The sequence below is a fragment of the Myotis daubentonii genome, chromosome 6, assembly GCF_963259705.1.
Source record: "Myotis daubentonii chromosome 6, mMyoDau2.1, whole genome shotgun sequence".
In the NCBI taxonomy this organism is placed as follows: domain Eukaryota; kingdom Metazoa; phylum Chordata; class Mammalia; order Chiroptera; family Vespertilionidae; genus Myotis; species Myotis daubentonii.
This window is the reverse complement of record NC_081845.1, coordinates 66,375,542-66,663,899: the sequence shown is the minus strand read 5'-3', so window position 1 is coordinate 66,663,899 and position 288,358 is coordinate 66,375,542. Positions and strand designations below refer to the sequence as shown.

The following is a 288,358-nucleotide window of genomic DNA, read 5'->3' as shown; positions in this document are numbered from 1 at the left end:
ATCTGTTTTATTACTGATTAAGAAATAGCAAGCCCTGCCCTAACTGGTTTGGCTCAGTGGATAGAGCATCGGCCTGCGGACTCAAGAGTCCCAGGTTCGATTCCGGTCAAGGGCATGTACCTTGGTTGAGGGCACATCCCCAGTAGGGAGTGTGCAGGAGGCAGCTGATCGACGTTTCTCTCTCATTGATGTTTCTAACTCTCTATCCCTCTCTCTTCCTCTCTGTAAAAAATCAATAAAATATATTTAAAAAAAAAAAGAAATAGCAAGCCCTATTTTAACCTCCATTAACCCATAGTTAACCCATATGTGGATGTGTATATATTTGTTATCACAAAATGAAAATATTTTGTAAATATGTTTATTAGCCAACAGAATGCTAATTTGGAGGATGTCTCTTGTGAAATGAAATATATTAAAATTAATAACCTTAGCATATGTTACTATATATTTCTAGTTATACTCACATGTCATTTATAACTCTCTAGGTCTATGGTTTATGCAGAAATGGAAAAAATCAGGTTCTCTTTTGCAATTGACATGTCGAGATCATTCAGACCCTCGCCAAACTTTCTTATACAAGCTTAGTAATAAAGCGGGTAAGTATATAGTAACAGTTTTTAAAACATCCTTTTTTTAAAAACCTTTAGCAAATAAATTATCTACATGTCTTTCTGCTGATTAAAAAGTATTAATCAATTGTGACTTCTTAGTAAATGAAATAGCAGACTCACACTTAAAACTAAGCAATTGATAACATGGTTTAATTTTTTCACATGATCATATTTTTTAAAAGCTGCACAGCTACATTGAAATTATCCTAAAATTTTTAGCATTTGTAATCCATACCAGTTATAAGTTAGTCAGTTTTTGACCGAGGCCTCTACATATCCTAGCCCTCCTGTCCTTCTAGCTGTCCCCTACCCCAAACTTAAATCCTTGTTATAAACTGACATATAGTGTTCTATTTTCCTGTCCTAAGGCTGTCAAACATTTCTGGAAAATGTCAATAACTAAACTAGTAATAGTTATTCCTCCACATTCTCACCACTGGCAAGTCTTGTTCTTCATCTCTTATTAGCCTATTATTAAATAATAAATTTACTACCTTCTGTAATATTAGAAGCACATAAAGGAGAATTGAATATTCCACAATCTTAAAAACCAGTTGCAGAGTGATTAGGAACTGGTTCCCATACATTTTTTCCACTGAAAAGGTCAGGGTTCAATTCCCAGTTAGGGTACATGCCAGGGTTGCAGGTTCAATTCCCGTAGGTGGGGGGAAGGAGGCAGCTGATCAATGATTTTCTCTCTCATCATTGATATTTCTGTCTCTCTCCTCCTTTCTTTAAATAAGATCTGCTGTGACAACCCTTTCCCACCCTTCATATATACACACCTAGCATTTACTATAGTTCCTTCTAGTAGTTATTCAGTATAAATCCATTGAATCTTTTCAATATTATTTTCAGGATCCAAAAGCAGGTCAGATATTGTATGGTAAGACTTGGAACTATCAGTCACCAATATATCTATCCTTTATCTTTATTCCTATCATCCATGTCCTCCATCCTGCTCTTAAAACATTGGATATGAATACTGGACAGATTTAGTAATTGAATATAGCTACTTCATTTGAGTCCTGTTTTAGCCTTTTCAGGATTCTACCTTAAATGTTGTTTTTAATATGATAAAGAAATCTGGGAATGGTTATTTTATGTATTGTCTGTTATTAAAATCAATGAAAGAAACTTTTTTTTTATAAGTTGAGTTTTATGATCTTGTTTCTAAAGGTACAGATCAACAATAAATTTCTTACAGTGTACAGAAATATATGCGTGATTAGTAAAACTACAAGATATTCCTATAAAATCAAATATAAAATCCTTAATTTTAAATATAGTGTATTGTTCTCATGTGAGAAAAACTTACACTAGAACCATTTTGTGTAGCTGTGAAGTTTTTACCGCTGCTCCTAATGGGTTAGAAAATATATGAAAAGCAAAACTGAATATAAATGTTTCCCAGGGTTTGTGTATTTATACTGCATTTTACAAAGTAAAATTTAATTAGCAATAGTAATAATATACAGCAACATAGAAAATAAAAACATAACTATAAAATTTTACTACGAAAATTCTGTACTCCATGGCATTCCTCATCTAAACTGATTTGTATGGTCTATAATAATAAAAGCATAATATGCTAATTAGACCAGATAGCTGAACAACCTTCTGGAGGTCATTACGGATGTCCTTAGGGATGAAGCTGTGGCAGTGGGGGCCAAGGCAGAGGCAGTTAGGAGCAATCAGGCAGGTGGGCAAGAGGTTAGGGGCAATCAGGCAGGCAGGCAGAGTGGTTTTGGCCCAATCCTCACAGGCTAGGCCAGAAACCAGCAGTCTGACATCCCCCGAGGGATCCTGGATTACGAGAGGGTGCAGGCTAGGCTGAGGGGCCCCACTGGTGCACGAATCCATGCACTGGGCCTCTAGTTAATGTATATTTTCATTACATGATTTCTCTTTAGAAGCTATTTCTAATTGCAGTTTTAAGTATCAACAAATATTAATTGATTTTTAAATTATTATCACAGGAGTTGGAGCAAGTTTGTTTTGAGCTATGTTCTCCTCCCCCCTTTTTTGTCATCTAGAGAACTGTGAGAAATGCATAGTCAATTCCTAGGAAATTATTACACTTGTATATCCTATATAATAAAAGGCTAATATGAAAATCGACCAAATGGCAGAATGACCAGTCACTATGATGTGCACTGACCACCAGAGGGCAGATGCTTAAGCCAGGAGTTGCCCCCTGGTGGTCAGTGCACTCCCACAGGGGGAGTGGTGCTCAGCCAGAAGCTGGGCTCATGGCTGACAAGCGCAGTGGCGGTGGCAGGAGCCTCTCCTGCCTCTGCGGCAGTCGGACATCCCCCGAGGGCTCCCAGACTGCGAGAGGGTGCAGGCCGGACTGAGGGGATTGTGCCCCCCACCCCCTGGGGGTGAACAAATTTCATGCACTGGGCCTCTAGTATACATATAATTACTTTGTTCACAATGTAGAAATATATGGGTTCATATCAGAAACATAAGTAAAACAGGAAAGCATAGAACAGTGTTTACATAACCATTTTAAGTAATCAAAATGCGATTATTAGGTGTTTTTAAACAAAAAGTCCTAGTGGTGATTTTTCTTTTATGGTTTCACTCTGTGAAAGGTACAAAGTCTTAGATGCCCTCGTCCAATTATTGCTTCTGTTTCTTCTGACGGCTAATTTCCTCCTCTTTTGAGAAAGATGGCTAATTTCCTTCTCTTGTCTGAAGCAAAATCTAGCCTTCCACCTTCTTTTCTATTTTTATTTAAGCAAAGTCTCCCCTCTGGGTCTTCCTTTTGAAAGTCTTTTTCTCTACTATTCATTATTTTAAAATTAAGGAAACATTTAAAAGCCTAAAATAATTTGTATGATTTCTAAAACATGTTTTTCATTCCATAATAAGGGCTCAAAATAGCCAGAAAAGAATCTATTCTTGTTGAAACTTCCAAAACATAATATCCTTTTAAGGTCTTCCCAAAAACATCTGCTTAGATTCTCTTTACCAGTGGTTGTTTTCTGACAAATAATGAAGTTTCCTGCTGTGCTACTGTGGCACAAGATAATCTTTTTTTCCAGTAAATTATGGGGGTGTTTAATAATAGGTATCACTTGATTTGTAAATAACATTTGTATTTTGTTTCTGAAAATGTGGCAAAGAATCAGCATCAGCTAACATTATTTTAGGAAGCAAATTCTTTCTAACATAGTATTTAAAATAAATAAGAATAGTTTAATATTGCTTAGAATATGTCCATTTTAAAATTACAAGGTTTTCTCACTTCAGCACTGTTGACATTCTAGGCTGGATAATTCTTTGTTGTCATGCATTGTCCTGTGCATTATAGGATATTTAGCACCCCTGGCCTCTACCCACAAAATACCAGTAAAACACATACTCTTACAACCCCCAATCCACAGTGTGACAACAAAAATGGTCTCCAGACTACTAAATGTCACTTAGTATGCAAAACAACCAGGACTTTAGCCAATTTCAAAAAGTAGATAAAATGAATCAATAGGAATTCCTTTAAAACATTAAAGTTTCAGAAAAAATGAGACACCAAAAGTATCAGGAAGACTATAATAATTAAGATGAAAGTTATCATTTACAATGTTCATATAAATCATGTTATTAAACAGTACGGAAAAGTATTGAAGATTTACTTTAATCTTTTTCTTGGTAATCTTGAAAAGTAAACTAAAATATTTATTTATTTATTTATTTATTTATTTATTTATTTATTTATTATTGCTTATAAAGTATTACAAAGAGTATTACATATGTCTCCTTTTTTTTTCTCCCCTTGACGTTCCCACAGGCTCCCCTACCCCCCAGTGCCTTATGTCCATTGGTTATGCTTATATGCATGCATACAAGTCCTTCAGTTGATCTCTTACCCACCCTTCCAGCCCCCCAACCCTTCCCAGCCTTCCCGCTGTAGTTTGACGGTCTGTTCAACGCTGTTCTGCCTCTGTATCTATTTTTGCTCATCAGTTTATAATGATCTTTATTATCCGTAAATGAGTGAGATCATATGGTATTTTTCTTTCATTGACTGGCCAATTTCACTTAGCATAATGCTCTCCAGTTCCATCCATGCTGTTGCAAATGGTAAGAATGCCATCTTTTTTAGAGCAGCATAGTATTCCATCGTGTAGGTGTACCACAATTTTCTAATCCATTCATCTGCTGATGGGCATTTAGACTGTTTCCAGATCTTAGCTATGGTGGATTGTGCTGCTATGAACATATGGGTGCATATATCCTTTCTGATTGGTGTTTCTGTTTTTTTGAAATATATTCTTAGCAGTGGGATCACTGGGTCAAATGGGAGTTCTATTTTTAACTTTTTGAGGAAACTCCATACTTTCTTCCATAGTGGCTGCACCAGTCTGCATTCCCACCAGCAGTGCACGAGTGTTCCCTTTTCTCTGCATCTTCTCCAGCACTTGTCGTTTGTTGATTTGTTGATGATTGCCATTCTGACAGGTGTGAGATGATACCTCATTGTTGTTTTGATTTACATCTCTCGGTTAATTAGTGACTTGGAGCATGTTTTCATATGTCTCTTGGCTTTCTGAATGTCCTCTTTCAAAAAGTGTCTATTTAGGTCCTTTGCCCATTTTTTGATTGGATTGTTTATCTTCCTTTTGTAAAGTTGTATGAGTTCCCCATAAATGTTGGAGATTAAACCCTTATCGGTGATTACATTGGCAAATATGTTCTCCCATGCTTTGGGCTTTCTTGTTGTTTTGTTGAGGGTTTCTTTTGCTGTGCAGAAGCTTTTTATTTTGATGTAGTCCCATTTGTTTATTTTCTCTTTAGTTTCCAATGCCCTAGGAGCTGTCTCGGTGAAGAAATTGCTTCGGCATATGCCTGAGATTTTGTTGCCTTTGGATTCCTCTAGTATTTTTATGATTTCCCGTCATACATTTAAGTCCTTTATCCATTTTGAGTTTATTTTTGTGTATTTTGTAAGTTGGTGGTCTAGCTTCATTTTTCTGCATGTATCTATCCAATTTCCCCAACACCATTTATTGAAGAGACTATCTTGACTCCATTGTATGCTCTTGCCTCCTTTGTCAAATATTAATTGAGCATATTGGTTCGGGTCGATTTCTGGGCTCTCTATTCTATTCCATTGATCTATATGCCTGTTCTTGTGCCAGTACCAAGCAGTTTTGAGAACAGTGGCTTTGTAATACAGCTTGATATCTGGTATTGAGATCCCACCTACTTTGTTCTTCTTTCTGTGGATCGCTGCAGCTATTCGGGGTCTTTATTTCTTCCAGATGAATTTTTGGAGAGTTCGTTCTAGGACTGTGAAACATGCCGTTGGTACTTTAATGGGAAGTGCATTGAATTTATAGATTGCTTTGGGTAGTGTGGACATTTTAATGATGTTGATTCTACCAATCCAAGAACATGGTATGTTCTTCCATCTCTTTATGTCTTCCTCTATCTCTTTTTTCAACGTCCTGTAGTTTTCTGAGTAGAGGTCTTTCACCTCTTTAGTTAAGTTTATTCCTAGGTATTTTAATTTTTTGGTGTGATGGGTCTCTGAGCCTACCATGTTTCACTTTGAGTTTATGCCCTCTCCAGCCAACATTGCTAGACAAGGAATTGAAACTCACAGATTCAAAAAGAATCATAGTCTAACTAACTTGGTTCTTGGATAACACAAAAATCAAAGTTTCTATGCAGAAGTACATATTTAGTATTAATTTATTGTTGAAAAACTATTATTAAGATAGATTAATTATTAAATTTAAAATTCATTTTTAAAGTAAAGTACTGTCTTAGGAATCACATTTCAAAATATGACAATGTAGTATGTTTATATCAGTATTAGGATCTTTTTTAAAATACATTTTTTATTGATTTCAGAGAGGAAGGGAGAGGTAGCAAGAGATAGAAACATCAATGATGAGAGAGACTCATTGATTGGCTGCCTCCTGCACACCCCCTACTGGGGATCGAGCCCTCAGCCCTTGACCAGAATCGAACCAGGGACCCTTCAGTCCATAGGCCAACACTCTATCCACTGAGCCAAACCAGGTAGGGCAGTATTAGGATCTTTGATTCTATTTCATCATCATGGAATCTGAGACTTTAACGGTGTCTTAGAAATCCCCTCAGCTAGCCCAGTCAATGTGGCTGAGTAGGTCCCATGCACTGAGAGGTCACAGGTTTGATTCCCAGTCAGGGCACTTCATGAGTTACGGGATCGATCTCCAGTAGGGGGTGTGCAGGAGGCAGCTGATCCAATGTTTCTCTCTCTCCCTCTCCCTTCCTCTCTCTCTAAAAATCAATTTTTTAAAAAAGGAAATGTCCTTATATAATCATTATTGATTTTACTTTCCTTCCACTGAACTGCCTGAACTTGGGGAGACATAGACACTTCCTTAAGGATGTCAATCTAAAGCAGTGATTCTCAACCTGAGTATCATTTCTCTATAGAAGTATTATCAGCCTGGCCAGCATGGCTCAGTGCTTGAGCATCAACCTATGAACCAGGAGGTCACGGTTTGATTCCCGTTCAGGGCACATGCCCCGGTTATGGGCTCTATCCCCAGTGCAGGGTGTGCAAGAGGCAGCCGAGCAGTGATTCTCTCTCATCATTGATGTTTCTATCTCTCTCTCCCTCTCCCTTCCTCTCTGAAATCAATAAAAATATATTTTTTAACAAAGAAGTATATCAGATTCTCTGCAAAAAGCTATTATTTTGAAAAACATTTAATGTAATTTTTAAATGTAATGCCCATTATTTTTATGATATCTACACTAATAAAAGAGAAACATGGTAATTGGCGTACTACCGCTACCCTTTTCATTGGCTAATCAGCGAGATATGCAAATTTACTGTGAGCCAAGATGGCGGCCGGCAGCCAGGCAGCTTGAAACTAACATGAGACTTGGTTGCCTCAGTGACGGAGGAAACCAACGTTCCCCGCCTGCCTCTGCAGGCCTCTGAGCCTGCAGTTTCAAACATTGTAACAAATACCACCGAACTTCAGCCAGCAGATTCGCAACATTGTATGCAAAGGCCAGAAACCTACTTTCAGGAGCAGAGGCCTAAGAGCTGGAGCCAAGCCTCAAGCTAAAGCTGGCCCAGAATAAAAAAAAAAAAAGGAAAAAAGGAGCGGTTGGGAGCTTCAGTCACCCCCAGCCTGAAAACAGCCCTCAGCCCCTCACCCAGACTGGCCAGGCACCCCAGTGGGGACCCCCACCCTGAAGGGTGTGTGACCAGCTGCAAACAGCTATCATCCCCTCACCCAGGCTGGCCAGGCACCCCAGTGGGGACCCCCACCCTGATCCAGTACACCCTTCAGGGCAAACGAGCCAGCCCCACCCGTGCACCAGGCCTCTACCCTATATAGTAAAAGGGTAATATGCCTCCCAGCACCGGGATCAGCATGACAGGGGGCAGTGCCCAAACACCCTGATCGGCCCTGCTCTGTGTGTGACGGTGCGGCACCCCAACCCCTCCCCCCCGGGCCCTGCTCTGTGTGTGACGGGGTAGAGCCATAACCTCCCCATCGGCCCTGCCCTGAGTGTGAGAGTGGCGGCGCCCCAACCCCCTGATCGGCCCTGCTCTGTGGGTGATAGAGGGCGGTGCCCCAACCCTCCCCCCCGCCCCCACCACGGGCCCAGCTCTGTGTGTGATGGGGTAGAGCAATAACCTCCCCATCAGCCCTGCCCTGAGTGTGACAGTGGCGGTGCCCCAATCCCCTGATTGGCCCTGCTCTGTGGGTGATAGAAGGCGGCGCCCCAACCCACTGATCCGCCCTGCTCTGTGCGTGACAGGAGGGAGCTCCCCAACCCCCTGATGGGCCTTGCTCTGTGCATGACAGGGTACGGAGCCCCAACACCCCTGATGGGCCCTGCTCTGTGTGTGACAGGGGGCAGTGTCCCAACCCCCGGATTGGCCCTGCTCTGTGCATGACAGGGGGTCGCGCCGCAACCTCCCCATCGACCCTGCCTTGAGTGTGACATTGGGTGGTGCCCCAATCCCCCAATCGGCCCTGCTCTGAGCCCGAACAGGGGCTGCACCTAGGGATTGGGCCTGCCCTCTGCCACCCGGGAGCAGGCCTAAGCCAGCAGGTTGTTATCTCCCGAGGGGTCCCAGACTGCAAGAGGGCACAGGCCGGGCTGAGGGACCTCCCCTTCCCCCCGAGTGCACAAATTTTTGTGCACCGGGCCTCTAGTAACTATATAAATAAAGATGTACCAAGAAATTGGGGGTGAGGGGTAATTGTAAAGGAGTATAAAGTCCAAAGACAGGTTGATTGATTTTTTTTTTTAATGGAAGAGATTATAGTGTTTTGCCACTGATAAGAATGATCTGTACAAAAGAGAAAACTAATGTAAGAGGGAGATGGGAAAGCTACTAGAGCCACGGCCTTAAATAAACAGAAGGGATACTAGCATACAAGTATAAGAGCTGGCCTGAGGTGGGAGCATGGACAGTTCATCAGAAGGAGCAAGAGTGAAGGCAGAATATGAAAGTACAGGTATGGTAAGTGTGTTTCTGTTAAGGTGGGAGTATGTGGAAGTTCTTTTCTATCATATTCTCAGTGAAATAGAGAGCAAGGTCATAAGGTAAGAGTGAAGAGGGGATAGAAGATGCTGGCAGTTTAAGGAAAAATAGGAAAGAATAAAAATGAATGTTATTAAGCAAGGCTGCCATAGGCCGTGGAATGCACAGCTCCAAGTGGTGTTATTTATGCAGAGTGTGGTATGAATTGTGCCCCTAAAATTGTGCAATATGGTAGCACTTTATGGAGAACACAAATACATACCTTTTGGATAAATGAAAAAGCTAATTGTGCTATATGACTGGTTTCATGCAACTTGGGATAAAATTTCAGTAATAGCATCATACTTAGATTCAAAAAAGTACAGTATCAAAACCAACTTGAAAGTGAAGATGATATATAGTAGGACAGTTGTTTTCACATGTTTGGCTTATTTAACCACTAAAAATTTTTTGCAAAAATGTATACCCCCTTATATAATTTTAGGGTGACATCTAAAAACATTTTTTATCATTTGAAATAGTTGCAAAGGATATGTTTACTAGCATATCCAATTGTATATATTTACTGTAATTATGTCATCATAAAAATATAAAGATTATTTTAATTCAAATTATGGAAGATGTGTGCCCCAGGGCTATACATCATGATAAGATCTAAAATAGATTGGAGAAATATCTTTTTCTTGTAGTGTGGGAGCAGGACAGGCCATTTATAGAAAAGTGTTCATATGGAAGTTGGACTCTCTTGTTTTTAAAGGAAGAATATAGGTTTCTTGGGAAATATTCCTAAATATTGAGGAATATCCTTTGAAAAGTAAGGATGTTGTAAAATATACCACCACACCACAATCCTTGCTTTCAATCAGTGCAAACACGTCTCATATGAGCACATAAACTACCTACAATGGCACTTGGGAAGAGGGTTGTAGGTAATATATAGAAATTTGAAGAAAAAATTCAGTAGGTATTTTAAAAACCATAAACAGTTCTACTGAGGAAATAAATTTTTTTGGTCACTTAATATGCTACTAGCCCAGCTGTTGTGGCTTAGTGGTTGAGACTTGACCCATGAAGCAATATATTACCAGTTTGATTCCCGGTCAGGGTACATCCCCGGGTTGCTGGCTCAGTCCCCAGTAGGGGGCTTGCAGGAGGCAGCCATTCATGTTTCTCTCTCATCGGTGTTTCTATCTTTACCCCTCTTTCTTCCTAGCTCTAAAATCAATAAAGACATTTAAAAAAATAAAACTAGACTTTTAAAATAATAAGTTGATCTAAATCTGGTTAATCATTGCATTATAATTAGTATTTTCTTTTTCACAGGGCTTCATTATTTCAAAAATGTTGTGCTAGTGGGATCTCTACAGGATCGCTATGTTCCTTATCACTCTGCCCGCATTGAAATGTGTAAAACAGCTTTAAAGGACAAACAGTCAGGTAACAAAGTACCTTAGAAGTATTTTGAAGAGTTATAGCTATACTTGAGTTTTCCCAGACTTTTCTTGTAGTCACTTTCTTCTTTGTCTCATCCTTCTCTTTCCTTTTACTTCTTTATCCACCCACTGATATTAACATCTATCCTTCCTCCATTTTTCTTCCTTTCTTTGCTCCTACCACATCAGTTGTTTTTACCAGTGAAACAGTAGTTGTTCTTATGAAATAGCTCTTTCATATAATTACAAATGCTTCTCCATTTTGCTGCCCCATAAATAATTTGTACTTTGATTTCCTCCAGATTATTGGAACTGATGATTGGGGTAATGGTCATGCTACATGTTGGTCTGTACCTCACTCCCTTTTGTACCTCAGATGGCAACAGGGAGTTGCACCACTTTATTGATAGTGACTGAGGAAGAATGTACTTATTTATTATTCTGCTATCTATACTAATAAAAGGGTAATATGCAAATTGGTCAGGATGCCCTCACAGTAACGACCAAACAGCAGGCTGTGTGGGGCGACCAGGCCGGCAGGAGGATTGGTGAGGGACGACCAAACAACTGAACAGCAGACTGCGTGGGCGACCAGGCCGGCAGGAGGGTTAGTGAGGGACGACCAAACAACTGAATAGCAGACTGCGTGGAACAACCAGGCCGGCAGGGGGGTTAGTGAGGGACGACCAAACGACTGAACAGCAGGCTGTGTGGGGCAACCAGGCCAGCAGGGCGGGCAGTGAGAGGTGACCAAACAACCAAACAGCAGCCTGTGTGGGATGACCAGGCCGGCAGGGGGGGCATTTGGTGGCACCAGGCCGGTACGGGGGACAGTGAGGGGCGACCAGGTCAGCAGGGGGAGCATTTGGGGGTGACCAGGCTTGCAGGCGGGCCATGAGGGGCAACCAGGCCAGAAGGGGGGCAGTTGGGGGTGAACAGGCTGGCAGGGGGGCAGTAAGGGGTGAACAAGCCTGCGGGGGGGGGGCAGTTAGGGTTCACTAGGCCGGCAGTGGAGGGGGGGGCAGTTGGGGGCGATCAGGCCAACAGGCAGAGGCGGTTAGGTGTGATCAGGCTGGCAGGGGAGGCAGTTAGGGGCCATCAGACAGGCAGGCAGGTGAGCAGTTAGGAGCCAGCAGTCCCAGATTGTGAAAGGGATATCCCTGATTGAGGAGGGTGAAGGCTGGGCTGAGGGTACCCACCCACCCACTCCTCTACCCCCACCCCATCCCCTCACCCCTGTGCATGAATTTCATGCACCGGGCCTCATAACAAAAGAAATCATAGCTATTTGGAGCCAGAAGGAGACTTGGGTCCTGTTTGCTCATTTTGTTACTGAAGCCCAGAGATGCTAAGTGACATATCCAAAGTCACTGGTGGTTAATTATAGGCTTAGGATAAGAACTTGGTTGCCTCTGTTCCTTTTTTATAATAAGGCTAATTTTAAACAAATTCTTAAACCTTTGCTTTTCCCACATTGTGACAGTGAACAGCTTCTTTAGGCAGAGACTCTCTTAGATACATTGGTATTAGACTTGCCTAGCATAGTGCTGGCACATAGTAAGCACTCTACTCATTTAACAGATATTTTTTAGCATTTTGTGACATCAGAATAACATGTGTGTGTGTATGTATTTTTACTTCTGTCTTAGCAAGAGTCCACTTTTGGGGAAAATTTAGAAGCGGTTTAACTTTCAGATGGGTCACTAAAACTAGATAAATGTACTTTGTTTTGCCACTGGGGGGCTGGGAAAATCTAATAGAGATTTGGATTTCTTCCTATGTAACAATATTTTTTAAATAGTATGGAACCAGAAATCTAACTAGCTATGAAAACTCAGAGAAGAGGTTGTCTGGGAATCTGTGTGATATTAATCTTCCTCTAAAATACTTCTCTCTCCTTTCTCTAATTGTACTTCTATATACGATTGCCTTCTCTTCATTCCTCATCTGCCTCTCCTCCAAAATGTACGACCTGCCTTTCTAAACTTTATAGGTTCCATGGATATGTGTTAGCACTCATCTATTAGTAATGTAGTAATGCATAAGCATTAAACACTGTTTTACCCCCTTACAGTTTGTGTTTTTATGTGTATGCATATCTAACTTTGATCTTTTATGCTTAGCATGACCTCAATAAATCCATTATAAGAATTAACCAAAAAGAGGGAGAGAGAAGCATAACTTTAGAATTAAAAGCAGAACCAAGCATTAAATAAACCTTCGGAGCAAAAAAAGGATCCTCTTTGATCTTTGAGCCAAAATCACATTGTTCTTCTGACAATAGGAATTTGGCATTCTTCTCAAAATACAGGGATGGGCGAAAGTAGGTTTACAGTTATGAGTACACGAAAGTTTATTTTTGTATTATTTATTCCTTAATTCTTGTATTATTTATTCATTAATTATTGTATTATTTATTATTATTAACCTACTTTTGCCCATCCTTGTATTGCGGAAATATGTGGGGAAATGTCAACTGCTGTGGAAACTTGCTGTAGACTAAAGTTTTAAATTTTGCCTTATCAAAATGTCTCAGCATGGCTACCTTTTCATAATGATTTAATGAATCGTAGGTGACTTAATGTTGAAGAAAACTATTTGCTCTGTTATATTCATTGCTTTGAATTAAAAATATCAAATTGATAAGAATAATGTATAATAAATTTGTTATTTTTACTTGGCTAAATAATGGATTCATGTTTTCCCTAAAACTGTCCCAAAAATGATAGTTAAAGGAAAATAAAACCTTTTAAAATAACATTTTCTACCTTTTTTATTGAATCAATTGAGGTGACATTGATTCATAAAACCATACAGGTTTGCCGAAACCAGTTTGGCTCAGTGGATAGAGCGTCGGCCTGCGGACTGAAAGGTCCCAGGTTCGATTCCGGTCAAGGGCATGTACCTGGGTTGCGGGCACATCCCCAGTGGGGGATGTGCAGGAGGCGGCTGGTCGATGTTTCTCTCTCATCAATGTTTCTGACTCTCTGTCTCTCTCCCTTCCTCTCTGTAAAAAATCAATAAAATATATTTTTTAAAAAAATAAAAATAAAACCATACAGGTTTAAAGTAGACAATCTAATAAAAAATAATTTAACAAACAATAGAAACAGAAATATAAATACATAGAACAGACTGACAGCTGTCAGGGGAGGAAGGTTGGGGGGCTGGGTGGAAAAAGGTGAAGGGATTAAGCAAAAAATATATATGTGACACATAGCACAGACAACTTTTTCTACTTTAAATGGAAGTAAAGTAACTAAATTTTATAAATTATATTAAACTAGGCATAGAGCCCGGCCTGTGTGGCTCAGTGTTTGACATGAGAACTTGGAGATCACGGTTCCATTCCCAGTGAGCAGTTGTGGGTTCGATCCCCAGGGGGGCATGCAGGAGACAGCCAATCGGTGACTCTCTCTCATCATTTATATTTCTATCTCTCTCTCCCTCTCCCTTCCTCTCTGAAATCAATAAATTATATATATATATACACACACACATACATATATATATATATATATATATATATATGTATATATATATATAATCTTTTAAAGTTGGCATAGAATTTTTTTGAGTTAATCATGTGAACTAATTTTACTTTTTCTTTTTTTCCATAGGACAGATCTATTCAGAAATGATCCACAATTTGCTTCGCCCAATTCTGCAAAGCAAAGACTGTAATTTGGTTCGATATAATGTCATCAATGCATTGCCCAATACAGCTGACTCACTTATTGGGAGAGCTGCACATATAGCTGTTCTTGATTCAGAAATATTTTTAGAGAAATTCTTTCTGGTTGCTGCCCTCAAATATTTCCAGTAGTATAAAACATTGTTAAGAGACTTAATAATTACCTCATTCAACAATGATTCAAATAATGTATTATATTTAAACTATAGATGCTGATAAGTTCTAAGAAATATTTATACCTTTTTATATGGAAGATAATTTATATCATCCATATTTAGAGCTTTTTAAACATCAACTTTACTTTATAGGTAATATGGCTGTGCAATATTTTTTTAATTTTATCTTTTTACTTTTCTATTACTTTTTAATATATTTTGCTACATAAGTATTTCAGTGAAACTTTAAGCCCATATGTATGTCTGATTGTTTATTATTGGCTTTCCACAATCCATGTATCAGACACATTATACTAGAGGCCATGATTGCTAGAATAGCATGGGATTTTAAATTTTCTAGTATTGGGTATATTTAGTTAATTACAAATTTTACTTTTAACATTTTACTATGTTTTAACTGGAAATAAAATTATGGCTGCTAAGATATATTTTTTTGAAATCAACTCTTCAGCCCCGCCAAATGAGGTAGTTCATATATGACAATGTTATAAAAAGTTTTCTACAAAAATTCATTACTATTGCTATTAAAACATATGTCATGCCTATTAAAATATATTTCTACTGGTGATTTCAACATTGTTTCTCACATTGACTTTTATTACTGGAACTTTTCATGTTCATGTTAGCAACATCTAGAGATTTTTGAATGTTTGATTGCCCTCTGCCTTGATTTAGTTAGAATTTTGTTAAATTTGGTAATGTTGCTTGAACTTTCTGACTACATTTCTTTTAACTTTTTTTCATGGACTTCCTGTACATAATAATTAAATGTTGAAATTTATGAAATACTTTTATGAATTTAGATAATTTTTAAATATTGTTAAATTTTGTTGAACTACAGAGTAATGTAAATAAAATAATTCATGTTAAAAATGGAACAAAATAATTAACTTTACATGTTTGGTGATACAGATGCAAATGTTTTTGATATATGGAGATGATAAGTCTTTTGACTGTACTAAAGGTGCTGAATAGCATTAAATTCTCTATTTTCCTTTATTGTTTTACTTGCGAAAATCATAGTGCACTAAGGTGGATAGAAGGTCTGCTTGCATTATTCACCAGTTGTGATTAAACATAAGGTTTTTGTAAGTATGTATTATAAAATTGATGCATGTTTATTTTTAGCATTGTGTTACTGCCTCTGGTGTTAATAAATGAACAAATGACTAGAGGAACAGCTAAAACACTTGCTAATTGAATATATTAATTATCGACCAGCATGATTATATAACTTACAGCTTTTGTAAAGTATTTTTATAATTTACATCTTTTGCATATATTAAGTAGTTATATGGTATTTCATTGATTGCTCTCCATAAATCTTTACTTTTTAAAAAAGTACTTGAAAATTCAATGAAATGACTAAGCAATAATATACCAAGTGCATTGTAACTGGAAAATGTAAATATATGCATTATCTACTCTGTATTTTTGCCACACACATTTTTCATCTTCGCATACCTTGACCCTGAATTTGAAATGTTATGCTTATTTCTAAGTTTGAATAATCTCTTCCAGGATAATCAAAGGATTCTTCTTACTCATAATCATATAATTATATTTGAGGGTAAATTGCTCTTATAATCATAGTTGGTTGATTGGTTATTGGTTGTTTTAATACAGTTTTAAAAGCCTGTCAATGATCATGGTTAAAAAATCTAACAAGCTTTACTTCTGGTTCACCAGGGAAACTATCATGTGCTATTCGTCTCCAAATTCAGATTGCAGGGGTGGGGTGGGGGAATGATTATCTGAAACAGAATGATTGACTCTTAGAGATTCAAGCATATTAAAACACTAGAGGCCTGGTGCACGAAATCCATGCACTCGGGGGTCCCTCAGCCCAGCCTGCACCCTCTCGCAGTCTGGGAGCAGGCCTAAGCTGTCAGTTGGACATCCTTAATGCTGCCACAGGGGCGGGAGTAGCTCCTGCCACTGCCACTGTGCTCACCAGCTGTGAGCCCAGCTTCTGGCTGAGCGGCACTACCCCTGTGGGAACTCACTGACCACCAGGGGACAGCTCCTGCATTGAGTGTCTGCCCCCTGGTGGTCAGTGCGTGTCATAGCAACCGGTCGTTCCACTGTCAGGCCAAAACCGGCTCTCTGATATTCCCTGAGGGGTCCCAGATTGCAAGAGGGTGCAGGCTAGGCCAAGGAACCCCATCGGTGCATGATCGGGGCTGGGGAGGGACTGCGGGAGGGATCCAGGGCTTGTTTGGCCCATCTTGCTCAGTCCCGATCTGCCGGACCCCAGCAGCAATCTACTGGTCAGAGTGTCTGCCCCCTGATGGTCAGTACATGTCATAGTGACTGGTCAACCTGTCGACTATCTTCCCCTAGTGGTCAGTGCGTGTCATAGCGAGCGGTTGAGCAGCCTTAGCATATCATTAGCATATTACACTTGGATTGGTTGAACAGACAACCGGACACTTAGCATATTAGGCTTTTATTATATAGGCTATACCAATATGAATTCTTGGTTGGAGCAACAAAAAATATGATAAACTTTTAAGAAGAAAATTTTTTCAGTGGAAGAATATTAGGCAGCTCTCAGAATTGATGGAAAGGCTGGAGAACCAGCCCTGGTAAACAGTAGAAAATAAAGGAAGGTACTAGTACAGGGGTGGGCAAACTTTTTGACTCGAGGGCCACAATGGGTTCTTAAACTGGACCGGAGGGCCGGAACAAAAGCATGGATGAAGTGTTTGTGTGAACTAATATAAATTCAAAGTAAACATCATTACATAAAAGGTTACAGTCTTTTTTTTTTTTTTTTTTTTTTTAGCCGTAGTTTGCCCACGGCTGTACTAGTAGATGAGCAAAATCAGAGCCATGTTCCAACCTCAAAAAGAGCTGGAAGTTTTTTTATATTTTTGATGGCATTGATGCCTCTGAAAACTGGATTCCAGGCACTGCTGATACGTATCAGTCATTCCAGATTCAAAGTCTAGTGGGAATGTCCAACTGACCAGGCTTAGTCTTGTGCCATCATTCAGGCTGTCAGACATCAAAGACAGCAAGTATATCTGACCTCAGCTTCCACAGAAGATGGGACATTTCTCCTACCAAGGTTTACCAAAGAGATGAAATGCACTTGATGATTCAGCACCAAATATAAAAACTTGTCACATGTCTACTATAGTCCATTCCATCTCTTTGTCTTTCCAGCATCTACATATACCATTCTTCCCACATTTACACATTTAAAATGCTTCCTCCTAACATAATACTATTATCCCTCTGCCATTTTTAAGTCCAGGATCTCAGTGATGTCCATTTCTCCTCTGGTTCTATAATCTTGTCTCAATAATTTTCAATCTATAGACAAAATTGTAACCTAATGACCACTGCCACCAGTATCTATACTAATAAAAGGGTAATATGCTAATTAGACCAGGAGACCGGATATCTTCCGACCATCTGACTTTCTTCCAGAGGAAGCCACAATGGTGGGGGCTGAGGCAGAGGCGGTTAGGGGCCATGAGGCCAGCAGGGGAGGGCATTTGGGGGCCATGAGCCCAGGAGGGGAAGACGGGGACGATGAGGCCGGCAGGGTGAGGGCAGTTGGGATTGTCTATAGTAATAAAAGGGTAATATGCTAATCAGACCAGAGGTCCTTGCAGACAAAGCTATGGTGGCAGGGCCAAGGCAGATGGTTAGGGATGATCAGGCTGGGCAGGGGAGAGCAATTAGGGTAGTGGTAGGCAAACTGCGGCTCACGAGCCACATGCGGTTCTTTAGCCCTTGAGTGTGGCTCTTCCACAAAATACCACGTGCGGGCGCGCACGGACAGTGCGATTGAGAGCCTTTTTTGAGCAATCAGACCAAAACATTCTATGCTTTGGGGCCATTATGAGAGGTCCGATTCCACAGAAGTATTCCAAAGCATCTTCCCAGTAGTCCCTTACCACTTGACTAACTCAGTGCCCAGGAAATGTTATATCTCCATCCAGGCAAAGTGTATAAGAGAATGTTCTACCCTCTAGGAGGATTTTTTTTTTCTTTCTCACTGCTGTTTCTAAGGGTCTCTCACAAATGGGTCTTTAAAAGCCAAAGCCAGTCCCTTGCCAGCTGGGTCAGTACATTGAGCAAAGCCGTCTGTAATCCAGCTTTGAATATTTTTCTCACACAGGGAAACTCCTTGTTAAGCTGTAGATATGAGCTCAGGGTCAAAAGTATGCTAATGAAAATTGGCTGTGGTTTGTTTGTTTGGGGAGGGGGGGCTCTGGCCCTGTTCTGTATACACCACTTCCTCTCCGTAAAAAAAAACTTATCTAAAAGGACCAGATAACGCCCAGTTCATGATGGGAAACTCAGATTGCATAGCCACCTGATGTCACGTGGTCAGACAAATTCTGGAGACTTCCACTGTAATTCTGTAAAGACTTCCAGCTTGGCCAGTGTGTCTCAGTGGTTGAGCGCCGACCCATGCACCAAGAGGTCGCTGGTTCCATTCCTGGTCTGGACACATCTCCCCCCACCCCACCCACCCCCTCTCCCGGCTCTGGGCTCCACCCCCAATAGGGAGCATGCAGGAGGCAGCCCATGGATGATGTTTCTCTCTGCCATCTATGTTTCTCTCTCTCCCTTTCTCTATAAAATAAAATAAGTAAAAATTTAAAAAGACTTCCACGGGTTACATGAAGCCTCCTGATCTGCCACAAATGCTCCCAACAAATTGGAACTGGTGGAATGTAAGGGGCCAATTGGCAGGACTCCTTTCACAGCAGCCTGGACAGATGGAAAGCTTTTTCTTGCTCTGCACGTCACTCAAAACTCATCTTTCAGGTCATCTGGTCAATGAGTGACGAATTAGGAGTTCACTAAACAATAGATGAGAGAGAGAGAGAGAGAGAGAGAGAGAGAGAGAGAGAGAGAGAGAGAGAGAGAGAGAGAGAGAGAGAGAGAGAGAGAGAGAGAGAGAGAGAGAGAGAGAGAGAGAGAGAGAGAGAGAGAGAGAGAGAGAGAGAGAGAGAGAAATAGAGTAAAAGATGCTCAGTCTTCGTATACTATAAAAGATCTTCCAAGAGACCTTGTCCCTCAGATTTAGATATTAAACGAAATGATTCCCTCATCCCACTTCAGCCATGATTTGGGGGTTGAATTCACACGGGCTTCAGAGTAATTTTGGTCGTTCGTGATTCCTGCGCTCCTTTGTCTACAAAAAGCCTGAGCCGAGAGCTCTGATGCCCAACGCGGGGAGGACGGAAGCCCCGCCCCACGAAGAGCCCGCCCACCCACGGAGGCCCCGCCCACCCGGCACACGCAGTCCCGCCTCCCACCGGAGGCCCAGAAACCACAGTGCGGCCCGCCGGGAGTCTGCGCCATGGCGGTCGCGGGGTTTCTAGGTCGCGCTCCGGCTACAGCGTGGAGAACGGCAAGTAAGGCACCCGGCCCAGGAGCCAGGGTCGCGGGCGGGGGCCCCGGCGCGGCAAGGAAGGCCTCCCGCAGGGGAAGCCGCGTGTGTCGAGGGGTTTGCGGGTGCAGGAGGTCGCCGAGCTCCTCGGTCACTCCGCTCGGCCACGCGCGCCTTGGCCTAGGCAGGTGCCGTGCGGGGACCTCAGGGTGGGACTGGAGCTGGAAGAGCCCCAGGCCCTTCCCGCCGGCCACCTGCTTCCTTCGGCCGCTGCTCTGACCGGGAAGGGCCGGCAGCACACGTTCCTGGTGGGGTGTTGGGGAACTTGCCCAGCGCACTCGACTCTGATGCTGGTGGCACAAATGGAAAAGTGAGCCCTTTGGGAATGGGAGTCATTCGTGTATTTATATATTTACATCACAAAGGATTTGTGCAGTTTATACTATGAAAAACATTGGAAAATGCAGAAGTGGGCCAAAGGCAAATAAGCATAACAAAAATTAGATGAAGCTGGGAACTGTTAATACAGAGAAAGTATGGATACTTTCAGTAAAAACCAATACTTCTTAATCCCTTTGGGTTGGAAATGTTCTCAATATATTACAGACTTAACCCACAGAGTGTGCTAAGCATCGTTTTACCGTAGGACATCTGGGGGAAATTGTGTTGTGTACATTGAAAACAGGTTACTGCCCCTCATACTCGTGGGTCCCAGGTTCCTATGCAGTTGGTTTTCCTTTCTGTAATCATTTTTCCCCAAGCATATTATTTGTTAAAGAGTAAAAATTTTAAATGGTCCAGAATGAATAATATAAAAAGTGAAAGTCCCACGTTATCCAAACTCCAAGGTAATAACACTAACATTTTGTTGTGTCCATACAACAACCTTCTTTCACTAGTGTTAAAAACTTATGAAGCATTTGATACCAAAAGATTATACAACACGTGTAAGTTATGAAGCAAAGCCAACATTTACAAACCCATTGTCCAGTTTAAGAAGTAGAATATTTCTATTGCCAAGCAACTTCCTGTGTGCTGCTTCCGGGTGAAGATGTGTAACTTTGCATGTTTTTTATCTTTATAGAAATGGCTTCACACCATTTTTATTTTATTTTGCTGCTTTTTTCAACTGTGTATTTTGAGATTCATCCATAGTGATGTTAGAGGTTGCTCAACTGTGAAAATATATCGTATGTTCTTCCATTCTCCTCAATGAGCATTTGGATAATTCTAGAAACACCAGGTGTGGTTGCTACACATTCTTATGTGTTATGGGTGCCCTCATGCAAGGAATGGAATTCCTGGAACGTATTGTATAGGGCTGTTCAGTTTTACAGTCCGATGCCAGTTATAAAGGCATTCATTGTCCATTCTTACTGGCAGCTTACACTTCTACCAGCAGTATATGAGTTCCTGTTGCTCCACATACTTGCCAACACTTGATATCATCAGAAATTTTCATTTTTGTGTGACTCTAGGATGCTGAAATAATATCTTACTGCAATTTTGCTTTCCTATTGTTAGAGGAATTAAAAATCTTTTAAAATTTTGTTCTCGCCCTGACCGGTTTGGCTCAGTGGATAGAGCGTCGGCCTGCGGACTGAAGGGTCCCAGGTTCGATTCCGGTCAAGGGCATGTACCTGGGTTGCGGGCACATCCCTAGTGGGAGGTGTGCTGGAGGCAGCTGATTGATGTTTCTCTCTCATCAATGTTTCTAACTCTCTATCCCTCTCCCTTCCTCTCTGTAAAAAATCAATAAAATATATTTAAAAAAAAAAAAAAAATAAAAAAAAAAATAAAATTTTGTTCTCTTTGTTCTGAAATATCTTTATTTTCTTCATGGATTATTTGTCTTATTTATATTTTTCACATATATTTGAATACTAAACCTTTTTTAGTTATGTAAGTGGCAAGTAGCTCAGTTTGTGGGCTGTTTTTGTCACTCGTATGGTGTCTCTTTTTTTAAGCCATGTAAGACAGTAGACAGAATACAGTAATGAATCTGTATGTACAATCACTCAGCTTCCAAAGTGTCTTGATTCATAATTTTGTTTTCATCTTGTAATCCTTTTATTTATTGTCAGTGCTTTGTGATCTTGTCTAATAAAGCCTTTTCTACCCTAAAGTCATAAAGTATTTTTCTATAATTTCTTCTGAAAGGTCTATAGTTTTGTTTTTTATATTTAAACTTTTTTTTTTTTAAACCAGGAATTGATTTTTGTGTATGGTTTAAGGCAGGAAACCAATCTCATTTTTTTCATAGTAATAACCAGTTGTCCCAGGACCCTTTCTCGCACTGTATATTGCCAGTTATCATAAATCAAGTTTACATATAGCCCTAGCTAGTTTTGCTCAGTGGATAGAGCATCTGCCTGTGGACTGCAGGGTCCTGGGCTCAATTCTGGTCAAGGGCACATACCCAGGTTGCAGGCTGGGGGGTGCGCAGGAGGCAGCGGATCAGTGATTCTCATTGTTGATGTTTCTCTCCCTCTCCCTTCCTCTCTGAAATCAATAAAAATATATTAAAAAAATAAGTCCCTAATTTAAATAAATAAATACATCAAATTTACATTATATATATTATATATGTATTACATATACATAATATATGTGTATTATGTATATAATCCTCCATGATAATAAAAGCATAATATGCTAATTAACCAGATGTCATTCTGGAAGAAGCTGGGGCCGGAGGGAAGCCTGGGTTCTGGGTGCCAGAGGGAAGCTGGTGCCAGCAGCCGGGGGAAGGAAGGCCTTCTCTTGCACAAATTTTGTGCATTGGGCCTCTAGTATGTATGTATGTATGTATATATGTGTGTGTGTGTGTGTGTGTGTGTGTGTGTGTGTGTATTCATGGGTTTATTTCTTTGGCTCTCTTTTCAGTTTCATTACTCTGACTATTCATGTACTGATGCCACCTGCCTTTAATAACCGTACCTTTGTAATTAATCTTCATATCTAGTAGGGTAAGTCCTCCCATCTTGATTTTCAGAAGTGTCTATTCTTGGGTATCTGCTTTTCATATAAAATTCTTTTTAAAAATAAATAAATAAAATTCCTGTTGGGATTTGATTAATACTGCTCAATATTTTATGGTTTTTATTATTTTAAAAAATCTTTATTGTTGAAAGTATTACGAATGTCCCCTTTTTTTTGCTCCATTGGCCGCTTCTAGCCCGGACCCGCCTCCCACTCCAGGCCTGAATTCACCACACTATTGTCTTTGTCCATGGGTTATGCATATGTGCCTGTAAGTTATTTGGTTAATCTCTTCCCATCTACCCGCGCACCCTGCCTTACTTCTGAGATTCCACAGTCTGTTCCATGCTTCTATGTCTCTGGATCTATTTTGTTCTTCAGTTTATTTTGTTCTTTAGATTCCACATATGAGTGAGATCAGGTGATTCTTGTCTTTTTCTGGCTGGCTTATTTTGCTTAACATAATACCCTCCAGGTCCCTCCATGCTGTCTTAAAGAGTAAGAGATCTTCCTTTTTAAAGACTGCTGCATAGTATTCCATAATGTAAATGTACCACAGCTTTTTAAAATATATATATTTGTATTGATTTCAGAGAGAAGGGAGAGGGAGAGAGAGATAGAAACATCAATGATGGGAGAGAATCATTGATCGGCTGCCTCCTACACCCCCCATATTGGAGATCAAGCCCACAACCCAGGCATGTGCCCTGACCAGGAATAAAAGTATATTTTAAAAAATATTTTGAAGATTTCCTTCCACTGTCTCCTATCTTGTAATGTTTCTATTGAGCAATCTGATGATAGTTTAACGGGGTTTCCGTTGAATGGTACAGTCTTGTTTTCGCTGGCTGCTTTGAGAATTCTTTCTTTGTCATTAATTTTTGACAGTCTGAATAAAATGTGTCTTGGAAAACATCTTTTTGCATTGCTATAATTAGGTGTTCCATTAGGTTCCTCTATTTGAAGTCCAGTTCTTTCCATGGGCTTGGGAAATTCTCATCAACTCTTTCTTTTAGTAGGCTCTCTGTCCCCTTTTCCTTTTCTCCTCCTATATACCTGTTACCCTCACATTGCTTCCTCTCATGCAGTGAGATGGAGTGCTTTCATTCAAAAAACAAACCAAAAAACCTCTTAGTTCTCTCTCTTCATCTTCCTGGGTCAGTGCTAAGTTCCTCTCTTTAAGGTTGTTAATTCTCTCTTCTATCTGAACTGCTCTATTTCCAGTGCTCTCTCATACATTCCTCATTTCATTTATTGAGATCTCCGGCTCCAGAATTTTGGGGATTCTGTGAGACTTTCATGAGAAATGGATTGAAAAAGTATGTCTCCTCAGAGAATTTGCTTCTGCTTTGCCATATGTCTGAGAGCATTTCAGCTTGGGTCCTCTTTACAGTAAGATGCTCCTCTTGGCAGGGGGAAGGGGCGGGGGGAGGGGTTGTGCCATGCAGATAGTTTATAATCAGGAATAAACAAAGATGTGGTCATTAGTGGCTTCAAAATATCAAGAGGGGCTTCTTTTTCTGCATCTCCATTCAGCACCGATATTGAGATGGACATGTTTCCTTCCTTAACCATTTTCTTCATTAACTGGAGGTTTTCTTCTAGTCCCTTGGCCTTTGACCAGCAGCATGAGCAACACGTGGGAGCTTGTTAAAATGCAGATCTCAGGTTCCACCCAGACCTGCTCAGAAGCTGCATTTTAACCAGATCCCCCAGGATGTTTATGTGTTTTTACCCATAAATCTTCTGGCTCCTTTTCTTTTCTCAGAGCATGAGCTTCCCTGAGGGCTGGCCTCTGTTTCCCAAGCTCTAGTGGAGAAAAAGACATAGACTATGTAATAGTTTAAGTGTGTTTACCTCATGGGACTGCTTTTTTATTTTTTTATTATTTACTTTCTTAAAGGCTCTTTCTCTGATTTGGAAGTTTTTTGTATATATTTTACTTTTTCAGGTGTTTTATAGCTATATGGATTTAGCATCTTAATTTATCAAATTCCTGAAAACAGAAGTTCTAAAAAGTTGTTTTTTTTAATCCTCACTAGAGGATATGTCTACTTTGCAAGTCTTTTACTTCTCCTTTGTATTACTTAAGGAGAGGACCAAGCTGCTGTAGTAACAGCCCTGCCAGTGAGAACAGACAGGGCCACTCTGCTTTGACAGTAAATATTTCTTGTTTTACTAAGGCATCCAGGTTCTTTTCAGCTTGTTGCTCCCCCATCTGTAAGGCAGTACCAACAGTCAGCCAATATGCAACAGTAGAGTTTTGCTAGTTATTTACAAGTTGTGTGTCTTCTGATTGATTGGACATATGTTCTGGTAAGCAGTGTCTAGAATTAGTTAAATATTTTTAAGTGTCACCCTGGCCTGGGATTTGTTCTCTCGTATGTGGTTGAAGCTGGGTCACTGAGGGAATGGGGAAAGAAATCCAGGGCAATCAGCTTGTTGCAAAATTGAAGCCACCTAAAATGTGCACACATCACTTTCAGTCTCAGCCCTGCGGTCACATTTGGACACATGGCTGCTTGCCCAGAGGGGTCGCTGGGAAATGTGATCTCTAAATGCCTGGGCTGGTTATTAGCAAGGGAAGTGAGTGGGAGTCCTAGAGCTAAACGGGAGAAGGGAAACGTGGCTATTTTGGATATTTAGCAGTCTCTACCACATCTACCTAATGTCATTTTTTTAGAAAATGATTTCGTTTATATTCAACAAAATTACTGTAAAATCAAGACAATTATACCTGTCTCATCAGATTATTGAGGCTTAAATAAGGTATCATCTTTTCAGCTGCTAGCACAGTGCCTGGCACAGAGGCATCTAACACAGCTTTTACTTTTATTATAGTTAGTATATTTGCATCACTTAAGAGGTAAAATTTTTAGCCTCAGATTTTTATCTATATTATAATTAGTAGCCAGGGATGTATTCTGTGACTTTTTTATGATTTTGCATAAATGTAGAAATTCTACAGATTTAGAACATACCAAAATTACATTTTATCATTTCAGGCTTTCATTTAAGAGACTTTTTAAAAATTTGCAACAACAACCAAACCTAAAACAAGAAGTGCTGATTTTAAAATATATTTTTATTGATTTCAGAGAGGAAGGGAGAGGGAGAGGCAGAGAGAGAGAGAAACATCAATGATGAGAGAAAATAATTGACTGGCTGCCTCCAGCACTCCCCCTACTGGGGATGGAGCCCACAACCTGGGCGTGTGCCCTTGACCAGAATCGAACCTGGGACCCTTCAGTCCACAGGCTGATGCTCTATCCACTGAGCAAAACCAGCTAGAGGGCAAGAAGTGCTGATTGTATTGTGATGAGTTGAGCCGGAGCACACAGTTTCGAGTGGCTACTTGTATGTATTAAGTACTAGATAATTTTTAGGCTTCAAAGTGAGTTTTTTATTGTACAATAAAATATACTTAATTAGCAACAAAATGCAGAGACTACTTATTAGCCAAAGTAAATGTAAAATCTGTCCACATTGAGAATCTTAATATGTAATTGTTGAATTCTCCTTTCTGTATATCTGTATTATTACTGAACTATCTTTCTTGCTTTACTGATTAGTGATAGATTTATTGATGAATAGATATTTGGCCATCAGGTGATGGACAGAAGTTTCTATTATAGAGACTGCATAAACTTGCTAAATTGGATATAAGGTCAAATTATAAAGAAACCTGTATTTCAGATAACATAACTAATTGATTTTTATATCCTGTTATTTGGACTGATAAAGTCGTGCATTTTCAATGTGTTTTCTAGATAGTCAGCCATTATAAACCAAGATGAGATTATTATATGAAACATATTAATATAATCAGAAATTCAGATTTGTATGTTTTCCATTTAATTTCTAAATAAAAATAAATGTTGTCTTATAAGATACTATTACAGGTTTTTTCTCTTTGGTCTTTTAGTATATGTTTAACTAAGTCTTCTTATGAGGAGAAAAGAAAAATAAAATATACCTTAGATATTGGAGTTTCATGCTGCTCTAAAAAGGAAGGAACTCTTACCATTTGCAACGTCATGGATGGAACTGGAGAGCATTATGCTAAGTGAAATAAGCCAGTCAATGAAGGAAAAATACCACATGATTTCACTCATTCATGGATAATAGAGACCATTATAAACTTTTGAACAATAATAGATACAGAGGCAGAGCTGCCTCAAACAAATTGTCAAACTGCAGCGGGAAGGCCGGGGAGGGATGGGGGGCAGGAGGTAGGGGGGTAAGAGATCAACTAAAGGACTTGTATGCATGCATATAAGCATAACCAATGGACATAAGACACTGGGGGATAGGGGAGGCTAGGGGACTGTCTAGGGCGGGGGGAAAAAATGGACACATATGTAATACCCTTTGTAATACTTTAAGCAATAAATAAAAAAAAAATTAAAACAAAAAAAATCTCAAACTTCAAAAAAAAAAAGATATTGGAGTTTGGACACAAAATAGTCCGTACTCTAAATCAATAAATAAGTAAAAATTTTAAGTAGATAAGTGTATTTATTTACTTTAATATGTACAGAAATTTTTTTGGTTCACAGAATTTTTCTCAGCCAATTAGTATCATAAATATGAAGTATTTTATATTAGTGACCATGTAGATGGAAGGAAACTATATTAATTCTGTAGATCATTGCCATAGCTTTATTAAAATACTAATAAGTTAATGAATGCAGCCCTAGCTGGTTTGGCTCAGTGGATAGAGTGTCAGCCTGTGGACTGAAGGGTCCCAGGTTTGATTCCGGTCAAGGGTACATGCCTGGGTTGCGGGCTCGATCTCCAGTGTGGGGCATGCAGGAGGCAGCCAATCAGTGATTCTCTGTCATCATTGATGTTTCTATATCTCTCTCCCTCTCTGAAATCAATAAAAATATATATTTTTTAAAAAGTTAATGAATGCATCTGCCTGATACATTTAAAAAATTTTAGGACTAGAGGCCCATGATTAGAATCTACACTCATAAAAGAGAAAGATGCAAATTGACCATACCTTCGTGACACCCACCAGCCAGTCAGGAGTGAGTATGCAAATCAACCCAACAAAGTTCCATGCCGCTCCAGGCCTCTGGGCAGCGTGGGAAGGCTCCGGGCCAGAACGAAGGCAGAAAGGTGGCTCCAGCTGGAGCAAAGGCGGTGCCGGCAGCCAGGGGAAGGAAGGCCCATTCTTGCACAAATCTTCGTGCATCAGGCCTCTAGTGTACCTATAAGACTACAAAATACAGTCTCTTGTGACTTCTAGAGATTTCAATATTAAGTATTATAATTGAGAAATTCACACTAATTAGTTATTCAGAATGATCTGATTCTTGGCATTGCTTCAGACAGGAATCAGTGTTTAAAACAGATTCTACTATTTTGATAATGGTTAACCAGCTTATTTCAAAGCTCTTCTTTTCACACTGATAACATTGGTTGGCTCCAAGGAAAGGAAATGGCTGTCTGGAAGATATGGACCGAGGGAAGAATTTTCACTGTGTGTCTGTTGTAATGTACCCCGCGAATCACAGAAGGACGCCTCAAGAAGTCGAATTAAAAAGTCATGTTTATTGCAATCTGGGACTATGAGGGGGTCATTCCCAAATCTCATAGTAACCATTTAGTCACAGTTCCAGGATTATATAGGCAAAAAAATCACACAGGTATTGATTACATCTCAGGGTTTGGAATGAGGCACCTGGCTCGCAAAAAAAGCAGATTACAGAAGCAGAATTAAGCATGTTAATTACAGTTTCGGTTCTCGGGGCCACTGAATTGACAGAAATACATTATCTAGAGCCTTTGGGTAACCTGGGTTAAATTTAGACATGTTATCTAAATTACAGTTTTGGGTCTCCGGATCACTGAGTTGATAAAAACACGTTATCTAGAGCCCTTGGGTCTCCTGACCACTGAGTTGTCAGGACAATTTAGAGTAATTATGCTGTTCTGGTCTCGGGACCACTAAGTCAGCTGGAACGCACCACCTGTGGCCACTAAAACAATTTAGGGTAATTGTACTGTCCTGTTTCCCAGGTACAGAAGAATGTGCTTCGATAACCAGTAAGATCACAATTAATAGGATAATCATTCAATCAATAAGGCATTCAATCGAAAGGGATGATTTATACAATTCAGAAAATCAAAATAACCTGTCCATTGTTAAACAAAGCAAATAGATACCATACTTCATGTCCTTTTGTACTTTATGAACTTTGACAAATGTGAATGTATAAACTAAAAATAAATTAAGTAAAATTACTAAATTTTTAAAACAGAATAAATCAACAGCTTTTATTTTTCCACTATCATCACTCTGCTAGGATCCCCCCTTCTGTGTCATTCTTTGAGGAATACAAGTTCTTCTCAAGGAGAAAAGTCTGAGCCTATCAAACAACCCCTTAAGAAGTCAAAGTTACCACAGGGTCGTTTTGATGCACCAGAAGATGATACCCATTTAGAGAAAGAACCACTGACCAGTAAGTACAGTAAAGCCGCTCACATTTCAAGACTGCACGGTAGCTTAGTCATGGTGTCTAGCCTCCTAACTGCATAACTGTGCAACCTTATCTTCAAAATTGACCATCATGCTTTTCCTATCTCTATTGACTGCTTTGTTCACATCTTCTTCAGAATTTCCAGATGATGTTAATCCTGTTACCAAAGAAAGAGGTGGACCCAGGGGCCCGGAACCTACCCGATATGGAGATTGGGAACGAAAAGGACGCTGTATTGATTTTTAAGCCACATATTCTTTAATCTCATTATCTTTTTCTGAATACATACATCTGAATTAACTTATTTCTGATTATTTTCTCTGTGCATATCCTTTAATCTTCTAATTTCTATAATGTATTTAAAAGTATATATGATGGCCTTGGAAGAAAGTATGCTGCTATAAGTGAGGATGGCGAAATATTTCTGCATTAACACATTAATTTTAACTTAAATGTATTGGGGTATATAAGTGATGATTAGAATTGTACCTCTTTCATCATGTCTTAGTTTAATCAGCTGCTTATAAAATGCAAATGTAAATAAAGCAACTTTTAAAAAATGATTGTATTGCCTTGTGCTAGATGATATTGACTTTTTAAATGTGAGTTAAGTAGTGCATTATATTTGAGAGAGCCACAGTAATAACAGGAAGTTTTTAACTTGGAGCCAAATTACTTGGGTACAAATCCTGGTTCTACTACTTACTAGCTATGTGACCTTGGGTAAGTTATTTAGCTTCTCTATTTTAGTGTCTGTATATGTAAGTTGGAGATAAAATTAGTTCCAGGTCAGCATGCAGCCTCTTTGCTTGTTCCTGTACCACTGTCTCCAGAATGGCTGTCACTGGCTGCCTGCTTTTCCTTTATCTAAATCAACAGCAGTGTTTCTACCTCTTCAGTGGTCTCTGGTCATTGTTTCTTTCACACCCTTGGCAACATTAACACGCTTGATGGCCTCTTTATGTTTTAAAATTGTGCTAATCTTTTATTTCCCCAGCATTCTCTCCTTTGTTGCCTGAGAGACACTTTGTCATGCTGAGGTATCAGCTTGAAAGGGTTGTCAGATAATCGAGACATTTTTTCTGTGAACAACTTGGTAGAGAACAGAATTGTTGCCCTGGCTGGTTTGGCTCAGTGGAAAGAGCGTCGGCATGTGGACTGAAGGGTCCCGGGTTTGATTCTGGTCAAGGGCATGTACCTTCGTTGCAGGCATACCCCCAGTGGGGGGTGTGCAGGAGGCAGCTTATCGATGTTTCTCTCATTGATGTCTCAAACTCTCTATTCCTCTCTCCCTTCCTCTCTGTAAAAAAAAAAAAAAAAAAATCAATAAAATATGTTTTTTAAAAAAGAGAACGGAATTGTTCAATATAGGAGACATTCGAAAAGTGAGGTTTGACTGTACTTGAATTGAAATTGTTTTATATGAGTATAAATAGTATTAAAAAGTCACCGGTTGGAAAATTAGTGATTATTTGCATAGGTGAACTGATGAAATATACATTCATTTGTGAAACATAAAATTCAAGTACAGAGGGCAAATATGAGAAAGGCCGTGCAATAGAATAGACCAGCTTAGTCAGTTCTGATGACTCAATAGGTCCTACCCCTGTGGCCTTTGGATAACTAACAGGGTCAGGAGAAGTCAAGTCCGGTTTACAGATTTGAAGGAAGGATGGGAACTACTGGGCCTCCCTTAAGGCCTCCTTTGCTGTTCTATGGCCTCACTCAGCCACAGGGATTGGGCCTTCAGCCCTCAGGCTACACTTAAATTAGGAAGAAAGGGCTTGCAAAGCCTATAGAAGACAAAATGCAGTGGACTGATTATTTGTGTGTTATGAATCAAGTGCAATGAGAAGATTGTAGGGAGACCTCTTTAAAGAGAATAAACTTTTTAAAAGTGTATCCTCACCCTGGCTGGTTTGGCTCAGTAGATAGAGCGTTGGCCTGCGGACTGAAGGGTCCCGGGTTCTGTTCCAGTCAAGGGCATGTACCTTGGTTGTGGGCACATCCCCAGTAGGAGGTGTGCAGGAGGCAGCTGATGGATGTTTCTCTTTCATCGATGTTTCTGGCTCTCTATCCTTCTCCCTTCCTCTCTGTAAAAAAAATCAATAAAATATATATTTTTTTAAAAAAGTGTATTCTCCCCAGAAACAAACTAACTAGTGTGGTAATTGGGACTAGTCATTCGGTCTTCATACCATTCTCTCTCTTAGTCAACATTTGTTCTCTAATTGCAGTTACTGTGTATGCTAAGTAATAACCACATTCCTATAAAACTGTGCTGTAATTTAGTCAACCTCCAATTAGCCCAAATTAGTGAAGGTTTTTACTAAGTTAATAACCAGATGGGCTGAGCCCCAAAATGGTGCCAGCACCCATGGATGGGGAGTCAGATTTTAAAGGACTCCAGGCGGGCTTTTTCTGGGTGGAGAATACTCTAGGTGGATAAAGGCCCTGGGAAGGTCCAGAGGGGAAGGATGATGGTCTTAGCAAGTGGAATGTGGTCTAAGCAAATTGTGAAGTGGTCTGAAGGTCAGTTCCCAGGGGAGGGAATATCTGATTCAATTATTTGATCAGACCTAACAGTTAACATTTCAGAAATACTGTGTTAGATTATTTTCTGTTGTCTAGTTTTGCTTGGATTGCATACTAATCATCATGATAATGTGTCAGAGAAAAGGCAGCTTGCATACTTTAAAACTAATATAAAATGTGTAACAACCTAAGTATCTATATATATAAAAGCCTAAGCGACCATCCGACTGGTAACTATAACAATGACCACTGGGGGTCAGACACTTCAACTGGTAGCGATGACGCCCACTGACCACAATGCAGGAGCTGCCGAGTTGTGGTGACTTGGCAGCTGTGGTTCTCCAGTGATGCGCCCAGAACCAGAGAGGAGGGAGCCCGATTCCGGGGTATGTAACCTGAGAGCCACCCTCTCACAATCCAGGACCCCTTGGGGGATGTCGGAGAGCCGATTTCGGCCCAATCCCCGCAGGCCAGGCCGAGGGACCCCACCAGTGCACGAATCAGTGCACTGGGCCTCTAGTCCTATATAATATAAGGCTAATATGCAAATTGCCCCCCAACCTGGAATTCGACCAGGGGGCGTGGCCAGCTGGCCAACCACCCATGGCCCCTTCCCCCAGCCAGTCTGGCCTGATTGGCCCCACCTGGGCAGGCAGGCTGGACCCCACCCATGCACAAATTCGTGTACAGGGCCTCTAGTATTAACATAATGGAATCCTTCATTTCTGTTAACAGTAACATGATTCATCACATTGTGGATGAAAAGGGACCACTTGCTAACCTAACGAGCTCAGGTAAGGCCTGCATGTTGGCCTTGCAAACTCAAGAGACCTAAAGTAACCACAAAGGATGGTCTGAAATTAAAACTTTTTAATTAAAAAAGCAGTCTATTAGTCATGTCCTAGGCTGGTATATTCTCAGACAAAGATCAACTTGGATCTTAATTGAGCTTATTGTCTTTTCACATCTATGATAACATACATTTGGAATGTCAGGGTAACTTTTAACTTCCCTTTTACCAGACCCCACAGGGCACAACCTATATGCCAGGGTGCAGACCACAATTCCCTCATTGTTATTGTGTTAATTGTTACTGTTAACTGTCCTGTACCCACCTATGTAAAAGAAGCATGTGCCTATCATTTTACTTTTTATCCAATCCCAGAGGTTCCTTGCTTTGCTTTCTCCCACCTCCCTAATCTATCACCAGTGGATTTCATGTAACTCACATCTCCTCCTTTGATGGTAATGTATAAAAACAGGCGTAAAACTGCCATTCTCCAGAGCATTATCTTAATTCATTGAGAGTCTGCTTCCTTATAATTGTCGACAGTTTGGCTCAAATAAACTCACAAAAATTCTTTACAGGTTTGAATGTTTCTTATGTTAGCAATAGCATCAAGTATATAGGTAAAATTTGGTGGCATGAAAATATTTGTGGTTTTTATGTCCATCACACCTTACCTGAAAAACCTGAAGACTTATAAAAGGTGATGTGGCAATGGCAGTGCATCACTCAAATCTCCCCCTGTGGGAAGTAGAGTTGATTGAGAACCCCGGCTGCTGCCCCATTGGATCCACTACTGTGTTTCTGCAGAGGCCATGCTTCCTTCATGCTGTTCCAGCCAATGAATGAGTATGGTGGGGCTACAATGAATGAAGATGGTGGCCAACTCCCTTGATGGGTGACGTTGGTTCAAGGCCTCCCCACCAGCCTTCCCAGAACTTCCTTAGGAATGTGCTGCTGTCTGAGACTCTTCCTACACAATCCTGCCCTTCCCCTTCCCTTCACAGGTGTTAGACTCTGCCTATTCCTCCCCTTTATAATTCATAAAAGTCTCCCAAATAAAAATACCTTTCATGTTGAATCCCATCTGTTTCTCAGAAAATCCAAACTAATATGGATAAGTTTAACAGAACAATTTACAGATTTTCAGAAAATGTCACTCAAAGCTTGTGGCTTTTTCTAGTGTAATTATAGTTTAAACACTTTAATTTACATTGCTTGGGGGATTTCTGGGAAATTATAGGCTGAGCTTTTCTGTACAAGGCTCATGCCATGGAGCCTTGTACATATTAGGTGTTTTAGTGGAATTGAATTATGTCCAGCATTTCTTCTTATTTTGATGTCAGTTGCTGCAACTTACCACGAATCAAACTATAATATTACCTATTATTAATCTAGTTAAGAAGAAGCCTCAAGCCACGTTCTGCTAGTAAATAAATGTTTGTTGGATGAATAGAATAGCTTATAATGAGCGAACTTTCTATTAGTAATAACGAAGGATATATCAGCAATTTTAGTGCTAATTTCAGAACAGGACAGTGCTTTGTGTAAGTGCAGGATGAAAACGGCAGTCAAGCTCTAGCTCAGTGACGGCGAACCTTCTGAGCTCGGCGTGTCCGCATTTTGAAAAACCCTAACTTAACTCTGGTGCCGTGTCACATATAGAAATTTTTTGATATTTGCAACCATAGTAAAACAAAGACTTATATTTTTGATATTTATTTTATATATTTAAATGCCATTTAACAAAGAAAAATGAACCAAAAAAATGAGTTCTAATGTCACCTCTGACATGTGTGTCGTAAGTTCGCCATCACTGCTCTAGCTGGTTTGGTTCAGTGGATTGAATGTCAGTCTGTGAACTGAAGAGTCCCAGGTTCGATTCCAGCAAGGGCATGTACCTTGGTTGCAGACTTCTCCCCAACAGGGCCCAATCAATGTGTTTCTCTCACATCAATATTTGTCTCTGTCTTTCCCTCTTCTACTCTCTCTAAAAATCAATGGAAAAATATCCTCGAGTGAGGATTTAAAAAAAAAATGGCAGGCAACTATTAGCCGCTGATTAATGAATTAGGAAGGAAAGGAAAGTGAAGAGTGCCTGATGAGTTCATTCATTCATTCATTCAGTTGATTCTTTCATTTAATCAGTGTCGATTATTTGTCCGCCATGTGCCAGATATTCTGCTAGGCTCTGTGTATTTTGCGACAAATGAAACAGAGCCCTTGCCATTTTGGCATAAAGTCTGGTGGGTTTGATCTGCTCATGAGAACAGTGCCAGCAGACAAATGACAGAAGACCAAATGGATTGCAAGTGACTCTGATGCATCCCAAACAAACCAAAGGAGACTTCCCAGGTTTGATGAGGCTATCACTTTCTGGGGTTTTGATACTAGAAACCTGGTTTTCAACTTTTTAATCTAAACTGATTCTGAGATACTTATTAGTCAAGTTAAATATTTATACTGCGATCAAACGTGTTCTGCCCTTGCCAGATATCAGCCTCCTTAGACATTGACCAAGAAGAAGATAGGATGGAGCAGAGTGATATAATTAAGAGTCCTGAACATAGAAAGATTCCTCAAGCCATTCTTGGCTCAAGAGGAGCATTCTGGGTGGGCATCCCTCTACAGAAACACTGGAACTAAAGCTGCCTCTGACTTCCCTAAGCGAGGCTGGCTCCCATGAATGAATTATAAATATTATTGTACAGTCCATGAGTTGGAGCGTATGAGTGAATATGAGTGAAGAAATATGTGTGACTAGTAAGTATTAATATCAGTTCTGTGTCCTCTGGGCAAGCTCTGTCATTTGTAGAAATAGATACCTTTTTCTGGCATTCCTATAGACTCTTGGCCTTGGTTCTAACATATGCTGCTTTTTGCATCTCCCTCCTTCTTTTCCTTCTCTTTAGGGAGCAATACCATATATTGTTCCTAAACCAACTTTTCTCTTATATTCACCCAAATCTTAGTGAAGAATTAAAAAAATGTAGTCTTTTCCACTATTCAGGGGTTTTGTATAAGATGATATAATCTACTTTATTTCAGTGGCTATTACAATTTTTCATCTTAGGGTTCTGTTATACTTTCAACTTTTTTTTTTTTTAGTTCTCTAAATTGTTTAGGACACCAAAGAACTTTTGCTTTTGTGTTATGTCTATTGGTACTTACTGTATTGCGAATGAAAACTGAGTAATCTGTAAAATCTTTAATTCATTTTAAAACAACCCAATAATAAATCCATTACACATGTCAACATAAAATAACATTTTTTGAAAAATAAGTAAAATAACCTTTCCAAAACAATAAGCAATTAAGAAGAGTGCCGTACTCTTTAATATCTAACTTAATAGAAGGCAGTTGTATTCTCATATCACCTTCTGCATTCAACCTGTTGTGATATTGTTTTGATAGACATACAATAAAGAAAAGCTGGCTTCATACAGATACGTAGTTGGAAAAGGGAGGATCTTGCAGACCCCCTGAAAAACCACACATTTCCGAAGGGAAGTACTAAACACAGACTCTTTGGAAGGGCTGGCAGAACAGGCTGAGCCTCCAAGACCAAGTTTCAGAACTGCACGAGGGTGCTGGCTGGAGAGGGAGCTGCTGCCTGAAATAAGTTACTATACCTCTGCAGGCAGCAACTGCAACCACCACCACCACAGGCCCCAGGACCCCTGTGACTCCTGCCAGTTGCACCAGCAAAATGAAGTCCCAGTAGCTTCCTTTTCCCCTCATCTAACCCATTTCTGCATCGTTGTCTTATGTTGATGTGTCTGATCGGTGGGCTCTGAAGTCTGACGTCTGTGTCCTAGGGGAGGCTGAGAAGTATACTTGTTCCTAGTCCTCGAGATGGTGTTTATAAGACTTTGGGCAGACACAGATGTTACTTATTCACACCATCATCTGAGAAAACAACCAGCTGAGAATCCATTTTATTGGGGCATACAATACAGAAGTGGGGTTTTTTTTAAGTGTAAAAATAAGGCTTAAATAATCCCTGAAGCATGTTAGATGTCTATTCCTGCTCATTTGAAGAATGCTTCCATAAAGATTGGACATTTGAGCCTATAATTTATTTTTATGCCTTTTACATAGCCTAGGTTAATGAATATGAAGATTAGTTATATGGAAGTTGCTTAAAATTCTGTATCATCCTATATTCTTTAAAATATGGTTTGGGTATATTTAGGCCGTGTATTTCTAACTTGGTCTTAGTAAGTGGAATCTTGTCTGAACCCTTGAAACTGCAAGTACTCCTCATTAGCTGCTCACGGACAGACTGAGAAAGGATTCCGTTGATGCAGGTGTGAGGAGGAGATGACAATCAAAGCTTTCAGAAGTTGAAAACACCCACAAGGAAAAAGACCAGGAGAGTGTCTTTGCAGGATGTCTTAAGTAACCCCTTTGGAAAAGTCTGAATTTATAAATTGAGATGTTATAGACTGGAGTGTAACCATTACCTTAAAAAACTCTACATTCCTTAGCACTTGAGGTCATTATATCCAGATTGGTATTTATGTTAAAGGCATATATAATTTGGATTCTTTGGTTTGCCAAAAGAGCTTCATATTTTGCCTCATTCCTAAGTGAATGGCTCAGGCAGATCCCTTATTTTTAAAACGGTTACACAGCTTTTGTGTTGGTAGTTATCCTCTCATTTTCATTCTGCTGCTCAGAAATGTCAGGACTTCCGAGAGGGTTGTCTCATCAAATCTGAATCCTTGATTATACAGTCCTCTACCATTATCCATACCTACATAGCGAGTGTTTCAACCTGACCAAACAACCCAAATCTTTTCATCTCATAGCTTTATATAGGTTAATGCTGACTAGAATGCTCCCTACCCTTCTCTACCAGCACATATCTCTTCTCTCTCCTTTCAACCCTTTTGTCGAATGAGGCTAGGAATAAATGAGATAAGTGAAATGTCCTCTGCAAAAAAAAAAAAAAAAAAGTTTGACTCATGTCAGACCATACTTTTTTCCAGCTACTTAGTCATACCACCTCTGATCATGCCTATCCCCGCGCAGCCCCTCAACCCTCTTGCAGACACATGGCTGACATGCAGATCACTACCCTCTGCGCAGATGTACTGTGGCAGTTGTGGTGACAGCCCTTGCTCTCTGTTCCAATTTTCTGGGGAGCTTTTCAGTTCTGCGGAGGTTAGAATGCCATGAACTACATTTCTCGTGAGGGTTCTGAGGGCAAGTCCTGCCAATTAGATGCACTTGTTGAGATTGGAAAGGAGCTATGGGCAGAGCCATCACCCTGCTTGCTAGCTCTTATGCTTGGCTGGCACAGTGGTGAGACTGGGTTTGCCTGCAGCAGCACTTCAGCATCTAGTCACTAGTCCTGTGAATGGGGCTACGGATAAATGAGATAAGTGAAATGTCCTCTGCAAAGAAAAAAGTTTGACTCCTGAAACATGACTCCTGACTCCTAAGTTACTACTATGTTAGTGTATCCCTATACTGATAGAGACATAATTCCCAACATTCCTCACTGTGGCAGAGATGACAACCCCTCCCCACCCCCGATAGGCCAGTTTGGTCATATTTTATATGTATACTTGAGGCCTGGTGCATGAAATTCGTGCATGGGTAGGGTCCCTAGGCCTGGCTGGCGATCAGGAGGGATCTATGGGGTGACTGGCGGGGTGATCAGGGCCCCCACTTGCACCCGCCTTGGCTGGCCTGGCGTCGCCCGCTCACTGGCCCTGCTCTCGTTCCCCACCGCTGCTGGTCAGGGCCAGCGGGCTGGGGACAGCTCCTACATTGAGCATCTGCCCCCTTGCGGTCAGTGTGTGTCATAGTGACCAGTTGTTCCACCGGTCATTCTGCCATTGGGTCGATTTGCATATTAGGGTTTTATATAGATAGATATTTTTTATTGATTTCAGAGAGGAAGGGAGAAGGAGAAAGAGAAACATCAATGATGAGAGAGAATCATGGATTGGCTGCCTCCTGCATGCCCCCTACAGGGGATGGAGCCTGAAGCCTGGGCATGTGCCCTGACCAGGAATTGAACTGATCACCTCTTGTTGCATGGGACAATGCTCAATCACTAAGCCACACTGGCGGGGCAGAAGTTCTATTTCTTAAAAATAAATGAATATATTGTTATTTAAATTTATACAGATTCATTGGGGGAAATTTAGAATACAAAGTATAAAAAAGAAAAAAAATTATCTATAAAACCTCTATACCCACTTAACCTTTGATAGATTGTCCTTTAATAATCTTAAATATATATATGTTTTTATGTAGCTGTTATTCTGATAATTTCATAGCCAAAAGTGATATTTCACTACTTTAATCTTCACTTTCATGATGACAAGTGATAACACTTTTCCCTATGTTTATTAGTCCTTTTGCATTTCTTCTATTAATTGCTTTATCTTGTCTTTTGCTTGTTTTCTATTGAATGTTGCTCTTTTGCTATTAATTTGTAGGAGACTTTGTTTTCAGTTTTCCTTGTTCAGTAGATGTTTTGATTCTTTTTGTGGGGTCATTTTTTTTTTTTTTTACTTTGCGCGACTTGGCCTCTGTGATCTTAATCTATTAACGCTCCTTCACAAATTCCTTCTGAGGTTCCTGCCCAGGATGAAGCCTTATGTTCTGTGTCCCACCTGGTTTGACTCTTGACCCTGGGCAGGCCCCATCCATTCCATTCAGGCCTCACCATTCACAGCCTCTCAAACAGGCTTTTCAAACCTCCACACCTTGGCAGATAAACATGCCACCTGTTTGAAATGCCCTTTTCTTTACTGTCTACCTAGCAAACTCCTATGGAGCTATACCTTACCCACTTCACTATCATTACTGTGTGATTTCCACAATCAACTATTATAGACATGATAACTTGTTTAATAATGTTAAATTCTGTCTCTTCCATTATGTTGTGGGCTTCCTTATTTATCTTTGTATTCTGGACTTATTGTGTACCCCGATTGCAGCACAGTGTTAGGTATTTATTTAGTAAACTCAATAAACGTTTGCTCAGTGTTGAGTAATTCAGTATTTGTGGTAGGCAGAGTTCCACAATGGCCTCCTGGGCTCCTCCCCCTGGGGTACCTGCACTGTATAACCCCCACCTCTTCCAGTGTGGGTGGGACTGTGAATATAATGGGATCGTCACTCCCTTGATGAAGTTGCGTTATGTAGCATAGATAATGAAATAGTCATTCTAGTGGTCATGTTACCTTTATAAGGCTCCACTGTAGCCAACTCAGAGGAAGATTCTCCTGCTGGCCTTGAAGAAGATGCCATGTTATGAGAGTGTCATTGGCTAGGAACTGAAGGCAGCCTCCAGCAGCTGCCAGTGACCCCTGACTGACAGCAAGAAAACAAGGACCTCAGTCCTGTAGCCACAAGGCTGAATTCTGCCAAATACCTGAATGAGGTTGGAAGAGGATTCTGAGCTCCCATGAGAAGCCAGGCCCAGCCAAAACCTTGATTTCAGCCTAGCGAAACCCTGAGCAGAAGACACAACTAACTGGTGCCCAGAGCCCTCATTCAGGGAAGCTGTGAATCATAGATTTGTGTTGGTGTAAGCCACTAAGTTTGTCATAATTTCATACGCTGCAATAGAAATTAGAGACAGTATTCAAGCTGCTATTACTAAGGCATTGGCAGATCAACGGCTGGACTGGATTTAAGACCTTGCAGTTTGGATAACTGGATCCTTGTTTTGATTACTTAAACACAAAATCCCTCTGAGATTGGCTCTGCCAAACTCTTACCATTGTCTCTCTTAAGAGAAACGAAGCCCTCGGATCAACAACAAAGTTTAGTTACTGATCCTGAATTCCTTCTTGCCATGTTCTGTCTGCATATAATGTCACTACTGTTACTTTGCAGTGAATCTCTCTTCCCCCTGGAACCACACATGTGTGAGCTACCACCTCCTATTTATTGATAACGTCTATGCTGTATTAGCCTGCTGGACTGACCGTCCTTCACTGAGCGTACAACCCCACCATCTTCTCTGCCCAGAAGGTAGATCCGTTTTCTTCTGAGACTGTCCCCTCTAATAACAGTTACTTGGCCCGGTATTCTGGAATTGGGCCAGTTGAGTCCCCCAGGTGAAGTAAAATAATCTTAAGTCATTCAAAAAATATTTAAATATATAATACTGTCTGTTTTAACTTAGAAAATATAATGAAAAGCCTTTTTAAAACTTTAAATTGCTGTAAAAATGTCCCATATTTTTTTAGGAATTGATTTATAAAAATAAAAATGCATTATTTTAAAACCACCCGAAATACTAAAAGATTTGGCAGCTAGGATTTTTAATGTCGGCAAGAGAAAGTAGCAAAAGTTTCCACGTGAGCCGTAGGGGCAGGTGATTCTAAAAGGTAGGTAGTGGCTAAGGAAGCTGAGGTTGGGGCAGGTCAAGCTAATGCGCTGCTTGAGGGAAGACAGACGGGCTGAGGAGTGCCGAGTAGGGAGGAATCCAACCCATTAACAAACTTGGTCTCCAAATGTCGGAGACTGGTCCTGACATTAACGTTATTTTTGTGAAGGCACAAGCTGAGCCACAAGGCAGTTGCCCTCGCTCTCTGTAAATGAACCAAGAATTCCAGGCTATGGAAGGCTGACCCAACTTACTTTTCAGAACCATTAAATTCACTTCAGCTACTATATATATATATTGCATTTAATTGTTACTAAAGAAATCTAAAAAGAACTTACTAGAAATGGGAATCAATGCATAAGTACAGCAAGTGCCAAAATAACAGAATAAAGACGCTTCACCATGTTCAGATAGTTTCCAAAATTTAGAATAATTAAAACGTGAAAGGTGTAAGTAGTTCCAGAAGAAAACAACGCCGACGTTTTCAGACACTCTGCCAACGCAAAGCTCCTCTTCCGGCACGTAGCAGCCTGACTTAGACATCACCAGTGGGGGGAGAGCCGCTGCTGGGCTCCTGCCAAGCCTCACCACCCCCACGCGCCGCTCCCACTGCAGGCACTCCAGTAGGCCTTGTCACCACGCCAGGGTCAGTCACTGGGAAGATGCTTAAGCATGAAATGTCATTGCTATTTCTGTAATTAAATATATTTCCCATTTTTCCCCCTTCAAAATGTGAATAACTAGTTATTTCTTAGGGTACACTCAGAACCAGTTTAACACCTACATATCTTGATTTAATTTAAACCGTCAGAAAACCTTCTTTTCCCCAGACTTTCCCTCTCTACACTTTATAATATTCTTCACATTAGAATCACTCCCAAATGGCCCTCGAGTTGCATACTTGTCACAGTTTAAGGCATTAAGGTACACCTTAACATGTGCAACTCATTACAATGTGTTAATTACTTTTGATGTATTCATTGCTACTTGGCATTAAGCAATCCCTGAGGAGAGAGATCAGACATATCATCTTCATTGTTGCTGAAGCTTTTATTATGGAAATTTTCAAAATACACAAAGGTAGAAAGAATATAATGTGTCTCCATGTAACTATCACCCAAGTTTAACAGTTATCAATATTTATCAACAGTTAATTTTATTTCATTAATCCCCTTAAATTTTCTTCTCCCCTCTGAGATATTTTATGGCTTACAACTTAAGACTGGAAAAATATTATTATTGGCTGAGTTCTCATTGACTTTTAGTATATTTCCATTTATTTTCCTTTGGAAAAGTGTCCATCAAATTTTTTGAGGGGTGTGCTGTTCCTTAAATCTCTACTTCCAAATACTCAACGTACAATCTTCAGATAGCCCTTGTCTAGCTTTCACTGTAAGTGTAACCCAAGGAAAGCCTCCTTCCTGCAGTAGCATGTTTGGGAAAGGAGGTTTGTCCCGGGCAGTATGTGAGCTGGTCCTCACTGCAGAGGTGGCTTCCTTGTCGCTCAGCTACTCGTGTCCCTCTGCTGCTCACATCCCCGCATAAACCACCAGGAGCCCTGCCTCCTCTCGCTGGGACGGTGATATTGCTGGCCCCGGTGATGTATACTTCACTGTACCTCTGTGTCTCTTACACCCGTTGTTGCTCATGGCAGGCCCTCACTGGAGGGACAGCACAGAACATGCGCCACTGCACACCAACGTGATAAGACATTAACAGAAAAAAATCCACTGTGCTTCCCCCCCCCCCCCCCCGCCCCACATTGTTGCTTTCCTTTCATTATGGTAGCCTCACTGAGGAAGAATAATTTCTGTCTCTTCCACCAATCCAGGAAGTATTGTGTTTTTAAGGTCCAAGTTCTTTTTAAGTCTTACTCCATCAGAGAAGTAAGTAGCTATTGTGATTCATGTCCTTTGAGGAGAGTAAACAGAGAGAGGAGGGCCCAGGCTTTGGCTTAAAGAGGGAGGAATGTGGCCCATTTGTACCCCACCTCAGGCAGCATCTTCCGAGAGGATGGAGTTGGGGGGCCCTATAGACTAAATGTCAAGAGCCACAGCCTTCAAAGCTGTATTCATTTCTAGGGCTGCCGTAAAGAAGTATTACAAAGTGGATGGCTTAAAACAACAGGAATTTAGCCCAGCCAGAGAGGCTTAGTGGTTGAACCCAGAGGTCACGGTTTGATTACTGGTCAGGGCACATCCCTGGGTTTCGGGCTCGATCCCCAGTAGGGGGCGTGCAGGAGGCAGCCAATCAATGATTCTCTCTCATCATTGATGTTTCTCTCTCTCTTCCTCTCACTTCCTCTCTGAAATCGATAAAAATATAGTAAAAACAACAGGAATTTATTCTCTCACACTTCCCAAGGCTGGAAGTCTGAGATCAAGGTGTCAGTAGAGCCAGGCTCCCTCTGAAACCTGTAGGGAGAGTCCTTCCTTATCTCTCCCTGCTTCTGGTGGAATGCCAGCAGTCCTTGGCATTCCTTGCTTTGCAGGTACACAACTGTAATCTCTGCCTTCACACTCCCATGGCATTTTCATTGTGTGTCTGTTTTCACCATCTCCTAAAAACACCTGTCATGTTGTATTAGGGGCCCGCCCTACTCCATATCACCTCATCTTAACAAATTAGTCTGCAATGACCCTCTCTCCAAATGAGGTCACATTTGGAGGTACCAGGCATTACGGCCTCAACATATCTTTTGGGGGAGAGAGACACAATTTTGGTGGGATACACAATTCAACCCATATCAAGAACCATGACATAAGATACCTGTACTAAGCCTGGTGTGGAGGAGGCAGCCACCAGCCTTTGAAGAGGCCAAGCAAGGCTGAATGATGACAATTCTCAACATTGACCAAGGAAGTTCAGAGGCTCTTCCCAAACTTTCTGTTCTGTGTAAGCAGTGAGAGTATCTGACACAACTTCAAGAGGAAAAGGAAGCCTCCCCGCTCCACCATCCCACATGGGAAGGGTGGGTTTGGTGATTCTGCATCTGAGTGTATGGGGGCATATTTGGGTTGCACTTAACACTCCCTGGGCCGTTCGCACCTCCAGCCATTTCTCGCTGGCGGCTCGTTCTCTCCAAGGGCCTCATTCTTTCAGTTGCTTTCCACAGTTGTCAGTGTTCTACTTTTAGAGTATTCTCCTTTTATTTTGCCATTTGAAAATTTTATGGTCTATATACCCATAGGCAAAAAAACTAAAGTTGCTTCCTCGTCAAAAGTGCCACCTGCCTCTGGTCGGCAGGTTTAGTAATAAAATATTTTGCAGTTACAATTTTTCTAGAATATCCTATATAAAACTTGTAGGAAGAACTTAACCACCTACCAGACCCTGTAAGCTAAGGGAAGGGATAGAAAAATGTGTTCCTTTCCTCAAAGAGTCAGTCCCTAGGGGTTGAGAATATGGGAGGCTGGAATTTTTTCCTCCTGTTATATAAAAACCAAGGAAGTGCCCCACTTCTACTCAAATTCATTTGCGATATCACCACTCTGATTTTTTCCTTAGTTTTAAAACTAAAATCTGTCTACAATTTTTTATATCCTATAAATAGCAACTTCCCACTCAGAGACAAATGGAAACTTCTGTACAGTGTCTGTAAGCAAAGCTTCTTCTCACAGTTGGACGGAGGGGAAAAAACCCAATAAATAAGGTAACCGCAGGAAAACTATATTTATAAAATCATGTAAATATTATGTAAAGGCACTTTAGCTATATTTGGAAATTCAACTAATTATCAATATAATGTTGCTAAACTACTTTACTTATTCAATATGTTTTTAAAATGAAATAGTGAGAAAGTGGGGCTGTAGGATATTGCCTTTCACTCTCTCTTAATAGAAAATCGTTAAGGCAGTTTTAGCCATCTGAATGCTGGTTCATTTTACAAAGAACCCAATTTATTATGAACAAATTAATTTGTTTATTTTAAATATGTTTTTATTGATTTTTATGGAAAGAGGAAGAGAGATGGGAGAGAGAAACATGGATCGGTTGCCTTCTGCATGCAGCCTGATTGAGGATTGATCCCATAACCTGGGCATGTGCCTTGACCAGGAATCAGATCAGCCACCTTTCGGTGCATGGCTTGACAAACAACTGAGCCACACTGGGCCAAGGCTTAAAATATACATGCATGTAATTTTTCTTCAGGGCTTTGCGGATTTGTGATCCCAGGCCTGAATGCATCCATAGCCAGCTCAGGGAAAGTTTCTGTGATTTACTGACTCGCTTATCTAAAGCTTTATTAGCCATAACCTAGTAAAATGTAAACGAGGAAAGGAGGGGAGTGGGAACCAGAGGAGGGTGCCTGGATTCTGGTGTTGAACTGAAAGCATCGTGCCTGGAACCTGCAGTTGCCGTCAAACTCCAGTGGGGCAGGTGTTATCCTTTGAGTAATTAGAGTGTATGTTGGAGGAAGAATGCGGGCTGAGGGTATTTATCTGAGTCATGGTCATTAGATCCTGATGATAGGCATTCGACGTTGAAAGTACTTAGAGATTCTCTAGTGTCCAGCAGAGTAAACAGGCTCAGAGACTAGTGAGTGGCCTCACTGAAGACCACCCTGCTGCTTAGGCGCTCCAGGGCCAGTACTTAGGGTTCTTGACTTCCAACTCAGTGCTCTTAACGCGCCCCTCTCACGCACCTCATTGAAACTAAATGTGAAATATCTCTAACTTAAAAAAGAAAGTTTGAATTTTTTTTGAGTAGTATATGTTAGATCACTAATATAATATTTTCCTCAATAATTAGCCATTTCAAAGTATAACATATTGTAGATGCTATTGATAGTCAAGCAAATAAATGTCTTTTTTAACTGTAGAAGCGAGTTGCTAGCATCCATTCCAAAGAGTCTCAGCAAGTCTATTTGTTTTCTTAACTGTTTGTAGAACTTAAAGGAGTGCAGTCAAAAACAGCATTCTCTGCCGACTTGCCTGAATATGCTATCCTGGCCCCCAGCATCTGGGTAAAGCTAGCAGTGCTGCAACTGCTTCTTTGCCCCAGCAGCCGTCAGCTTGAATTCATTTCCCCACATAACTCATTATTTGCAGTATATCACACTCTAAAACCAAAAAGTACAAACACTGACAGTTTAATGGCCTAGTTACACTAAGTTTATCAGTTCTATAAAGTTTATCAGTTATTTCTTAGTTTTAAAAGTTCATACTGCCCTGGCTGGTATTGCTAAATGGGTAGAGCATCAGCCCGCAAACCAAAGGGTCATGGGTTCGATTCCCAGTCAAGGGTGTGTACTTGGGTTGCAGGTTCAATCCCCAGCCCCGGGGGGGGGGGGGTGTGTACAGAAGGCAACCAATTGATGTGTCTCTCATCACCTCTCTCTCTCTCTCTCTATCTCTATCTCTCTTTCTCTTCACCTCCCTCTCTCCCTCCATCTCTCCCTTTCACGCTCTCTAAAAAACAAGGGAAAAATATCTTCAGGTGTGAATTAACAACAAAAATAATAATAATAAAATAATAGGTATACTAAATTACATATTAGTTTAAAAAGTATTGATATTAACTTACATATTGGTAACTGTTCTTTATAAAACCATCTATTTTCTTTATTTCTTTAACTACTCCCAAGCAAAAATACAAATGTACTCATTATATTTTTCTTAAGTCAATTCAAGCTGTTAACAGGGTGATGAGTCAATACACAAAGTATTCAATGAAAAGTATATAAAGCCATGCTAAAAAATATCATTAGTGCAAATTCATTTGTCATTCATATTCCAGTGTGAGACTAAAGTGAAACACAATCAGAGCAGCCTCCTTTGATTCAGTTCTTTCATCAGGGTGCCCATCACCAGGGTCAGAGAGCTCGCCGCCTGAGAGGTGGTGAATACTGTCATCGTCCAAGAAACCGGCTGACCCACATCTCAGAAAGCTTTCAGAAATTGGACTGGGTTCCAGTCTACTGATTTTTTCTGTACTTATGAAATACCCCTTTTCAAATAAAAGACTGGCATATTTATTTGCCAATGCAGAATGGCTTACCATTTCTGCATACAGTTTGGGAACTATGGTGCCACTGGCATTCATTACTCAAACATGTTTGGTAGGATCATCTCAAATATGTACAGCAAATTATCAGTCCAAACCAACACATTCATTAACTCCAAGCTGAATGAAATCTCAGTTTGTGAGAGTGAAAACATTAGGTTTAAAACAGCATACACTAAAATTTAAAAAATTCAAAAAGACTTTTACTTGCTTTGTACCCATTTTTTGTTCTTAGAATTATTAAAGGGAATGCATTTGATAATTTTCCCTACTAGTAATGTACATATGTATGCACATATAATACTTATACTCAACCCATCTTGGACAGATAAATATATATGTATGTGTATATATATACACACACACACATACACATTAGGAATAGAAAAGTGATATTCTTTTTTTTTTAATATATTTTATTGATTTTTTACAGAGAGGAAGGGAGAGAGATAGAGAGTCAGAAACATCAATGAGAGAGAAACATCGATCAGCTGCCTCCTGCACATCCCCTACTGGGGATGTGCCCACAACCCAGGTACATGCCCTTAACCGGAATCAAACCTGGGACCCTTCAGTCCACAGGCCGACGCTCTATCCACTGAGCCAAACCGGCTTTGGCGAAAAGTGATATTCTTAAAGCCGAGCAGGGAAGTACCTTCCACTCCCATATCGCCCTCATGTATTTATTGGATAGTCAGAATAGACCAGCATCTGCTGAGGTGGTATATAGCCTTTTGGTTGGAGGCCAACAATCACAAACCTGTTTAGCCAGGATTATTATTTCTTTGATAGTTCCACTGTCTCAGAAACGTAATTGGCTGCTTCCTCCTTCCTTTGGTTGGGAAGGCGGCACTCCGCTGATGTAGGTAGAATGCTCAGCAGGTCTGGAGCCAGTGTAAAAGAAAGTTGGTCAATGAAGTCTGTGCTTCCAGAAGAGGTGGGGCCGAAGATACAACCTGAATGTTTGGAAGGCTGATTACATATGGAGGGATTGAGCAGATTAGTACATATATTAAGGATAATAGGAGCCAACCTTCTTACTGTTAGAGAAAGGGCATACAAATATGGAACAGGGGAAGGCTAGAGTAAATTTTGGATTATTGAATTGGAATTGGAGGTAGAGGTATCAGTGTGAAGATTTGGTTTTCAAGTAGGTAGGTAGATGATTGACAGATCTTTGTGTATATGTTAGTGTGTGTATACACATGCATATATCCCTTAGTTTTTTTCTGCTGATAGAGCCTAGAAATAATGATATTCCTGTAGCAGCGAGCACACTGAACTCCCAGATCTTGGTTTTGCAGTACCATTCCCTATTCAAGGAACCAGAGATTTTGAATAAATGGCTGATTGACGGCCTAGGGCAGGGAAAGTACCAAATGAGCCTGGAATATCTAGTTTTGTCAGAAAGTAACTATGTGTTCAAAGAATGATAAGCAAAAGGACACAGTAACCAGCTTTATTTATTTATTTATTTTAAGTCATAGTGAGCTAGTTCGATTCATCATAGAAAAGTAACCAGCTTTAAACAGCTCCCATTGACCAAATATAAAACTCTTTCAGGATAAACGGTGATCCATGTTATTCTGTGGCAAAATGCACTACTGCCTCTGATAACGTGTAAAGCAGATGATATGCCTCTGGACATGCAATTTTAGGGAAAGAGATGGGTTAATATTTGCTGTATTTTGCAAATTAACCACAAAACTGATGGGTCCATAAATACCTAGCTAGTTTATAAGCACTAACAAAAGGGAACAAAAGGTCTAGAAATTCAGAACCTTTAGCATTGAAATAATTGCTACTCAACTTCAAATAGTAAATGATAAAAATTAAGAAATGTATTGAGTTTGTGTCAAGGATCAAACCAAGGATATGGCTCTCAAATCCATGGTTTACGCCTCTGAATGGATAAAGTGGTACCCAATAAATTCTTTTTTTATTTTATTTTTTAATTGTTTTATTGCTTAAAGTATTACAAAGAGTATTACATATGTCTCCTTTTTTCCCCGCCCTTAACAATCCCCCGGCCTCCCCTACCCCCCAGTGTCTTATGTCCATTGGTTATGCTTATATGCATGCATGCAAGTACTTCTGTTGGGACTACCCCCACCCCTCTCGCCCCTCACCCTACCCAGCTTTCCCGCTGTACTTTGACAGTCTGTTCAAGGCAGCTCTGCCTCTGTATCTATTTTTGTTCATAAGTTTACAATGGTCTTTATTATCCATGAGTGAGTGAGATCATGTGGTGTTTTTCCTTCATTGACTGGCTTATTTCACTTAGCATAATGCTCTCCAGTTCCATCCATGTCGTTGCAAATGGTAGGAGTTCCTTCTTTTTTACAGCAGCATAGTATTCCATCCTATAGATGAACCACAGTTTTCTAATCCATTCATCTACTGATGGGCACTTAGGCTGTTTCCAGATCTTAGCTATGGTGAATTGTGCTGCTATGAACATATGGGTGCATATATCCTTTCTGATTGATGTTTCTAGTTTCTTGGGATATACTCCTAGAAGTAAGATCACAGGGTAAAATGGGAGTTCCATTTTTAACTTTTTGAGGAAACTCCATACTGTCTTCCATAGTGGCTTCACCAGCCTCCATTCCCACCAGCAGTGCACGAGTGTTCCTTTTTCTCCACATCCTCTCCAGCACTTGTCCTTTGTTGATTTGTTGATGATAGCCATTCTGACAGGTGTGAGATGATACCTCATTGTTGTTTTGATTTGCATTTCTCGGATGATTAGTGACTTTGAGCAAGTTTTCATATGTCTCTTGGCTTTCTGAATGTCCTCTTTTGAAAGGTGTCTATTTAGGTCCTTTGCCCATTTTTTGATTGGATTGTTTATCATTCTTTTGTTAAGTTGTATGAGTTCCCTATAAATGTTGGAGATTAAACCCTTATCGGTGATTACATTGGAAAGTATGTTTTCCCATGCAGTGGGCTTTCTTCTTGTTTTGTTGATGGTTTCTTTTGCTGTGCAGAAGCTTTTTATTTTGATGTAGTCCCATTTGTTTATTTTCTCTTTAGTTTCCAATGCCCTAGGAGCTGTATCGGTGAAGAAATTGCTTCGACATATGTCTGAGATTTTGTTGCCTTTGGATTCCTCTAGTATTTTTATGGTTTCCCGTCGTACATTTAAGTCCTTTATCCATTTTGAGTTTGTTTTTGTGTATGGTGTAAGTTGGTGGTCTAGTTTCATTTTCTTGCATGTTTCTGTCCAATTTTCCCAACACCATTTATTGAAGAGACTATCTTGACTCCATTGTATGTTCTTGCCTCCTTTGTCAAATATTAATTGAGCATATTGGTTTGGGCCGATTTCTGGGCTCTCTATTCTATTCCATTGATCTATATGTCTGTTCTTGTGCCAATACCAGGCAGTTTTGAGAACAGTGACTTTGTAATACAGCTTGATATCTGGTATTGAGATCCCACCTACTTTGTTCTTTCTCAGGATCGCTGTAGCTATTCAGGGTCTTTTTTTATTCCAGATGAATTTTTGGAGAGTTCGTTCTAGGCCTATGAAATATGCTGATGGTATTTTAATGGGAAGTGCGTTGAATTTATAGAGTGCTTTGGGTAGTATGGACATTTTAATGATGTTGATTCTACCAATCCAAGAACATGGTATGTTCTTCCATCTGTTTATGTCTTCCTCTATCTCTTTTTTCAACGTCCTGTAGTTTTCTTAGTAGAGGTCTTCTACCTCCTTAGTTAAGATTATTCCTAGGTATCTTAATTTTTTTGGTGCGATGGTAAATGGGATTGCTTTTAGTCTCTCTTTCTGTAAGTTCACTATTGGTGTATAGAAATGCCATAGATTTCTTGGCATTAATTTTGTATCCTGCTACATTGCCAAATTCATTTATTAAGTCTAATAGTTATTTGATGGAGTCTTTAGGGTTTTTTATGTATAATATCATGTCATCTGCAAATAAGGGCAGTTTTACTTCTTCTTTTCCAATTTGGATGCCTTTTATTTCTTCTTCTTGTCTAATTGCAATGGCTAATACTTCCAGTACTATATCGAACAGGAGTGGTGAGAGTAGGCATCCCTGTCTTGTTCCTGTTCTTAGGTGAAATGGTGTTAGTTTTTGTCCATTGAGTATGATGTTGGCTGTGGGTTTGTCAAATATGGCTTTTATTATGTTGAGGTATGATCCTTCTATTCTTACCTTGCTGAGAGCTTTTATCAAAAATGGGTGTTGGATTTTGTCAAATGCATTTTCTGCATCAATTGATATGACTATGTGGTTTTTTTCTTTCAATTTGTTTATGTGATGTATCATGTTTATTGATTTGCGGATATTGTACCGTCCTTGCATCCCTGGGATAAATCCTACTTGGTCATAGTGTATGATCTTTCTAATGTATTGCTGGATCCGATTTGCTAAGATTTTGTTGAGGATTTTGGCATCTATGTTCATGAGGGATATTGGCCTGTAATTCTCTTTCATTGTGTTGTCTTTACCTGGTTTTGGTATTAGGGTGATGCTGGCTTCATAGAATGAGCTTGGAAGTGTTCCTTCCTCTTGGATATTTTGTAGTAGTCTGAAGAGGATAGGTTTTACTTCTTCCTTGAATGTTTGGTAAAACTCCCCTGTGAAGCCGTCTGGTCCTGGGCTTTTGTTTGCTGGAAACTTTTTGATGACTGCTTCAATTTCTTCCATAGTTATTGGCCTGTTGAGATTTTTAGATTTTTCCTGATTTAGTTATGGAATGTTGTATTTTTCTAGGAATATGTCCATTTCCTCCAGGTTGTCTATTTTGTTGGAGTAGAGTTGTCCATAGTATTGTTTAACAATCCTTTGTATTTCTGTGGGGTCTGTTGTTATTTCGCCTCTATCATTTCTGATTTTGTTTATTTGGGTCCTCTCTCTTTGCTTCTTGGTGAGCCTGGCTAGAAGTTCATCAATCTTGTTTATCCTTTCAAAGAACCAGCTCTTGGTTTCATTGATTTTATGTATTGTTTTTTTGGTCTCTATGTCATTTATTTCTGCTCTAATCTTTATTATCTCCTTCCTTCTGCTCACTCTGGGCTTTTCTTGTTGCTCTCTTTCTAATTCTTTGAGTTGTAGAGTTAGATGATTTACTATCATTTTTTCTTGTTTTTTGAGATAGTCCTGTTGAGCTATAAACTTCCCTCTCAGGATTGCTTTCATTGTGTCCCATAGGTTTTGGATTTGTGTTTTCATTGTCATTAGTTTCCAGGATGTTTTTAATTTCTTCTTTGATCTCATTGGTAACCCAATCAATATTTAATAACATGCTATTCAGCTTCCAAGTGTTTGAGTATTTTGGGTTGTTTTTATTGTAGTTTATTTCTAATATAATGCCATTGTGGTCTGAGAAGATGCTTGGTATGATTTCAATCTTCCTGAATTTGGGGAGACTTTGCTTGTGACCCAATATGTGGTCTATTTTTGAATATGTCCCATGAGCCCTTGAGAAGAATGTATATTCCATGGCTTTGGGATGAAGTGTTCTGAAGATGTCTATTAAGTCCATCTGATCTAGTGAGTCATTTAGGATTGCTGTTTCTTTGCCGATTTTTTGTCTAGAGGATTTATCAAGTGATGTCAGTGGTGTATTAAAGTCCTCTACTATGATTGTATTGTTGTCGATCTCTCCTTTGATATCTTCCAGGAGTTTTTTTATGTATTTGGGTGCTCCTGCATTGGTTGCATATATGTTTATCAGGGTTATATCTTCTTGTTGTATTGATCCCTTTAGTATTATGAAGTGGCCTTCTTTATCTCTTGTTATGGCCTTCACTTTGAGGTCTATTTTGTCCTATATAAGTATTGCTACCCCAGCTTTTTTTTCATTTCCATTTGCCTGAAAGATATTTTTCCAACCCTTCACTTTCAGTCTGTGTGAGTCCCTTCTTCTGAGGTGGGTCTCTTGTAGACAGCAAATATATGGGTCATGTTTTTTTATCCATTCAGCCATTCGATGTCTTTTGATTGGAGCATTTAATCCATTTACGTTTAAAGTTATTATTGAAAGGTACTTGTTTGTAGCCATTTCTTTTTGTGTGTGGCCGTTTTCTTTCTTAGCTTTTTCTTTCTTCTTTTTACACCAGTCCCTTTAGCATTTCTTGCATTGCTGGCTTGGTGGTGATAAACTCCCTTAGCCTTTTTTTTTTGTCTGTGAAGCTTCTTATTTCCCCTTCAATTCTGAATGATAGCCTTGCTGTATAGAGTATTCTTGGATTCAGTCCTTTGCTTTGCATCACTTTGTAAATTTCTGTCCATTCTTTTCTGGCCTGATCTGTTTCTGTTGAGAAATTATTTGATAATCTAATGGGAGATCCCTTGAATGTAACTTTCCGTCTCTCTCTTGCAGCCTTTAAGATTCTCTCTTTGTCCTGAACATTTGCCATGGTAATTATGATGTGTCTTAGTGTGGGTTTTTTCGGGTTCACCTTGTTTGGCACTCTCTGTGCTTGTGTGATTTTTTTCTTCCCCACCTCTGGGATGTTTTCTGATATTATTTCTTCAAATAGGTTTTCTAATCCTTGTTCCTCTTTCTGTTGTTCTGGCACCCCTATTATTCGTATGTTGTTTCGTTTCATGTTGTCCCATAGCTTTCTTAGGCTCTCCTCCTGTCTTTTAATTTTTTTCTCCAATTGCAGTTCAGTTTTGGTGTGTTTTGCTTCCCTGTCTTCTAATTCGCTAATTCGGTCCTCCGCTTCTCCTAGTCTACTGTTGAAACTTTCAATGGTGTTTTTTATTGCAGCTATATCACTCTTCATTTCTTCTTGGTTCTTACATAATTTATTGATTTTTTCATCTGTTTCTTCTTGCTTCTTGCATAAGTTGTTGATTTTTTCCTCCATCCGGTTTATGCACTCTAGGACCCTTAATCTGAATTCTTTTTCTGTCATGTTGCATGCCTCTGTATCACTTAGCTGCTTTTCTGGCGAGTCCTCCTTTTCTTCCTTTGGAGGTTTCTTTGTCTACCCATGTTTGATCGTACCGCCATATCTAGATGTTCAGTTGTTCATGGGCTGCTCCTTGGGTGGCAGTGGCTCCTCGGGCTGAAGTTGCTCCTCAGGTGGTTGTGGTAGCAGCTGCTCCTCAGTTTGTAGCATCTCCTCTGGTGGCTGCTGTTCACAGTTGTGGTGGCTCCTCTGGCTGGTGGGGGGAGGCTTCACACACAGCTGCTAATCCTCTGACAGAGGGTGTGGTGATCAGGAGGCTGCTGTTCCCCAATAAATTACTTCAGTTAGAACAAAGGCCTCAGGAAAAGCAGACTAAAGGGTGTGGTGGCTCTCTAGAATTCCTCAGTGTTAACTCTTTACCACATTAACCTTATCATATTTAATGTCTCTCTCCTCTCCATAAACACACATATACATACTCATCATTATTACTTTTTCTGTACCCTTTAAGAGAATAAATTGCAGACATGATACCTGTTATCCCTAATACTTTAATGTTAATCATGAAAAACCCACAGCTAACACATACTTAATGGTGAAAGACTGCATGCTTTCCCCTTAAAAAGTCAAGGAAAAAGACAAGGATGTCTGCTGCTTCTATTCCATATCACTCTGGAAGTTCTAACAAGGCATTTAAACAAGAAAAAGTGATAAAAGGGGCATCCAAATTAGAAAGTAAGACATAAAATTATCTGTTTGCTGATGATATGATCATGTACTTAGAAAATCCAAAGAAATCTACTAAAAATCAATGAGAACTAATTAACAAGTTCAAAGTTGAAGGATACATGATCAGTATACAAAAATTAATTGTATTGCCCAGCTGGTGTTGCTCAGTAATTAAGCACCAACCTATGAACAAGAAGGTCACAGTTTGATTCCCAGTCAGGGAACATGCATGGGCTGCAGGCTCTGTCCCCAGTTGGGGGAATGAAGGAGGCAGCTGATCAATGAATCATTCTCATCATTGATGTTTCTATCTCTCTCTTGCTCTTCCTTCCTCTCTGAAAAAAATTGAAAATAATTAATTGCATTTTTATGGTAGCAATGAATGAACCAAAATGACATTAAGAAAACAATTTAGTTTACAACAGCATTGAAGAGAATACAATACTTATGGGTGACTTTTAACAAGGAAGTAAGGACTATGCTTTGAGAACTACAAAGCATTGTTGATAGAAATTAAGGAAGAACGAAGTAAATGGAATGACATCCCCTGTTCATACATTGCAATACATAATGTTGTTTAGATGGCAGCACTCCCCAGACTTTTCTGTACATTTGACACAAACTCTATCAAAATATCATGTGCCTCTGACAAGCTGACTACTCCAAAATTCCAGTGGAAATGCCAGAGACCCAGACTAGCCAAAACAATTACAAATAAAACAAAACAAAATTGGAGGGTCCATACTTCCTGATTTTAAACTTACTAAAAGCTATAGTATTCAAGAATGTGTTACTGGCAGAAGGATAGACATATAGATCAAAGGAATAGAATCAAGAGTACAGAAACAGACCCTCACATGGTCCATTGATTTTTTTTTTGACAAGAGTAGCAAGATGATTCATTGGAGAATAATGATCTTTTTAACAAATGGTGCTAGGACAACTAGATAACCACATGCAAAAGAGTCAAGTTGTACCTGGCCCTTACATATAAAATAGTAACTCAAAATTGATCATAGATCTAAATGTAAAAGCTAAAACCATTAAGCTCCCAGAAGAAAGCATAGGAGTACATCTTCATGACCTTGGGTTAGGCAATGAATAGTTTCTTAGAGGTGGCATTGAAAGCGCATGCTACAAAAGAAAAAATAAACTTAACTAAATAAAAATTTAAAACTTTCTTGTTTCAAAAGACAATATCATGAAAGTGAAAGATATCACACAGAATGGAAGAAAATATTTGCAATTCATACATCTGACAAGGGATTTATATCCAGAATATACGAAGAACTCTTACCACTCAATAATAAAAATACAAATAGGTAAAGGATCTGAATACGCATTTGTCCAAAGAATATATACAAATGACCACTGGATATATTCAAATATTTAAACAAGGTAAAAACATTCAAATAGGACAGGAAGGGATATAGTATACTTATGGATGTATTAGAAGGTATACCTTTTTACCCTATCTAAATTTCCTTTATATGCATGCATTATCTTTTCAATTAAAAAGAGATAATTTTGAAAGGTTTAAAAGATGAAAATCCCTTCCAGGCCCAAAATTATATTGTATCATCATTCTGCATAACACTGTTCAATAGAGAATCTCCAAGAATCTATATATATAAAAGCCTAAGTGACCAAATGACCAAACAACCGGTCGACCAGTTGCTATGACGTGCACTGACCACCAGGGAGAAGACGCTCAATGCAGGAGTGGTCAGTGCACTCCCACAGCCAACCTCCAGTGGCTGGCCAACCTCTTGTGGCCAGCCAGGCCCCCCCCCCCCCCATCAGCCCTGATCGGGGGGCCAGCCAGCCAACCTCCCACGATCCCTCTCCTCAGCTGGCCGGACCCCCCCCATGGCCCCAATTGCTGGCCAGGCCAAGGGACCCCACCCATGCATGAATTCATGCACAGGGCTTCTAGTCTATTATAAATTGCGGTATGAGCATTACAAAATGGTTGTTCAGGTTATTTGAGACTTAAATACTATTGACTATTTTGTGAGCCATGTGTTTAATTTTGTCACCAGAGAGTTGGATGTCGTGAATGTACCTTAGAATAAGTCTGGCTATTTCTTTTTAAGATGAAGTGAATAGTCCTCAAAGGCCAGTTTCTTGAAATAATTGAGGAAGGTTTTTTTTTGTTTGTTTTGCTTTTTAATTTTTATGTCATCAAATTTGTCAAGTCCTTTCTTTCTTTCTTTTTTTTTAAATATATATTCCATTGATTTTCCACAGAGAGGAGACAAGAGGGACAGAGAGCCAGAAACATCAATGAGAGAGAAACATCGATCAGCTGCCTCCTGCATACTTCCCACCGGGGATGTGCCCGCAACCAAGGCACATGCCCTTGACCGGAACTGAACCCGGCACCCCCCAGTCCGCAAGCCGATGCTCTATCCACTGAGCCAAACCGGCCAGGGCTGAGGAAGTTTTTGATGGATGTCACCTTCATCATGCTATCATGATGACATGGTAGACATCTGTCATCATGGTGGCATAGAAAATACATTGATGTTTGCACCAGGCTAATGCCTGAATCCTGGCTTACCACTTAAATTCTGGATGACCTTGAGCAAATCACATTTTCCCTTGTAACCAAAAATTTTCTTAGATAAAGGAAGAGTTACTTCTGCATCACTGTCTCCTGAGGGGTTGTAAGAATGCAGTGAGATCACAGATATGAAGTAGCTAATTAAGTTAAGGAATTATTAATAATTTTGATACTCTTCACATCTAGACCACGTTTGAAAACATCCTAAAAAGGAGTAGCTAGATATTCAAGTGTCAACTTTCTAAGGTTTCCTGAGAAGACAGAACAACTGAGCAGCCACAATGGGCCTACTGGTCCAGAACATATGGGGTACACTGCTCACTAAAGTGTGTAAACTGATACCTTAATGAAACATGTGACATGAAGCTGTTGGTCAGAAGTGCAATTTTAGGATCATGGAGGGGTATGGAAATACTCAGGGTAAGGATTGAGGTACTTTAATTACTGGGACCTCAGCAACTCACAGTTGTTGTGGCAAATGTACCATTACATCTTGCTTTGGGGAAAATTGTCATTTTAACTCATAACTCAGATTAACGGTTGGGAATGCCCTTTCCAGATGTGATCCCAAAGGAAAGGAACACAGGTAATTCTTCTTTAATAAGGTTAAGAGTGCAGGTGGAACAGTGCTACCCTGGGTGATTCCTGAGGTCCTCATAGAGACAGGAATAGAAAGGAAGAGGAGCATGGAATACGCATTCCCATGCAATTTGCAGGAGCATGCGCACACATAAACCTGTACCTCCAAAGATGAACTTAAACTTGTATGCATTACAGAGGTATTAGCATGGCAAAGATGTATTGCTTAATAATTCAGCATACGCATTAACCTAAGAAGGATTTAAAAGTCATTTATTGGAAAGAGCAATTTATTGTCAACATTTTCAATTGGTAATTTTATTACCATTTTATGCCAAAGGTTATAATTTCTCTTTTTTATATTTTCTTTTATATTCAATTTAATATTGTTACGAGACAAATTTAACAATAAATCATAAGATATTTAATTATTTTTACCTCTCTGAGTTTTCTCACTCCTCTGCTGTTTCATTTCCTTGGAATATACAATAGCATTTTATCAGCAAAAAGAAATTAAACAGAGGTGTCTTTTTAATGTAACTTGTCTGGTACAGGTCTAGGGAGACTTACTAGAACAGGAATGTCTGTTAAAAAGGAACTGAGGACTGGATATTAGTGACCAATGTGCTTAGTATGCACAAAAGAATGATAGGTGCTTTAAAAAAACCAAAAAGACAAAATAAAATTAAGTTCCATATATGGAAATAAAGTGCTTGGAGCACAGGAAAGTTGTAGTTCTGTTTTCTGCAGATCAAACTACAGCTGAGATAAAGAGTTCAATTTGGGAAAATATTATCTAGGAGAAATATGGAGGAGGGCGACCAGAACAGAAGGAACATGGAAACAGTCATGGGAGGAAGCACAGAAGGCATTTGGGAGGATTGGCCTGAGGATGAGAACCAAAGAGGGAGACAGGACAGTGGTCTGAAAATAGACAAAGAGACACTTGGTAAAAGAACTTGTGAATGTGTGTTCTATTTATCCACAAGGCTAGGATTCTTATGCAGAAATCAGAGGGAAGTAATTATGGGTTAACTTGTTTAAAATTATGTTCTAGCACATCGACCTACCTGAAAATGCACTATGCTATCTTGGAGAGTAGCCATTTCCCCACCTTTCAAGTAGAAGATAAATGGGCATCTATCAGGGACACTGTAGAGCAGCGCTGTCCAAGGAACTGTGTGTGGTGATGGAAGGTCATAGGTCTGCCCTGACGAGACAGGTTGCCTTAGACAGGAACCACATTGACTCTCCACTCCAACAGAAGGGGAAGGCAGAGAACACAGAATGGATGCAGGTAAGTGGGGAGCTGGGTTGCTGATAGCATGTGGACGTTCTCTTTAGATTGATTTCATTTTCTTAGTGAAATAAGAAACAAACCATCTGTTGAAAGCTGGAAGGGAGAGACAGTGTTGAAAGTAAAAGGAAAGAGAACGTGTGAAATAATCACTTTGAAAAGTGAGAGGGATATTATTAGGGAAGATGTAGCTCCTGGATCACTGTCAGTCCCTTGAAAACTAGTTCTTCTATAAAATGCAATGATTTCTGTATCCGTGTATGTAATCTTTCTTTTTTTGTTGTTGTTTTTATTGCTTAAAGTATTACAAAGGGTATTACATATGTGTCCATTTTCCCCCCCCGCCCTAGACAGTCCCCTAGCCTCCCCTATCCCCCGGTGTCTTATGTCCATTGGTTATGCTTATATGCATGCATACAAGTCCTTTGGTTGATCTCTTACCCCCCTACCTCCTGCACCCCCACCCTCCCCGTGTATGTAATCTTTCCAATACTCTGGCCTCTCAGGTTTTTGCTCTCGCTTTCCCAATGACCTTTTCCTCCACCCTATTTATCTTTTCCTCCACTTACTCCCATGAAACCCTAGACATTATCATTTACATAAAATTGCCATCCTCCCATAATTTCAATTTCAAGCATTTTACTTTCTGAACACCACCTTCCAACTTTCTAGCTTATTTCTTCTAGTACCTGGATCCCATCAATTAGTCACTTCATCCCTACAGCCTTTTCATTATCCCTTGCTCCACTCTTACTCCACTCCACTCCTTACTGAGCTTAGATGCCCTGATCAACCACCATCATAGCCTTGACTCCTTGTCCCATACCTATAATTTCCCCCATTTTAAAAAACCACACCATGTTTTATCCTACTTCCTCCACTAACTACTACTCTTCATCTTTCCTGCTACAGAAAAAAATGTAAAAGTGAAGCGTTGTCTATATTCACTGTTTCCAAATCCTTTCCTTCTATTTTCTCTTGAAACCACTCTAATCCAATTTTTCTTACTACCACCCCACTAAAACTCCTTATTGCAAAGTCTAATCATTTATTCTTAGTCACCATTTAACTTTGTATATCAGGGACTTTATCTCATTTTATCAGTTTCTTCACTTGACTTCCAGGACAACAGAGTTTTCTGATTTCCCTTCTATCTCACTGGCATCTCCCTGTGAACTCCAAAGAGCTCAGGCCCTGGGCTTCTTTTTCTATCTCCTTGTACTCCCTTGGTAATCTGACTTGACTTTATGGCATTAAATGCCACACGTACACTTATGACTCCCAGATTTTATATTTGGTGCAAATCTGTCCCCTGAATTCCAAACTTATATGTAACTTCCTACTCAACATCTCCATGTTGAGTGTCTAATTGGCATCTCAAATCTAGCATATTCCAAACTGACGTCTTATTTCCCTTCTAAATTTACATCATCCAGTCTTGCTCATCCAGGGTTGATGGCAACTCCATCTTTCCAGGTGTTCAGATCAAAGCTGGGTAGCCATCATATCCAATCTGTTCGAAAATTTGCCCATTTCTTACCTCCTTGGTCTACCCAAAGTCTTCTCTGACTGCCCCAGACCGAGTAGTTTCATATCTTGTGCATTCTTTGTCTATGAAACACATTCTGTGATGCATTCCAGAAGCCTTGAACATGTGCAAGGAAATAAAGAGAAGCTTTCTAATCAAAAGGAAAAAAAAAAGCAGTGAAGAGTAAAATGACATTTGGAGGACTGCTAGTAGTTCAACAGAGAGCAAAGGATGTAAGAGATAAAGATGGAAAATACACAGGGGCCAGATTATGGATAGAAGGCCTTCTATTATCTAGGTGAAGTGGGCTTTATTTTGCCAGCAATGAAGAGTCATTGAAAAGTCTTAAGTAGGGGGAAACAGCAGATTTGTGTTGGAAAGATCACTCTTACAGCATAGTGGAAGATAGAGTAGGCGAGACACATGCCTGGAGCAGGGGGGAGAGTAAAAAAAGCAAAATTATTATAATAGCCTAGGGAAACAATGGTAAAGGCCTGAACTAAGGTAGGTTCTATTAAGATAGAAAAAGGGAGGACAATGCTGAGATCTCTTAAAAATATAGAATCCCTTAGATTTGGTATATCATTGCATACTAGAGCCCCGGTGCATGAATTCATGCACCAGTGGAGTCCCTTGGCCTGGCCTGCGGGAATGGGCTGAAGCTGGCTCTACAATATCCCCCGAGGCATCCCAGATTGCAAGAGGGCGCAAGCCAGACCAAGGGACCCCACGGGTGCACAGTTGGGGCCGGGGAGAGATGCGGGAGTTTGGCCAGCCTGGGAGGGACCACGGGAGGACTCCAGGGCATGTTTGGCCCCTCTCATCTTGCTCAGTCCCGATCAGCCAGACCCAGCAGTAAGCTAACCTACTGGTCAGAGTGTCTGCCCCCTGGTGGTCAGTGCACATCATAGCAAGTGGTTGAGCTACCTTAGCATATCATTAGCATATTATGCTTTGATTGGTTGAACGGCCAACTGGATGACTGGACACTTAGCATATAAGGCTTTTATTATATAGGACGGGAAAAGGAGAGAGTCAATGATAAATCTCAGTTGTCTGACTTGTGTGTGTTTGGATGGTGGTGCCACCTGAGATAGGAGGCAAAAGCAACAAGTAGAGAAAGATGATGAGTTTGTGTTGGACAGATTGAGTGTCAAGTCTCCAGTGACATCTCAGTGAAGACGCCCAGGAACTTTGTAAATCTTATGGGTGAGGAGCTTTGTGCTAAAGATGTAGTTTAGGAATTATTTTTTTCTAGCCTGGGCATTGGAATTGCTTAGTGACAGTATGCTGAGGGAAAAGAAGACCAATCCAAGAATAACATTAGATATGTGTAGAGAGGAAAGGGAGCCTCTGAAGATTCAGAATAGTTGGAGGGTAAGTTAAGAACCAAGAAAGGGTGGTGTCTCAGAAATTAAGGGAGGAATTTTAAGAAGAGGAGTTATCAAGTAAGATGAGGATTGAATTAGTCAGCTCAAGCTGCTGTAACAAAATATTATAGACTTTGTGGCTTTAACAACAGACATTTTATTTCTCACAGTTCTAGAATCTGGGAAGGTCAAGATCAACGTGCTAGCAACTTTGGTTCCTGTTAAGATTGAGAGACATCTCTCTGACTTGGAAATGATGCCTTCTCTCTGTGTTCTCAAATGAGAGAGAGAGACAGAGAGAGAACTCTGATCTCCTTTCCTCTTCTTCTAAAAACAGTAATCCTACCATGGAGGAACCAACCTCATGACCTCCCAAAGTCCCACCTTAGTCTAAAGACCATCACGTTGGGGCTTAGGGCCTAAACATAGGAATTGTGTGTGTGTGTGTGTGTGTGTGTGTGTGTGTGTGTGTGTGTGTGCGGAGGGTGGGGTGGGGGGGCAATGGGGACGGACACACAAACCTTCAGTCCATAACAAGGATTAAAGGAGTTCTTTAGATTTGGCAGTTGAGAAGCATTTGGTGGCCTTGGTCAGAACAAATTTTGATGAAGTTGTGAGTGTAGAAGTCTGATGGCAGATAAAGGGAAAAGTTGGAATGCCAAGACAATGATCTCAGTCTAGCATTCCAGTCCCTGGTTCCAAAGAGAAGAGAAGGGAGAAAGATAATGTTTGCATAAGGTTGGCTCTCAAAATGGGGCCTATGCTAGGTTTCATCTCTCCTGTGGCCACTTTGAAATTCTTAATAATGTTATCTTTAAACTTGCATTTTGTACATGAAGTCCAATGGACAGTGAAGTATGCACAGGAACAGAGAAGATATGTCTAGCAGCAATATACACACACTCAAGTTTGAGCCCCATAGACATGGTGAGCAGCAAGCAGTTTCGCTGGCTGCCTGGCATACAGGCACACCCCTGACACTGTCTGGGGACTACAGGGCCCTGAAGGGATGGCTGTGGCTGAGACCTGGCCCAAATTGGTAGCAGTGATTGTGGAAGTAGCAGCAGAAGCAGCAGTGGTGATGGTCATAGGCCCTAGTTCCAGGACAGAACAGAGGTTTAGCATGGAGACAGCACTTGGACCTGCAGTGGGAGGCCAGTATCCCAACTCTGCGACATCTACACAAATATTAACTTTCCTGCATGAACAATGAAATGGGACAGGAATTGTTTATGCTAAGTACACTTTGGAAGAACATGAAAGCAAGATAGCAGTGTGCACATGGGCATTGTAATAAAGCATATCGGGGACTCATTAGAATATATCAGAGTTCAGAATTTCTGGTTTGGAAAATATTGCAACACTGTCAAACAAATATCCATTAAATTGCTTATGAATGAATTTACATTTATAATTAAAACTCGAACTTAACACAAAGTTGATGTGTATGAAGAGTTAAATCTTTTTTAAAAAAAATTGTTCTGAGAATCATTGGCTCTAGTTATACTAAAATTTATATTTCAAAATAATTTCTCAGAAAATTATCTCAATGTCATCATAGCCTATATAATACTCTTAAGAGCTACCATAATAGTTGCTACAGCAGAAATATCCTTCTCAAAATTAAAAATTATTTGCAATCTTGCCTTTGAAAAGAGCACTGACATTATTTTCAGTTATATCAATTGAAAATTAAGTTGTTTAAAGTAAAAATTTTACCAACCTAATATATGAACTTGCAGAAAAAATAAGCCAGAAATATCACATGATCAGGATGTCACATAAATAAAATATTGTTATTTATTGTCATATATAAAATTATGATACCAAAGTATTTTTTGCAATAAGTAAGTTTGTTTTATTTATATATCACTATTACTCCTAATATATGTTGTAATGAAAAAAATATTTAATTGAGAAAGGTTTATATTTTAGTACCTTTATCTGCTTTAACTGCATTTTTTAATGTTTGTATTGATTTCAGAGAGAGAGGAAGGGAAAGGGAGTGAAACATCAATGTGAGAAAGAAACATTGATTGGTTACCTCCTGCATGCACCCCGGTCAGTGGTCAAACCTGAAACCTGGGCATGTGCCCTGACTGGGGATTGAACCTTCCTGGTGAACTTTTGGTGCTCAACCACCTGAGCCACACTGGCTAGGGCTTTAACTGCATTCCCTCCCCCCCCCCCCCACACCCTTGTGTTTTGAAATAAAGGGACCGGCATTTTCATTTTGGGTTAAACAGGGCAAATTATGTAGCTGAACCTGGGTGTGAGGATGAGCTGTTGAGAGAATCCAGGCCTGATATACTCAGGTTTCCTTTTTTTTCTCCTTCTGGAAAGTTGGTAGCAAGAAAATGGGAGTTAGGGTGGGGAGTAAAAAGGAGGGTGGGTTCTGAATGTTTGCTCCAAAGAGAGTTTTAAGGTTTAAAATGTTATGTGGGAAATTAATAGAGGAATGTAGCACTTTGAGAGTTTTGAAATACTTTCAATATAATAATTTCCATAGGCTTTTTTATTACTACATTTATAATATCATTTTATGACCAATCGTAAAGAAAATTACACTTGGGAATTATCCTATTCCTGTGAAAACATTTGCTGGGTTTAATAGCATGTGAAAAGTGGGATACACTTAGCTTGACTTGATATGGAATAAATGATCTGTTAAAGTCTCAATTGCTATAGTTGATAGAGAGTAAATGTAAAAGTACTATGAAAACTATAAAGTATTATCCTATATAATAAAAGCCTAATATGCAAATCAACTGAATGGTGGAACAACAGGTAGCTATGATGCGCATTGACCAATAGGGGGCAGATGCTCAACACAGCAGATGCTCCCAGCCTGCAGACCCCAGGCCAGCCAAGGTGGGTGCCAGTGGGCCTCCCACTCCTGTTGCCCTGCCAGTTGCCTTGCAGATTGGCCCTGATCACTGGCCAGGCCTAGGGATCCTACCTGTGCATGAATTTCATGCACTGGGCCTCTAGTAGGTATTATAGTCATTAAATTTAGTTTTGGGAATTATCTATAAAATATGAATTTTAAAAATGTATTTGGGGGTTGGGAGATGGGCAAAAAAAGGTGAAAAGGAATAAGAAGCTCAAATTGCCAGTTATGAAAATAGTCACAGGATATAAAGTATAGAATAGGGAATATAGTCAATAACATTGTAATAACTATGCATGGTGCCAGATGAGTACTAGACTTATTGGGATGATAACTTCATAAGGTATTTAAACAGAAATATGAAAATTATTTCAACATTACTAGTTATAAGGGAAATTCAAATCAAAAGCAGAGTGAGATACCATCTCACACCTGTTAAAACGGCTATCATCAATAAAACAAGAAATAAGAAGTGTTGGAGAGGATGTGGAAAAAAGGGAACCCTCACACACTGTTAGTGGGACTGTAAATTGGTGCAGCCTCTATGGAAAACAGCATGGAAGTTCCTTTAAAAATTAAGAATAGAGCTACGATGTGAACCAGCAATCTTTCTTCGGGATATCTACCCCCAAAATTTGAAAACAGTTATTTGTAGAGATATATGTACTCCTAGGTTCATTGCAGCATTATTCACAATAGCCAAGACATGGAAACAACCTAAGTGTCCTTCGACGTATAATTAAGTAAAGAAGATCTGGTACATATATACAATGGAGTACTACTCAGCCATAAGAATAGATGAAATACTGCAATTTGTGACAACATGGATGGATCCTGAGAGTATCATGCTAAGTGAAATAAGTCAGACAGAAAAGGACAAGAACTGGAGACTAGACTTTGAGTGATGAGCACACAGATATTGTATTGTAAAGTTGTACACCTGAAATTTATATAATGGTATTCACTAATGTTATCCCAATAAATTTAATAAAAAAGAAAGAAATGTTTAATCACTATATTATACACATGAAATCAATATAATAATGTACATTAACTGTAATTGAAAAATAAAATGTTTAAAGTTTATTTTATTTTATTTTATTTTTTATTAGTTTTGGTGGTGAGGACTATTTCAGACTATAAAATTGGCAAATGCTCTTTTTTATTATTTTTTCATTTTTTCAAATCTTTATTGTTGCAAGTATTACAGATGTCTCTCTTTTTTCCAGATGTCCCTCCACCCAGACCCTGCCCCGCACCTGACCTTCACCATCCTATTGTTTCGTTTGTGTCCATGGGTAATGCATATATACATATAATTTTTTTGGTTACTCTCTTCTCGCCCTCCCTCCCCCTTCCCTCTGAGATTGATGACTCTGTTCCATGTTTCCATGCCTCTGGTTCTATTTTATTCATCAGTTTATTTTGTTCATTAGATTCTTTGTTCATTTATTTTGTTTTTATTTTCTTTTCTTATTATTTTAAATCTTTGTTGTTGAGAGTATTACAGATGTCCCTCTTTTTCCCCCATTGCCCCTCTCCACCTGGTTCCCACCCCACCAGGTCTTCGCCACCCTATTGTCTGTGTCCATAGGTAATGCATATAAGATCTTTGTTTAATCTCTTCCTGCCCTCCTTCCCTCTGAGAATCATCAGTCTGTTCCATTTCCAAGTCTCTGATTCTATTTTATTCACCAGTTTATTCTCTTCATTCTATTACTTGTTCATTTATTTTTATTTTTAGATTCAATTGTTGATAGATATGTATTTATTGTCATTTTATGGTTCATATATTTTCTTCTTCTTGAGGAAGACCTTTTAACATTTCATGTAATATTGGATTGGTGGTGATGAACTCCTTTAGCTTTTTCTTGTCTGTAAAGCTCTTTATCTGATCTTCAATGATAGCAGCTTTGCTAGGTAATCTTGGTTGTAGGTCCTTGCTATTCATCACTTTAAATATTTCTTGCCAATCCCTTCTGGCCTGCAAAGTTTCTATTGAGAAATCAGCTGACAGTCATATGGGTACTCCCTTATAGGTAACTAACTGCTTTTCTCTTGCTGCTTTTAACATTCTCTCTTTGTCTTTAATCTTTGGTATTTTAATTATGATGTGTCTTGGTGTGGGCCTCTTTGGGTTCATCTTGTTTAGGATTCTTTGTGCTTCTTGGACTTGTATGTCTATTTCTTTCACCAGGTAAGGGGAGTTTTCTGCCATGATTTTTTCAAAGAGATTTTTAACTTCTTGCTCCCTCTCTTCTTCCAGTACCCCCATGATGCAAATGTTGGTACACCTGAAGTTGTCCCAGAAGCTCCTTACACTATCTTCATATTTTTGGATTCTTATTTCTTTTTCGCTGCTCTAATTGGGTCTTATTTGGTTTCTTATATTTCAAATCACTGATGTGATTCTCAGTGTCTCTATTCTACTCTACTGTTGATTTCCTATATATTATTCTTCATTTCAGTTAGTGTATCCTTCATTTCTGACTGGTGATTTTTTTATGTCATTGATGTTCTCATTAAGTTCCTTGAAGTTCTCACTAAGTTCTTTGAAGTTTTAATTAAGTTCCTTGAGTATCCTTATAACCATTGTTTTGAACTCTGTATCTGGTAATTTCCTTGCTTCCATTTCATTTAGTTCTTTTTCTGAAGATTTCTTCTGTTCTTTCATTTGTGGCATGTTTCTTTGTCTCCCCATTTTGGCTGCTTCCCTGTGTTTGTTGCTGTGTCTCCTGGAATTGGTAGAGTGGCTTTGTGTAGTAGGTGTCCTGTAGATCCCAGTGGCTCAGCCTCCCCATTCACCTGAGTTGGGCCCTCTAGGTGCACTCCTGTGTGGACTGTGTGCACTTTCCTGTTGTAGTTGAACTTTGATTGCTGTTTGTGTCACTGGGAGGGATTGACCCCCAGGCCAATCAGTTGTGAGGACCAGCTGCAACTACACTGGATTAGCTGCTGTGCAGAAGATGCCCCTATGAAACAGGACTTGCTGCAGTGGGGCTTTGGTGCTCACTGAGTTTTCCCCTTGAGTGTGTTACTCATGGATATGGTAGGGTTTTAATCTGACATGGTCTGAAGCCAACCACCAGGTGCACTGGCTCTGGGGCCTTCTGGGAGGTGCAGAGTCAGCTACTGCCTGTTCCCTACCTGAGGCCACCTGGCACAAGCTACAGAGGGATTTGCAGATGGTTGCTACTTGTGTTGGGTTTAGAGTTTCTTAAGAGAGGCCTAGCTGTGTACCAAGGTAGGCTGCTCCTAGTGCCAGGCCAGGGACCACTTATCAAGAGGTATGGGACAGGTTGAGACCAGCTGTTGATGTTTGAGAGATTTTTAGGGAAGTCTGAAGCCTGAGCCAGGACAGGCCACTCATATGGAAAAACCACTGCAAACAGCTTGTGTGGCCCTGCAAGATGGGTGGGGCAGGGTCTCGGGGAATCACCAGGGTGGGGTGAGCAGTATGGGCCAGGTTGATGGAGACTCATATATGGGGAATGCCTGCCAGCCCTGTGGCAGGGAGTCTCAGCAAAGGAACAATGAGTTCTGCCAGCACTTTTGTTTGGAGAAAGCTGCTCCCCAGCTCTTGCCCTGATGATGGACAATTTAGTGCCTCCCTGTATGTCCTTGGAGCCTTTCAAGCTGTTGCTCCGGCACTGGAGCTCAGAGGGAGTGAGTCAAGTAATACCATGTGCAGGCCCTTTAAGATGAACTGCCTAGGACTCCAGCAGCCTCGGTGTCACTCAGTCACAATCCCCACTAGTTTTTATAGTTTGAAGTTATGGGGTCTTCTCTTCCTGGCACTGGAACCCTGTGCTGAGGGGTCTGATGTGGGGCTGGGACCCCTTTCTCCTCATAGGAAACCTCTGCAGCTCAGATATCCCTCTCAATTAAAGAAATGCCACAGCTGGGTGTTGGACCATGCCTCCACCCCTCCTTTCAGTCTCAATGTGGCTTCTTCTTTCATTCTCTAGCTGTAGGGCTTCCATTCAGCCAGATTTAAGGCAGTTCTGAATGATGGTTGTGGGAGCAGGTGAGAACGGTGTTTACTGATGCCGTCATCTTGACCCTCCAACCAGTATATACTCTCCATGATTTTCTTTTTTATATACAGAGAAAAAGATTGCTTACTGGTCCTTCTTTCATAGTCTACTACTGTTACCATTTTAACATATTTTCTTCCAGAGTTTTTTCTCAACAAGTTAATTAGAATATAATTATGATTAAATAGTTACATGTTATATAAATTCTTCATATCTCATTTTAATATTTATATGCTAGTCTATTATGTGGTTCTGTCATACATGATATATCCACTTACTTATTGATGGATATTAAGGTTGTTTCCAATTTTTCCCCCCAATGTTTTTATAATTTTACATAAATACATGAAGATTCCTCAGTGAATTCACTTCCAGTTGAAATATTTTGAAAATTAAACTAAAGTTAATTATATTCCATTTTCTGCCTCCACCCTCTTTTTATGCACAAAAATGGGAGTCACTGCCCTTATTTGAATCTTAGTTACTAAGACTATTGTGCATTATAGAAATGTCTATCTATCTATCTTCTCAGAAGGTGAAAAAACACAAAGCTATCCTCACAGGAAATTACCTGTATGAACATATTGTCTGTTATATGTTCTCACAAGTGAAGTGCCTGAGAAATTCTTAACAGGGATGAAAGGCAAAAGCTCAGCTATTTCTCAATTGACTTAATCATTGACTTAGTCATTGCGGGAAACAGCTCAGGCTGGAAACAGGTGGAGGATCCCTGACAGGTATAATAAGCTGTTTTCTGTCACCTCTGAACTTTTAAATGTAAATAGGTAGTTTGAGAGCACATTTAGATTTTCCCAAATGACGACTATAACTAGAAATGTTTCACTTGCCCTCTTTTCGATTTAATCTAACCATTTACTGGTTGTTCCAAATATTTGTTTTGTGATCAGAAGACTTGAAGGAGTTAACTGTATTTTGCAAATGTCTTACTTGTATTTGGGATTAATTTACTTCCACAGCAGGATCTGGCTTATTAGACCTTCAGATATTTCTAAAGAAAATTCTATGTTAGATGCATCACTGAAATGCTTGCTGTCTTACCGGGAGCCAACATGAAAACAGCTTGATGGAGTAAACTTATTTTTGGCTTTTTCTTCTGGTGAGTTTTCCACAAAACAGCCAGCCTTTCTAAATGAGGTTGACTCATTTATAAGATTTCAGAAGGGACTAATTAGTAATATAGGTTGATTGGGGGTTATATCTATTTTTTAAAAAAATCACATACAGGGAAGCATTTGTTTGTAAAATTACTTCCCACCAACCACAGCATTAACAGTGTGGCTATTGCCAAGAAACAAAGCCTATGATTCTTTATCACTTACTACAATTGGGCCGATTGTAGTCAGTGACACTCAACTACATGATTTTACAATTTTCCGGGTTTAGGGAGGTGATAACAGAAACTCTGACTTCTTGTTTTATAGATAAATCTTCATTAATTTTTCAACATAGAGGCTATAACTGAAGTCCCTTTGCAGGCCTTTCCTTTGGGGATTGAACGCAGATGGCAGGATATGGCACATGAGCCTTGCAGTTGAGGGAACAGGGACCATGAGGTCCCCTTCCAAGCTTCCTGCCCGATCCTGACCTCTGTGGGGGAGGCTTTTTCAACCCCACCAAGACTGGACCACCCCTACTTCCAAAGAACATGGAGACAACATTTTCAGGGTTGAATGTCCTAACCTTGAATCTGACTGTCCTCCAGGGAGAATAAGCCATTAGATTAACGTGATTTTCAACCTTTTTCATCTCATGCAATTAGTAATCAATTAATTACTACAATTCTGTGGCACATCAAAAATATATTTTTTTGCTGATCTAACAAAACAATAGATATACTTATGATTCATTTACATTGGATGGCTATTGCCATGCTGTCTGTTGTCATTTTTTTCATTTGACAATCTAAAGAAAAAGAAGTCAGTGCCTCTCATTAAATAGTCAAGTATTGCATGCTTTAAAAATTCTTGCAGCACATTGGTTGAAAACCACTGGTCTATATTAACTATTGCTCTTCTCTTACTATTTTCAGCTACATTAAGTCCTCCAATTAACTCGTAATTCCTAAAGAAATAGGGTGTCTCTTTGCTATTTACATGCTTGTAAAACCTCACCCTCACACTGCTTTTCCCATTCCCCACTCTCCTTTGTCTGGCTATTTTTACCTCTCATTGTCTAGAGGTCAACTTCCCTGACCATACCTTGTCCCACTAAAAACAAAAACAAACAAAAGAACCCAAAATATAATAATTTTAAAAAATAACAAATTTAGAGCCTTATGCTGCTTTCCCACAGCACCCTGGACTTTGGCTTTAAATAGCATCTATACTCTATTAGAATCACCTGTTCACTTGGGGCTGGGGAGCACCTCCCCTGTAACATTCTTGAGAATACTGTTTTGTTCACCTTTATTTGCCATTATGTTAAAGAGGTATAAGATGCAGTTCAAAGGAATTTGCAATCCAGTCGTGAGAAAAATGTGTATCTATGTAAAGCCAATAGTAATTATATATATATATATATATATATATATATATATATATATATATATATATATATATATATATATATGTGTGTGTGTGTGTGTGTGTGTGTGTGTGTGTGTGTGTGTACTGGTAATTATTAGATTAATAGGAATTTATAGACAGGAGTGATCCATGAAGGCAGGAGCAATCTAAGGAGACTTTTTGGGGAAGTTGAGGTTAGAATTGGCCAAATGTTGCTGTTAATATAGGACTGGGGAAGGGAGTTATTCCTATTTATTATTGATTTGCAGGAGTTCTTTAAATATTTCCTAAACAAGTATTTTGTATTTATCATATACTAAAATATTTTCTCAAAAATCTATAGCTTGCCTTTTCATTTTATTTTTAAAATATATTTTCCAAATTTTATATTTCCTGTTTTCCCTCAGCTTTTTGGGGGGTATAATTGACACATAATACTGTGTAAGTTTGAGATGTATAATGCCCTTTTATTTTCTTAATGTTGCCCTTTGAAGAGCAAAAATTTTAAATTTTAATAAAGTCTGATTTTTAATTTTTTCTCTTTTGGTCAATGCATGTGGTGTCCTAAGAAATCTCTGCCTATCCTACACTTTAAACATCTAATAACAAATTTTAAAACAATTTAAAATAAGCCTATATCTATTTCCTTTCCTCCTACCTCCTAAAATGATGCTACTTTTAGTTTTAAAATTACTAAGATGATATGCACTGTTTTGGGAAGAAGGTCAAGAATGAGAATAGCAGAAAATTTCAGGTGTAAAATGTCTCATCTCAGTAAGGTTTCCAAACCTCAAAGTCCTAGAAGAAAAGGAATAGGTACCTTTAAAGACTAGCAAAACAAGCTAACTTCTATGAGAACGTGACCCTTTGACTACCATCAAATGGTACACGGCTTATTATCAATAATTTTGGTGCTGTATATGAATAAGTTCTAGTTTGATTTTTTAAATCTAACAAACAAAAGAAGAATGCATTGGAAGACTTGGTGGGGTAGTCAAAGAATCCAAGTGAAAACTAAAGAGCTAGTTTTCAGAAAGGACAGGAACTAGAGTCGCTGTGAGGATCAAAGAGATGCATAGACTTCCACAGGGATGAACCATCTCCAGCTGTTTCTGTCCTTGTGTTACTCCTCTCAAGTTCAACTTTCAAGAGGAAAGTACCTAAGTGGCCTAATTTGGTCACATGGCCTGGGGAGATACAGGGACCTTGGTTGACAGTCCCCCCTTCAAAACTGGATTCAACAGAGAAAGAGAATAGTTCCCCAAAGAAAAATAGGGCACCGCTGCTAGAGAAGGGGGGTGGGGATGACTCTAGGAGGGTAAAAACAATGCATGCTCACCACACCCTTAAAAAGGCAGAACATATATCTTTCAACTTGTGGTTATGTCCCCTGATTAAGTAGGATGAAATTGCCTTTATTTACGTACCTTTAATCTTCCCTCAAATAACTGGGCTTGGTTGAGTTAAATTATGTTACTGACAAAAAAGTCAAATTCGTGAAAGCAGAGTACACCTGATTAGAGCCCGTCCCAGGTTAGTTTGTTGTTGTTATTACTTTTTTAAATGTTGGTGTTGACTGTGTATTCTGATTAGTTAGAACTTTTAACTAATTTAGATGCAGAAACTATGAGAAATCTACTATTAAGTGAGGGAAAGGGATAACACTGAATAAAATATAACTTGACCAAGATCAGAAGTGAGTTAGGAGTGATGTAAACAGGTTTTGTGCATTAGAGTCCATTTTAAAAATTGCTTTAGAAGTTATGTTGCTTGCCCTGGACCAGTTGGTGGAGCATCATTCCGTACACCAGAAAGTTGTGGGTTTGATTCCTGGTCGGGGCAGAACCTGGGGTTTCAGGTTGGATCCCGATTGCGGCTGTACAGGATGTTTCTCTTTCACATCAATGTTTCTCTCTGTCTCTCTCTCTCCTTCTTCCTCTCTCTCTAAAATCAAATAAAAATCCAAAACATACACCTGGTGAAAAATTAAAAAAAATTTTGTTTCTTAATTTTGCTTCTAGAAGCTATATGTTTTCATATACGAGTTCTTACCTTTAATCTTACTTGCTCATTCGTTCATCCCACAGATATTTATTAAGGCTTGCCATGTATATTAGCAGTGGGGACTGTGGAAATCTCAGACAAGGAGAGTGTAAGAGAACCTGACTTATGGATATAGACAATAAACTATTATAGAAATGAGGGATGGGCTATGATTGGTTTGTTCACTAATTTTTATCTCTAGACCTAGCACAGTACTGAAAACATAGAAGGAAGAAAAAAATATATATTGTTGCCCTAGCCAGTTTGGCTCAGTGGATAGAGGCTCTGCCTGCGTAATGAAGGGTCTAGGGTTTGATTCAGGTCAAGCGTACATACCTCTGTTGCAGGCTGGATCCCCAGATCCCCAACCGACCAGTGCATGCAGGAGGCAACCAATTGATCTCTCTCTCCCTCTATCTCTCTCTCTCCCCATCCCCCGTCTCTCCCCCTACCTTCCACTCTCTCTAAAAATCTATGAAAAAAATATCCTTGGGTGAGAATTAATAAAAAATATATTGTTGAGATGATAAATGAATGGAGGGAGGAGTCAACGCTCCTGTCAAAAGATTGGAGGATAATGGGAAGGGGCAGGTTCAGGAAAATTTTCTAAGAGTTGTTTAATTCTGCTCTAACAAAACGCTTAAAAGAAGAAGGCTAGAGTTGCCAAAGCCCAAACTTGAGAACTGGCTACCCCTCTGGGGGTTCCACGAGGTGTCTACCTTCAGATGCACATGTAGGCTGGTTATCCTGTCACCAACCAAGGATTGCAGGAGTTGACTGTGCTCTTCTGGCTCCTTGTAACCGGCTCTTTTTGTGCGACTGGGTACACTGGTTGCCCATTTGACCTCTAAAAATATTTCAATGTTTCTGTACTGGGGGTAAAAAGATGAGGCTCAATAATTTGGAAATCATGTTTTCCTACATTAAGTAGTGTAATGGTGTGGACTCTTGTATAATAGATTCTTGCTTAATACTGTATATTTGGAAATAAGTCATTTCTAAAGGAGGGTGAGAAAGAAGTGTGTGGAAACCACACATCTGCAACAGACACCACACTCTGCCCATACTGAGGAGAGCCCGCTGGTATCTAAGGATAGATCAAAAGAATGCGCCACAAAAGTTTTTAGGAACCACAAAAGTTCCCTGATGTAACTTTTAAAAACAAAACAAAAATAAAATCTGGTCTTTTCTGGGTTTCCTCTCTTGGTGGGTGTGTATGTTGTTTATATATCTCCATGTTTGTGTGTTCCTCTTGCCTCAAAATACCTGGCCTCTCTCCAAGTCTTGTTATTGCTGGATCTAACTTGTTTTACTATTTTTCATCCCAGGTGGTAGCATGGCTCATGAAAAGAGCAGGTATTTCAATGCCAAAAATACCTAACCTCAAATGCCAGTTATATCTCTTAATATCGAGGCTACTTTCAACACAGTACTCATCTCTGAGCCAATTTCTGTGCTGGTCAGTGATATTTCCATTTCTCTTTCTAAGTACATGGTGGGATTACACTTCTGGTTCCCTCAATATTAGGATATGTAATGCACTTGCTTTGGCAATGGATTGGGTTTAGAAGTAGATGTGTCATTCCTGGGGAGAAGCCTCACCTTGTTGCCTTTCCCCTGGAACATGACAAAGACTCTATTGTCTCATCCCTGGAGCAGAATGCTTACCAACCCAATGGACATGTAGCATGATCAAGAAATAAACTGCTATTGTTTAACGTTATTAAGATTTGGGGGTTATTTGTCATTCAACATGAGTTGGTCCCTTCTGGTTGATGCTTCCTAATACAATAATGAGTATAATAAGATTTCCCTCAAAGAGTTGGTGTGAGGATTGTTAACTCACAGTAGGAGATTGAAAAGCAGTGGTTCTTAAGCCCATTAGCCCCATTTTCAGTTGTCCATGTCTATTGCTCTTATCAGACATTCCACCTGCACCTGCACACATGGCTCACTCTTGTTCATTTTACTCCTGCCGTACTTTTCCTTCATGTCTCTACTCCCCCAGTTTCCCTCTTTTTTCAGTGTCCTCCGTGGTATACCAGCTCCGTTGTGGTGCAACTCTCTAAACCTGTTTCTCATATTTTTATTCCAACTGGCAACAACATTTTAGAGTTGAAAAGGACTTCATCTCTCTAAGAATCTATTGAAACAGACCTTCAACTCCACTCTCCAGCCTTTCAATCATCTATGGACACCTTGACATCTGGACCTCATCAGAAGTTACTACTTCCCTCTGAGAGCTGGGTCACTAGGCACTCCCTTTTTTAAGATGTTATCATCCTTTTCTTAAGGACACCAAATCATCTCTGGCCTCAAAGGAGTCTGCAGTTCCTCCAACTTCATCTCTTCCACACACATTTTGGACTTCCCTTACCTTACATTCCAGAGTTAATCCTAGCAGTGCTTCTTATCCTGTACTTACCTTTAATTCACTTGTTTCTTTGCTCCTTCCTTCCTTCCTTCCTTCCTTCCTTCCTTCCTTCCTTCCTTCCTTCCTTCCTTCCTTCCTTCCTTCCTCCCTCCCTCCCTCCCTCCCTCCCTCCCTCCCTCCCTCCCTCCCTCCCTTTTGTCCTTCCTCCTAGCCGTCCCCATCCCTCCCTCAACATTCTACTGAGTAGCCCTGGGAAGCCTCACCAGATAATTCACTTCTCTTGTTTCTGGGCTAAAGACAAGTTGTGAAGGGAAATCATGAACCCATAACTGCATGTATTGACTAAAGCAGAAATAACTGGCTTTTCTGGAGCAATTGGCATTAGTCTTCATCCTTACTTCTTAGAAAACTCTCCTCCCATGGCCTCTGGTTCTCTTCCTGGACATATTTCACCTCACTTTTCAATGGTTCACTTTTCTCTGTCTGCTTCTCATTTAGTTGGCAAATCCTAGAGTTTTGTGCTTGGGACTCTTCTCTTTTGAGTCTATATTCTTTTTCTTGAGCAGCAGTTCTCAACCTGTGGGTTGCGACCCCTTTGGCGGTCGAATGACCCTTTCACAGGGGTCGCCTAAGACCATCCTGCATATCAGATATTTACATTACGATTCATAACAGTAGTAACATTACAGTTCTGAAGTAGCAACGAAAATAATTTTATGGGTGGGTCACAACATGAGGAACTGTATTTAAAGGGCCAGAAGGTTGAGAACCACTGCTCTAGAGAAATACCATCCACCCTAGGGCTTCTATGACCATTTAAATGTAGATGATGCAAGTGACTTTCACCAGCACCTTCTCCTTAGAAATAGATAGACAATGTCCCAGTAGACATTTGGAGCTGAATGGATGTCCTATGAACACCTTAAACTTAACATGTCCTCAAGCAAACACCTTTCTCCTCAACCCCAAATCTGTACTGTCCCTTCTATTCTTGAGCTGGATTAATGGCATCACCATTTACCTGTCTCCCAACTTAGTAACCTTGGTGTTATTCTCACTTCCTTTCTCTCAACCTCCACATATGGTCAGCTGCCAAATCTTGCTGCCTCTAAATTTAAAACATCATTTGATTCTGTCTCTTCCAAACTGTAGGCTCCTGGCTTAAAATAGGCCATCAGCATATCTTCTTTAGGCTGTATTACAAGAGTACTGTCTGTAATCTGTTTCCCCAATAACATTTTTTTCCCAACCACGTTCTCCAGCCTGCCGCTATGATTTCAGAAAACAAAGCTAATCAGGTCTTTTCTCTGTGTAAAACCTCCTGCTGGCTCTCTATGCCCCTGGAGTAAAATTCAAACTATGTAATTTGGCTACAAAGCTTTTAAGTTCCTGGCCTCAAATCTACTTCCCCACTTTGTTTCCCTTTCTACCTACCTGTTCTCCATTCACATTCTAGGTTCCTGTTGCCTCATATTCTCACTGAAAGGGCGAGGGCTACGCCCTCCATCTTGCCCCAAGGTAAGGGCTACGCCCTCCATCTTACCTTGGCCATGTGCTTGGCAAAGGCTTCTTCCCGGAAGCCCAAGCCTCTGCTACTCTGCTAGCCACACCCAGGACTTCTTTAAACTAGCCAGTGACGGTCAAGGGAGGTGCGCACCATGGATATGACCACATCCTGTGTGGTGGGACCGACTTGCGCCTGGCCAATCGGCAGGGCCCACGGTCACCTCTCCTCCCCTTACTCCACCCCCCAATAAAACTCCTTCCCACCGGGCTAGCCCTCTCTCTGCCACTGGGCTTACCGTTGGGTCGGTGAGTGTGGTCGGGGAGCCGAACTAGTTTGAATAAAGACTCTCTGCTTTTGCATCGGACTTGGCTGGCTCCCTGTTGGTCTATTGGGAATCTTGAAATCTGGGCATAACACTCACTACTTCCAGCTCATAACTTTCAGAAGTCTCTACTATTTTTTCAAGATATTCCTTTTCCTCTTCTCAATCCCTATTACTTGAAAAATTCCTACACCTGTTAAAACCAAAATTAAGCATCAGATACTCGGCAAAGTCTTCCCTGATTTTTCCAGGTTACTGATGTTCGGTTCCTTTTACTCCCAGGGTGCTTTATTATTTTAATTAAATTTATTGGGGTGATATTGGTTAATAACATTATATAAGTTTAAGTATACAATTCTACAATACGTCATCTATCTATTGCATTGTATGTTCACCATCCAAAGTCTAGTCTCCTTCTGTCCCCATATATTTGACTCCCAGGGGGTCAGATGTGCTATAGACTATACGGTGTGGCTGTTAATTGTTCTATTTACATATTTATATCTCTACTAGACTGTAAGGCATACAAGCTTCTGATTATCAGAGAACTAAATAGAAATTGTTTAATAAATATTGTTGAATGAATGCAATGTTATTTTCCTTCCAAGATGGTTTTGGTATCAGTGTCTTGTCTTCTTTTCCACTCTTCCTGTTACATCCCTAATAAACCATCAATTTAAACTTAGATTTTTAATAGTCTCTAGGTTGATAATCTAGAGCAGCACAGTTCAATAATATAGCCTCTAGCCACATGTGGCGATTGAGCACTCCAAATGCAGCTAGTCCAAGTTAAAATGAGCTGTAAGTGTAGAATATGCACCAGATTTTGAAGATAATATGAAAAAAATGTAAAATATAGCACTAATAATTTCTATACTGCTCACACTTTGAAATATTTTGAATACATTGGGTTAAATAAAATTAAATACTATTGACGTTAATTTCACTTGTTTCTTTTTTATTTTTAAATTGTGGCTATTAGAAAAGCTTAAAATGCATATGTAGTGTGCCTTGTATTTCTGTTACATTGCTGTGATCCTTCAGTCCATCATGTAGATCATTTCTTGGTGGTAAGCCTGTCTTCTGTTTTTTTTCTGAATTCTTGCAGTGCTAAGCAGAATTTTCTGAGGGGAAAACACTAAAAAAATGGTGCTTGTTAAATGGCTACTGCTGAACTAACTTTCCCAAAACATCCTTTTTTTTTAATGCTATTATTCTAGTTGAAGAATCTACAGATTTACCATTGTTAACTGTCTCAAAGTCAGATTGCTTTGTCTGGTTCCCCAGCCTTCTTTAATCCTGTTGCACTTGTCCTAAGTAGTACCCCTGTCCTTCACTCTCTTTTCCAAGCTACTTGAAGTCTTTGTGCTTTGTGCAGGCTGCTCCTGCTCAATAGTTCTCTCTCTCGGTTCTCATTTAAAACAAGCCAATCTTCAAGATATGGCTTAAAAGTTCTACCTCCCACAATGTTCTTTTTTGTTTATTGGAACTCACCCTGATGTCCACCTAATTATTATTTGTCAGAATTACAGTTTAAACTGTAATTTATTTAATTACTCAGCATCTCCACTGCCATTACAATTCAATTCAATTCCACAAATATTTTTTAAACCCTGTACCAAAAATGGGGCTAGGTGAGCAGGAGGATCACCTTTATCTAGGGCCTAGGCTTAGAATTGGCCCTATAAATAAGCATGAGACACATACTCCTGCTCATTGCCTTTATTAGCATAGACCTGACCACAGGCATGGGCCATGTTTATTCTAATTACACAACCCCCATATTAGAAATTGCTAGTACAACACCAACATGCCAAAAACATTCAATGGCCTCACCCAGGGTTCAAATCCCATGAGGCAGGAGTGGAAACTCTGGGGTCTAATCAAAAGGGTCTCCTTAGTTTTCTTTTTCATGAATTAAAGATCACTGTTTATACAGCTTCTTGTTAAAGTGACACCGCTCCGTATGGAAGGCCTTATTGACAGATGTTTTACTCCTTTGGATTTGAATCTCAACTCCTCCATTGGGTAGCTCATTGTAACCTGGGCAAATTACAAAATTCCGCACCTCATTTTCCTCTATGTACAATGAAGTTAACAGTATTACAGGGTTGTGATAGGGGTTAAATGAGTTAATCGTTCATGGCGCAGAATACTCAATGTTAGCCCTCAGTGTATGTCTCTCTCTTATAATGTAAGACTGTCTTGTCTACTTTTTTTCTATGCGTTCCTCTAGTTTCCAGGGCGGTGCCTGTTTCACAACTGCAGAGGAATAAACGTAGAATGAACAAACAAATCCACCCAGTCACGTTTATTTTTGCATTTCCCATGCTGTGCCCCATCAGCAAAGCTAAGAAAGCAGGTGAAAGTGGTCTCTTTGTAGAATATCTTCCCTACGGGGTTTTACCCGAGGCCCTCCACGACAGGCGCATCTCAAACCTGGGGAAGCTCACAGCGGGCAGAGCAAGTCACAGCACTTCGCTGGGATCACCTTGCGCTAAGGGCCTGGTCGGCTTCCCGGGACGTTCGGCGCATGCGCAGCGCGACCGGCGTCTGCGTTCCTTCCGGCGGCGCCACCCGGAAGTCGCGGCCGGTCCCTTCCTCCCTCCGCCTCCCTCGCCGGCTGGGGCGGTGCGTGCGGGGCGGTCCGGCGAGGAGGCGGGACACGTCGGCGCTAGAACCGCCGCCGCCGCCGCCGCTGCAACTCCTGTTCCATCTACCGCTTCCTGGGGTGAGTCCGCCCGCGGTCCCGGCGGCGCCAGGTGCGTGTCTCCAGCCGGGCTCCTGCCTGCGTCCGCCGCCGCCGCCGCCGTAGCTGTTCCGGGCTCCCTGCCCCGCTGCCGAGATGGCGACGCGCTCCTGCCGGGAGAAGGCTCAGAAGCTGAACGAGCAGCACCAGCTCATCCTGTCCAAGCTGCTGAGGGAGGAGGACAACAAGTACTGCGCCGACTGCGAGGCCAAAGGTAGCGCGGACGTCTCCTTCCCTGGTCCGGGCCTCCTGCCGCCGGTGACCTTCCCGTGGCCGCCGTGCCCCGGGCCCGAGCGGAGGCGGCGGCTGCGCCCGGTCGGCCCCGGCCCTGAAGGGAGGGCGGGCGCGGGGCTGCAGTGGACCCTCACCTCCGCCCGAAACGGCGGCGAGGTCAGGCCCACGGGCGCCGTCCCAGCCTCTGCTCCTACCCGGCCCCGGCGTTGAGCCAGTGCCGGCGTCGCGAAGCTCGGACCCTGCACAGGGCCGGGCCGGGCGGGGCGGGTCTCGGAGCGCGGATCCGGGCGCCGGCCTGGGCAGTGCTGGGGCGTAAAAGGTTGCCCTTCTCCCGCCGTAGCTCACAGGTACCTCCATGGGTGGCTACCCTCAAGTCTCCTTCCCCGTAACTTCCTCCTCCCTCTGCCGGCGCCGGTGCTCGGTATTCCAGGTGGAACCCTACCTGCCTGCCCATCCGACAGCTTTTGTACTGGGCTTTTGCTTCTGCTTCCGGAGAAAGAGTATAGGATGGTGGTCCTTTTTGGTGGGTTGTAGTTTACTGAATTTGGGAGGGGTCATTGTTATTATTAGTAGTATTTCTTACTTTGGATATTAGCCATATTGAACAGGAATTTTATTACACGAGTCTCTTGGACAGCGGGCTTATGTTCCTGAAGATTTTAATAATTAGGTTGTCTCTCAACCGCTTGTTTGGGCGAATATGTGAACACAGGCTTGTGTGCCCCATAAACATTCAGGGTACATTTTAAAGATTCAGAGATGAAAAAAAAAATCTAATTTTAATTTGTTCAGTTGGAGGGCTTTCAGCTTCAGCCTTTGGAATAGATGCACTATTTTTAGCCTATATGTTTTGGATTTGGAGATCTGATGTATATTTAATGTCTTATAACTAATCTCATGGGAAAAGTGTTCCAGATTTTTAAAACCAAATCTCTCACGTGGTTAGGAAGAGATCTTGCTTATTTGTAAATTGGTTTATTTGTTTATTCGGTGAGAAATAGGTAGGTCTCCAAAACAGGAGTCAGTCAGTCTTTGGGAATGTCATTTAAGATTTCTGCATTATTTGACCTGGACTTTTCCTGAAGCTTTACTGTTCTTCCGCAGTACTGTATAAGTGAGTCACATTTCAGTAGGCTGATGTTTGATTTGACTAAGCCACACAGCATCAGTAAGTGACTTCACTACCATAACAGGTCCTGGATTACTGTAACTAGACCATCTTATGAGCACTTTTCAGTATAGTAAGTTGATTGCACAAACCTTCTATTTAGTCTATGTGACTTTTCAGGTGATGAATTAAAAATGCCTGATTGTTGTAGTAATATTTATTTACCTGATATTATGTGTGTGGTGTTTTGGGGGAATACTCTTCTGTATTGAGGCTCAGTTGCTCAGTCATCACTGCGCTAGTAAAACACTGTATTTAGGAAGTAAGGAAGGAGGAAAGCATGACCCAGGTGCAGTATCCTGTTATTGATGCTACTCTTACCAAATCTGTTGAGCAACTGGAGAATAAGAACAGGCAAATGGAGCTGAACTCTCCTCCTGGCCTCATTCATGGTTCTGTTGGTTATTAGTCGTTGGCACTTTATGAAGCAGTGAGGATTTAGAGCCCCTTGCCAACTCTATCTGATTCATTAGTTTAAAACTTGGGCTGCATGTTGTCCTCCTTTTTTTTCTCTCTTTCAATTCTTTGTCTTTTTTTAAAGATTAAAATATTCTGTTATTTGATTTCATTAATCAAGGAAATGTATATCTCCTTAATTCTGCTGTAAAACATATATATATATATCTCTTATTGACCTATGAGGATTTGAATCGTGCTCTCTTTAAGGCAAAGTTAAACATTTGACAAGTCTAATCATACTATGTCCTGATGCACAGATTTGTGCAAATTGAAAGGAAATTAATTAGAAGAAATATTTTAATATTACTATTTGCCCTTTCTCTATAATAGAAGTGTCAACCAAATTCACGATTGACAATGACGGATTGAAACACATGCTTGTGATTGGCACCAGCGAGAGCTTTACTAGTATATGTATCGCACATGTGTGAGTCAACTTAGCCTTTTTTATATATATATAGAATAAACTTGCTTAATTAGACCTGCTTTCTGATATAGCTAAACTTTTTCCAGCCCAGTGAAGCACCCCAACTTCTCTTTCAGGTAATTGTCAGCAACACAGCAGTAAATACCAACACAAAGCAGATTATTATGGTAGATCATGTAGGGAGAACAAAGGGTAAAATATTCAACTGCAGCAGTGTTTGACTATATTCTGCACAGTGAGAAAACCTGAAGTCATTTTCAAGGTTCACCATTTCTTTTCCATCGGGCCAAGTTTTTAAACTTTCCCAATTTCCGTTTTCTGGCTAATGAAAAGAAAATAGGATTCTACCGAGTTTCCTATCTACCTACTCCAGGACTTCTGTGAGGATCAAATGAGATGAGGCACGGGAAAACACTTCACAGACATTTGGTTAAAGTGGAAAATGTTTGCACCTGGCTATAAAGCAAGTCGTGTTCCTGGGCTGAAGAAACTCCAAGGAGGCTAATTGTTAGGGAGAGGAAGTTGGGCGTTGCTATGTGACGTCATTACCCAGAGCCTACAGCGATTGTTTCAGGCTGGGCTGTGGGCTGCATTTTGCACCATGGGGTCTTGGCAGCATTGGCTGTGATTTGGTGGGGTGTCACTCCAGGGTGGTGGTGGGGCCTGTGTCCCACTTGGGGGGAGCTGAGTATTGGTTTGTTGGCGCCAGCCAGGTCCCTGGTGCTGTTTATTTTTAAACTAGAAGTCCAGTGCACGACTTCTAGGGAAGAAGGGGGAGCGGGGTCCCTCAGCCCAGCCTGTGCCCTCTCGCAGTCCAGGACCCCTTGCTCCTTACCACCTGCCCCGCCTGCTCACTGTTCCTTACTGCTTGGCTCGCTGCTCCTTAGCGTTGCTGCGGAGGCGGAGAGGCTCCTGCCACCGCCACTGCACTTGCCATCCGTGAGCCCAGCTTCTGGCTGAGCGGTGCTCCCAATATGGGAGCGCACTGACTACCAAGGGGCAGCTCCTGCATTGAGCGTCTGCCCCCTGGTGGTCAGTACGCATCATAGAACAGATTGTTCTGGTCCTTCACTGTAATGGTCAACTAGGCTTTTATTATATAGACTAGAGGCCCAGTGCACAAAAATTTGTGCACTTGGGGGTAGGGGGGTCCCTCAGCCCGGCCTGTGCCCTTTCACAGTTTGTGACCCCTCGGGGGTGACCACTTCTTGGCTTAGGCCTGCTCCCCGGGGGATTGGGCCTAAGATGGCAATCAGACATCCCTCTGGCAGCCGGGGAGCCCTTGAGGGATGTCCACTTGCCAGCGGGGAGCAGACCTAAGCTGCAGTCAGACATCCTTAGCGCTGCTGAGGAGGCAGGAGAGGCTCCCACCACCACCGCTGTACTGGCAGCCATCAGCTGGCTTGTGGCTGAGCAGAGCTCCCCGCTGTGAGAGCGCACTGACCACCAGAGGGCAGCTCCTGCATTGAGCATCTGCCCCCTGGTGGTCAGTGTATGTCATAGTGACCAGTCATTCCCAGTCTTTCTGCTGTTAGGGTCAGTTTGCATACCTTTTTACTATATAGGATAGAGGCCTGGTGCACGGGAGGGGGCCGGCTGGTTTTCCCTGAAGGGTGTCCCGGATTAGGGTGGTGGTCCCGCTGGGGTGCCTGGCCAGCCTGGATGATGGACTGATGGCTGTTTGCAGCTGGTCACACCCCCTTCAGGGTGGGGGTCCCCACTGGGGTGCCTGGCCAGCCTGGATGAGGGGCTGATGTGGGATTTAGCCAATCATCCATGTCAAAACTGCTTCTTTACACAAGAAGCTGATTCTAGACATTCTATGATCTTGTCTTCCTGCAGAAAACAACTAAAAAGGGCAGGATGATGGAAGATAGTCTCCATCTCACTTTTACTTTTATTTTTTTATTTTTATTTTTTATTTATTTTTTTTTTTACTTTTATTTTTTAAAAATATATTTTTTATTTCAGAGAGGAAGGAAGAGGGGTAGGGGGGAGGGAGAGAAACATCAATGATGAGAGGATCATCTCTCTGCTGCCCCCCTCATATCCCACACTTGGGATCAAGCCTGCAACCCAGGCATGTGCCCTGACTGGGAATCAAACTGTGACCTCCTTGGTTCATAGGTTGACACACAACCACTGAGCCACATCTGCTGGGCTCACTTTTGCTTTTAAATATTTAATAAGTGTATGTAATTGGTATAAACTAATTTTCATTCAGAACTCTTACCTACAAAGGAATCTTAGAAAGAAAACGTTTTAGCTTTCTGTTCTCTGAATACAAGAAGGCACTCCAGAAATAGGGTGGAATAGAGGTTGTGTGATCAAATCAGCAAATCTGCCATGGTTTCTTGTATCAGAATGAATAGAACATCCACATCTTGATCTGAACAGAACTAGAAAGTCCTCAGTCAGCCAATTTTTGTGTGTCTTTGGTTCTCTCTCTATCTCTGGGTATTTTAAGGGACTCTTCATGCCTGCTTTATTCTTTATTGAGTGCTGTACTTGTTGATTCATTTGCCATATACTTCATTAGCTCCTAAGTCTATGTGAAATACTATTTGCCTTCCTATAGGTGGTTGTCTCTTTTTGGGGGGGTAATATTCCATATTCCTGGGTAGATGACTTGGCCCTGCCTGGGCCAAATGTCCACCTCTGGTCATTTTGGCTTGGAGGCAGGAGGACTGCAAGAACAGCAAGTAGGAGTTTTCTTTTCTGTGGCCCACATCAGGCAAGTTCTTTAAGAAGGAGGTGTGAAATAAGTCAGTCAGAGAAAGACAATCACATTATCTCACTCATTTATGGAATCTAATGGACAAAATAAGCTGATGAACAAAGGAGATCCAGAGACATAGAAGCATTTGAGTCTCAGAGGGAAGGTGGGGGTGGGCGGGGAGGGATCAACTAAAGAATTTATATGCATACTAGTATATGCATAACCCTTGGACACAGACAATGGTGTGGTGAAGGCCTGGGGTGCGGGGTGGGGGGGCGTATGAGGTAAAGAGGGTCGTTGGGGAAAAGAAAGGGGAGATCTGTAATACTTTCAACAATAAATATAAATTTTAAAAAAGAAGGAAGTGTGGCATAAATAGTTAATATATCAAATGCAAGATTTAGAGGAAAATTTGATTCAAAACAGAGACACATGGTTTCCTCCATTCCTACTGGGGCTGGGGATCGAACCTGCAACCTAGGTTCCCTTGACCAGGAACTGAACCCGAGACCCTTTGGTGTGCAGGCCTACACTCTACCTACTGAGCATCTCTGGCCAGGTCTATGGGCATTTGCTTTCTAATTTTTGTGGTTACAAACAGCACACAACTATTTCCTCAGAATAAAATCTCTTATGTGAAAGATGTATGGTAGAGTATACCTGATTAAAGCCTGTTGGATTTGTACTATCTGGAATTGGAGCGAATTTACCTTCCTACCGCTAGTGTATAAAGTGTGGCTTACTCTGTTTACCCAACCTGTCACTGGGTATTCATGTTTTAAAGTTTTTTTAAAAAAATCTTCACCCGAGGATATGTTTATTCGTTTTAGAGCAGGGAAACGGGGGGTGGGGGCAGGAGAGTGAGAGAAAGAAAGAAAGAAACATGGATGGGAGAGAGAAACATTGATCAGTTGTCTCTTACACCCACCGTGACTGGGGATTGAATCCATAACCTGGTTATCTGCCCTGACTTAGAATCAAACCCACAAACTTTTGGTGTATAGGATGTTGCTCTAACCATCTGAGCTACCTGGCCAGGGCTGGGCATTCATGTTTTTGAAAAGTTTCCTTAATATAGTTGATGCAAATGGTATCATACTGCATTTTGTATTTTCTCTTCACTCTCTTCAATATGCTTATTGGTCATTTCCATTTTTTTAATGTTTTGTCCCTTCAATTTGGGGGCAATGGTGGGCTATCTTTTTCACATTTTTCTCTTGACTAGTCACATTGGACCATAACACAAAATTCCAGACAACATTGATTCCTCTGAATTCCTCTGGTAGGCCACACCATTCAATCCTAGATTCTGTAAACCCAGGAATAAGTGATGTTTGAGCATTTTGGACAGATTTTCAGTCTCCGATCTGCATTTTTTTGTAACTATGGAATGATAGGAAGTTTAGAGATAAAAGAGACCAGGCATGGTATCTGGTCTAATCTCCAGTTAGAGAGATGAAGCAGATCAAGAGAGGTTAAATTACTTGCTCAAAGCTGTGTCACAGTGAGAGAACATGGGGATGAACCCAACTTATCTGGAAACCTATCTGTTGCTTTGTACACCCACAAATGAATGTCACCCTTGTAAAAGGTCACTTTAGCCCTAGCCAGTTTGATTCAGTGGATAGAGCATCAGCCTGTGGACCAAAGGGTCACAGGTTTTGATTTCGGTCAAGGGTACATAGCTTGTTGGAGGCACCTCCTGGGCCTGTCCCTGGTCAGGGCTCGTGCAGGAGTCAACCAATTGGTGTGTTTCTCTCACTTCGATGTTTCTCTTTCCTTCTTCCACTCTCTCTAAAAATCAATAGAAAAATATCCTGCCGTAACCGGTTTGGCTCAGTGGATAGAGCATTGGCCTGTGGACTGAAGGGTCCCGGGTTTGATTCTGGTCAAGGGCATGTACCTTAGTTGTGGGCATATCCCCAGTGGGAGGTGTGCGGAAGGCAGCTGATAGATGTTTCTCTCTCATTGATGTTTCTATCTCTCTCCCTTCCTCTGTAAAAAATCAATAAAGTATATTTAAAAAAAAAAAAAGAAAAATATCCTGGGTGAGCATTAACCAAAAAAAAGTCACTTTAAGCTTTTTGTTTTTTCCCATTTGCTTTACATTCAGCCTTGTACACAATGAGAAAGAAGATAAATTCTGGGTTTTTATATTTAACCAAATCTCTGTTTAATGGCAGAATATCTACACTAATAAAAGACACACATGCAAATTGAACATACCTTCACTATGCCTTAAGCCATGCCCACCAGCCAATCAGAGTGACTATATGCAAATTAACCCAACCAAGATGGTGGCTGGAAGCCTGGAGCTGGAGCAAGCAGGAGGCTTGGTTGCCCCAATGATGGAGGAAGCCAAGCTTCCCGCCTGCTGCGGCCGGCTCTGAGCTCCACTCATAGCAACAAAGTTTCAATTATAGAAGGCAAATAAATCCCAGATACCTGCTTTCAGCTGGCCGTGGCCACGGAGCTGGAGTGAACAGGAGGCTTGGGTTGCCCCTGGCGATGGAGGAAGCCAAGCTTCCCTCGAGTCCGCTCTGGCTGGCTCTGAGCTCCTCTCAAGGCTACAAAGTTTCAATAATAGAAGGTAAATAAATCCCAGAATGAAAAAAAGAAAAAAAAAGGAGAGGCTGGGAGCTTCCGGGGGGGGGGGGGGGGGACGGGACTTAGCCAGCCTGAAAACGGCCCTCAGCCCCTCACCCAGACTGGCCAGGCAGCCCAGTGGGGACACCCCCCCCCACCCTAAAGGGGGTGTGGCCAGCCTGCAAACAGCCATCAGCCCCTCACCCAGGCTGGCCAAACCTCCATGGTGTGAGGCTCCCCACTGGCGGGGGCTTGACCAGCCTGCAAACAGCCATAAGCCCCTCACCCAGGCTGGCCAGGCACCCCAATGGGGACCCCCAAACTGAAGGGCAAACCAGTCGGCAAACACACATCAGCCCTCACCCAGGCTGGCCAGGCACCCTGGCGGGACCCTCACCCTGATCCGTGACACCCTTCAGGGTAAACCAGCCAGTCCCCACCTATGCACTAGGCCTCTATCCTATATAACAAAAGGGTAATATGCAAACTGACCCTAACAGCAGAATGACTGGGAATGACTTGTCACTATGACACACACTGACCACCAGGGGGCATTCAATGCAGGAGCTGCCCCCTGGTGGTCTGTGCGCTCCCACAGGGGGAGCTCTGCTCAGCCACAAGCCAGGCTGATGGCTGCCAGTACAGCGGTGGTGGTGGGACCCTCTCCCGCCTCCTCAGCAGCACTAAGGATATACGACTGCAGCTTAGGCCTGTTCCCTGCTGGCAAGTGGACATCCCCCGAGGGCTCCCGGGCTGCCAGAGGGATGCCTGATTGTTAGCTTAGGCCCAATCCCCTGGGGAATGGGCCTAAGCTAGCAGGTGTCATCCCCCGAGGGGTCCCAGACTGCGAGAGGGCACAGGCTGGGTTGAGGGACCTTCCTCCCATCCCACGAGTGCACAGATTTTTGTGCACCGGGCCTCTAGTTAAATTAATAATCAGAGTGAGGAATGATTACACATTAAGTGTTTACTTAATTGGTTTATTTAAACACAGATTTGGCAATAATGTAAACATGTTTTGAAACTTGGAATGCCATTTATTGGCGGTGTTAACTAGAAGGAAATGTTATCATGAAAACTGTAAATAGTGTGGAGAATAGCTTAAAAGCGAGAGGTGTTTGTAAATATTGTCCAGCCTAGTTTAAAAGAGAGAGGCATTTGTAAATATTGGATATCTTTGGGCTTTGAGAGAAATTTGCAAATAAAAAGCACTATCCTGTTTGTGAAAGAGTAAACAAAATAAGGAAATCTGTAATGTGCTTGCTTAAACTTTGAACATTTAAAGTCAGTTGAATGATGCTAAACCCCTGAACAGAGAAACACTTTTGACAAGGCTTAAACTTTAGGACAGTCAGGTGAAGCAAGGGTTATTGATTGTTTTAAATTAAGCTTTATTGCATTTTTTCTTTTTATCCTTTACCATGCTGATCAGTAAATTCTTAAATGATTACCATTGTTTAACATCTTTGCCAAAGTAAATCAGCATTTGAAAAATAGCAGGGGGATGTTTTCCCCTTAAGAACCTTCTAGGTTTTCAATGTCCTTATATTTTGAATTTATTTATGTATGTTTCTTCTTCCCAAGTTTAAGGGAGGACTAGAATAAAAATATGGTTATATAATATATAATAACTTTTATATTGTTTCTTCCCCCAATTGACTGAGTATTGCTCTGCTATTTTTGAGAGGCAACTGGTTCAGTAGCAAAAGCATGGGCTTTGAAGGCTGACTGCTCGGGATTAAAACTTCAGTTTTCCCATTGCTGTCCTGATTTCTTTCTTTTATTTTTCTCTCTTCCTTCCTCCCTCCCTCCCTCCTTTCCTTTCCTCTTTCCCTCTTTTTTCCTCCTTCCTTCTTTGTGGTGGGAGTGTGCTATTTAAACTTAAGCCTCATGTCATTACATGTAAAATGGCCATACCTGTGTCACAGGGATGTGAGGATCAACTGAGTTTGTGAAGTAATGTCTGGCACAAAGTAGTGTTTGATAATTATGTCAGGTTTCTCTCCTTTTTTTAAAGCACTCAGTCATTACTTTACAGGAAGCATTTGTGAATTATATTTTGTTTGGTAAACAATGTAATTGAATAGATTTTGAGACTAGATCCACACAAGAATACTTTTTGGAAGGTTCAGGAAAAAGTAGACTCTTTTTTTCTCTCTCTCTCTGTACACACACACACACACACACACACTGGCCATATTATTATGACTACCTGGCATTTGTAGGCAAATTAGCCATACACTGCATCGTACGGGATATGGAAGCCAAAGGCCTGTCCGAACATCTTTGCTGTCTGCAGTTATCAAGATAAAATGTCTCCAATTCTCACAGGAACACAAGGATTGGACAGTCGAGCATTGGAAAAAAGTCAATGGTCTGATGAATCACGTTTCCAGTTGCATCATGCACTTGGCAGAGTGAGAATTTGGTGGAAACAGCATGAAAGCATGCACCCCACATGCATGAGTACAACCCTTCAAGCTGGTGGGGGCAGTGTTATGGTTTTGGGCATGTTTTCCTGGCACGATTTGGGCCCTTTAATTCATGTGGAACAATGTCTGAATAGCACAACATACCTAAGTATCGTTGCTGATCAAGTTCATCCTATCATGTTGATGGCGTATCCCAATGGAGATGGCTTCTTCCAACAAGACAATGCGCCATGCCACGGTGCTCGTATTGTGCAGGAGTGATTTCAAGAACATGAGGGAGATTTTACCTTGCTTAGGTGGCCCCCACAATCACCAGATCTCAATCCAATTGAGCATTTGTGGGACGAAGTTAAAGGAGCCATTAGGGAGCTGGTTCCACAACCATCAAATCTCACAGAACTGGACAGTGCTATTTATCAGGCATGATGTCAGATTCCTTGCATCACCTTTCAACATCTCGTGGGGCCAATGCCAAGAAGAATCGCCGCAGTATTGAAGGCAAAAGGTGGCCCAATGAAGTGTACTGATGGGGTGGTCATAATAATCTGGCCACTCACGTTCAAATATATTCCACGTTCAAAGGCTGTTAAATCGTGTTGCTTACTCACATCTTCAGAAAAAAATCACTTCTGTCATGGTAAACAACCTGCTTTCCTATTCATAATGGTCTGGCCCTCTAGCAACTTCAGCGTGAAATTATAGCTAATTTGCCTAAAAATGTCAGGTGGTGATAATAATCTGGACACTAGTGCAGTGGTTCTCAACCTGGCTGCACATTAGAATCACCTGGGAATCTTTTTAAAATCCTGATTTCTGGGCCTCATCCTCTGTGAGGAAATTATGTATAATTTAGGGGTTGGGTGACATTTTATTTGTCAGGGTTATTTTGTTTTTATAGTTAACTCTTGGATAAACTGATAAAATTGACAAAAACTGGTTCTGGGGAGAACTGTCAGTTTATTTTTGAAAAATGTACATTTTTTAGCATATCCTTTCATTTTCAAGAAGTACAATTACTTTTGTGAAAGTGAATATACTGTGTCTTTAGATTGAGTACAGTTGGACTAAACATTGAATTGGCATGTGGTGTTTATAACGTATCTGCCCTCTGCTGGTGAAAATGCATTATTGCTCACAGTACCTTCAGTGATTTCTTTGAATTAAATAATACTCTATAATATTATAGAGTGACCATAAAATTAAACTTGGGAAAAATACCTTTATTGTTTGAAAGGAATATATTCTTTTAGGGCAGCCCTGCACAATGAATTATTCTGCCCAAACAGCTATGGCTGAGAAATATTATACTGACTTATTATTACACTGATGATTATTATACACTATGTGTTTGTGTGTATTATTTTTGATTTTTTCTGTAAGTTCTAGATCTTCTCTGTTCAATGTGGTATGTGGTAGCCACTAGTCATATGTGGTTATTTAATTGAAGGTAAATATTCAGTTCCTTCATTCCACTAGCCACATATCAAGGCTTAATAGCCATACGTGGCTAGTTGCTACTGTGCCAGATTAAAGACTATTACAGAAAGTTCAACTCAGAGTCATGTTCTAATTTTAAAATTTTATATAATAAGGATAATTATTTTCATAAAGTAATCATTGTTCTTGAATTTGAAATGAATTTTTTTCATATACCTTTTTAATATAAAAGGGTATATCAATAAAGAACCCCTATTAACTTAGGGAGTCTGTGTAGAAGGATTTTAGTTAAGGTTTCTTGTTTTATATAATTTACTGTACATTACATATATTTATCACCAGATGATTACAGTATAGTTTTCTTAGTGTAGAACATTGAGCATTTCTAGTGTTTTTTTTTCCTTTGCTTTGAAGATTAAAGTTACTAGTAACTTAAAAATATGGCCATATTTTCTCTGCCTCTTTTTGGTGCATGTTTAGGGTGAAAAGAGAGAAACAGAGTTTATGACAATGTGAATCATAGCATAATATATGTTGGTTGGTTAAAAAAAAAATAGACACTTTGCCCAGCTACCTCTAATGTAACATCTTGAGAAATGATAGTACAATATCTTAACCAGAATTTTTGACATGGTGAGATCTATTCATTTTACTGTGATTTCTACAGTTTTATTTCTACTCACACATATGTACATATATATATGTATTTAGTTCTATGCAGTTTTATCATTTGCCACCATGGTCAAAATGTAGTACAGTTCCATAACCACTAGGATTTCTTGTGTTGCCCTCTTATAGTCACACCTTCCTCCCATTCCTCCCCACCTACTCTCCTTCCCCAATCTGTTTTCCACTTCTAAAATTTTGTCATTTCAAAATCCTATCTAATAAAAGAGAAACATGGTAATTAGCGTACGACCGCTACCCTTCCCATTGGCTAATCAAGGCAATATGCAAATTAACTGCCAGCCAAGATGGTGGCCGGCAGCCAGGCAGCTTGAAACTAGCATGAGGCTTGCTTGCTTCAGTGACAGAGGAAACCAACATTCCCCGCCTGCTGCTGCAGGCCTCTGAGCTGCAACTCTAAGCAACTATGCTACAAATATAGAAGCTAAACAAAACCCCAGAAACCTGCTTTAGTCAGCCGGGCTTCAGCCAGCAGGATCGCAACATTGTAAGCAAAGGCCAGAAACCTACTTTCAGCAGCGGAGGCCTAAGAGCTGGAGCCAAGCCTCAAAGCTAAAGCTGGCCCAGAATAAAAAGAAAAAAAAAAAAGAAAAAAGGGAGCGGTTGGGAGCTTCAGTCACCCGCCAGCCTGAAAACAGCCCTCAGCCCCTCACCCAGACTGGCCAGGCACCCCAGTGGGGACCCCCACCCTGAAGGGTGTGTGACCAGCTGCAAACAGCCATCATCCCCTCAGCCAGGCTGGCCAGGCACCCCAGTGGGGACCCCCACCCTGAAGTATGTGTGACCAGCTGCAAACTGCCATCATCCCCTTACCCAGGCTGGCCAGGCACCCCAGTGGGGACCCCCACCCTGATCCAGGACACCCTTCAGGGCAAACCAGCTGGCACCCACCCATGCACCAGGCCTCTACCCTATATAGTAAAAGGGTAATATGCCTCCCAGCACCGGGATCAGCGGAGCCGTGAGGCCTCCCGGCACCGGGATCAGCGTGACAGGGGGCAGCGCCCAAACCCCCTGATCGCCCTGTGGCTCTGTGTGTGACAGGGTGCGGTGCCCCAACCCCGTGATCGGCCCTGCTCTGTGTGTGACGGTGCGGCGCCCCAATCCCCCCCCGCCCCCGCCACGGGCCCTGCTCTGTGTGTGACGGGGTAGAGCCATAACCTCCCCATTGGCCCTGCCCTGAGTGTGAGAGTGGCAGCACCCCAACCCCCTGATCGGCCCTGCTCTGTGGGTGATAGAGGGCTGCACTCCAACCCCCTGATTGGCCCTGCTCCGTGCGTGACAGGGGGCTGTGCCCCAACCCCCTGATGGCCCCTGCTCTGTGAGTGACGGGGAAATGCCCCAACCCCCTGATTGGCCCTGCTCTGTGCATGACTGGGGGTGGCGCCACAACCTCCCCATTGACCCTGCCTTGAGTGTGACAGGGGATGGTGCCCCAACCGCCCAATAGGCCCTACCCTGAGTGTGACTGAGGGTGGAATCACAACCTCCCGATTGCCTTGCTCTATGTATGAAAGGGGGCGGCGCCCCAACTCCCCAATCGGCCCTGCTCTGAGCCCGACCAGGGGCTGCACCTAGGGATTGGGCCTGCCCTCTGCCACCCGGGAGCAGGCCTAAGCCAGCAGGTCCTTATCTCCCGAGGGGTCCCAGACTGCGAGAGGGCACAGGCCGGGTTGAGGGGCCCCCCCTCCCCCCCAGGAGCACAAATTTTTGTGCACTGCGCCTCTAGTATGCAAATATTTTCTACTCTAGCTTGTCTTTTTTTTTAATCCGAAGATATTTTTTTCCATTTTTTTTTTTCCAGAGAGAATGGAGGGGAGTGGCGAGGGGGCACATGTGCATGAGAAACATTAATGTGAGAGAGACTGTTGGTTGCCTTCCATTCGCACCCTGAACTGGCCAGGGATGGAGCCTGTCACCGAGGTACCTGGCCTTGACTGGGAATTGAATTGTGACCCTTTGGTTCATGGGCTGATGCTCTAAACACTGAGCCAAACCATCCAAGGCTGTAGCTTGTCTTTATATAATTGTCACATGGTCTTTTATAGATCAAAGTTTTTAATTTTGATGAGGTCCAATTTATTGATTTTTCCTTTTATGAAAACTTTTTCTTTTATGGTTTGGCAAGTCTGAGAACTCTTTCCTAACCCAAATTCTGAAGTTTTCTTCCCATGTTGTTTCCTAAAAGTTTTATAGTTCAGTATTTATGGCCAGGATCCACTTTGAGGAGCTTTTTGTATATGATCAAAGGTATGGATCAAACTTAAATTTTTTTTAAATGTGTGGATATTCAGTTCTTTCAACAGCATTTCCTGAAAATATTATTTTTTCTTCCCTGAAATTGACTATTTTAGAAATCTATTGACCATGTATGTCTGGGAGTATTTCTGGATTTCATTATGTTCTATTGGTCTATTTTCATGGCATTGTTACAATGTCTATATTGCTTGAATATAAGTCTTGAAGTCAGGTAGTATAAAGTCCTCCAACTTCGTTATTCTTTTTCAAAGTGTTTTTGCTATTCCAGCTTCCCTGAATTTCCATATGAATTTTAGAATCAGTTTGTCAGTTTCTACAGAGTAATCTTCTGGGATTTTAATTGGAATTGCTTTGAGCCTGTATATCCATTTAGGAGAGAATTGACATCTTTTACAATACAGAGTCTTTTAATCCATAAACCAAGTATATCTCAACATTTATTTAGATCTCATTTAATTTCTCTCAGCAGTATTTTATAGTTTTCAGTGTAGAGGTCTGGTGTCAACTTTATCTCTAAGTAGTTTTTTTCTTTTGTTTTTTTAAAAAATATATTTTATTGATTTTTTTACAGAGAGGAAGGGAGAGGGATAGAGAGTTAGAAACATCAATGAGAGAGAAGCATTGATCAGCTGCCTCCTGCATATTCCCCACCAGGGTTGTGTCCACAACCAAGGTACATGCCCTTGACCGGAATCGAACCTGGGACCCTTGAGTCCTCAGGCCGACGCTTTATCCACTGAGCCAAACCGGTTAGGGCTCTAAGTAGTTTTTATTTTTAAATGTTATTGGAATGATATTTTTTAAATTTCAGCTTTTGATTGTTGTTGGAATATGGAAATACAGTAGGTTTTTGCATATTCATCACTTATCCTACAACCTTGATAACTACAACCTTGATAACCCCAAATGTATTTGTTTTAGTAGCCTTTTTGTAGATCCTCTAAGATCTCCTACCTAGCTGATGTCATCTTCAATAATGACATTTTTTACTTCCTCTCCAATTGGTTGTCCTGTTAAATATGATGTTAGCTATAGGTTTTTCATAGATACTTTTTATCAAGTTGAAGAGGTTCCCTTCTATTATTACCAGTTTGCTGAATTTTGGGTTTTTAAAATATCAGAAATGGATGTTGGACTTCATCAAATGCTTTTTTTGCATCTATTGAGATCATGTAGGTTTTTTTTTCTTCTTTTTAAAATATATTTTTATTGACTTCAGAAAGAGGGAGAGATAATCATTTGTAGGCTGCCTCCTACAAATACCCCCAACCCCCACTGGAGATCGAGCCCGAAACCCAGTACCTGTCCCAACTGGGAATTGAATTGTGGCCTCCTCGTTAATAGGTCACTGCCCAACCACTGAGCCACACCAGCCAGGCTTTTTTTTCTTCTTCTTATGTAGCTTTGCTTTTATAGTTCTTTAATATAATGAATTACCTTGATTTTGCATGTTAAACTAACCTTGCATTCTTGGGACAAACCACACTTGGCCATGATGTAGTATTATCTTTTTATATGTCCCTGGATTTGATTTGCTAAAACATTATTATTATTTTTTTTAGGTTATCCTTTTTTTAAAAAAATTTTGTTTTATTGCTTAAAGTATTACAAAGAGTATTACATTTGTCTCTCCCCCCCCCCCCCAACATTCCCCCGGCCTCCCCTACCGCCCAGTGTCTTGTGTCCATTGGTTATGCTTATATGCATGCATACAAGTCCTTCAGTTGATCTCTTACCCCCTTTCCCCAACCCTCCCCAGGCTTCCTGCTGTAGTTTGACAGTCTGTTCAATGTTGCTCTGCCTCTGTATCTATTTTTGTTCATCAGTTTATAATGGTCTTTATTATCCATAAATGAGTGAGATCATGTGGTATTTTTCTTTCATTCACTGGCTTATTTTACTTAGCATAATGCTCTCCAGTTCCATCCATGCTGTTGCAAATGGTAAGAATTCCTTCTTTTTTACAGCAGCATAGTATTCCATTGTGATCCAGCAGTACATCAGAAAGATCATACACCATGACCAAGTAGGATTTATCCCAGGGATGCAAGGATGGTACAATATCCACAAATCAATAAACGTGATATATCACGTAAACAAGTTGAGAGATAAAAATCACAGGGTCATATCAACTGATGCAGAAAAAGCATTTGACAACATCCAACACCCATTTTTGATAAAAACTCAGCAAGGTGGAAATTGAAGGATCATACCTCAACATAATAAAAGCCATATTTGACAAACCCGCAGCCAATATCATACTCAATGGACAAAAACTAAAACCATTTCACCTAAGAACAGGAACAAGACAGGGATGCCTACTCTCACCACTCCTGTTCGACATAGTACTGGAAGTATTAGCCATTGCGATTAGACAAGAAGAAGAAATAAAAGGCATCCAAACTGGAAAAGAAGTAAAACTGTCCTTATTCGCAGATGACATGATATTGTACATAAAAAACCCTAAAGACTCCATCAAAAAACGATTAGACTTAATAAATGAATTTGGCAATATAACAGGATACAAAATTAACACCAAGAAATCTATGGCATTTCTATATACCAATAGTGAACTTACAGAAAGAGAGACTAAAAGCAATCCCATTTACCATCGCACCAAAAAAATTAAGATACCTAGGAATAAACTTAACTAAAGAGGTAAAAGACCTCTACTCAGAACACTACAGGATGTTGAAAAAAGAGGTAGAGAAAGACATAAACAGATGGAAGAACATGCCATGTTCATGGATTGATAGAATCAACATCATTAAAATGTCCATACTACCCAAAGCAATCTATAAATTCAACGCACTTCCCATTAAAATACCAACAGCATATTTCACAGACCTAGAAGGAACTCTCCAAAAATTCATCTGGAATAAAAAGAGACCCTGAATAGCTGCAGCGATTCTGAGAAAGAACAGAATAGGTGGGATCTCAATACCAGATATCAAGCTATATTACAGAGCCACTGTTTCAGAACTGCCTGGTACTGGCACAAGAACAGACATATAGATAAATGGAATCGAATAGAGATCCCAGAAATCGGCCCAAACCAATATGCTCAATTAATATTTGACAAAGGAGGCAAAAACATACAATGGAGTCAAGATAGTCTCTTCAATAAATGGTGTTGGGAAAATTGGACAGATACATGCAGAAAAATGAAACTAGACCACCAACTTATACCATACACAAAAACAGACTCAAAATGCATAGAGGACTTAAATGTAAGACGGGAAACCATAAAAATACTAGAGGAATCCAAAGGCAACAAAATCTCAGACATACGCCGAAGCAGTTTCTTCACCGAGACAGCTCCTAGGGCATTGGAAACTAAAGAGAAAATAAACAAATGGGACTACATCAAAATAAAAAGCTTCTGCACAGCAAAAGAAACCATCAACAAAACAAGAAGAAAGCCCACTCCGTGGGAAAACATATTTGCCAATGTTATCACCGATAAGGGTTTAATCTCCAACATTTATATGGAACTCATACAGCTTAACAAAAGGAAGATAAACAATCCAATCAAAAAATGGGCAAAGGACCTAAATAGACACTTTTTGAAAGAGGACATACAGAAAGCCAAGAGACATATGAAAACATGCTCAAAGTCACTAATCATCCGAGAGATGCAAATCAAAACGACAAAGAGGTATCATCTCACACCTGTCAGAATGGCAATCATCAACAAATCAACAAACAACAAGTGCTGGAGAGGATGCGGAAAAAAGGGAACACTCATGCACTGCTGGTGGGAATGCAGACTTGTGCAGCCACTATGGAAGACAGTATGGAGTTTCCTCAAAAAGTTAAAAATGGATCTCCCATTTGACCCAGTGATCCCACTTGTAGGAATATATCCCAAGAAACCAGAAATACCAATCAGAAAGGATATATGCATCCCTATGTTCATAGCAGCACAATTTACCATAGCTAAGATTTTGAAACTGCCTAAGTGCCCATCAGCAGATGAATGGATTAGAAAAATGTGGTACATCTGCTAAAACATTATTAAGAATTTTTGCAAATATATATGAAGGTTGTTGAGCTGAAGGTTTTGTTTCTTGTGATATCCTTGTCTGGTTTTGGTATCACGGTTGGCCTCTTAGAAAGAATTGGGAAATATCACTCCCTTTTGCTCCCCTCAGATTCCTGAAGCAGTTTTGTAGAATTTGTATGCTTGGTAGATTTCCCTAGTGAAACCACTTGGGCTTCGAGTTTTTTTTGCTCTATAGTTTTAAATTACAGATTCAGGTTCTTTAATAGATATTGGGCTACCCAGGTTACTTATTTATTTTTCCTTATAGAAAGATCTCATTTGTGTCTTTTAGGGAATTTGTGAACTCATTGTAAAGTATGAATGTAAAGTTATTCATAATATCCCCTTATTATCTTTCTAATACTTGTAGAATCTGGTGATGTCTCTTCTCCCATTTCTGATATTGATCATTTGTGATTTCACTTTTTTCCTAATCAGTCGCGCTAGCACAGCCGTGGGCAAACTACGGCCCGCGGGCTGGATCCGGCCTGTTTGAAATGAATAAAACTAAAAAAAAAAAAAAAAAAGACGGTACCCTTTTATGTAATGACTAGGGGCCAGGTGCACGAAATTCGTGCACTGGGTGTGTGTGTGTGTGTGGGGGGGGGGGGTGGAGTGTCCCTCAGCCCAGCCTGCCCCCTCTCACATACTGGGAGCCCTCAGGCGTTGACCCCCATCACCCTCCAATCGCAGGATCGGCCCCTTGCCCAGGCCTGACGCCTCTGACAGAGGTGTCAGGCCTGGGCAGGGGACCCTCATTTCCCCCCATCACTGGTTCTGCCCCCAGCCCAGGCCTGAGGCCTCAGCCAGAGGCGTAGACCCCCATCACCCTCTGATCACCTGATCGGCCCCTTGCCCAGGCCTGACGCCTTCGCCAGAGGTGTCAGGCTTGGACAGGGGACCCCCATCTCCCCCTGATCACTGGCTCTGGCCCCCGCCCAGGCCTGAGGCCTCTGGCCCAGGAATCATGCCTGGGCAGGGGACCCCCATCTCCCTCTGATCGCTTGCTCCATCCCCCGCGCAAGCCTGACGCCTCTGACCCAGGCTTCAGGCCTGGGCAAGGGGACCATCATATCCCCCCAATCCCCGGCTCAGCCCCCCACCCAGGCCTGATGCCTCGGCCAGAGGAGTTGACCCTCATCACCCTTCGATCACCAATCACTGGATTGGCCCTTGACCAGGCCTGAGGCCTCCGGCAGAGGTGTCAGGCCTGGGCAGGGGACCCCCAGCTCCCCGCGGTTGCAGGCTCTGCCCCTGCCCAGGCCTAACGCCTCTGGCTGAGGCGTCCGGCCCGGGCAGCGGGGACCCGCAGCTGCAGCGGCCCCGCGATCGTGGGCTCCGCTTTAGGCCCAGGCAAGGGACCCCTAGCTCCCAGGACTGCCAGCTTCGACCGTGTCCAGCTCCCATCGCTGGCTCCACCCCTACTTCCTGCTATCACTGGCCAGGGCGGCAAAGGTGCCTGATTCTCCGATCATGGCTGGGGGGGCAGGGCAAAGGCGGCCCCAGGGCCGCCTTTGCCCTGCCCCCCAGCTCTTAGCTCCCCCCTGGGTTTCCTATCACTGTCAGTGGCAGGGGGCTTCTTCCTGCTTTCCCTTTCGCCTCCCTGCATTGTGCCTACATATGCAAATTAACCGCCATCTTGTTGGCAGTTAACTGCCAATCATAGTTGGCAGTTAATTTGCATATAGCCCTGATTAGCCAATGAAAAGGGTATCGTCGTACGCCAATTACCATTTTTCTCTTTTATTAGTGTAGATGTTTACTTTGAATTTATATTAGTTCACACAAACACTCCATCCATGCTTTTGTTCCGGCCCTCCGGTCCAGTTTAAGAACCTATTGTGGCCCTCGAGTCAAAAAGTTTGCCCACCCCTGGGCTAGCGCTAGAGGCTTCTCAATTTTATTGATATTCTGACATGACCACCTTTTATTTTAATTGACTTTCTTTTTTTTTCCTATTCTCTATATCATTGATTTCCGGCCTGATCTTTATGTCACCTTTGTTTTTGAAAGCTATTTTAGTACTAGAGGCCCAGTGCACGAAATTTGTGCATTCTGGGGGTGGGGGATCCCTCAGCCCAGCCCTCTTACAGTCTGGGAGCCCTTGGGGGATGTCCAACTGACAGCTTAGGCCTGCTCCCAGTTGGACATCCTTAGTGCTGCCGCAGAGGCGGGAGAGGCTCCTGCCACTGCCGCTGCCCTTGCCAGCTGTAAGCCTGGCTTCTGGCTAAGTGGCACTCCCCCTGTGGCAAAATAACTTTTGGTGCTAATAAACCAGGGAAGGAATTTCTACACATGTGTTAAGTTATTCTTTACCTTACTTATATAATAGTGATGCTAATTCTACAGACTTTATTATTTTTAGCCTCATATTCAAAGATGTCTGCTTTCCTGTTAGCTTTACAAACATTTGTCTGGGATACAGTGTTGTTGTGGCCTAGTCAAAGGTTATTTTGCCCAGTCCAAACATTTCATATGTTTGAGGAGTAAGGTGTGCAAAATAATTCAATTCCTCTGAGATGGTGTCCTTTTATATCATTTCACAATAGTTATATTTAAAATTATTTAGAGCATCTGTTTATGTAATACTTAGAGCTACTAACACAACGTAGGAGAAAATGCAGAACTATTAATGTTGCTACTACCGACTAAGTGATGCAAAACAAGTTAACCTACTAAATCAGTCGCCCCATTCTCTGAAGGCTAAATGAGTTTATAGAGGTAATCTCTTATGATGTGTTCTTCATATATAAATTTGATGTTATTTTGCTGACTGCTGATATCACAATTATTTTCAACATCAAATGAAAGTATTTGCTTATATTCTGTGGCATATTATTAAATACTTGAGGCCTGGTGCATGAAATTCATGCACTCGTGGGCAGGGGGGGTCCCTCAGCCCAGCCTGCGCCCCCTTGCAGTCTGGGAGCCCTTGGGGGATGTCTGATTGACGGCTTAGGCCCATTCCCCGTGGGGAGCGGGCCTAAGCTGTCAGTTGGAAATCCTTAGCGCTGCTGCAGAGGTGGGAGAGGCTCCCACCACCACCGCTGCACTTGCCAGTCATGAGCTCGGCTTCTGAGCGGCGCTCCCGCTGTGGGAGCACACTGACTACCAGAGGGGCAGCCCCTCTGTTGAGCATCAGCCCCCTAGTGGTCATTGTGCATCAGTGGACTGGTTGTTCTGACGTTTGGTTGATTTGCATATTAGCCTTTTATTATATAGGATTTCATGTTTCAAAGATCATCTCATTCTATTTTGTACTGTTTAAAATATTTGTTTATATACTTGTAGCTTGCTCAAACTGGTACAGAATTTACCTTAGTCTTTGCATTTATTCTTATGCTAAAAGTGCAAGCAAGCATATTAAGGCTTTTTTAAAAAGTAACAGTTCTAATATAGAGAGAGACAGACTATTTAAAGTATTTTTTCCACTTCAAGCTGAAGGCTGGTATTAAGCCAGCATCTAAATATGAAGAAAAAGCAAATTGCTTCTTGTTAATATGTAGTTAACAAACAAGTACAAACTCTGAGTAAATCGGGGCTTTTTAAATTATATTTTCTTTTTTTAAAAAATATTTTTGTTGATTTCAGAGAGGAAGGGAGAGGGAGAGAGAGACAGAGACATCGATGATAGAGAATCACTCATCTGCTACCTCTTGCTGCCTCCTGCACGCCCCCTGCACACCCCACACTGGGGATCAAGCCCGCAACTCGGGCCTGTGCCCCAACTGACTGGGAATCAAACCATGACCTCCTGGGTCATAGGTTGATGCTCAATGATTGAGCCACACCAGCCGGGGTATTATATTTTCTTAAGCTGTGATTTTATTCATGTCACTGGCCTTTTCAAAATTGTTCAGTGACTCCTTGTTGCTAGTAGTATAAAATCAAATTTGGGAATTAAGGTTCTCTGCATTGTCTTCAGCCTATATTTTCACTTATGCTAACCTTCTTTGTTTTCTGCCAGCTGTTGGTGACCAAAGATACTATGTGCTTCCGCCTCTTCCTGTGCTGTGGTTTTTATCCTACCAGAGTAATGTCAGGGCCTACAGGCTACTTCCTCTGTCAGGAACCCTTTCCCCAGATATGTAATTGGCTTCTTGCTTTAGAACAGCGGTTCTCAACCTGTGGGTCGCGACCCCTTTGGTGGTCGAACGACCCTTTCACAGGGGTCGTCTAAATACATCCTGCATATCATATATTTACATTACGATCCATAACAGTAGCAAAATTATAGTTATGAAGTAGCAACGAAAATAATTTTATGGTTGGGGGTCACCACAACATGAGGAACTATGTTAAAGGGTCGCGGCATTAGGAAGGTTGAGAACCACTGCTTTAGAACTTTGTTCAAATGCTACATTATCAGTGTTGTGTTCCCTGGCCATTGTATTTAAAATAGCATCCCATCTTTTTTCTAAGCACTTCCTATTCTTTTTTACCCACTTAATTTTATTTTCTCCATAGTATTTATCAGAATCTGAGATCCTATACATTTTGTAACTTGTTTGTCTCCTTGTTTTGCTCCACTGAATATATAGTTCAAGAGGGAAGGGAGTTTAATCTGTCTTAATTTCCTACATATAAAAAGTTCTTGGGCCGAAACCGGTTTGGCTCAGTGGATAGAGCGTCGGCCTGCGGACTGAAAGGTCCCAGGTTCGATTCCGGTCAAGGGCATGTACCTGGGTTGCGGGCATATCCCCAGTAGGAGATGTGCAGGAGGCAGCTGATCGATGTTTCTCTCTCATCGATGTTTCTAACTCTCTATCTCTTTCCCTTCCTCTCTGTAAAAAATTAATAAAATATATTTAAAAAAAAAGTTCTTGGCACATAGTAAGCATTCAGCACATTTTTTATGACAGTGAGTCAGTGAATGAGTGAATGAATAATTAGCTTTCTAAGTCTTTTCTGCTCATCCAACTCTCATTTATCTTTCCAGGCCCACTTAAAAGTTGCACCACATTCATGAAGCTGCCTTTGAATGAAGCTGTTTCCAGTTACTTCAAAGTAGCCCATCATGATTTTTTTTCCTCTTTTGAACTTGTGGTATTTTCAGTATGAGAGAATTTTCTAATAGATATAATTACACATGGTTGGAGAAGGCTGCAAGATGGGAAAATTCTATGACTTAAAATGTTTAAAGAGTGACAGAATGACCCAGTCAGTAAAGAAGACGAGAGTTGATATTGAGTAGTCTTCATTTATCTGTGGGGCATACATCCCAAGACCCCCTCGTGGATGTCTGAAACCAAAGATATACCAAACCCTATATATGTTGTTTTTTTCCTGTATATACATACATATATACATATATACCTGTAATAAGTTTAATTTATAAACTAGGCACAGTAAGAGATTAACAATGATAACTAATAATAAATTAGAACATTTATAATAGTATACTGCAATAATGTTATGTGAATGTGGTTTCTCAAAATATCTTATTATAATCACCCCTTATTTTTTGTTAATGGTTTGATATGACTTGTTTCAGGGGGATCCCTTGCTGAAGTCTTCATATAGGCTCAGTGCTTTCTGGAGCAACACTGCCCATCAGTTGGTACACATTTTTTTTTTCATATTTTCTATACACAAATTTAATACCTTTTCCATTTTAACCAAGCACTTATACACTGTGGCTGTAAGTTATGCACTTGGAGGTGCAGCAGCAAAACTAGCATAGCATGCATATATATCACACATACATATACATATGTGTGTGTATATATATATATTTTTCCTTATTGAGAACTTTAAACCGTTCACTTTAAGCTTCTCTTCAGCTTATCCAAATAGTATCACTACCCTTGTGCATTGGGACCATTATTAAGTAAAATAGAGTTACTTGAACAGAAGCACTGCATTATCAGGACAATTGTCTGATAACTGAGACAGCTACTTAAGTGAGTAATAGCTGGGAAGCTGGGGAACACATATATCCAGCTTGTATCATGACCCTGGCAGGACTGGATGGTGAGAGATTTCACCATGCTACTCAAAATGACATGCAGTTTAAAACTTATAAATTGTTTATTTCTGGAATTTCCCATTTAATATTTTCAAACCACAGTGGACCACAATTTACTGTGGGTAACTGAAACCATGGATAAGAGAGGACTACTGTGTATAGTTCTCTTTGTGCTAGGTGCTTATATATTTTATGTCCTTTAATATCAAAGGACCCTGAAAGATGTAGATGAACTTGCCCTATTTTTAGTTGTAGAAACTGACATTTAAGAGAGGCCATATAATTTGTCTATAGTTTCATAGCCATAAGTGACTGATTGATGATTTAAACCCAGGCCTGACTTTGTATTGTGGGAAGAGCTGTTATACTGCCTTCAGTGAGCAACTACTTCATGAACTCAAGTTGCATTTTTACCAAGAAATGAAGGCCTGAATGGGGAAGAATGAGGACACTTGGTTAGGAAGAGAAAAAAAAATTGGTAGTGGAGCCTGACCGGTTTGGCTCAGTGCATAGAGCATTGGCCTGTGGACTCAAGGGTTCCGGGTTCGATTCCAGTCAAGGGCATGTCCCTTGGTTGTGGGCACATACCCAGTGGGGAGTGTGCAGGAGGCAGCTGATCGATGTTTCTGGCTCTCTGTTCCTCTCCCTTCCTCTTTGTAAAAAATCAATAAAATATATTTGGGAAAAAAAATCGGTATAATTAATTAGAAACATCAAAAGGGAAACAGAGGCATCAGTTTATCATTCTGTCAGATTTTGGCCTGGTGATAGGTCAAGATTTTTATTTACTACAGAGTTAGTGGATCTTATTTTGATTTTTAAAAAAAAAAACCCTTACTGGAGGATATGGCTTTTAAATTGATTTTTAGAGTGAGAGAAACATTGACTAGAGAGAAAATTGATCAGTTGCCTACCATACCACCCCATGTGCCTTGACTGGTAATCAAACCTGCAATCTTTTGGTAAATGGGATGATGCTCCAACCAACTGATCCACCTGGCTTATTTTTATTTATTTATTTTTTAAAGAGACTCTTATTAGGATTTATTGCTTGGCTTTTGTTTTTATATGATTCAAGAGATCTTAAAAATTAAAATGAAAAATCTTAACTATTAAGCCAGTCTCCAGAAGATGATAGTTACTATGTTCAATTAGATATATATTAATACTTATCAAGAGCTTACTCTGTGTCAGATACCATGGCTTCATGCCTGATATTTCTCTTTATCTCAAGTCCTCCGCATCTTGAGATCATTTGCTAGTGTCTTCTCAGCTTCAGCTGCTAGTTCTGCTTGCCATTTTTCCATTTCTGGTAAAGGAAGGAAAAAGCAATGATATTTCATGCCTACATTTAAATAAATATATACAGGTGTTTAAAAAACAGCCTTATTGAGGTATAATTTATATACTCTAAAATTTACTTATTTTAAGTGTATAATTTCAGTGATTTTAATGTATTAACAGAATTTTGAAACTATCACCATGTAGAATTTTAGAACATTTCCATTATTACACAAAGATTTCTCATGCTTATTTGCAGTAATCCCTCCCTCCTCTTCTACCCCCATCACATAGTACAGGTTCTTTTGTCAAATTTATAGTTAAATTTACAGTTTGGAAAACATATTTTCATGGGTTGTTGCTTGCTTCTCTTGGTCCTTCACAAGTGTACCTAATCCATAACATAGCTGACTGTGAACAATGAAAGGCTAGTCACTCTTGGGTAAAGACCAAAAGGGCCTTGTGGTAACGAAACAGAAAGAGTGTCTTCTGGTTTCATGCTTGGTCCTGGACAATATTTTGATGCAGGTAGCTTCTCTTTCAGATCCTTTTATTGCTTTGGTGTGTACATCCTCTGGGCACCCTGTGATGCTGCCTTTTGAATTGCCCTTTACATCTCAGTTAATTTTGTCCTCCTCTTCTCCTCTGTTCCCCCTTGATTAAAATTCTCTATCTTTTGCTATTTCTTTCTCCAACAAATAAAACCAAACCAAATCAAACCTAGTTTTACTGCCTCTAACCTTGTGTATTATTAGGAAAGAAATAAAGTGAATTTATAATTTGGGAAGGATTGGTAATTCTGGAGAGATGACAGTTACTTGCATTTTTAAATCCTTATTATTAACCTCAACAATTATTCACACCGGCCCCCCCCCCCCCCAGTGCATGAATTTTGTGCATTGCCCCCCCCCCCCACACGAAATTTGTGCGGGGGTGGGGGGGCTCAGCCTGGCCTGTGCCCTCTTGCAGTCCTGGACCCCTCGCTCCTAACTGCCTGTCTGCTTGCTCCTTACCACTTGGCTTGATGCTCCTTAGGGCTGCTAGGGAGGCAGGAGAGGCTCCCGCCGCTGCCACTGCCGCTGTGCTCACCAGCCATGAGCCTGGCTTCTGGCTGAGTGGTGCTCCAGCTGTGGGAGCTGACCACTAGGGAGCAGCTTCTGCATTGAGCATCTTCCCCTTGGTGGTCAGTGCACGTCATAGTGACCGGTCGTTCTGTTCATTCTGGTGTAATGGTCACTGGGCTTTTATTATATACAGTGGGGCCTTGACTTACGAGTTTAATTTGTTCTGAGACCGAGCTCGTTAAGGAGCTCGTTAACTCAAATTACTCTGTCAACTCAATGCAAAAAATCATCCGAGAGACAGCTGGTATCTCAAAAAACTCGTTAGTCTGGACACTCGTAAGTCAAGGCCCCACTGTACTAGTAGATGATTCATTCTTCAGTAAACCTCATTTTCCATTTTCTACAGCGCTTTTGTAGCTTGAAACTACCTTTTATCTCCATTTGAAAGTTATTAGTCATTTGGTACTGATTTTAGGTGCATATATATCACACTTTAAAAAATATCAAATCAATATTTAAATAAGAGAAACTTAACAGTAACCAGGTGCTGCAATGATGTAGTTTCTGGCTACAGCATTATACAGGGTGTTCCAAAAAAAATGTATGCATACTTTTTTCTTAAAGCTCAATTGATGTTTCTTTCTTTTCAGGACCCATTAGAATGAATAATTATCAAAGTGCGTATACATTTTTTTAGACACTCTATAGTATATTTGAAACTACTTAGGGTGGGAGGGGCACTGTACATTTTACTTAGAATGTACCTTATCCTTATACCTTATCCAGATTTTACCTGTTATAACTGGACTTATCTTGCAGTAATCACTTCAGATGCCACTATCTCTACAATGCCTGCATTAATATCCCTTGCCAACATTCATATTTTCTTCTTCTATGCTCCCCATCATTTGCACTATTGTATGTAGAGGGCACAAAGGTGTGTCATATTACATATAAATTGATAAACCTGTGAGAGAGAGAGAGAGAGGGAGAGAGAGAGACAAGGAGGGAAAATGAGAGGGAGGGAGGGAAGAAAGAGAGAATAGATGGACTAGTGGTAGGGTTTTTCACCTAAAATTTGACTAGGTTTCACCAAGTTGTTTTTTAAGAGATTATACCTATTTGTATTTGGCTTGGCCTTTTGAGTTGGAAGCTTTATGTTTATGGTCTTTTAACAGCATTTACTTATCACAGAGTAGATAAGTACTCATTGAATAGTTTGGTGAATGAAAATTAGGATTTCATGCCAATAATTACTCACTGACTGCCATGTTGAGCAGCTATTATCAGGGCAGTTTTAGGTAAATTTCTGAGACTAATTTTTTAGAGTGGATAATACATTTGTAAGTTCAGTTAGGCTTTTAAAAACTTATTTTTAGAGGTTCCTAAGATATGATAGCTATATTCCAAAGAAAGAGGCATTGACAAAATTACATTATTATTTAACTTGGTCAAAAGTGATTAGGACTAAAGTTTTCTATAAGTGATAGCAATTTTTTTCCTTTTAGCAACTAATGAAATGGTTTTTATATCATTCAATTGTTTAAAACTTAAAACATCACCTAACATCTATGTATATAAAAGTCTAAGTAACCATCTGACCCGTAGCTATGATGTGCAATGACCACCTGGGGGCAGACACTCAATGCAGGAGCTGCTGAGCTGTGGTGACTTGCCAGTGGCGGTTCTTGGGTGACGCACACTGGAACCAGAGAGGAGGGAGCCTGATTCCAGTGTGTGTCACCCAAGAACCACCCTCTCGCAATCCGGGACCCCTCGGGGGATGCCTGAGAGCCGGTTTCGGGCTTGATCCCCGCAGGCTAGGCCGAGGGACCCCACCTGCCGGAGGGACCCCTCTCACTCTACAGACGCCCTTCCAGTTGCACCTCACTCTGCAGATGCCCTTCAAGCCGCAGGGCTGCCCCAAGCGCAGTCTGCCAGGGAGGAACCCTGGGAGGTTGGCTTCTGGGCCTGTCTGGCCCATCTTGCCCAGTCCCTCCCTGCTCTGCTGGCCACCTTCTAATTAATTTCCTTTCAATGTGCACAAATCCATGCAGCAGAGCACTAGTTCAATTATATTTAGTTTTTGCTCAATAGTAATGTCCCATTTTTTTTTGTTACTGCTAGCATTATTGTTGTACATGTTCTTTATACATATTTATCCCTGTATAACCTTTGGTTATTGTAAAAATGCACCACTGTATTGTGTGCTAAGCTTTTTACCTGCATTGATAGTTCTGACATTATGCAAATGATGCTTTCTGCTTAATTCAATCAGTTATTACATCAGGAAAACTGCTCTAGAGAAAAGTCACCATTCGTATTTTGCTCTGCTCCCTTAGCAGATATTCTGAGGGAGTTCGTTCTATTTTATGAATAAAAATGAAGCCACACTTGAAATGCCTTGAAAATCTTTTGTTTTCCCATTCTTGATTCATTGCCTTTTTGGGAATTGTTTTTGAGGAAAGTTAAGATATACTTGTTTTACAGATCAATATAGAAACTTCTCTAGAGGAGAAAAAGTATTGTATTTTGATTTTCCAAATTTCTTAATATGACACTAACTTATATGTAAGTTGTGCTTTAAAATGTTCAACATATTTTTCACACAAGTCTCATCTAAGTAATTGAGGCCAGCCAATCCTAACTGTTTATAGGTGAGAACCTTGTTCTCAGTGTGTTCCCTGCCCAGTGTAATTTATACAGCTCAAAGGTGGCAGAGTAGGTTGACAGCACAAAGTCTTTTGGCCTTGAATTTATTTTGACACTATTAGCAATGAAACAAATATTTAAATAGAGCATGTCCCAGATGTTTGTCACTTTTTAGGTGTCATTTCTAAATTTAAAAGTAGGATATTTTAGCATAAATTGTATATGCATAACCTATCACCTAAGTTATTTGGGAGAGTATATTTAGTTTTACTGCATCATAATTACTAGTTTTAATCTCATTTTTTATTTTTTATTTATTTTTTAAAAAATATATTTTACTGATTTTTTACAGAGAGGAAGGGAGAGGGATAGAGAGTTAGAAACATCGATGAGAGAGAAACATCGATCAGCTGCCTCCTGCACACTCCCCACTGGGGATGTGCCCGCAACCCAGGTACATGCCCTTGACCGGAATCGAACCCGGGACCCTTCAGTCCGCGGGCCGATGCTCCATCCACTGAGCCAAACCGGTTTCGGCTTTAATCTCATTTTTTAGATTGACTCTGACCTTCATATAAAAAGTATGTGCTTAAAACAGAAGTGTAAATTTTTTTTAAAGCTTGATTTTTTTTATCCATATCTCTTACTGTATATGTTTTTATAGTTAAACTAGAGGTCCGATGCACAAAATTTGTGCAAGGGGCTCGGTCCTTGTAGCCCTGGCTGCCTCAGCCGGCCCTCACAGCTCCGGCTTCATCCGGAAGGTCGTCCGATGGTTGTTCTGCTCTTCCATCTAATTAGCATATTAGCTCTTTATTATATAGGATATTAGCTCTTTATTATATAGGATGATTCATATAAATCTGTTAGTATAAGCCTCTGACTATTTGACACAATTTCCAGATATTTTTATTTTTCCATTTTTACTTTGTTATACAGGGAATATGTAAAAATAGTCATAAGAACATTTAAACTTAGGAAGAAAAAACATTCAAAGGTATGAAGAATAGTAAAGCTTCTATTCTTGTATACTTATGTGAGTTTCTCTACCGTGTTTTCCAGAATTTTTTGACCATGATCCAAAGAACTAACATTTTATAGCACACCTTACTTCATCTGTTAAGTTTTTAAATCTCAGGGTCATATTGGAGATTCATCTGATATAAGGCTTCTGGAGCCAATCCTTGTTTCTCACACTTGCCAACACTTAATATTAATAGATTAAATATATTCTGTAAATTACCCATTCATATCTTTCTGTCCATTTTTTAATTAGGTTGGTTATTCTTACTAATTTCTAAGGTTTATTTTTAAAAATCTCTTTGATTTTTATTTGTTAGTAATCTTTTAAGAACTTACTTTTTACTGTGGGATGTTACTACTCCTGGTTCAAATATGTGGAATGCAAAACTGTTCACATGAATTGATTAGATTTGGGGGAAAGTTTCTAGTAAAGCAAAATTAGTAAACTCATTAAGGTTCTTGAAGGTTGATTTGTAACCTTTCAGTACAGCCAACACACATGTCTTCTTATCAGTCTGCTGCTGGTGTCATTTGAAAATTTGAGCATGTAAATTCTGTAAGCCTTCATTATAATTGTATTAAAAAACACAGAATGATGTTTATGTGCTGTCATGATATTTATTTTAGTTTTTAATATTTGCTTTTCTTTGTTTCTTCTCCCTAATTAGGTCCCCGATGGGCTTCCTGGAATATTGGTGTGTTTATTTGCATCAGATGTGCTGGGATACATAGAAATCTTGGGGTTCATATATCCAGGGTCAAGTCAGTCAACCTAGACCAATGGACACCAGAACAGATACAGGTAAACATTTTCTTATGATAAATTATTAAAAATAATTGAAGTGAATTTAAAATCTTTAATTCTTCTTGCATTTAAGGATTTATATTGAAACTAAAGTCCTGGTGCAAGAATTGGTGCACAGGTGGAGGCTGGCCGGGGGGAAGGGCCATGGGTGGTTGGCCAACTGGCCCCACCCCCGATTGGGGTGGGAGGCTGATTGGGAGTGGGGCCAGCAGGGGGAGGGGCCACAGGCGGTTGGCTGGCCGCCCGGTCCCCTGGTCAAACTCCTGGTTGAACTCCCGGTCAAACTCCTGGTCGAGGGGACAATTTGCATATTAGCCTTTTATTACATAGGATGGCCCTGGTTGTTGTGGCTCAGTGGTAGTGTGTTGACCTGCACACTCTAGGGTCATGAGTTCGATTCCAGGTGAAGGGCACATGCCTGGATTGCAGGTCTGATATCCTCCCACCCTCAAGGCCCACGTGGGAGGCAGCCAATTGATCAGTCTATGTGTCTTTCTCACATTGATTTTTTTTTCTCTCTTCCTTCCCCCCTCCCCCCTCCCCCTCCTCCTCCTTCCTCTTCCACTCTTTCTAAAAAATCGATGGAAAAAATATCCTCACACCTTGAGTGAGGATTTAAAAAAATAGATTGAAATGTAGTGGGTTGAAATAGTACATGCCACATTTAAAATATGTGTTATTTGAATTGTCAGTGGCAGTGTTTTTTTCTTCTTGGGACTGTAGTAAAGCCAGTTTATATAATCTATTTTTATCTAAAATGTTGATTTGGAAGTATTTAAAAAATGAATTCCTTTTCCTTGTGTTGATGAAATTTGCCCTCATAATTCCATAGTCTGTTTTGTTTTCCTGTCAGTAGAGGGAGCCTGTGTAAAGATAAAGAATAAACCACCTCTAGCATAAAAACTGAGTATTTCCCTTCTGTAGAGAGGTGTTCTTGATTTTCACAGGGCCTAATAGTTAGAAGGCAGCCCACTTAGCAGATGTTCTAATTACTGATCTGGACTTGTTTTGAATGGTTTAGCTTTGTTAGAGATAAGTTTGTAATTTTAAGGGTTTGCCATTTTTCCAGTATGACAATCTTAAATTCTCAAAATCATAACTTCTAATCCTTAAGGTTGATTGCTGGTGTAAAAACGATGATTTCTACTGGTTTTATTTTATAATTCACAGTGAAATTATACTACTTTTTCTTATACCCTTTTCAAAGTACTTTGTTAGTATGAAGACTAAATACACAAATATATGTAGTTGAACCTTAGTGATATACAGTCCTCCCATCAGAAAAAAGACCAAAAATAACACAAAAATTGGCAGGAATGGGGTGAGGTAAGAGTAGAAAGAATAGAATACTCTGGGGAGTGGGTTATTTTAAAAAAGATATGGTAATTTGTTTAAAGAAAGTAAAACTTCTATATTGAAGACATATTTATACCAGAGTAGATTCTAGAGCAGGGGTGGGCAAACTTTTTGACGTGAGGGCCACAATGGGTTCTTAAACTGGACCGGAGGGCCGGAACAAAAGCATGGATGGAGTGTTTGTGTGAACTAATATAAATTCAAAGTAAACATCATTACATAAAAGGGTACGGTCTTTTTTTTCAATAGTTTTATTCATTTCAAACAGGCCGGATCCGGCCCGCAGGCCGTAGTTTGCCCACGGCTGTGAGGTAGCAAAGAATTAAATACGAAAAAAAAATTAATCTTAAAAGTACTCAACGGAAAAAAAAAAAAAGAGTAGAGATCATCAGGCTATAAAGGCAAGCATAATTTACTTAGTTCCGTTTTAAATAAAGTTTTGAGCTTTTTACTGGCTAGGGCATAAAAGAAAATATTATACTTTATGTGTTTTCAAGATCCTTGAGGAGAAAATTGACTTGTTATATCAAGGAAGCAGAGCTTTATGAACATTTCACATAAGTTAATGTTCTTTTTTTGTTAATCCTCACCTGAGGATATTTTTCCATTGGTGTTTTAAAGAGTAGAACGGGGGTGGGAGAGGGAGAGAGAGATCGATTGGTTGCCTCCCACACATGCCCCCACTGGGCCAGGCATCGAACCTGCAACCCAGGTACCAAGAATTGAACCTGTGACCCTTTGGTGCTCAGGCTGATATTCTAACCATTAAGTAATACTTGCCAGGGCAAGTTAATGTTCTTATTAATATTTCTGTAGTAATTGTGATAACAGATTTCATTACATTGTTTCTTGAAGTTGTCTTTAAGAAAATGTGAAGTATAGCTTGAAAATGTAACTTGGTGTTTGTAATGAGTAATGGAGGTAAAAAGCATTCAGAACCCGAGTGTATTTATTGTCTTTTTAATGGTTTATTCCATACCAAGGACAAAACATAAAATACCCGGACAATTCAGTTCTCCAGAAATATTTTTCTCAACTAGGGTGTTGAAAGGAATTGAATAGCTATTCTTTCCATATAGCTTAGAGCAGAACTTCCCAATCAGAGGGCTGCGGTTTACTGATTTTCCGTGGAATAGGTTACAGGTATACCACAAAATACTACTGTATTATTAAAAATGTAGGGATTTTGAAAACAATTATTAAGTAATATACAGTATTGAAATTGTATTTGAACACTAGTCATATGGTTCCAACTGTCAACTTCCTGAAATAATTATTATTTTGGAATGTAAGATTTTGGTTAGTACTTGTCACCAGAGAATGCTCTGCATGGCTTCATATACCACAGAGCTCCTCTTCCAGGTGTTCTTTGATGAGAAATGTGGTTAGGATGTACTTATTTTTTAAAAAAATCACATTAGTAGACAATAAGTTTTACTTAAAAAAAGGAAAATGAAAAGAATAGAGAAGTCTAATCACACAGATAGGTATCCAGTATTCTTTGTAAGTAAAGCCCAAGTTGTTCCTTAAAAATTATCCTGGAACTTCTGTGCAGTATAGATGACCCCAAGGTTCTGTACCATAGAGCACAATCTTTATTTTAGTCTAGAAAATTTCAAGGCAACTGATTCTAAAAAGACAATAGAACAAAGTGATTAAGAAAGTTTTTCCTAGACTGCCAGAGTTAGACCTGTGTAGTTAGAGGTAGATACTTCATGTGTCTGTTTCTTCATTTGTGAAATGGGAATAGTAATAGTGCCTACTTCTGTCGGTTGCTGTGAGGATCAAATTAATATTGGTAAGGCATTTAGAATAGAACCTGGCATATTTTAAACACTCAATAATGTTAACTTGTCAGTTATTAGTAGTATTAGTCCATTTGTTTATTATGTATAAAATCCTCACTATTGCTGCCTTGAATATCTTTCCAATCTTGAGCAGTTTAGCTTTCTAACGAATCTTTTGTGATGAATTGGTTGCTAAATGTAGTACTGAGTAAATAAATAGATTCATTGTGTGATATTGAGTGTAAATGAATATTTGTGAAAAATAGTTTTAGTAGTATTGGATGTGAAGGCATTTTGAGAAGAATAGTCAGATAATCATATCAGTTGTCTATTGAGGCTGCTCCTTATTTAGATTTAAGCATATTTCCTGTGGTGGAGATAATATTTCATAAAATCCAACTCTATACCATGGCATTTTGTTTTTAAAAATTGAGGTGTAGTAATAGAACAGTTTACAGATACAAGTGAGTTTTATATGTTTTGGCAAATGTCAATACTGTGTCACCTCCAGCCCATTGAAGATATACAGAGCATGTCCATCACCCTAGAAAGTTCCTTTGTGCCAGTTTCTAGTCAAGTCCCTCAGGTGCAACCACTACACTAATTTCTATACTCTTAGGTTGCTATATATTGGCATTTTTGTCTTTTGGAGTTGGTTTTTATTAACTCTCTTAATTCACATTGTGGGAAGTAAAGATTAAATGTGACTTAGTGCTCCTTATTCCTATGATATTTTATAAGAATTTCCTTGTCATAAAAAATGCTTGGGCAGTATTTATTTGTAGAAGAGGAATACTTTTACTGCATATAGTTTGCCCCTATGTCTTCCCCTCCCACCACCCCATCATTTCATGAAAATAATGTTTCAAAGATGATACTTAATTTTGGTTAGTTGTTTTTTTTAGGTCTTTTATTAATTAATGTAGAAATGTGATTTAATCTCTGAGCCCAGTTGAGCTATTAAATAAAAACGTTATTTTTTGTGCGACTCTGTAAAATGTAACTACTTAAGTTTTTGCCTCAAGATTTCCTATCAGTTGGTGTTACATGTATAACATATATATATATATATATAGATGTTGTTTGTGTGAAAGTAAGTTTTTAGGGCATGTACCATATCATAGCTGTGTTAGAATTACTGTATGCTTATTTTTAATAAAAAATAAGTTATCTACCAAAACTTATTTTAATTTTTATTAGCATTTAACACATTGTTTGCGGGTAGTTTTTATCGTGCGCTAACAGGTGGCGCGGGCCATTTTTCCTAATTTTTTGTGCAAATGGCAACGTTCAGTAAAATTATGATAACTTTAGTTTACATATTCATACATTACCCGCATTCTACCGCTAGTCTATAAAAAACGTATCCCGCGTCTATAAAATACCTGTCCCACGCTCTACTACCAGTCAACGTAAAACGTATAAATACATTTCCCGCATACAATGTGTTAAATGCAGTTTACTCACCTTAAATTTTAATCAAAAACTTTTTAAAATGTGGCTCATGGTCAGATTAAATGTCTTTATTGGATTTATTATTAGGTGCTTCTCATTTTTTTGGAAAGGACTGATTTTTTAATACTTTTGTAAATACTAGAGCTTTAATTTTGTTTTGTACTGGTTCATTAACCCCAAGTTTTTTCATTTTTCCTCATTGTTTAACAACTTGTATTTATTAATTTTCATTGCCTATATTGAGGAGTTAAAATGAAGAGTATTTTTATTGTAGAGAAATGTTACTTGTGGTCTCCAGTTTCTTAGCTCATTTTGTGTAGACTCTCATAAATATTGCCGCCAAATAAAACTTCTTGGTGAGACTTTGTCCATTATTGCAAGTATACTTCATATTAACTTTTGTACCACTTTTAATGCATTGTGTATCTATAAATCTTTTAGTAATCTTCTCTTGCAGGCTCTTTGTTTATTACTGATGAGTGTCACTTATTGATATAGTACTTAGTGTTTTCTTGGGAACACCAAGGCCGTACAACTAAAATTCATTCATTTAAACTTTAAAAAAAAATATATATATATATATATTTTTATTGATTTCAGAGAGAAAGGGAGAGGGACAGAGAGATAGAAACCTCAATGATAAAGTCATTGAGGAAAGTCATTGATCAGCTGCCTTCTGCATGCCCCACACTGGGGAATCAAACCCACAACCTGGGCATGTGCCCTTGACTGGAATCGAACTGGGGACTCTTTAGTCCGCAGGCTGACACTCTAACCATTGAGCCAAACCAGCTAGGGCCATTCATTTATAAAATACTAGAGGCCTGGTGCACAAAAATTTGTGCACTCGGCGGCAGGGAGAGGGGGTCCCTCAGCCCGGCCTGTGCCCTCTCGCAGTCTGGGACCCCTCAGGAGATAACGACCTGCTGGCTTAGGCCTGCTCCCGGGTGGCAGAGGGCAGGCCCAATCCCTAGGTGCAGCCCCTGGTCGGGCTCAGAGCAGGGCCGACTGGGGAGTTGGGGCGCCGCCCCCTGTCATGCACAGAGCAGGGCGGATTGGGAGGTTGCGATGCCACCCTCAGTCACGCTCAGGGTAGGGCCGATTGGGGGGTTGGGGCATCGCCCCCTGTCACACTCAAGGCAGGGTCGATGGGGAGGTTGCGGCGCCACCCCCTGTCACGCACAGAGCAGGGCCCATCAGGGGTGTTGGGGCTCCGTACCCTGTCACGCACAGAGCAGGGCCCATCAGGGGGTTGGGGAGCTCCCCCCTGTCACTCACAGAGAAGGGCCGATAGGGGAGTCGGGGCACCGCCCCCTGTCACACACAGAGCAGGGCCTGTGGGATGGGGGTTGGGGCGCCGCCCTCTATCACCCACAGAGCAGGGCCGATCAGGGGGTTGGGGCGCCGCCACTCTCACACTCACGGCAGGGCCGATGGGGAGGTTATGGCTCTACCCCATCACACACAGAGCAGGACCGATCTGGGGGTTGGGGCGCTGCCCCCTGTCACACACAGAGCCGCAGGGGGATTAGGGGGTTGGGGAGCTCCCCCCTATCAGGCACAGAGCAGGGCTGATCGGGGGTTGGGGCGCCTTCCCCTGTCACGAACAGAGCAGGGCAGATAGGGAGGTTGTGGCCCCACCCCCTGTCACACACAGAGTCGCAGGGCGATCAGAGGGTTTGGGCGCTGCCCCCTGTCACGCTGATCCTGGTGCTGGGAGGCATATTACCCTTTTACTATATAGGATAGAGGCCTGGTGCACGGGTGGGGCCGGCTGGTTTGCCCTGAAGGGTGTCCTGGATCAGGGTGGGGGTCCCCACTGGGGTGCCTGGCCAGCCTGGGTGAGGGGCTGAGGGCTGTTTTCAGGCTGGCGGGTGACTGAAGCTCCCAACCGCTCCTTTTTTTCTTTTTTTTATTTTTTATTCTGGGCCAGCTTTAGCTTTGAGGCTTGGCTCCAGCTCTTAGGCCTCTGCTGCTGAAAGCAGGTTTCTGGCCTTTGTTTACCTTCTGTATTTGAAACAATGTTGCGATCCTGCTGGCTGAAGCCCGGTGGACTAAAGCAGGTTTCTGGGGTTTTGTTTAGCTTCTATATTTGTAACATAGTTGCTTAGAGTTGCAGCTCAGAGGCCTGCAGCAGCAGGCGGGGAACGTTGGTTTCCTCCGTCACTGAAGCAAGCAGCCTCATGTTAGTTTCAAGCTGCCTGGCTGCCGGCCGCCATCTTGGCTGGCAGTTAATTTGCATATCGCCCTGATTAGCCAATGGGAAGGGTAGCGGTCGTACGGCTAATTACCATGTTTCTCTTTTATTAGATAGGATATTTTGGGGATATTTACATTTGTAATTGTCCAGTTTCTTTAGGCATGTGATTTTCCTTAGTGAACTTGTCTTCAACATTTTATAGGCGTTTTTTTAAAAAAAATATATTTTATTGATTTTTTACAGAGAGGAAGGGAGATAGTTAGAAACATCTATGAAAGAGAAACATCGATCAGCTGCCTCCCGCACACCTCCCACTGGGGATGTGCCCGCAACCAAGGCACATGCCCTTGACTGGAATCGAACCCGGGACCCTTCAGTCCGCAGGCCAACACTCTATTCACTGAGCCAACACTCTATTCACTGAGCCAAACTGGCCACGGCTTTATAGGCGTTTTTACTCCCTCTTTTCATATCTTTATCATTTTGCTTTAGCTTTGACTACATTTTGGACTAGAAGGGGTTTTTTTTGTTTGTTTTAAAAATATGCTTTTATTGATTTTAGAGAGGAAGGGCCAGGGGTAGAGAAATAGAAACATTGATGAGAGAGAAACATATCGATTGGCTGCCTCCTGCATGCCCCTTACTGGGGATCGAGCCCGCAACCCTGGCATGTGACTTGACCGTAATCGAACCAGTAACCTCTTGGTTCATGGCTCATTGCTCAACCACTGAACCAAACCAGCTCAGCCAGAAGGAAAGGTTTTTTTAAACCCTGCTCATTTTACTTCATTGTTTATATTCTAACAAAACATTCTTCCCTCTCATTTTCTGTCTACTCTAACCTCTGAGTGTTTTTGCTTTGGCTTCCTGCTGTTTGCTCTCTTGTTTTAGGGGTTAGGTGGGGAGATGGTGTTGGTTGCTAGTTTCTCTACCTTTATTTTCATCCTCAGCCTTCTTTCTTGCTTTTCTACCTAATTAAAAAATTTAATGCACTTGGATGCATCTTTAATCTCTTTTTTCTTTGAAATATGTTGCATCACCCATTCCTTCCATAAAGAAGTCTTTCTCAATACCTTCTTTCCCTTAACATACAGTTCTTGACTCTGCTATACTTGTCTATTCATTTGTTTGCTTGTTCAGCGAGTAAGCAATTTTTAAGTACTCATATTGTGCCAACCATTATCTTGCAGTGGTTGGCAAACTCATTAGTCAACAGAGCCAAATATCAACAGTACAACGATTGAAATTTCTTTTGAGAGCCAAATTTTTTAAACTTAAACTATATAGGTAGGTACATTGTTATTAACTTAACTAGAGGCCTGGTGCACAAAAATTTGTTCACTGGACGGTGGGGGGGGCGTCCCCTCAGCCCAGCTTGCCCCCTATCACATACTGGGAGCCCTAGGGGATGTCCTACTACCTGCTCCCTGCTCCCCTTGGGGAGTGGGCCTAAGCCACAGTCTGGCCTCCCTTTGTGGGAGTTGACTGGGCTGATCAGGGGAAGGCCACAGCCCCATCACCTCACTGTTGTAGCCACTGCCAGTCATGGCAGCCACCAAGGTGTTTTCATCAACACGGACTCCAGTCCCTTTACCATGAAAAAATGACAGCTTTCTTTAGGCATTTTCAAGAAGTGTCTTTCGTAGGATATGACCTTCCTTCCTTCCTTCCTTCCTTCCTTCCTTCCTTCCTTCCTTCCTTCCTTCCTTCCTTCCTTCCTTCCTTCCTCCCTCCCTCCCTCCCTCCCTCCCTCCCTCCCTCCCTCCCTTCCTTCTCCTCTATGTTTCCATTGATTTTTAGAGAATGTGGAAGAGAAAGGGAAAGACAGAGAGAAACATCAAAGTGAGAGGAACACTTTGATTGGTTGCCTCCTGTATGAGTCCTGACCTGGGCCCAGGCCAGGGAGGAACCTGCAATCTAGGTACATGCCCTTGGTCAGAATTGAACCCAGAATCTGTGTTGGGCAGGCCGAGGCATTACCCACTGAGCCAAACCAGCTAGGGCAGGATATGACATTTCTTAACCCTCCAACAGCAGACCTTCCTTTTTGTCTCCAGGAGTGTAGTAAAAAAACCCTAGATCACCTATTTGGACTCTCATTACCCAAGTTACTAAGAATATTACCAGTGGCATACAGGGAGCTTAGCCAATCAGCAGTCAGAAAAGGTGTTTCCTCTGTAGTTCACACCAATTGCCGGTATGGCCCCTGCCCGGGCCTAACGCCTCTGGCGAGTCATTAGCCCTGGGCCGGGGCACCCCCAGCTCCCTGCTGCCGCTGCCATCAAGGATCACTGGCTGGCTCCGCCCTGGTTCCCCATCGCTGCCACCATCAACAATCGCTGGCTGGCTCCGCCCCGGTTCCCTGCCAAAGCCGCCATCAAGGATCGCTTGCTGGCTCCGCCCCGGTCCAAGCCTAAAGCCTCTGGCTGAGGTGTTAGGCCTGGGCCGGACCCCCCCACCCCCACCCCCCCATGCTCCCCGCCATCAAAGATCGCTGGCTGGCTCCTCCCTGACCCAGGCCTAACGCCTCAGGCCGAGGGTTTAGGCCTGGGCCGGGGCACCCCTAGCTCCCTGCAGCCGCCTCCGCCATCAACGATCGCTGGCTGGCTCCTCCCTGACCCAGGCCTAACACCTCAGGCCGAGGGTTTAGGCCTGGGCCGGGGCACCCCTAGCTCCCTGCAGCCGCCTCCGCCATCAATGATCGCTGGCTCATGATCGCTGGCTGGCTCCTCCCTGGCCCAAGCCTAAAGCCTCAGGCCAAGGGTTTAGGCCTGGACCTGGGCACCCCCAGCTCCCCGCCGCCCATCGCTGGCTGGCTCCGCCCCAGTCCAAGCGTAAAGCCTCTGGCTGAGGTGTTAGGCCTGGGCCGGACCCCCCCGCCCCCCCATGCTCCCCGCCATCAACGATTGCTGGCTGGCTCCTCCCTGACCCAGGCCTAACGCCTCAGGCTGAGGGTTTAGGCCTGGGCTGGGGCATCCCCAGCTCCCTGCAGCCGCCGCCATCAACAATCGCTGGCTCATGATCGCTGGCTGGCTCCGCCCCAGTTCACTGCCGCAACTGCCATCAAGGATCCCTGGCTGGCTCGCCCGGCCCAAGTCTAAAGCCTCTGGCGGAGGCTTTAGGCCAGGGCCGGGGCACCCCCAACTCCCCGCCACCGATCGCTGGCTGGCTCCGCCTAGGCCCCAGCCTAAAGCCTCGGTCTGAGGCTTGGGGTTGACATATGCAAATTAGCCGCCATCTTGGCTGTTGATTAATTTGCATATCTCGCTGATTAGCCAATGGGAAGGGTAGCGGTTGTAGGGCTAATTACCATGTTTCTCTTTTATTAGATAGGATTAGGATACTCCTAAGGCTTAAGAAGAGCCACACTCAAGGGGCCAAAGAGCTGCATGTGGCTCTCAAGCCGCAGTTTGCCGACCACGGTAGGGACTAGCTCTTGTCTTCCTTTAGCAGTTGAATTCCTTAAGCAAGGTCTTTACCTGTATTTTCATTTCTTCACCTTACTTTTCTTTCTACTAACTCATTTTTATTCCCATCATTCTGCTAAGTTTGCACTCACCGAGAACACTAGTTATCCCTAATGGCCAAATGCAACTCTCCATCCTCCTTCCTGCTTTATTTGAACCACTGCTATCTTAAACTTTCTCTTTATAAAAGATGCTAAAGTTATTATCCTGCATCTGTTTTTTTGTTTATTTAGTTTCTGGGGTTTTTTGTTGTTGTTTTTTATTATGTTTCTACTTTTCCCTCTTACTGGAGATTTTCTACAGTTTTATCTTTATCTCTTTTGCCCTTTTGTCTTTCTCCACAGGAAAACTCATTTACTGTCATACATTCAGTTGTTATGTTTTTGTGGACATGGGTTTTCCCTCTTGTTCCAGTAGTGACTTCTGCCATGAGTTTCAGTTCTTTTTTTAAGGTTGCCTCTTGGAGACTTTTGTTCATGGATTTACCATTCTTAAGAAACCTTGGATATCCTTAACATGAAGTAATTGGTAGTTTTCTCAGGCATCCATTTTATGTGCATGTTCTACGAGGCTGGAGTTAGCCGGTTAGGTTGATTCTATGGCACTGAAATTTGAATATGACTTTAAATTTTTTACTTATTTTTGTATATTCAGTAACTCTTGTGAAGTAATTATAAATCTTATTGCTTTATGAAAAATGCTTGGCAATTAAGCAAAGACAGCTAGATGTTAATGCAATGATAGAAGTTAAGAGAAAGGAATAAATATGACCACATGTGGATGGTGTGTATGTGTGTGTGTGATAACATTATGCATTTGAGTAGATTAAGGAATAGAATATCAGAATTAACTGTTGCTTTATGGAAGTATCAACAAAACCTCTGTATGTTCCATATGGAAAGAGGAAAAAGAATTTATGAAATTGTTTCATTGTGAGAAATTCTGGCTCCAGTCATAGTTATGAATGGTAGATGTTGGTTTACTTGCGACTTGAGAAATCTAGGATGTAGATAATTATCTGGTTGTCTAGACTTTCTTATTTTTAATGTCATTGTTCCAGTTAATATTAAAAGCTTGTAGTGTTCTGTGGTTTTCCTTTCTTTCTTGTGCCTCTATTCCATCAGTTCTTAATTTGTTCATTCCTTGTGTTGCTTTTCATTCTTATTTTTCCTACCATATCTTAGGTTTTAGCTTATTTCTGATGCTCCTATCACTGTCACTATTCATGTATTTTACACACCACATCCAGAATAATCTTCCTGGAACACTGCTTTGATAATTGTACTTCACTCCTAAGAGATTTGCATTGATTCTCCTCTGAGAATCATAAACATTTTATTGTTCTTAAATTGGTAGTCAAATACCTCTGCCATCTGGTTTCATCCTGTGTCTTTGACCTTACTCCAGATGCTTTACAACATAGAGTTTTGGCTGTATAGAGACAGCTCTTCCTGTTGAAAAAATCTGATGGTGTGTTCTTGGTTTATTTGTTGTTGTTGTTGTTCTGCTGTTGTCCTTGTTGGAAATGTCTTTTTGCATGCAGTTCCTTCTATAAAACTAAATTCTTCCCATTCTTTAAAACCCAGCTTAAATTCCTACTCTAATAAAATCATCTTCTGAGTATAGGTTGTGCTTGATTATATAGTATATTTTATTTACCCTTGTGCATGTTTGTTGAGTTAATTGTAAGCTTCCGGTAGCTAGAAACTTTATCATATGTGTATTTTTAGTTCTTGTGATGACTACCACAGTGATAGCAACACTGTATCTTTATAATTTTTTTTAATGACCAGCTAATAACAATCTTTGATTTGCTATAATTCTGTGAGATAATGCTTGCTCTCAATGAATGGAGAGAATGGAAAAAACAAACAATACACAAAAAAACAAACATTTCCCTCCACTTTATAATGCATTTTATATATAGTGTTTTTTTTTTATTTTTACTTTCTTGATCTCTGTCCTTTTCTCCCCATGTTTCTACATACTTTTTTTCTTTACAAATATATTTTTATTGATTCAGAGAGAAAGGGAGAGGGAGAGATAGAAACATGAATAATGAGAGAGGTTCACTGATTATCTGCCTTATGCATGCTCCCTTCTGAGAATGGAGCTCGCAACCTGGGCATGTGCCCCGACCAGGAATTGAATCATTACCTCCTGGTTCATAGGTAGGAAGTCAACCACTGAGCCATACCAGCCAGGCTCTATATACTTTTTTAAAATTCCAAAAATACAGAAATTATAGGGAGTATAACTTAAGTTAGTATGTGGGAGTTCTAAGGTAATATATGTAAATACTAGAAGGGTGCTATTTTCCAGTATTTCAAACCATCCAAACTGAAATTGATTGTCTTGGAAAGTAGTAGTGAGTTTACTAGAGGCTGGACAATCACTTGGAAATGTGTAACTGGTATTCAAACATTGAATGGGTTGATGGGGAGTAATGTAGATGACTCTGAAGTCTCTTCCATTCTTGAGATTCTTTGATTGTATGCTCTTTGGTTACTATAGCAGTTCAAAATCATTTTTATTATTTGCATTCGAGTAATAATAATGTTACAGTTAGAGATGTGACTCAACTTTTTCCAAAGTTAAATTCCACTTCAGACGATAAAAGTTTCCCACACTTTTGGATAATTCAAAAGAATGTGACAAGATTTTCAGGTTAAGTTTGAAAGACAGGTTCTAAAGTGTTTTTGAACAAATTGGTTCTTTTTTTAAAAAAATATATTTTATTGATTTTCACAGAGAGGAAGGGAGAGGGATAGAGAGTCAGAAACATCAATGAGAGAGAAACATGAATCAGCTGCCTCCTGCACACTCCCCACTGGGGATGTGCCTGCAACTAAGGTACATGCCCTTGACTGGAATCGAACCTGGGACCTTTCAGTCCGCAGGCAGACGCTCTATCCACTGAGCCAAACTGGTTAGGGCAATATTGGTTCTTTTTATTTTCTTTCATAAGGAAAAAAAGTCATTATCTAAATGGGTTAGAGTTGTTATAACCTTCTTTTCCTAGAAAAACTTCCTATAAGGTAAATTTGTAGCCCTTAGTTTAACAATAGATATGTCATAATATTGACCAGCTTGTTTTAATTGAATGTTTGATCTTTCTTAGAAACAAATTTTTCCCAGGTAAACTAAAATCACAGGTTTTCACTCATCTTCATCAGTAAGCTTTGCTGTATTCTGTGGCCTTAGGTTGAATTCCCAATAGTTAGGCCAAATACAAGGAAAATAGGCAAAATAAAATTGATAGATACTTTAAATACTTCTCTGTACAAAAACCCACACAAAACTAAAATTAGAGGTACTTATATTGATGGTCATGTTATGCCCATCTTGGGATATAAAGTTTGTAAGAGATGGAGGATGAAAGTGGCTGAACTACACTAAAGAAGTTTTCTTCTCTTTGACAGTATATTTATTTATTTTTTTAAAATTAAATCTTTATTCAGATTATTACAGTTGTTCCTCTTTTTCCCCCCATAGCTTTCTTCCACCTGGTTCCCACCCCACCCTCTGCCCTTACCCCACCCCACCCCCCACTGTCCTCATCCATAGGTGTACGATTTTTGTCCAGTCTCTTCCTGCACCCCCCCCCCCCCCCGCACACCCCTTTCCCCCCTGAGAATAGTCAGTCCACTCCCTTTCTATGCCCCTGGTTCTATTATATTCACCAGTTTATTCTGTTCATCAGATTATTTATTCACTTGATTTTTAGATTCACTTGTTGATAGATGCATGTTTGTTGTTCATAATTTGTATCTTTACCTATTTCTTCTTCTTCCTCTTCTTAAAGGATACCTTTCAGCATTTCATATAATACTGGTTTGGTGGTGATGAACTCCTTGAGCTTTTTCTTATCTGTGAAGCTCTTTATCTGACCTTCAATTCTGAATGATAGCTTTGCTGGGTAAAGTAATCTTGGTTGTAGGTTCTTGCTATTCATCACTTTGAATATTTCTTGCCACTCCCTACTGGCCTGCATAGTTTCTGTTGAGAAATCAGCTGACAGTCATATGGGTACTCCTTTGTAGGTAACTGACTTTTTCTCTTGCTGCTTTTAAGATTCTCTCTGTCTTTTGCTCTTGGCATTTTAATTATGATGTGTCTTGGTGTGGTCCTCTTTGGATTCCTTTTGTTTGGGGTTCTCTGCTTGGGGTTCTCTGCGCTTCCTGGACCTGTAAGTCTATTTCTTTCACCAGATAGGGGAAGTTTTCTGTCATGATTTCTTCAAATAGGTTTTCAATGTCTTGCTCTCTCTCTTCTTCTGGCACCCCCATAATTCAGACGTTGGTACGCTTGAAGTTGTCCCAGAGGCTCCTTACACTATCTTCATATTTCTGGATTCTTTTTTCCTTTTGTTTTTCCGATTGGGTGTTTTTTGCTTCTTCATATTTCAAATCTTTTACTTGATTCTTGGGATCCTCTGGTCTGCTGTTGGAACTCTGTATAATATTCTTTATTTCAGTTAGTGTATGCTTAATTTCTAGTTGGTCCTTTTTCATAACCTCGAGGGTCTCACTAGATTTCTTGAGGGTCTCACTAAATTTATCAGCGGTTTCTAGAAAATTCTTGAAAAACCTTAAGAGTGTGGTTTTGAACTCTATATCCAGTAGTTTGCTTTCCTCCATTTCTGTCATTTGTGACCTGTTTCTTTGTCTCTGCAGTTTTTATGCTTCCCTGTGTTGATAGAGTGGCTTTGTGTACTAGGTGTCCCATAGGGCCCAGTGGCTCAGCCTCCCCAATTACCTGAGGTGGACACTCTTGGTGTACCCCCTTGTGGGCTTTGTGCACAGTCTTGTTGTAGTTATGCCTTGATTGTTGTAGGATCACTGGGAGGAATTGACCTCCAGGCCAATTGGCAGTGAGAATCAGCTGTGTCTGCAGTGGGAGAACTTCTGTGCTGGAGACACCCTTCTGGGGCAAGACTTGCTTCAGTGGGGCTTTGGTGCTCACTGAGTCTGTCCCGAGTGTATCCCTTATGGATCTGAGGAGTTGTAATCTGGATGGTCTCACTCTGACCACTGGGTACACTGGCTCTTGGATCTCTAAGGAGGTGCTAATTTAGCCTCTGCCTAGGCTACCCAGCAGGAGCTTTGGAGAGATCTGCAGATTCCTCTTCCTTGTTTGGGGTTTGGAGGTGCCCAGATGAGGCCCAGCTGTGAAGCAGTGCAAGCTGCTGTGGGGCCATGGGCCTTCTTTTGGAAGTTTTGGGTCTGTCTGACCCAGCTGCAGTTTGTTAGGTAATTTTCAGATTGCAAAGGGCCAGGCCTTTCATATGCAAAAGCCTCTGTGCACAGCTTGGGTGGGGCGGGGTCTCGGGGGATCAACAGGGTGGAGCAAGCAGCTATGGCTGCTCCTCAGTCCTACCCTAAGAGGCCCCACATCTCAGTGTCCCTGTAATCGCTGCAAGCACCTCTAAGAGAAAGCTGCCCTCGAGTTCCGACCGATGCCAGACAGTCCAGTTTCTCCCCGTATGAGTCTGGGTCCCCAGAGAGTCGCAGGACCTGGAGTTCAGAGCAGTCGGGAGCTTGAGACTCCCTTCCGATTGAAAAAGACAACCGTGTCCTCATTTGCCAAGTCCTTTCCACGTGCGCCTCAGTACCTCTGCACTTTACTTCCGCACCTCCTCTGAGTCTTAGTGTGCTTTTCTCTTTCCTTCTAGTTGTAGAATTTCCACTCAGCCAGCCTTCCTGTGGTTCTGGATGATGTCCATTTTGTCTTTTAGTTGTATTTTTGAAGTGGTTGTGCGAGGCAGCAATTTCCGGTGTTTACCTCTGCCGCCATCTTGATTCTCCTTTGACAGTATATTTTAGATGAAGTTATGATAAATTTTATTGTTTAATTTCATCTAAATTTTTTTCAGTTATTAAATTTGTGAAATAAAATGGCTTGCAGTTGATAGAAGTACAGCATTCCTGTGAGGTACCTCTGCCCCCTTTAATAAAAGAGAAACCTGGAACTAGAATATTGATAGGTAGTTGAAACTTAAAAATTTACATGAATTGTGCAGTTTTGCAGATTTGTTTTTCTTGAAACAGGATCCAGTAATGCAGTGCATTGATGAAGTGAGATAAGTTATTCTGTTTTCTGTGGGGGTTCTGCATAGGACAAAGATGCACTATATAATTTATATTATAAAATTAATTTTACCTGTTTTTATTTTACTTGTTTGTTTTTTCAATATATTTTTATTGATTCCAGACAAGAAGGGTGGAGGAGAGAGAGATAGAAACATCAATGACGAGAGAATCATTGATCAGCTGCTTCCTTCATGCCTCTCTATTAGGGATTGAGCCCGCAACCTTGACATGTGCCCTGACTGGGAATCTAACCGTGACCTTCTGGTTTGTAGGTCGACACTCAACCACTGAGCTATGTCGGCTAGGCTATTTTATTTTTCAAAAATTTATTGATTTTTAGAGAGAGGGAAGGAGAGAAAGAGAAACATTGATAGGCTGCCTCCCACAAAGCCCTGACTGGGGATTGAACCTACACCTTTTGGTGTATGGGATGACACTTCAACTATCCTAGCCATGCCAGCGAGGGCTATTTTTTTTTTTTTAATGAGGTTATTAGAAAATTTAAACTGATGTAACTGGCTCAGATTACTTGTTTGTTGCACAGCAGTGGTATAGATATATCATAGTTAATGCATTTAGCTGTGGCCACTGCAGCCTTTTTTTTGCTTAATGTTTGCATGATAGATCTTCTTTTATGCTTTTGTGTTTGACCTATCTATATCTTTAAATGTAAAGAGACTCCTTTTAGACAAAACATGCCTGCATGTGGTATGGTCTTTTAACATGTAATTTCAAATTTTTTTATTTCAGTAACTTTAAAAATTCATTTTTTAATAATTCTGTTTCCTGGTTTGACTTTTCTTTTCCCATGACTTCCTTACATGTATGTTGGATCTTCATTGCTTAACTCCTATATTTGTCATTTTCTCTTGGATCCCTGTCATTACCTCTTTTTTAAATTTATATTTAAGTACTTTTTTCTTTTGCCTCTGTTTACTAGTATTTGTAATCATGTTCCATTTTATTTCATATTTATTTCAGAAATATTTTTCTTTCATTTCTAATTCTTTCCTGAGTTTTTATTTTAATCTTCAATGTTTCTAATTTCAGATTTAGTGTTCTTTTATATGGACATCTTTTAACTCATTCTACATGTTCTTTCATATCTTGTATGTCTTTTTATTTTTTAATTCTTTATTATTGAAAGTGTTACATATGTCCCCTTTTCCCCCATTGTCCTTTCCCAGTTGTATGTCTTTTAGCTTGTTCTGAAGTAGGTTACAATTTTGATCTGTTTTGTAGGCCTCTTCTAGTGTTCCATTGTAGTAATGTTATTCTGTTTCTTAGTCTCTTCTAATAACTTTGTATGAGATTTGACCTCGATTCTTCCCTGTTGATTATTACTAATATTATTTTTTAGAGGGAGAGGAAGAGTGGGGCGGGGGATAGAAACATCGATTTGTTGTTCTATTTATTTATGCATTCATTGATTGCTTCTTGTATGTGTCCTGACCTGGGATGGGACCTGCAACCTTTGTGTAGCGCAAGTATGTCAAACTGAAAGGCTAACATGGGCCACATAAACAAGGCTTAAGTTTATGTGGGCCGCAAAAAAACAAAAGCTTCAATTTTCATAGAAATGTAGGTTTATTTCGATAGAAACATGCTGAATACAAAGGGCTGAAATAAATGAGTAATCGTTAATATAAGATAATAGAACATTTAAATAAAAATTAATATTTTTTCTTGAACATTAACTTACCAGATACTGAATAACTGCACAACTTAATAAGCGTATTGCAAATAAACCTATTTTTCTTGTTCTCTGAAAGTGAAATATTTCCTGTTGTGCACATCAAACAAGTCAGTCCAAGACTAATGACGTGGCAATGGGCTGCTAAAAGATTCGCTGCTAGTATTAGTGGAGAGAAATGGTGTACCTTGCGTGTAAGGTGCGTAAGGGAAATGAATGCAACACGATTATAGTAATGAGTTATTAGTGAATGTTGTAGTTCGTTATTAATTATGTATAACATGATATTATAAAAATTAAGTTATGAAACTTTTATTAAAACATTTCTTACATACCATTATATTGGCTGGGCCACAAAAATATTCATTGTAGGCCGCATGTGGCCTGCGGGCCACGAGTTTGACATGCTTGGTGTAACGGGCCAGCACTGTAACCACAGAAATACAGGCCAGATCTCTATCACTAAGTTTTGTTATGAATATTGTCCATGGGTTTTGGTTTTTCTATCTAGCTACTCTTTTTTTTGAGGAGCTTCTGAGAGTTTCAAAAAATGTTACCGCTATTACAGAATACCTAAGATAAATAATACTTAATATAATGAAACTTAAAAAGCTAATTTGGAGAATTCCATCATTTAACCACATTTATATGTGTTGGAATGTTGTTTAATCTCTCAAGGTTTTGATCCTTAGATAAATGTTCATAGTGCCTTATAGCACAAAGCACATAATAAGCTTTCAGTACACACTTCTTAGTATACACTTATTCAAGAAAACCAAGGTCAAGCACCTTTTTTCTTATTTTGTGGGAAGAGTGCTCATTATAATTCCATCAAGTTGATTAATTTTCAATCGTGGCCTCATGTACATACTTAACTTTTTAAAAGTTGATTGATCTTCAATTTATGCCAACTCCTTGCCAGAATCATTAAGTGTGTCCTCAAAGAAGAGCAGAGCAAGTGGGCAGCCTAGTGTTGCATTTATGTATTGTCTACATGAGCAGAGTAAGGTGAAGAAAGAAATGTGATGCTGTCTAACAAAATTTAATCTGTGAAGTTTAAAAAGAAGTTTGCATTTTTAAACAATCCTTTTTGGAAAAAGTCACTTTAATTTGAATTTTAATGTGCAAGATTGTGCCCTATATTTTCTGCTTTCTCTTGGATGGTTAACTAGTTGTTTTTAAGGTTGAACTTTTAAAAAGGTCAGTATCAGAGTCAGTAATAGATTTTAGAATTCTCTTTTCTAATGATTGGTTATAGTTCTTAGGTCGTAGCAGTGGAAAGAATGGTGAGATGTTAGTGGAAGTCTGTTAATTATATTGCCTAACTCAGTAGATCTGAGGGAGTATAACTAAAGGAATAATAAATTATTTGAAGAGTTAGAATCACTAAGACTGACAGAAAGAAGAATCCAGGATGATTTCTGAGCTGAAGCTTAAGCAGCTAGTAGGAAAGTAGTGGTTTGTTCCTAGAATTCTAGTGTTAAAAATTTCATTGCAAGTATAGATGACAAAAGACTGATGTGAAACTTTTTCAACTTTGTCATAATATTACTTAATTTTATTGCTTAAAAAGAAAGAGTGCATTCTCTGAATTTGTAGCAACTAGCAAGTGCTGCAGAAGATAATCAAAATCTGAAAATTTTTAGGTACCATGAAAAATATAAAAACTGGCAGCTTTAATTCCACATTATTATTAACATTTAAAATTTTTAAATATGTGGTTTACTTTGTTCTTAAAATGAACTTTTAAAACAGAAAGAGAACCACTCCCCTAAAACACAATTTTTATGAAAACTGATGGAATGGACTCTGTATTAAATGTTTCCAAAGAGTTCCTGAGACCAAAAATGGTGGCCCTTCTTTTCCAGCAGCTGGAATCCAAAAGATCTTGAAACCAGTCCTGAAAAGCTTGCTCCTATGCAAGAAATCCTGGTGGCTTTTGAAAGGAAGATAGAGAACTATTCTGCAAAATTTCAAGTGGTAGTAGAGGTGAGTCACTGACATGAAGAATTTATTCAGGGACTACAAATATTCATTTTCTCTTTTTAATTGAGTTTTTCTTTTCTAAATATATATTCAGCTAAGGCAGTTTGAAAATCTTAGTTTTTGTGTTCCAAAAATTTTAATGAATAGAAAGTAGTAGAGCAAGCAGTATCCCCTTTCCTACACTAAAACAAATACATTACAATTTTAAGAAGCAAAAACAAATACATTGAATTTTTAGTGATGTAATCTTCAACAATAATACCATTTCCTTAAGATGATGATGCTGGGAAAATACACGATAAATAAGTACTGTATTTATACTTTAAGTGTATTTCTACTGTAGGGTATACTTGGGTGAGATTTATAAAAATGTACTAATTTGATTTGATCTGTAACCTTTATTTATCATCAGAAGATTTTGTTCTTCTAGTAGGAGTGGAGGATACCAGTGAGGAGGGTCCCCTAGCTCTGTATACCCTGGCTAAGTTCCCTTTGGGTAAAAACAGTACAAGCTTAATATAGCTTTTCTCTGATTATTGCTTTGGGGAATGGGAAGTATATGGGCATGGTACAAACTTCCAAGGGCACAAAAGTTACAAAGTGAGCAGTCTCCCATTTCTGTCCCACACTTGTCCAGTTTCCCTCAGTAAGAACAACCGCATTTATCAGTTTCTTATATATTCTTACTAAAATATTGTATGCATATATACAAACATACAGGTGATACACACTTTTAGTTGTTTCACATCCTTACACACTAATCTGGAGGTAAGATTCTCCACCCCCCCCCCCCCATCCATTCCTTGGGAAATTGGGTAGAAGAGTACTAATTTACATGGTTTTATCTTTCTTCTTCCAGATTTAACATAGGCATGTAGCATCCTTCTTTTATACACTAATATGTAAGATTCTACTGATTATTTTAATGTTTTATAATTTTGCCTTTGGGACTTTAAAAGATCTTTCTAATTGCTATATTGTAATCTAATCATTTGCAACAATGCAATTGGTAATCTCAGTGTTTGTTTTTTTTTTATTTTGTAGCTGCTCCTCTCTTGCCCACTTATTTCATTTTTTTAAGAGCAGAAGTAAACCCAGAAAGGCAAATCAGTACATAATACATACAATTTATGAAAACTATGCAGATAGCTTCCTAAATAATACATAAGATGAATTTTAGTTTAACAATGAATGGTTATTAACCAGGTACCTGTTAGTGTCTGAAGGAGAAATGCAGGAAACATTTACAGGGACAGATAGGAAGTAGGTACAGAGATAAAGGGGAGGATGCACAACATGAAGGAGAAGGGAGGTCCAAGCAGCCATAATTTTTAAATTAGCCACTGGTTGGACTGAACTGTTTTTGGCTTTTGTTGGGCTAGTAGGACAAATAGAAGTCATAACCTGAAGATACAATTAGTTGTATCACTTAATTGGATTTCACAAAGAGCTCTACTTTCCAAATTTTGGAAGATTAAGGGAAAAAAAAAAGATGTTTTATTCTCAGGAGAATGAATCATTAACTTGGAATATTAAGTGGCTTTTCATTTATTATTGTTTCCTGATATTGACAATGATTTAAACTAGAGCACATTTTATTTTTGTCTGTTTCTGTTACCTTTTATCTTCACATTCATTTAAAAGTTCTTTTTTTCAGTTAAAACCATTTATGTGTGCTGCTTATATACCACCCCCCCCCAAAACAACTTAGAACACTGTTAGAATATAAATTTTGTTAGAGCAAAAACTAGAATTGAGTATGAAATGTTTTTTACTAAGAAAGTTTCAGAAATAGAAATGCTTCATCCACATTAGATTGTGATGATAACATGTCAGCCCACATATGCTTTTCAGCATTTCATTTTAAAATAGTATTTTTGAAATTGAATCTCAAATGATGTGTGAGGCTTTAGGCAAGTGTTAGTCTTTGTACTGGTTTAAATGGAGAAACAACAGATAGATTATGGATTGATAAGGACAAAATACTTTTTTATAGTAGGTTTTTGGGATTTGTAAGTGTGATTTATTATCCCACTAGAGGCCCGGTGTACGAAAATTTGTGCACGGGGGCAGGGGGTGTCCCTCAGCCCGGCCTGTGCCCTCTCACAGTCTGGGACCCCTCGGGGGATGACCACCTGCTGGTTTAGGCCCGCTCCCCGGGGGATTGGGCCTAAGCTGGTAATCAGACATCCCTCTGGCAGCCCGGGAGCCCTCGGGGGATGTCCATTTGCCAGTGGAGAGCAGGCCTAAGCTGCAGTCTGACATCTTTAGCGCTGCTGAGGAGGCGGGAGAGGCTCCCACCACCATCGCTGTACTGGCAGCCATCGGCCTGGCTTGTGGCTGAGCAGAGCTCCCCCTGTGGGAGCGCACTGACCACCAGGGGGAAGCTCCTGCATTGAGCATCTGCCCCCTGGTGGTCAGTGTATGTCATAGTGACCAGTCATTCCCAGTCTTTCTGCTGTTAGGGTCAGTTTGCATATTACCCTTTTATTATATAGGATAGAGGCCTGGTGCATGGGTGGGGGCCAGCTGGTTTGCCCTTCAGGGTGGGGTTTCCCACTGGGGTGCCTGGCCAGCCTGGGTGAGGGGCTGATGGCTGTTTTCAGGCTGGCCACACCACCTTTAGGGTGGGGGGTCCCCACTGGGGTGCCTGGCCAGTCTGGGTGAAGGGCTGAGGGCCGTTTTCAGGCTGGCCAAGCCTCCCCAGTGACAGAAGCTCCCAGCCTCTCCTTTTTTTCTTTTTTTCCCCTGGGATTTATTTACCTTCTATAATTGAAACTTTGTAGCCTGGAGTGGAGCTCAGAGCCAGCCAGGGCTTGGCTTCCTCCATGGCCAGGGCAACCCAAGGCTCCAGCTCCGTGGCCACGGCCGGCTGAAAGCAAGTATCTGGGTTTATTTACCTTCTATAATTGAAACTTTGTTGCCTGAGTGGAACTCAGAGCTGGCCAGCTCGGGTGGGAGGGAAAGCCTCCTGCGCTCCAGCTCCATGGCCATGGCCCGCTGAACGCAGGTATCTGGGGTTTGTTTACCTTCTATAATTGAAACTTTGTTGTTTTCAGTGGAGCTCAGAGCCGGCTCCTGCTCGCTCCAGCTCCGTGGCCACAGCGGGCTGAAAGCAGGTATCTGGGGTTTATTTACCTTCTATAATTGAAACTTTGTTGCTTTGAGTGTAGCTTAGAGCTGGCCGCGGCAGATGGGGAACCTTGGCTTCCTCCATCACTGGAGCAAGCAAGCCTCCTGCCCGTTCCAACTTCGTGGCTGCCGGCCGCCATCTTTGTTGGCAGTTAATTTGCATATCTTGCTGATTAGCCAATGGGAGGTGTAGCGAAGGTATGGTCAATTACCATGTTTGTCTATTATTAGGTAAGATTTTCAGGTGAAGCCTGCCTTTGCAATTATAATGGTGATAATTTTGGATGAAGTTTTTTATTCAAAAAGTACAGGGTAAAGTTCATCTTTTTGGGAACATATGATAGGACAGATTTAATTTAATATATATAGTAAATAATACTAACTTTAAAATGTGCTCTACCTAAATGGCAATTTATTTAAAAGAAGTATATGCCCCTTTTCAGATTCCCCACCCTTTTTTTTTCTTTTTGCAACCACTCTGCTCATCCCAGCTCTGTAAAACTGAATTATAAATGCCAGAGAATAAGCAACTAAAATTCTCCTGTCAGTGCATTTTTCTAAAGCATTTTTGTTGGGAGACCTAAAAGAAGTAATGTTTTAATAACAGGAATGATGATTTAATAATGGAGGCAACACTTAAGTATTCTGTTTTATGTTGACATTTCCTGGATACTTCCTTTGACTAGCTGATGCATGGCAATAAGAATTGGGACTGAAAAAATTTGATCCTAGACTCAACTCTGTAACTGATTCATTGTATTATCCAGTAGAGCAATCATATAACTGTTGGTAAATGTTTCCTTCCACGTCCCGTGTGGATCAGGGTTCAGGACCTGGAAGCGGAGCCGCACACAAATGAAAGAGAAAAGACACGAGATAATTTGGAAATATTGGGGGACCAGGCGAGTAAGTCCAACTCAGGAGGAAGGACTTCCACCAGTGCTCAGATCTCACCAAGCTTTTATTGATCTGGGATGCACCCATAGCATAGCTCTTAGACAGGTGACCCCAGGCAACAGGCGGACTAGCCCATCAGCAAGGATTTACATAATAATAAATGGGGAAGTTGCTTCAGCTACCACTGTCTGGACAAACAGAGGTGGCGCCTAGCTCCAGCCTTTGGGGGGGGTGGGGGGGGTTCTCTGTCTACGCTTATCAGCTAGTGAAAACAATAGGTGGTCTTCCACATATAACCTCTTGTCTGCTTCAATTTCCTAGAATTGTGAGCCTCTAAAGCAGTGGTTCTCAACCTTCTGGCCTTTTAAATACAGTTTCTCATGTTGTGACCCAACCATAAAATTATTTTCGTTGCTACTTCATAACTGTGATGTTGCTACTGTTATGAATCGTAATGTAAATATCTGATATGCAGGATGGTCGTAGGCGACCCCTGTGAAAGGGTCGTTCGACCGCCAAAGGGATTGGAACTCACAGGTTGAGAACTGCTGCTCGAAAGCAAAGAGCCTGATGTTTGTAAGCCCTGCAGCATGTAGTGTCCAGTTTTGTTAGATCCAATCTGAGATATCTAAACTACTGATGCCTCCTGCACACACACCAACCACATTTTAATGCCATATATGTATATGCAATGTATATAATATATACTGTATATTAGGCATACAGTTTATAATATCTTATCCTATCTAATAGAGGGAATATGCTAAATGACCCTCATGCCGTCGCAAAGATGGCAGCGCCCACAGCCAATAAGGAGGGAAATATGCTAATTGCTGCCATACCCTCAAAGATGGCGGCGCCCATAGCCACAAGATGGTGGCGCCCAGTCCCCTCAGCTCCGCTGGGGCAGCAGGTGCGTGGCAAGGCCGGCCACTGTGTGTGCCTGCCTCCAGAGACCCCCCAGTCCCCTCAGCCCCCTAGCTTCCCAGGGCTGGCCCGAGGCACAGGTAAGCCTTGGATGACGGCTGCCCGGCTGCCCGGCTGCCAGCTGCCCAGGGCTGCCTGAGGCTCAGGTAACCAGGGCCGGCCGAGGCTTGTGCTGCCGGCAGTGGCAGCAATAGAGGTGTGATGGGGTGTCGCCTTCCCCTGATCACCAGGTTGCCTCCCGCCCCTGAGGGTTCCCATACTGTGAGAGGGGGTAGGCCGGGCTGAGGGACCCCTCCTCCAGTGCATGAATTTTCATGCCCTGAGCCTCTAGTTTATATATAAAAATAAAGTATTGAACGTAATGTTTATCATTGTAGTCATTAGAATGTTTTTATTATTTTCTGCTGATTACCAGACAACAGAGTTTGCTCTTCAAGACCAATAGAATAAATTTTCTAAAGTGTTCTATAGGGCCCTTACCTGTAGTGTCTTGATACTTTCGAACAACTAGTTTGTACCATACTCCTATTACTTCCTCAAAATGCCTTCTCCTATTGTTTATTTTCCCTGGTTTTAATCTCTAAATTGTTTACTCTTATAACTCTACTGAAATTTTCATTGCTGACTTTCCTTCTGCTGTATTCTACTTTTTAGATATTATCTGAGCTCACTAATATCTTCCTTCTTACAAAATGATCCTTCTACATTGCTGATGTCATTGAATCATTGTTTCCCCCTGTCCCAACTAACAACCACACACCCATGCACCTGCACCCAGTCAGTTTTTTGTAGTGGTCTCTTGTAGAAATGACATACTAGTTCACATTACTACTCCCTTTCAGATTTTATACCTCTTTTTTTCCCTCCTAATTGTGATGGATAGCATCCCTAGTACAACATTAGTTTGGTATAATGTACACGTATGCCTTATTCCTAAATATTTTTTTTTGCCAAAAAAATGTAATGACCTACATTAAAGAGTACATATAATGTGTATAGTCCTATCATTGAATATAAGATATCGCTGATTGTAAAGTACACCTCCATTTTACAGACTAATAAGAAAAAAATTATTTATTATAAGATAACATCAATTATAAGATAAGTTACTATTTCATACATGTTAAAATATGAAGAAAAATGTAACAGGGTCAATGAAATGTGGCATGTATAGTAGATCCTGTTTTTAGTCTTACTAATTTTTTTGGTAAAATTTCTATGTATTCGTGTTTGCTTGATAAACTTTTAAAATTTTTTTACTTTCATAGTTTTTGTGAGCTGTTTCGAAGTTACTTTATGCTTCATTGCATATATGGTGCCAATTAAGAAATTATTTTTTCTTGGTTTAATTCTTTCTAATTGTTTAATGTCTTTATTATCTTGATTATCTCTACTCTACTTTCAAATTCCCACCATGGCACAAAGATTCAGCATCATTTGAATATTTGAGATGGGAAACACTTTTTCTCTTTTTCAAAAAGAACAAGCTATACTGAAAATTTCTCAACTCTTCTCCTGCCACACAGAATTACATATTAGCTCTACGCATAACTAACTTCCAGGTAGGGTGTGTCATAATGTAATATAGTCCTCTGACCCTGTTTTGTCAGTTCACTTTATACAGTTTTCCTCATCTCATATACTTAAAAAAATTATATTTAAATTATAGTTGACATATGATATTTTATTAGCATCGGATACACTTTTGAAGCCTGGGTTTATTTTGCCTTAGCGTCTGTTTTTTTCTTCTTTAAAACTAAATAAAAACACAAAAATTATTTTTTGGTTTACTATTCCCTTATATTTCCCAGCCCCCTATTACTTCACTTTCTCATTGTCTCTAGAAGAATGACTTAAAAATCAAGTTTAATTTGAGAGAATATGTATGTTGAGGTGGGGTGGAGTAGAGAGCCATAAGTTAGGGTATATTAGTATTTTGCATACCTTAAAACTCTCAGTTGGAAGAAATGTCACTATTTTTTTATTTGAAGGAAGATAAACTCCTTGTATCCTTGAGGCCTACAACTCAAGGTCAGCATTCAATAATTTTTAAATCTGAATTGCCTTTTCCAGGATGTGTGGGGGAGAGGGGAGAGCTGAGAGGTGGAGGGGATGTCAAGGAAACCAGAAAAATAAAAGGAATTATAAAAACGGGTTTTTCTACCAATTAAAATATTTTAAGGGACTCAAGCCATATGTAAATAATGTAAAATAATAATAGAATAACGCTTTGTTTGTAAATGTTAATTTAGTTTCTAATGTAATAGACTATACAGGAAGTACTGTTTGGCTAGTCTTTACTCATAGATGATACTGAAATGTAATTAAACTGATTGAAATTATTATCAAAAACTCTTGGGGTTTATAGATTTTAGGGATGAAGTTCTATGAACTCCTGAACTTGTATGTAAAATTTGGCCATTGGGCACAGTTTTTTTGTTTGTTTGGTAGGGGGCAGATCCATAGCTTTCAGCAAAATCTCAAAGAAGTTAATAACTCCAAAGATATCAATCCACTTATGTAGAGTTCTAGGTCAGCACTATTTCTCTTTTATCTCCTTTCCATAGTGATCTTTTTTTTTTTTTTAACATATTTTATTGATTTTTTTTTTTTTTTTTTTTTTTTTACAGAGAGGAAGGGAGAGAGATAGAGAGCTAGAAACATCGATGAGAGAGACATCGATACGCTGCCTCCTGCACATCTCCTACTGGGGATGTGCCCGCAACCCAGGTACATGCCCTTAACCGGAATCGAACCTGGGACCTTTCAGTCTGCAACCCGACGCTCTATCCACTGAGCCAAACCGGTTTCGGCCCATAGTGATCTTGAGTAAAAATCATGAAATCCCAGAATATTTTGAAAATCAAAACAAAGAAAATTTGATCTTGAGTTGTTTACTTTGAAAATGGTAGTGTTGTTCAAGTAGTATATTTAAAACAAAAATACTGCACATGAACAACCCTAGGAATTCACTTGTAGGAAATAGTGAGTATAAATGAAGATGCTGTTATATGCACAGAAAAAGGCATTAGAAAACTGTGGATCCATATATGTTGAAAAAAATGTGAAGGATTAGAAATATGTTTTTATTTTGAACATAGTACTTTCATAATTGTGATTTAGAGTATTTTTTTTTTAAAGAGAAGTATATGTACTGGAAATAAATGTTACCTTGTATATGTATATATGTATGTGTGTATAGGAATTACTTTTTAAAAAAAATATTTTTACTAGAGGCCCAGTGCACGAAATTCATGCACGGGTAGGGTCCCTAGGCCTGGGTGGTGATCAGGCTGATCTGTGGGGTGACTGGCGGGGTGATTGGGGCCCCACTTGCACCCACCTTGGCTGGTCTGGTGCTGTCCACTCGCCGGGCCCGCCCCCTGCCGCCGGTTGGAACCTGCAGGCAGCTCCTGCATTGAGCGTTTGCCCCCTGGTGGTCAGTGTGCATCATCGTGGCTGTCGTTTTACCGTTTGGTCGATTTGCATATTAGGGTTTTATATAGATAGATTTGTATCTGAGAGGAAGGGAGAGGGAGAGAGATAGAAACATCAGTGATGAGAGGGAATAATTGATTGGTTGCCTCCTGCACGTCTGACACTGAGGGCAAGCCTGCAACCTGGGTATGTGCCCTGACTGGGAATTGAACCATGACCTCCTGGTTCATAGGTTGACACTCATCCACTAAGCCACACTAGCCAGGCAGGAATTACTTTTAAATGCTTGTGTGAATAATGCAAATACTTGATTTTTGTTTTTATTGTAGTGCATGCAGGATATGGGAAATACTAAAGCAAGACTACTCTATGAAGCCAATCTTCCAGAGAACTTTCGAAGACCACAGACAGATCAGTATCCTTTAATACTTCTTTATTGTGGTTTTGTAAAGAATGAACTTATTTTTATAGTTCATATTTAACTGTGCTTAGGAAGATGTGAATTTTATCATACTGTTGCTCATTAAAAATAAAACTTGCTTTGTCCTGGGCTGTGCTTTGTGTATAGTAAATTTTGGTAGGAATCTGGTAATACATGATCTACGTAGTATTTTTATGTAATTATTACTAAGTATAAAATATTATACCTTTTCTTCTTGATTGATCTCTATTTCTTTTATTTTTCATTAAAATTTTATTTATTTATTTATTTATTTATTTATTTATTCATTCATTCATTCATTCATTCTGAGGGGGTGGGGAGAAAGAAGGATCAATTTGTTGTTCCACTTATTTAAATGGTTGCTTCTTGTATTTACCCTGACTGGAGATCAAACTGTAACCTTGGCATATTGGACCAATGTCCTAAGCAACAGAGCTTCCTGGCCAGGGCTGTGATTTCCACCTCTTTTTTTTTTTTATTTTTTTATTAGTTAAGGTATTACAAATGTGTCCTCATCCCCCCCCCCATTAACCCCCAACCTCCCCCCCCCCCTCCACCCCGCACACTCATGCTCCCATCCCCCTGTTGTCCATGTCCATTGGTTTGGCTTATATACATGTATACAAGTCCTTCGGTTGATCTCTTCCCCTACCCCCGCCCTCCCCTACTTTCCTTCTGGGGATTGATAGCCTGATCGCTGTTTCTCAGTCTTTGGATCTGTCCCTTTTCATCAGTCTATGTCCACCTCTTGATTGGAGAGTTTATTTTAGACCAGTGATGGCGAACCTATGACATGCGTGTCAGAGGTGACACGCGAACTCATTTTTTTGGTTGATTTTTCTTTGTTAAATGGCATTTAAATATATAAAATAAATATCAAAAATATAAGTCTTTGTTTTACTATGGTTGCAAATATCAAAAAAATTCTAGATGTGACACGGCACCAGAGTTAAGTTAGGGTTTTTCAAAATGCTGACACGCCGAGCTCAAAAGGTTTGCCATCACTGTTTTAGACTGTTTATTAGAGATTTATTTGTGTATATCGTGAATATTTAAAAAAATATTTTCCAAAGGGATTTTCTTTGATTACCTTTATATTGTAATTATATTTATGTGAAGTAGTTTGGCATGTATACATTTAAATGGCAAATTACATACTTAGTGTAAGTGGAGTACTGAAGTAATTTATGCTGATATTCACTACTGACATTCCATATTTGCATAGGCTGCACAACTGTGTTTACTTTACAGATCTGTTCTAATGAATGAATAGAATATTTTCTCAAAAGCATTTTAATTAGGATGTTTTCACAGTTGCTAAAGATAAACTTTTGATTCTGTAGGATTTCTTAAACTCATATTGAAGTTTGAGAAAGCAACATCACAATTGTGCTGCTCTATAAATATTAATATTTAATTCATTGTAGGTATTTGTGATTCTATCCATAGGTGACATTTGCAGTAAAATATAGTTTCTTAAAAATCAGTTATATATTAGTTATATGTTATCCACTTGTGTACCAAAACAGTTTGTATGGTCAAACAGTGAAAAAAAAGATGATCTTTTCACACATGAGATACAAGTCATTATATATATTTTCATATTTATGTAGAAATCTTTTAAGTTATATTTAAAAAATTAGTATTTGTATTTGACTTTTTGTTTCTGCTTCCCCACTTCCTTCCCACAAATTTAGCAATCTGGTATCCAAGGCCATTTGTATTATAGCAAGATTCTAGGGTAAGAGTAGGAGGTACATTACAGACATAAAAATTGTATGAGAAGTATTAAAGTGTGAAGAAACATAACATTTTAAGGTCTTGATGTGACAAGATTTGTTTTGTGGGTTAAGTGGCAGTAGAAGCTTATTTTCCAAATTATGAAGAATTTTTAATGCTATATAGAGCAGTTTAGACCTTATTTCATTGGTCTAAACGGGTTGAAGGATTTGAAAAACCTCGAAGGATTTTGAAGCAGGAGAAACACTGAAAACATTACCTTCTCCACAAGGAAGATTAGTTGAAGGAGATCTTGGAGGCAGAGAGACCATGTAGAATACTTAGTATAGCCCTGAAATGAGTAATAACAAGATATAAATTAAATGGTGACATTGAAAATGGAGAGCAGGCAATTGGAAAGATTAGAAGGAAATTTGGGAGTAGGAGCAGTTGAGTTAGGTTTATTTTGGCTTTGTTTCTGAGAAAAATACTGAGATGACCCCAGATTTTCTAGGTTGGCTGAGGTTCTATGAAATTCAGTGGAGAGAAGGAATTTAGTACCAATGAAAGTTTAAGGGTTAGAAATGAAAGATAATGAGCCGTGCTTTATTACTTTGGGCAGGTTGAGGTGTGTGTTGGACACATACTAACCCAAATTTTAGCTCTCAACTCAAAGCAAAAAATCGGCTGAGAGATGGCTCGTATCTCGAAAAACTCGTTAGTCGGGACACTCGTAAGCCAAGGCCCCACTGTACTTAGAGATACCCATTTAGTAACTGGAAACATTAGTCTGCACCCTAGAAGAAAGAAGAATGCTTATTTGATTTTTCAAATTAAATGTGATTACTTCTAAAGCATTTACGAATTATGGTCATATTTATATGAGGTGTTGACCTCTTATTGTTCACAATAAGTATGTTTTTTTTTTCTTCCCATTTGTGGAGATAACAGTTGTCTCTACAATGAAAATTGCTCAGTTCTTCCACAAAGGGCCAGCTTTTTTGATCGTTTCATCTTTTTTTTGTTAGAAAAATATAATACAAATTTAGATTTATAATTATGACAAAACAACATTTAGCTGATATACATGTAAAACAATTTATGTAAATATAACATTGCATTTTATGAAAATCTTGGCACACTTGTTAATTTTTGGTATAAAATTGGCTGCCAAAATGCTCACATACCTAAATAAGCAGCCTTTTAGCAGCCCTGGCACTTTACACTTGAAAGGGTCGCCAAAGCTACTTTGAAAATAAAGGTGCCCTTCAAATTGACATTCTTCTTTAGATTTTAAAGCATGTATTATCATTACCAGAAATTAACAGACTGATTCACAAATGAACTTGTGTTGACCAATAACATTCTGAAAAGGTGGATATCAGACATTCCTAGTTTTGAATCACAACTCTCTTTTGTACTGTACTAGTAGAATTCCAGAGAACTTCTAAAACTTTCTGTGCCCCAGTTTTAGATGTAAATGGCACTTACCTTATAGGTTAAGAGGAGAAAAAAGGGATAATGTAAAGTGCCTTTGACATAGGTTGTAGAAAACTATCTTTAAAAGTCAGCTTCAGTCATTTCGCTTATTTTAATAAATTGAATGTGTAGATTTTCTGTCTTGCCATTATGAAAGGCCTTTGGGTGTTTTCATAATGCCTCAACTCTTTTATATCCACTGAGTAGTGATCTGTCAACTCTTTCTATTATCTATTGCCTCAACTGTCAATTTTTAAAAGGCTTTTGTTAACTTCTAATATGGAGTTATTGACTGAAAATATATTGTTTTACTGCTTTAGGTAACTTTTCTTTTGAACAGAAGAATGTCTTAACCTGGGGATCCACAGATTGTATTTCAGAGTGATTCATTTCCTTCATAAGTCTATGTATTTTATTTTATGCATTAAGAGTCACAGAAAGGAGTCCACAGGTTTTACCTGTGGGGTTCATGGTACTAAAAAGGTTAAGAATCCTTGATGGAAGAATTTCCTTTTAGTGATAAAGCAGTAATTGAGTGGCAAGAGAAGTCATCGATATCAGATAACCCCCAATTCTCAAATCCCACTAGAAGTGGCTCACTCCATCAACACGAAAGGCTAATTTAGCCACCTTCAAAAACATTAAATAGCAGTAATCTTGGCTTTAGTTTCTTGACTTCCCCCCCATTTCTCAGATTTGGGGGAGAAAAAAAATTGGCCACCACTTAGAGGCAGCATGTATATTGGGAAAAAATATAAGTAGTACAGTCTCAATCGTTCAGTATTTCCCAGTTCCTGATTCTTCAACTATGATGTGAAAATAATAATATACACATTACTGGGCTGTGGAAGGATTAAAGGAAAGAAACTATGGACAACACACAATGTCTGGTATACTGTGGGTACTGATTATTTTCTTTATACTGAAAATCCAAAATGAACCTTAATTGAGTTTAGGGTTTGGTGAAGATGGAGTTGAGCTTAGGAATATCATGGAATTGAGAAATACAGTTACTTTCCTTTCTAGAATTGGGTTGAGTGGTTTTGTTGGTTGGGGGAAATTTCTTGAAAGAGACCAACTTTTTTGGTAGAAAGAAAAGTAGATTATAGAGTTTAGTTATAGAAATAGTGTGAGAGGAAAACATAGACTGAGGAGTAGGAAAAATGAATTGAGAATTTAAACTTTGTGGAGAGGAATGAATCAAAGGGCGTGTACATGCCACTGAGCTCATGCTTTTCCTTAAGTTATTTGTTTTCAGAGCAGTGGAATTTTTCATCAGAGATAAATACGAAAAGAAGAAATACTATGATAAAAATGCTATAGCTGTTACAAATGTAAGTAAAATCTTCATCTGTCACTAATTTCAGTTTGTTCCATAGATCTTGAACTTTAACATACAATACCGCTCAATTTATTTATTGTAAAAATATACTAGTCATATACTTTGTCAAATTTGTATATTGGAACTTTTTGTCAAATATGTTAATGAGCTCTCCTGGAGCAGAACTCTTGATTTAGAAAGGAGCATATTCTAAGAGTCTAATAACTGCCTAAATGGCGTTTAATTAAGTTAATTTTATGAATTTTATAAAAAAAAAAGATAAGGCCAATAATGGAACAAAGGGGGAGAGGAAATTATTTTACTACATTCTGGAAATTTGTGTAAAATAAAAAGGTCAATTTATCCTTCCCTAATGGCTTTAGTGAACCTGTTCATTGGTTATTATCAAGCCTTTTGATAACTAATAGTTGAACCTTACTATAGTGATCAAATATGATTTATCACTGTTTTTTAAATGTTTTTTTTCCTGATTATATTTTCCCATTCCAGTTAGTTATAATTTAAGACTAATTCTCTTTATTGATGCAATCATTTTTTTGGCCTTTGATTTTTAGATTAATAAGCAAGCTATAAGTTAGTTAAACTTGTGGTTAAGTCTGGAAAGCAATTTAGAGACAATGATTTCATCTCATTTTACATGCAAACTGGTTTTTCTTTTCAGTCCATAAGGAGAAGCAATATTCTAAAAAATTTAATCAAATACTAACAAAATAAGGATATTTTAATATATTCTCTTTGACCATGAAAAAATCTTGTTAAAAAATGTTCTAACATATTGTCAATGTGTATTTTTGAGCAAAGATACCCTGTGTGTAGAGTTTGGGCTGCATTTACAATGAATGTAGGAGAGGAAATCTTTTGAAAGACTGACAAAAATTGATAATATTGAGAATGACAATTATAGTGTGATAACTAAGTTTAGTTATAGCATTATGGGGAAAAGGGACTAACTTTAAAGCAAGTAATATGTTTTCATGTGAAATTTTAAGAAATCCTTTTAGCATGTTCTATAAAATACCAGAGGCCCGGTGCACGAAATTTGTACACCTGGGGAGGGGGAGGTGTGTGTGTCCCTCAGCCTGGTCTGTGCCCTCTCGCAGTCTGGGAGCCCTCAGGGGATGTCTGATTGCCTTGGATGTGGGAGAGGTTCCCGCCACTGCCGCTGTACTTGCCAGCCATGAACCTGACTCAGGGCTTCTGGCTGAGTGGCACTCTCCCTGTGGGAGCGCACTGACCACCAGGAGACAGCTCCTGCATAGCGCATCTGCCCCCTGGTGGTCAGTGCACGTCATAGCGACTGGTCGTTCTGCCTTCGGTCGATTTGCATATTAGCCTTTTATTATATAGAAATACTGCTTTTTTACATTATACATTCTTTTTAATATTCTAAACTTTAAAAAATTTATTGGAATGACAGTTAATAAAATTATATATGTTTCAGTTGTACAGTTCTATAATACATCATCTGTGTATAGTGTATTGTGTTTGTATTGTTCACCATCCCAAGTCAAGTCTCTTTCCATCACCTTTTATCCTCTCTATGCCCTCTTCTACCTCCCCCCACCCCTTAAAACTTTTAAATTAAATCTATATTTATAATATTTTTTTTTCATGAGAACAATTTGGAAATTACTTTTATATAGTAATGTATACGAAAATGGCTTTACCTTTAAATGATAGCTGTTGTTATGGAATTGTTTTTTCCCCCCTCAGGTGTGATAATGGTATAATACTTAGCTAAGAGAAATTCTTCATCATAAAAGATGTATTTTGGAATAAAATATTTAGGGATCAAGTGTCATAATATCTATAAGTCATTTTTATTTTTTCTATTCAGAATATTGATATAGCAATTAATTATACAAACACACCTAAAAATAACCTAACATAAATTCTATTAATGAAATACTGTTTTCTCTCACTGTCATCTATGCTATCCTATATAATAAAAGCCTAATATGCTAATGATATGCTAAGGGCGCTTAACTGCTCGCTATGATGTGCACTGACCACCAGGGGGCAGACAGTTGACCGGTCGACCGGTCGCTATGACGTGCACTGACCATGGCTAGGGTCTGACCGTTTGGGACTGAGCGAGATGGGCTAGACACACCCTGGAGCTTTCCTGTGGTCCCTCCCCAGCTGGCCAATCTACTGTATTCCTCCCCGGCCCCAATCCTGCACTGGTGGGGTCCCTTGGCCTGGCCTGCACCCTCTTGCATTCGGTCCGATGGTGGAATGACTGGTCGCTATGGCGTTCACTGACCACCAGGGGGCAGACGCTCAACACAGGAGCTTCCCCCTGGTGGTCAGTGTGCTCCCACAGGGGGAGCGCTGCTCAGCCAGAAGCTGGGCTCATGGCTGGCGAGTGCAGCATTGGTGATGGCAGCCTGTTTCACCTCCATGGCATCAGTAAGGATGTTTGACTGACGGCTTAGACCCACTCCCTTAAGCTGTCAGTTGGACATCCCCCGAGGGCTCCTGGACTGCGAGAGGGTGCAGGCCAGGCTGAGGGACCCCTCCCCTCCAGTGCACTAATTTCGTGCACTGGGCCTCTAGTATTTAATAATATGCCACAGAATATAAGCAAATATTTTCATTTGATGTTTAAAAAATTTGTGATATCAGCAGTCAGCAAAATAACATCAAATTTATATATGAAGAGCACATCATAAGAGATTTCATGCACCAGGCCTCTAGTATTGCAATGATTATTCAAAGTCTTCACATGTATCTTCAACATCAGTGTCTTTGTCATTACTAGAGCCATTTTTGAGTTATCTAACTCAGTGTTTTTAATTTAAAAAATTTTAGTTACTGTTGACATGCAATATTATTTCAGGTGTACTAGTATATCATAGTGATTAGATATTTACATATCTTATGAAGCAATTACCCAATAAGTTTAGAATCCATCTGACACCATGCATAGTTATTGCAGTGTTGTTGACTTTATTTCCTATGCTGTACTTCACATCCCTCTGACATTTTATAACTGGCAATTTGTACATCTTAATCGGTTCCCCTTTTTCACTCATCCCTAAGTTCCCCTCCCGTTTGGCAACCATCAAAATGTTCTTTGAATACATGTAACTCATTTTTAATTGGCTCAGTGAAGCCTAGCAGCTGAGATACAGGGGAAGGGGGCGGGGGGGGGGTGGTGGTGGTGGTGGTGCGACAAACATGGCACACTGTTAAGTTTTGGTGAATATTAGTGAAGTTCATAGAGATATTCTATGATTTTTTTACATTTTTTATACTTTCGAAAATAAAAATTCAAGGTAAAAGATTTTATACTCTTGAGTTTATATTATTCTATTGTGTATTTTAAAAAATTTATCTTTATTGTTGAAAGTATTATAGATTTCCGCTTTGTTTTTCCCCCTCCCATTGACCCCCCTCCTCTGCATACCTGTTCCTGCCAAGCCTCTGCCACACTATTATCTGTGTCCATGGGCTATGCATATATGCATATAAGTTCCCTGGTTAGTCTCTCCTCCCACCTCTCATTCCCCCCCCCCCCCCCCGAAATTCATCAGTCTGTTCATGGTTCTATGTCTCTGGATCTATTTTGTTCATTAGTTTATTTTGGATCTGGAAAGTATTACGCTAAGGAAATAAGCCAATCAGAGAAAGATAAGTATCACATGATCTCACTCATATGTGGAATCTAATGAACAAAATAAATTGAGTTTATATTATTAATGTAATGAAAATTCAGTAGAGTTCACAAAAATCACGTTTAACCCAAGATATAATGTATTATACCTCATCAACACTAATAAAAGAGAAAAATGGTAATTGGCGTACGACAATACCCTTTTCATTGGCTAATCAGGGCTATATGCAAATTAACTGCCAACTAAGATTGACAGTTAACTGCCAACTAAGATTGGCAGTTAACTGTCAACAAGATGGCGGTTAATTTGCATATGTAGGCACAATGCAGGGAGGCGAAAGGGAAAGCAGGAAGAAGCTCCCTGACAGTGATTGGAAACCCAGGGGGGAGCAAAGAGCTGGGGGGCAGGGCAAAGGCGGGGCCACCTTTGCCCTGCCCCCCAGCCATGATCGGAGAATCAGGTGCCTTTGCCGCCCTGGCCAGTGATAGCAGGAAGTAGGGGTGGAGCCAGCGATGGGAGCTGGGCACGGTCGAAGCTGGCAGTCCCAGGAGCTAGGGGCCCCTTGCCTGGGCCTAAAGCAAAGCCCACGATCACGGGGCCGCTGCAGCTGTGGGTCCCCGCTGCCCGGGCCGGACGCCTCAGCCAGAGGCATCCTGCAGGGGCAGGGGCGGAGCCCGCGCAATCGCGGCGCTCCCCCGCTGCCAATGCAGGTCCCCGCTGCCCGGGCTGGACGCCTAGGCCAGAGGCGTCAGGCCTGGGCAAGGGGCCGATCCTGCGATTGGAGGGTGATGGGGGTCAACGCCTGAGGGCTCCCAGTATGTGAGAGGGGGCAGGCTGGGCTGAGGGACACTCCCCCCCCCCCCCCACACCCAGTGCACGAATTTTGTGCACCGGGCCCCTAGTCATTAATAAGCAAGGTGATTTTTTTAAAGTTTATATTCTAGTAAGAGTAAATTATTTCTTTCTCTTTCTCTATGGCAATAGATTTGCAAGTAACTAATCTTATATATTACTAGGAATTACATTATATAGTTATGTCCAGTGTTAATTATCTTGAATTAATCCTCAACATACTAAATGCTCCTGTTACACACACACACACACACACACACACACACACACACACTAGAGGCCTGGTGCACAAAATTCGTGCACTGGGCAGGGGACGGGGGTGTCCCTCAGCCCAGCTTGCACCCTCTCCAATCTGCAACCCCTTGGGGGATGTCCGACTGTCGGTAGAGAGGGCCCTAGCTGGTTGCTCAGTGGTTAGAGCATCGGACTGCAGACCGAAGAGCTGTGGATTCAATTTTGGTCAAGGACACAGGTGACAAAAATATCCTGTACTAGGCAGTCAGACATACCTCTCACAGTCCGGGACTGCTGGCCTCCAACCGCTTGCCTGCCTGCCTGCCTGCCTGATTGCCCCTAATCACTTCTGCCTGCCAGCCTGATCACCCCCTAACCATTCCCCTGCCAGCCTGATCGACGCCTAACTCCTCTCCTGCTGGCCTGATTGCTCCCAACTGCCTTCCCCTGCTGGCCCAATTGCTTCCAGCTGCCCTCCCCTGCCGGCCCGGTTGCCTCCAACTGCCCTCCCCTGCATGCCCAGTCGCCCCTAATTGCCCTCCCCTGCTGGCCGGTTGCCCCCAACTGCTCTCCCTTGCCATCCCGGTTGTCCCCAACTGCCCTCCTCTGCCAGCCTGGTCACCCCCAACTACCCTCCCCTGCCAACCCAGTCGCCCCTAATTGCCCTCCCCTGCTGGCCCAGTTGCCCCGAACTGCCCTCCCCTGCCAGCCTGGTTGCCTCCAACTGCCCTCCCCTGCATGCCTGGTTGCCCGTAACTGCCCTCTCCTGCTGGCCTGATTGCCCACAACTGCCCTCCCCTGCCGGCCGTCTTGTGCCCACATGGGGGCGGCCATCTTGTGTGAGGGTGTGATGGTCAATTTGCATATTACCGCTTTATTATATAGGATATTTTTGTCACCTGTGTCCTTGACCAGAATTGAATCCAAGACTCTTTGGTCTGCAGTTCAATGCTCTAACCACTGAGCACCCGGCTAGGGCCCTCATATATTTTTATATCCAGCTTTACATGAATTTGGGCAAAAAGGTCTTTTTTTGGTTGTCAATCCTCACCTGAGGACATTTTGTCCATTGACTTTTACTTTAGAGAGAGTGGAAGGGTGGTGGGAGAGAGGTAGAGAGAGAGAAAGGCATCAGTGTGAGAAAGCACATTGATTGGTCGTCCGACCCTATAACCGATGAGCTACTCCAGCTAGGGCATGGTCAAAAAGGTCTTTATGATAGGTTATCATCCTAAGTGTTTTTATGTGCTTTTTTATCTCTTGTTTTTTGCATAAAGCAGTGATTAAATATTTTTTGCAAATAAATTTCCAGTGGGAAAACCAGCTTTGAAGCCATCTTTTAAAATGCTGCTTGATTTCTTAAACATTTTCTTCTATGTGTAATTTCCATTAGTAGTCACTAAATGTCTGGTTTGCACAATTACAACAATGTGTAAAGAAAAAATAACCCTGAGGTTTATGAGTCGGATTGTGATTCAGGAATTGCAGCCATAACTAAAGCAGATTGAATGAGGATTTGTCATCTCATAATGTTATTTTGACATTACATAATGACCTTTCTATAGTAGTACCTTTAATTTTTAAATTCCTCATATGCACTATTGATGTGATTGGGTAATAGAGAGATGTCAGTTTTATGGCTCCAAAGATCTACACATTTTGTAAATATATTTCAGTTATATTTTTGCAGTAAAGAGAGCAGGAAGATATGTTTCCATTAAAGTGATCAACTACATATATATAGAAATTCAGTAGGAACATGTGTGAGAAAGCTTTTAGATGAAATCCTTTTTCATGTATAAATTGTCTCTGCTGCATATATAACTGTCTCATAAGGCTCTGGGGTAATTCAGCAAGTACAGCTTTGGAAATAGTGCTTGTGTGTGATCTTAAAGAAGGAAGTGTATAAATTGCTTAAAAGTCTATCTGCTGCTTTGCTGTTATATTGCATTAATCCACTTTTTTCCATATCCTGCCCCCCCCTTTTTTTTTCTGTTTTCTTAAACAGTAGATTAAAACTTTAATTTCCCCTACTTCAGATCTGTTTTATTTTCCATTCTTAAAACAGTTACTATAAGTTAAAAAACACACAAACTCATTTCTACCTTCTTGCTACTTGGAACAGTATGTCTTCATACATTAGTATTTCAATAGTAAATATTGACTAAAATTGAATCCCAGGCAAAGCTTAATTATTTTTTAAATACTTTCAGTATGACCTGGTTTTAATAAATTTTATATCCTAGTGAAATTCATTTTTAATCATGCACTATCCTGTAATAAATATTTTAAGGAATTTTATGTGGATGGAAATTTTTAAAAAAAGCAATACATTCTTCTTGATGCATTATTTTCCTTTGTTAACATACTCCTAAGTACTTCTGTATCATAGAAATACATGGTTTTTTTGTTTGTTTCTTTCCTGTCCTATCAGTTCTGATTACCTTCTTTTTGTTTTTCTCTCCTGACCTTTCATCTGACTCCACAGATTTCTTCCTCTGATGCTCCCCTTCGGCCTTTGGTAGCCTCTCCGTCTCTACAAGCTGCTGTTGAGAAAAGCAAATTGGAGGTATGCTAGTATGTTAGCCAGGTACCTTATGTAGTGTTCAGTGGTAAATGAACTTCCTTTCTCGTTATGCCATACATAATTTGGAGTGCTGTAATAGTTGTTTAAATTTTGTATGGTCTTCAGTATTAAATATGTTAAATATAACTATTTCTAGAATATTTTCCTATGCCACAGGTAGGATTAAAGGGCTTTAATCTATATTTAATTTAAAAATCACTGATTTATTTGTACCATAGGTATATCTCAATATTTAAGAAGGAATTAACCTTCTGTTGTTTCCATTACTGCCTTCTACTTAACGTTTTTAATAGTTGCTGTTGTAATCTTTGATATATTAGTAAAATCTGATTAAAATGTTTTGTTTCTATGATTCTGTTGTTATAATCACTTGAAGACAGTTAATGGTTTTTTTTTAAGCATTAGTAACAGTCAGGTATGTAGTATAGAATCATGAGTTTACAATAATCAATGATAATTTTTAGACTGTGTTTGGGGTAGCAGTGGTCAAGGGTACATGATGCTACCCTGTTATGGATTTTTAAATCCATCCCTACACATACTTGAGGTTTAAAAACTTTTTACTCTTTACTTTTTTCATTTGTTATCATGAATTCATTTGAGACATTGTTTGAACTAACACTTTTTCTGTGTCTACACCTTGATAAGTGGTGCACTAGACATGGAGGATACACAGGCAAATAAGATATGGCCCCTGACCTCAAGGAGCTTATAGTCTAATGGTGAAAAATAGATAACTAGGTAACTTTACAGGTTTCTAATACAATATAATGTGTGCTGTGATTGACATGCATTCATTGTGCTGCAGTTAATACAGGAGTCATACTTTTGATGCATCTTAAACTCTTAATAAACATTAGCTATAAGGATGAGAGTACATTCCAAGTAGAGAAAGCATCTTGTGGGGGGAAAATCTGTCAGCAAAGTGGAATGTTTGGGGATTTGCAAATAAAATGACATGGTTGTAACATGCATAGGATAGGGACAGAAGTCAGAGAGGAGTCTTCTTGTGAGCCTGCTGAAGGTAATTGATGTTCATTCCAAAGGCTCTGGCACTTTAATAAGTTCTAAGGATAAGAGGAGTAACCGGATCTGATTTTTATGTCATAACACAGCTCCACTGTTCCTGTGGAGAGTGAATTTTGTGTTGATGGGTGTGGAAAAGGCTGAGAACCTGTTATAACCTGTGAATAAAATGATGGGAGCATGTGCTAAAATGGAGGCTGAGGGAATGAAAAGGAAACTATAGTTTTAAGAGATCTTGAGAAGATAGAATCTGTCGGAATTAGTAATTGATGGAATACGGAGGTACTTTGGGAAGATTTGATGACTCCCAGTTTCTGTCTTGAGCATTTTAGTAGATGATGATGATATTGAGTGAGAAAAGGATAGAAGCTGAGGAGGAGGAACAGGTTTGAGAAGAGAAAAGGGAGATGAATTAAAAGTTGTATCTGTTGACTGTGAGATGACTGTGGAACATCCAGGTGTCTAAGTAGGTGGTTCGATATACAGATCTTTCAGTTCAGAGGAATGAGCCAACTGGGAGAGAGGGAAGGAAGGAAAAGCATTTTATAATATACTAGAGGCCCGGTGCACAGATTTGTGCACTGGTGGGGTCCCTCAGCCTGGCTTGCACCCTTTGGCAATCTGGGATCCCTTGGGGGATGTCAGATTGCTGGTTTCGGCCCGATCCCCGCAGGCCAGGCTGAGAGACCCCCCTGGTGCATGAATCTGTGCACCGGGCCTCTAGTATGCATATAAGATCTTTGGTTAATCTCTTCCTGCCCTTCCCCTTCCCCCTTTCCCTCTGTGATTCATTAGTCTGTTCCATGTTTCCATGCTTGTGCGTTGAGCATCTGCCCCCTGGTGGTCAGTGTGTGTCATAGCTACCAGTCAAACAGTTGAATGGTCACTTAGGCTTTTATATATATAGATATATACATAAAGAATTTTTGCACATCTCATTTATTTTCCACTTAGAAAGCAGGGATACTATTATTTACCTCATAAAGTTAGGATTAAGTGAGTCAAAGTAGTGTTTCGCATATGATAAGGGATCAGTAAGTGTTGGCTGTTTTAAGGAAGAGTGATACCAAAGAACAATGCTCCACTGGATGACACTGAGTAGTGAGACTTGAGAGTTTGGTCTCTGTTGTCCCATGACCGTACCATTGATTAGCTGTGTTGCTTGTGCCTTACTTTCCTAAGATTTTGTTTCTTTGTTTGTAAAACAGCAATAATGACAGTTTTTTTCCAGACAGTTATTATAAAAATTAAATTAGAAAATAAGGTGCTTATTATATTGCCTAGCCCATGGGAACTTTTATTATATCTCATGTTATAGCCTAGTAATTGCCAGTATTACCTTTTCTGATTTACAAATAGCAAAAATTCTTTTGTTGAAAGCGGTTGTGTCAAACACCATTTTAAAGGCACAGGTGCAAACTCAACCTTTAGGCATTTAGACTAACTTTTGGGTGATTATTATTCTGCTTTACCTGGGTTCATCAGTTTATATTGTTGTGTTTACTACTAGGAAACTAAGGTTAGATCAGTACCCAGTTGCAGTAGTCATTCAATTCTAGGTTTCTACACATCTCTCTCCTCTGTAATGCCTATGAATAATACTCATTGTTTAATCTTTATTTTTTTTTTTAGGATTTTTTTTTGAATTAAATGTATTGGTTAATAAGATTACATAGATTTGAAGTGTACAATTTTATGATGCGTCATCTGTATATTATAGCGTGTGTCCACCTCCCAAAGTCAAATCTACCATTTTCATATATTTGACCCCCATAATATATCCTTTTTACTCCCCCACCTTCCTTCCCTTCGGTAACCACCATACTGTTGTCTGTGTCTATGAGTTTTTGTTTTTCTTGTTTATTTGTTGCTTTCAGTTTTATATCCCACATATGAGTGAAAGCATATGGTTTTTAACTTTTTTATTTCTTTCATTTAACATGATCTTCTCAACATTTATCCATATTAATTTTTATTTCATGTTCCTCTTTTTGGCATGTTTGTAGTCCTTAAGTTTTTAATATTATATCCTGTTTCATCCGTCTTGAAATTGCAAATTGTGAACATCATGATACCATTATAGTTTACCTTGACTGTTGGAATACACTAACTAGTAAGCTGGCTCTGGTCCCAAAATACTGTATCTATATTTACCTTTTTTTTCCACGAGAAAATAATTGTTTGCCATTTAAAAAATCACAATACTGTAGTGATAGACTGAAAATGTTTTGTGACATCTTAAAAAGTGATTGTACTGTACCTTTCCCCTTTATATTTACATGTTATAATCTGTCTTTATCTGTGTGATAGGAATTGTATTCATCAGTTAGTTTATTTTTTCTTCTTATTCAATTTTGAACTTTATGGTGCTATTAGGAAGCTTATGTAAAGATGCAGTGAGCCTTTATTGAATAGAGGTCTCATTTGTTTAATTACACAAATTCTAAAATATCAAGTCTCACCTCCATTTTAGTTTTTTTAAGAAAAGATATATTTTTAAAAAATATATATTTTTATTGATTTCAGAGAGGAAGGGAGAGGTAGAGATAGAAACAATATGAGAGAGAATCATTGATTGGCTGCCTCCTGCATACCCCCTGTCTGACCAGAATTGAACCTTGACTTCCTGGTTCATAGGTCAGTGCTCAATTACTGTGCAATACCAGCTGGGCAAGAAATTATATTCTTAAAAAAATTTTTTTTTTTATTGATATGAGAGAGAGAGAGACATTGATTTATTGTTCCACTAATTTATGAATTCATTGGTTGCTTCTTCTATGTATCCTAACCGCAGATTGGACCTGCAACCTTGCAGTATTGGGATGACACTCTAACCAACTGAGCTAACTCTGAGGGCCAAGAAAAGATGTTTTTTATTCATCAATATATAACCTCATTGAGAATATGAATTTGCTGTTTACTTTTATATTTCAGTATCACCAGATATTGTCATCATTGAAAATTTGTACCTTTCTCAAATGACAACTCAAACTAATAAAATGTGTTAAGAGCTGACAATTTTTAAAAAGTAAACTTAGCAAAACTTTGGGCTGTGTTTTAGAAAGAAAAGGAAAAAAAAAAAGAAGAGAAAAAGAGAGAAAAGGAACCAGAAAAGCCTGCAAAACCTCTTACAACTGAAAAGGTAAAATTTCCTTTTTTAAAAAAATCTATAAAGACTTCCATCTTATTTGCATACTTATATGTGAACTAGAGGCCCGGTGCACAAATTTGTGCATGGGTGGGGTCCCTTGGCCTGCTGGTGATCGGGGCCAAGTCCCAGTAGCGGCCCAGTCCCAGTAGCGGCCAATCAGGGCCAGCCGGCCGGCTGGCCATGGGGAGGGACTGCAGGGAGTTTGCCAGCGGTGGGAGGTTGGCTGTGGGAACGCCCTTTCCACCAGGGGCAGCTCCTGCGTTGAGCGTCTGCCCCCTGGTGGTTGGTGCGCATCATAGCTACCAGCTGGTCATCCGGTCATCTGGTGGTAATGGTTGCTCAGGCTTTTATATATATAGATGAGTTTGGGGATATTCATAATATGCAAATAATAGTTCTTTGAACAAGTATTTGTTGAGCAATTACTATGTGCTAAATATGTCCTATTGATAGCTTGTTCTATATGATTTGTAGTCAGTTATATATGTGTGGGTATAGATAATGTGAGTTCCTCAAAGACAAGTATTCCCTTATTAATGACATAAAGAATGGCATTTTAGCTTACTGGTATATGCACAGACTTCAGTAAAGTTTGAAGAATGAAAAAGACCCAATATACCTGAAAGGGCCTTCAGAAAAGACTCCATGCTTAAGGTTAGCATTTGAACTAGATTTTGAAGTGTAGGTAGATAAGGTGCAAAGGAATATATCATTTGGACTGAACACCTTGAAGGATAGGCATGGAAACTGGAAACAAAGTAACTATGCTTAGTAAAAGAGGACTAGAGGAGTTTGAAGATATATATCTATGATAGAAAATAGTGAAAAAATAGACCAAAACAGTAGATTGAGCTCAAATGTAGAAGATCTTAAAGTTGGGTTAATTATTTATTGGAGGAAAGGCTGTGGGAAGCATTTTTACTTGCGTAAAGCAGATGATACAGCTAATTCACAAGAATTCTTTTGGAAGATTATTTGGCAGTGATCTGCAGGATAGATGTGATTAGACAAACTAGAAGTAGAGAGAACATTAGATTTTTTATAAATAATTATGGCTGCTTGGCTTTGAATACATTTCACCATAGAACCATGGAAACATGGTAGGGGGATTGTCAGTAAAGGGAGCATTCTTGATTTTCTTGTTGAAATTTTAAAAATTGACTATCAGGGTATCAATTACATACTACAAAGTGTACAGTGTGACTATGTACTCGTTCTTTCTCTGTCATTTGGTAGAGTCTCTGCATTCAAGGAGTTATAAACAAGCCTTCAGCAAGTTAAGATGTACTAAGCATCCAAAGACTCCTCAATTCTTCATGTAGCAGTCAGTTCTATCCATCACCTGATTCTTCACCTGTCTTCCTAGCAGTTTCCCTCCATTGTTCATATAGTCAGACTTGTCCATTGTTACCTAAACAAACTTTTCTGCTTTAAATTGCTTTTCCAGAAATGTCCTTTCATTTCCCCACCTCCTACTTAAAGCTTACTCATTCCCTTGTTTCCATGCAGCCCTCTAAACATCCCAACTAAATACGTTTTCTCCCTTCCTCAAAATTCTATTTCCTTCAAGTACTCCTGCTGCTGCTCATGGTAGGAGCCTGTGAGAATACTCACACAGAAGGAAAAACTTTAGTTTCTATCAAAGTTTCGTGGTCAAGATACTGCACAGTGTATAAAAAAAACGATTTAAAATTATAACAGGGGAAATTGAAAGAAAAATAGCCCACATAAAGAAGCTTTACTTCACATGTAGACATTTTTTCTGTATGTTCTGAGCTGATTTTTTTCAGAGGGTGTATATAATCTAAACAGGAGAAATTAGTAGTAATATCAGTAAAAATACAGGGTGGGCAAAAATAGGTTTACAGTTGTGAGTACATGAAAATTTATTCTTGTATTTTTTAATTATTGTATTATTTTGCATATGAACAACTGTAAACCTACTTTTGTCCCACCCTGTAGTAGCAGTAGTAGCCAGAATAATATCATCATAAATAATAGTTGGCTTTATTGATCATCTGCTTATACCAGGAGCTATGCCATGTGTGCAACTTTTACGTACAGTTGTATATGTACAACTTATCCTATCTAATAAAAGAGAAACATGGTAATTAGCCGTACATCTGCTACCCTTCCCATTGGCTAATCAGGGCGATATGCAAATTAACTGCCAGCCAAGATGGCGGCCGGCAGCCAGGCTACTGACACGAACAGGAAGCTTGCTTGCTTCAGTGACGGAGGACTCCAACGTTCCCCGACTGCCGCTGCTGGGCTCTGAGCTGCTAAGAAACATTGTTACAAATATAGAAGCTAAACAAAACCCCAGAAACCTGTTTTCAGTCAGCCGGAATCTCAGAGCTGGAGTCGCAACGAAGTTTCAAATACAGAAAGTAAACAAAGCCAGAAACCTGCTTTCAGCAGCGAGGTCTCACAGCTAAAGCCAGCTCTCAGCTCCAGTGACAGCCATAAATCCAAGAATAAAAAAAAAAAAGGAAAAAAGGAGCGGTTGGGAGCTTCCGTCACCCGCCAGCCTGAAAACGGCCCTCAGCTCCTCACCCAGACTGGGCAAGCACCCCAGTGGGGACCCGCACCCTGAAGGGGGTGTGACCAGATGCAAACAGCCATCATAGCCTCATCCGGGCTGGCCAGGCACCTAAGCGGGACCCCCACCCTGATCCAGGACACCATTCAGGGCAAACCAGCTGGCCCCCACCCATGCACCAGGCCTCTATCCCAGGGATGGGCAAACTTTTTGACTCAAGGGCCACAATGGGTTCTTAAACTGGACCAGAGAGCCAGAACAAAAGCATGGATGGAGTGTTTGTGTGAAATAATATAAATTCAAAGTAAACATCATTACATAAAAGGGTACGGTCTTTTTTTTTTTAGTTTTATTCATTTCAAACGGGCCGGATCCGGCCCATGGGCTGTAGTTTGCCCACGGCTGCTCTATCCTATATAGTAGAAGGGTAATATGCCTCCCAGCACCGGGATCAGTGGAGCCGTGAGGCCTCCTGGCCCCTGGAGGAGCGTGACAGGGGGCAGCGCCCAAACCCCCTGATCGCCCTGCGGCTCTGTGTGTGACAGGGACTGGGACCACAACCTCCCTATCCGCCCTGCTCTGTTCGTGACAGGGGAAGGCACTCCAACCCCTTGATCGGCCCTGCTCTGTGCCTGATAGGGGGGAGCTCCCCAACCCCCTGATTGGCCCTGCTCTGTGTGTAATAGGGTATGGCCCCCTAGCCCCCCATGGGCCCTGCTCTGTGTGTGACAAGGTGGAGCCGCAACCTCCCCATCGGCCCTGCCCTGAGTGTGACGGGGGAGTGCCCCAACCCCCTGATCGGGCCTGCCCTGTGGGTGACGGGGCAGCGCCCCAACCTCCCCATCGACCATGCCTTGAGTGTGACAGGGGCGGCGCCCCAACCTCCCAATTGGCCCTACCCTGAGTGTGACTGAGGGTGGCATCACAACCTCCTGATCGGCCCTGCTCTGTGCATGACAGGGGGGAGCTCCCCAACCCCCTGATCGGCCCTGCTCTGTGCGTGACAGGGGAAAGTTCCCCAAACCCCTGATCGGCCCTGCTCTGTACGTGACGGGGGAGCTCCCCAACCCCCTGATAGGCGATGCTCTGTGTGTGACAGGGTACGGAGCCCCAACCCCCCTGATGGGCCCTGCTCTGTGTGTGACAGGGTGCAGAGCCCCAACCCCCCTGATGGGCCCTGCTCTGTGCATGACGGGGCAGCGCCCCAACCCCCTGATCGGCCGGCTCTGTATGTGACAGGGATGGCACCACAACCCCCTGATCCGCCCTGCTCTGTGCGTGACGGGGTGGCGCCGCAACCTCCCCATCGACCCTGCCTTGAGTGTGACAGGGAGCGGCGCCCCAACCCCCCAATCGGCCCTACCCTGAGCGTGACTGAGGGTGGCATCGCAGCCTCCCAATCCGCCCTGCTCTGTGCATGACAGGAGGCGGCGCCCCAACTCCCCAATCGGCCCTGCTCTGAGCCCTACCAGGGGCTGCGAGGCAGGCACCTAGGGATTGGGCTTGCCCTCTGCCACCCAGGAGTGGGCCTAAGCCAGCAGGTCATTATCTCCCGAGGGGTCCCAGACTGCGAGAGGGCACAAGTGGGGCTGAGGGACACCTCCCCCCCGCCAGTGCACAAATTTTTGTGCACCGGGCCTCTAGTATATTATAAGTAACCACCCATTTATCTACCGCCTAAATTAGGAAATAGAACATGGCCAGCACCCCAGAAGCTGTCTCCCATAACTCTTTTTAATAAAAAAGAAAATCACTTCCATTCTCCCCAGAGATAATCATTTCCTTGCATTGTAGAAGTAGTTTCACCTTCTCTGCATGTGTTTCTAAGTAATGTGATTTGTTTTTATTTTTTGAATGTATGAATGGAATAATGCCATAAATATTCTTGTGTTTTGCTTTTATTAGTCAGCCTTTTTTTTTTTTTCTTATAATGGTCAATCATGTTGTGTATAATTACAGTTTATTCAGTTAATTAGCCCTCATTCCAGAATCGCTGATTTAAATTCTACATCCATGAAACTGGGTCTTTATAGAAGAACAAAAGCGTGTCTGCTGCATGACTCACTGGAGAGCACCATTGAGAGAAAGGCTTCTCTTGGCGTGGACACAAATCCTCTCTCAGCAGTTTTACTCAGACTCTGAAAGGAAATGATACAGTTATGTATATGGAAAAAAGTTTGTGATAATGCCATTAAGTGGGAGGTAAAGTATAACATCAGTTAAAACTGAAATCAGTCATTTCCTTATTAGAAATTATCTAAAGTAAAATTTATCTTGTAAAATCACAATTCTTTTCATCTAATTCCTACTTGATTAGAACCACCTGCATTTGGAGGCTAAATAGAACAGTGTGTTAGATGAAAAATTTGGTTAGAATCATAAACTTGAGCTACAGAAAGCATTGGCCCGATAGCCATAAACTTTATCATCTTCTGGAGTATCACTTTTGTGGTACTTAAAATTATTTGTTTAGATTACTGCATTTATTTGAAAATATTGCAGTGCCAGAAAAACTAGAGGCAAAAAAAAAAAAGGATCCCAAATTCATCAAAATTTAGCAGGGCCTGAACACTGGGAAAAATGAAAAGATACTAGTAAGTCTAATTGCTTATAATTGCTCCTGCATTGAGTGTCTGCCCCCTGGTGGTCAGTGTGTGTCATAGTGACCAGTCATTCCCAGTCTTTTGCTGTTAGGGTCATTTTGCATATTACCCTTTTATTATATAGGATAGAGGCCTGGTGCATGGGTGGGGGCCGGCTGGTTTGCCCTGAAGGGTGTCCCGGATCAGGGTGGAGTTCCCTCTGGGGTGCCTGGCCAGCCTGGGGGAGGGGCGATGGGTGTTTGCAGGCTGGTCACACCCCCTTCAGGGTGGGGATCCCCACTGGGGTGCCTGGCCAGCCTTGGTGAGGGGCTGATGGCTGTTTGCAGCTGGTCACACCCCCTTCAGGGTGGGGGTCCCCACTGGGGTGCCTAGCCAGCCTGGGCGAGGGGCTGATAACTGTTTGCAGGCTGGCTGCACCCCCTTTCGGGTGGGGTGTCCCCACTGGGGTGCCTAGCCAGTCTGGGTGAGGAGGCTGAGGGCCGTTTTCAGGCTGGCCAAACCCCCCTGGTGACGGAAGCTCCCAGCCTCTCCTTTTTTCCTCTTTTTTCTGTTTTTATTCTGGGATTTATTTACCTTCTATAATTGAAACTTTGTAGCCTGGAGTGGAACTCAGAACCGGCCAGGACAGGCGGGAGGGAAGCTTGGCTTCTTCCATCGCCAGGGCCAACCCAAGGCTCCAGCTCCGTGACCATGGCCGGCTGAAAGCAGTTATCTGGGGTTTATTTATCTTCTATAATTAAAACTTTGTTGCTTTGATTGGAGCTCAGAGCCGGCTGTGGTAGCTGGGAAGCTTGGCTTCCTCCATCATTGGGGCAACCAAGCCTCCTTTTTGCTCCAGCTCCGTGGCTGCCGGCCGCCATCTTGGTTGGGTTAATTTGCATATAGTTGCTCTGATTGGCTGCTGGGCGTGGCTTAAGGCATAGCGAAGGTACGGTCAATTTGCATGTTTGTCTCTTATTAGTGTAGACTAGTGGCCCAGTGCATGAAATTCATGCACAGGGTTGTGGGTCCCTCAGCCTGGCCTGCACCCTCTCCAATCTGGGATCCCTCTTGCAATCCAGAACCACTGGCTCCTAAGCACTCACCTGCCTGCCTGATACTCCTAATTGCTCCCCTGCCGGCCTGTGGTCCTAACTGCTCTCCCCTCCTGGCCTGATCCCCCTAACTGCCTAATGCTCTCCCCTGTCGGCCTTATCCCCCTGACTGCTCTGCTTTTGTGTGTGTGTGTGTGTGTGTGTGTGTGTGTGTGTGTGTGTGTGGACTTCTCAGCTTTTATTACAAAAAGAACTTGATCCTAGCCCAGTTTTCCAACAAGTCACCAACTCAAAGTCCGACATGGTCAGGGCCTGTCTGGCTGGGGAGTGGGCTGGTGGATAGGTGCAGAGCCCTGCTCAGAACAGCAGACATTTCATTCTTCCCATCCCATGCTGGTAGGAGCAGATGTCGAAGTAGCTCTCACAGGTCCTCAGTGGGCCTCGTTAAAGCGGGTCACCATTGTCTTATGCAGTGTTTCCTTGTAGGACTTGGTGGAGGTGACCCCATAGGAGCTGCCTCGGGCACCCAAACCGGAGCCCCGCACCCGTGTCTGGGCCTCAGTGGGTGTCACAGTGCCCTGCTTCTTGTGACCCAGGCCACTGCCCTCTTTCCAGCCCATGGCCTGGAGCATGTGACTGCCGATGTTGTCACTGCCCAGACCATCCCTCGTGGGCTGCTCACAGTCTACGGAGGCAGCAGACATGCCACCATACTTCCTCCTCTTAGGCTCTGGTGGCTCAGGGATGCCATACTTCTCTCTACGTTCAGCTGCCCAGTCCCAGTCCTGGCCTGATGCCCCTAACTGCCTGTCTGCTCTCCCCTCCTGGCCTAAACCCCCTAACTGCCTATGTGCTCTCCCTTCCTCTTCACGCCTTCAGACACCAGCGCAGGAATGCTGGGAGCTCTCCACCGAGACCCCACCCCTGTCCTTACGCCCGCTTCCAGGCCCGGCAGTGATGGGGGGCCGCTGCCTCCCACCCCGATGCCCCCCTCTGGGCCGAGCGGTGCCACGGGCCTGCACGCACTTCCGTGAGGTGGTGGGGGGTGGGGTGCTGTGGCCTGTCCTCACGCTTCCCCCTCCAGGCCATGTGGTGCCATAGCCTGTGTGTGCTTCCGCTTGGGGGCCACCCCCAACGGCAGCCTCACGTCCTGGTGGCGCAAGCCCTTGTCCCCGCCCCCCGGCTTCTGTGCGCGTGCACCTTTGGTTGTGACTCGGACACGATTGGGACCAACTAGCATATTCCCTCTTTATTGTATAGGACAGTGATGATGAACCTATGACACGCGTGTCAGAGGTGACACTCAAACTCATTTTTTTGGTTGATTTTTCTTCGTTTAATGGCATTTAAATATATAAAATAAATATCAGAAATATAAATCTTTGTTTTACTATGGTTGCAAAGATCAAAAAATTTCTATATGTGACACGGCACCAGAGTTAAGTTAGGGTTTTTCAGAATGCTGACACACCGAGCTCAAAAGGTTCACCATCACTGGTATAGGACTAGGGCAGCGGTTCTCAACCTGTGGGTTACGACCCCTTTGGGGGTCGAATGACCCTTTCACAGGGGTCATCTAAATACATCCTGCATATCAGATATTTACATTACAATTCATAACAGTAGCAAAATTACAGTTAGGAAGTAGCAGCGAAAATAGTTTTATGGTTGGGGGTCACCACAACATGAGGAACTGTATTAAAGGGTCGCGGCATTAGGAAGTTTGAGAACCACTGGACTGGGGGCTCAGTGCATGAATTGTGCACCTTGAAAGGAGCTGTGGACCACAAGGCTGCGGTGGGCACAGGAGCGGGTCTTGGCCCATCCTCCGCGCCCCCACCCTGCCCCTCCCGCTGCGGCCCCTGGTCCCAGGTTTGCCGGCAGCCTTGCTCCCACTGCTGTGGCTCCTATGAGCTACCAGCACCGGCCTTGCTTGCACCTGCTGACAGCGTGGAGCTATTGGGGCCGATGCCATTAGTGGGTGTGAGCAGCGGCTGATGCCCCGACGGCCCCTCAGGAGCCAGGGGTAGGTGGAGAAGCCCTTGGGCGATTGGGGCTGGCAGCTGCCACTTGCACCTCCTGACAGCGCCAAGTGATCAAGCCTGGCACCCAGCGCTGGCAGCAGGTGCAAGTGGGGCTGGTGCCAGCAGCAGGTGTGAGTGCCGGGTGGGACCGCAGCGTGTGGGAGCAAAATATTTTCAGTAACCACCAGAGACTCATCCCAATGATAGCAACTGGCGCCTCGCCTTGGTCTGGCTCCCCCACTCACCTGCTCCACTATCCCGCCACAGCTATGCCCACCATGTTACGTGCTCTGCCACCTGCTGCTGACGCCTGCCATGTTCTGCATGTGCCCCCTGATGGTCAGTGCATGTCATAGCAACTGGTTGTTCAGTTGTTTCGCCAGTCTATTTGCATATTAGGGTTTTATATATATAGATATTTAGAAGCCAGCTTTTCACCACAGTAGAAGAATGCTTAAATCTCAAGACTCTCTTCTTTAAGTAGGCTAACCTATCACATATAAGTGAGCTAATCAATACAACCACTAACTGTAATTCAAGTGAGTAATCAATAAATAGCTGCTGGGTTTAGTCTTAATAGAGTATAAAGTTTGACTTCTCTATCCCTTTTCTCAGTAAAACCAATGTTACAAAATGTCACTCTAGGTCGCACTTGAAATTGGTGTTGGGATGTCCTGTTTTCAAGATGCTCTATTTTTTATTCTTGAAAATTTTTTATTTGTTGTTTTGAGGAGACAGGGGAGAGAGAGAAAGGGAAAGAAGTGTTGTTCTATTATTTATGCATTCATTGGTGGATTCTCCTATGTGCCCTGACTGTGGATGGAACCCACAACCTTGGCATATCAATATGATGTTCTAACCAACTGAGCTATACCCAGCCAGGGCTCAAGATTTCCTATTTTTTAAAGAATAATTAAGGGAATTTTAAAAATTTGTAATTATATAGTGAGTTTATATCTATCTGAAAATGACATTTTGTAACTTCATAGAGATTTTATTTTAGAAGTTAAATTAGTTTTTAAATTTCTTAACTTTTTAATTGAAGTATAATGTATAGATCTTGAGTTTATATCCCAGTGAATTTTTACAAATATATGCACAGATTAATATTCAAAGCATTGCTAGCACCTCTCACTTTCTTGTTCTTCCTATTCAGCCCTCTCCCAAAGTTAATCACTATTTAAATTTCTGTCAATATAGATACATTTTATCTGCTTTTAATTTTATGTAAATGAAGTCATACAGCATCTACTATTTCCGTGTCTTTTTTTATGTTTGAAAATAATTTATTTTATTGTTGACAATATTACAGATATCTCTCATTTCGCTCTCCCCCCCTCCTGTCTGGTTTCTTCTGCTAATCATTGTGTCTGTGAGATTCAATCATGTTTTTTGTGTGTTCTTTTCTTATTAAGTACCTGTTTACCTGTGGCATACTTGATTTTTCCAGTCTACAGTTGGTTGACACAAGTAGTTTTTGGTTTAGGACTTTGATGGATGAAGCTATTATGAACATCCTTGTACATGCCTTTTAAGAAACATATTCACATAGCTTATTGGGTGTATACCTAAAGGTATAAATGCTGCGGCATAGGAAATATATATGTCCAGCTTTAGTTTGTTTGTCTAAGAGTTTTTCATAGTCATTTTACCAATTTATATTCTCTTCACATTGTATGATAGTTAATAGTCGTTTTGCATTTTCAAAAAACCTGGTATTGTCATTAAAAAAAGAATCTGGTGGGTATAGAAACTAAGATTTTTATTAATTGGTGCTAATTTAGTATACTAAATATCCTGACAATTGAGGTTATCTTTAAGTGAGTAAATAATTTAAATAGCTTGAAACAGTTGTGACTACAACATGCAAGTCTTTCAGCCAAGACAGTTTGCTTTTTTTCTCACTGTTTTACCTAGTTTAAAAAAGAAAGAATTGAGTAGCTAAAATAAGAATTATTGTTTTACAGAAAGCAATAACAAGATGATAGTAACCTTACTTGTTAGTTAAATAACTGTATACTAAAATGCCCTCAACCCTAAAAGAAAAAGGAACCAGTTGAAGTTATAATAGCTTTTTAATACTTATCTATTATTAAAGTAAATTGTGGTAATAAAGAATGTGTAAGTTGTGGCAGAAAACCATATTTTAAGTTCTATTACATGCTTGTAGTAAATTGCAACATTTTTTTCCGTCATGGAATTTCTAAATGTTTTTTTGCAATCATTTAAAGCTTTATTGCCAGTGAGGCAATAAAAAGAAAAGAAATCCAATTACCTCATGTGCAAAGCTTTCATTTCCTATTTAATGAAAAAAAGGAAGACTTTTGTTCAGTAGGCGTGCAGGCTTTACAGTCCCTAACAGTAGATTAGAAATTTCCTTTAATAGAAAGTAAGAAAACTATGTCCTCAATAAATGCTCCGATGAAAGGTAGTTTTATTAAGTTAAAGCCTGTGCTTAAGAATGTTGCAGCCAAGCCCGGGCCAGTGTTGCACAGTGAGTAGAGCTTCAACCCACACTGAAGGGTTGAGGGTTGGATCCCTGGTCAAGGGTAAAGGGCACATACCTCCTGGGTTGCAGGTTCCATCCCCTGTGTATGTGTGTGGGGTTATATGGGAGGCAACCAAGATGTGCTCTCTCACCTCTCTTTCTCCCTTCCTCCCTTACTCACTTCTACTCTCTCTAAAAATCAATGGAAAAATATCCTCCAGTGAGGACTAACAAACAAAAAATAAGATTGTTGCAGCCAAGTTGGAAAGGGTCAACAATTAGATTTGATGGGTCATCGAAAGTAATAAAAAGAGTAAGTGCTTACTTGATGCTTAATATATACCAGCTGTTCTAAATCCTTTATAGGGTGTCTCCAAAAACACACTTTGAATACCATTATTAATTCCAGTGGGTTACATCTGAAAAGAAACAAACATCAGTTGAGCTTTCAGCTGGTAAGGTGTGTATACATTTTTAGGGACACCCTAAATATGTTTTGTATATCTATGAGGTTGATACTGTTATCCTCATTTACTGATGAGAACCTGAGAGACACAGGTTTGGTAATGTATTCATGATCACACAGCTATTGAGGAGCCAAGCCAAGATTTGAATCTGAACATTCTGCCTTCACAGTGTATGCACTTAACCAGTATACTATGTGGCCTCTTGGTATACTACTATTACAGCCAAAGTGGCGAAAGGAAGGATGGCGAAAAGTCAAGGGATTAAAATAAATACCTACTAAGTGCCATGAATCGTACTAAGCATTTTATGTGTGCTAATTCTCACAGTAAACAGATAGTTTTAAGATAGTCATCATACAAAGGAGCAACAGAAGATTCAAAGAGTGACATTTTACCTAGGGTCACACATCTTGTAATTGCTGGAGCTAATCTTTCTAAAAAGGAGGCCATTGATGGGGTGTTCATTATTTTTTTATGAATGTCTGCTGTGGATTAATTTAAACAACTAATACCCATTGGGAAGTAGCAAGCTATTTATATCTTTGGGTCAAGTTTTTGAATACCATAAGAATGATTTAGCATACCATCTATGCTAAATAGTGGCAACATGGTGTAGTAAAAAGAATATGGACTCGGCCAGAAAGACCTCAGTGTTTATGATTAAAGTTTAAAGTGGTAATTTAAGGTCATAGTTTATAAGCATATTTGGATAGGTCACATCATCTGCATAATCCTAAAGGTACTCCCAAATCATTTAACAAATGTGTCCCAGTGACTGATATGTGACAGAAACTCTACTAGGCACTTGGGATACAACAATGAACAAGTCTGACAGAAATCCCTAACCTTTAGAGTTTACAGTCTGATCAGATGGATTCAGTTGTGATTTGCTCTTGGGAAACTGATCTTCTTGATACTGTCTCCTTGCTCTCTGACGAGTTAGGAGCCACCCTGCCTGATACAGTTCATTTCCAAAAGCCTCCAGGGTCAAAGGTGTTTTGGTCCCATCTGCGCTAGCTTTCTTCAGGACCATCAATTTTCTCTTTTTTTGCCCAGATGTTCTAATTTCAATAAACATTTTTTGAACATCTTTTATGTAATATGAGTCCTATTCAACATTGGGGGTTTAAAGATGACATCAGAAAAAAGTGTTTCTATTAAAAGCTTGTCTGGGAGAAAGAGGGAGAAGAGAGAAGGAAATTTTTTGTCTTCTACCTATCGTCTCTCCATAAGCCTGCTTCCAACCTTTATTCCATAAAAACTAGTCAGGACCTACAAGTAGGGGTGTAAGGCTTCATTGTGTAAATCCCTTAACCGTAGTCATTCACTGTTCCTGGTGCATGGTAATCCCTCAAGTATTTCTAGGAGAAAGGTACATTTCCACACGTATGTATATTTTGTTTTCTAGTTTATCTGGTTTAATTGCAGTTGATCTTTCAATGATATTTTCACATCTCCCTCTTTTCTGATGTTTTAATATGCATACTAGTCATTGTATGTAGGAAGTCCTTATTGAAAAAATTTACTGCCCAGTCACTGCAGTTGACTCATCATGCTATGAAAAGATCTTAAATAGATAATGTTGGAGAACTGCTCTAATTACATCAGTGCTACTTATGTCAAATGAGGGTTTAATAGAGCTAAGCAGTTAACAATCAAAAGAAGAAATATTGCTGAAGATGTGATGTATGTATAACATATGTTCCTTAAGATAGAATGATTTAAATAGTTCTCCTGACTTAAATTCTACAGTCTCATTCTACTCACTTCCTTGTGATTACCTTGTTCTCCCTCAGCGATACTCCTGTCTGGCAAGTACTGATTCAACTCAATTATTGTCCTTTCCATACTCTCATTTAAGCAGAAACTCTGCCTGCTGACTGGCCTCACTTCCAGGTCATGGCTGCAAATCTCAAATGGGCATTGAGTGTTGACTCGCAGTCACTTTCCTCTTTCCATTTACTTTTCCAGAGTTACTTCATGCTTTCTCTTCTCTCTGTGAACATGTTGCACACCCCATTTCAGTAATGTTTTTGCTTCATATTTGATTGAAAAAATAGCCATACAGGAACTTCCTTATTTTCCACCGCCAAAACAGCCTGCCTCGGTGTCCTACCTTTCCTCTTGGTGAAAAGTGGGCTCTGAATATTCTACCTTCACAACTTCATTCTTTATTGATCCCCCTCTCCTGCTTCCTAATTTTTTTCCTTTCTACTGTATCTTATTACCGCCAATTACTTTCACATCTAGCTACCACCTTCTTTGAAAGGGTCATTTTTGGTCATTGTGTACATTTTCTTATTTAAGGTTTTCTCATTGCATTTTACTCCAGTTTCTGTTTTAATCTTTCTCCTGACACTCCTCAAATCAAGGTTACTAGTTATCTCCATGCTGCCAAATCCAGTTGATTTTTCTGTTCTTACCTTTCTTCCCATCAGTTTTCCATACAGATGGTAACTCTCTTTTTTTCTTGGTTTCCATGGACCCTATTCTCCTGATTTTATTCTCACATGAAGTGGAATGCCTATTCCTTTTAGTAAGTATCCTTTGTTGGCTTCATCTCCTCTGTCAAACCCCTAAATATAACTCCTCACTTCAGTGCTGGGCTCTTTTGCACTCTCTCTGCATAAATGCCCTCAACTAGTTCCAAAGCTTTATTTATCAAGGATATGATAATGGTTGCCAAATCTGTATCTCTGAGCTTGACTCAGCCTCAGAACTCTAAACTTGTATATTCAGCAGCTTCCTATCAGTCTCCATGTGACAGATGTCTTGAGCTGAACATGGTCAAACCAGAATTCTTGATCTTTCTCTATTTGCTGCCTCCCCCATCTCAAGAAACCACATCACTAGTCAGCTCACTGAGTTGCTTAAGGTAAAATCTGAGTTGACTTAGTTTGACCCATCACTTCCATCAGTAAACATCCTAGGAACCATACCGATCTTCATCTTTATTGTTACCGTCGTCCTTCATCAAGCCACCATTATCTCTTCCCTGGACCCCTGCAATAGCCTCCTAAATGTTTTCCCTGTTTTTCTACTATGCCTTTTTAAAAGTAATTCAGATTATGTTACTTGCTTGCTTGACACCTACCAGTGACTTCCCATTGTACTTAGAATGACATCCTTAGACCTTGTCTTAGCCTTATACATTGAAGCCTTTTGCCCCTGTCTGTGTCTCTGACTTTACCTTTTTCCACTCTTTCCCTTCTGTATTGTGCTTCAACCATCCCTTTTTTGTGTTCCCAGAATAAGTCAGACTCATTGTGACCTCAGAACCTTAGCACTATATATTCTATCCAAGATGCTTTTCCTCATCTTCCCATGGTGCTTTCTTCTTGTCATTCAGATTTTAATTTAAATAGCAGCAGAGAGAGAGAGGCCTACCCTGAACCTGAATACAAAGTAGCTAAGTAGCTAGTCCCTAGTCACTCTTGATACAACATCCTATTCTAATGTACCTTGTGGCACTTAATGCTTCTAGTTTATTTGTGGTCAGTTGTTTTATTGTCTGTTTCTCCTCTTTCCACTTCCTGTGCACTTCCCCCAAATGGCTACGGTAGAATACCAGTGCCTAGAATAGGGCTAAGCATATAGAGCAGGAGTGGAAATGTCTGGTCCACAGGTTGTATAAGGACTGAGAAATCATTTAGTCTGGCCCTGCCAAGGCATTAAGGGTGAGTTAATTAAATGTTTGACCAAATTAAATATGGCAGGCTAATTTTTAAGTTGATAATTTTGTATGGCCTGCAAATGATATACAAGATGTACCAGTTAAGAATGCAGATTTTGCCCTAACTGGTTTGACTCAGTGGATAGAGCATCAGCCTGTGGACTAAAGGGTCCCAGGTTTGATTCCGGTCAAGGGCATGTACCTTGGTTGCTGGCACATTCCCAGTAGGGAGTGTGCAGGAGGCAGCTGATCAGTGTTTCTCTCTCATTGATGTTTTTAACTCTATCCCTCTCCCTTCCTCTCTGTAAAAAATCAATAAAATATATTTTAAAAAAAGAATGCGGATTTTGTAATCAAAGAAAACACAATAATTTCAAGAGAAACATCAAAAGTGTTTTATTCAAAGTAATGTCCATTGCTAGCTACACATTTCACTCATCTTTCAGGTAATTTGTGGATACTGTCCCAATAGAACTTTTATTGTTTTGAGGCAAACCATTCAGAGACCCAATTGGCAACTTCTTCGTATGTTTTGAAGTGCTGCTCAGAAAGTGCATGTGCCATTGATCAGAACAAGTGGTAATCTGAAGGAGCAAGGTGTGATGAATACAGTGGGTGGGTTAATACTTCCCAGGCAAGATATCTTAATATGTCTTTAACTGGTTTTGAAGTATGTGATGGTGTGTCATTATGAAGCAAAATTACTTTGCCGTATCTTCTGGCTCATTCTGGTAGTTTCATGATCAAAGCATGGTTTAAAGTGATTATTTGTTGTCGGTAGCAGTCAGTATTAACAGTTTCACCTGGTTTTAGAAGCTCATAATATACTACACCTTCCTAATCCCACCAAACGCAGAGCATTGTCTTCTTCCCGAAGCGATTTGGCCTTGCAGTCGATGTTGATGGTTGACCTGGATCAACCCATGATTTTGTGCATTTGGGATTCTCAAAATAAATCCACTTTTCATCGCCAGTCACAATTCAATGCAAAAAAGACTTTCTTTCTTGCCGTTTAAGCAACATTTTACTGATGACTTTTTGGTTTTCCATTTGTCTTTTGTTCAGTTGATGTAGCACCCATTTTTCTTTCTTTTTCTTTTTTTCTTTTTTTTTATAATATATTTTATTGATTTTTTACAGAGAAGAAGGGAGAGAGATAGAGAGTTAGAAACATCGATGAGAGAGAAACATCGATCAGCTGCCTCCTGCACACCTCCCACTGGGGATGTGCCCGCAACCCAGGTACATGCCCTTGACCGGAATCGAACCTGGGACCCTTCAGTCCGCAGGCCGACGCTCTATCCACTGAGCCAAACCGGTTTCGGCGCACCCATTTTTCTTCCTTTAAAATCTTTCCCATTGCTTGTAAACGATCGGAAATTGTTTGCTGAACAACGTTTAATCTTTCTGCAAGTTGTTTTTGAGTTTGACAGGCATCTTCATCCAATAATGCTTGTAATTGTTGGTCTTCAGACTTTTTCGGTTGACCTGGACGTTTTTTGTCTTTCACATCAAAATCATTACTTTTAAAGTGTTAAAACCAGCGTTCACAAGTATCTTGAGATGGAGCATGTTCACCATAAGCTTCCTGAAGTATACGATTACTTTCAGCAGCACTTTTCTTCAAAATAAAGTAATGAATTAAAACTTCCCACAAATGCTCTTTTTTTAGCACGAAATTCAACATTTTAAGCGTAAAAATATCTATGATGTTAACACCTTCACAAAATTTGACTTATGAAGTTTTGAAGCTTGCTGTCAATACAACAAAATAGCATACATATCCAATTGCATATATAGCAACATATGTGTAACAACTCCATGTATCGAAAAAAATTTGCATTAGTAACTGGTACACCTGTTACTAATCGTGCCTAAACCGGCAGTTGGACATCCCCTGAGGGGTTCCAGATTGGAGTGTGTGCAGGCGGGGTGAGGGACCCCCACTCGGTGCATGAATTTTGTTCACCTGGCCTCTAGTACTCTTTATATAATACTGGAAAGCAGCCAAAATCCAGAAGATATTTTTTAAAAGCACTATCTGTTGGTATTATAGCAAAAAAGCCCTAGTGAATGATTTATTAATAAATGTTTACAGATCTAGGAGTATTAATATAGTACTGCTAGGGAAACTAATTTATGTCTTTTAATGATATATCTTAGAATGTCTATAGGCTTTGTCATTTAGAAAGCTATTTTCTTGCACTAAAGTGCAGTAACTGATAGACTGTATGGAAATGTATATGCTTACCCTAGATGGGGCCCAACAGTAGCCATACCCACACAATTATTTCTATAGAGGGGAGATATTTAGGGCCATGTCAAGATTTTACTTGTATTCTTTTAATGTTTCAGAGCTGATAAGGATGTAAGCAATCTAGTCTAACCTCCTCATTATTCAGAGGAAGAAGTGGGAGCTGAGTGTGAATTATTCAGTTTGTAAGTGATGTCAGGACTCAAATCCCCACAGCTCCTGACCTGAATCTCTGCCAGGGATAATTTGTTTTTGATAGTTGTCTTTAGTTGGTAACAGTGTACTCAGAACAAGCAGTGAGTGTGCATATCCAATGATGAATGCAGCCTTCTTTATCACTTGACTTTTCGTTCTTACCCAAACCCTACAGGAAATACTTTGGAACATTTGAACAGTAATTTTTCATACACAATCTGGTTGTTGGTAAAATGTCTGATAACTTACATAATGTGTTCAGTTGTCTTCAAAGTTTTTCCTCACTCTCCTCCCTATCTAGCATCACTAAGCTGATGGCCCCATATTTCTCTGGCAGAACCAGAAGACCTGAACTTGAGGTTACCTATCTTTCTCTAGTTTAAAAAGAAGATTTAAAGCTGGAAGTAAAGTGTTGGAAAATAGCATGGCATTATTCTGAAGTAGCAACAACTAAGTACCAAAGAGAGAGAATTTCCATTCTTTAGAAGAAAAGGAGACCAGGTTGGGTTGGAAACTAATGGATGGGGGCAGGGGAGCTAATAGTAGTAGTATTTATAGTAGAGGCAGTAGTGATAGTAGTTAGTAACCGTGGTAACAATATAGCACTAACTCAAAGAGCATAGTCTCCAAATCCTTGTATGCCAGTGTGACTCTTAGATTATCATCCTATCTAATCATAGACAAACATGGTAATTGACCATACCTTCGCTATGCCTCCCATTGGCTAATCAGCGAGATATGCAAATTAACCGCCAACAAAGATGGCAGTTAATTTGCATACATAGGCACGAAGTGGTGGAGCAAAGACTGAAGGCGGCTCTAGCTGGAGCAGCGAGGTCTTTGATGGCGGCTCCGGCTGGAGCAGCGAGGGCTGTAAAGGCGGCTCCGGCCAGAGCGAAGGCCGGAGGAAAACCAGTGCCGGCAGCCAGGGTAAGGGAAGGCCTTTTGCACGAATCTTTTCGTGCAACAGGCCTCTAGTTAACTAATAAAAGTAAAAAATTAAAACATGGGTTTAGTGCATGTGAACTCTATAAGTGGAAGTTGTTATTGTAGTGTGGGTGTGGTAATATTAAATTTTATCTATGGATAGATTTATTACCACATTATTAGAATACATGAATTTAGACATATTAAGTATCATATAATGTTATCTTGCTAATCCTATATAATAAAGAGGTAATATGCAAATTAACCCTCATGCCCTCACAAGATGGCTGCCTATGACCAGGCCAGCAGGGGGGTTAGTGAGGGAGAACCAAACAACTGAACAGCAGGCTGTGTGGGGCGACCAGGCCAGCAGGGGGGTTAGTGAGGGATGACCAAAGACTGAACAGCAGGCTGCGTGGAGTGACCAGGCCGGTGGGGAGGTGGGGGTGGGGCGTGAAGGGCAACCAGGCCATCCAGGGGGCAGTTGGAGGTGACCAGACCAGTGTGGGGGGGGGGGCAGTTGGGGGTGACCAGGCCAGCAGGGGGGCCAGTAAGAGGTGACCAGGCTGGTGGGGGGGATGCAAGAAAACATCCTATGTGTTTGAGAATTGAGTTGTTTCTGTGAATTTGTTTTCACTATAGACTTAGTGTATCATCTTAAAGCAAGCAGTGAAATGATGAAATTATTTATTATGTTTCTTGTGATCTAGTAATAAATGCTAATGACTTCTAGAGAGTTTCTTACCTGGCTATAATGGAAACTTTGAAATAATGTAAGGTGTCTGATTAAACAGGTTGACATAATATAATACTATGCACATGTGTTTGGTAAGGCTTTGTTTTGGTCATTATACCTGATGATATGATGACACAAAACCACCAGGTTCTAAGCATAGTAAAGAAAGAGAGAAGGAAGAGTTAAAATTTTAATAGTAATATTAAAATCTCAAATGTTTATAGTGTTTTTTTATATTTATAGTTTGGAAAGCACTGCTGTAATATATATTTCATTTTACCTTCACTTATTCTTTCTCTAATTTCTTACTTTCTTTATGTAGTTCTGAGTTTCTAACCTATATGTATCATTTTCCTTCGCTCTGAAAAACTTTCAACGTTTCTTGCAAGGCATGTCTTCTGGCAACAGATTCCCTGTTTTTCTTTGTCTAAGTTTTTATTTTTCCTTTACTTTTGAAAGATGATTTCGCAGGATACAGAATGCTAGGTTTGTGAGGTTTTTTCCTTTCAATACTTTAAATATTTGAAATGCTTGTATGGTTCTTCTTGCATGGTTTCTAAGAAGTTAAATCTAATTCTGATATTTACTCCTCTGTAGATAACTGTTTTCCTCCTTTCGCTTCTTTCAGGATTTTTTCTTTATTTTTCTGTTGTTTGAAAATTATATGACTAGGTGTAGTTTATTTTTAGCATTTATCCTGATTGCTATTCTCTGAGCTTCCTGGATCTGTGATTTGGTGTCCAACATTCTTTGAGAAACTGTACAAAATAAGATGAGAACCCGAAGTTTAGAGATAGACAAATGTCCAAATTTTATGAAGGAAAATGTAAGTGGATTTTGAATACTGTGTCATTGAACTTGACATGAATTCTATGCAAAATTCAAATGAGATTTTTTTTTTAATGACTTCTTTTTCAAAGTGTTAACATTGCTTACTAGTTGCCTACATGGGTTCCCAAAGAACAATTCCTGTCAGATTAAGCTTAATGGTCAAGATTCTTAACTATCCTCTGGTTAAGATGTAAACAGGTGTGCCTGATGATTCAATTGTTAGGTGGATTGTGAGCTGGATGGATAGCTTTACCCAGAGAACACAGTTAATTGAATTGATACCAATATCAAAGGAGTTTGCTGCATTCTTCAGGGCTCAATCCTGGACTTTGTTCTTGTCAGCATTTTTATAAACTGGGCACATGAATGTCATTTTGTTCAAATTTTTAAATGACCAAACAATGAAGATTAGTTAAGACATTGCGTGACAGAATCAGTTCCTCTGAACGTGTTATACACAACATACCAACAAATTGGATAAAAATAAAAATCTGAAATAAGTTCCTCAACTGCCATGAATATAATAGCACAAAAGAAAGTGATTGAGGGCTGGGTGTGAATTAGTGGTCTGCTGGGAGAGTCATGCTCTACTTATTACGCCATGTGTTCTGTATGGCTGTATCATGGAGAATAGGGTTAAGTGGATAGATGCTACAAATTGCCTGAAGAGGCTGTTCTAACAACTTAAGTGTTCAGTTGAAAAGAATTACTTTGTTACTATAAATGATGCTTTCTTTAAAATTATTTAGCTAAGCAAGGTAAACTTATCTATACTGGATAAGATTGAAAAGTATAGAGTGTAAAGCATATTATGTTAAACTTCTGAAAATTATATATAGTTAAGGCTGATAATTTCTTATTTCAGAAGGTTATTAAACAATTGATATCTGTGATGGTAGGCTGATTGCTTAAATAATTCTGATGGAGACAGTAGTTATTAAAAAGTATGGATAGATGTGTTCTTAAAAATTATATATCTGTATAGCTAACAAAAAGTGAACTCAACTAAGTTATGAATTCTTTATGTAGTTATAGAAGAAATGATCTTATAGGAATAGTTTGAGAAAGGAATGAGTGAGTGAGTGAATGTTTTATTTTCTTGGTTATAGAGAGGTAGACTTTTGAGTTAAGAATCTATCTAGTAAATACAGGGTTGTTGTTTTTATCCAGTCCTAACATAGCATTTTTTTGTATGAAAGAGAATGATGGTTTGGAATATGTAAGTGTGACTTGAGCTACTGAGAATTAGAAGAATAGTATATGTAAATTGTAACTGATAGTGTAGACTCAGGGGAAAAACATTATCAAATAACATTTCATTAGGCTTTCCTTGGTGCAGTGGTCTAATGCTCAGCAGTGTAGGTGAGGGGAGTAAACTGTACTCATAAAGACTTCCAGGCCTGCCCCACTTCTGCTAACAGATGCACATTAACAGTAGCTAGCAAATAAATGTCAAAAGAAGTTATTTTTAAAAAGTGTCATTTCACATGAAGGAGTTAAATGGTTAAGAACAATTACATTAAGATTATATTTATACTAGAGGCCTGGTGCACAAATTCGTGCATGGGTGGGGGACAGTTGGCCCGCCTCGATGGGGGCTGATCAGGGCCAGGCCAGGCCGGCTTGGGGCAGGGGGCTGTGGGAGGTCAGCCAGCCAGCCCTGCCCCCGATCGGGGGAGGGGCAATTGGGGGCTGAACTGGCTGGGAGAGGAGTCATGGGAGGTTGGGGGGGCCGATTAGGGCTCCCATTGGGCTGGTTGGCCGCCACAGTGCACCTCATAGCAACCAGTCATTCCGGTTGTTCCGCCATTCTGGTCGCTTGGCTTTTATATATATAGTCACTATTTTGAGGTACTAATATGTGAGGTCTGTCACTGTGAGCTCAATAATCATGTTTACTTGTTTTTTTAATACAATAATAAATGTTCTAAGCTTCATTACACTATGCTTCATATGCTTTATTACACTAACTTTATACAAAATCTGTATAATTGAGTTTTAAAGGTTTGATTGGTTTAAGAAAAATTAATACATCTGATTATTTACTTTAAAGCTACAGAAGAAAGAAGATCAGCAATTAGAACCTAAAAAAACCACCAGCCCTAAAAAAGCTGCAGAGCCGACTGTTGATCTTTTAGGACTTGGTAAGTAATGAAAAGTTCAAGTCACCATTATAGTTACAAAACAATGGAAACCTTTACTTCAAATGAATATAATAGCTTATTATCAGTATGCTAAAAGATAACTGTTAACTGAATTTGAAAATGTTATGATTACTTTGCTGAGTTCCCACAAAAAAGGAAGTCTTTAATAAGGTTGCTAGTCTCTGTCAGCACTGTCTTCTTGGAAATCCAAGTAATGAGTTCCTTGGGGAAAGAAAAGATATCAAAGTAACCTTCAAAGGCTTCGTAGATGGTGACATTTCAACATTTAAAATAAAGAATAGAGTCATTCCCCCAGGCCCCTCTCTAACTGAGTCTGTGTTGGGGATGGGGGCCGAGGAGAGGTCCCCTAGCAAAATAATTCTGGGATAGCCTTGTTATAAAATGTGCTGGTGTAAAGAAAATTTAATCTTGGTTAACTGAAGCATCACACTTTATACCTATATCTACTAGCTAGGTTCATTTTATATACCTGATAAGGCTCATTTTAATTTAATGTTGTATTTATTCTTATGGCTAATAGATATATGTTGTCTGCCTGGTAAGTAAACAGACTTTCATTTGAGGTTTGCTTGTACTGTGCTTATCTACCAATATTGTCAGCTCTTTTTAAAATTTTCTTCTCTTCTAAAATAGCTTGATAAATGGTGATTTTTAGTAATATTTGAGCCTTTAAGCAGTAGTTAATTAAAAACATGTTTTTTAGTTTGGAGAAAGATTAACAATTAAAAGAAAATAATGACAGTTGAAGGGTAGAGTTGAACTTCATACACTGCTTTTCTGAAAATTGATCTTAGTTCTTACTGGGTAAATTGTTTTCAGTTTCAGGAATTACAATTGAACATTTTATTCATTTCTTAGGAAGCTGATATAACATGCAAATATACAACCTAGGGTTAAAAATCTCCAATGGTGGTAAAAATAAGCAGTATATTAAAATATTTAAGAACTGTAATTTTGAAAACAGAGTTTAAGTCCAGGGCTCTAAATATAATTATGTTGAATTCTAGTCCTCATAATTTCTTTGAATTATTTCCTTTGATGTAGATGAGATAAAAGAAAAAAGACAGTACTAAAGTAAGAAAAAAATCTTACTAAAACTATATGCATCTTTGTCCTCATTGCAGCATTTTCTTTCCAGTCTAGGTGCCTGGTTTATAACTTAGAAATGTAGAATATAAACTAGACCTGACTCTCTTCCTACAGACCAATTCACTCATTCAACAAATACTCATTAAGTGTCTATTATGTGTCCAGGCACTATTGCAGGACTAGGGAGATAGCTATGAAAGAAAATAGATAAAAATGCCTAAGGTCTTTGTGTTTTCATTCTATCTGAGGAGACAGTGAATAAACAGTTCAGTAACATATATCATGGGTTATATGTGGTAAGTGTTATTTAGAAAAGAAGCAAAAATAAGGTTAGGGGTATTCACTGAGATATCATGGGAGCAAAGACCTGAAGAAACTGGTGCAAGAGCATTCTAAGTAGAGAGAACAGCAAGTGCAGAGCCTCTGCAGTAGCAGCTGACTTGATATGTGCAAGGACCAGCAAGGATGACAGTGTGGCTAGAGGGGAATGATCTGGGGTTGGGGAGGAGGGTTACAGTGGAGAGGAATAAGGGGTGAAGAGAGAGGCAGGCAGATTGCGACTTTGACTTTTACTTTGAGTGTCCTGGAAATATATTAGAAGGATTTGAGCAGAGAAGTACATGATCAAACTATTGTAGCTACTATGTTAAGAGTAAATTGTAGCAGGGCAGGGCTGGAATCAGACCAATAGGTGAGAGATAAGGATGGCTGAGAGTAGGTGGTGGCATTGGGAGTTAAAAAGAGTAATCAAGTTCTGGATATATTTCAAAGATAGTGCCAATAGGATTTGCTGACCAATTGAAATTATAGGTTTATTTTGGGAATAAACGTGTAAAACAGGTAAATCTGATTATTCAGGACAAGAAAAATTACTATAGCAGTGTCTTGAAGAGCAAAAAGGGGAATGGGATCTAGTAGACAAATGGAGCGACTGGCCTTAGTTACTCAACTGTTACTGGAATAATGTTGCATAGCAAATAACCCCCAGAGCTCAACTTATATCTCAGCTCTGTGGGTGAAGTCAACTAGGGCATCTCTGCTAGAACATTTGATGTCTTCTGCCTTTCTCACAGGAATAAGTGTTTCCTTCTTAATCTCAAAGTCAATACCAAAGGTTTTAGGGCTTGGTGATTGCTGCCCATGCTACATAGCAGACAACGCCAAAGTCTCAGTGGCTTGTATCAGTTAATGTTTATTTCTCTCCCTGCAAGTCCTGAGACAGCTCTCTTTTAAACAACAGGAAAATTTCAGGAAATGGTCTTGAGGGGAGAACTTATGCTCACTTAGGGCATGAAGGTAAAGGGAATGTTTGAAGAAGAGGTTAAGGATATATAGAGGGATTTGCTGGTGACTGACAGTTTTAGATCATACACTGGAGGGGTTCCAAAGGTGGGAGGAGGGGTGGGAGATGGGGTCAGAAAGAAGGATAATTTGCTGATGGAGTTTCAGCAGCAGAAAACTGTGAGTGTCTTACGCAGAGCACATACAACTCTTCACTCATACTTATCAGTATCCTAAATTCTTTTAAAAAATATTTTGAGACATTTTTAAAAGCAGTATTAAACATGAGATTTGATAAGTTCATGAAAGCCTAGGAGACCACAGAGAATCACAGGTCTCTTTCAGCTCAAAACATACAGTGGTCCTAAATTAGGCTGTATTATTGGTATCTACCTGGGGCAACAGACTGTTTTTCTGGCTAAGCATGACTCTGGTTTCCCCCTGTAAATAGAAACATGGTAAGGAGGAGGGAGCAGTATGATTTATACTCATGCAAAAATGACAGCCCTAACCAGTTTGGCTCAGTGGTTAGAGCATCAGCCTGCGGACTCAAGGGTCCCAGGTTCGATTCTGGTCAAAGGCATGTACCTTGGTTGCGGGCACATCCCCAGTAGGGAGTGTGCAGGAGGCAGCTGATCAATGTTTCTAATTCTCTATCCCTCTCCCTTCCTCTCTGTAAAAAATCAATAAAATATTAAAAAAAAATGACAGCATATCTCCATATGAATGAGACCAGAACAGGCATTAACTTAAAACATTTTCAATAAATACAGAGAAAACCCCTACATAGTTCATTTAATTCACTTTGAATAGTCGCATAATAGGGTAATAGTTAAGATCATTTTTTAGTACAGTCATGTGCCACATAATGACTTTTTCATTGCTAATGGACCATACATACAACAGAGGTCCCATAAGATTATAATGGAGCTGAAAAATTCCTTTTACCTAGTGACTTCATAGCCATGGTAACGTGTTAGCGCTTGTGCATTGCTCATGTATTTGTGGTGTAAACAAACCTTCATTGCCAATCATATAAAAGTAGGGCACGTGCAATTATAGTAGTAGGCTGTACCATCTAGATTTGTGTAAATACATTCTATGATGTTTGCACAACAATAAAATCTCCTAACAACACATTTCCCATTGTGAAGCAGTATATAACTATAATTAGATCTTCCTTTTAAATGAGACTTTGGTGAGCCCACACTCTTATCTTCAACCTGATGACTCAAGCTAACCCTACTTTTTCACCTCACTTTTCCTGGTCTACTCCCAATCCCAAGGACAAACATAAAATGCTCTCCCTATACTTTTTAGCAAGGATCAGCATTTTTTTTTTGTTTTCCTGAAAAGAGCCAAGTATGTTGACTTTGCAGGCCAGGTGGTCTCTGTTGTAAACATTCAGTTCTCCCATTGTGTGCAACTATGTCATTCTTCATTTCTTCTTGGTTCTTTTTCATTTACTCTTGATTCTTACACATCTTGTTGAATTTGTCTTCCATCCTTTTCAGCGTCCTTTTCACTATTGCTCTGAATTCTTTCTCTGACAAATTGCTTGCCTCCATTTCATTTAATTTATTTTTTAGTGATTCCTCACTTTCTTTCGTATGGGAGCCTTTCTTTGTCACCCCATTTTTGCTCCTCTCAGGGTGTCTGGTTATGTGTCTGACTCTTTACCACGTTGACCAAAAGGCACAAAATACAACTCATCAAGACATGATACAGAGGGAACAAAACACGGATGTATTCATGACAGCGCTAACCCCAAATAAAGATGCCCACCAGAGAAAAGAGAATTAGGGGAGAGAAAAGAGTGCAGAAATGATATTGAGAAAAGGAAAAGGTAAGAGAGGAAAAAAAGAGAAGAAAATAGAAGGGGAAATAACATATATGGGGAGAAAACTCCACAAAAGCAACAAATAAACCAAAAAAATGCAACCAAAAACACCCAGAAAAAAGGGGGGGAGCTGAATCTGAAGAGGTAGAGCTTATTTCAGAAGGTAAGGTAAAGGAATTGAATGAATGTGGGGGAATGGCTATGATTCAGTATAGAGGAGGTAGAACGAGAATGAGTGTATAAGAGGAAAAGTAAAAAACAAAATACTCAATAAAATACAAAAATTAATTTAAAAAATATAATATATATATATATATATATATATATATATATATATATATATATGAAGAAAATTTCCCCTTTAATTTATCTATTCATCTATTTTTGGAAAAGAAGAATATAGAATAGAGAGCAGATAGGTCTGAGTTTTGTGAGTGAAACTAAGCAATTAGTTAAAGAGAGCAAGGGAGGAGAGGAAAAACAAAAGCATAGAATAAAAACAAAAACAAAAACAAAACAATAAGAAAAAAATTGGCTATTGCAGAAAGAAAAAAGAGAAGGGTACATGGACTTGGAGCAGGAGAGAGGAAATTATATATATGAGTAAGCAAACAGAAACTACTATAATAGTAATGCATCAATAAAGCAGATAAAGAAGGTCAGTTTTTAATAAGGAGTAAAAAGAGAGAAAAACTAAAGCAAGGACATGAGAAGAGAAACAGGATGAAAAAGGGAGAAGTGAGGAAGAAAAGGCTGGCAAAAAGGAAAAAAAGAGATAAAGTAAAATAATGCTTAAAAATAAAAATAGAATGTAGAGCACTAATCCAAAAGAAATAAAAGGTTAAAAAAAACTCCAATATAATAAAAGGCTAATATGCAAAAAGACCAGTTGGTATGATGTGCACTGACCACCAGGGGCAAACTCTCAACACAGGAGTTGCCCCCTGGTGGTCAGTGTACTCCCACAGGGGGAGTGCTGCTTAGCAAGAAGCTGGGCTCATGGCTGGTGAGCGCAGCTGCCATGGCAGCCGAAGCCTCTCCTGCCACCACAGCAGCGCTAAGAACCCCTTGGGGGATGTCCGACTGCTAGCTTTGGCTCACTCCCAGTAGACATCCTCCAAGGGGTCCCGGACTGTGAGAGGGCTCAGGCCAGGCTGAGGGACTCCTCCCACCCCCGTGCACAAATGTCATGCACCGGGCCTCTAGTAATAATAAAAATAATAATAATAAATTTAAAAAATAATAAAAGAAACTTTAACTTTTTAAGTAAAAGAAAGAAAATAAAATGAAGTAGTGAAGTGTCATTTGCTTCAGCTGAGTATTAATGTCCCATGGGGGCTGGTTTAAGACCCCTCTCTACTGTTCTGTCTGCCACGTCTCAGTTTCCTGTTACATAGCACTGTGTTGAAGTTCCCAGCAACCCACCACTCCTCTGTGTCAGACTCCTCCACCTTGGTTTCAGGCAGGCAGGATCAATCTTACCACTTTTTTTTCCTGCCTGCTTTAGGTCGTATTTACACAAGTGTCTATTTCTGACAAGGGCTCTAGGTTGCTGTGTTGCTGTATTAGTTTCCGGAACCAAATGGCTTCTCAACCCAGTCCCTGAGGGCTCCCTGGGTGTATTCAGAATCCTTGTTTCTCTGCCGAGACCAAGACTGGGTGTGGCTGCACTGCTAGAGGAAGGCCAGTCCTCGAAAAAAGGCTGTTCAGGGTTGGAGGGACTGTACTGTCCCGGAGCTGGCTTCCCGGTCAGCTCTCCCTATTTTGCTCCCCAGCTTCCACAAAACCACCTTCCCCTGCATCACAGTCTCAGTGAGTGTTTGTAATTGAAAGATCCTATGTACTGGGTTTAGCGAATAAAAGCAAGTAAAATATAAAGACAGAGCAATCGTGCTGCTGCACATCTCTCTCCCCCCAGCACTGTACTGTACGGCTGGTGCAGAACTTCAGGCTGCCTTTCTGGGCACAGCCTCCCACGGCCTCTTAAGTGGACTAAGATCTAGAGTCCCGGCTGCCGGCAGCCCTGCCGACCTTCCACAGTTGACTGTTACACGTGTCCCCAAGGAATGCGGGCTTGGTGCAGCGCAGTTTCCTTCTGACCCTCTAGTCCCCGTTGGCGCGCCTCTCTCTCCAGCCCAGATCCCCAACCCTACCGTTCTCCAGGCATCCTCTGTCCTTTGGGGCCGCGGATTGCCTCACCAGCTGTGTTTAATTTGCCAATTCCAGGTGGATGTTATTCGATTCAGCTGTTCCTTCTGCCCCGTGAGAAGGTGCAGGACCCATCCACCTATTTGGCTGCCATTTTGTCTATCCCTGGACAACCTTTTTAGGAGCCTAGGGCTGGGGAGGTTGGAGTCTCAGTGTGGGTTCGCAGCCGAGGCAGCTGGTCCCTGGGCATTGTAGTTGTAGGGTCCCGGGAGGTATCCGAGGTCTCCCCAGGTGGAGGTGAGGGTGGGCTCTCGGTCACAGTTGCTTTCCCATTCAAGATGGCGCGGTCTCTGCGGCAGAGCCGGCTTCCCCGGGAGAGATTTCAGTAGCAATAGAGGCTGCCCAGCTAGGGGAGCCTGGTCCACCAGCCCCCATCAGTCCTGTGGAATATAACTGCCCCTCACAAATACAGACACACACACCCCGCACGTCCGTCCATGCACTCCCCTTTCGCTCCCTCACTCACACTCTCTTCGTCACTGCTGTCCTGTCGGCCTCCATCTTCAATCAGGATTGACTCAAATTTTGAATGAAGTTCTACGGTGGGTAAAATGCTATCAAATAGCATTGCATGCTACAGAGAAGTCATTCATGAAAAGAAGAGTCAGTCAATATGGCAAACTTCATTGTGGTCTTATTTTAAGAAATTGCCACAGCCACCCCAGTCCTCAAGCAACCACCACCCTGATCATCAGCAGCCATCAACATGGAGGGAAGCCCTTCCATCAGCAGAAAGATTGATGTGCTGAAGGCTCAGGTGATGGTTAGTGATTTTTAGTAATAAAGTATTTTTTTAATGTATTTTATTGATTTTTACAGAGAGGAAGGGAGAGGGGATAGAGAGTTAGAAACATCGATGAGAGAGAAACATTGACCAGCTGCCTCCTGCACACTCCCTACTGGGGATGTGCCTGCAACCAAGGTACATGCCCTTGACTGGAATTGAACCCGGTACTCCTCAGTCCGCAGGCCGACGCTCTATCCACTGAGCCAAACCGGTTAGGGCAGTAATAAAGTATTTTTAAGTTAAGACATGTACATTGCTTTTTTTTTTTTTTTTTAGACATAATGCTATTGCACACTTAACCGACTATGATGTAAATAACTTTTATGTGCACTAGGAAAAAAAAAATCAGTGTGACTCAATTTATGTGATACTCGTTTTATTGTGGTGGTTTGAACTGAACCTGCGATACGTTCGAGGTATGCTTGTGAAGGATTAGATAAAAGTTTCCTCAGTTTTTTCTTAATGGAAAAGCTCAAGGAATATACAGTTGGGGGCAAGTTTTAAAGTTTTTCATTCATGCTTATATTTCAGGGGGAAAAACTTATCACAAGGGTCAAGTTAAAATGGGTTGACAGTGCTAATTAATCAATCAGTATATAACATACCTAATTGTCTAGTAATGTATATTCCAGTTTTATATAATGAAAGAAATAATGCCATTACCCTTTTTTTTTGTCTAAATTTTTTTGTTTCCAAGAGACTTTTTGGGACAGAAACTAAAGAATAAAATAGCAGTAGAAAGTGCTCTACTGACTTTAAAGCAGAGAATTCCTATGGAGAAATTTCTATTTCTCTAAGTCCATATGCTGTAAAATAAAACAAGTTTGATAATGAGCTGACTAGAAGAATACCAGACTTAGCAGAGGCGGGCCTAGAAAACCGCCAGTGTCTTGAGCTATGCATTGACCAGACCAGGAGGATGGGTATATACTTGTGTGCACACCTTCTTCAGGGGAGGGGTAAAGAAAAGCAAGACTCTAGTACAAGTGCCTGAAGTAATTTTATAGTCTGTTATGTTTTTCATATATGGTTTAAAACCTGATAAAAATTTACATTGCTTTTGCTCAGAAGAGTGTGTTCAGTGAGCTATTATAAACTATTACCACTCTTTCAAAGAGGGGGGGTCTTAGGAATTGGTTTTATTTTTGGTAATCACACCTATGCAGGAGAGAAAATGCAGATAAGTGAATATATTGCTATTAGAGAACTGGCAGTAGGCAGATAACTTGCTGGCACCAGAAATAGGTGGTGGGGGGGCGGGATCTCCATGATATCCCAAACTTTAGGAGCGAGCACTTCTTGGTAGTGCTAAAACAGCACAGAACCTCTGGTGGACAGGATAGCAAAGAGATAATATTTAGGTGCTTCATGGAGTGAAAACTGACATGTAAATGACACTACTTCTGATTGCCTAAAAGTGGCTTAAACATATAAGACATTTAATTGTCTTACTAGATGAGAAATCTAGAGGCCTGGTGGCTTAGGGCCGTGCATTATTGAAACAGTGAGGTTTGGAGTCACACTTCTCTTTCCTTCTTCCCATTCTGCCACCCTCAGCACAGCAGTGGCTTTAATCTTTAGGTTTGTACCCTCATGGTCAACAAATGGCTGGTACAGCTCTCAGCACCTCATCCTCACAGGACCACATCCAAAGGTGTTGTTTTTTATACAAGTTTCTTTTCTCGGGAAGAACTTTTCCCAGAAAATTTCCCCAGCACTGTTCTCAGGGTCCTCCTGGCCAGAACTGTATTATATGAGCTCACTTTAGTTGTAATGAGGCTAGGAAAATAATATTCATCCTCTAGAGTGGGAGGCAGGCTCTGCCATCAAGAAGCACCACACAGGGCTTTGACAGCTGTAGTACCTGGAACAGGTGTATTGCCACCTTTACAACCCTTACAACCCTTCAGAATAGTAGACGGTATTTTACACACTCACTTTTCCCCTCCACTTTTCCTTATCTCGGGAATGGGAGTCAGAACCCCTCTGTGGTTGATGGTAGAATAAGTGAATAAATAAATAGGAAACACAGTAACTGGTGTGCAGTGCTGGGCCGAGACTATAACCTGAACATCAGGTCAGAGGAGGTCAGTAAGAGGTAACTTGGGCATGAAAACCAGGACCGCAAAGCATGGTCTTTGGCTAGTGGAGGATTTGTAGCTGCCTGAAAAACTGAGGAAACTGGGCAACCTCAAAGAAATCTAGTCTGTCACCATTTGTTAAACATTTAGGAAGAAATTTGTATTATACAATTTGGTATTTCATATTTATATATGTCTTATCTTTTTGAGGCTTTAAAATGGTATAGAAATATTTTATAGATATTTATATTTATATAAATTAAGATATTTAAAACTATGAGTTCTATGAAGTTTACTTCTTAAACCACTTCTTAGCAATCTTAAGACAACAATGTGTGTATCCCCTGAACGATGGAGAGTGCTGCTGGGCTCCTCCGCACAGTACTGTTGTATCCATTCATATAAGCATCCCTGCTTCAAAGCCGGCCAGGTTACACGGAGAGGCTTGGAAAAGGAGCGGTGAACAGAACAGAGGTTCAGGTCGTCTTTTAAGACCACTTCAGTCATTTTAGTTAGTTAGCCTTAAAATTACCTATTTAGCATTAAGAAAGATTAATTGAAAATAAAAGCAAATAGTTCCACTTAACTCTCAGGCACCTATATTTATTTAAGCACTTGAAAACAGTCTATAGCTTGAAAATTTTTATATGCTTCAAATGGACATTTGTGACTTGAATTTACAAGGTAACACATGAAAGTTTATTTCACTTATAAAGCAAGTTATGTTTTAATATAAAGGAACTACAAGTAATATTTTTATTAAGGAAAAGCTTTAAATGGTTTCAGGAGTAGAAAATAAAAAGGGTTCTTTGAGTAACATGAAAATTTATAAAGCTTTAAGAAGACAGAGTTCTTCCATTAAGGAGAGCACCACTGCATCTCAGGGAAGCAGCCTTCTTTCATCATTGCTGTCTCCATTTAAATTCATTCTTAGGATAACGCCTCAGTAGTCATCGATGAAGAATTAGACTTGGCAGTTTTCACTGTAGCAGGGGTGCACTCAAAGCTGAATGTCCATGTTCAGTCAAAAGTGGTAATGAAAAACATCACATCCATTTCCTTATCATATTCCTATCTGCCTTAAACTAGATTAGCAATACATAAAATCTCATGTTGCTCTTTGACATTTTTTTTATTATTTGTGCAAATAGATTATGACCAGCTAATGCCTCTGACATTCAATAAAGGATGAATTCAATTAATATTTATTGAGCCCCAGCAGAGTTCATGGAACTCTAGTAAATACCAGAAAAATGCAGTTGTGTGTGCAAGTGGGGGATGAGGTTGCAGTCTGGAAACTAGAAGACGGGGTTATTGCTGAGGGAAGAAGTGGGATCTGTTAGAGAATTGGTTTCGAGAATTCAGCTTGAAATCTGGAATAATGCTAAAACTCCCAATTTAAATTATATTTTCTTCAAGTCAGAGAGTAATTTTCTTGCTGCTGCTATGTTAGAGGGAGGAGTAAGTGAAGTTTTTTGTGCCCACTTGTTCCAAGTAAAATCTAATGTGTTATGGAGGAATGAATGAGTAGTGGTTGGAAAGTTAAGCACCTTCCCAGATAAACACAGCTCTTGGTGCCTCACCTGCGTAAAGCACCAAGTTATGTTTTAATATAAAAAAATTCCAAGTAATAATTTTATTAAGGCAAAGAGCTTTGAGTGTTTTCAGTAGAAAAGAAGCTTTAAATGGTTTTGGGAGCAGACAGCTTCGGAGTTCCAGTCAGGTGCTGTGATAGCACACTTGGAACCCATCTGTAGGAGAGGAGAGTAAGATGTGCTCTGGCCCCCGGGGTTGCTGGTAGAGGAGACTAACCCATGCAGTTACCTGGGCTGCTGTGGACAGAGGGACTGTGAAGGACACAATTCTGATTTAGAGAGATAATCCCATCTGTCACTGAAGGACCGGAGAGAGGAAGCCACGGGTAAGGATCCCAGTCAGGAACGTAGCAGTTGCAGTGCCATAGTTGAACAGTCTTGTGGAATCTGGCTGTAAAAACATAGGAGGAGCAGCTAGCCCAGCCGTGGGCAAACTATGGCCCGCGGGCTGGATCCGGCCCATTTGAGATGAATAAAACTAAAAAAAAAAAAAAAAAAAAAAGACCGTACCCTTTTATGTAATGATGTTTACTTTGAATTTATATTAGTTCACACAAACACTCCATCCATGCTTTTGTTCTGGCCCTCCGGTCCAGTTTAAGAACCCATTGTGGCCCTCGAGTCAAAAAGTTTGCCCACCCCTGAGCTAGCCAGATGTCAAGAGCAGGGGCTACTGGCTCTTCAAGAGAATGTGGCTCTAGACTCAAAGGGAGTCTGCTGCTAAATGAGGCAGTGGTTAAGCAGGGCAAGAACTGAAGAGATTTTGTAGGCAGATCACTGGTACTTTTCAAAAATAGTGTCATTATTTCACTTTTACTCCCAACAGAAGTAGGATCAATCACCTGACTTGTTTCCACCATGGCTGTACTGTCATCAAGAAATCCTCTCATAATCTGTGTTTGGAAAGCGTTTCAATTCATCAATCATTTATTGAGCATTTGCTTTGTGCCAAGCATTAAACTAAGCTGCACTCTCTCTTCCTGGTGAGAGGCTACGAAGGATTGGACAGTGGCTCTGGGCATAAACATGATTAATGCCAGGATGGAGTACAGAGGCCTACAGCATACTGAGGCATGCCTGCGACCTAAGTATAGTCATATGCCATTAAAAACTAAAGATATATATATATATATATATATATATATATATATATATATATATATATATATATATATAACCTTAACCTGCAAATAGACCAAATGGCAGAACAACCGAACAACCGGTTGCTATGACTTGCGCTGACCACCAGGGGTTGCACGCGGAACATGGTGGGCATTGGCAGCAGGCAGCAGAGCATTGAACATGGTGGGCATCGGCTGTGTTGGGATGGTGGAGCAGGTGAGGGGGTGCCAGACCAAGGCACGCGCCGGTCGCTGTTAAGGGGATGAGCCTCTGGTAGTTAATGAAAATTCTTTGCTCCTGCATGCCACGGTCCTGCCAGGTGCTCACAACTGCTGCCAGTGCTGGCCCTGCTCACACCTGCTGCCAAAGCCACCACTTGCATTTGCTGCTGGTGCCCGGCGCCAGCTCCAATCACTTGGCACCAGCAGCGGCTGCTGGCCTCGATCGCCCTCAGGACCACCTCCCCACCTCCCCCTGCTCCTGAGGGGTGATTGGGCCTGGCAGCAACTGCTTGCAGCCACTGCTGGTGCCGGCCCCAAATGCTCAGCACTGTCAGCGGATGCAAATGGGGCTGGCACGGTCAGCATGTGGGAGTAGCGGCAATGGGAGCGGGGACGTGGAGCGTGGGCTGAGACCCACCCCTGTGCCCACCGCAGCCTCATAGCCCACAGTTCCTTTCAAGGTGGGCCCCTGGTGACATTATAAAGGCACTTGGCAAGGCTGCCACTTTGCATGCAGCCTCGGCCTTTAGTAGTAGGCCTGAGTGACCAGATGTGGGTGATGTGGCCTACAATGGAAGTGGTGCTGCATCTTGTGGGCTCCACAGTCATTTGTTGCCTCAGAAGGGAGGTCAGCCAACTACTGTGGCTGCAGTTGGTATAAAGCCTACCCCCTGCCCCCTAGGGCAGGAAGAGGAAGAGGCATCTGTTTGTGCTTGGGGCACCAGGAGAAGCTTCTAATCTGGTTATAGCAGCTGAGTTTTCCAGGTGCAAGACCAGACTTCTGTTGAAATCTTAGGCTTATTGTGTAAATCTTAAGGTAATGTGATGGTTAACCTGAGATGCTTTGTGTCTGATCAGAGTACCTGGCAAAGTACTAGTGTTAAAAGTGTGTTACAGAAATGCAAAGTGTTATTTTATTTCCCATCAGTTTATAAATTATTGTTCAAAGGAATTTGGAATGTGCCAAGAAGAAGCCACTAAATAATGTGTAAATACTTTACCTTCACTCATTTGGATTATTGGTATCAGATGAGTTCTGGCATAACCACAGTTAATAGAATCAGTGGTCTCATTCACCATATTGAGGATTTCTCAGTGGTAGAGATTGGCCTTCATGACTTTGTCATATTTGAAATGATACCTTCTTTTTAAGCATCTATCAGTGTCATGGTGTGAAATAGGCCAGTAAATGCATGCTGGGAATGCCGTATGTTCATGTGAGATGCAGCATTGCTTTAACAACTTTTTTTCCTTTAACTCAAATCATAACCTTTTCTTGTAAACTTGTGTTATGTGTGCAGTTTAAAAATGATCTACTAACTCAGTGTTCAGATAAAACACTAGTATGAAATCTTAAGGTAACATAGAAAATGGTTACCCACAGCAACTAGCTAGGCTTGATGTCCTTGCCTTGAAGATCGAAATTCCTTCTTCATTTTACTGCATTGTCCTAATTTCTTCTGTTTGCTCATTGCCTATTTAAGGGGTCCTTTGTGCTTCATTATCATTTTTTATGATGTTGTCCCAGCTAAATTTCTTCCATTTGCCTTAGGCTTTTCTTGTACTCTGGGTCTCCCATTATTTTTATTGTCCACCAACCACTATTTCTGCATACTGATTAAAAGGGGTTGCTGCCTCCTCCTGCTGCTGGCTGCTCCTGCCACCAGTCTGTAGCTGAGCCAGGAACACTACCTGAGGTGCATGTCTGTGGTGAATTCTGATGTTATGCACAGACATCCACTTCTCTCTTAGCAGGCACTGTGTGGATTAGCCTGAGCTTCCCCCCACTCTGGAGGAGGTTTCCATTTGTTTGGGTGTGTGCACGTGTGTATTTTGTGCACACAATGTAATCCATGCGGACTTAAATATTTTTCTTAAGCTATTTTATTTGAATAAGCTTTATTATTTCTAAATTTTTAAATTATATATATATCTATATCTATCTATCTATCTATATCTATCTATCTATATCTATATCTATCTATCTATCTATCTATATATATATATATATATATATATATATATATATCTGAGAAACTGTTTTCAACATATTGGTATTCTGTTGCTTTTGTGGCCTCTGAGCTTTTTATCATTAGTCTGCAAATTAGTGGACCTTGGATCAGAAGGATTCATTGAACTCCCAGTGATTTGTGAATATTGTTGACTGATTGATTATACACCACACTTGGTTCCCTCAGCCTAGTCGGCTCAGTGATGACCATATCCTCCTGCATCCCTCACTGTAAACTGAGAAGACATTGGGCTTGGTAAGAGGAGAGTGGAGTGGGGGAGACGCCGAGGAACTGTGAGTGTGGTGCTGAATGGTTTCTGCACTATTTCTGTCCCTGCTTCTCTAACTTAGTAGAAATAATTATGAACTATTTAAAGGTTGGTTTTTATTTTCAGAATTTTAAGTGATTTATTTTTAACTAGGGTCAGTTGTAAGTACCTGAGTTTTGATAAAATGTGGTTTAAGGAAAAGAGCACTCACTAGTCTAGAGGTCAGAAGACTTTACAGTGCAGGGTTTTTGCTACTGAACTCTAGGGATGTGACATTGAGCAAGTGTTTTAATCTCTTTGTGCCCTGGTTTCTATAACTGGAGATAATGGAAAGAGATGCCCTTCTCATATTTCATGGAGACAAAAATGATAACGTAAATATTCTATAAAAATATATAGGAAACATGATGGTTATGATGATGATAATGATAAAGTCTTTAAGTGTCCTTTTTAAATACTGAAAATCAAAAGCAACAAAGTGAATTGAAACTATCTTTTTTTAAGAATGTATTTTGCAAGCCAACTGTAGTGAGTCAAATTAACAGACATTGGAATCCATTCGGAAAACCCACTGGAAACTTGTATTTACTGATTTTTGCAAGACTGAGTTTTCAATTAGGTTAAAGGTTTGTTTTTCAAAAATTCTGTGACTGCTTAGCTTTTGTAGTAACAAGGAAAATTGATGGGGAGACATCCATCATATGAGGGGATCATATGGGTAGAAGAATGGGTTAAAGAGAACACAGGGCAAGTATTTGGTCGGTGTGGGAGCAGAGGAGAATCACCTGTGCCTATCACGTGGCTGTAGAGAGGGAAACCTGGTCAGGCCCGTAAGAAAGTGTTTCGGAGCTAAGAGAAAATTCTCCCCATCACTTGAACACAGTGTCAGCCTGGCCACACGATTGTTGTCCCTAAGCAGATGCTCCTCTCATTCTGAAGGATTCCAGAGTCCCTTGGACTGACATTGTGAGTTAACTTTAATGGATGCTCCTCTAATTGTGGTAGGTGGTTACAAAGAGAGCCCAATTTTGTTGTTTGTGCAGAATGCCTTTCTGAGATTTCAGGAGGCCAGTTCTTTAAAGATGTTTTAATGGGATGTGAAAATGGAGCTGTTTACTTTGCAATGGTAGAAACAGAAGTTATGTTACCTTGCAGTGTAGGAAGTCAGCTTATATTAAGAACTGTGGATATTTACTGCTCTGTTTTTATATGGCAAAAGCCTGTAAACTACCTAAATGCCCAGCAGTGGAGGATTGAATAATCACTTATTGTTGGTCCATGCAATATCCTAGAATGCAATCCACCCATCCACACATACATAATTTTATTTAAAGAAAACTTTTTGTATTGTATTGTTGTATATACATTGTTTATAAGCATAGAAAAGGTATGGTAAGGGACTTTTTTGTGTGCTGAAATATACATAAAATTTAAGATTTTAACCAGTTTTACTAGTGGTATTAAATAAATTCACATTATTATGCAGTCATCACCATTATCCATAGTACGGAACTCTTACTCATTTTTGTAGAGTTTGCATCTTTTACAAGAACGTGTTGCTTTTAAAGTAAAAATGGAGGAGGATTACAACCTCAGGCTTTGCTCTAGTTCTGCGACACTAGACAAGTATACCTTTTTTTTTTTTTGCCATCTTTAAATGAGGATAATTGATAGTGCCTCTCTCATAGCATGATTATAAACATTGAACAAGTGCATGTGTTTATTGTGTGTATTTGTGTTTTTTCAGATTTTGTGCAAAACAAGCACTATACTAAGTGTTGGCTGTTAATTTTACTAGTTACACGTGTCCTAAGGTGTGAAGGGTAAAATTAGACTTCAAAAACCAAATGAAATGCTCTGTGTTGTTTTACAGATTAGATATGGTACTACCAGATAGGTTTGAAAGTATAACTAAGTTAATATTCTTAATGAAGTATAATGCACTACTTAGAACAGACAGAAGTTTCTGAAAGATGTACAGTATAAAATAAAAACAGGCCATTTGCTGTATTAATAGGTTAACCCCCTGGTTCTCACACAGTACATCCTTTGCTCACTGCTGTTTTGACTAGATTGACATGGCCTGTGGTAAAAATCAGTTGATAGTACGTAATTCACCAAAGGAAAAAAGGTAATAGAGTCAAACTTCATTCCTTGAATGTCTCCCATTTCAAACAATCGGTTCTTGACCAAGTTGTTCAGTTTTCTACCTGACAACCCTTTCAGGCTGGATACCTTAGCATGACAAAAAGTCTCTGAGACAACCAAGGAGAGATTGCTTTTGTTGCTGGCAAAATTAAATGATTAGCACAATTTTAAAACATAGACTATTAAGAGTGCTAATGATGCTAAAGGTATGAAAGTATTCACAAAATTATCACAGGCAATTGAATAGGTAGAAAAACTTTTGTTGATTGGATAAATGAAAAGCAGTTAGCCAGTGATAGCATTTCAGAAGCAGCGATATATTAAAATTTTGTTTAAGGCCCGCCTTTGTGACTCAGTGGTTGAGTGTCGACCTATGAATCCCAGGAGGTTAAGGTTTGATTCCCCATCAGGGCGTATGCACTGGTTGTGGGCTCAATCTCCAGTGTGGGGTGTGCAGGAGGCAGCCGATCAGTGACTCTCTCTCGTCATTTGTTTCTCCCTCTCCCTTCCTCTCTAAAATTATTAAAAGTATACATTAAAAAAAATTCATTTAAGGATACTAGGGGATGGTTTGATAAATTTAAGAAGTGTTTATTTATAAATTAAACAGTACATTGGACATGTACTATATATAAGTAAGGTTAAAACAGTCATTTGGGAGTCTGGAACATATTAATTCAATTTACATTATTTTTAATGAGAAAAAATGATTGTTTTCAAACAAATAGCTTCTCAAACAGCCTTCTGGAATTAATGAAGTTCGAGAACCGGGGTTCTGCTATAATAGTATTTTCTCATGTTTAAGGATTTCCCCCCATAAATTTATCCTAATTTTTAGTGTTTACTAGTATTCCTTCAAAAAGCAAAGACATTTAACTGTAAAATTGGAAATAATTATTTCCTGTTTTAAACTTTTTTCTTGGTTTGTAGTTTGTTTGGGGGAGGACATGTGCTTCTGTTTGTGAGTTGAAATTGCAGATATATAAGATAGTCGTATTTTGTTGTTGAAGTAAACATGTCTCTGATGTGGATGTTCCCCTACCTTGCACGCTACAGTTTATGGGTTAAAGCACCACTGGCTTACAAGGCTTTGGACTGAGTTTATTTACTGAGCTGTTGTAATATCACAAAGATGTTCCTTTAGTTGTGTTTTTAATCTAGAATACCTTTTTCCTTTATGCTGTTTCATTTCTGGTTCATATTTACATGATGTACTATATAGTACATAATGTGCTATATATATGCATAGTGTAAATGGAATGTGGAATGGATAGAAAATATAAAATAGATCTTCAAAGAGGTCTAATTTCAGAATGAATGTTGCCTTTTGAAATGGTTAGAAATGAAAATTACTTTCATGTATGAGTCATTTGAATGCTTTTATGTCATAGTTGTGTCTTAGCTTAAAATTCTCTACCTTATAAATTAGTAATAATCTGTGCATTGCTTTATTGGCTTCATCTTTAACTTGTCCATAGTCCCATTTATATGGCTCTGATAATGTGATATCACTGGAAGTGACTGAAAAATGTTTACAGTTGATTTCTTCCAAACTAACTTTTGTGGGTTTTACATACTCTTTTATAAATTAGGTAGTAAAAAATATCTTATTGTGACAATTTATTCACTGAAATTAATCTGTGCTTTCCTAAAGCTCCAAACAGGGAAATAAATGATATCAATTTCTATAGTTATACTTCAAAAAAAAAGAAGAAACCTGTGAGTTTCTGTGGGTTGTGGTAGAAATACTGAGTACATGGTAGAACTTTCATTAACAACATATGTTACATCAAAGAGAGGCCACATGAAATTGTAAATTGTTAAAATAGAAGCCTGATTAGGATATAAGTCCCAGAGATTGGAGTCATGATGCTCAGGACTGTTACTTGGTTGTGGCCACAAAAAACAGAACCATGTGAGATGTTCCATGTCCTGGAATACCATGCTCTGAAACTCCCCCTCTCCCCACTCCAATTCCCAACCCTTACACTGTGTAAATTTTGCACTAATGTAAAAGGAGATATTTTAAAAGGTTTTATGAATGATAGGGTAAGTAGGAACTGATATCGAATGTTTGGAACCCTATCAGAGTTCCTTTTCCATTATAGCTCAGTCAGTGGCTTGTACTGCCAAGAAATGGTTTATTTCAAGTTTTATGGATACTTCCTATGGAACCAGTGTATATTTTCTTTTTATCCAGTTTTTTTTTCCTTATAGTAACTTTAAAATGCAACATTTCAGACATTTAAAATCATCAAAATTTATTTCTATGGTAGAAATACTAGTACATGCTATGAAATGATATCCAAAACACACCCATTTATGAAGAGGCATTGTTTGTAAGAACATGGTATCAGATCCTAGCTTAGCTAATCAACTCAAAAGTAATGTCTGTCTCATTAGGTTATGGGGATTAAATGAGTTAATATATGTAAAGTACTCAGAACAGTACCTGGCACATACAGGAGCATCAGGATACAGAATAATGTGAATATATGACACCATTTATTAAAAACTTTATATATACACCTCGGTGTGTGTGTATATATATATATGCATATGTATGTATGTATGCATATGTATGTATGTGTTCTATTTGGATATAGAATATGGTGGATAAAATTATCTGGAAGAATAAAATTGGAAATGGTTTCTTTGAGTAAGGGGATAGAACAGCGAACCTTTTGAGCTCGGCGTGTCAGCATTTTGAAAAACCCTAACTTAACTCTGGTGCCATGTCACATATAGAAATTTTTTGATATTTGCAACCATAGTAAAACAAAGACTTATATTTTTGATATTTACTTTATATATTTAACACTAGATTGCCCAAGGAAGTCATTTTGACTGCTTTTTAATTTCAATTAGAAAAACAATTATGTATATAAGGACACAATGTCTTAGAATTTTGTGACTTTTTGTACAATATATAAATGCGTTTATTAATAATTGTAGTTACCTCCCCCTCCTTCATTTCCGGTATATATATATGTGTTATACCTATATTGCCCAAAAGCAGTCATTTTGACTGCTTGGGAAATTTTAAATAATCAAATGACTCTTATTATTGAATTGAGTAAATTTCTTATATGACCAGTTCAGCTCTGTATTGAAATAACAGTTTTCATTTTTTTTGATTACCGTCACATGATAACATACAAGTACATGATAAATTGTCGATACTTGATAAGTTGCAGTTGCTCAATAAGCTAAACTAGTACTTGTTATTCAAATCTTTATGCAGTGATACTTGTTCTAATAAGTTGTTTATTTTATTTCTTTTGCACCCTAAATTCATGAAAGAAATGTCGAATAGAAGTAAGTTATTGGAAAAGCTAAGGAACATAAGTGAAGAGTGCTCCGATATTATTCTTTCACAATGCAGTCATTTTGACTGCGTTTGGGCAATATAGGTATATACTAAGTTTCAGTCTTTCTAGTGTTAAATGCCATTTAACAAAGAAAAATCAACCAAAAAAATGAGTTCGCATGTCACCTCTGACACGCATGTCTAAGGTTCGCCATCACTGGGATAGAACCCGGAGTAGAAGGGGAAGATATATGTTGTTGTCAACTTTTTGAACTGTTCTTTTTTTTTAACCATATATTTTTAAAATAATGCCATGTTTCAAGTACTAAGAGATTCTACTCTAAGACAAGAATCTATGCTCTTTTTTAGATGGTCCTGCTGAGGCACCAGTGACCAATGGGAACACAACCACAGTGCCAGCCCTGAATGATGATCTGGACATCTTTGGACCAATGATTTCTAATCCTTTACCTGCAACTGTCATGCCCCCAGCTCAGGTATGTTGTAAGAGTATGGTTTTACACAATCACTACTCATTTCCTTTCTGAAAAGTTTCAGAATTTCCATCGCTGATTTGAAAGCCTCCTGTTCTTTAGTCCAGGGGTTGGCAAACTAAGCCTGCAGCTTGTTTGCACATAGTTTTATTAGAACACAGCCACTCCCAGTCATTTGCATATTGTCTGTAGCTGCTTTCCTACTAAAAAGCAAGTTGAATAGTTCCAACACTATATGACCCACAAAACCTAAATATTCACTGCCTAAAGTTTGCTTTAGGTAAACAACAGTGTTTAGAATGAACAAGTAGGAAAACTCAGACTACTATTTCAGCCTTGTCTGAGATCATCAAGGCCACTTACCTCTGAGGTTTTTAAACTGGGGGTGTATAACTATTGACTGGCAGCCAGTACTTCTTTTCTTATGCTCTATTGAGCCATCCCCAAGATACTATTTACTTCTGATTGCAGTAAAATAGAATAAGAAATGCTAGCAAATTCAGTATTCATATTCTTTTTTATGAAGATAAATTGTTTTAAGTTAGCCTTAAAACCTACCTTCCTTTTTTATTTTGGTGATGTTTAAAAAAACAATTGAGAACATAATATTAATGATCAGGACTTTTTCTTCAGCATTAATGGTAAATTTTGAATTGCCTTCTGAACATTACATGGAATTTCTTTTTTTGCCTTTATTAAAATTATAAATTGTTTAATACCTTAAATACTATTTCAGGTATAGTATTTAATTCATTAAATACTATAACTGACAAAATTGTAATATATTTTAAATGCATAACATAATGACTTGATAATGCCAGTGATTCTTGTTCCGGCATCTAGAGTTCAGAAATCTGGAGAAGGGCTGTGTGTAAATTAAGTAAGAGTTCAGAGACGAAACATAATTTTGAAAGGCATTATAGGTAGTCAGAGAAGACTTAGCTAAAGGAACTAAGTTCTCCTTGTCTCAGGACCCCTTGCTTTTTATTAACACAATTTGTTCTAAGCGAGGTAGATGTACACATCAAAGGCCAGGGTTAGGTACAGAATCCATTGTCGGATTGGCGAATTGCCTTCGGCTGTTCAGATGTTCGGCCAACAGGAGGTAATAACATGCAGATTAAGATGCCATGAGCTGTCTGGCAGCAAGCAATCATCCCTTTTCAGGTTTGGGGAAATGCTCTTGCTACTCCAGATGATTCAGCCCTTGCTGACATGCTGGAACTGGCTTCCGGCAACTTGATATTATGTATACATTGTGAAAGGATTCCCACCATCAAGTTAATTAACACATTTTTATTTTGGGGGGGGATGGGGAAGGACACAAGTTCTACTCTCTTAACAAATTTCCATTATACAATCTATAATAATAAAAGGATAATATGCTAATTAGACCAGATGAAGACAGGGCTGCAAGGGAAGCCTGGGTCCTGGGTGCCAGAGGGAAGCCGGTGCCGGCAACCAGGGGGAAGGAAGGCCTACTCTGGCACGAATTTCGTGCATCGGGCCTCTAGTATAGATTAATCAGCTGTAGTCACCATGTTGTTATGCATTAGATCCTCAGACCTTATTCATCTTATAGCTGAAAGTTTGTACCCTTTTACCAGGCTCAGGCTCCCTGTATTTCCTCCATACCCAGCCTCTGCAACCACCATTCTGTTCTGTTTCTATGAGTTTGATTTTTAAAAATTTTTTTACACATATAAGTGATAAATGTAGTCATTCAGTATTTGTCTTTCTTTAAGGTGAAATATATGAACTTTTAGGAATATTGATTACTCTTAAGCATACAACTAAGATTCTATGTTAAACTTACACTTTACAAATAAGCAACTAGTTTGGTTCATTACAGCATAATTTTTTAGGTAAAATATTTTTCTTTTCTCTAGAAAAACTGGACCAATAGGAATTGTTTGGATGGAAAGTTTTAATAAGATAGAAGTTATGTCTTATTGAGAAGACTAATTACATGTATTTTTATTACATATATTATGATAGTCACTGTATAATTACCACTAGAGTTGAGAAAATAGATTCCTTAGGAATAGTTTAAATGGATCTTTATCATTAATATTTATTTTTAGAAAAGAACTTTATGGGGAAAGCAGTTTCTTTTGGTCTAACATTCTAGTGAGGTTGTTTTAGCTGCTAGCCTTCTTTAGATACCATTGGAGCATGAATTGCTCTGCACCTGCCTGGAGAATTAGACCCCACATCTGAGGCTTTGGTGTACTTCATGTGTTCTGCTTAGTATCAGAGCAGCAAGGGGGAACAATGCAGACCATTTAACGCTTAAGTATCGCCATGACGAGGAGTGTGTGTGCATAGCTTTTGCTGGCAAGCACTGTATACAAGAAAGGTTAAAATGGAGAATCATTTGAGTTTCTAAAATGGATTAATTCAATTTACATTATTTCTAATGGGAAAAAATGATTCCATTTTCAAACAAATAACTTCTTGTACAGTTCTCCTGGAACAAATTCGAGAACCAAGGTTCCACTGTACTACCTGTGTGCAAGATAAAGTGAAAATTTTTGTTTTGTATTGAAGTCTACATTTCTTTGCATTTGTGTTCATTTGCCCCTTGTCCAAAGTGGAATACAAGATATGGTTGAGAGTGGGGGTGGTTAAAGTATTGCTGTCCTTCATTTTTGGATAGATTAGAAGCATTCTAAGGTTGTGGTTAAAACTGATCTAGATTAGGTTTATAAGAATATCACAATGCAGCTTTTGAAGAGCCTCCGCCCCCCACCCCCGGACAAAAGCAGCCTTTGAAGGACCCTCTTACAGTCTTCTGTAGGTGTAGAAATGTTCTTTAATCCAAGGGATACCAGTTCCTTGAAGTAGTTGCTAAGGGAGATGCCTGAGCACCTCCCGGGAATGGTGATGCTCAGACACAGCCACATACCCTACCTGTTGACCCCATTGTGGTCAGGATGGGATGCAAAAACTCAGCATCAGTCTAGCAGGTAAACAAAATTTATTATGTACTAGTAAGAGTTTTTATTTTTAAAAATACATTTTTGTTGATTTTTAGAAAGAGAGGAAGGGAGAGGGAGAGGGATAGAGAGGTAGAAACATTCCTGATAGGAGAGAATCGTGGATCGGCCGCCTCCTGAACACCCCCCCCACTGGGGATCAAGCCCACGACCCGGGCAAGTGCCCTTGACCAGAATCGAACCCGGGACCCTTCAGTGTTCAGGCTGATGCTCTATCCACTGAGCCACACCGGCTAGGGCCCATGATTCTCTCTCATCGTGAATGTTTGTCTCTCTCTCTCCCTCCCGATTCGTCTCTGAGATCAATAAACATGTTTTTTTTTTTAATATATTTTATTGATTTTTTTTTACAGAGAGGAGGGGAGAGGGATAGAGAGTTAGAAACATCAGTGAGAGAGAAACATCGATCAGCCGCCTCCTGAACACCCCCTACTGGGGATGTGCCCACAACCAAGGTACATGCCCATGACCGGAATCGAACCTGGGACCCCTCAGTCCGCAGGCCGACGCTCTATCCACTGAGCCAAACCGGTCAGGGCAATAAACATGTTTTTTAAAGCCACAATCAAACGAGCCGGACGCTCGCCTGAAGAGTTTCAATCTACCTTTTCTACATTAATACATTCAAAACAGTAAATATCATACCTTTATCCTAAATGTTTTTGGGTGGCATTGTGAATGATCCTCTTTAATGCACCATTTTACCTTCTACAAGTTGTTGAATTTCTAATTTCATAACTTCACGTGGATTTTAAGTAATGGATGAGTCATGTTTTAGTATGCACAATTCGATAGTGTGTTTTGGCATTTGTCTCAGGGGACGTCCTCTGTACCAGCAGCTGCCACTGTGTCTACAGTAACATCTGGGGATCTGGATCTATTCACGGAACAAACGACCAAGTCAGAAGAGGTGACAAAGAAACAACTCTCCAAAGACTCCATCTTGTCCCTGTATGGCGCAGGGACCGTGCAGCCACAGAGCGCTCCTGGTAATTCATTTTGAAGTCTGCTTTCAGGGACTGCAGTGGCATTACTGGAAGTGAGCCTTTGTGGTTATAATATATCAATTATGTTTCTTCCCCATTTTTCTATGTAATGAGTGTTTTTGTTGTTGCAAGTTACACAACTACAAAACTGAAATGAATAAAGCATTAGAATTAAAAAGCAGGTACAGGAGTCACAGAACTTTATTCATTTAGATTAACAAGCTGTTCACATATCACTTAATGTTTCACAAGCTTTTAGGACATAGATTATCTTTGAATAATAATTTAAATTTGATTTGCATGAAGTTTTTAACTGTACAGCATGGTATTTTCTCTGCAAGTAAACAATAAGCAGTCTGAATTATTACATGAATTCCAAAAAAGGTTTGAGATTTAAAAAATAATTATAATAAATATTAGCAAGGTAAGATTTGTTGTTTACATAGTTTTAATGTCAGACTACCTCTTTTAAAATAATGAGATCCCACCTGCTTCCCTTAAAGCCAGGCACAGTGAACTTGCACCTGAGTATTTGGTAGTGGGAGACCAGTGGGTTAGGTTAGCAGAAACAGCACATCATCTCATGCTATGCAGGTTGGTCTTCACAATGGATATTTTTCTATCCATGTATTTATTCTAATTAAAATTGCTCAGGTTCATAACTGATTTGTCTGCTTCTGGAAATAACCAGCTCTGAGAGTGTAGGCTATGAGTTGGTCTGAGCAGTAGGAGCAGCCAGACCAGATTAAAAATTTTGCTATGGGTAGTTCAGAAAAATGGTAATTGTTTTTCTGTGATTATAGAATTGAGTGCAGCTGTATACAGTATCCCTGTTCTCTTCATTTTCTTTTCATGATTCTTATGATTCAGGTGTATTTATGGGACCCACAAATATACCATTTACCTCACAAGCACCGACTGCATTTCAAGGTTTTCCATCAATGGGTGTACCTGTGCCTGCAGCTCCTGGCCTTATGGGCAATGTGATGGGACAGAGTGCAAGCATGATGGTGGGCATGCCCATCCCCAATGGGTTTATGGGAAATGCACAAACTGGTGTGATGCCACTGCCTCAGAACGTGATTGCCCCCCAAGGAGGAATGGTTGGACAGATGGGTGCACCCCCAAGTAAGTTTGGACTGCCTCAAGCTCAACAGCCCCCGTGGAACCTGTCCCAGGTAAGGGTCATTTATTCTCCACTTTATCCAGAATTGAAGAAATCAGACTTTCTAAATTGTTTTATTTGTATTTAAATCTAATCTGGTAGAAAGAGGAGGGATAATGAAGTTGTATCAGATAGACAAATGATCTGTCTTTGTCCCTACTTGATATTCTATAAAGAAATGTGAAGTATTCTTTCATTTCCAATATAACTGTAATCTAGTTATAAGAGCTAGAAATTATCTTGGCATCCTAAGAAACTCCCTATCACCTTTGAAATTAGTAATTCGCTTTAACCCAGCTCCCTGGTGGGGCATTTGATAGTCTACTTTGGACCAACCTGTCTTTACTAATTTGGGAAGGGGTGTAGCTTTCATAAATTAGGGAAAAAATCTAGGCTACTGTTCATGATTTATGAAAAATCTTTTTGTTCAAAAATCTCTATAACATTGTATTTCCTTTTTACTTACCCTGTAATTAGGTTTATATTTAGAAAGAGTACCCACTACTTCAAGAATTCCCATAAGATATGGACAAGTCCATATTTGTTTCAGAAATCCCTTCATATTATAAAATCCTGTTTCTACCTAAGTTAGTTTAGTGCCAAGATAGGACACATTACCAATACACTACCTTCTTCAAATGAGTTTTTCTATATTAGGTGCTCAGTCCTGACTTTTCTTCCCTTTACACTCCTCTTTGATAAGATCCCACCTGCTTCTAGCATTTTGGCTCATGTTCTGGTCAGGTGTTTCACCTTGAGAGCAAAGAATAGTCAATAGTGATTTCTAACCAACATTAGCAAAATCACTATATATCCTATGAATGCTCCAAGTTATTTTTACTATTTAAAAGAATATATTACACTGGTCTCTAATCTCTGGGGATCTAAAAAATGGTAAGTACCAAATGGCAGTAACAGCTTGTGCGTGCCAGAATGCTGAAGTAAGCTCAGGTTAAGGTGCTGGATGAACCAGGAAGGAGTTGATCCTTACTTCCAGGCCTGCTGAAGGCTGTTCTCCAGCACTCCCTGCATGAGAGCCACTGGCCAACGACAAGGTGGTTAAAACAACCTTGAGTAAGTATCAGAAATGATCCTTCGCTATAGACACTTACGTCTCATTAGAGTGATGTAATTCACATTAGTGTCTTTGAAAAACCGCAAACAATACAATCCAACCCTGAGCATAGGTTTTAACTCCACTTTGTACTTAATCCTCGTCTTTCCTTAACCTGTCATCTTGGAGGTAAGAACCACAAGGAAAGGGTTAAGATGCTTATATACATACATGACTCCAGTGGAAGAAAACACATTAAATCTTATACCTTATCAAATAATGAAAATTTTAGATGTTTGACCTTTTCTTTAATATTTACAAAGTATATAGAACCATTTAAGATGTTAATAAAAGCTACAGTACTCAATTTCTAATTTTGGAGTATTTTACCTTCTAAAATTTCCTTAGTTTTTAGCAATACTTGAGTTGAAAGAACAGTAGACTCATTATACCTAGATACAACTTGAAAGATTGCTTTGGCACTTTTTTTTTTTTTAGTTGTGGTTAATCTTTTGGGGCAAGAAATTGAGTAAATATAGTACAGTGCTAAAAATGGGAAGAAAGCTGTAGTTGCTTTCTGCAGAGAAATAAACGTGATGGTTGGCTTTGACTGATTTTTACATGGACAAAAAAATACTTATTTTAATTGCTATTAAGCTTCAGTATCTCTTTGAGGCAGCTTCCAATAAAATCAGGTAACTATTTAAAAATGTCTAACGTGAAGTGAGCTTCTTACGCTGAGCCCTGTGTTTTCTCACAGGTGAACCAGCAGATGGCTGGCCTGAGTGTGGGCAGTGCGAGCCCTGCGCTGGGTTTTGCCCAGCCCCCCAGCACGACAGCAGGATGGTCTGGAAGCTCATCGGGTCAGACTCTCAGCACACAGCTGTGGAAGTGAGGACTGCACACGAGTTTCATCCAGAGCTACCACCTACATTCCTTGCTGAAATGCATCTAGTTCCCCTGTTTATTCATGTACATATATATTTTTTCTTTTCCCCATTTGTTCACATTAAGAATTATCTGATTGACTGTGTTGGTTTGTACTGATTAAATTTGATGTGATGAAAAGCAGGTTGAGAAACTATTTCATGTCCAGGGCAGCTTTGCTCATAGTTCTCATAACTTCATAAACCACATTATTTGAGAAGCTGCAAAGTCAACTTGCATAATCAGTTTTACTCAATAAAATTATAGCTCTAATGTTTGCATATAAGGAAAATAGTTATCATGTTAGTAATACCTCTAACAGTATAAACCCCACCCCCAAATTAGCCAGTAATCTTGTAGGAAGGTACTGTATGATCAAATGGTTAATCATAAATACAATGTAAATGTATCACTGAGCACTGTTTTCTAGTGTATCAAAATTTTTACTTCATCATTTCCTTCACTGTGCTATTGTTATGATGTGCTTAACAGGGAACGTGGCTAGTGAAAGGAGGATAAACCTGGATGTTACTGTAAAACTTAGTTTAACAAATATTTAAAGAATTTGAATTTTATCTGCCTCTTGTAATTTGGATCTCCTCTTATGTACATAGTGCTAATATGACGACCTTTCTCTGCACTATATGCAAACAGGGTAACTAAACAAAGCCACTTTCAGTCCTTGAAGGTATATCCAGGTTTATGACAGTAATTGTGTTTACATTTTATGGTGCCTAGTATTGACAAAATGTTCTATCCCTATATTAAATAGATGGATCCATAGACTTTTTTTGTGGGTTTCATTTCCTACAGTATATACTGCCACCAACCTTACATAAATTAATGTTGCTAAGTCAGGAATTGGGGACAAAATACTTGTCATCTGTTTCTAAAACCTGTTCAGTTCTACCAGTTATAAGGCCAAATGGGGGAAAAAAAGAAAAGTATATAAGATACTAAAAATGGTACCTGCAGTGTCATTAGCTGTACTGTACAAAGATCTTCCAGTTTAGTTGTAGAGAAAACATGCAGAACAAATGAAGACAGAAATACATTTTATACCAACTGATTAGCTTATGTTAACTGACAAGCTCTGTTTAAACAGATGTCCATCAGATGTCAATAAAGGCTGTTGTACTGAAGTAAAATGAACAATACCTGAATGCTCTGTAGCCTAACCTCCAAACGTCCTCTTCCACACCCACTGCTGCTCCCAGTTACACCTCGATCTTCACTGTGTCCAGGTGGTACTTGGGCTCGTTGGCTAGATTGACCTTCTCTGTGCGAGTGTGCCACACAAGGACCTAGGGAGGGAGGGAAATCTCTGGGGTAGCCAGCCTCAATGCCAGCATGCAGCCACATCAAGCAGCACATGAGACATGAATACCTTGGTGCAGTTATTTGCTTTCGGTTCCAGTTCTTCAACAGTTGTTATCTGTTTTAGAAAGTCAGATTCTTGCATCCCTGGCTGGGATCCACGGCGCTTAAATACAGCTTTTGGATTGGACAAGATGACTTGAAGGCTTACAGCAAATCCTTTGTGAGAAGTTTTTAAAAAACACAAAAAGAGAGAGACTTTAAAATACTGGTATACTTTTCTTTTTCTATATAAAACTTTGGTCACATGAAGAGCAATTTCATATGCTACTATGTGCAGGTCCTACTTCACAAAGTTGAAAAGGAGCATTACCTGTATTACAGTCTCAAGAAGAAAAGCAGTCATCCTATCTAATAAAAGAGAAAAATGGTAATTGGCGTACGACGATACCCTTTTCATTGGCTAATCAGGGCTATATGCAAATTAACTGCCAACTAAGATTGGCAGTTAACTGTCAACAAGATGGCGGTTAATTTGCATATGTAGGCACAATGCAGGGAGGCGAAAGGGAAAGCAGGAAGAAGCCCCCTGCCACTGACCATGATCGGAAACCCAGGGGGGAGCTAAGAGCTGGGGGGCAGGGCAAAGGCGGCCCTGGGGCCGCCTTTGCCCTGCCCCTCAGCCATGATTGGACAATCAGGCGCCTTTGCCGCCCTGGCCAGTGATAGCAGGAAGTAGGGGTGGAGCCAGCGATGGGAGCTGGGCACGGTTGAAGCTGGCAGTCCTGGGAGCTAGGGGTCCCTTGCCTGGGCCTAAAGTGGAGCCCACGGTCACGGGGTCGCTGCAGCTGCGGGTCCCCGCTGCCCAGGCCGGACGCCTAGGCCAGAGGCGTTAGGCCTGGGCAGGGGTGGAGCCTGCAACACGGGGAGCTGGGGGTCCCCTACCCAGGCCTGACACCTCTGCCAGAGGCCTCAGGCCTAGTCAAGGGGCCGATCCGGTGATTGGTGATCGGAGGGTGATGAGGGTCAACTCCTCTGGCCGAAGCATCAGGCCTGGGTGGGGGGCGGAGCCAGGGATTGGGGGGATATGATGGTCCCCTTGCCCAGGCCTGAAGCCTGGGTCAGAGGCGTCAGGCTTGGGCGGGGGGTGGAGCAAGCGATCAGAGGGAGATGGGGGTCCCCTGCCCAGGCATGATTCCTGGGCCAGAGGCCTCAGGCCTGGGCGGGGGTCAGAGCCAGTGATCGGGGGGAGATGGGGGTCTCCTGTCCAAGCCTGACACCTCTGGCGGAAGCGTCAGGCCTGGGCAAGGGGCCAATCAGGCTATCAGAGGGTGATGGGGGTCTACGCCTCTGTCAGAGGCGTCAGGCCTGGGCAAGGGGCTGATCCTGCGATCGGAGGGTGATGGGGGTCTACGCCTCTGTCAGAGGCGTCAGGCCTGGGCAAGGGGCCGATCCTGCGATTGGAGGGTGATGGGAATCAACGCCTGAGGGCTCCCAGTATGTGAGAGGGGGCAGGCTGGGCTGAGGGACACCCCCCCACACACACACCCAGTGCACGAATTTCGTGCACCGGGCCCCTAGTTACAATATAACGAGCTCGATGCCTTCACAGAGGTGTACACTGGTGGGGATCTGTAAAAAGTCTAATCTTGATAATAAAGGGTAGATTCTTCAAGCTGCTATTTCACAGAAGTCATCACACCCAACATTTGACACTCTGGGGACAACTAAGACCTAAATGTAGCGGAAAAGCATTCACATTCAGCCTAATTGAGCTTGAGGTAATTATGTGAGAGCCCGCCCAGTTCTGCCTCCTTTAACATCTGTGTGCACTTATCAAAACCAGCGCTGGTTTTCTTTGAGTTTAGAAGACAGGGATAAAAGGAAAGTTAGTTTGCTAGAACATGAATAATAATCGGTTGGTTGATTTCTGATTTGGTTCAATCTGAAAAATATGGGTGGGTTGGAAATCAGTGTAGGATATATTAAGCCATTTAATAAATTTGGTTTTTTATATTTCATTTAAAAAATACATAGTTTTATTGATTTCAGAAAGGAAGGAGAGGGAAAGAGAAACATCAATAAGAGAATAATTGATCGGCTGCCTCCTGCATGCCCACACTGGGGATAGAGCCCGCAACCCGGGCATGTGCCCTGACCTGGTTCATAGGTTGACACTCAACCACTGAGCCATGCAGGCTGGGTGATATATTTCTTTTCTTTTCTTTTCTTTTCTTTTCTTTTCTTTTCTTTTCTTTTTTTAAGGGAATTATTGCCAATTTCCTTCCATGGTTTGGTCATAGGAAAGATAATTACTATTTAATCTGTAGTTTAACAGAGTGTCCCTTGCTTTCCCATTAAACACTCTATAAATTATCTGAGCAAACAAATGTTAAGACCTTTGTAACTGAAAGCCTGAAGCCCAGCCCGCTGCTGTTCATGTCTAAGCCGACACTAAAGTTAGGCTATGAGGACCAACCCCTAGGAACATTGCTTAGCAACTTTTGCCCTTCTCTACATTAATGGAATTGATTTATGCTGATTTTTGCAAAAGTATAGTTTGCAAAGGACCACATGATACGAGGCAGTAATGGGGGAACTGTGAGGAAAACCACAACCAGCATTCTCATAACCTCTCCAGATGCAAGGCGGGCCAGTCCCATGTTCTAGACGCTGCTGTCTTTATGGGAAAACTTCCCACTGAGCGACATACAAACACCTTGGGACCGCGTGTGCCGAGTGAGCCAGGACAAAGGATCATAAAGCGTGAGCCTGAGGACTGGTCCGAGCACATTTCACCAACCCTGGGAGAGGCAGCACGTTCTAGCAGAAAGACCACAGAATCTGAAATTTGGAGCCTTTTGGTTTTGCCTGGGTCCCTGCACCTGGGACACTGGTCAAGTCCCTTCACCTTTCTTGATTCTGAAACTTGCCCCGTTTCTCATCTGCAAGCGAGGTGCGGTACCTTCTCAACTCGGTGTCTGACGTAAAATTTGTGAATGGAAAAACACTAACTGCAAAGCTCCCTCCAAAAGACACTACACTATATAAATAATTCCACTGTAAATATCGTGAGGGGCAGCTGACAGGGAAAGGGCTTGTGAAAGTCTAGGTAGCCAGCCAGGCCACCTCGTTTCCCGCCACTTTGCTAACAAGTCTGAAGCCTCTTCCACCAAAAGCCAAGGTTCAAATTCACACACACAGCGTGACTTTTCTAGTAGTCAGCTCCAATCTTAGTATTAAAAGGTTCCTGGCTTTTTCTGTGAGCTAGTAAATACGCTTCAGCTTTGTTTCCTTCTCCCTCCCACTGAAGTGGCTGGTCTGTTGCTCACGTGGTTTTCATGGTGTTGGTTGTATTTCCTCATTCTCATAAAAATACAGGGTCCAAACCTGATTTCCTTCATTCCCCACCGAGACTTCAGCACCCTCATTCAGATTATTTTCTTGCTCTCCTTGGCGCAGGGATATCCGTTAGCTTTTAAAGCAGAGTCCCATGGCAAGCTGCAGCTCGAAGCGGAGCAGCCGGCCAGCAGTGGGGCCAATCACTGTTGCTCCAAGGCCCTTTCCTGGATTCCCCCGACAAGAGGATGGGCCTGCAAGGCTGGCACCCTGCAGAGGGCTGAGTGGGCAGCTGACCATAGGAGCCAAGTGGTGGTCTATTTTCTATCACGCTGAGGGGTGGGGCAGTTCAGATGCTCTTCACTCCCACCCCCACTTTCTCTGCCAGGCTCCAGCTCAGTGAGCCCTTCAAAGGAGGCAGGTCACAGGGAGCACAGCACACAGGGACAATGGTAACTAGGCCAGGCCCTGGTTGCCTTTGGGGAATCATGTGACCTGCTGCGAAGCCTGGGAGAGAGCTCTCCCTCTGGAAGCAGGACTTTTAGCTCCTAAACCACTGCTTTCAACCCAAGACGGGTATCTTGACTTGTCTTCATTTCAAACTGTATATGCCTCAAATATTACATTTCCCCTTCACTATTTTTAGTGAAATTAATTTAGCTTTAAAGATGTTTGCAGCGGCTACTGAGATACTATGAGCCTTACAAAAATCATGGGAGTAGGATCCTCTGTCCTGGTCCGGTGTATAAAAAATAAAATACAAATGGAACCTGGTTATGCTGTGAATGCAGCAGTTCCTGACTTGCAGTGGCATGGGGGACAGGTAAGGATGTATCTCCTCTCGGTCAGAGGGTCAGGGCCTGCTTTAGTAGGTGCTTACTGATTAATAAATGGAAATATTTGGAAGACATTCAAAGTCCAACAAGTAATTTCCACTTAGGGACAAGATGGAGCAACAAGGGCTGGGTTTTCCCTACTGTCTTACCTAAATCTAGAGAAAATGTTTGAAAAAATGATTTCTGGACATTGGAAAAGAGGAGTGCAGGACAAAGATCTCTGAAAAAGAAAAGAAAAGAAAAACACAAGTCCTACATTTGCCTCAGCTTCTTGTCTGAAGGGAGCAGCCCACAGGCTCCACCGTGGGGAGGGCGCTCACAGCTCTGCAGGCCCCAAAGCTGAGGAGACAGCAGAGAATCCCAGGAGGCGGAGCCGGGAGAATCCACAGTACAGAGCACGGGAGAGAGCCACTGGCCTGCAGGGGCTCCACTCAGGTCCAACTGAAGATCAGAAAATGCTCTTGTAACTCCCTGCGGCCCAGGAAAGAGCCTGGAGAGAAGCAAGTGGGCTGGTTCTTGCAGCTCACTCAGGGCTGGGTTGGGTCACATTCCCAACAGCCAGAGTGGAATGGTAGTCGGGGCACCTGGAAGAGGAGCTGGAAGATTGTTGTGTTCACTGTGGGGTCACATTAGCCCTAACCTAAAGGTTGCGCTGGTCCTGCCTATCAAATATTAAGAGCAAGCCCGGAAAGGATCACAATGCTTCTGAATAACTTAGTTGTATCCCAGAAAAACGTAAAATACACATAAAGGGGAGGCAGTTCAGATGCACTTCACTCCTAATCTGGATGTGTGTGTAAATGTATGGTATCCATAATATATAACACAAATAAACATGTATCTTTATAGTATCTAGCAACAAAACATTCAAAATGCCTGATACAAAAATTCCCAGGTGTACAAAGAGGCAAGAAACTATAATCCTGTAATTAAAAGAAAAATGAGTCAACAGAATCAAACCCAGAAATGACACTGGTGGCAGAATTATAGAACAAGGGCATTAAAACATTATAAATATTCTTCATATATTCAGAAAGGTAGGGGAAAGATTGAACATGCCAAGTAGAGACATGGAAGACATAAAAAGTCCTAAAGTGCTGGCCACAGTGGCTCAGTGATTGAGCGTGGACCTATGAACCAGGAGGTCACTGTTTGATTCCCAGTCAGGGCACATGCCCAGGTTGTGGGTTCAACCCCCAGTAGGGGGTATGCAGGAGGCAGCCAATCAATGATTCTTATCATTGATGTTTCTTTCTCCCTTTCCTTTCCTCTCTGAAATCAATAAAAATATATTTAAAAATATAAAATATAAAGACCCAAAGAAATCTCATTGTGATGGAAAATACAATGTCTTGAGATGAAAAACCTACTGGCTAGGATTAACACATGATAACACATTAGAAGACAATGACAGAAACTACTAAAAGGAAACACAAACACACGTATGTGAGTACAGAAACAGTAAAGGAATGAAAGGTGGGAGATGGGGCTAGAAACGTATATTTGAAGAAATAACTGAAAATCTTACAATTTAAAAAAAATCCATAAGGATATACTGTAAGACAGACAACACTAACAACCAACTTGATATTTACAGAGCAAGCCGCCCAAGGGCAGCAGAATACACAATCTTTTTTTTTTTTAATGTATTTTATTGATTTTCTACAGAGAAGAAGGGAGAGGGATAGAGAGTTAGAAACATCGATGAGAGAGAAACATCGACCAGCTGCCTCCTGCACGCCCCCCAGTGGGGATGTGCCCGTAACCAAGGTACATGCCCTTGACCGGAATCGAACCTGGGACCCTTGAGTCCACAGGCCAACGCTCTATCCACTGAGCAAAACCGGTTCGGCAACAATCTTTTCAGGTAAGTATACATGGTACTTGAGATAAGCTTATGGCAGGGCCATGAATCAAGTCTCAATAAATTAAAAAGAATACAAATTGTACAAACTATTTCTCTGACCACATGGAATTAAAATAGAAATCAATAATATAAAGACATCTGGAAAATCTAATATTTGGAAACTAAACAACATAATTCTAAAGATATGGCTCAAAGGAAGAATCAAAAGGGAATGAAAACAGAAAAAGTCACCAAAATCTATAGGCGGCATCTACAGCAGTACTTACATGGAAAATGAGTATTTTTTTAAAGTACTAAACACTTATTAGATATTAGATAAAAAGAAAGGTCTTAACTCAATGTCTTAAGTTCCTACCTTTATACACTAGAAAGAGTAAATGAAACCCAAAGTGAATAGTAAAAAAAAGGTATGAATAAATTAAAGAGCCAAAATCACTGAAATAGAAATGGAAAACAATAGAGATCAGTGAAATCTAAACCATGCCATTAGGGGAAAAAGGTCAATAAAATTGATAATATCTACCCATACTTAGGGAAAAAAGAGAGAACACACAAATTACCAATACCAGAATGAGAGGAGTAGCAGTACACATTCTATAAAACATTCAAATGATAAAGTATTATGAGCAACTTTATGGCAGTAAATTTCAAAATATAAAAATGGACAACTTCCTTGAAAGACATAAGCTATCAAAGCTCTCATAAAGAAATAGTACCAATAGCCTTTAACCCATTAAACTTATAGTTGAAAATCACACACAATCCTCCTCAAACTATCCCAAAAAATTCACAAGGAAGACTCCCAAGCTAATTTTAGGAGGCCAGCATTATCCTAATTCCAAACCCTACACTACACAAAAAGAAAATTATAGGCCAATTTCCTTGATGAACATAGATGCTAAAGTCCTCAACAAAATATTAGGAAATTGGACCCAGCAATATATTAAAAAGATCATACATCAGGAACAAGTGGGATTTATTCCAGGGATGCAAGGTTGGTACAATATTTGCAAATCAATAAATGTGATACATCATATAAACAAAATGAAGGGTAAAAACACATGATCATATCAATAGATGCAGGAAAAGCATTCGACAAAACCCAGCACCCATAAAGATGAAAACTCTCAACAAAGTGGGAATAGAGGAATCATACCTCAACATGATAAACGCCATACATGAAAAACCTATAGCCAACGTAATACTCAATAGGCAAAAATTGTTTCCCTTAAGATCAGGAACAAGAGAGGGATGCCCACTTTCACCACTCCTATTCAACACAGTGTTGGAAGTCATAGCCACAACAACCAGAAAAGAAGAAATAAAAGGCATCCAAATTGGAAAGGAGGAAGTAAAACTGTCATTATTTGCAGATGATAAGGTATTGTATATAGAACACCCTAAAGAACCCACCTTAAAATATTAGATTTAATAAATAAATTGGGCAAGTAGTAGGATACAAAATCAACATCCAGAAATCAATGGCATTTTTATATCCCAATAATGAACTCTCAGAAAGAGAAACTAAAAAAGCAATCCCATTTACCACTGCAACAACAACATAAAATAAGATACCTAGAAGAAAACATAGGCAGTAAAATCTCAGACATCTCTTGGAGCAATATTTTTGGCCATATGTCTCCGAGGGAAAGGGAAAATAAACAAATGGGACTACATCAGATCAAAAAGCTGCACAGCTAAAGAAACCATCAGCAAAGCAAAAAGGTAACCCACAGGATGGGAGAACATATTTGCCAATGATTCATCTGATAAAAGGTTAATCTCCAAAATATATAAAGAAGTTATACAACTCAACACCAGAAAGATAAACAATCCTATTTAAAAAATGGGCAAAAGGCCTGACTAGAATTTTTCCAAAGAGGACATACAGATGCCCAAGAGACATATGAAAAATGCTCAAGATCACTAATTATCAGAGATTTATCACCTCATATCTGCCAGAATGGCTAACGTTAATAAGTCAACAAACAATAAATGCTGGGGAGGATGTGGAGAAAAGGGAACCCTAGTACACTGCTGATAAGAATGCAGACTGGTGCCCTAGCTGGTTTGCTCAGTGGATAGAGCATCAGCCTGCAGACTGAAGGGTCCCAAGTTTGATTTTGGTCAAGGGCACATGCCCAGGTTGCGGGCTCCATCCCCAGGAGGGGGCAGGAAGGAGGCAGCCGATCAATGATTCTCTCTCATCATTGATGTTTCCATCTCTCTCTCTCTCCCCTTTCCGCTCTGAAATCAATAAAAATATATACTAATAATATAAAAAAGAATGCAGACTGGTGCAGCCACTATGGAAAACAATAATGAGTTTCCTCAAAAAAATGAAAAATGGAGCTATCATTTCCCCCAGCAATCCCACTTCTGGGAATATATCCTAAGAATCAAATTGACCTTTTAAGGATATGATTAAATGGCTTTGAATATATTTATAACTCGGAGTACATTTTTTGAAAAGACTATTCTTTCTCTATTGAATGGTTTTGGCACCTGTGGCAAAAATCAACTGACCATAAATGTAAGTTTATTTCTGGACTTTCAATTTATTTCCATTGATTCACATGTTTATGCCAGTACCACACTGTCTTTACTACTGTAGCTTTATAATAAGTTTTCAAATCAGGAAGTGTAAGTCTTTCAACCTTGTTATTTTTCAAGATTGTTTTGGCTATTTTGAGTCCCTTGCTTTCCCATATAAATGGCCAACAGGTAAATTAAAAGGTGCTCAACATCACTAATCATCAGGAAAATGCAAATCAAAAACCACAATGAGCTATCACCTCACACCTGTTAGAATGCCTATTATGAAAAAGACAAGAAATAATATGTGTTGGCTCAGTGACAATCCTTCTCAAACTATTCCAAATAACTCGAGGAGGGAAGACTCCCAAGCTCATTTTACAAGGCCAGCACCACTGATCAAATTCACAGACATTACCAAAAAAAAAAAAAAAAATTATAAGCCAATCTCTGATGAACATAGAAGCAAAAATCCTCAACAAATACTAGCAAACCAAATTCAGTAATACATTGAAAAGACCCTACAGGCGATTGTAGAGCCAAGGTGGGAGGCTCAGACCAGGAGGTAGGAAGAACTTGGGGCGAGGAGGGGGTGATGCTAAGTGCCCTCCACCTAGGACGCAGGCTGGCCCGGGGGACACCAGGCTGCTCCTGCTGAGCACTGCAGTGGCCAAGGCCCTGCCATCGCCCACCCTCTGACCGCTGATTTATTCCAAGCAATACACTGAAGCCTCTCTTAACATTTCCAATCACAGCCTCAACACTGCAATGTGATCCTGTGGGAAGATGGTCTGAAGCTTTTGTTAAGAGAAACAGAAATGCTTCTGCCTCTTTTCAGAAACTGGAGGATAAGAAAGAGTTATCAGCAGAATCAGAAGATGAAGAATTGCAGTTAGAAGAATTTCCCACGCTGAAAACACTTGATCCAACGCCTGACAGCACCAAGACCACTAGGCAGCACTTGGACTGGGCCATGTAAGATACAAAGCTCCAGGGACACAGATCAGCAGCTCATAAAGCAAAGGCTTTAAAACATCACCCAGACAAAGGGAACGCAGCTGGTGCACCAAGGAGAGAAGGAGATAATGACCACTTCACTTGCATTGCTAAAGCTTATGAAATGTTATCCGATCCAGTGAAAAGACCAGCGCTTAACAGTGTAGATCCTACTTTTGATAACTTGGTTCCTTCTAAAAGTGAAGCAAAGGATAATTTCTTCCAAGTGTTTTCCTGTGTTTGAAAGAAATTCCAGATGGTCAAATAAAAAAAAATGTTTCCCTAAACTTGGTGATACGAATTCATCATTTGAAGATATAGATGTATTTTATTCTTTTTGGTATAATTTTTATTCTTGGAGAGAATTTTCTTATTCAGACGAAGAAGATAAAAAGCAGAGTGTCCTGATGAGAGGAGGACTTAAAAGCAGAACGGAGCAACAAGAGCACAAAGGAAAAAGAGGAAATGGACAGGATATGAACAGTAGTTGACAATGCATATAGTTATAATCCAAGAATAAAAAATTACAGAAGAAAAGGCCAAGATAGAAGCAGAAAAGAAAGCAAAAGCAGAAGCAAAATAGAAGGAGCAAGAAGCTAAAGAAAATCACAGACAAGCTGAATGAGAAGTTGCTTGTTTAGCTGAAGAGAAAGAAGAGGAAGAAATTAGACAACAAGCACTACTGGCAAAGAAGGAAAAACACCTAGAAAAGACATTATAATGGAAAGGCAAAAACTCTGAAACTCATGCAAGACCTGAAATCACTTTTCTGATAATGAGGCATAGTGGGTTAGCTGTGACTGCCTTGAACTAGCAAGTTTATAGTGCTTGAATGAAACACATCATCAACAAAGAAGTAGGGGGGAAAAGAGAATAAATGAGCAAATTAGAAAAGAGAAAGAGGAAGCTGAGGCTCATGCATGACAAGCATCTAAAGCAGTGGTTCTCAACCTTCTGGCCCTTTAAATACAGTTCCTCATGTTGTGACCGAACCATAAAATTATTTTCGTTGCTACTTCATAACTGTAATGTTGCTACTGTTATGAATCATCCTGTAAATATCTGATATGCAGGATGATCTTAGGCGACCCCTGTGAAAGGGTCGTTGAACCACCAAAGGGGTCGCGACCCACAGGTTGAGAACCGCTGATCTAAAGAATGCAGAGAAATCAACTGGCGGTGGTGGAAATGGCAGTGAGAATTGGTCAGAGAAGATCTGGAATTACGGAGTGAAGCTGTGAGCCTCTTCCCTGCTGGAACAAATTCAAGATGGGAAGTTACAGCTGTAACATACGTTCTTCTGGAGTCAAGAGAACCACCAAAGATGTTACTGCAACGCAGAGTTTTCAAAAACTTGACCCTCATCAAAAAGATGACATAAACAAAAAGGCTTTCGGTAAATTTTAGAGAGCATGGAGTGGTGCCCCAGGCAGACAATGATACACCTTCAGAACAATTTGAAGGTCCATGCACAGATTTCACACCCTGGGCAAGCTTTGTAAACATACCCACTAAGTGCACCTGAAAGATGGGGGGAAGTAGCAGGACGAAGAAGTGCTGCATGAAACAATGCAAAGGGTTTGTTGAGATGGTAAAAGAAAAGAAAGCTGCTCAACAGCAAGTACTGAATGCAATTAGAGCAAAGAAATGACTTATCACATCTTTGTTGCATGTGCATTTTTATCATAAAACTGAAAATACTGAAACAAAAAGAAGATCAAAATCCAGTGGGATTTATTCCTGGGATGCAAGGTTGTTTCAACATCCGCAAATCAATTAACATGATACACCACATAAATATAGTGACGGATAAAATTATATGATATCAACAGATACAAAAAAGGCATTTGATAAAGTCCAGCACCTATTATAATAAAAACTCTCAGCAAAGTGGGAATATAGGGAACCTAGCTGAACATAATAAAGGCCATATATAACAAACCCACAGCTAACATCATACTCAATGGGGGAAAACTAAAAGCATTTTTCTTAAGATCAGGAACAAGACAAGGATGTCTCCTTTTACCACTATTCAACATTGTATTTAAGCCCTAGCCAGAGCAATCAGGAAAGAAAAAGAAATAAAAGGCATCCAAATTGGAAAAGAAGTAAGCCCTGCCTGGGTAGGTCTGTTGTTTGGAGCATGGTCCCAATACACCAGGGTTGCAGGTTCAATCCCTGGTTGGGGCCTGTGCAAAAGTCAGCCAATGAATGTGTGAATAGGTGTGACAGCAGATGGATGTCTGTCTGTCTGTCTCTCTCTCCCCCCCCCGCAACACACCCCTTCCATCTCTCTTAAACCAATTAAAAAAATTTTAAGAAAGAAAAGTAAAACTGTCATTATTTGCAGGTGATATGATATGATACTATGCATAAAGAACCCTATAAAAATTCCACCCCAAATTATTACAACTGGTAAATATATTCATTGAAGTAGTGGGATACAAAATTAATATTCAGAAGTTGGTTGCATTTTTATTTTATTATTTTTAAAATATGTTTTGATTCAGAGAGAGGAAGGGAGAGGGAGAGGGAGAGGGAGACAGAAACATCAATGATGAGAGAGAATCACAAATTGGCTGCCTGCTGCACACCTGCTACTAGGGATCAAGGTTGCAACTCAGGGGCATGTGCTCTGACCAGGAATCAAACCACAACCTTCTGGCTCACTGGTCAATGTTTAACCACTGGCGATACTGGCAAGGCTTGGTTGCATTTTTATACACCAACAATGAACTATCAGAAAGAGAAGTTACTAAAACAATCCCATTCATAATTGCATCAAAAATAAAATACCTAGGAGTAATTTTAAAAATATATGTTTTTTATTGACTCTTTTTTTAGAGAGAGAGACAAAAGGAGAGGGAGGGAAAGAGAGAGAGAAACATTGATGTGAGAGAAAAACATTGATCAACTGCCTCCCACACTCACCCTGACCAGGGATTGAGCCAACAACATGGGCATGTGCCCTGACTGGGAATGGAACCAGTGACCTTTTGCTGCACACAACAACACTCAACTAACTGAGCCACACTGGCCAGGGCCTATGAATAAATTTAACCAAAGAGGTAAAAGACCTGTAGCCAGAAAACTATACAACATTAAAGAAGTTAAAGAAGATACAAAAAAATGGAAACATATACTGTGCTCATGTCAGAATTAACATCATTAAAATGTCCATATTACCCAAAGCAATTTATAGATTCAATGCAATCTTTATCAAAATACAAATGGCATTTCCAGAGCACTAGAACAAATAATCCTAAAATTTGTATGGAAGTACTAAAGACCTGGAATAGCCACAGCAACCTTGAGAAAGAAGAACCAAGTTGGAAGTACCATACTACCTCATATCAAACTATACTACTGTTATGGGTTAGCTCAGCGAGATAGACCATTGACTCAGAATTTAAATTTTAAGAGCCTTTATTAAGCTGGTCAGCTGACTGTCAGCCATGTCCTTCCCGTAAGAGCCCCACAGCTTGCAGTGTCGACCGAGAGTACAGCAAGACCATTTATTTGCAACACTACAAAGTATTTTTTTAAAAAAGAAAAAACAAACTGCAAAGCGGTTCATTAGCCGTCCCTGGTACTGGCAGGGTAAAAAGTTTACATAAAATTTACGAGCAGGGTCACACCTGGCTGGGTTCAATCATAACACATTGCTTTTCTAGCGAGATAATTAGCAATTTTTCTCTCCCATGGTCCCTGCCCCTCAGCCTACTTAGTAATTCTTCTTTGTCAGGCCCATGCCCCTAGCACACTACAAAGCTATAGTAATCAAAACAGCATGGTAATAGCATAAAAACAGACGAATGAATTAGTGGAACAGAATAAAGAGCCCAGAAATAAACCCATGCCTTTTTGGTCAATTAATCTATGACAAAGGAGGCAAGACTATACAATAGAGTTAAGACATTCTTTAACAAGTGGCTTTGGGTAAATTGGACAGATACATGCAAAAATAATGAAACTAGACCACCTTCTTAGACCATATACAAGAATAAACTCAAGATGGATTAAAGACTTAAATGTAAGACCCAGAACCAGAAAACTCCTAAAAGAAAACATAGGCAGTAAACTCTTTGACATGGCTCTTAGCAATATTTTTTTTTCTGATATATCTCCTATGACAAGGAAAACAAATGAAAAAATAAACACATAAGACTCATCAAACTAAAAAGTTTTTGCAAGAAAACCATCAACCAAAAAAAAAAAAAAAAAAGACAACCTACCAAATGGAAGAAAGTATTCATCAATGATACATCCAATAAGAAGTTAATATCCAAAATATATAAAGAACTCATACAACTTAACACCAAACAAACAAAAAAACAAACAAACAATCTGATTTAAAAATGGACAGAGGACCTAAACACATATTTCTCCAAAGAGGACATACAGATGGCCAACAGTCAGATGAAAAGATGCCCAACATCACTAATCATGACAGAAATACAAATTAAAACCACAATGACATATCACCTTACACCTGTCAGAATGGCTATCATTAATATATCAATAAACAAGAAGTGTTGACTAGGGCAGCGGTAGCCAACCTTTCAGACCTCATGGACCACTAGTGGTCTGCGGGCCACCAGTTGGCTCCCGCTGCTCCAAAGGTTTCCTTAAACTAGCAGTTGCCAACTTTTCGGACCTCACGGACCACTAGTGGTCCGCGGACCACCAGTTGGCAACCACTGGACTAGGGTATGCTTGTGCACAGTTGCTGGGATTGTAAACTGGTATAACCACTATGGAAAACAGTATGGAGGTTCCTAAAAAATTAAAAATAGAAATACCAAGTGATCCAGCAATTCCTCTTTGGATATTTATCCAAAGAAAATGGAAACACTAAATCAAAGAGATATATGGACCCCCATGTTCACTGCAGCACTGTTTACAATAGCCAACATAGGGAAGCAACCTAAGAGTCCACTGATGGGTGAATGGATAAAGACAATGTGATACACGCACACATGCACACACAATGTTATATTACTCAGCCATATAAAAGAAGGAAATATTGCCTTCTGCAACATCATGGATGGACCTTGAGGGTATTATGCTAAGTCAGATAAGTCAGAAAGAGAAATACCATATGATCACACTCATGTGGAATCTACAAAAACAAACAAAAAAACTCAGATTGGTGGTTGATAGAAGCCGGGGGTAGAGGGTGGGCAAAATGGGTAAAGATGGTACAAAATTCCATTTACAAAATAAGTAAGTCCTGGAGATGTAATGTACAGTGTGGTGACCATAGTTAATAACACTGTATTGTATCTTTGAAGGTTGCTAAGAAAGTACATCTTAAAAGTTCTCATCACAAGAAGAAAAAATCTTAACTGTGTGGTGATGGTTGTTAAGTAGACTTACTGTGGTGATCATTTTGCAATTTATATAAATATAGAATCATTACTCCATACATCTGAACCCAAAATAATGTTATATATAAACTATATCTCAATAAAAAATGGGAAACTTCTACTTAAGTGCTTTTATTCATAATCTCGTACCTTCCAGCCTTGGCATCTGTGAACTATTCAACTGAAAAACAAATGTGAATAATAGTGTTTCAGGAATCATTTTCACTATATTTAAATCCGATATAGAGAGCAAAACCAAGGGCTATCTTAAAGGAAGGTGTCCTTTATTTATTGCCATCACCTCTAAATTGCCACTGTTCCATGCAAGTGTTAATACAGGTTTTCATGGTTCTAAGACTGAATGTGCTTTGTAACAGCCATGATAAAGGTTCCTTCCTAATCTATTGCTTCCCAAGTGCAGACAACACTATAGCTTTCCACATTTATTTCCAATTATACTTTAGAATAATTTTCTTCTAGTGCAGAAAGGGATGAGAAGCACGGCCTGGCTGTTAAGTAGGCTGTTCGTCTGCCCGGGATACTGGCGGAAACTTTATGATTGCTTCAGGGAAAACCATTCTAAAAAGAATGCTTGTCTAGTTTTAAAAACTCCTCAAGAGCCATTTAGCAGCCATTGTTCCCTGTGGAAAAAAACATTCTTCATTTCTAAGAAGCATTCTTTATTTAATCTAGGAAAGATTCATTTAAGTCTTGACTCCGAAAACAATAAACCATCTCAGAAAACTAAGCCTGCTAAGGAAACAATCAGGAGGCTGAACAAGGATGAAAATTTGATCCTAAGAATAAAAGAAGCTTAATTAACTGAATACTAAAAATATCCGTGAATGACTTCCTAGTAGGCTGGTAGCAAGGCACGAAGGCATGCCTAATGTTGAAGTCTAGAGGGGGGACGGGTTCTGTTGGCTAGCCAGCCAAAGGGGCTCTGCTGGGAAATGAACGCTGTATGTGGCGAGAACGGCAGAATCAACAGGCTTGGCGCTGCCGGCGTGAGAATCACTGTGGCATGCTGTATGTCACCTTTGAGATGATCTGCTTTACATTATCCGTGACCACTACTGAACGTGCTGCTAAGCCACTCTACCCCAACCCAGACAGCACGGGAGAACGGGTGGAGAAGATATCTGTGTAACTGCTCTTCAAACCCCAATGTGTAAAAGTCGAATAGTTTTTAAAATAACAAGAGTTGAGAACCAAGATGGCGGCATAGGTTAACGCCGGAGTTTGCTGCTTTGAACAACTACTTCAAAAGTAAAACTAAAAGACGGAAGGGACATCACCCAGAACCACAGGAACGCTGGCTGAGTGGAAGTCCTACAACTAGGAGGAAAGAGAAACGCATACGGACACTCGGAGGATGCGCAGTGCTGAAGTCAAATTCTGAGGTGCGGAGTGCGCGGAGCGGGCTGGCGGCGGAGGGCGCGGTTGTTGTTTTCAACCGGGAGGGAGTCGCAGACTCTGAGCTCCAGATACAGGCGAGTCTTTAGGGACCCAGACTCAAACGGGAGAAGCGGGACTGTCTGGCTTCGGTCAGAGCGAGTGCAGCTTTCTCTCCCAGCTTTGCAGCAGGTGCTGGGACTCAGAGAGGCAGAGCCCCTGGGGACAGGACTGAGAGCCGCCATAACTGCTCTCTCCGGCCCACCCTGTTGATCCTGTGCGACCCGCCCTGCCCCGCCCAAGCCCTGCACAGAGGCATTTGCCGGATAGCCTCAGGCAAAGGCTAGATTAGCACCTCCCTAGAGGACAGAAGTTCTCTCACTGCTGACACAGCTGATTCTCATAGCCACTTGGCCTGGAGGTCAAACCCTCCCTGGGATTAGCTACAACAATCAAGGTTTAACTATAAGACTGCGAACAAAGACCACTAGGGGGTGCACCAAGGAAGCATAACAAAATGCAGAGACAAAGAAACAGGACAAAATTGTCAAAGGAAGACATAGAGTTCAGAACCACACTTTTAAGGTCTCTCAAGAACTGTTTAGAAGCCGCCGATAAACTTAATGAGATCTACAAGAAAACTAATGAGACCCTTGATGTTATATTGGGGAACCAACTAGAAATTAAGCATACACGGACTGAAATAACGAATATTATACAGACTCCCGACAGCAGACCAGAGGAGTGCAAGAATCAAGTCAATGATTTGAAATGCGAGGAAGCAAAAAACACTCAACGGGAAAAGCAAAATGAAAAAAGAATCCAAAAATGCGAGGATAGTGTAAGGAGCCTCTGGGACAGCTTCAAGCGTAACAACATCAGAATTATAGGGGTGCCAGAAGATGAGAGAGACCAAGATATTGAAAACCTATTTGAAGAAATAATGACAGAAAACTTCCCCCACCTGGTGAAAGAAATGGACTTACAGGTCCAAGAAGCGCGGAGAACCCCAAACAAAAGGAATCCAAAGAGGACCACACCAAGACACATCATCATTAAAATGCCAAGAGCAAAAGACAAAGAGAGACTCTTAAAAGCAGCAAGAGAAAGAAACCGAGTTACCTACAAGGGAATACCCATACGACTGTCAGCTGATTTCTCAACAGAAACTTTGCAGGCCAGAAGGGAGTGGCAAGAAATATTCAAAGTGATGAATACCAAGAACCTACAACCAAGATTACTTTATCCAGCAAAGCTATCATTCAGAATTGAAGGTCAGATAAAGAGCTTCACAGATAAGGAAAAGCTAAAGGAGTTCATCACCACCAAACCAGGATTATATGAAATGCTGAAAGGTATCCTTTAAGAAGAGGAACAGGAAGAAAAAGGTAAAGATACAAATTATGAACAACAAATATGCATCTATCAACAAGTGAATCTAAGAATCAAGTGAATAAATAATCTGATGAACAGAATGAACTGGTGATTATAATAGAATCAGGGACATAGAAAGGGAATGGACTGACTATTCTTGGGGGGGAAAGGGGTGTGGGAGATTCGGGAAGAGACTGGACAAAAATCGTGCACCTATGGATGAGGACAGTGGGTGGGGAGTGAGGGCGGAGGGTGGGGTGGGAACTGGGAGGAGGGGAGTTATGGGGGGGAAAAAAGAGGAACAAATGTAATAATCTGAACAATAAAGATTTAATTAAAAAAATAAAAATAAAATAAAATAACAAGAGTTGGCAAGGACATGTAGAAATTAGAACTCTTGTGCATTGTTCCATGGGACCATAAAATGATGCAGCCATTTGGGAAGAAATATGGCGGTTTCTCAAATATACAATTCCCATGTGGTCCAGCAATTCCACTTCTAGGTATACACCCAAAATAACGGGAAGCAGTGAGACTTCAGTGGTGACCGTGCACCATGTTCATAGCAGTATTCAGAATAGCCCCAAAGGTGGAAACAACTGAACGTGCATGAATGGGTGAATGGATAAACAGAATGTGGTCTGTATACACAATGAAAAATTATTCAGTTTTGAAAAGGAACAGATTCTGACATATGCTACAACATGCACAAACCTTGAAAACATACTAAGTAAGATAAGCCAGACACAAAGGACAAATATTATATCATTCCACTTATGTGAAATAATACCTAGCACAGTCCAGCTCATAGAGAGAAAGTAAAATGGTGGGCACCAGGGAAGGGGTTGGGGGGGTTGTGATGATGATTCAACCTCTAGAGATGGATGGTGGTGATGGTTGCACAATGTGAATGTTCTTAATGCCACTATATACTTAAAAATGTTTAAAAAGATCCCAGCTGGTGTGGCTCAATGGTTGAACATCAAATTATGAACCAGGAGGTCACAATTCAATTCCTGGTTAGGGCACATGCCCAGCTTGTGGGCTCCATCCCCAGTAGGGGGGTGCGGGAGGCAGTAATGATTTTCTCTCATCGATGTTTCTCTTTCCCTCTCTGAAATCAATATATCTTTTAAATGGTTAAAAAGATAAATGTTTTTGTATATTTTACCACTATTAAAAGCATATTTGCACTTCCAGTGCATAACTTATATTGTTGGTGGTGCTTTTCTGTTGTTATGACTTAAAAAACAACAACACAACAACTCCTTTCCTGTGCTCAAATTTTCTTCTTGCTTGACCAATGGACGTGCTTTCCATGGCAATAATTTTATTGAGCATTCTCAAATGTTTTATCGTGTGGGGATATCCCCCCCTCAAACCTCCGGAATGGCGTGGGAGGGAGCCATGTCTACTAATGGACTACAATGAACCACAGGAAGGAGCATGAGCGTAGCCTGTGGCCACCTATACTAGCTGTTCTTAACACTGGCTGCATTTCAGAATAACCTCAAGACTTAGAAAAATGTATACACATACCCCAATACCAGGCCCCACACCCAGAGATTATGGTTTAATTGGTCAGCAATGGAGCCCAGGTCTGGGTACTTTTTCAGAGCTCCAGGGGTAATTCTGACATGTAGTCACGTTGAGACCTACGAATGAGACCCTCCTTAGACAGCTCTCTGGAGTACAGCTCAATATTCCCCCTTTTAAAGAATCTGACCATTAAAGAATAATGGCGATGTGATCTCAGAAGGAATAAGAGGCTGTATCTTTTAATTTTGATAATCTTTAAACTAGGAAAGAAAAAGTTAAAATTCATGAAATCAGCAAAAATGTACTCAAGCTATCACTGCCAGGGGCTGCGCCTGACCTGGAGGTGCCAGGAGACCTGGGAGCCCCCACTCCCTCTCCCCAGAGCAGACGACGCAGGGGGCAGGCAGGACGCGGACTCGAGTGCCACCTCGGGCTCGAGCGCCACCTCTCGGACAAGGGAGAAAGTGCAGGATTCTAGGGAGATGTGTGGAGCGTCATGGAGAGAGTGATTCCCGCAGCACTAAAGCTTTTGGAGAGGTGGCTAGAAATTAGCCAGGCAAACACGGGTAGACAGTGACGCTCCCCACTCTAGGGTGAGGGCAGTGGGTGCCACTCGTCATTACCGCAGGCCCATCCGCCTGGGGCAATGCTGGGCCCAGCCTGGCACTTGCCTGGATTTGAAAGGAGGTGGACTATAATGCAGAGTGTTTGGGGCTGCGCAGGGGGCCCAGGAAGAACCCAGCTAACTTCTGAAGTCAGTGCAGAGAGAGAGTGGTAGTCACGGCAACCAACCTATGTGCCAAGGAAAACTGGCAAGCGTGCCAGCCCCCAGGTCAGGGGTGCAGAGCAATAAGCTTTAATTCTTATTACTTGTACTAATAAATTGTCTATAATAGATTCCAAATGAGAATTATATCTACAGATGCTCTCCTAGGGGCTTAGGAAAGTCAAGGTAGTGAAAAAGGACCTTCTCCCCAACCCCCTTGTCACCTAATTAGAAAAGGTGAGACTTCTTCTTTTTTTAAAAAATGCTTTCATTGATTTTTAGATAGAGAGGAAGGGAGAGGGAGAGAGAGATAGAAACATTGGAGAGAGAGAGAGACATACTGATCAGCTGCCTCCTGCTGGGGATTGAGCCAGATATATGCCCTGACTAAGAATTGAACCCGGAACCTCTTCGTGCATGGGAGGATGCTCAATCCACTGAGCCACACCAGCCAGGTGAGATGCATTCTTTTAAATTCTTCTTTGTGCCATCAGTCATTTGTACAAAGAAGAATTCTGCCTTCTCAGCAGCAGGGCCAAGTGGACACGCACACTACACCAAACACCATGCAAATCTGAATGTTATAAATTACATTTTCTTTTGAAAGCTCAAATGTTTTTATTTTTTTCAAATGGCTTTAGTTTTTCAGCTGGGAAATTAAGAAAATGAACACATATCTGCTTCTCAACAACTTTTTAATAATCTTTTTGTTTTCTTTTTCTCTTGATAAGTCGTTTTTTGACGATGTTTTATCTAAAGCACGATCTTTATCTCCACGTGTCATCCTACACACTGAGTTCATTCACTGAATGATAATGAGCACAGGCCCGTCAGCCAGCAAAGAGACGAAGTTCATTGTAAGCCGAAAACAAAGAGTTTGCATGTCCTTAAGAATGGCCGTCGAGAATGACTTGAAATGGCTAGATGTAGTGAGGATTCGAACCCAGGTATGTGCCCCTGACTGGAATCAAACCTGCGACCCTTCAGTATACGGCTGATGCTCCAACCACTGAACACACTAGCCAGGGTTCACGTAGCCACTTTAAAATTTTTAAAATATGTTTTTATTGATTTTAGGGAGAGAGAAAAGGAGAGGGAGAGAGATATAGAAACATTGATGAGAGATAAATATCCATTGATTGGCTACCTCCTGCACACCCTCTACTGGGGGATCCAGCCTGCAACCCAGGCAGGTGCCCTGACTGGGAATGACACTGGTGACCTGTTGGTGCATGGGACAACGCTCAATCCACTGAGCCACACTGGCCGAGACCTGCAGGCACTTTAAGTGACTGCTCCTGGGAAGCAATCCTAGGCCACCACAGTCCCCTGTGGGAGCTCACCCATTCCCAGGGTGTCGACACCACGTCCACAGGACTCCAGGCCAGAAAACTAAACAGTCCTCCTAGAATTCTCACCCCTTCTGTAAGCCACACACAAGGAAAAGCTTTATCACCTTACAACAAGCATGTCAAACTCAAAGGCTAACATGGGCCAAATAAACAAGGTTTAAGTTTATGTGGGCCACCAAAAAAACAAAAGCTTCAATTTTCAGAGAAACGTAGGTTTATTTCGATAGAGACATGCTGAATACAAAGGGCTGAAATAAACGAGTAATCGTTAACATAAAATAATAGAACATTTTAATAAAAATTAATATTTTTTCTTGAACATGAACCTACCAGACACTGAATAACTGCACAAATTAATAAGCGTAACACAAATAAACCTATTTTTCTTGTTCTCTGAAAGTGAAATATTTCCTGTTGCGCACACCAAACAAGTCAGTCCAAGACTAATGACGTGGCAATGGGCTGCTAAAAGATTCGCTGCTAGTATTAGTGGAGAGCTGGTGCGCCTGCGCTATTTTACGTGTAAGGCGCATAAGGGAAATGAATGCAACACGATTACAGTAATCAGTCATTAGCGAACGTTGTAGTTCGTTATTTTTACGATATTGTAACAATAAAGTTACAAAAGTTTTATGAAAACGTTTCTTACATGCTGTTATATTGGCTGGGCCGCAAAAATATTTGTGGGCCGCACACAGCCCGTGGGCCGTGAGTTTGACATGCTTGCTTTACAATGTCGTCTCATTATTATGAGTTATGAAAAAGTCCATGGACAATGCACAAAGTGACCCTGAGGCGTCACTTCCACGTCCCCTTTGCTTTGGGGAATAGAAGTTCTCGCAAAACGAGGTGCAGGAGGCACTCTTATGAGAGGAAAGTTATCCGCTACTGAGCCTGTGGTAATAATAAATAATTTGTCTGGTCTTAGTGCCAGGTTCCTGACAAGGAACTTGCAAAACCCTTAGAATTTCCTGAGAGACAGGAGTGACTTTATTATGCTAATGATGTGGCTCATAGAGGGCACTTAGATGGTTTCAGGATGGGGCTGGTTACCACAAAACCAGCCACATGATCAGAGGCAGGAACCGTGGGCCACCCCCACCACTGGGGATGGAAGTTGGAGACGGAGTTCAATCACAAGGCCACTGATTTAATCAACTGTGCCTACGTAGGGAAACCCCAATAAAACCTCTTAACACCAGAGGTCAGTGGAACTTCCGGGTGCTGGGAGGGCGATGCATCCCGATCCCACTAGGAAAAGGCACAGGAGCCTGGGTTTTCCCCCAGACCTCACACCGTGTGTCTTTCGTTGGATTGGCCCTCATTTGTGTTTTAGAAACAAGCAAGTAGAGCGCTATCCTGAGTTCTGTGAGCCCTTGTAATGTATTATCAAACCTCAGAGGGTTGTGGGAAACATCAAATTAATAGTAAATTTGTCAAGAAATACAGGTGGCCTGGGTCCCCCACAGTGCGGCTGGTCTAAAGTAACGGCAGCCTTGTTGGGGAGCAAACCCTCTAACTAGTGGGGTCTGCGCTAACTCTGGGTATTATAGCAGCCGACTGTCACGTCATTCGTCTTGTACTGCAGTTCGTACGCCCAGTTGGATTTCTACAGGAACACAGGCCGTATGGGTGCCAGGCACTCAACTGGAAGCTGCACATACTGTCATTAGAGGGGCACAGGGCCCTGCCTGCCACCTCCTAGAGTTAAGAAAAAGGTGCATGCAAATGTTGAGAATTCAAAATAAATACCTCAGCCTTAAGTTCTGCATCTGAAGGAATCTACACCTCCCGGTGAGGCTGGAAATTACTTTAAGCTCCGTTCTTTCAAGTCATGATTCCTACTCACACCTCCCTAGAAGTGGCCACAGGGAGCCTGTCACTTCAAAGTAACACCCTGACCTCAGAACAGAGCTGACAGCTCTGCGTGGACCGCCCTGCTTTTAGGCAACAAGAGCCAGTTCGTGGGCAGATGCCCGAGGTGCGGGCACTGAAGCCCAAGGCACAGACCCGCGGACACATTCCCGGCCTCACCGGCTTGGCAGAGCGGCCATCGCTCAGCTGCCAAAGCCAGCCGCCCGCACGCGGCTGCCAGGGCGGGGGCTGCCTCCCAGGCTTCTTCCCGCCTGTGGATGGGCGTCCTAGTTCTTTTTTGCAGTAATCATTAGAAAGCTTTTAGAAAAATTTCCCCCAGTGCAACAGAAATGATCTCGACTTGTGCCACTAACATGCATACAGGATCATTCAGAACAACGTTTCCTTATCTGATAGCAAAAGCAGCCTCTGCAGAGTCCAATATGGCCAAATGCAGACACAGAGTCCAACCCTATGAATGACAGGGAGCGTTTTAGTCGCGATATCTTACACAAATGAGCTTCTAGTGAGGGGCTAGGCCAGTGGTCGGCAAACTCATTAGTCAACAGAGCCAAATATCAACAGTACAACAACTGAAATTTCTTTTGAGAGCCAAATTTTTTAAACTTAAACTATATAGGTAGGTACATTGTTATTAACTTAATTAGGGTACTCCTAAGGCTTAGGAAGAGCCACACTCAAGGGGCCAAAGAGCCGCATGTGGCTCGCGAGCCACAGTTTGCCGACCACTGGACTAGGCTACAACTTCAGAGAGATACAAACAGGACAGACCCTGACGGAGGGGCTTTTACTGAGTGTGCTCAACCCCGAAAGGCAAGACAGCTGTGGGAGGGTTAACATTTTGGTTCTTACGCTTCCTGTTTCTTAATCAGCTTGTGAAAACCTGAGAGAGACACCCCAGCTCCCTCAACTATCTCAGACCCTTTTCCAAACAGCCTTCTTGGCTGTCCTGGGCGGGGCAGCCAAGTGGCCTTCCAGCTTCAACTTCTCTTTCCAGACATCGTGGGTGTGTCTGCACACGTAACCTGACAACGGGGTGGGAGGTACCCATTATACATGAAGGTCCAAAAGGTCTTTTCCTTCTTCTCACGGAGAATAAATGAATCTTATGTGGAATCTAAACCAAGCTGTGAATTTTCAAGACTCAGAATCAGAACTGCCTCAAAATCAGAATCATTCATTATCTTATCAACCAAATCACTCTCACTTTAAGGCTTCCAAAAATATCAATAATTTACTGAAAAGTAATTTGCAAAAAGAGCATGTTTGTGTGTGAAGTGAAGAAAATTATTCAGGGTGGCAAAAGTTGTTTTCTTATTTATTCCTACTTTAAAACAAGAGTAATTAACACAAAAGAGCAAATCATTCGTATTTTATAATATATCTTACATTATGCTTTGAAAATATACTGAAATGTTTGGAAAACTCTAAACATCAGTCATGTTGTGGAGAGAAGTTTCCCAGAGAATCTGGCAGTGAAAGAGCATCGGATAATTTGTCACAGGCCCGGCTAAACGCACAAAACCCACGTGCCTTTCTTGAATTTTAGTTATCTCTATTTGGATACAAATTCTGGGGGGAATTAATGCAAAATTTTTAATGGGTTTCTTGGATACTTAATCATCTACATAAAGTTCATACAACAAAATCCAAGAAGACCCATCCAAGTTGCCCTGACCTTGAAGTGACTTTGCAGAGTAATGGGCAGAGAGCCTGTGTGTAAGGAAATGTGCCTGGGAAGTCTGAGTTGAAGCAAGGCTCTGAGGAAGGTAAGCACCAAAATCTATCCTCACTCAGAATCCAGGGGCCCAGGTGGGAAGCCAGGAAGAGACAGAATGCATCAGAGGAGACCTCAGTGGCCATCCATGCCACTGCTTCCTTCTACACATGAGGAAAGTTAAGTCCCAGGAAGCGACAGAATATGTCTAATGACCTCTAAGTTTTCTGTCCAAGGTTACATACATGTCTGATCAGCAAGGAACCAGATTCTCCCAAGACACATTATGGTCAGCCTTATATGTTCAGAGGCACAAATTCAGACTTGATTGAAGAAAGGCCTTTTCTGAGAATCCCCAGGACCTTACAAGTATGGCTGACCTACCTCTCTGTCTGCCTTCAGGTAAATGCTTTAGTTGACATGCCAGCTCGGCTCTTTGGATACAAGAATTGAAGACCGAAGCAGAAGGCTGGTTAGAAGAAAGATGGAGAAGTCAGGAAGGAGAGAGGGGGGCCTCGGAGGGGGTAAGAGATCTAGACTGTCCTTGGAGTTAGACACAATGACACATAGTCTCCAAAAACTGGCACTCAGGAAATGTTTGTTAAACACTGAGTAAATATACCAGTTCGTCTTCCCCGTGCCGCAGTGCGACAGAGCAGCCACACTGCCATCCACAAGAGCAGCCAACAGCTCACGCTCCTGGTTTTCTTCATAATCTTGCTTCCTCCAATTTAAAGTATTATCAGAATAAAAGTGATGAATCCAGTTAAGAACACAGCCGTCACCCCATCAGAATTCTGAGCATAGAGATTCTGACGGCAGTAGGGAAATATACACAAAAGATTGGCCAAGCACAGGCTGACAGACAGAGCAGTTTTTCAGAGCTGAAGATTGATGACATCAATTTTGAAGCTTTTCTGCCTTTGTCTTCTAGGTTATAGATGTTGGTTATTTTTTTGCCTCTAAGCCTCATGTTTCAAACTGAATCTTTCCACAGTTATCACAGGCATCACTTTATACAACCCACAGAAAATGAGTCACTTTATGATAGAGTAGCATTTTAGAATCTGTAGTCTGCTACAGGGTCTTATTTAATTCAATTGTTTGGTCAGAAAAGAAAAAACTTTAAAATACAGATATATTCAAAACTAATACATGCTTGAAAAATAAGTAACCCTAATTTTATATACTAGTTATTAAATGTATCAAGAAGTACTAAATTGGAGAGACAAGATGGCGGCAGAATAGGCAGACGCATCCCAGGGCTTGTCCCTGGCAAATGGAGTGAGCAGCTGAAACTAATAACACCTACCCTGAATTGGCGAAGTATACTCAGCTGGTGAGACAGTTTGCAGCCGGGAAGGGCATACTCAGCTGGTGAGACATTTTGCAGCCGGGAAGGGCAGAGTTCCCCTGGAAAGGTAAAAACCAGGGATCTGGGCAGGAAAGTTTGCCAGACCTCTGAGCCCAGAGGGTCAGAGGGAGACCGCGTGGCACACAGCCGCATCTCTTGGGACAGGTACAGCCCCTGACTGTGGAAAGGAGATCCGCGGGACTGTTGGCACCGGGGGATTTGAGATCTGGGTTCCGTAATTACGGACTGAGCCTAAAGGGGGCAGCCTGAAGCGCTGACCAGACCATGCAGTGTCGGTAAGAGAGGAGCTTACAGAGACTCAGCCTTCCCCGTTTCTGCAGCCAGCGTTTGTTTGTTTGTTTTCACTGAACCCTATTTATAGAACATTTCAGATACAGACACTCACCTGTGCTGAAGAGCAGGAGAAGGTGCGGAGGAGTGGAATCTGGGGAGAGGCTGGGGAGAGAAGGGGGTCCAGGGGAGGTGGCAGCAAATTGAGTGCTGAGTCACCCCTGAGCCCAGGACTTGGGCAGCCATTTTCTCCTGAGGATATAACTCCTCCCTCCAGACCCCAGGCAAGGAATACAGCCACACCCAGATTCCACCCTGAATGAGACGAAGGATTAAAATAATCTGGTTAGTCCCTGGGAGTTAACAGGGACAGGTCTATAGAAGGGCTTTCAGTCCCAGCAACAACAACAGCAACAGCAACAGCAGCAACAACAACAACAAAAATCACAGTCATTCCAGAAAACTGGGATCTTAAGCCAGCCAAAGGAATGACATTTCAATTTTTCATTTTTTATTATTATTTTGTTAGCTTTTTTTTTTTTTTGCTTTTTCTTTGTTCCTTTTTTTTTGTTCCTTTATTTCCTACTTCTTTTCACATTATTTTTTCAACCACGTGAGCAGCAGACATGTGAGCGGCGCGCTCTTGTCCAGGGAGCATCAACCCTGTGAGCAGCCTGCCTTGGGCCTAAGAGCAGCAGCCTCATGTGGCCTGCCCCTGTCCAAGGAGCAGCAGCTGTATGAGTGGCCTGCTTCCCCATCCGAGGAGCAGCAACCACGCGAGCAGTCTGACCTGTCCGAGGAGCAGCAGCTGCACAAGCAGTCTACCTATGTCTGAGGAGCGGCAGCCCTGTGCAGCCCGCCCCCATCCGAGGAGCAATAGCTGCGCACAGCCCGCACCCTGCACTAGTCCGAGGAGCAGCAGCTGTGCAAGCATCTTGCCCTCGCCCAAGCAGCAGCAGCCGCACAAGCAGCCTGCCCAATCCGAGGAACAGCAGCTGTGTGAGCAGCCCGTCCCCATCCGAGGAACAGCAGTTCTGCGAGCACCCTGTCCCCATTCGAGGTGCAGCAGCATCCCACCCCGGTCCGAGGAGCAGCAGCCACACGAGCAGACCACCCACATCTGAGGAGCGGCAGCCCTGTGCAGCACACACCGGTCCAAGGAGCAGAGCCACAACAGCCTGCACCTGTCCAACGAGCAGCAGCCGGGTGAGTAGCATATCCCCGTCCGAGGAGGAGCAGCCACGCGTGCAGCTCATTCCCGTCCAAAGAGCAGCAGCCGTGCAAGCAGCCCAACCCCGTCAGAGGAGCAGCAGACTTGCAATCAACCTGTCCAAGTCCAAAGAGCAGTAGCCCCACAAGCAGCCCACCACAGCAACATGCAGCCAGCCCCCATTCAAGGAACAGCAGCCACGTGAGCAGTCTGCCCCAGTTCAAGGAGTAGCAGCTGCATGTGTAGCCTGCCCCCATCCAAGGAACAGCAGCCTCATGATCAGCACACCCTCTGTCTGAGGAACAGCAGCTGTGTGAAAAGCCTCCCCACACCAGCCAGAGGAGCCACCACAGCTGTGAACAGCACCCACCAGAGGAGCTGCTGCCAATTGAGGAGCAGCTGCTATCGCAACCGCCCGAAGAGCAACCACAGCCCGAGGAGCCACTGACACCCAAGGAGCAGCCCCTGAACGACTCAACATCTAGATATGTCGGTGAGATCATACATGGATAGACAAAGAAATCCCCAAAGGAAAGGAAGACTTGCCAGAAAAGCAGCTAAGTGAAACAGAGGCATGCAGCATGACAAAAAAAGAATTCAGATTAAGGGTCCTAGAATGCTAAACTGGAGGGAGGAAAAAATCAACAACTTATGCAAGAATCAAGAAGAAAAGGATGAAAAAAATCAACAACTTATGTAAGAATCAAAAAGAAATGGATGAAAAAATCAATAACTTATGTAAGAACCAAGAAGAAATGAAGAGTGATATAGCTGCAATAAAAAACACCACTGAAAGTTTCAACGGTAGACTAGGAGAAGCGGAGGACCGAATTAGCGAATTAGAAGACAGGGAAGCAAAACACACCCAAACTGAACTGCAATTGGAGAAAAAAATTAAAAGACAGGAGGAGAGCCTAAGGGAGCTATGGGACAACATGAAATGAAACAACATACAAATAATAAGGGTGCCAGAACAACAGAAAGAGGAACAAGGGTTAGAAAACCTATTTAAAGAAATAATATCAGAAAACTTCCCTGAGGTGGGGAAGAAAAAAGTCACACAATCACAAAGAGTCCCAAACAAGGTGAACCCAAAAGACCCACACAAAGACACATCATAATTACCATGGCAAATGTTCAGGACAAAGAGAGAATCTTAAAGGCTGCAAGAGAGAGACAGAAAGTTACATTCAAGGGATCTCCCATGAGATTATCAAATGATTTCTCAACAGAAACACATCAGGCCAGAAAAGAATGGACAGAAATTTACAAAGTGATGCAAAGCAAAGGACTGAATCCAAAAATACTCTGTCCAGCAAGGCTATCATTCAAAATCAAAGGGGAAATAAGAAGCTTCACAGACAAAAAAAGGCTAAGGAAGTTTATCACCACCAAGCCAGCAATGCAAGAAATGCTAAAAGGACTGGTGTAAAAAGAAGAAATAAAAAGCTCAGAAAGAAAACAGGCACAAAAATAGAAATGGCTACAAACAAGTACCTTTCAATAATAACTTTAAACGTAAATGGACTAAATGCTCCAATCAAAAGACATCGAGTGGCTGAATGGATAAAAAAAACATGACCCATATATTTGCTGTCTACAAGAGACCCACCTCATTAGAAGGGACTCACACAGACTGAAAGTGAAGGAAAAATATCTTTCAGGCAAATGGAAATGAAAAAAAAGCTGGGGTAGCAATACTTATATCGGACAAAATAGACCTCAAAGTGAAGGCCATAACAAGAGATAAGGAAGGCCACTTCATAATACTAAAGGAATCAATACAACAAGAGGATATAACCCTGATAAACATATATGCACCCAATGCAGGAACACCCAAATAATTAAAAAACCTCCTGGAAGATATCAAAGGAGAGATCGACAACAATACAATCATAGTAGGGGACTTTAATACACCACTGACATCACTGGATAAATCGTCTAGACAAAAAATCAGCAAAGAAACAGCAATCCTAAATGACTCACTAGATCAGATGGACTTAATTGACATCTTCAGAACATTTCACCCTAAAGCCACGGAATATACGTTCTTCTCAAGTGCACATGGGACATTTTAAAAATAGACCACATATTGGGTCACAAGCAAAGTCTCCCCAAATTCAAGAAGATTGAAATCATACCATGCATCTTCTCAGACCACAATGGCATTATATTAGAAATAAACTACAATAAAAACAACCCAAAATACTCAAACACTTGGAAGCTGAATAGCATATTATTAAATATTGATCGGGTTACCAATGAGATCAAAGAAGAAATTAAAAACATCCTGGAAACTAATGACAATGAAAACACAACAATCCAAAACCTATGGGACACAATGAAAGTGGTCCTGAGAGGGAAGTTTATAGCTCTACAGGCCTACCTCAAAAAACAAGAAAAAATGGTAGTAAATCATCTAACTCTACATCTCAAAGAATTAGAAAGAGAGCAACAAGAAAAGCCCAGAGTGAGCAGAAGGAAGGAGATAATAAAGATTAGAGCAGAAATAAATGACATAGAGACCAAAAAAACCCAATACATAAAATCAATGAAACCAAGAGCTGGTTCTTTGAAAGGATAAACAAGATTGACAAACCTCTAGCCAGGCTCACCAAGAAGCAAAGAGAGAGGACCCAAATAAACAAAATCAGAAATGATAGAGGCGAAATAACAACAGACCCCACAGAAATACAAATGATTGTTAAAAAATATTATCGACAACTCTACTCCAACGAACCAGACAACCTGGAGGAAATGGTCTAGATCTAGTGAGTCATATTCCTAGAAAAATACAACATTCCAAAACTCAATCAGGAAGAATCTAAAAATCTCAATAGGCCAATAACTATGGCGGAAATTGAAGCAGTCATCAAAAAGCTTCCAGCAAACAAAAGCCCAGGACCAGACAGCTTCACAGGGGAGTTTTACCAAACATTCAAGGAAGAATTAAAACCTATCCTCCTCAGACTACTACAGAAAATTCAAGAGGAAGGAACACTTCCAAGCTCATTCTATGAAGCCAGCATCACCCTAATACCAAAACCAGGTAAAGACAACACAATGAAAGAGAATTACAGGCCAACATCCCTCATAAACATAGATGTCAAAATCCTCAACAAAATCTTAGCAAATCGGATCCAGCAGTACATCAGAAAGATCATACACCATGACCAAGTAGGATTTATCCCAGGGATGCAAGGATGGTACAATATCCGCAAATCAATAAACGTGATACGTCACATAAACAAATTGAAAGAAAAAAACCACATGGTCATATCAATTGATGCAGAAAAAACATTTGACAAAATCCAACACCCATTTTTGATAAAAACTCTCAGCAAGGCGGGAGTAGAAGGATCATACCTCAACATAATAAAAGCCATATATGACAGGCCCACAGCCAACATCGTACTTAATGGACAAAAACTAACACCATTTCCCCTAAGAACAGGAACAAGACAGGGATGCCCACTCTCACCACTCCTGTTCAACATAGTGCTGGAAGTATTAGCCATTGCAATTAGACAAGAAGAAGAAATAAAAGGCATCCAGATTGGAAAAGAAGAAGTAAAACTGTCCTTATTTGCAGATGACATGATATTATACATAAAAAACCCTAAAGATTCCATCAAAAAACTATTAGATTTAATAAATGAATTTGGCAATGTAGCAGGATACAAAATTAACACCAAGAAATCTATGGCTTTCTATACACCAATAGTGAACTACAGAAAGAGAGACTAAAAAAACAATCCCATTTACCATCGCACCAAAAAAATTAAGATACCTAGGGATAAACTTAACTGAAGAGGTAAAAGACCTCTACTCAGAAAACTACAGGACGTTGAAAAAAGAGATAGAGGAAGACATAAACAGATGGAAGAACATACCATGTTCTTGGATTGGTAGAATCAACATCATTAAAATGTCCATACTACCTAAAGCAATTTATAGATTCAATGCACTTCCCATTAAAATACCAACGGCATGTTTCACAGACCTAGAACGAACTCTCTAAAAATTCATCTGGAATAAAAAAAGACCCTGAATAGCTGCAGCGATCCTGAGAAAGAACAAAGTAGGTGGGATGTCAATACCAGATATCAAGCTGTATTACAAAGCCACTGTTCTCAAAACTGCCTGGTACTGGCACAAGAACAGACATATAGATCAATGGAATAGAATAGAGATCCCATAAATCAACCTGAACAAATATGCTCAATTAATATTTGACAAAGGAGGCAAGAAAATACAATGGAGTCAAGACAGTCTCTTCAATAAATGGTGTTGGGAAAATTGGATAGATACATGCAGAAAAATGAAACTAGACCACCAACTTACACCATACAGAAAAACAAACTCAAAATGGATAAAGGACTTAAATGTAAGACGTGAAACCATAAAAATACTAGAAGAATCCAAAGGCAACAAAATCTCAGACATATGCCGAAGCAATTTCTTCACCAATATAGCTCCTAGGGCATTGGAAACTAAAGAGAAAATAAACAAATGGGACTACATCAAAATAAAAAGCTTCTGTACAGCAAAAGAAACCATCAACAAAACAACAAGAAAACCCACTGCATGGGAGAACATATTTGCCAATGTAATCACCGATAAGGGTTTAATCTCCAACATTTATAGGGAACTCATACAACTTAACAAAAGGAAGATAAACAATCCAATAAAAAAATGGGCAAAGGACCTAAATAGACACTTTTTGAAAGAGGACATTCAGAAAGCCAAGAGACATATGAAAACATGCTCAAATTCACTAATCATCCGAGAGATGCAAATCAAAACAACAATGAGGTATCATCTCACACCTGTCAGAATGGCTATCATCAACAAATCAACAAACGACAAGTACTGGAGAGGATGTGGAGAAAAAGGAACACTCGTGCACTGCTGGTGGGAATGCAGACTGGTGCAGCCACTATGGAAGACAGTATGGAGTTTCCTCAAAAAACTAAAAATGGAACTCCCATTTGACCCCATGATCCCACTTCTAGGAATATATCCCAAGAAAACAGAAACACCAATCAGAAAGGATATATGCACCCCTATGTTCATAGCAGCACAATTCACCATAGCTAAGATCTGGAAACAGCCTAAGTTCCCATCAGTAGATGAATGGATTAGAAAACTGTGGTACATCTACACAATGGAATACCATGCTGCTGTAAAAAAGAAGGAATTCTTACCATTTGCAACAGCATGGATGGAACTGGAGAGCATTATGCTAAGTGAAATAAGCCAGTTAATGAAGGAAAAATACCACATGATCTCACTCATTTACAGATAATAAAGACCATTATAAACTTATGAATAAAATAGATACAGAGGCAGAGCAGCCTCGAACAGACTGTCAAACTACAGTGGGAAGGCAGGGGAGGGTTGGGGGGCAGGACGGGGTGGGTAAGAGATCAACTGAAGGACTTGTATGCATGCATATAAGCATAACCAATGGACATTAGACACTGGGGGGTAGGGGAGGCCAGGGGATTGTCAAGGGCGGGGGAAAAACTAGACATATGTAATACTCTTTGTAACAGTTTAAGCAATAAAACAATTAAAAAAAAAGAAGTGCTAAATTTATCAATAAGCATTAAACTGATTAGCCTGTCAAACTCACATCACTATTACATATATTCACAAGTGTGTGAGTTATTGTAACAAACTGGACTCCTGAAGAGAGGTACCAAAACGTAAGGCCAGGGCCAGTTCTCACCACTGACTCCCAGTGCCCAACTCTGCACCTGGCGCATAAACATTTGTTGGATAAAAGGGTGGCCGCACAGACAAGTGCCAAAATGGAATGGAACGAGCATTTTCTAATCACCCCAAAATAAATTTCCATTTGAATTAACAAAGAGCCTGTTTTGAAGGTGTAAATGGCTAATCTGCTGCATATGTTACGATCAGCGGTTTCACACAAGTGGTCTTTTAAAGCTTCCTTCGTCTAGTACCCTGTGACACTGGGAACATCCGTTAGAACAATTGAGCCGACGCAAATGTCACCCACACTCCTCACCTGCCATGTCGATGGCAAAAGGCCTGTCTGCTCTCCAGCCGGTGTACCAACCAACGACTTTGCCATTTTCCACCAACGGACGTTCATAGCGTCGCCCGCCAACCAGGCCCACTGGCCAGACAGAGACCTTGCGTGTGGTTCGCATCTATAAAAAGGGGAAAGAGATTTGGTTTAAGTTTCTTTAGGGAAAAGAAGTTGAAGGGAGGGAAAGAAGGTGAGGCAAGCAGAAGAAATGTGAAGTGGTGGGAGGATGTCGATTCCCAAAAGTTGAACGCTTCCAAACAGAACCCTCGTGCTGACGGATTGCTACCCAATTACCCTTTGTCTACTCAGCACCAGCGACTGCGCATTGTCATACACTAAGCCTCCGGCTCAGGCAGGATGGAGAGAACATCACTTATTGGAAACCACATTGTGACTATCAAATGTTTCCTATTTGTTCCAAAGTTGGATCTTTTAAACAAGTGTATCTTTGGAAGTGAGGAGGTTTAGTTCCTCTTTAGGAAACTTTATTACTCAGTAACAGCAAACATTTGACTCAGAGGAGCCATAGGAGTTGCCTTGCTCTGAATTTTTTATTGCTACAGACACAGAAATCTTGGCTGGCAACATTAATAATGGGAACCAGATACAGAACAGACACCAGGCATCCTCCTGGGAGACAAAAGAAAAACATACGTAAATTTGCCTGTCTTTCAACGGCAATGGGCCAAATTATAGAAGAAAAGGCAGCTGAAGTAGCTGGTCCTCTCCTAATACACCCTGTTGTACCTAGCGGAGTTCTGGTTAAAGACAACCCTCAATTGCAAGTTATTTGTTGGGAATTCTTTAAGGGGAAAGACACACTCACAAGAAAGCTCGATGATACTAGGCAGCATTTTTGGGGAAAAAACACCACCATCTTCCTGGACAGGTGTGGAGCAGAGCCAGAGTCAGCCCACATGGCACCTTTGGCAAATTAGAAAAAGGTGCCGCTTTCTTGGGCAGACACACTTCACACTGGGCCCATGGCTTATGGGCCCAGCCATCAAAGTATCAGCTGGGTTCCAGCTCCACTACCCTCTTACCTGGGTGAGGTAGAGCTGTTGTTAAGGTAATTATAATCTCAACACCAATACTTTACCTTTCATTTGCTATAGAACTGGGTCATGATCAGTAACCAATGGCTAAAATAATGATTATCAATCAAGGAATTTTTTTAATGAAAAAAAAGTAAAATTATGTATTTGGGAAAGATTTTAAAATACAATTCAAATGAAAAGTCAAATTATTAAAGATTAAAAATAATTAGATGCTCCCATTTGCCGAACATCTCAACTTGACTCTTTTATTAATATCCCACCTCATTCTAACAAGAGGACTTAAGGGCATGAAGTGCACCAAGTAATGAAGATCTCACTATGTTGGTCTTCCCCAAATCTGAAATTACTACTTTTTAAGTCTACTCCTTTTTCAATAAATTAACCACTAATGCCTTGTACTAGTTCATACTAACACACATGATTTTTTAGAAAGTTCTACTGAGGTATAATAATGGATACACTAACTGAAATGAAGAATATACTAATATATTACAAGGTATCAACAGTAGATGAAGCTGATAATCAAATCAGTGAATATAAGGAAGCAAAGAACATCCAATCAGATGAGCAAAAAGAAAAAAGAATCCAGAAATATGAAGAGCCTCTGGGACAACTTCAAGCATACTAACATTTGTAACATGGGGGTGCTGGAAGGGTAAGAGAAAGCAAGAAGTTGAAAATCGATTTGAACAAGTAATGACAGAAAACTTGCCTAATCTGGTGAAGGAAATAGACATACAAGTCCAGGAAGTGCAGAGAGTCCCAAACAAGATGAACCCAAAGAGGCCCACACCAAAACACATCATAATTAAAATGCCAAACGTTAAAGAAAAAGAGAATCTTAAAAGCAGAAAGAGAAAAGCAGTTAGTTACCTACAAGGGAGCTCCCATAAGACTATCAGCATACATAGTTATTAGAATATTATTGACTATATTCCCTATGCTGTACTTCATATCCCCATGACAATTCTGTAACAATCAATTTTGTACTTCTTAAACCCTTCATCTTTTTTCACTCATCTCCCACACCCCCTTTCCATCTGGAAACCATCAAAATGTTCTCTATATCTATGAATCTGTTTCTGTTCTGTTCTAATCACTGGAGGGGTACACCTGAAACTGATATTGTATGTCACTATAATTGAAAAATTAAAAATAATTTAAATAAAGAAAAACAACAAAAAGAAAGATCTACTGAAGTTCAATTGACTACAGAAAAGAATGAATAGTCCTGACGCTCTTATCTTTAGAAAGGCCTGCATACCAGGCTGACCCTTGGCTGGCATCTGAAAACCTGGCTTGAAATAAACCCTACACTGATAAGGTTGTTTGCCTGCCTGGGGTACTAAGCACCTGCTTTCCTTTGGGGATCTGAAATACTGGTGACCAGACTCCAATAAAAACTCTGACCCTCACATGGGCTTCCCGGGGCATGAACACTATGTACCTGTGGTTACATCTTTGCTGGAGGGAAGGCGTGCTCTCCGTGAGCCCTCATGGGAGGGAGAGAATATGGAAGCCTGCACCTGGAGTCCTCCAGCCCTTCTGATGTCCTCTCCCTGCCCCCTTCCAGCTATGCATCCTTACTGTGTCACTGTAATAAATCTTAGCCACAAGTCCTCAAATAATGTCATTTTGTTCAACTTGGCTTGATTATAATTTTGATGAGATTTTGTAGGAACTTAACTCTTATTTATATTAACTAGCCTATGGTAAACATGGTTTTGTTATACATAATTTTGCTTAGTCACAGAACCCATCAATGATGTTGAGAACTTACTGTACAACTAACTACATGCCGAGTGCTATGAGTCCTAGTAAGTCATTTAATATGGGTGGTCTTGCGGACGCCTGGAAGAATAAAATGCCTCCTGCATGCCCCTCCCACTGGATATTGAGCCTGCAACCCGGGCATGTGCCCTGACTGGGAGTCGAATCGTGACCTCTTGATTCATAGGTTGATGCTCAACCACTGAGCCACACCAGTGGGGATACATTATTATCTATTTTGAGCTAATCTGTATATACAGTATGAGAGGCTAACTGAAGTTCTTTTTGTTTTTTGCATATGGAGATCCAATTGTTCCAACTGCATCTAATTGTCTGGAAATAACTGAGCTGCCTCTGCATCTTTGTAAAAAATCGTATGTCATATGTGCGAGTTTGTTTCTGGACTTCTCCTTTGATTCATTGGTCTGTTTGGTGCTTTTGATGCTAATATCACACTATTTTGATTTACTATGACTTTACAATTACTCTTAAAATCAGGTAGTGGTAGTCTTCCTACTCTGTTCTTCTTTATCTAAGTTGCTTTGACTGCTCTAATCCTTTTCATTTCCATGTGAGCTTCACAGTTGGTTTGCCCATTTCAGCACATCAATTTGGTGAGAATTAACATCTCACCAAACACTGAGTTAGAACACTGAGTCTTCTAACCATGGATATGATATATCTCTTCATTTATTGAGATCTTTAATTTCTCTCAGAAATATTTTGAATCAAAAACAACACTTAATGCTTTTATGTTCTAGCTCTTCTCCATAAGTGGGGAAAACCCCCCAGAAAATTTATTAAAATTTCACAAAAATACAGCTCTCTCCCAAGACTCACTCCACCTTCAGACTCCTATTCGCTCCCATACTGCAGAAAACAAAATAATTTTGATTTTTGGAGTCTTATATATCAAATATACCAAACATACTAAGAAACAAAGTTAAATCTAACACATAGGTTTTTCCTTAACAGAATGGCTTTATGGCACTAAAAAATAGCACTGTGCTCTTTTTTGATATTTTCTTAAAATGCCTATGATTTTTCAGCTCTCAAACTGCTTTTGCCCAGTTGCACTAAATTTTCAGATCTGTGAAAAACTGGTAAGCAGATCCCGTCTCAGACATGAGAATGTATAGGTTGTGCTCTGCATACAGCAGGTGCCAAAAAATTCTTGGTAAGTGTGTGAACACCAAGTAGTAACTGAAACATGGGCCACATGTAACAAGCAATCAGAGCCTGTAAGGGACAGGCTCACAATCAAAGACAAGAACAGTTACTAAAACAGCAAAAGGCAAAAATATTTTTAAAACAGTAAGAGAAATTACCATTAAAGACAATATAATAAACCATAACTGTGGGACCACTAGAAAGAAAACAAATATGGCCAAGCATGCCCTGACTGGGTAGCTCAGTTGTTTGGAGCATCGACCTGTATACGCAAAGGTTGCGGGTTTGATTCCGGATCAGGGCACATACCTAGGTTTCAGGCTGGATCCCAGGTCATGTATGGGAGGCAACCAGTTGATGTTTCTCACATCAGTGTTTCTCTCTCTCCCTTGCTCTGTCTTTAAAATCAATAAAAACATATCTTCAGGTGAGGATCAAAGAAAATATGGCCAGGCGTCTTTGGTGGAAGGCTTTTTCATTTAAGTTAGGTCATGAAAGACCCACGGGATTTTGCCCACAGACCACACAATGGCTTAGGGTTCTAGGTAATGAGATGAATCAAAGAAGCAAAACTTTACATTTCTGTGTCAGTTTCATGCTAGCAAGGATAGATTTTGCTCAGCACAAAATTTCTATGAAGATCTCAGAACTAACATTTGTTCACACTTTTTCCCCCCAGAGTGTCTGGTGTTAAAGGTGAAGTGATGACTATTTGAATGCAAGTGATGAGGCAGGATTCTGTTTCCAAGGATGCTAAGTAAAAAAGTTTGTCATTTAAAGAGTTTAAAACTTCAGAAAGAGCCAGCTGCCCTGGCCATGTGGGCACCGCTCTGAGATTCGGCATGGATGCTTCATCGCAGACTCAGACACACAGCTCCCAGACACGGCCATGGTACTATATAGAGAGTGCCAGACACTCCACAGGAAAATAGCACAGCTATTTACAGAACGCCTTCATGTCACCCCCGGGATCTATCCTCTGTCGATGTCCTTTTCTCTGAATCTGTGTTCTTTGAGGATCCTTGGCAGCTATGTTCTTTTCTGAGAGGGGGGAAAGATAACAAAGACTGTTCCTATTAAAAGTAAAACCCTTTCCTATGACTAAAATATTCTCAGCATTTAAAAGGGTTGCTACCTTCTTAACACGAAATAGTGGTTTTGTAAGAGGCACAACTTCAGGTGCCTGGTGTGAGCTCCGATCTAAACTCAAGGAAGAAAGCCCTGGATAGTAAGATAAAGAAGAGGCAGTTCACATATTTATGTTATAACTCGAGGCCCGGTGCACAGATTCATGTACCGGAGGGGTCCCTTGGCCTGGCCTGCACCCTCTCACAATCCAGGACCCCTCAGGGATGTTGGATTACCAGTTTTGGCCCCATCCCCCCAGGCCAGGCCGAGGGACCCCACCAGTACACAAATCCATGTACCGGGCCTCTAGTATGCATATAAGATCTTTGGTTAATCTCTTCCTGCCCTGCCCCTTCCCTCTGAGATTCATCAGTCTGTTCCATGTTTCCATGTGTGTGCGTTGAGTGTCTGCACTCTGGTGGTCAGTGTGCGGCATAGCTACCGGTCAAACAGTCGAGTGGTCAGATACTTAGCACATTAGCCTTTTATATATATAGATATTATAGGCAGTTCAGATCCCCAAAGGCATTCTCTTCCTATTTATTCAATGCCATAGTCTGTCATTGATTCCTCCCGCCTGGACTTGCATGGCAATGGTAACCAGTCAAAATCACTTCCCGCAGAGCCATTTCCATAGACCCGATGGCTAAAAGGGCACAAAGATGCACTTGGTACATCTCTTCACTCCTCCAGGCGAATTGCCATTTCAACCACCCTGGGCGGGAGGGGTTTGTTTATCTTCATCTCCAGAAAAGGAGGTGGCAGGGAACTGGGGCCCACGTGTCTGGTGACCCTGATCAACAACCAGCTCCTGTTTCTTTAGCCAACTTTGCCCCGGCAGCTTTAAGCTACATCCTTTTGGTCCCTCCTTGAGAGATGGCCAACAGCCAGCTCCAGGGATTGCCGCACTTCAGAGGAGCACACTCATGTGATCATAATGCCTTTAGAGTAAAACAGAAAAAGTTAAATGCCTTTAGCATCCTTCAAGACAAGCCAGGAGGTGAAATCTTGTTTTATTTTTTCCAAAGGGAAATGAATAAAGTCCTTGATCTTCTGAAATTGAAAACGCTACAGGCAACCTCGGGGAGTAGAATTATAAAGAATGTTGCATTTAGTATCCTGACTTTTAAACTAATAATTTCAAAGGAAAAAAGAAAACCCACCCCAAATCCAACAGGACCCAATAAGTTAAAGAAAAGAGCAGGCGAATATGAAGGAATACAGGAGCGGTGACCTAGAGACGAGGGTCCTTCCAGTTTCACTGTCCATAAACATCTGATAGTTTCCAACACAGAAATACATTTATACGATCCAACACGCCATACATTTTCTTTGGAACAAGTCTGAAAATTAACGTTGCTTCTGCTCTTTCTCTTTCTTGCATCTGCCCCCTAATGACGTCACCATATATTTCCTTCAACTAACTGTTACTCCGCTCAGTGCTCTTTGTTCCACAGTGTCCTTAACGTAACTCGATGCTGCCCTGGACATATTTTTTGGTGCCTATTTTGGTTTCCACATACCACCACCCACAGCATGTACCTTTGAGGTGCGTAAACTAAATATTTTAAAGGCGTTGAGACTGCTAGAAAGCAGAAATGTTCCTGATGTTATATTCTCAACCCTTCTCCTATGTCACTGGGTAGAAGACAGAGTATAACCTTTCCTCCATTCCCTTTGTACTTTTTCACTGGATACGTATCATGTATTTAACGTGTGTCCAGTGCTGTGCTAGTTCCTGAGCAAGGTAGGCGATGTCCTTACCTGCAAAGTCAACATTCTGGGAAAGATAAAGCAATGATACAACTAACTGCAAAATCAGTTCCTTAGGCTCTGTGCTGGTAAGGGCTGTACGGGAAGTAGATGATGCTAGGAGAACATGTTGCAAAGAATTGAACCTGCTAGGTGGCCTGCTGAGATTTCCGTGAGGACCCCAGCAGGAGCTAAGCTTAAAGCACGAGTAGCATTAACCAGTGTGGACAGAAGACACAAAACCTTCCAGGAAGAAGGAAACTTAAGTGCTGCTGGCTCTTGACAGGAGCGTTTCACTGCATTCCCTAATTCTAAAAAAGATCCACTTCAGATGGTGGATGCTGGGAGCCAGGTTCCTCTCTGCTGGAGTGAGAACTTACAGATAAGCAAAAGAGAAGGCTAGAATGATTCAAGTGCTTAAGGAATAGAGTTGGAGACAACAGTATGAACTCATGTTTAGCTTAATATAGAGACAGTTGTAGATAGAGTGATAGGTATGTGTATATACATGGGTTAGTATACACACATGTATTTCCTCGCTTTGTCAGCTAAGAGGCCTAGAAGCAATGGCACTCCAGTAGCAATGAGCCCACCTGGCACCCAGATCTCGGTTTCCAATATCATGTTGTAAAACAGGACCAGAACCACTTGAAGTAGCTGGTTCGAGGGCAGGGGCAGAAAACACACAAGGTGACCTTAGGGTATGTTTAGAGCTAGAAAGTAAGGCAGTGCATAAAAAAATCCAAAACAAACAAAGCCCTGCACGTGGTTGGGGTCATGTAAAAGGCTCACAGGAGTCTACTGAAGAGCCCCAATGGCCAAAACTGGAACAATTTGAGCAATAAAATAAAGTAGTATTAGATTACTACCTCAAGTATAAAATAAATACTAGATGCTAACACAACCTGAAGTATATAATTAAATGACTAAATAGTTAGCAAATAAGAAACAGACAAATCTCCCAAGCATAACAATTCAAAATAAGTTACACAGAAAACCCCACCCCTGCCCAAGGAGGTGGAGCATAACTCCCACTCTTTAGGAATGGCCGCACACCGCAATTTCCTTCCAAAGAGAACACCATGGGGCAGGGATAGCTTCACAGTGAAGAAGCCTGGTGAGCCCTACCTCAGCTAGATGATCAAGGCTGAGATGATAAATCATGTTGATAATAGGTCCCCTTGACACGATGGACTGAGAGTGGCACTTTACCTCTGTGGTCTTTACTTCAAACACCATTCTCTAAGAGAAAGAGCCAGGGCCTCTTGGAGAAACAGCCGATTCGAGGACTGGGATGGGAAATACACAAGGTAAGCCTAAAGCATCTTGTAGTGCCAGAAAGTAAGGTGTTTATAAAATAACAAACAAAACCACCAAACAAACCCACACTGAGGAGGACATGTCAAGAGAAAAGAGCTGATGGAGAGAGCCCCAAGCCCCAGAACATTCCAGCTACAAATCACGTTGAGAGCATGTACCCCTGACCTGATGTTACGAAAATGGCACTTGATGCCTGTGATCTTCTGCCCTAAAACCCATAACCACATTCTAATCATGAGATAAATATCAAAAAAATTCCACTAGAAGGGCGTGCTACAATATGCCAGGCCCAGTACTCCTCAAGGCCACCAACAAGAACACTCTGAGACACTGTCACAGCCAAGAGGAACCTGTGGAGACACGTCGATGAAATGTAACGTAGTGCCCAGAGTAGGATCCTGGAACAGGGAAAGGACACCAGGTTCAAACTAAGGGCATCTGGATAAAGAACAGACTTCAGTTAATACTGACCCATGAATTATAACACACATATCACACCAATGCAAAATGTCAGTAACAGGGTCACTGGGGATATGGGAACTCTCTACTATCAGATTTTCTGTTTAAAGTCTATTATTTAAAAAAAGAAATCCCTTTCAAATGTGCCTAAGGTGACCATCCCTTCTCTACCCACCCCAGTCAGGTACGACATAGACTCATTCTCTAGCCTGAAGTCAGTTTTCCACTCACATTCTATGCTCTTACTTACTGTGCAGACCAGGGCTCACAAGCTGGAGCATTTGGCCATATGCGGCCCTACAGCAAAGTTTCGTTTGGCCTGCACAGTTCTGTGTTTTAAATTGAGACATGTTAAAACCCAAAGATTTCGGGTCTCTCTGAAAATTTGGCAAACGAGGCTAGCATCCCACATGGCAACAGTGGCGCTGCGAGGCTCCGTGCCTTCCAACGGCACCTGCCCTGCCCCGTTTGCCGCAGTCCCCACCAGTCCCCATCACAGCCCCAAAGCCGAGTCTGCATGCCAACCACCACTCACTGCTAGTTTGCGCTGTCATGGGAGATATTCCTCTCTCCAGAGTGGGAAAGTGAAAAACAGACCAATGGGCCATGCATTTCAAGAAAACGGGGCGGCAACATTATTGTCTGATTGAAATGAGGATGTTTCTGTGTCCTTCACATGCAAACTATGTTTATAAAAGACACCATTAGAAATAAGAAAAATTATGAGAAATATAGGGGAAAGGGACATAAATGAAAATGAGTCAGGTTGACTTTTTAGTCTTAAGTTTTAATGCAAATAAGGTAATACTGCTTACACATGGTCAGCTACACTTAATTATATCACTTGCTCAAAGGCATATGAATTTGTAAATCCTGGTACGAACTGCCTGGGAGGAGCTAGCTTGAGCTCTGCTTATGATAAAACTGCAGTAATCAATACAATGTTGTGCTAGTATAAAGACAGACAGGTAGAAAAATGGAAAGGATTAGAGAGTTTAGAAATACTTTCCACAGATGGCCAGTTGATTTTTTTTTTCTAAGATGCCAAAAGAGCTCAGTGGGGGAAAGGTTAGTCTTTTTAATGTATAGTTCTAGAACAAATGGATACCTATGTTAAAAAAGAAAAAGAAAAAGAACTCCAAGCCCTCCATCTCACAATATTCATAAAAATTAATTTAAAGTGGAATCATGGACCCAAACACAGAAACCAGTTATGACACTTGTAGAAGAAAATATTGGAGAAACTCTCTGTGATCTCAGGGTAGGCAAAAACCCCTGAGATAGGACTTAAAAATACAAACCCTAAAAAAATTCCAGAAATTGGACTTAATCAAAATTAAATTTTCTAATCTCTAAAAAATACTGTTAAAAATATTCAAAAGTAAGTCACAGACTGGCCCTGGCTGGGTAGTCCAGTCACTTGGAGTGTTGTTCCATATACCAAAAGGTTGTGGGTTCAATCCCCAGTTGGGGTGCATATGGGAGACAATAAATCAATGTTTCTCTCTCACATATATGTTTCTGTCTCTCTCGCCTTCCTCTCTCTCTAAAATCAACAAAAATATATCCTCAGGTGAGGATTTGAAAAAATAGTAAGTCACAGACTGCGAGGAAATATCCCACTATATATACCTAACTGAAGACTTGCATTCAGAATACACAAAAAATTCTTACAGCTCAATAAAACACCTAAAGCATGAGTAGTATTACCCACTATGGACAATTAAAAATGGGCCAAATATGAATGAACATTTCACCAAAGAAAAACAAATAACCCGACAGCACATGAGAAGATATTCTATTTATTAGTCATTATGGAAGTTAATAGCACAATAAAATACTATTACATGCCCACTAGGATGGCTAAAACTAAACGACACAATACCAAGTGTTGATGAAGATGTGGAGCAACTGGGTCTCTTACACATCCCTGGTGGGAGTATAAAATGGTGCAACCACTTTGGAAAACAATTTAGCAATTTCTTATAAAGTTAAGAATATGTACTTATCCTATGACCCAGCAGTTTCATTTCCAAGTATTTATTCATCAAGAAAAATAAAAGCATATGTCTACACAAAAACTTGTACCTAAATGTTCACAGTATTTTTATTCATAATAGCCATAAGCTGGAAACAGCACAAATGTACATCAACTTGTAAAATGATAAACAAATTGTGATATATCCATTCAGCCGATTACTACTCTGCAATAAAAAGTAATAAACCACGGATACTCATTACAACATGAATGAATCTCAAAAACATAATGCTGAATGAGAAAGAAACCAGATAAAGGCTACAGATTGTATATTGCACATATATGAAATTCTAGAATAGGCAAACTTATCTACAGTGATAGAAAGCAGGTTAGGGGCCATAAGTGGTGAAAACTGACATAAGGTGATAGTTATAAGGATGAGTATGTGTTTGCTAAAATTTAGCAAACTCTACATTTAGAATGAGTACATTTTATAATAAGTAAATTGTACCTTAATAAGCTGATTTAAAATAAAAACACAAAATAATGAGGTTTCAATATGAACTCATGATTAAAGAGCCTAGAAATATGAACACCCCAGTAGCCGTAAATACACTTAACACCCAGATCTTGGTTTGTAAATACCATTCTCCACTAGAAGCAATTAGGGCTCCTTGGAGAAGTGACTGATTCCAGGTCGGGCACAGGTAAATTATGAGTCTAGAATATTTTTAAAAAATGCAGAGAATTGCTCGAAGATAAACACGGACATGTGCAATAAAGACAGAAGCTGATCTGAAGGGTTGCTGGCCAATCTGGGAATAATGTGAGCATCATTAAGGAAAACATTGCTAGCTTAAAACACATTGTGTATGTGTGTGTGTGTGTGTGGGCTGACAGTCCAGGGCTATAGGTGTGTGTGGGAGGGGGACTGACAGTCCATGGTTATAGGTTATAGGTTCTTTAAGAAGAATGCCATTCATAGAACAAGTGCAGAAGGAACGAAACAATGAGAAAATCACCATTTGATACTCGCAGTGTAATAACTAATTCAAGCAAGAAGCATCATTCGACGCCAGAACGCTTGGGTGAAGGATGGGAAACAGCATATTCACACTGTCTCAGGGTATCAACCTATGGGCTACTTACTAATTACAAAGGAAAAATGTGTTTTACAGCAGAGATCTGGCAGTCACTACCTTAACCAAGTGGCCAAGTTTGGCATCACCGGCCACAAGATGACCTAATAACAATAAATACCCCTATTGGATGAGGGAGGAGGAAGACGACATCATCTCTGTGGTGTCCTTGCTAACGAGGTTTGGCCTGAATATATTTATAAGGAAACATGACTGTTGGGGAGACTGAACAGCTACACGTAATTTCTGTGTGTGGACTCATTACAGCCAACTCTAGGAACTCCTTAAATTTCTATTTTCCTCAAGGCTTCTAGGTAAGTAGGCACCATTACAGGAAAGAATTCCAGCCTAAGAGTATAATGCTATTGCGACAGTATTGGAAAGGACAAGAGAAAGAGGTTACTACTGTGGAGGTTCCCCCACCCCCAGTGAGCCCATCTTCTTTTCCGCCATCAATGTTAAAATACATTCCTTCTGAAAAAAAATCAAATAAGCTTCATCTATTGTCCTATCCCTTTTATAGGTGTATTTATTGTAGCAAATGTAGTTAGGTTTGCATAGAACTTTTGCAAATTAGCATGCTAACAAAATTTGTTCCTTTTAAAAAAAATTTCTATGACTGAATTCTTCTTTATCCTTTTAGGTTTATCCTTTTTTCTTTTTTTTTTGCTTCATGTATTTTGAAGCTATGTTATTTGGTGCAGACACCTTTAGATTTGTTATTTTTCTTGATGAATTGACCCTTTTATTATTATGAAATGTTCTTCATTATCTCCTGTGACCTCTTTGTTTTGAAAGCTACTTTGTCTGATATTAACATAGTCACAATAGCTTTCATATGTTCACATGGTATATCTTTTCCCAGCTTTTACCTTTATCCTAACTCTGTTCTTATATTTAAAGTGTGTCTGTTGTAATAGCAGATAATTGATTCGTGTTTCTTTATCTATTTTGCTTCTCTGATACTCTCCTCTCAAGTTAAGGACACACACTTTCATTTTAAAACTTACTACAAAGCAACAGTAATCAAAAACAGTGTCGTAATGGCATAAAGACAGACATGCATACCTATGAAACAGACTAGAAAACCCAGAAATAAACTCTCACATAGATGGGCAAGTGATGTTCAACAAGGGTGCCAAAACCATTCAATGGGAAAAGGACACTCATTTCAACAAATGGTGGTGGGGGGGGGGGGGAACTAGATATCCATATTCAAAAATTAACTCAAAATAGGTCAACATTAATTAACTAAGTATAAAAGCTAAAATTATGCAACTATTAAAAGAAAACAGGGGGAAACTTCATGACACTGAATTTGGAAAAAATTTATTGGCTATAAAACCAAAGGCAAAAACAACAAAAGAAAAAACCAAACTGAACTTCAAATTTAAAACTTTAGGGCATCAAAGGACACTAACAACAGAATAAAAAGGCAAACCTCAGAATGGGAGAACATATTTGCAAATCACACATCGAATACAGACTTAATATCCAGAATATATAAAGAACTCATTAAACTCAACAAAGACCAAACAATCCAATTCCTAAATGGGCAAAGAATGATATATCTGATAAGGGGTTAATATCCAAAATCTATAAAGAACTCATACAACTCAACACCAAAAAACCCCTCAAACAATCCAATTTAAAAATGGCAGAGGACTTAATAGACACTTCTCCAAAAGGACATACAGATAGCCAATAGACATGAAAAGATGCTCAGTGTTACTAATCAGAGAGATGCAAATTAAAATCACAACGAGATATCACCTCACACCTGTCAGAATGACTATCATCAATAAATCAACAAACAACAAGTAGTGGTGAGAATGTGGAAAACAGAAAACCCTCATGCACTTTTGGTGGGAAAGCAGATTGGTACAGCCACTACAGAAAACAGAATGGAGGTTCCTCAAAAAATTTAAAATGGGACTGCCTTATGACCCAGCAATTCGACTTCTGGGTATATAGCTGAAGAAAATGAAAACACTAATTTGAAAGAATGCATGCACCTCTATGGTCATTGCAGCGTTATTTACAATAGCCAAGATATGGAAGCAATTCAAGCGCCTTTCAATAATTAAGTAGATAAACCAGCTGTGGTACATATATATAATGAAATATTACTTGGCCATAAAAAAGAATGAAATCTTACCATTTGCGACAACATGGATGAACCTATAGAGTATTATGCTAAGTGAAATAAGACAGTCAGAAAAAGACAAATACCATATGATGTCATTTATATATGGAATCTAAAGAACAAAATAAAGAAACACAAAATTGCCAGGGGGGTACTGGAAATATTGGTGGGGGGGAGCACTCTGTAAAGTATATGAGTGTCTAACCCAGCTGCGGGCCGGATCCGGCCCGTTTGAAATGAATAAAACTTAAAAAAAAAAAAAAAAGACTGTACCCTTTTATGTAATGATGTTTACTTTGAATTTATATTAGTTCACACAAACACTCCATCCATGCTTTTGTTCCGGCCCTCCGGTCCAGTTTAAGAACCCACTGTGGCCCTCGAGTCAAAAAGTTTGCCCACCCCTGGTCTAACCACTATGCTGTGCACCCAGAACTAATCTCACCTAATAATAGACAAACATGTAAATTAACCGTCCCTCCGCTATGCTCACCAGCCAATCAGGGGAGTATGCAAATTAACCCAACAAAGATGGTGGTGAATTTGCATATGTAGGGGCGAAGCGGCAGAGCGAAGACTGGAGGCTCTGGCCAGAGTGAAGGCCTGGGTCCCAGGTGCCCGAGGAAAACCAGTGCTGGCAGCCAGGGGAAGGGAAGGCCTATTGCACTAATCTCTTCTGCAACGGGCCTCTAGTATAAAATAATACTGAATGTAAACTGTAATTGAAAAGGGAAATAAAAAAACACATAAAACCCTAAAAAAATTTGGCAAAGGACATGAAAAAACATTTCTCCAAAAAAGGTACACAAATGATCAATAAGCCCATGAAAACGTGGTTGACATCATTAATCACTAGAGAAATGCAAATCTAAACCACGATGAGATATCACTTCACACGCATTAGGAAGGCCATTATAAAAAACTAAAGTGAGAATGTAGAATGGTGCAGCCACCGTGGAAAACAGAATGGCAGTTTCTCAAAGAAATTAAACAGAATTACCATATGATCCAGCAATTCCACTTCTGTACACACACACACAAAAGGACTGAACGCATTCACTCAAACACACATTTATGCACCAATGTTTATAGCAGCAGTCACTACAGCCAAAAGAAGGAAGCAACTGAGTAGCCATGGGTGGTTGAATGGATAAACAAAAGATGATCTATACATACAATGGGACAGTATTCAGCCTTAGCAAGGGATGACATTTTGATAAATACCACAATGTGGATGAACCTTAAAGACATTACACTAAGTGAAATAAGCCAGACACAAAAGAACAATTATTGTATGATTTTCCCTGTATGAGTTCAATTCATAAGAGGCAGAAAGTAGATTATTGGTACCAGGGGCAGCAGAGCTGGCAAGAGGGAGTTACTGATTAATGGGAACAGTGTTTCCATTTGGGACGGTGAGAAAGTTCTGGAGAGGGACAGAGGCAATGCTTGCACAGCAAAGTGAGTCTACTTAATGCACCAAACTGCACACTTAAAAATGGTTAAAATGGTAAATAAAAAATAACAGGAATACTCAATTTTTGTTTCTCCCCCCACTGCCTTTCACATGTGGTAAAAGAGACCTAATAATAAACAAAGAATAGGCATTTTCTTTTAAATGTCACTGGAGTTACAAGAGCCAAACAAACAGACACCTATATTTTAATCTCCACTGATTTTCAGAGGAAACCCTGTGTTTCTGTAAAAACCCAAATCACTGCCCATAGAAACCACAAGCATCATCAAGCCAACTTCTTAACGTTTTGTTTTTTAAATCTTTAAACAAGGTGGAGAAACAAGACCAGAAAATCACAAAACCTGTCTTTTCAGTATGCAGGGCAGGAATCAGAGGTAACAGGCAGGTAGTGAAATGTAATCATGAGAGAAAACTGAAAACGATGAAGGGTTAGGGGGTGAACGCCCAGCACCAGCTCTGGAGACCAGGTGTTAACAGAGCTTCTCTGAACAAGGCGGCAGCCCCCGACACAGGCCTCCTCCCTGGGCTGCCTCAGCACTTTCGCCAGAGGTAGCCGAGGAACTTTTCAAAGCTACAGAAACATCCCCAAACTGTCACCTGACCTTTAAAACCCACACTGACATTTTAATCTTGCAAGGCCGAGATTATTTAGGTGATAAACAACACATCCACACATGGGCCGTATTTAAGTCCTCATTCCCATCGGCTCACAGAGCAGCACCTCGGGGCCCCCGGGCTGGGTGGCTGGGGAACGTGGGAACATCTTGCCTTCCTGAGCCCCCGCACAGCCCCTGTGGCCACCGACTTACAGAGAAGCAGACAGCCACCTGTGGGGGAGCTGCCCTGTTCACCCATTCCCCTCGCATCCCCCATTTCTGCCAGCAGCCGCACACGTCTGTGTCAGGCCCCGGGAGGAAGCTGCGTGTCAGGGCTTCTCCTCATTTGTAAAACAGACATTGTGATGTCCACCGCAGAGACGTGAGAGTTAAACAGCAGTGTGCACCTCTAAATGTAGGGCAGAGCACCGATGGTCCATAAACGTTTGTTCCTCTGAGGTCACGGGGCGTGAGGCTTTGGCTCAGCCAAGCCCGGAGCGCACACTTTCCAGTTCCTAACTTAGTGCTCCTTCCACCAAAACAGCAGTTCTCAAGCTGAGGGTGTGCGGTCGCTGAGTGTGTACAAAGACTCCCTGTGGAAATCCTGACCCTCCGCCATCCCACAATCCCACAGATGGCTTCCTAAAACCAGCATAAAGGGGGGCAGGTTCTGCCTTCCCTCCTCCCCTGCCCTCACGGAAGGGCAATTTCTCATCCACCCTGACCCTTAGAATGTGCTGTCCACTGTGGCCAAACCTCTAGGGCACCAAACAAAGGTAATTAGAAATAGCACTGTCTTCATCAAGAAAGTTCATGTCCATTAATGGGCAATAGATCCTTTTGGAAGACAAGAGGTTTCTAATTACCTGCTTTCAACAAAATTGAAGGAAGGAAAACCAGTGTCATCAATTCAGCATTAAAAGTTCCTGCTCAGAGATCAACATATGATTTTTGGCTTAGAGCCCAAGCGTTGAAAAAAAGTGAAGAACACCAATATGAGAAAATGCTTTCCATCCTATTTACTTCTTTATGTAAACAAAGCCGAAATAATGGGAAAATAATTTATGCTAAACCTTACATCTTTCTAGCAACAAGAAATATTCATCAATAATATGGAGTGCACATCAACAAGAAAATGTCCGTCCATGTCATTAAGAAACCAATTTCCAATAAATGTAGCTCTTATGCTTAACAACTAACCAACTTTGAAACATTTATGTTGTTTTGATTACTTGTTGACTGCTACTAACTCTACTGTTAACTCAGTCCTGAAGAGTTTTTAAGACAGAAACGTATAGCCACAGGAATTTTTGAAAAATGTAAATTCTGTCTACATTTCATTTTTTGTTACTGAAGATATACATAAAAGGAGGATCAGTAAATGACCTTGAACCGCAAAATATTATGCTAGAATAAAAATCCAAGGAAGAATAGAAATGGAAAACAAGAACATATAAAATCCCCAAATGATTGAAAAGTATATCTGTTAAATGAATGTTAGTGGGTATACAACTGTTATAGTGTTTATAATATCCACTGAATATATTTAAATTTCATTTACAAATGTCAATATCTATAATACACCAGAAACCACATGCTTTGCAACTATTTTAAATGTTTGTTTTTAATTTAGACATCAATTTGAAAATATCCTAGAGGTTGTGTAATTTTACTAAAATTTTTAGGAGTTATGTGAACAGGAGATGTTGAGCGCCACGGCGCCAGACCCTGTTGTGACCGCCATCCTTGCACTGACCACGGGTAAGCACTGCTCTGGACACTAGAGGCACAGCAGTGAACAAAAGAAGACTCCTACCCTTACGGAGTTATATTACAATGGGAGAAACAGTGAGCTGAAACACATGTACCACATTATATAATGCAATGTTAGAGGCTATAACGAATCCATAATAGTTTATGTTACCACTTCCTTAATACAACCAGATGTACAAATACATATCTATAGTTTTCCTGTGAATTTACCAAGTTCTAGTTAGGAGTTAAAAGTCAAAGATATGCTTAACGGGTGTTTGGAAAACCAGGTGGGGGAAAAACAAAAGCATGCTCCTCACATGGCTATGTTCACACTTTCAAACTCAGATTAACACAAGGACAGGGCAGTATCCAGGAAGAAGGATCTAATGGCCACGATTTAACACCACTTCCAAATACAAAGAAACTGAAGCCTGCTTTACAGGACAGGTTTGGGGAGAGATTCGAGCTCCTCCCCTGAAGACAGCAAGGACACCCTTCAGTTCTCTGGACACCCACACAATCTCTTTTCTCAGGCCACAGACCTGGCTCCCTCCACCTGGAGAGCTCTGGATGCTGGCAGGACCCAGATTTCTCGGGAGCAGGTGCCTGTCTGGGTAGCACTGATGCTTGTGGCCTAGCCTACACTGATTATCACAAGGCAGCCAGGGGCCTGGGGGCCTAGGGCTTGCTGCTCTCATAGGGGAAGGAGAACCAGGGGGTCAAGGTGTGTGTGACACCCAGAAGCAGTGCCAAGATGGCCACTGGGTCACAATCAATATCCTTATTGAGCCCTAACCGGTTTGGCTCAATGGATAGAGCGTCGGCCTGCGGACTCAAGGGTCCCAGGTTCGATTCCGGTCAAGGGCATGTACCTTGGTTGTGGGCACATCCCCAGTAGGGAGTGTGCAGGAGGCAGCTGATCGATGTTTCTCTCTCATCGATGTTTCTAACTCTCTATCCCTCTCCCTTCCTCTCTGTAAGAAATCAACAAAATATATTTTTAAAAAATATCCTTATTGAGAGGACGGACTTCCGTGATGGGCCCATTGCCATGTAGGGCCTCACGGGTCCCTTCCCACCCGCCTGGACTGTGCCTCGCTGGTTTATAATCCCATCCTTGCCGGCCCTGGGCCTATCCCATGAGGCCCAGTGGCCCTGAGGACAGGAAGGGTCAGAGCTCAGAGAGGCTCCCTGGCAAGTGCTAGAGTGGTCTTGGGCTTTTTCTCTGCAGGCCCAACTGTGCCTTTTTCTCTTCCACATACACTCTGAATAAACCTCCTTTGTTCCACGTGGGCCCAAGTACTCACCCCCAGGCCAAATCCCCCCTGTCCCCCGCGGCACAAACACAAAACCAACCTACAGCTCCATTAGCTGCCTGTGCTTTACGCTCCCTGGCACCTGCAGGTCTCCTGCAATGCACTGTTCCTAGGAGCAGGTGCTCAATCTGGGAAGGCTGGATGCCCTGTGCTCACAGCTGCAGTAATTAAGCACAGTACCTAGCACATAGTTAGTGCTCAATTAACAGGTTAAGTGGAGGAGAAGGCATACTGATTAATTTTATTAAAGTATCTTCTGAATGTGGTCATGTTTAAGCTCAAGTAGGCAGAAGGAATCTTGCTGATACATTATTACTTCTAATATACAATTATCTTAGACAACTGAAATCCCAGTTAATGGAGAATGTTCAACATTTAGCATACTCAGCTTTCATTAGAGAGATGAAGATATAATTTATAAATACTTGGTTGAAGAAATAAGAGTCTTATATTCTGCTTGTACCATACTTAATGTTTGACTGATGGGGGTGGGGGAGGGGAGGCGGGAGGAGAGAACTACTGAGTTTTTAGTTATTTGGGGGGAAAGACCAAATAATCTGACTTGTGGTTAAAAAAAAAAAAAAGATCACCCTCTCAGCACAGTATCTCCAAGCTTTTCCTACCATGCAAAAAGACTCAACCAATGATCTTCATTCATTTTGTTTTTTAATCCAGGGAAATGCCTAACCCTAGAAGAAATCTGACAACAAAATGAACAAACCTACCAACAAGTGAGGAGTTCAGTGAATGTGGCCGTGTGGGCCCTCAGTAGCCAGCATAGCCAGCACAGAGCGTGAGGCCCCCCAAACCAGCAGGTGTCAGCCACTCACATAGGCTTCAGCTCAAATGGGTTCAGGTGCCCCGCTCTCCCCTGTCTCAATGGTAACGTGAAACAATTCAGCCTTTTTCCATTCAATTCTGTCTGCCCTGACAAGCTACAGGCCCAGGAGACACAGCTGCTGATGTACACATAGCAACCGAGGGAAACATTATTTTAAATGTTTTATCTTCTGGCAGAAATGATCAATTCTTACTTATTCACAAGAGTATCTAATTTAAAAAATATACGACAATAGTTTATGTGCTGACTTGGCAGTTTCCGCCTGACTTGAAAAACAATCCAAAAATCAAATAACCTATCAGTGAGATCGTGAGGGAGAACATAACATTTTCTTAAGACCAAATGATACCAAGGAAAAAAGGTCATAAGATATAAAGATGGCACAGCCCAGAAGACAGCAATAGCGTCAGAAGACTCCTGCTGATCAAAAGCTTTGCTTATCACAAGACACAGCTCCATATGACTGTACGTGTTGAATGAGATGAGCTGCAGGACAGTCCAGAGGGCAGGCTCTAGAACCGAGGTACTGGGATTCAAAATCCTCTCTCTGAACAAAATTCTAGCTGCATGATCTTTTCACGTTATCTCCTGGTACTTCTGCTTAAGTATAAAAAGGGTTACTGGTCACACTGACTATATTAGATTCAGGCTGCACTTTTAAAGAACTGTGCTCATGATCAGATATTACCATAAGGGTGGAGGGAAAAATGGGAACAGTACTAGTACCTACCTCAGGGACTGTTGTGAGGATGTATTTACATTAATATGTGTACAATCCTAAGGGTGGCTCCTGGCCCATCGTGTGTCAACTAATGTCAACTGTATTTTGCTTGTATCCATGGCAAAGGATATTTTTAACATTTACTTAAGGTTGTATACAAAAATTACCAGGTATGAACAATGGATTATATTTTATTAGTTTTTACTTCTGTGAATTGGAAATCTATTCTAAATCTACCTATTTACTTACCTACCTACATATAGATTGGTATAACAATTGTATTTGTGTTTTGGGGAGAGAATTTGAGAACCATGCAAAACCTAATTTCGTGCTTCCACAGCACTGCAAATCAAATATACAATAACATGTTAACTTATACAGACTGAGAAAATATTCCATCAGAGTCCGAAAGGTTTGAATAGACATACCTGAACATTATTGAGTTCTGTACCAAAAAACCCCACTATTCGAATACCCCCTGGAATTGTTAATAAATAAGACCGTTCACTTTGGTTCTTCTATTTTCTTTTGTAGCAAGCCTTAAAAGCAATTACTATTTCATTACTGTTCACACAAGAGAAAAATTACCAGCTTGAAATTTAGAGGCAAGTGGAATAGACAGAAGAAAATGGAGTCACCCACATAATTTCCAAAAAGAACCAGACAACAGCATAAATGTTTAAAAGACACACATTCATTGTACCAAACAATAATCCAGACACATCTTCATGTCTACTGGTATTCATGACAAAGAATAGTCAGTGAAAAGTAAGGGGGCGAATGATGGAAAAAGACAATTGGAAGAAGCAAGACAGAATGTCTTTTAAAGCTGAGTTATTATTTCTGGTCCATTAAATTATCAAAATCCAAATGAAAACTGCTGATCTCCAAAGTACCCTGTCAAAGACTAGCCATAACTCAAGGCCTATCCACAGGGAGACTAAAGAAAATCTATAGATTTAACATCAATAGCCTAAGAAAATTGGCTGTAGCTTTATGACCATATTTTTCCCAAAATGCTCACATTTTATCAGACCTAAGGCATGACTATTAATATGCTTTTAGATAGGGAGAAATAAAACACAAGGAACACATTTCAGGTAAAATAATGGAATCTTCTGGGTTTCTTCACTTTGAAAAGATAATTACCCTACACTAAGTATCAGGGTAAAAAAAAACACAAAAACGGTAGCTCTTTTGTCTCCTTGCAGGAAACATACAGAATTTACTATTGGGGGTGGAGGGTGGGGTGGTTAAAATTGTGAATTTCGATATTCTTTGTATCATAGCTCTAATAGGCTGCCTGTGAAGGGGGGAGCTTATAAATGTTTCAGAAAAGAAGCAAGACAGAATTAAGCCTCAACTCCTCCACCTTCCTAGCACACAAATAACTTAACAGCACCCCCTCCCCCGCCCCCCGCAAAAAAAATCCAAACAAAGGGCCTGTTCAGCTCACGGCCCGTCGGAACATCTTCAAGATGCAGTCTCATTAAAGGAGTCCTTTCATGAGCTCCTTAAATGTCTCGAGTTGGCCTGTCTTCCAGTCTTTCCTCATTAAATTTAAAATTAAAAATTGTAAAGTTTTTGTTCTTGCTTGGAAAGTGCTATTTTTTAACCTTTCAATTTAATGGACTCGCAAAGGTGAAAGCAACTTCACCTGAAAAGCATCAGCTTTAAACTCAGGAAAACTTGGAAGGTTTTCCAGTAAGGAACAGAAATCTGATCAATAGCTTATTGAAAATATGACTGGATATAGAGTCACATTTATCTTCGGTAGTTGCTTTTATGAAAGCCATTTAAATCCTTTGCAAATAAGCTTTTCCGGAGAGCTCCATCCATAGGGTGCACAGGCAGGTGGACTACCTGTGGTCCAGAATTCAAACCCCCATCAATGCCACAGGAAGAGCAGTTGTTGAAATGCTGGAAACCTGAAAACACACACACATACACACACACACACACACCTGACCACTGTTCTCTCCAATGGCCAGCAGAGTTTCTGTGGTTGCAACCCACACTAGCTTTCATTTGCAAATGGATTTGGCTGTTAATGTAGGATTCATTCAATGCAAATCTTTCTTTCCAGGTGGCACAGCTCAGTTGAAAGGGTAGGCTGAAAATGAGTTAGCTGTATGGGAGAAGCAAACACCATGCCAGTTACCACGGAGAAATAATTGAACATGGATTGCCTGTTGCGCCTTTAATTTAATTTGGAGACCTTTCATCTTTTACTTTCCTTCATTTGCAGCCAATGCTTAGTGAGCTAATTTGTACCTGGTTCATTTTCTTCCTTCTATCTTATCTGCGTTTACATCAACCATGGAAATTAGAAGCACTATGAATAAAAGATGAAGCCTGACTTGGGACATTCTTTCCTTAAGCACTGTGAATTACTTAAAAACTAATTTGCGCGTGTGCACATACACAGTGCTGAGATACAGACCTCCACCCCACAGCATCCTTGATCAGCATTTTCCCTCCCCTCTCAGGGCGCTTCAGTGTCTGTTTTATCTAGTCCTACCTTTTTTTCTAAGAGAGCCCTGTTTACTCTGTAATCCACATGGAATCAATCCTAGAACTGGTTTAAAGTAGGCCATCCCATTAATTCACAAAACTAAGGATGCATAAATTCCACTAATCTGACTTTTTAGAGAATCACTACTGCTTGCCATATGAGGAAAATGTGTTGTTAAAAGAAAAACTAAACGTACTGGCATATATGCATGGTGAACAGATACCTACTCTGTTCAAATGCATCATGTGGGAGGGAGAAGGAATGGTGGTGGACAAGGGACTAGTTATAAAATTACTGTCTTGGAGGGACCTCTAGGAGCTATAGAATTTAAATTCTAAGTGTGTCTAGGGTGGTAAAGGCCTGGGGTGGGGGGATGGGCAGGATAGAAGGGGTCAATAGGGGGAAAAAGGGGACATATGCAATACTTTCAACAATAAAGATAAAAAAACAAAAAATTCTAAGTGTGTGGTGCATATTGTGTTTTTAAAAAAGTTGCTGCTGTTGTGTATTTTTGTATACTTGGCACCTCTCCACAAAAAAGAGCTGCACATGCTCTTAATTTTATTCTCATTACTCCATAAAGTTTTGCTTTTCTCCTTTATAGTTTCCTCTGGCCAATACTATTTTTTTTTCTCCTCACCCTCTCCTTTCTTATATTGTCTCTCTTCCTGCCCCCCCCCCCCACTCCCCCATGGACCACTAGGGGGAAAAAAACCTACTCTATTCTCCTCTTGCTGCTTAGTAGCCACCACCAACAAGCCCTCCTTTCAGTTTGGGAAGCATCAAAGGAAGACTGTTCTGAATGTCTCACCGCCTGTGTTGCCAACTCTCGCCCTCATCTAACACCACACACGACAGGCTAGCAGCTGGGAATAAACTGAAAATCATTCCCCCTTCACAGCCCAGCCCCCTAAAGGGGAAATTAATAATGATGTGCATTACTTTACACACACAAGACCACAGTTTCACAGGTAAGGCAACTTCCCAGTTGCAGGAGAAAAGTGGGCTTAAAATTGTGGTGTACTGACATGTAAAGGTCTGTGCTTCAGAATACAAACCATATCTTTTGTGGGAGAGAGTATGCAAGCAGAATAAAAATAAAAGCCCAATTTCTAAAGAATCAGATGATATCTGTAATCTTGGTTATAACGACTATACCATACATTTATTTCTTCTGTAGAAACATGGACAGAAAAGCCCTACCTCCTGAAAGGATGGAGAAGAAAAGAGAGAGAGCAATTACTGGTCCTTTAATTCAAAGAAGGAAAGGATGAATAGAAATGAAGGTGGCAACTGCTCTTAAGAAATGGATTTTTTCAAATCACATAGGCAGAAAAATTAAACTGAAGGTGTACAAGTAGCATTGGCCTGAGGTTAAGAACACTAAACAGATATTAGAATGAAAGTGTGGGGCATGTATGATTTACCCGACACACAGTCCAGTTTACCTGGGTGAGAAGGGGGCAATGGAGTCTTAGAGGCAGGATATCAAGGAATTTGGGGTAGAGGAAGGCAATGGTCCCACAGGATGTCAAAGAATCCAAGATGTTTTCCAGCTGTACTTGTGTATGAAGAAGAAACTGACACAACCTTGGAACGCAGTCTTAAGTGCAGCACACACACACACACAGGCTGCAAAATACCAGCCTCAAGAAGTAACACTTGTTCTAGCCCAGTGCAGGCTGGTTGTGCGCACGTGTGGCCTTTCAAGGGAAAAGAGGGTCTTCTCCACAGCGTGGGGCCGGAGGCACTCAGAACCCCCAGCAAGCACCAGGATGCAAGGGCGCCATGCCAGAGTAGCCTTGCTAACTCACCAAAGAGAGAGGCCTTCGAGAAAGGTCGAGAAAAGGAACTGGAATTGCAGCTGGTAGCTCTGGCTGCGAAAAGACAGAACAGTCTTTTCCACAAGGCAGGACAATCTCAAGTCATTTGCCAGAGAGTTTCCTTGAAAAAAGAGGCAGCATGCTGAGTCGGAAAGGGCCTTTGTAAGTGGGGGGAGAGATAGAGGGAGGACCCCCTTAGAAGGTAATGTTTTCATTAATAATCATTTCCGTGCCAGCGGACTGTGCCAGAGAAATCTGACTCTTGGCTGATTTTTAAATAATTCTCTCCACCTTCCTCTCCATATGGTTCTAGAATCCCAATCGCACCTGTGCGCGCTGAAAGGCCTGGGGAGTACACCAAGCCGCCCCGCACTGCGCAGCGCCGTCGTCTCCCTGGTCCCCTCCTCTGGCATATAGTCTCCCCGACCAACCTCTCCAGCTGGGCTGCATCCTCAGGCCACCCAGGCCTGTTCCTGCGATCATCCCCGTGCTCCCCAACTGTGCTACTCCTGCAACCCAATCTCGGGGCCAGGCAGGCAGCTAAGCCAGACTCCCACCCTTGAGTCACGGTGGACCTCATCCCCTATCCCCAAACCCCACCCGTGACCAGCGAAACGCGCCAGGGCCGGCAGAGGCTGTGGGCTGCCCGCGAGGAGCGCTCCACCTGGAATCCCAAAAGTGCACGGAGAAGTGACAACTCCCAAGTGCGGGTGACCCCCGAGGCCCCCTCCCGCCCTTGCCCCCCGCTAAGGCGGGCCGGCCACTACCTCCTGGAAGAGTTCCAGACTGTAGGTGTTGTCGTCGTCGGCGAAGAAGAGCACGCCGGGCTGCGCGCGCTGGTGCTGGTGCCTCTGGCGCAGCCAGGCGAGGCCGGCGTTGCGCTGCTCCGTGGCGCGCGGCAGCCCGGGCCGCTTGTAGCGCCGCGGCGTGGGCACGTGCAGGTGCGTGCAGGGCAGGCCGGCCCGCGCCAGGAAGCGGCTCACCAGCTCGCTGCGCGCCGCCGCGTCCTCCACCAGGATCCAGTGCAGCTGCGCCACCTGGCGGAAGGTGTTGGCCAGGCGGGTCAGCTCGGCTTTCTGCACCGGGCGGCTGTAGGTGGGCGTGATGGCATAGATGGTGGGCAGAGGCGGCTGCGGCTGCGGCTGCGGCCGCGACTCGTTGCGCTTCTCCGAGCCGCGCCCGGGGCCGCCCCTGCGGAGCGGGGGTCGGGCGCCCCCGCGGCCCAAAGCGTAGGGAGAAAAGTAGGGTCGCGGAGTGAGCGGGGGCGCGGGCCTGCGGGTGTCCACGTCGAGCATGATGATGACGATCAGGACCCAGGGCAGGAGGATGAAGAATCGGCTGAACAGCACGGACTTCATGGTGCGCTCTTCCCCGGCTTCTCAGATGCCCCGAAGAGGGGGCAGCCGGGGGACCCCAGCGCGCAGTTTGGACGGCGGCGGCACCCGCACTCAAGAAGCCGCGGCCCGCGCGCTCTCCATCGGGTCCGGGGCGCTGCGGGGAGCCGGGGTTTCAGCGCCCGGCGTGGGGGTCGGCGCAGGTGCCCAGGAGGTAGGGCTACGAGGAGTGCCGGCGGGCGTGCAGGTACTGCCCGCACTCGGCGAGTCGGCGGGAAGCGGACTTGGTCCAGCCGCGCGCTGCTAGCCGCGGAGTTGTGCCGAGCGCCGGGAAGACGCGATCCCCGCCGCGCTCTTTCAGAGGAATGGGAGCCGGGAGCCGGCCCCCGGGCCGCCTGCGTCGCCGCCCCGGTCCCGCGGCGCTGCGGGCAGAGGGACCCCAACCGTGGGCTCCTTCGAGGGCTTCTCTTCTTCACGCCCTAGCCGGGGCGGCGAGGGCCGGGAGGGGACGCGGGAGACGCAGCACCCCAGCTCCGTTCGCGCGCTGCAGCGGAAGCCTGCACTCCGGTCCCTCGCTCTTCTCTTCTCCGAACCTCTCCCGGCTCCGGTAGCAAGATCCCAAACCGAGGAAAGAAAGAAAAAGCGAGGGGGCGGGGGCGCTGCGGACTCGGGCGCCCTCCCAGCCCTCCTGTGGGAAGACAGCAGCGCTGCCACTGGCGGAGAGGGGCTGCGAGCGGGAAGTGGGGAGGGGGCCCGCTGCTCCGCGGGGTCGGGCCGGACGAGCTCGCTCCGGGGGCGGCGGCTTCACCGCCCCGAGAGGCGCGGGAGGAGGGTCCCCGAGGGGCGCACGACCTCCGGGAGGGGGGCGGAGGCTCGTTCGCTCATCTCCGCGCGCGCCCAGCTTTCTGAAACACTGCAAGGTCTTCGGAGATCCGCCAGGAACCCATTCACGTGCAGAAAACTCGGGAGACCAACGTGTGGAGTGAGAGGCGGGAGAGGGCAAAGGATTCTTCTCTGGTTCCCAGCGGCGGGGCTGGTGTGCTGGGGTGTGCGACCCGCGGCAACCAAAAGCGCTTTCACTGAAAGGCAGAAATCGATAGAAGCCCTGGGAGACGCGGGGGAGGGGCGGGGGGCCGGAGAGGGGGATACACATAGGTGTTTGGCATGTGAGATAGCCCTTAAGAAGGAATCAATCCCAGCGGTTGCTGCCTGACTGCAGTTAGATCAGTGGAGGGAAAGTCCTGAAACTCCACCTGAATGCGTTTACCTTGTGGTCTTCAGTAATTTGGCGTCACCGTTACTAGCAGTTCGCTGCCAACGTAATTACTCCAATTGGAACCTCCCAACGATCCTTTCAAGGAGGCCTGGGAAGTAGAATCACCTCCTTTTTCTATTTTTTTTTTTTAAGGGGAAGCTGAGGCTCAGTGTTTAAAGTGACTTCTCCGAGGAGATCGGTGGCAAGTAGTCAAGTGAAAATGGAACGTGTGTGCTCGGGTCTAGCCAGTGGCTTCCCCTGTGCGTGGCCTGCAGATACCAGGACCCCGAGGGCTGGCCCTCCTACCTGTAAACACGTGCAATCAAAATCCAACAGCGCTTATGATGATGTGTAGACCTGTGACAGTAAACCATTGGTGCCGCCTTTGGACTTTTTCTATTTTGTGGGCCTACTAGCCGATCCCTAGCTGTCTGTAATGTACCAGGAAGAAAGAAGAGGGACCACACTTCAGAGTCACGTTTCAGGGAGACCCTTGCAAAGCTGTGGGAAAGCTTTGGAGCCCATCGTCCCTCGGTTGTCTGTCTTCGGTCTTGCTCACAAATAAATTCCCCCTGTTGCGCTTTCTGAGTGAGGGCAGATGTCCCTCCACCTTTCCGAAGCTCCTGGGTGTCTTGAGCCTACCCTTGCTGCTCCCACCTATCATCAGGCCTTGGCGCATCAGTGAATTCCCTAACTTCCCCCTCAGAGTCTGAAACCTGAGAGCCAAATATACAGATTTAACAACCCCCCTGCCCCCCACCCCGCAAGGGCAAGCCTTCTGTCCCCACCTCCCTGTATCAACCACAGCTCATATTTTAAACTCGGCAGATCAGTACATCCTCATCTCTTCACATATTCTGGGCTAGCGAAATGGGCCTGGGAACCCAGGTGAGGGAAGGTAGGTTTACAGTTGTGAGTATGCAAAACAACCCCCAGGCCTGGGGTGCGCCTGCGGAAATCAATGTCAGCATCCTGGGAAAGGGAGAAGGGAAGACAATTTAGTAAAGGCTTTTCTTTCTTTCTTTTTTTTGTTAATCCTCACCTGAGGGTATTTTTTACTATTAATGTTTAGAAAGGGAGGGAGGGTGGGAGGGAGGAGGGGGGAGATAGAAAGAGAGAAACATCCATTGGTTGCCTCATGCCCCAATGGGGCTGGGGATTGGATCTGCATTCAGGTACATATCCTTGACCAGAAATCAAACCCACAACCCCACTGTGCATTGGCCAATGCTCTAAGCACTGAGCAAAACTGGCTAAATACTAGAAAGCAGCACGTACCCCTACCTCCCTTATAAAGAATACCCAAGTCTCGTTCATCCTGTCGGAAATGTTAATGCAGTTGAAAAGAAATGCCTTGTGCATTAGCTGGAGTAAACTCAAGTGGTTACTGAATTACATTAAAAAGCGTCACTAATCTTATTAGTATGGAACTCTCGGTTATTCCCACTACACCATAAAACCTATTTCCTAATTGCTTCTTCTTTGGGGTAAAGAAGCATCCAGGGCTATTCAGAGATGAGACACTTTCAAAATCAATCACATTTTGGAATCTGAGATTTCGTCTGGTGTCCAGAATTCACAGATGTCATGCAACACAACACATAACTAACACATCCACAACCCGGAGGTCACGCCATCTTTTCTACTGTCCTTCGTCAGCCTTTGCATCCAGGTTTTCCTCATCCCATCATCTCTAGGGGCATCACGGTTTTGCAGTCAGGCAGACCTGGATCCGGTTCCCAGCTGGGCTACTTAGGCAACTTTGGAAAGCCAATGAGCCTCTCACAGCCTTAGTTTCTCATCTGGAGTATGGAGTCAATAATACATACTTCATGGGCATCTTGTAAGGACTCAGTAGGATAAGTGAGGTAAAGCATTTTGCAGAGGAGTTGGCATTGTGAAGGCAGGCGATAAATGGTATTTAAATACAGGTAGCACATCCTCTAAAGATTGTAACTCAGGAGATCTTGAAGTGCCATCATCACCCAGGAATGTAAAATGAAATCCATTCTAAACAGGACTGACAATAGCTTGAGAGAGGGCCCCCACCTGTCAGGAAGGCATTCCTGTGTGTGGTAGAGTTTTCCCAGGTTGGGGTAGGGAAGGGAAGAAAGAGGACATCAGTGTACCCCAAAGACAAGGTGCAGACTGTCACGAAATAAGGATGACATGGTTCTGAGTAGCATTTATCTCAACCTACTGAATATGCCATCGTGTTTTACAGTCAGTGTCTCAAATGTGGGCCCACATCTTTTATGATCAAATCTCAGTAAAGATATAGAAATACAAAAGTTATTAAGAATGTCCTTTTGAAGCATAAAATGAGGGTAAAACCCTCTTAAGTGCAAAATGTATCACTCTTTAAATATTTAGAGAGTCTGTCAGGAACGGGAATGGAAACAACTCCTTTAAATGGAAGCTTGAAGAAATGTCATTTTATGAAGCGTAATCATTGGGCAGCTCTCGTACTTTTCCCTGTGGTTTATGATATTCTTACATAAAACAATTTGAACTTGATCTGTGGCTGGTAATGAAGGTTGGTAGAAGTCACTAGAGTAATTAAAATGATTACCTAACTTCAGAGCTTCTGTACATCCTCTAAGTGTTTATTTTCATTTAATCTCTCTAATTATTTGTGTAACAAATGAGCTTTGCTTCATCTGTACTAATGAAGCCTTGGATTGCTGGCATCAGCCACCGCATTTCAGCATTCAGCTCTTGTTCTCAAATAAACAAACAAAGGTATAAAAAAAAATCCCATCTGGGGAGTTAACAAAAACATATTGTATAATCACTAAACATTTACATTCTGCCTTGATGAGTAGCATGCCACTGTAACTTCTGCAGCAGGAAGACGGCAGCGTGATTAGTGCACAGGGTAGAACTGATCCAATCTGACATTTGAGCCTGGGGTTCTGCTAGTGTGACGAAATCAACCTTCAAATGAACATTTGGGGACATTCTTGGTATTCTCAGCCAAGTAAGAAAGAGAGCAGGAACACACACACACACACACACACACACACACACACACAGACACACACACACGTATTTGCAAATATCTACATGATAATATGGGTATGCAAATCAGGTTGTAAAAAGAATCAGAATTCATGTACAAGTAATAATGTAATGTGCAGGTATAGATAATCAATACCCACATGCATGTGAACATAAATAATTTCTGTTAAAACATCCAACACAATTATGTGAAAAAGGGTGATATCAAAATAAATAATTCTAATAGCCCCAATTCCAGGGATCCATGACAGTTTCACTGATAAGTGTCAGAAAAATAACATCCAGACCATGATTAAATGGCTCCTTTGGTTTATGTGATTGTCATGCATCTGGATCCTCTACAAATGTCACTTTTGGCCTAGAATTATTGTAAATTACAGTGCTTCCTTAAAGTTTAGATGTTTGCAGCTATTATGCACAAAATGTGACATTGGAAGTAGTTCGTTTAGTAAAATTCCATTTTTATAGGATGAGTTGAGATCAAGGTTATTCAGTAAAAGCTGTTTTCTAGAAAAGTAAAAATCTGTAATTTATCCTAATAATTTTATTAAACATAATTCAATTCGGTTTGAATAACAGCTGGAGATAATGACATGCCAGTGTGCCTCCATTTCCCTTTATTAATGAATTAGGATACTCAAAAACCCAATAAAGCATGCAAAAGAATACAAGCAAACTCTATATCTTTTGCTTCACTATCTTAAAAATTGGCATTTACATTAAAATGCTAATGTGTTAGAAATAGAATTTAACTATAAAACTACACAACCTACCTTTCACAGTTGTTAGGACAATCAAAGGAGATAATGTAGATGAGAGTATTTTAAACACTGTACTTTTTAAAATTGAATTTATTGGGGTGACATTGGTTCACAAAATTATATATGTTTCAAGTATACAACTCAACAAAACATCATCTGTACACTGCATCATGTGCCCTTCACCCAAAGCAAAGTTTCTTTCTGTCTCCATTCTCCGCTCCTTTGCCCACCTCCTCTTATCGCCCCCCCCTTTCCCTCTGGCTATCACCACTCTGTTGTCTGTGTCTATGGGCTATGCATATATGTTCTTTTCCTTCTTTCATCCAGCCCCCCAAACCCTCTCCTCTCTGACAGCTGCCAGTCTGTTCCATGTATCCATGCCTCTGTTTCTATTTTGTTCATCAGTTTATATTCCACATATAAGTGAGAGCATATGGTATTTGTCTTTCTCTGACAGGCTTATTTCACTTAGCATAATACCATCCAGGTCCATCCAAACTGATGCAAAAGGTAAAGTAATTTATACATGTAAATAGAAGAGATTGGCCAAGAGTTGATAATTGTTGAAGCTCAAATGTGGCCTCCTTATACTACTGGGCCTATTTTTACATGTGTTTCAAAATTGCCATTGAAAAGTTAAAATACATACAATAGGTTACTATGTACTATAGTTTGTTTACCAAAATAATTCTGGGGTCACAATCCAGAATCTGGGTTGGTAGATTGTTCCATATCTCATTGAATCAGCCTCTCAGTCCTGAAAATAGGTCAGTTAGTTAAACAGCCATGTCCTATTTGAGGAGGCAATGGTGTAGGTGGACGGGGAGGCGGGGGGGGGGGGATCTAAATTAGTCCTTTATATAGTAGGAGTAACCAGCATTTAATTAGGGGAATTTCTAAGGAAACAAAAGAAAAACAAAGGTTAATGACTAGTACAAACTCAGTTTTTGAGTCTGGAGGGCAGCCAGTTAAGAAGATTTTTAGTTGTTGGGCTTGAGGCATCTTCAGATGGTGGAGGGAGGATAGGCGGTGGCAATCCAATGACTTTAATTTTTTTGTAGTTGGAATGTCTCTGGTGGGGGCATCAGGCTTTACAGCAGCAAGTATGAATCACCACACATGATTTGTTGTGGTGATTCCTTTGACATTTACCAGCTTGCAGGGCTTCAGAAAAAGGGCAGTTATAATTTTTAGTGACGTCAAGTCAGGAAGGTGGGAGAAAAATGGAAAATATTAATTACTGACAAAACACACGCCATCACAGGAGCCAGTCTACAAAGAGGAGGAACGTTCAGTCAGTGAACATGGCCCTGTTCGACAGCCACAGGGTGTGTCACAGTTGTTACTGAAACCCAGAATGTCCTCTCTGCTGCCACCCCATTGTTATCAGAGAGCATTGAAGCAGGACTCATTTGTTTGTAAAACAAATCTACTCTTATTAAACTTGGCTTGATTATTTACATACATGCAACAAGAATAGCTATTTATCACATATTCTCTTTTAAGTCTACTTTGCCAGAACTTTTAAGAAGGAACCTCAGATCGGACCTTTAAAAGTCTGTAGAGGTTGAAAAGCCAAGTCAGGAACTTGGCACCAGACTGCCTGCCATACTGCAGGTCTGGGTAAATTCCTCTCCTTTGGAGGTCCCCAGTGTAACTTAAGTTTCCTAGGTCTGCCAGGAAATGACCTTTCTTACTCACCTATAAGGCTGGGACCCTGTAAACAAGGCATCGGGCTGCTATTCAAGGGACTTTATAAAGTCGATCTGAGTTCCTTAAATCTGTCTGGTCATATCTAATTCTATGCATATTCTCAATATGATGTTCCAGTTCAAGCCGTGGTAATATATCCAATGTTTCCAGTTCTGTCCTAGAAGAACACATTCTAATTGAACTTATTCAAACAGCTATACTGCCATGAATATAAGAATATTCAGTAAGAGTTTTCAAGGCGGGGAGTGGGGTCAGGCTAGATGGGGTCAATGGTGAAAAAAGGGGACCTATGTAATACTTTCAACAATAAAGATTAAAAAAAGAAATTGGTTATTGTATGCTTTGTTCTTAGGTTGTTCTTATACTTTTATAATCATAAACATTCAATAGAGATAACATAAGCTTATTTGACTAGTAAGCTCAGGTAGAAGAATCTGTACAACTGCCCTATATTTAATGTTCACAATTCTGAGATATGCCTGTTTTTATTAGCCAACAAACTTAAACAAACTTTATTTGTTTTCTAGGTGTATGATAGTTGTTTTTATTTTTTTAAAAAATTCTTTTATTGTTGGTAGTATTACAGATATCTCCCATTTTCCTCCCTTCCTCTCCCCTTTTCCCAGCCCCTCCCCACCCCTCCAGGTCTTCACTACCCTATTGCCCGTGGGCTATGCGTATAAGTACAGTATGTAAGTTCTTTGGTTTATCTCTTCTCATCCCCCTAAGCCCACATCGAAGTATGTCAGTCTGTTCCATGCCTCCATGCTTTGGGTATTATTTTGTTGGTCAATTAATTTTTTTAATTAGAGTTCACAAATAAGTGAGATCATATAATATTTGTCTTTCTCAGTTTGGCTTATTTCACTGAGCATAGTATTTTCCAGGTCCATCTATGCTGTTCCAAAGGATAAGAGATCCCTCTTTTTTACAGCTGCATAGTATTCCATAGTGTAAATGTCTAAACTAACTTTTATTTACTGAAAACTATCCCAGATCATGTGAACTTAAAAAAAGCATTGGAGTTAGTTTTTATACATCTGAGAGTTTTATGAATTTATATAGCACTTATTTTTCTTAAGCCATTAAATAGAACTCTTTCACAAATTAATTTTGGCAATGTCATCTGGAGGTAAGATATACATAAATGCACATATGTATAGACATACACATACAGTTGCCTGTATGTTTATGCATACAGAGATCTTATAAGTTTCATTTTAAATCTTATCCATGAGTTAGGTATAAATACAGAATATATATATATAATTTGTTGTTGTTGTTGTTAATCCTCACCCAAGGATATTTTTCCATTGATTTTTAGGGAGAGTAGGAGAGAGAAACATCGATGTGAGAGAAACACATCAACTGGTTGCCTCTTGCATGAGCCCAACCTGGGCCCGGCCAGGGAGAAGCCTGCAACTAAGGTATGTGCCCTTGACTAGAATTGAACCCGGGATTATTTGGTCTGCAGGCCGACACTCTATCCACTGAGCCAAACCAGCTAGGGCTAAAGAAAAATATTTTTATTGATTTCAGAGAGTAAGGGAGAGGGAGAGAGAAACATCAATGATGAGAGAGAATCATTAATCAGCTGCCTCCTGCAGGCCCCTTACTGGGGATTGAATCATGAGCTGGTTCATAGATCGACACTCAACCACTGAGCCATATTGGCCAGCCAGGTTGATTCTCATCTTTGCCTTATTAATTTTTTTCTTTTTAATTCGATCTTCATTTGTTTATGATAAGAGATCTCCAAATATCCTTTTAGATATAAAAGTCCAAATCTTCAAAGGTATATCTATTTCAATATAACTGCAAGCCAAAAAAAGCCTTTTTATGGCTTAAAATCAGTATGCCTTTTAATGGATTAATTATGGTCACAAGAAGCGCCATCAAAGAGGGTGCAAACGATGCAGCCCTCCCAAGTTCCAGAGCCACACACACAGGCAGCCTTTAAAAGAAAGATGTAGACACCTCCCCTCACCCCTGAGAAATAGTCACTGTTGGTAGGCTGCTAGCCACAAATGGCATTCAACCCACATGTCTGTACCATCATGTTCTCGGGACCCCCGAACCGACCATTTGCTGCCTGTAGACACAGGCCCAACCATCTGCATGCCCCGGCAGGTAGAAAGCCAAGGCCATCTCTCGCTGCACAAAATAAGGCCAAAAGGAAAGCAATCGCTGTCTCTGGTGCAGGAACAATAGTCAACGGTACCAAAACCAAATTCACAAGGGCCACAATTCAAAGAACTATTTTTTTTTTACAAATGCTTCCCCCCTCCCAACCTGAACTTGTAAAGGAAGGGACAAGGAGAAATGTTTACCTTCCTCTCTCTACCAGTGCTACAAAGATCCAGGAGAGCTTTGTAGGAATTCTTGCCTTCTGCCAGCTTTTGTCCGTTCTCCCAGGACCTCAACCCCAGGCTCTGAAGAGAGTGGCAGTGGGCATCCCAGCCCTTTACGATCACACCCTCATTGTCCAGAAACTGTAGGGGAGACAAAACTAAGGGTCTCTGTTTGGACCTGAGAATTAAACAGACATAAAACTGATTAACAGGAGAAAAGCATATAAACTAATATGTTTCATGTGACATGGGAACTCTCATAAGGAAATAAAGACCCCAAAGCATAGGGCAACACCTATGCGTTTCTACTATATGGAACAGAGAGGCATTGTGAGAAATTATCTAAAACATATGAGAGGCTTTCACCAAAGATGCAAATTATTTTAACAAGGTCTGTTTGCATGGCATTTCCTCGGCTGCAACTCCCTGTCTATGGTGATGTGATTTTTTTCCCCTGGATGGCGAGGATGGTTCACCTGGGAGTTTTAGCTCCTGCTTTCAGGAAGAAAAGAGGATCAGAGAGCCCTTCTGACACCTGCTGTTTTTCAAGTGCCTTCACCTCAATATAACACTTATGCCAAGTAGCCTATGTGGGGGTGGCATATTCTGTCCCTTTCAGGCTTCTATAGCAAAGAAGCAGAGACGGAGGGGCCTAAACAACAACATTTATTTGTCACAGTTCTGGTGGTTTGTAAGTCCAAGATCCAGGTGGCAGCAGATTCAGTGGCTGATGAGAGCCCTCTTCAGAGTGGCTGACTGCTGACTTCTCACCGTGTCCTCACAAGGCAGAAAGAGAGCGAGACCTCTGGAGTCCCTTCTATATGGGCACTAATCCCATTCTGGAGAGCTCTACTCTCATGATCTACTTACATCTCCCAAGCCCCACTGTCTAATGCCACTACATTGGGGGTTAGGATTTGAGGATGTGAATTGTAGGGGTACATAAACATTTAGTTCATTGCACAGGTTGATTTGCAGTACCTTATTAAATAAGAAAGTATCTCCTGCCTGTCTCACAAATAATCTAGTCCCTGTGGGTAAACACATCTATATATATAAAGAGCCAGGGGCCGTCGCATCTGAAACAACTGAATGGACAACCGAACAGGCTGTGTGGAGTGACCAGGCTGGCACGGGGTTAGTGAGGAATGACCAAACAACTGAACACCAGGCTGTGTGGGGCGATCAGGCCCACGGGGGGGGGGGGGGGAGGACAGTGAGGGGTGACCAAATGACTGAACAGCAGGCTGCGTGGGGTGATCAGGCTGGCAGGGGGGGGGCAGTGAGGGGCGACCAGGTAAGCAGGGGGGGCAGTTAGGGGCGACCAGGCCAGCAGAAGGGGCTGTTGGGGGCAACCAGGTCAGTGGGGGGGGGGCAGTAAGGGGCAACCATGCTGGTGGGTAGGGGCAATTAGGGGAGACTAGGTTGGCGGGGGAGGGGGGCAGTTAGGGGCAACCAGGCCAGCAGGCAGAGCAGTTAGGGGTGATCAGGCTGGCAGGGGAGCCAGTTAGGGGTGATCAGGCAGGCAGGCAGGTGAACAGTTTGGAGCCACAGTCCTGGATTGTGAGAGGGATGTCTGACTGCCAGTTTAGGCTCGATCTCCAGGATCAGGCCTAAACCAGCAGTCAGACATCCCCCGAAGGGTCCCAGATTGAATTGGTTGCAGGCTGGGGTGAGGGGACTCCCCCCCCCCCGCCCCCTGCATGAATTTCATGCACCAGGCCTCTAGTATTTTATGAACACCCCACCTCCAAAATATAAAAATTAATAATAGAATTCTATCAATCTTTTAGGTGCAATTTCTCCCAAATCTGGCAGACCATTGACTTGAATTAGTTTTTAAAATAATTTTCATTGATTTATTTGTGAGCATAATTTTCATTAACAATTACAGTGCCTACATTCATTAGTTTCTGCTTCTTGAGTGCCATATTCGGTATGACTTGGTTGGGCGTGCATTCGGGGGTCTAAGTGAAATGAATCCCTCAAACAAAGTGGTCATGGGTTTGTTCCCTTATTTCTCTGCCCATCAGGAGTTTATAGCTTCAGCCTAAGAATGTCCCCACGCAGATTTAGTCAGAAAAGGGACTCATTAAGAAGGCTTGATTCTGAAGCAGGAATAGCATCAGGGTTGTGAAACTGAGGCCCATTACTTTTCCAACAAGTGCTTGGAATTCTATTCAAATAGAATATAATTAAGCCAGCAAAACCATCATTCCATAATTAGGGTATAATTGCTTAGAGTTACACTTGAAATAACCCCAAACAAAAGCCCTCCAATTCCAAATGAAGTTCTAATAGAATCCCCAAGCAGACCGCTGTCAGAACTGTCACTGTCGAGGTGCTGTCACTCTGTAAGGTCTAGAAGCACTGGATTACTTAGAGAGTGGCAGTAATGCTGGAAAGCCCAGAAGCCCAACTGTGGGAACACTGTCTGCCAGGCAGGTTACTACAAGGCTTAGAAGTTACCTGAGACCCAGGTCAACCTTGTCCACAAGGTGCCAACATGGCACCCGGGAAAAAGAGCTGCCTCAGAATGGGGAGAGCGGCGTCCATGCCCTGGATACCCACTCACCGGTTACCTAGCTGAACTTCTTCCTCACTTGTCAAATGAATATGATAACAAGACTCGCCTCCTGTTGTCGCTCCTAAAACTAAGAGATGCTGTACAAGAACTAGATGAACCAGGTTCCATTCAATGCACTAAATAAACACATTTTAACACAACAGTCCTTCAAAGTGGGTTCAGAGGGTGAGAAACTTCTCTAAGGTCATCCAGCCAGTAAACATAAGAGACTGAATTTGAACCTAATTCTTTTTTCTTTTCTTTTTTTTTTTTTTTATCCCAAGGTCAACATTGTTTTCACTATAGCTGTTTTCCACAAATGTAAGAGTCGAATGGATAATAGATCTGTATATGGGAGTTATTTCAGCATTGACAGTCCTTGTGATTAAATGAGTGGATATGTTTAAAACCTTTAGAACAATAACATAGTATTCAGTAAGCACTGGCTGCAGCTGTAGTGATGATGGTGATGAGATGATGTAAGGTGCACTTTTGGCCTCTGAATGTGCTGTGAATCACGACAATTAGAATAGGGCTGATTGCACACATTTAAAAAAGTGAGTAATCAAGTGGTTATTTGTTATGCAAAAGCACAAACTGGTGGTAGAAAGAGGCTTGGGTTTGAGGTCAGAAGACCAGGGTCCAAGTTTTGGCCCTTCCTATCTTGTCACTCAGAACAATAAGAACTGGAGCCAGTGTGGGGCGGGGGGGGGGGGGGGGGGGAGGGGCAGCAGGAGTTGAGCTTTACCCACACTTGGACAGTATGTGTGAAATTCTATCTTAATGGGCACAGCACTATCAAACTGCTAAATAATAAAGAAGGTAATGTCTTTTGGGGACTAAGGATTTATTGATATTCTGTGTTTCCTCTTTGTTCCTGCCAGCATCAGATCCGTGGTAATTGGAGAGAGAAAGGGGCATTTATCTGATGTAATATGGCATACAAACTGTAGGTTCAAAGGAACAGTTCTCTCTCCCAACCCTGCTTTTAACAAGGGCACTTGACTGTCAGGAGGAAGCAATCTCCAATAATAGAAATTTTAAAAATTTCATTTAGTATACCAGGTGTTGTTAGTTAATATATATGGAGTTCTTTAAACAGTGCTCACACTTATCAAGTGTTATGCTAGTATTATTGCATGGAGCTATGGACAGATTTTATATATTAAAGTTTTGAAAAAGAACCATTATGGGCAGATATATAAAATCTGCCTATAAGTGTTTAAAATTTTAAAGAAGGTATAGTTTTTATTGTGTCAGAAATGTAAGATTTTATATATATACATATATATACACATATTACACGAACACATACACACACACCTGTTTTTCATACATATCTATTAAAATCAGCCAAGAGCATAAGTTCACAGGGCAAAGTCTAGAACGGTCTAACGTGGAGCTTCCAATGTTGTCTCCTCATGGGGTCACAGACAGCACTGATTTCCTGGCATTGATGTGACAATGCACATGGAGCATTGCCAACCAGGGAAGCTTACCTAAGCCTTTGTGTCTGGAATGCAAACCTGGTTGCTCACCCACAAGGCCGACCCCAACCTCCAGCCCCTTGGGAGGTTGAGCTGATACCACCCAACTGAAAGCCCCACCCTGCATCACACTGTTGGTGTGGCTCAAAGCCCCACAGAAACAAAGACACTCTCATCAGGCAGCACATTCCAAGGTCTCAGAGATAAACTCCCAGGGTCCAAAGGCAAAGGCCAGACATCTCCTTGGACAAGGTTGAATCCTTTACTCCACAGTTACCACGACTAAGTCTAGGTCATGGTACGCTATCAAAAGCAGCAGTGTTCAGGATGGCAAGTCACATAGTTAGCATCCCAGCCTATCCATCCCATCCCATCCCATCCCATCCCATCCCATCCCATCCCATCCCATCCCATCCCATCTCATCCCATCCCAGTTTCTCTAAGATGTCAAACCTACACCAATTTAGACTCTGAACTTAACTGGCAACATAGAATAACTGCACTTTAGGTAACTTCTCAAAGGGTATAACTTTAAACTTTCTATGAATTAAAAGTTCCACCCAGAGCCCTAGCCGGTTTGGCTCAGTGGATAAAACATGGGCCTACAGACTGAAGGGTCCCGGGTTCAACTCTGGTTAAGGGCATGTACCTTGGTTGCAGGCTCTGCCTCAGCCCAGGCCCTAGTTGGGGTTCTCACAACGATATTTCTCTCTGTCTTTCCCTCTCTCTTCCACTCTCTCTAAAAATCAAAGGAAAAATATCCTTGGGTGAGGATAAAAAAAAAAGTTCCACCAAGAGAAAGGATGTTTATGAAGGATAGCCAGGTGAATGTGGTGTTCACACTTATTATAAACTAGTGTCCCGGTGCACGAAATTGGTGCACATTAAAAGGGGATTAATGAGAGGAAATATTATAATATTGCTATTTTCCCTTTCTCTATAATAGAAGTGTCAGAAATGGAAGAAAATTAGTAAAATGTATATGAAAATCTTCCTCCTGTCAGAGTCTGGGGTGCACCATGGGACCCAGAGTCAAGTCCCTGCCCACCCACGTGCACCTCAAAATCGCGTGAGACCCAGACCCGGCCAGCCCCCCCATTGGGCTAGATCCAGGCCCGGCCAGTCCCACCCTTGTCAAGCCCCACCTGGTGGGGGGGGGCGCAGCCTCAGGTCCCCTGGCCTGGTGCTGGGACAGGGGGTACAGCCTGAGGTCCCCCAATCCGGGCCGGGGTGGGGGCCATGCCTTGAGGTTCCCCCGTCAAGCTCCCCTGGGTGGAGGATGTGGCCTAAGGTCCCCAGTCAAGCCCTGCTGGGCGAGGGGCACACTTTGAGGTCCCCTGTGAGGCCACACCAGGCAGGGAGCTCAGTCTCAGGTCCCCTGGCCTGGCGCTGGGAGGGGGGCGCAGCCTCAGGTCCCCCATCAAGCCCTGCTGGGCAGGGGGCATGACCTGAGGTCCCCCGGCCTGGTGTTGGGGCGGGGAGAGCAGCCTAAGGTCCCCTGGCCTGGTGCCAGGGAGGAGGGAGCAGCCTGAGGTCCTCTGGCCCAGCACTGGGGCAGGGGGGCACACCTTGAGGTCCCCCATCAAGCCCCACTGGGTGGGGGGCATGGCCTCAGGTCCCCCATCAAGCTCCGCCAGGTGGGGGGGGCGTGGCATGAGGTCCCCTTTCAAGCCCCATGGGGAGGAGGGGGGGGCACGCAGCCTCAGAACCCTGCTGATTGCTTGTTAAGGCTCATTATGGGAACTCGGCCTCCGCTGTGGGCGCAGCCAACTTGTGTCACGGAACCCCGCCCCCCTCGCCTCTGCTGTGGGTGCCACCATATTTGTGGTGGAGTGACGGTCATTTTGCATATTCCCTCTTTATTATATAGGATAAAGCTAGGCTACCTCTGGAGGCATCTGGGCAAGGGTCTCATACAGGCGTGCTTCTACCTCAGTCACATAAGTGCTACATTATAAAATACAGGCAAGGGCACAGTCTCTGCTATTTTGTAGGGAGAAACTGTGTTATTAATGTTCAGGATCTGTGTAACTAGACATTGTCAGCTACTTAGAACAAATAAACACTCTTATGTGCTGTATAAAATAGAAAGTGAACTCAACATTGTGTCACTGGAAGTGCTGTTACCACAACCTGTTCGTTTGGGAAGATGCATCACAGATTGAGATTCTGACTAATTAGAACACCAGGGAATTCAACCAATCAGAACTACACAATGCCCTTATTACTCCTTGGTAATAGGCCACACATAGGCCAGCTCTCAGAATTCAGTAACTAAAGGGTAGTGGTAATGAATTCAGCACTACATACGCAATATGGGTCATCTAGAAAGATGAATTACCTGTGGTTATGATAAAAAATAATATAATATACATCTCCAAATATTTATATTTGGGAAAGAATATGACAAGGGCAAAATATATTAGTAGAGTTTACAAAAAGACAAAAAAGAGACAAATTATAAATGCTACAAATTTCTCATATTAGACTCAAAGCCTCATTAATTCAAAAAAATTTTAAGTAAGGCCATAGTTAGGGTGAAATTTTAAAATAGAAATAAAGAGTAGGAAGCAAAAGTTCCCTTTATTCCACTTTTATCTAACCTCCTTAAACCCCCAGCATCCCCACCCCTCTGTGCTAAGCACTGTTAATAGTGCCTTTGAGTTACAGCTGAACGTTCAGCTTCTGCTGGTCACCACCTGTCTTTGCATCAGGTCAGAGCTATAGATGTGAACGGCATTTACACTCCTTCCCTGTATTTGCTTTCCCCACATTGCCCTTCACTCTGATGCAATCAGCCTGCCCAGAGAGTTCTAAGGTGAGACCCAAAAAACCAGGACCGTGTTTGCTGTACAAACATCGCTGAGAGCCTTGTTCATTATTTCCCAGTGTCCTCTCAATGAAGACTTACAGGAGAAATTTGTCTCAGGTCTCAGGACTGGGGATGGAGGAGGTTCTCCAGATTTGTTTTCATCTACAGGACTGTTGCAGTTGCCATGGTCACAAAACAAATCATCCAAACCTAACGGTGTGAAATGATTATTTATTATGCTCATGAATTCTGTGGGCCAGGAATTCCACCAGGGTACAGTGGAGTGTCTTATCGCTGCTCCACTGTCTGGGGTCTCACATGGAAGACTCAGGCTAGGGATTAGAATCTTCTGGAGGCTTGTTCCCTCATCTGTCTTATGCTGGCTTTGTCCAAGACTTCAGCTGGTCCTGCTGGCTGGAACCCTTATATATAGCAGAAAGCTAGGGGAAAGCTCTTTAATAGCCTAACAATGGACATCGCACAGCATTTCTTCTGTTGCTTGGCATTGGCGGAGTCACTTACAAAGTCATTTCCCACGTCCATAGGGAAGGGAAATAGTGTCCACCTACATAGCAAGGTTCTAGAGAAGCACGAGGGACTGAAAATAATGCTATGTCCATTTTAGGAAAATATCATAGGTCACAGGACCCTCTGATACATGGTCCACTGTGTATACCAATTACTGAGAAATCCTACAGGCAAATTCTCCTCATTGACGTTCATTCTATTTTACAATATTTTATATGTCTTTCTAAATCACTTCAGATAATTTTGGAGGGGAGACTAAACTATAAATTATCTGAAACGGTTCTAAGTACCAAATTAATAGTTCTAAGTACCAAATTAATTTCATCTGGAAGAACAAGAACATGACATTCAGGAATCAAATCCTAACAAATGCTGTCTGCTATCCAAATTTTAACCTTAACTTACGTTGACTTAGAATGGAAACCCTGAGGAGTCATTCATCTTTTCAAGTCAATTTTTTGATCCCTACACCGGAATAGTTTCGATTCATCATACTGGAAAAGTATGTTAAATAACTGAATTCATTTCCTAATTGTTCTGCAGTTTGGAGATACAAATCTCAAATGGTTCTGCAATACTTATTTCATCTACTTAAAATGTTTTGCATTACACCACTTAAAAATAATAATATACTTTTTCTAAAAAGGTAGGCTAAGAATTTATAAAGATTCTTGGTATAACTTTTTACAAAGAAGATAATAATATTTAATTTTTCAATGAAACTATTATGTAGTTTTCCACTAAAGATGAGGTATTAATTATATCATTCTCCCAGAGCATAATTAAGATTTTATTTGAGACATCTATGTTAGGGATTCCCTGTCTGTGAAGAGCAATGAGTTTTATTAAATATGTCATCTCCCATATCAGATTTGTTATAATCAAATTTCATTTCCCTTCATTTTCTTACTCCACTATTTCTAGGCTGCAGAGCCAATTTATTCTCCTGTATATAAATTGATTATTTCATGAAAAGGTAGTCACTATAACTATTAAATGCAAAATTTACCATAACACAGACTGCAATTGCCAATTTAGGCACACCTGAATTAGGAAGTTATGATGTAAAAGGGATTAATTTAACAGCTTTGTGATTGTTTCCCATGGACATTAACCAGAGTAACTAGAAATTTGTAGCAACAGAATGATGCAAAATAGACAAGTTAATATTTTTTAAAAACCATGAAAATTTATATGTGAAACACTGAGTCGTGGCCTTACCATAAGAATTAGTATTAATTAGTATTAATTGCTTAAGGTTTTACTGATCTTTTAGGGTAAGTTTTAAGATAGTTGACTAAATCTTTTACAAACAAAGTAGAACGGTAATCATATGACTATCTAATATCATATATATATATATGATATTAGCAACCATTTGACCATTTGACCGTTCGGCCATTCGACCGTTCGATCAGTAGCTATGACACACACTGACCACCAGGGGGCAGACACTCAACGCACAGGCATGGAAACATGGAACAGACTGATGAATCTCAGAGGGAAGGCGGGGAGGGGAGAGGGCAGGAAGAGATTAACCAAAGATTTTATATACATAATGGAGGCCCAGTACATGGATTCGTGCACCAGTGGGGTCCCTCGGCCTGCCCTGCGGAGACCAGGCCAAAACTAGCAGTCCGACATCCTGCGAGGGGTGCTGGATTGCGAGAGGGCACAGGCCAGGCTGAGGGACCCCACCAGTGCATGAATTCATGCACCGGGCCTCTGGTATCACCGTAACATATCAAATCATTGTTCTCTTCATACGCCAGTCAATTTCCTGCCTTCCTGAGTTTGCTTCTTCTGCCTTAAAATGTCCTCCTCGATATCCACCTTGTACCCTCTTATTGAGTCCCACCTAAATTCCAATGCCTAGATCACACATCAACACCTTCAGGGTTTTTTCTACTTCCTCCAAAGCAGATTCTCTCCTGCACTCTGTACTTTGGAGATAGGGCTCATTAGCATATTCTTGCCCTAGCGTTTTATATGTATTCATCATTTTCCCAGAGCCTCCTCCTTTTCAATGAGTTCCTTGTGGGAAGTGCCATGTCTTCTGCATTTCTGTCTCCCCCACAGCACCCATACCAGGGCTATGTACATAGAAGGTGGTAAAAAGTGTAGATTGGGTTATAAACTGAAGTTTGTATGTCCATGAGGTTGACATACAAATATTTGGAAGCATTATGAGATAATAACTATTGTAGTCTGGGAGCCCACTTTGTCTTGCTGGACCTGTGTAACAGATAGCATTCTGGTTGCATTTTGAGACTCTTAACACTCCTATTTGTTTGCTCCATTTGAATGATCTCATTGGCCAACACAGTGGCCTTAGAGAATGGATAAAGACCACTATCTAAGCAGTGTGCCTCTGTCAGCAATGACTTCCATCCTTTCTTCCTGTCTCTGGCTTGTTGGACTATACATATGTCCTCCCCCACTTTGCCTTGTACCATTTAGGTTCACAATGAGATTTCAGACTTTCTGCCAGGATCTAACCTGTCATTTTCTAAGGAAGCCCCTTCTGGTGCCACATCCGGGCCTTGCCCAGGCCTCCAGAGTCCCTGACTCTTCCTATCAAGGAAGGAAATGTCAGTATTTATGATATTCTATGTACTATTAATGGAATTAATTAATTTTGGAATGATGATATTAGTATCTTAATATTTGTTCGTCTAAGTAAAAATAAATGAAGGTGATTTTCATACATGGACCTTATTATTTTTGTTTACTTTCACTAGTTAAGCGTATGCTGGGTAGCTTTTTACTCTTGAGCTCTTTTTAGACTATATGAAAAGCAGGCAAAATACAGCCTTCCACCAGGAGTGTTTTGCAGTGACAGTGAGGGTGAATGGTGCCTGGTGGGCAAAGCATGTGTTCATCTTTTTCCCCTTGTACTCTGACTTGCTAAGATCAGTATCTTTGTGGATTGGAACAGATTGGCTTCCGGAGATGAGTTCCTTTCTGCACCGCCCCAGCCCCCCCTCCACTATGCTTCTGGCATTTTATGATCTATAAAGGTTGTTGGGAAGTTGTGGGCCTGTTTAATTTTCCTGTTGCCATCTCAAAGGCTGGTTTTTAGCTAATGTTAATAGGCATTTACTACCTCGAGCACAATCACTCTATTTGGTTTTCTGCAAAATGAAGAATTATAGAGCAAATGGTGGCTGCTCAAGGCTTAAAGCCAAAATTATAGTTTACATGAGCAAATGCGAAGGGTTTTATAGCCCACATTTTTGTGCTTATCCACTCCTTGTTCCAGCTTAACTTTTCTATTTTTATTATATTTATGTCTCAGTTTTTAAAAACCTGTTTTGAATTATTTTGTTTGGTTATAGTATTTGAATTTTATAAGCAATCAAATATTTTCCGGTACAAGACAGGTTAAACATAAACAAATTTCAGAAAGCAAAGACATAGATTTTGACATTTGAGACCTATGTGCAAATTATTTTAAGAGGGAGTAAACATATGATAAAACTTTGATTAATCCTAATTTGGGAAAGAGACAATTGCGGTTAAGTGAACCATATGATTAAGTTAGAGCTAATTAGAAGATGGTTGTGGCTCAACTATTGTTCGGAATCTTCCTGACATTATCTAACTTTACTCTGGTAAGTGAAATGCACTGAACATAATTGATTTTTTCTTTGGTGACTAAAGCTTTCACAATGGCCCAGGGATATCTTTGTGAACATCAATTTGGATTTGAACATAATTGGAGACATGTAAGTTTTAAGGGGTGAGGCTGAATTTGTACTGACCCCAGGTCAGGCTGGAAATTGATTTAAAAAATTAAATCTCTTCTCTCAGTTTGGTATCAGTAACTCATTTCTTTTTCCTAATAGTGACTGAGAGCAAACAAAATCCCCCTAACTACTCCTCAGAAAGAAACACATATATTGAATGAAAGACTTGTTGTTGAGGTCACTCTGCCTGAATAATTTAATTAATTATTTTAATTGAGACCTTATTATTTACAGCTTTGGGGCTGTGGCTCTACAATGAGGGATGAGATCACTCCTTCCTAAAATGGAATGAGAAATTTGGAACGACTCTCTCACACTCAATTTGTCTTTCAAAATTCAGTAAAATATGGCTTGGGCATTTTAAAATTAAGCAAATCATGTATTTTTTAAAGTAGAAACAATACAGTAAATCTGTGCAAAAGAGAATAAAAAAGGAATCTTGTTTGCCAATGTACGGGATAATTGGAGCTGAGTGAGAATATTGGGCTGCTAATAAAGAATGAAATTTCACTGAATTACTGGGTGGAGGTATAAAAATCATGCTCCATCTATCTGGTGGCTGGGCATCTGGCATTCTCAATGATTCCCCACAAGCTACACTT

At 41.0% G+C, this 288,358-nt stretch overlaps 4 protein-coding genes and 1 pseudogene across 28 annotated transcripts in view; 4 read left to right on the top strand and 1 right to left on the bottom strand.

Annotated features, from left to right (window-relative positions):
* FAM135A (family with sequence similarity 135 member A) overlaps positions 1-15,622 on the top strand; it is a 93,299-nt gene extending 77,677 nt beyond the window's left edge. For all 17 annotated transcript variants that reach the window (XM_059701260.1, XM_059701262.1, XM_059701259.1 and 14 more), the window contains 3 exons: positions 489-599; positions 10,456-10,569; positions 14,186-15,622. In XM_059701260.1, the coding sequence (XP_059557243.1) occupies positions 489-599; positions 10,456-10,569; positions 14,186-14,391 (431 nt within the window). In that variant the 3' untranslated portion in view covers positions 14,392-15,622. The remainder of the gene's footprint in view (positions 1-488; positions 600-10,455; positions 10,570-14,185) is intronic.
* A 4,062-nt stretch (positions 15,623-19,684) lies between these two features.
* On the top strand, positions 19,685-29,830 carry SDHAF4 (succinate dehydrogenase complex assembly factor 4). Its single transcript, XM_059701252.1, has 3 exons — positions 19,685-19,819; positions 29,094-29,249; positions 29,404-29,830. Exons 1-3 carry the CDS (start codon positions 19,765-19,767, stop codon positions 29,511-29,513), a joined length of 321 nt encoding a protein of 106 aa, XP_059557235.1. The 5' UTR covers positions 19,685-19,764; the 3' UTR covers positions 29,514-29,830.
* Positions 29,831-80,210: 50,380 nt separating this feature from the next.
* SMAP1 (small ArfGAP 1) lies at positions 80,211-206,807 on the top strand. Of its 9 annotated transcripts, XM_059701248.1 has the most exons (13): positions 80,212-80,582; positions 104,316-104,381; positions 111,478-111,611; positions 131,533-131,653; positions 140,374-140,459; positions 144,943-145,018; positions 152,221-152,301; positions 156,407-156,487; positions 178,324-178,414; positions 198,767-198,894; positions 202,708-202,879; positions 203,747-204,054; positions 205,856-206,807. In XM_059701248.1, the coding sequence occupies exons 4-13, from the start codon at positions 131,582-131,584 to the stop codon at positions 205,988-205,990; spliced, it is 1,230 nt and encodes a 409-aa protein (XP_059557231.1). In that variant the 5' UTR covers positions 80,212-80,582; positions 104,316-104,381; positions 111,478-111,611; positions 131,533-131,581; the 3' UTR covers positions 205,991-206,807. The 9 variants fall into 9 exon arrangements, with proteins under 9 accessions (XP_059557232.1, XP_059557231.1, XP_059557228.1 ...); XM_059701245.1 differs by lacking the exons at positions 104,316-104,381; positions 131,533-131,653 and having other exon boundaries at positions 203,840-204,054; XM_059701241.1 differs by lacking the exons at positions 104,316-104,381; positions 131,533-131,653 and having other exon boundaries at positions 80,216-80,582.
* A 406-nt stretch (positions 206,808-207,213) lies between these two features.
* On the bottom strand, positions 207,214-267,595 carry B3GAT2 (beta-1,3-glucuronyltransferase 2). Its single transcript, XM_059701251.1, has 4 exons — positions 266,947-267,595; positions 241,192-241,336; positions 207,410-207,558; positions 207,214-207,326 (listed from the first exon to the last, which is right to left on the bottom strand). Exons 1-4 carry the CDS (start codon positions 267,535-267,537, stop codon positions 207,240-207,242), a joined length of 972 nt encoding a protein of 323 aa, XP_059557234.1. The 5' UTR covers positions 267,538-267,595; the 3' UTR covers positions 207,214-207,239.
* On the top strand, positions 216,623-218,388 carry LOC132237165 (dnaJ homolog subfamily C member 2-like; annotated as a pseudogene).
* Positions 267,596-288,358: the final 20,763 nt, after the last annotated feature.

Bases quoted from the DNA above. Each gene is read 5' to 3' on its own strand.
- SDHAF4 (XM_059701252.1), top strand. From the start codon at position 19,765: ATGGCGGTCGCGGGGTTTCTAGGTCGCGCTCCGGCTACAGCGTGGAGA. The intron at 19,820-29,093 runs GTAAGGCACCCG...TCACTCTGCTAG, and splicing joins TACAGCGTGGAGAACGGCAA to GATCCCCCCTTCTGTGTCAT. The intron at 29,250-29,403 runs GTAAGTACAGTA...CATCTTCTTCAG, and splicing joins AGAGAAAGAACCACTGACCA to AATTTCCAGATGATGTTAAT.
- SMAP1 (XM_059701241.1), top strand. From the start codon at position 80,465: ATGGCGACGCGCTCCTGCCGGGAGAAGGCTCAGAAGCTGAACGAGCAG. The intron at 152,302-156,406 runs GTATGCTAGTAT...GCTGTGTTTTAG, and splicing joins TTGAGAAAAGCAAATTGGAG to AAAGAAAAGGAAAAAAAAAA. The intron at 198,895-202,707 runs GTATGTTGTAAG...CATTTGTCTCAG, and splicing joins CTGTCATGCCCCCAGCTCAG to GGGACGTCCTCTGTACCAGC.
- B3GAT2 (XM_059701251.1), bottom strand. From the start codon at position 267,537: ATGAAGTCCGTGCTGTTCAGCCGATTCTTCATCCTCCTGCCCTGGGTC. The intron at 241,337-266,946 runs GTAGTGGCCGGC...CCCTTTTTATAG, and splicing joins GTCTGGAACTCTTCCAGGAG to ATGCGAACCACACGCAAGGT. The intron at 207,327-207,409 runs GTATTCATGTCT...CTCCCTCCCTAG, and splicing joins AAGCAAATAACTGCACCAAG to GTCCTTGTGTGGCACACTCG.